The sequence below is a fragment of the Leuciscus leuciscus genome (genome assembly GCF_965113295.1).
Source record: "Leuciscus leuciscus genome assembly, chromosome: 6".
NCBI classification, from domain to species: domain Eukaryota; kingdom Metazoa; phylum Chordata; class Actinopteri; order Cypriniformes; family Leuciscidae; genus Leuciscus; species Leuciscus leuciscus.
Window position 1 is genome coordinate 15,172,350 of NC_138730.1, and position 255,042 is coordinate 15,427,391.

The window sequence follows — 255,042 nt, forward strand, 5'->3', positions numbered from 1 at the left end:
CTGAGCTCCTCCTGGAAAATGTCTCACAGGTTAGATTACTTTGGCCCAAATCTTCCTCTTCTTCTTCCTGCACAGTTACAGATGTTGGCGTGTGAGTCTGCTGAGCAGGCACTTTGAAAAATAAAGCAATCTTTTCATTAGCCTACGTACAAAAACAAGAATAAACATGCAAGACCTTCCTTATCTGTGACACATTGCACATGTTATTATAATTAATTAAAAACGCTATGCATAATCAGCAGATCCACATAATTAATATTAAATATATGCTAATTAGTATTAGCTACCCAGATCTTATGTAGCTAAATATTCAGTAGCATATGACCATATTTTATAGCCTACTGGATAGTCTTAGAATATAAATGACAATTGGAGATTAGGCTGAATTTGAAGATATAGTTAATAAAATAAAATAAAATAAAAAAAGAGGCTAAATCGTAGTCTTTTACCTACTGAATAAATAATTCCCTAATATAGGACCCGGAAGTGACACCAAAGCAAAAGCACCCCGCCTCCGCAATATGAATGTCCTGCGGGGTCTCCAACGCCAAGGTTATTAAGTGCATGTGTGTCGCTCGCTCGCGGTGGTGGTGGTCGTGGTCGTGACTTTACCTTCAGTAAGACAGGAGCTCGAGAGCATTGGTAAGACTTATGGTCTTCTAATAGAAATGCGTTGTCTGCTGAATGCTATCGGTCATTTCTACTGTAATGGTGCAGAAATAGGGGTGCATAGCTTTCTGAACCATTGAAGTTAACTGTTATTTCGCATAATATTGAATTAATAAGTTAAATGATTAGAATTATAATGCAACTAATCGCTTTTAATTCGTGTGGGGGCTACTGTAAATGCTTGTATACAGAGCAGGTGCGGACTAGACTTTTCCTACAGAGAGAGAGTTCATGCACGTGCTCTGCAAACCCTTCTGACCTTCACACAGATCGTGGCAAATCATAGGACATGGTTATTGTTTTACGTGGAAAATTAGTTTAACGACAAAACTGACTTTTTGGTGATATTTTTAAATGGCCTCATGAATATGTATTTAGTTTTAATATAAATAATTGTAATATTAAATCATTTTACTAACGGTGTAGTGCTTGCAAGTTCGATTTCCAGTTTTTTTTTTAGGAGTTTAACTAATTTGTATTTTTCCATAGTGATTTGGTGGCAGGTGGATGTGACATTTTCTTCAGGGTCAGCTCTGAGCATTTGTCCTTTGCTGGGTGTCTCTTCATGATCTCTACTTGCTTGAAAGGCACAATATTTACATTGCAGGGAGTATTACTTGCATGCAAATAGAGTTAGGTAGTAATACAATTTTATGTATTACAATTTTATAAAATGTGCAGTTGTTACCTCATTGAGCTAATCTGAACCTAAAAAATGACTGAGTTGTTGCACAAATATTAACTATTAGTTAATTTAGATATTACCACATTTTTAGGTTACCCAACAAAACATCATTAGACTGTACAGTGATTTTACACAGTGTGACCATCACATGATTTGCTACAGTTTAATCCTCTCTGCCAGTTCTGGAAAGATTAATCAACAATGTCTGCACATTCTTGGAAAACTTAGATCGTGATCCAAAATAGTTTGACGTTAATCTGTTGGGCCAGAAAAGTACAGTTATGTATTATTGACGTATGCGTCTAGAGAGGCTATTTTAAAATGTGAGTAAATGACACAAGTTTAGACTAATTCGTCCATTTATGTCTTAGAAAATATGATTCAAGTGGCGGTGGCACAGAGTCACATGAAACAGTAGCTTGGTGTATTGCATGAATGGATTGAACCAACAGCACCCTTTACAAAACCATTGAGGATTTTTGGCCAGAGAAGCCGCTCATGGAGAGTTATTATTATTATTTTTCCATAAAAGAACATTTGACTGGCTTGTCCTTGAACAGACAGTCTCTGAACTTTGGTTTAGTTTCTCTGCTAGTGTGATTGTTATTGTTCTGTTTTCAATTGTTTTAGCCTTGATTGATAAAAGTTTCCTTTATCGTTTATTGGGCTCTCGTTGTTCCCACAGTAAGTCAGTATAGTTAAGCACGAGGGCTAGCGCACCCATAGAAAAGGTATGAGGATTAGTGGGCCGTCATGAAAGAGCTCAGCAGACTTTTGTGTAGTTTCTGAGGAAAAGACAGTAAGAGGTTAAAAGTCAGGCAGGCCCCAACGGACATGAGGATTGGTTTGATCTGATTGTGTTCATGACAAGTTCTTTCCTGGTAGGGTGTAGCCAAATGCTTTTCCCTATCTCTAGCATGCATGTGTCCAAGTAAGCTCACACAGTGCATTTGGCGCAATTCTTCAGTGTGACTTTTTTCTATGTCTTTAGTTATTTCAGAACAAATTCATTGTTAGACTTTTCTTCTCTGTTTGCTGAATGAAACTGCTTGCAGTGTCTGTCTTTTGTGCTTTGGGTTATCATATTTCTTGTAACCTTCAACCACTGAAAAAACAGATCTGGTCCTTTAGATGTCTCTTATTCCATAGTCCTGCTTGAAAAATTTTATAAAGAATACATTTTATAAACATGCCATAATATTTATATATTATATAATCTTTATAAAAAGATTAGCCTTAGGGTTGATGTGAAATTTCTAGCAGTTTGACGGGCTAGATTTAATCTAAAGCTGTTTTAAACAACACTTTCCCAGTTCTTGTACTATGCACTATATGGTATATTTGTAAAAAAAAATAAAAAAAATTTGTATGTATATATATATGTATGTTTCACTCCACCAGACTATTTTAAAGGGATAGTTCAATTAAAAATAACAATTCTGTCATTAAGTTTTTTTAAAAAAATCATTAATACATATGAAAACTTTCAACTCGATGTAATATAGAGAGAAACTTTATCACAATATTAGCAATAATGACCATAAAAATATAATTATTAAATAAAATAAATAATAATAGCTATGCTTCACTACTGATGCACATATAATTGTAATTATTTTTATTTTATTGCCAAATGAAATTTATGAATCATGTACAATAAATAAAGAGAGAAAAAGCAAAGTGCGTCCGCCCCCTTTTTCAGCAAACTAACCGGTTCCGGAAGTATTTATTTTCCATTCATTTCTCTCATAGAGATTTAAATTTAAATTTAAAAGTCTTTGTTAAAGCGTTATAATCCATTAAACAAGCCAATCCGCTATGAGGTGAATCACAACATTACAAACTTTGAAATAAAGCAAAAAAGTTGATGAAAATGTAAAAAAAAATTAAAATATGCAAGACATGTTGAAGCATTGCGAACAGCATAATCAAATTATTATTGATTGGTGTTATTTTTTGTACAGCATCATGAGTAATGTAGTTTTTCACCATGAATCCTGCTGTTGAACACTATAAGTGGAAATAATGCAGGATAACGGCTTCAACAGAAGCAAATAGTATCGATTAACAACCTTGTAGCTCACAGCAGGGTCATCTTTAAAGTTTTTACTTCCAGAAACTGACTGTTGCACTATAGAAATAAAATCAACTCGTCTTTTTATGTCATTTTAGAACATTGCATGTGTGCTGTATCAGCAACTATCAAGATTTAGTTCTAAATCCATATACTGTTAATTTTTCCATTAACAAAAGACAATTTTTAAGAATCTTCATGCATTTTTTTTATTATTTAATGTCAGTTCACAGTGACCATATCTGTCAAGCCCCACAATCTGTATATTAAATCCCCTTACACTAACCCCACCTCTAAACCCATCACAGAACACATTCTGCATTTTTACATTTTCAAAAAAAACTTGTATGATTTATAAGCTTGTTTGGGAACCGCAATTTAGGTCCGTCCCCACAGTGACATGAGTCCCCATGAGTTTGTGTGCATTCAGGTTTAAGTCCCCATCGGGATAGAAAAACATGTACACACACACACAGAGGTGTCAGAGCTAAGGTCAAAGTTCATGACCACTGTCATATCAGCTAGAGAAACATAAACAAAACATTGTGTAGTAGTGCACCTTCACCAACATTACGATATAATATCTGTTATTGCAGATCATTAAACAGCACTTTTTTGTTGACATAAGGAATCTATCTCTGTTTTATGATAGGTTTATCTCCTACTCAGCGATTAGTGTGTGTTTTTTTGTTCCACTGAACATTTCTCATTCTCTTGCAGAAGTTATTTGAGGCCATGGATCAAGCCAGGACAACAATTTCAAAAATCGTAAGACAATCTTTTTATACAAATGTATTTTGCCATGGCATTATAACTGAGTTATCTGAACCAATCTTTTACCATTTGAGAGAGAGAACAAAGAAATCAGTTTCTTTATATGTTTCTCTTTAATCAAGCAGATTTTAGGAACTTCAGCTGAAACCTCCTTAATGTTCCTGATATTACTTTTACTTCTTGTGCTGAAAAATCATCTATATTGAAGAGAAACGCTCAAACTTCATGACTTTCCCTTAAAGGAATATAATTTACTTAAAAATGAAAATTCTGTCATAATTGACATAATTGTAACTTTATAATTTAAGATATTTTGAAGAATGTCAGTAAACAGACAGCTGATGGACCCCATAGACTTTCATAGTACGAAAAAAAATACTGATATTTCTTCAAAATATCTACGAGAACCCAGGACAGTGTTTCATCTTGGTGTCTTGCAACTGTATTTTCGCAGTTCAATGGGGAGCCGCGCTCCTATACTCGCTTTAACCTGACCCAGAACATGGAGGGTGACAACAGCCATGTGGAGATGAAGCTCTCATCTGACATGGATGATGAAGTGGAGGCCAACGGTGTTGGGGAAAGCATAAACCAACATAATCGTCCATATTACCCAAGCAAACTGAACCAGCGTTCTCCCAAAACCATCTGTGGATTTGTCATTGCCATTCTGTTCCTCTTCATTATTGGTAAGCCAAAGTGCCGGTGTAGTTTCAAGCTTATTTCATTGCCCTCTTGAATACTTCATTCTGATTAGTCAGTCGTAGAATTCTGCTAAAAGACTGCTAAACTATAACCATTTTCGAGCATAATAATATTACAAATAATGTTAATGTGTTTGTCTTTCAGGATACCTCATTGGTTACCTGTCTAATAAAAGCACAGTCAAAAATGAAATCAAGTCAGATTGTCCGGTTTTTAGTGAGCCTACCCCAGAGAGACCACAACCAGTTTATTCGTTGGACTGGAGTGATCTCAGGACATTGCTGAAAAAGAAACTGACAACCAACAACATCAAGAGCAACCTCAAGTAAATACACACAACTGCTTTTTTTGCTTTTTCCATACGGTAAGATGAGCAGGTGCTCAAGTTAAACATGTTTTGTTTGGTCTTTCTGTTTCTTTTTCTCCCTCTTGCAGGGAGTTCTCTAGTGTCAGTCACCAGGCGGGAAGCTCAGGCGATGAGGCGCTTGCTAATAAAGTCATGGACAAATTCCGAACATTTAAAATGACCCCCTGGACCGACGAGCACTATGTGAAAGTCCAAGATCGTGGTACCTCAAATAAAGTGCTGTTTCGTGGTAACGCTGTGGGAACAACCGAGGGGTATTTGGCATACAGTGCAGTTGCTACAGTGGAGGTTAGTTTTGAATGTTAATTTTATGTTGACAACCAACTGACAAAAGAGCACCATAAAACTATCGTAAAAGTAGTTCATACAACTTGTGCAATATTCCAAGTCTCTTGAAGCCATGCCGGATTACATCTGAGCGTATGCAAATTGTTTTTGCCAAAACAACACTAAAGCTCTGTTCGGACTGGACTAGCTTTCTAAATGACGTTTGAGTTTCAATTCCAATTACTCCATGTGGGAGTGTGTGGGTGATATGGCTGTGGTAATATATGACACATATATCCTTTAAAGCCGGGGACACACTTAACGACTGTAAGGCCATTTATGAATACAATTTTTAAAGTTTAAAAGTTTCAAGTTCATAGAAGTGTCTGTTTATACTTAAACCCACATAAGTGAGCAGCGAAATCTGCTGACACTCTTACCTTACATTAAAATGGGCAGTCTTCGCAGTTTCCGCCATTTGGCTCTATTTATTCATTAATTTAATTATTTCATAGGATACCATCCATATTGAAATAAAAATGAAAGCATGCTGAAGATAGGTGCGCAACGGTAGCTCAGGTAGGTCAAAACACACGAGGAGAAGCGCTAGTATCATACAATATCAGCAATCGCAGACATTCACATTCGGATGGGATTAGATTAGGACCGTTGAGTTTGCTGAAAAACATTAGGTAACTTGATCTTGAGGTTGTTTGAGGAAAATACAGACTTGCCAGATTCGGACAGGATTAAAATCGCAAAGTATGTCTGTGAAACACACATTTCTTTAACGTCCCCCTGGAAAACTAGTTCCGTCGAATAGGGCTTAAAAAGTTCAAAAATATAAAAAATGTAACTCTGAGAGAAGTGTTAATTTTCTTGAGTTGAGTATGTCTAGCATACACTCTTCTATAAGATTTGAAACCATTAAAACATGTTTTAAACACAAAAAATGGCAAAAGCAATAATATGACACAATATCTAGTAGGGGTGTAACAATATATCGTGTCACAATATATCGCAATACAAAAATGCAACAATATTTATCGTGGATGGTTCACCCGAAATAAAAATGACTGCGTGAGAGAAAATGTGTTGAGTTTTAGTGTCAGCAGTACTACATTAAACTACTTTATACTACAGGGCCGTTGAATGCTTGAATCTGATTGGTTGACGAACGTTCTAAGGTGTGCATTATTTTCAGGGAAACGCACGGCTAAAGTAGTTCCAGGCAGGTCTTGACCGCATTACCGTTCCATATCACTTCGCGTAGTCAACTGTAATAACGGAAAATAGGATACAATTCATAACAAGAAAAAGCATTTCGCCCCATGCGCTTGATCTGCAATTTTCAATGTCTAGCTTCACAATCAATAGAAACATGCAGTTTAATTTGAATAAATAAACTATAAAGTCCTATCTAATCAATAGAAAATTAAACTGAATATAGGCTAAATAAATGGATAGTCCTGCAGCACGGATTTTTATTGCAGATAATTTAACAAATAAATAATTATTGATAGGCCTACTTGTTAAAAGGGCTTTGGGTTTAATTTATTTGGCTAGTCTGTCATCTGTCAATAATAGAAAGAAAAAAAGAATGAACGAATTAATTAAAACGAATTGAATGAATTAATAAATAATAATATTGACGCACATGCTTTTCTGTCTCATTATTGCAACATCTCTCTCTAATAACTGCATTAATAACTGCATAAAGCCGGGAACACACTTTAAGGCCGGTTATGAATGTAATTTGATACTTATGACTGATCATGCCCAAACGCGTGTTCAGCGCGTTCAGTCTGTGTTCAAAGTCGGTGTTTAAAATCTGCTGCAGTTGATCATGTCGATGAAAACAGTCAGAGAATGTGTCAGCTAGTCGTGTGTCCCCAGCATTAGTCTGCTATCAGCGGCTCAAACCTCCGTAACTAACTCTGAAATGACGTTTTGGAATTAGCAACGAAGGCATGGGATTAGATGCGTAAGAAATTAGTCCTACATACAAGAGCGTTTTAATGACAAAAACTTTACAAACGTCTTGAAATACATAATCTGAACAATGTTTCGAGGTGTGGTAACTGTAGTATAAGCGGAATAATTGACTTCAGGCCGTTGAATTATTAGAAAAATAATGCACACCCGAGGTGTAACGGCCACTCCGCTTCGCGTCGTGACCGCATTACCACCTCGGGTGTGCATTATTTTTCTAATAATTCAACGGCCTGTCGTCAATTATTCCTTACATATATAATGTATAATAATGCAATGGGGGAATATTTGTGAAAAAAGTGGCCTACTTTATTTTAAATATATCTAGTCGTAGTCAGGGACCGAGTGCAAGCATTTTCGTCTAAAATAATTCTGTATTTTCAGCTTCAGAATCATCAATATTTTTATTCTGGTGGTGTCACTATTTTCCTGTGCATTGGGTTACCAGCACCAAGTCCAAGCCTATTCATTTACACCCACAATGTAATATCAAATGTAGCATTTTAATCGATGTCTTGGAGTATCGCAATAATATCATATCGTTCGTGAGTTCAGTATCGTGATGTGTATCGAATCGTGACATGAGGGTATGTCTTGTGATTAATCGATTTGACCACACTAGTTTCAGACGATTTCTTATTACTTATTAGGGCCCGAGCACCGATGGTGTGAGGACCCTCTTGGAATTGCTCCGTTTATTACTGATTCTGTTGTGTAGGGAACCGCTCTGTATGCCCATTATGGACGGGCAGAGGACTTCAGACGCCTGCGAGAGCTGGATGTTGATATGAATGGAAAGGTTGTCTTGATCAGAGCTGGACTATTAAGTTTTGCTGAAAAGGTTGGTTCACTCACTCACTCACTCACTCACTCACTCACTCACTCACTCACTCACTCACTCACTCACTCACTCACTCACTCACTCACTCACTGTTAAAATTTACTTATTAATCCTCTGGTTTTCATTTGCTTATTACAGGTGGCTAATGCTGCTAGCTTGAATGCTAGTGCGGTGCTTATTTACCCAGATCCTCTTAACTACGAAATTAATGACGACACTGCTCTTTTTGGCCATGTAAGTTGTGGAACCTTTCTCTTATCAGGTCATTTGTTTTATTCAAAGTTTATGTACAGTCGATTCATGATCTTTTAAAACGCTCTTTTCAAAGGTCCATCTTGGCACTGGTGATCCCTACACTCCAGGATTCCCTTCCTTCAATCATACCCAGTTTCCCCCGGCTGAGTCTTCTGGCTTGCCCCTCATTCCGGCCCAGACTATCACCATAAAGCAGGCTACTGAGATCATGAGGTGCAGTTTTGACCGCAAGTGACATTTCTCTTGCTATTTACTATCACTGTCTGTTGCGGTTACTGATATACTCATTACTATCACCAATAGTTTAGTGTTTGAAATTAAAATTGTACGGCTTGTTGAGGAAAGATGTTGTATAATTTTTTTTTATGTTGGATGACAGAATATATATATATATATATATATATATATACACACACACACATATACATACAAAAAAAACCGCCACGCTCACTTGATCACTCTAGTATCCTGGCTGCAAGAACCACTCACATTCTCATCAGTTTTCTGTCAATGTGGTTTGTTATGATTCCCTTTATTTACGTATTTGTCACATTTGTTCGCAGTAAGTTAGGCGGTCGGACTTTACCTGATGGCTGGAATGATGGGATGCTCTGGGATACCAGGCTCGGCAATGAAGACGACAATATTACCGTGGAAGTGAACAATGTCCTTGTTCAGAGAAAAATCCACAATGTGTTTGGAGTCATTAAAGGTTATATGGATGCAGGTACTGTATACTGTTACACAGAGCTTTAAACAGCACATCAAACAAATAATTTGGTCCCAGTCCCTAATCACTTGGTTTTTATCTTCATCCTTTGCTTTAGATCGTTATATGGTGATCGGAGCTCAGCGAGATGCATGGGGCCCTGGATTTGCCAGAAGCACAGTTGGCACTAGTTTACTGGTGGAGTTGGCCAGAACTATCACAGACATGATCAAGAATGGTAAATTGCAAATAAGTAGTGATTTCTTTTTAAAGACATACATTTATTTCACATCACAATAATGAAGTAAAAATGATAATTATTAATTAGCAATAATTCTTGTTGATTATAAGTGCAACTTTCTTTTCTTTCAAGATGATTTCAAGCCAAAGAGGAGCATAGTGTTTGCCAGCTGGAGTGCTGGTGAATTTGGTAGTGTCGGGGCCACTGAGTGGTTAGAGGTATGAATGCATCTTTGATTGCCTTCTGTTCAAAAATGGCCTTGTTAAATATGGGAGTGAGTTTGTGTGACCAAATAATATCAAACCAGTAAGCATACATATTTACCTTAATTTCTTCAAACTTAAATCAGACTTAAAGTTTTTAGAATTACTACAACCAATTACTAGTATAATACCCAGATAGAAGCATATAATTTTAAGCCATAAAAAAAAAAAAGTTTAAAAAAATTGGGGCTTTCGCTCCGGAGGAACCTTTTCATAGTTCCTAGAACTAATGGGGAAGTACCTGCTTTTTGGTGTGTTCGCACCACAGGAACTGGGAATGATTTGAACTTTTTAACTAAATAAGCGCGACTTATGCCACTTCAGAGTTCGTACTGGCGCACCGTATTCAACCAGAAAAATGGCCACGGGGAACATTTAGTTCTTGGGGAACCACCCTGGTGGAGAGTTCAAATAACTAAGTTCCTAGAACAACCTGGTGTGAAATCCCCTTAAATGGGGCCCATCGACTGCTTGTATAGTCTGTTATATTCCATTTTATCATTAAAATCTATTTTCACATTGATCTTGACTGAGTGGTGCTGGCCCTGCTACTCTAGTATGTTAGGATGCAACTCCAAACATAGGCTTTGAATTTACAGTGTGAATTTATATTTTGTGGCTTTTGTACCCATAGGGCTACCTGACCTCCTTGAATTTGAAAACGTTTTCTTACATCAGCCTTGATGAAGTTATTTCAGGTTTGTAAAGGGTTATTTCTTGAAGAGTTGAAGTTGAACTTTGTTCTTGAGTTGATGCTGATCATCTGATATTGTCTTTAGGTTTTGACTCTTTCAAAGCATCTGCCAGTCCACTGCTGTATGACTTACTAGAGAGCACTATGAAGCAGGTAATGTATCACATAGGGGTGTGTGCGATATTGACAAAAAATGTAATGCTGCTCAGAGGTGACATGAATGCATTTAACCTGCAGTTACAAGTGCATAAAGAATGTTTATTAGACTTTGTTTTAAACTATTTTCGTTGGAGAAATGGATAAAAAAAACTGCCAATACTGTGTCTAAAATGTAAGTCCATAATATGAATAAATTTTTGTTTATTGAAATGTTGTATAAAAGCAATATCACATTTGTAATCGTGTTGATATTTGGAGAAAAAGTGGCACTCTTCGTGTGATATTAACTATATTAAATTATATAAATATAAAATATATACAGGGGCATTTTTGCACCTTATCTTGACTTTTGGTGGGATTCTAAATGTATTTGAATAGAGTAATCACGCAGTGAAAGCGTGAGCTCTAAATGCACAAGCACACTAGTCTATCCTACTAGACTGATCACGTAGTGTATGCGTGCACTCACTGAGTGTGTTTTGAAGGACATACTCGATAATTTCAGATCACATATCATTAGAACAACAATTATCGTAGACAATATATATCGCACACCCCTTGTATCACAAATGCTGAATCTTTGCCATTAATCTTCTTATAACCTGTCCTGAGCTGTCTTGTAAAGAAAAATAACTTCTTCCCCATGCAGGTCTCCTCTACAGTTGATGCAACCAAATCCTTGCATGAACAGTTTGCTGCATCCAACTGGGAGAAATCTGTGTAAGTTGGTCCCGCCCTGCTTATTCTCTGCAATTTGACTATCATTTATATGCTATTTTATAGTATTATTAAAGGGGTGGTTGATTATGATTTTACTTTTCTAACTATAGTTAGTGTGTAATGTTGCTGTTTGAGCATAAACAACATCTGCAAAGTTACAACGCTCAAAGTTCAAAGCTTTTAAAGAAATTGCTTTTTAAGGACTACAACAAACGGCTGGTAGGGACTACACAACATTCCTCACGGGTTAGTGACATCACAAGCCCTAAAATATACATAAACCCGCCCCCGGGAACAAGCAGTCCATGTTGAGAAGAGGAAGAGTTGTAGTAGTGCACATTTGTGAGTCTGCTCAAGCTGTTGCATCTGTCACTGAGGACAACAGAGGCTTATTTTACATATTGTAAAAAGGGGTATTATACAACCCCTTTAATATTTTAAATTGGCTTTTATCTTTTTTTCAATTTATTTTGAAATTTAATTAATTTTCAATTAAACCATTTTTCTGTTTGTTGTAGTAATCTTGTAATGTGCTCTTGTCTTTTTAATTTTTTTATTAGTTTATTTTAAAGATTTTTATTTAACTTTTAATAAAAAAATAAAAAAATCAATTTTAGTACTTCACCTTAAAGCTGCAGTCCGTATCTTTTGGCGCTCTAGCGGTTAATAAACAGAACTGCGTGTGCGTCTTGCGGAAAAACATTGTAACCGGATCTACTTCTCTACGTTTATGTCTATAACGAGTCACGCAGGGACTGGGATACTCCACAGCGGTACGACCCGAACCAGTCTAAAATAGTCCCAATATAAACACTTATTATAGGTGTACTGTGGTGATTCAGGATAAAACAGAAACACGGTTTGGTTCTTTTTGGAGAAAAGACCAGTTCACTCTTTTTGGATTACAGTCACTGAGACACTGTCCACCATCCTGAGCCACAGAATCCCATCATCCCCAACACTTTGTCTCATAGGCGACTTTTCCGAAATCCATATCCCGCAAAAATACTGGAATCCGTTGCTCATCTCTCTAGCTGTCGCTAAGAAAGTAGTTCTCCAAAACTGGAAATCAAAGAAATCTTGCCACATCAATCACTGGACAAACTTAATCTCAGAACACATTTCAATGGAGAAACACAATGCACACAGAAGGAAGCAAATATCAGCCTTTGAAGACACCTGGTCCCCATTTTTGAAATTTCTTAATACCACACAAACATAACTACAAGCCGTGTACATTACCAGACACATACCTCCCCCCTTCCGTTATGTAAGTTTATAAATTTTCTCTTTCTTTTCCCTTTTGCTTTTGCCCCTGCAGCTATCACTTCATACATACACATAGGCATACACTATCCACACTCATGCATTACATGTTTCCAAACCCATTTCCCCTTAAACACCTTAACCGTGACCAGCTAATGTAAATCTCAGATCAACAAAAAGAATTTGCTCAAGATCATTCTATTCAATCAATAATAATACGTTCTTGTGTTTGTCAATTGTCTTGTCCCTCTGTTGTCTGTCTGTCACCTTGTCGTGTCTTATATGTTACGTGTTACCCTCTGTACGTGGTGCTATAATCCCCCCTCCCCTTATGTACCCAGGGTCTCACTAAACTGGGTGAATGGTTACGCACTGTATATAAATCTATTGTCTGTATTGTAACATATTGTGTTTATATTTTTTGCTTTATTAAAAAATAAAGTTGTCCTCCGAAGAGGGTAAAAAAAAAAAAAAAAAAACACGGTTTGGAAAATTGATTCATGATGTACTCGCTTATAACAACAAAACTAACTGGAATAAAATGCATGTTTTAAAGCTGCAGTTCGTAACTTTTTACTGAAATGAACATTTAATTGAATTTTATTCTGCTTTATTTCAGTGAATTACATTATTTTTAATAGTTCTAGTCCAGTACCAACTAGGGGTTGAACCGACTAGTCGATTAGTCGACTAGTCGACCTTAATGCAATCCCGTGACGCTTTAAGCTTGACGTCGACTAGTCGCGTTGATCATGTGACACTATGATTGTCACCATCAAGTGTGTGGAAATACTTCACTAAAGATGAAGCTTGTAAAAATGTCACTTGGAAAGTAAGTCTGTCCTGAAGTACAACAAAAGTACAAGTGCAATGCACACTCATCTGAAAAGGCATCCGCTAATGTTAAGTGAGGAATGCAAATCATCTCGACAGCAGTAAATTTACCCTTCGCTGGGAGTTTGATTGACAGGCGATCTGACCAATCATAATCCGCCGAATCCGCCATTTCTGTCCGACAAAGCAGTCAGGAGAGTTAGTAGATTAACGTTGGAGGATTTGAACTTGAATAACGGCGTGTACTGACGTCTTTCCGCGGTTAAAACAACATTCCTTCTTATGTATATTCATGTTTATTTGATGCTATAAATTAACTAGAAGGAAGAGATGATCGGTTCACGAGCAGCTTTAAGAGGCTCTACAGCGATCTGTCACGACACATTAAGAGCCACAAAACGGTATTTATTGTTTAAATTTCTTTATAAAACGACCAAATATGAAAGTTGAGACTTTGTTTACATATTAAAAGTAACCTGCTCTGTCCTGTCTGTCAGCACGTTGTCAGTGTCCTCTCTGCTCCGCGATGTATATTTCACTGTGTCGAACATAGCAACAGTAACTAAAGGGGAGGGTCTTTGCGAACGGTCAATTAGAAACTTCACTAAACATGCAAACCATGATCGAAAAGTAAAAACTGTGAATGAGCAGGACTGTGACAGTGAGTAGGCTTACAGCCCATCTTGCATAAATGGCATTGTTATGCCAACATAATGCATCACTAAAAAATGTTTGCACTAAAACGGGAGTTATTGTTGCATTGTTACCGTTAAGTTGCAACATATTATGAACTGTCTGTCAGCATCTGTATCATTTTCTGCTAATAAATTGCAAATTGGGGCATGTTGCAAAGCAGTCCCATCTCTTGTGTTTTTATGAATGACGTGAGTGACTAGTCAACGTCGACTCGACTTTGATGTCATAACAGTCGACTTCAAAAAATCTGAAGTCGTTCAACCCCTAGTACCAACAATGTTAACTTTCTACCTTTTTCTTTCTTCACAGAATGGAGCCTATGAGTTTGTCTCACTCTGCTTATCCATTCCAGAGCTTCTCGGGCATCCCGTCACTTTCCTTTCGATTTACTTCGGTAAATATTCAGGTTTTACTGAAGATGTCAAAATAAAGTAAGGTTCAGTTAGTTTCTTGATGGATGATAGGAAGTAAACATCTGCCTGATGTTTTTCAGAGTTCAAAGTCATACCCGTTTGGGACTTTTGAGGATACCGAACAAAGTCTGGACCGGTACACTTCCTCTTCCACTCTGAAACTGGCCAAGACAGCAGGGGAGGTGGCTGGGCTGGTTACTCTTCGGCTGGTACACGACCACCTGCTCAAACTGAACGTGGCAAAGTATACCAGCGTGATCCGCAACTATGTGTCCCAGATCAGGGCTAAAGTTGAATCACGCCAAATGGTGAGTCTACGGGGTTGCATGTGTTTACTCTACTCTAAAAGAATTTGGGCTTAGTGTCTGTTGAATATCTACAGAGCACCTAAAGGGACATGGTGATGGAAAAAATATGAGATGGGAGAAAAAATAATAATTTCAATGCTTTTGCATTTGCTCGTAAAAGTGTTGCGTTCCCCTGAGAAACTTTGCATTCACTCGCAAAAATTGTTCGTTCCCCCAAGAAACTGTTATGTTATTTGCGAGCGAACGCAAAGTTTCTCAGGGAACGCAAAACATTTGCAAGAGAACACAGAAGCATTTACTCCCATCTTATATATTTTTTTCCTTCACCTTGTCCTTTTAGGGCTCTGTAAAGTACAGAAAGCAGCTTTAATTCACTTTTTGCATTTTACTTGTCAAGGTTCGCCGCCTTCCTTCCACTTTGTCGATGCAGTGGCTTCTGTCAGCTCAGGGGTCGTACGATCGTGCCGCCAGCAACCTTGTTTCTGTCATCCGCAACAGCGATCTTGACGACATGGAGCAGTGTCGCATCATCAACGATCGCATTATGAGGGTAAATAACATGACACTCGTTCAGCCATTTCATTCTTTCCTGTGTTGACATTGGGGCTGTCAAAAAATTTATTTCTTAAATATTACCAAAATTCTAATAGGCAATACTTAATGTTAGTCTGTATTGTCTCCTATTCCCACAAGAGGGCACAAGCGAGCACAATAAGCAAATACAAACCAAATCAAGCATCCATCTTTTATTGAAATTAAATGACATTCACTTTTTAAAGTGCATTAACTTTTGAAACAATTGTTCTTAAATAAAATATAATTTCCTTAATGTCAATGCAAGGAAAATTAGGTTACAATAGTGCATAAAACTGTGTAAGTGCATCAGTAACCTGAGAAAACACGCTTCAACAGACAGCGTAATGTACTACATGAACACAAAATGGCAAACTGCCAATCAGAAACAATCCACTTCTTCACTACACATATTGTTCGTCAAAAACACCAGACGGTCAACTTGATCTGCAGCGAGTGCCAGGTGTGGTCAAGTATCTCTTTGCCAGCTGCACAAAATGTGGATACATACCACACGATTGAGAGGGTTTTCGTCAGCAAGTAGCCTTTTTCCGTAATTTTTCAAATTAACAACCCAACCTCACTGCGCTGTATACTGGATAAGCTAACAAAAACAAACCGCGTCAGTTACCCGGCCATCATCATGTCTCGCGCGCCTCTTGACACACCAAAAATTCAAATGCGTGGTTTTTACATATGAATGTTCTTTTTTTCTTTCTTTCTTTTTTTGACGAATATTCAAAATAAACATTTTTATTTGACAGCCCTAGTTGACATATTTCCTATTGTAAAAGAAAGTTTGGATGGTATATATCAAAGGGCTGCTGCTATTGATAGTGGTATTAGGAGGAGGGTCATTCTCACGATCATTGGTTGGATATGATGATAAGATAAGTCATTAATATTTCTGTTTTGCTTTCTCAGAAGATAAAATATTAATTTTAAACAAATTTTTTTCAATGCTATATTCCTGCAATACCGGAGGTTGCAGTTTCAGGACTACATTTCTAGGACCCTAGTTTTTTGTGACAACGCCACCTAGCCAATCCTACTCCAACAGAAGATACCTGAAATAAACCTAAAACAAACAGACTAGACCCACAGAATTTTATTTTTTATTTTTTTACGTATGAGCGGGAGCGGGCAGTTTAAGTTTGAATGCTTAAGGATTTCTGTGTCAGACTTCTCCAGTTATTTTAGCTGTGCAAAAACAGTTAATTATAGTTGACATTGTAAACCGGTATTTGTTTTTATATTGTTTTAATCTATTAACATACTAAATTACTCACTAGTTTCTAGGGCAAACTGTTTTACGGTTAACTGCACTAAGTCGGTCACACACCAGACGAGAAGCGCCACCCGAACTGTGACGAAAAGGAAGTCTCCTGTCTGTCTTTCCATCAAAACTTAATTTAAACCAGAATATAGGGCCTCATATATTGAAACAAATTAGGTTCAATATTTCGAGAGATTTTCCAATGGTTGTTTTTAGGGGTAGGTTAGGACAATGTATCAATTCAATTTACATAATTAAACTACTAAATCAATACAGAATTGAACAGTAAGTGCTCTGAAATAGTATAAACTACTAGTACATATGGAAAAAAAGAGGGTCATATAAATGCAGTCCTGAAACTGCAGCCTCCGGTATTGTAGGAACACCCTACTCTAATTTTGCTACATTTTTAGATCCAGTTTAAATGAATTGCTAAGCATTAATTTTGTCAACTTCTATACTAGCATATAGAGTACCTCAAATGTAATAGAAATGGGCTAAAAACAACAAAATACCAGCCTTAAAAATCTTTTAAAGATCAGTCCGCTTGCATTCTAGGGATATACAGTTTTAAAAACAGTGCAGAGCAGCAGTTGTGACATGAAAAAGACAGATTTAAAAAAAAAGTTACTATCATGTGGATGTTAACACTATGTGTCTGTGTGAAGGTGGAAGGCAGTCTCCTCTCTCCTTACGTGTCTCCACGGGAGAGTCCGTTCCGGCACATCGTGCTGGGCTCTGGCTCGCACACACTGGCAGCTCTGGTGGATCACCTCGAAGCCATTAGAGGAAATCTCAAATCTGCTGACGTCGACCAATTCAGGAATCAGTTTGCTCTCGCTACCTGGACCATCCAGGGCTGTGCCAATGCATTGGCTGGGGAAGTTTGGAATATGGATAATGAAATTTAGACAAGCAGATTCAGCTTACCTCTTTAACTATTTGATAACTTTGAACCATCACTCAAGACAAAAAAGGAGAAAACGATATTGGTGCTCTGTTAACGTGAATTTATGATTAGAGGTTTACCTCAGTATTTAAAGCAGTAAGTTGACCCAAGAATAGCAATTCTGTCATCATTTACTCACCCTCATGTCCTTCCAAACCTCTTCTGTGAAACACACATGAAGATATTTTGAAAAATGTACTGGTTGCTCTTTTACATGAAATTACTGGAGATTTCAAACTTCAATACAAGAGCACCATAAAATATCATAAAAGTGTGCTATAATTCAACTTTTTGAATCCATCCAAAATGTATGTGTAAAGAACAGAACAAAATGTATAAGAGGTTAGAATGACATCAGGGTCAATAATCCAACATTTTTATTCTTGGGTGAATTGTTTCTTTAAGATCTAGTTTAGATTACACAAATTTGGAATGTGTTATTGGTTTATATTCATAATTTTCAGACTCATTTTAGGATCAACTTGCGTAATACCTGAACAGTCTGGATTTAGAGGTTGATGTTTATTATACAGGCTACAGTTGGAACCTAACTCACCTGTGATAACACGCATCCTAAAGCACAGTATTTTTCCAGTTTTTAGGTTGGATACGCTTTTCAGGGGCATTTCAGATCAATTCTGTCAAATAGTAGAAAGAGTTTCCCTATGTGGCTCTGAAATATCTATTTATTAGTTTGTTTTTATTTATCAGTGACAGGGATCACTATAAATAGCATTTTGTAACGCCTTTTTTAACAAATGTATAATTATCGGAAGCAGTGCCTTCCATAATTATGACAGTTATACTGTCGAAATGTGAAAGCAGCATCTGCTACGGAGATAACCTTGTTTTCAAAAGCTATGACCAGAAACTACCACAGTGCATTTCTTAAGAACAAAAAACAAAACAAAAAACATACTATTTTCAGAAAATTACTGGTGTCTATTAGTTTCTGGCATCCTCCTTTTGAATCAATGTTATTACCTGATCCAGAATAATTATCGGGAGCAGTGCCTTCCATAATGCGAAGAAGATGATGGTAGATTTTGCCTACCAATGTGTTGATATCGAGGGCAGTGCCCCTCATATTTCACTGTGGTGTGGATGTAATTATCGGGAACAGTGTTTCCCATGATGATGTACAAATCGTCGATGTTCACACACTCCTACCATACTAGTTATCTGTTGTGAGTCATGTAATCTATTGAACAATCAAGTGCTGTTACCTTCTTCTGCCTTGGATGAATCAAATGTGGAGTGGGAGAGGATCACAGCAGAGATCGAAAGCTATAGAAACCTCTGTAAGATCCTGTCATAAGATTCTGTCCTGTTCTCTTATTCGGTTTTCATATTTCTTCTGTTTCTAGTGTATCAAATACTTGTTTGTGCCTTGTAGATTATGATGAAGCTTTAAAGATTGAAATACTTTTCCTTTTTTTGTTTTCTCTTTTTCTTTTTCTTTGTGTGTATTTAACTTCAATCAAATTGTATTCAACTTCTTCAAACAGATTTAATTGGCACTATTCAGCAAATTGGTTTTATTGGTTACCCTTTGATACCAGTATCATCTGTTTATCATCATATCATGGCCGTTAATATGAATCGAGTTGCAATTAGAAAATAATGTTTATGCACTGATAAAGAGACACTCATGTACAACTTTGAAATGTGTCTGAACATATAACATGGAAGAGATGAAAATGGAGATTAAAGATTATTCTAACAACTGTCTTTTAGTTATCGCTTGCAGTTTCATGATTGTCTATATATCCATATCTTTTAAAAAGTTTCTGAAGAATGCTATGTAATGGCAGTAGTAGTTTTGTTGTGGACATAATTGGTTTATAGCATTACACATGTGCTGATTCTCAGTTTTATGTTAAGTCTGCAAGTGATTAATAAAAAGTTTGAACAAACTCATTTAAACCAAAGACTCTTTTGGATCCATGGAAGCTCTTTGTGTCAAGCTAACTTTGGAGCGACTCATCTAAAATGACTACATTGAAACTAAATGTAGGTTCTTTCATCACTTTTAACCTAACATTTTTAGCTAGGACATCTATGACTCAATTAGTATTTTTTTTTTCAAAGAAATATTATTCATAATCATAGTTTGCATGTGCCATGGCACACCAAAAGATTTCAGTGTGATTTAAAAAAAATCTGATATTGCGCTTTTTCATCAGAGAAATTGGCTTCTACATTTCAGCTAAATTTACAAATAGTAGAGACCAGTAAAAGTAGTGGATTACGTCTATTACTTTAAATTTGTTAAATAAATTTCCCACACTGAACTGATGTTTCATTGTATTATACAATCACCAGTATTTGTGTGTAGGGACCTGTCTGCAATTCTTCAAATGACCAGATGGTAGAACTAGAGTACTAGAGTAGAATTATCTTTGAAGCTCTTATGACTGTGGCACAGCCATCATTTATTAAACAGAGGTTTTGTCAATTTAACTCGCCTTAACAGCCGTCAGATAGATACTATTTCTTATTAACGCAGTCTCGTGTTTTACACTGAAGCTTTATAGGTTTTATAATGAAGGTGCTTTTCAAAAAGCAATACATCTTCCCCTAACAATGTATAACTATGACATATTGAATAGACTCAGAATTTACCAGTTATTTGGTGGTAAAACGGTGGACTTGAGTTTAAAATTAAGTTTAGTGTCGTCCATTGCCATGTGGAGTGCTGTCATAATAAAAGTGCCCTGTCCCTTTAAGAGTGGGTTGTCAATAGATGCATATTGTACAGCACGAGTGAGATTGAGTAATCAAAGCGACAGAAACGCGAGGCAGAAATGAGTGAGAATGCGACAGCGGTTGTAGAGCACAATATATATTACACACTGAAATAAATTAATAAAACGCAAGAATTCCGTTGAACTTTAGGTAGCTGCTGCTATACACTCACAGGACCAACTTCGAGTGAAGTTTTGTTCAGTCACACCTGGCGTTATCGAGTGAACACCGAGTCTGACAGGTAGGACTCAAAGACAGCGCGTGTATCATTCATCACACAGATAATCGAAACATTTTACTTACCACTGTTGTAAAAACCAGTTTTAACGGATAAGACGGCGTGGAAAAAGAGAGGAAATTGTTTTAACGTTTCCTCATTTCTTAGTGCTCGCGCTGATCTCAAGGTCTCACCTGCGCGTGAGGAAAGTGAGTGGCGGGAATTTGGCTCCTAAAGGCTTAAAGATTCACCCGCAGTCTCGGAGTAAGTATTTATTTGTGTTAATATGATTGAGATTTCACAAAAACCGCGTCCAGTTGTAATCTAGTACGAGGTGTTCGGTTTACCATTATAACAGTGTAACTCATCATGCATGCAACTGTCTGAACAGTTATTGTGGAGTTCAAGAACCAATCCCATCTTTTTATCTAAAAGTGTATAATTTCTATGTGTTGAGGGCTCAAATGTCTGAAATCAAAGTTGATCTATTCTACATTAAACCGTATGGCTTTTGCTGGTGTCTCTTTCCCTGCTTCAGCAAGCAGAGCTGGATGAAACAGTCTCCTCTTCATATGTCAAGAGACCTTTAATCATTCCTCTCTTTCTCAGATAATCGTCGTTCTTGTTGCTTCTTCATTCATTTGTGACATTAGAAGCAACAGCAGCCTCATCTCTGCATTGTTATTGCATTTCTGTGAACAAAGAAAGACTCACTTGTGATCAATGCTGAATTACAGTCACACAGGACAAAAGGTTGATTCAGATGGAGAATGTATGGCAGCTCAGGGTCACAAGTATAACTGCAGCTGTTGCTCTTAACCTACATTGTAGCAGAATTTAACTTAAGTGTGAGCAAGTTGCGTAATGACTCACTGGCATAAAAAGTGTCATTATTTGTATTATGGCAGGCAGCACTGCGTGACTCATCCAGGGCCTGTAGGTTAGAGGTGTGTGTTTCTGAGAGCAGACCTTCGGTGTGTTTGCGAGGTGATGAATGGTTTGAGGGCCTCCTATTTAGTAGGTTCTCGCTCGTGTGTTTGTATTGTAGGGCCCTGCAAGGTTCTGCCTTTCCTTCTAGAGCTCAGTGTGCAGAAGATAAGCACTGTTGTTCAATAAACGCTGCCCCTAGGCCCTGTATCTCGGTCTAGGTGTGATAAGTGTCCCTGCATGTAAAGGCAAGCCAGGCCGCAAAACCCGCTGCCGCCCGGCTCTTCTTTTATGTTCGTGGAGTAAAGAGCTGACTGAAGACACGCACAGATCCTCTCGCCCCAAGGAAGATTCGTTCTATGGTACCTTGGGATCAATGGTCTGATTTAACATCTAAGGGGCTGTTTAGGCTACACAACACCATTTTTTTAACTAAAAACTTTAGCCGTTTTGGTCATTCGTTTACATTACACGTTTTAGGTGGCTGAAAATGCAAACTTTTGAAAACTGGTTTCAAAGTGCAAGTTTTTTAAAGTGGTCACCGTGTGAACGACAAAAACGAATCTCTGAATATGATGATGTTATGCACATGCGTATTACGTGTTCAGTCTATGGTGTTTCATTGCCATCTACTGGCCTGGCAGCAGAATACAGCGTTTTCAGTTGTTTTCGCGGATCCGTGTGAATTTGGATCGTTTTGACAATGTCAAAATACCGTCTGTACGCGGAAAACTCTAAGGAAAAACGTCTCAGTTTTAAGCATATCGTTGTCGTGTAAACGTACCGAAAGGCTACGTCCACATTAATCCGGATACATTTGAAAATATGTGGACAGACCACACTAGCATTTTCAAGCGTTTTCCAAAAGTTTCTCATCCACACTGAAACATTGGAAAACGCTAAATTCACCTTACTGCGCATGCATACAACCTCATAAAAGCTCACTGAGATGAGAGAAACGGAAAAATAAAGTTATCGCGCAATTCTTCTGGCAAGATAATTTTATTTAGCAAAATATCTCACTGTTGTCTGATGCGTGCAGGTCGCACTCAGTCACTATTATACGTTTGGTCTAAAAACGCAACTGCTCTCACATTTTGCCGCAAGACATTAAATGCAATTTTCTGTCGTCTTTGCAGAACTGTGACATGAAGAGTGTGCAAAGTAACATATTTTAGCAACTGTGAAAGTGAATATCAAATGACAGGCACAATACCGCTATAAACATGAATCTATTGGTACAATATGAGTCACGTGACTAAACTTGCGGCATCGTTTTTAAATACAGTTTCACAATCCACACTACAACGCGAAAAATGTGTTTTCTAATTTATCCACTTTGGAGTGCGTTTTCACAAAACCCTGAAAATATGCATTTTCAAATGGAAACATACAGTATTAGTGTAGACCAGGCCTACATTTTCTAGAACCACACCGTTCCCTCTCTGTGTCATCATTATTGTGTCTTATGCTTTTGACAAACTGTGTGTGTTATACCCTTGACCTCACTGAGTAGCACCAGATGTTAAAGATCAGTTTCAGCCTCACAGTGACGGCATCATAATTTAAAAAGAAAATCACACAGATCAGCCTTTAAAAGAGGATTGAACTTCTGAGAAATTCAGGATGCAAGCTGATAAGCAACACCATGCTTGTGTAGTCAGCAGATCGCGGACTCAGGTGACGGCTTTCATTTTGACACAGGCTCAGTGAGCCCTGGATTACCTCCACTGGCTGTGTGCCTGAAGCAAACAGCAGCACCCCTTCACCACTTATGAATGTGGCCACATGCCAGTCTTCTCTATGGCAGGCTGAGTCCAAACTGGTAACAGCTTCTGATGAGAGATCACAGAATAAACGGCTTGCGTGAGTTGTTGGCTCGCTTGAAAATCACATCGAGCCCTTCAGCCAATTTTTTTTGTATGCGGTTCGTTATTATAGTGAAGCATTTAGACCAGTCAATTTCACAGCAGTTCGAACTCTAACTGCTCATTGACTGAGTACAGATCAATGCCTTCACTGGATTTATTAGCTCGTTGTGATGTGTGCCTGTTTTCCTACCTCTATGTCTGTGTTTTATTCTGTGTTTTATTCATAACCTGTTTCATATATCATGGTTAATTTGAAGTCACTTTACGTCAGTCGTCTGCTTAAGTGTTAATAAGTGCTTTCATTAATGTTGTTCTCCAAGAACATTTCTAGTCTTGCTTTGACTTGATCTTTACTATCATAGCTCATATGAACTCAGCCGCTGGGCATGACAGATGCTGGCCGTTAATGGCAGGACACGAGAGATGATGGAGAGCGGTCCAGATTTCACATCAAGGCAATTTTCTCCCACATCCCATTTAAATTTTTTTATAAGGTTACTCTACAAAATTTTGTGTTGGCTAGTTGGGAATATTCAGTTATTATCATAGCTTGGCAGCACTGAATTGCGTTTACTTGTTTTACATAATTTAGACTAATTCACATAGATTATTATCTCATGTTGTAAATGTTTATTACAACCATAAAGCTGAAATTATGTCTTTACGGTGTAATTAGTTGGACAAAACCTGTAATTGCAATCTGTGCAGTGCAGATGTAGTAATTGTCTGGTAGGAAGAAGAACTTTTGCTGAGTGTTTACTGACCCCATTCGCATCGGGTAGTTCTAGAAACATAGTTATTTGAACTAGCCACCAGGGGCCGGTTTCACAAAGCTATTTTAGACCAGTCTATTCGGTTGTTAAGTCGTGACGTAACCACTCTCCGATAATACTCTTTCCGGGTCCCAAGTCCAGGTCCTCTCTACCGCTTTCGCTAGTGTTTTGGTTATTATTGAGTGTTTTTACAATGCCGCAGTGCTGTGTCCCGTGTCCCGAGCTAACTCACTTCAACCTCGTAAATCTTCTTTTTCATTGATGCCTGGACTCTACCCTTAATTATGCCACCTGAGTGATGAGCTTCACTAACCACTCTGTTGGTGTTAAAGGAATTTAAACCCTTTTTGACCGCCAAGGGTGCCTCACTAAGAAGGACGTGATCGTAAATAAATTTACAGGTTCCACCATTGTTATTTCTGGACGAGAGGAGCGCTTGGACCCGGAAAAGGCTAAACGTCACGCGTGACGTCAGACTTAACAATCGGATAGTGTTAGACAAGTCTAAAATTTGCTCATAGACTAGTGTAATGCAAGTTAGACTGTTTCACAAAAATAAAGACTGACTTAATTTAGACCAAAAAAATTTGACACCTTACCCCCAGGCTAACTTAGGTCTAAGACTCTGTTACCTTGGCAACCAGCAGTAACAATCAGTTACATTACAAACAGCCAAAAGAATAGGGAAAATGGCTCATAATTTAAACATTTCTTCTTGTTACTACATTCTCCGCAAAATTTCCCAAGTAAAATGTCCTTGTAACTGTTATATACTCCTCCAACAAACACATATTTTCCGCTGGGGTAAACTGCACTGAGCGGTTGAATGCGCTTACTCGATCTGCCATGTTTTTTGTTTTGAAAAGTGTCTTATTTTACCCAGAATGCATTGCAGTGTAGTCCTACTTAAGATAGTCAAACAGAGTCTTACGTACTTAAGTCTTAAGGTCTGATTTAGATGTCTATCTGAAGTCTGACTATCCACTATATCTAAGCCATAGTCAAAGTCTATCTTTGTGAAACCATTTTCCTGGTTGTATTCGCATTTCGCACTGCTAGTACAAACTCTGAAGTGACGTAAGCCGTGCTTGTTGTGACTTTATTTTTATTTTGTTGTGCGCTCCCATTCTTCTTTAGTTTACGATCTGTCTAACTGTCCTGTGTAATACGTTATTCGGTAGAACTGTTTTACAAAGAAAGTAGATAGTATATAAAAAGGTATTACCGTATGCCGTATGGTTGACGCCCAATGCCGCTAGCCGAGCAGAAATACATAATCATGTTTGACTTGGTCCACTCAAAGTAAGGATTTTCTCCTCAGCGTAAAGGTTGAGAGGCTACATCATTCACCTCTGACAATTTGTTCTTTGTAATTATCTGTCCATTAGCATAAGTTAACCTTGGAATGTATTACTAACCAAAACTATGGGGTGAGTTTAGCCTTTAGAAAATGTGTTGTGTTGTGTCACCAAATAGAGATGAATATCCAGTTGCACTATGAGGCAACGTATTGATTTCTTTCATTTTGCACTTGAATGGGTTGTCATGTCACTTTCTGACTGATTGACCATGGGACACATCTGTATTGTGGATAGAAGTTTCTGTTGAGCCCCAGTATAACGTCCCGACGCACAAACAATCACTGCAAGAATTGAAAGGATTGCCTCTTGATTAAAAACAGCGTGTCGAAGCCATTCACTATGGACTTGTGGACCTCGCTAACCACTGAATCCTATGTAACACTAACTTGCTATCACATCACTGAATGGGAAATTCACAGCACAGTATTAGAGACACTGCATATTTTTGAAGACATTTTTCTGTCAGTTGTCATATCAGACAACAAGGTGCTGCCATAACTGTCAGCTGTCATGAATGCATGATCAGAATCCAAGATGGCAGCATGTCAGTGTCAGTGTTAAGTGTTGTTTGTTTTTTACTTTAAGTTTAAAGTAAAGCATTTATATAGTGCTTTGCAAACGGCTTTTTTATGATTTGTATGTGGATTACTTCTTTCTGGATTATTTAACTGGGATACTGCTTTGATTCTCTGAATATATCCCTGCAACTGTTTGGGTTCTGGGTCTCAGAAGACCTCTTGCGTCTCTCTACCTGCCTGGCCTTTTCCTTGGACCAAACTCACTAAAGTGCCTTTTTCCATTTTGCACTCCATTGTCTGCGGCTTGCAGTGCACTCATATACACAGATGCACATTTTCTGGACTAAGTCAATGGCACTTTTCGGGACTTTACTATGCGCCTTGTCTGTGTGGGATTTACGAGTAAGCGATCGTTCCGGGGTGAGTACATCTAACAATGTGGATTGCCTGCTGAACTTTGCTTTTGGATGCACTTGCTCTGTGGATGTTGTACAACCTGTGCAAACACCTAAACGGATGGATCAGGACATAAATTTAGCATGCATGCCACCCAGAGACCTACCTCGTCTTCAAAGCCTTTTGGCTTTGAATGAATATTTTACATTCAATGAGAGATCTCGTTCGGATTTTACATATGAACTGTCTAAGGAATGGTCATGTAATGCTGCTACACGAAGATTGTTAATTGTTTTACTTTTACTTATATCTGGCAACGTGCAACCTAATCCTGGCCCTGAGTTGCAATGTATTCAGATGCCATCTGATTGTAAATCCTTGTCTGGTCTAAGTATTGTTCATCTCAATGTCCGCAGCATGATATCCAAAATGGATATGATTAGAATATGGGTTAAATCAACAGATGCGGACATTGTTGTAATATCTGAAACTTGGCTGACAAAATCAGTTAGGGATAAATATATTAACATGGATAAATACAATGTTTATCGAGCTGATAGATCAAAGAAAGGTGGCGGTGTTGCTGTTTATGTGAAATCGAAATTTCATGTCAGGGTAGTTTTGTCTGAATCAATCTGCAAACAATTGGAATTTCTGGCAGTAAATATTGACATTGTTAAGGGCCTCAGTATAACTGTTGTTGGGTGTTATAGACCTCCATCTGCCCCAAATTATGCGTTACAGTCTCTGATACAACTTTTAAGTAGATCAAATTATAGTGAAATTATTGTAGCTGGCGCGATCTAAACTGGGATTGGCTTAAGCCAGTATCTGATGATTTTAAATCTTTTTGTGATTCTGTCACTCTTACACAGTTGATCAATTCTCCCACACATCCAAATCTTAAATGCCCGGAGAAGTCTACTTTAATTGATTTGATTCTGACTAATGTTCCTCATAAATTCTCATCTGTTGGTGTTTTTTGCAATGACAGTTGTGGCTGCCATCAGGAACACTAAGATCCCTAAATCAAAATCACGTGCAATTTGTAAGAGGAATCTTAAACATTTTAATGAACAGGGGTTTTATCATGATTTGTTTCATTTCAATTGGAGTAGAATAGAGCTTATCCCTGATGTGGAGACAGCTTGGACATTTTTTAATGAGGGTTTTACAGAAATCATAAATACACATGCCCCACTTAGGAGATATAGAGTAAAGGGGCGTGATAACCCTTGGTTTTCCACAGAGTTAGCAGAAATTATTCATAAACGTAACTTGGCTTGGACAAAAGCAAGGAAAACAGGTTATACATCTGACTGACTTTTAAACCACATGTGCTATACCTGGTGAAAAAGCTGAGGCTAAAATTGGGAGTTGTGTTTTTCTTTTAATGTAAAAAAACTACTTGTGGCCACCACTTTCTTATCTGTGCTGGACTATGGTGATCTTATATGAATACTTCTGCACACAATTTTCATATGATTGATACAGCTTACCATGCTTCGTTGAGGTTCATTACAAATTGCAAAGCGCTGACTCACCACTGTGAGCTATACTCTCGGGTTGGATCTAGCCACTCGAAGGCTATGTCATTGGTACACTTTCATATGTAAGGCAATTTTTGGTCTGCTGCCAAGCTACCTATGTGTTCATGTCATACAGAAAAGCAATGGGCGACACTTTTTGCGTTCTCAGGACTTTGTAACGCTCTCTGTGCCAAAGACTCGTACGGAAATGGGAAAGAAGGCATTTCTGTATTCTGCACCTTCAGCATGGAATACGTTACAAAAGGACTTGAAACTAGGGATGAGCGAGTACAGCATTATCTGTATCTGTATCTGTATCTGTATCTGTTAACCATATGATTTATCTGTATCTGTATCTGTATCTGTACTCGGACTGGGCGGGGCCTAACCTGGAAGTGGGCGGGATTTAACCCGGAAGTGTGTCGGGTTGTCTTGAAATGGGCGGGGCTTTAACCGGTATGTTATTTTAAGCATGCAATTGATATGGGTTGATCAGAAATTGTTATATTTATTGCTGATTAGAAAACTATTTACATGACAGCATCAGCATTGAGCTTCAAATCAATGGTTTTGATCACGATAACAAACGAACTATATACAGAACAAGTTTTGCAACAATAAATACAACACATGCGGTTGCAATTATGAAGTAAAATGTAATGAACAAGAGTTTTCATCTCAACTAGGGCTGGGCGATATGGACCAAAAGTCATATCCCGATATATTTATGCTGAATATCGATATACGATATATATCCCGATATTTTTTCCGCAAAGTGAAGGGCAAATGTTCAGTCAAAGTCAAAGCCAAATATGACGTACAAGTAGTTTTATTGAAACCGGCTCGTTCAGTGAACATTTGCAAAATCAAATGAATAAATAATAAACAGGTTTCTTCACCTTAGGGCTGCACGATTATGACAAAAATCATAATTGCCGATTATTCCCTTGGAATTGGAATTGCGATTTATTAATTTTGATTATCAAATTTTACATTGAATATATATAAAAAAATTGTGTAAACGTGTTATAATTTGCCTATATATAGAGAGAGAATATTATTAGGCAAATTATAACACGTTTACACAAAATTTGTTAACACACACACAAGTACTGTCCCCCTTTACTTAACATAAATTGTAAGAATATGACTAATAGTAAAGACTAGTACTAATAAATAAACATTAGGCCTATGCTAAAGCTATTAAATAGCAGTCCCAAACTAGTTTTTGTTAATACAATGTTGGTATGAGCCACCACAGTCATTTAAAAATATAAAAAATAACACAAAGAAAAATAGTGGCATTTTGGGGTTATTAAGGAAACGACAGTTACCATGGTGAATACACAATACTAACAAGAACTGTTAATGAAACATGGAAACTGCTCCTGGTGAATAGAATGAAAATCATACCTGCATTACTTTTATTTCGTGTAATTTACAACGTAACGGCGTTGCATGCTCGTAGTTTCTTTTGCACTTTATATGAGGCGATACACAGCGCGTACATACACATTTATTTCATGTTAACATAACGTACTCGGTTACTAACGTAACCTCGGTTCTCTCTAGAAGAGGGAACGAGTACTTGCGTAAGAAAATCTTACGCTAGGGGAAAACCTCTTTTCCTCGAGATATTGAAGCCAAAAATTATCCTTAATTTTGCAATAATGTAAAACGCATTGCAGCAGCATGCAGACATGGGCGAGACAGCTCGCGCGCCCATTGGCTGCTCTGCGGCAACTGCACCAGCCTATCGATAGAGGCTCCTCATGACGTCAGAACCAATGAGGGCGCTTCGCGCCCATTACGTCATGTCCCGCCGAAATCGGGTGGGGCCAGGGCTATAAATACGGCCCAGAGAGGCTGGTTTGGTCAGTTTTTCATCGCAGAAGCGAATCAGAACATGACGCATGCACGGCAAGATACGCAAGTACTCGTTCCCTCTTCTAGAGAGAACCGAGGTTACGTTAGTAACCGAGTACGTTCTCTTACGAGAGGTCTCTCGTACTTGCGTAAGAAAATCTTACGCTAGGGGAATACAATGTAAAACGCCGTGCGTGCTTGAGACATAACACTAAAGTCCCAAGGGCAGGTGCCCGGGGCTCATATAGTGCCTAATCACAAGGGACTCACAGAGAATCCGGGAAGAGGGGCTAGAATAGCATCATTCCTGTAATATAAAGCTCTGATAAGAGCATATTATATCAAGTGTTCCACACAGCCAGGGCGAACTCGGCCTGGACTGATGAATAAGGGGGACTTACGCACTGCCCACAGAAGTATACAGGCGATCAGTGATCGACGCTCTAGCAGTTTCAGCATCCCGAGCCGATAGCATCGGGCGGGCAGTACTGAAAAATGAAACCGAGAGCAACTTAGCTTGTAAAGCGGGAACCTCGAGGTTATAAAACCTTATAAATGTAGACGGGGAGGCCCAGCCTGCCGCCATACAGATATCTTGCAAGGCAATCCCACTGGACCAAGCCCACGACGAGGCCATGCCTCTTGTGGAGTGCGCTTTGACACCTATCGGGCATTGCAGGCCCCTGGATGTGTAAGCTAGCGCAATAGCATCCACTATCCATCTGGATAGACTCTGTTTTGACGCAGCTAGTCCCTTAGAACGTCCGCTGAACAAAACAAAGAGCTGCTCCGTCTGTCTGAAAACAGATGAGCGAGACACATATGCCCTTAACGCCCTGACCGGGCAAAGGAAGCCTGCGTCCCCTTCCTCTTCAGATACCGGCAGGGCCGACAGGGAGATAACCTGTGCCCTAAACGGTGTATTGAGGGATTTAGGAACGTATCCGTGCTTTGGTTTGAGTATGACTCTCGAGTCATTAGGCCCAAACTCCATACACGTCGCGCTCACTGAGAGCGCTTGCAGATCCCCTATGCGCTTCACTGAAGCGAGAGCCAGAAGAAACACTGTTTTGAAAGACAAGAGTTTCAGGTCTATTGACTGTATTGGCTCAAATGGCTTCCAGAACCGTGGAAAGGTCCCAAACGGGAACTGAGGGAGGTCTGGGAGGGTTCAGCCTCTTAGCTCCTCTAAGGAAGCGAATGACCAGATCGTTCTTTCCTAGAGACTGACCGAGTGGTGGTTCAGCGAACGCTGCTATGGCCGCCACATAAACTTTGAGCGTGGATGGGGTTCTGCCTTTATCCAGAAGCTCTTGTAAGAAAGAAAGGATCTCCGTCACCCCACAGCGTGAGGGCGGAGTACCACTCGCTGCACACCAGCTAGTGAACACAGACCATTTTGAGGCATAGAGCCGCCTCGTAGATGGAGCTCTAGCCTGCGTGATCGTGTTTAACACTCCCGCTGGGAGGTTAACGGGTACCCGTTGATGGCCCACACGTGTAGGGACCAACGCTCCGGGTAAGGATGCAAGATTGAGCCGTTCGCCTGCGCGAGGAGATCCCTCCTCACCGGTATCGGCCACGGGGTGGTACTCGTCAGCTGCATCAGGACTGGAAACCAGGCTTGGTTTGTCCAGAATGGGGCGACGAACAGCACTGGGCATCCGCTCTCCCTGATTCGCTCTAACACCTGAGGTAGGAGCGTGACAGGGGGAAACGCATAGAGCGGGCAGCGGGGCCAGACGTGAGCCAGCGGGGCCAGACGTGAGCCAGCGCGTCCCTGCTCTTGGAGAAAAATGTTTGACAATGAGCGTTCTCCTGAGACGCAAATAGGTCTATTTTCGCTCTGCCAAACGTATTCCACAGCAGTTCGACTGTCTGTGGGTGCAAAGACCATTCTCCTGCTGGAAGATTGTTTCTGGACAGTCTGTCTGGCCCCACATTCAGAAGGCCGGGAACATGCGCTGCATGAGCGAGCGCAGATTGTGCTGAGCCCAGATCAGGAGGCGTTCCGTCAGCCTGTGAAGGATTCTGGATCTGATACCCCCTTGGTGATTTATATAAGCCACCACTGACATGTTGTCCGAACGGACCAAGACGTGGTGTCTTTTTATGTGGGGACAAAAGCGCCTCAGCGCGTTGTCGACTGCCATCATTTCCAGGCAGTTTATATGCAGAAGCTTCTCCCGTTCCGACCACTGGCCGAATAACGGTCTGCCCTCGAGCAGCGCTCCCCATCCCGAGGTTGAGGCGTCCGTAGACACCACCTTCACACTCGAGGAAGTCCCCAGGCTTACACCTAACCGGTACCAGTCGGTCACTGTCCAAGGTTTCAGAGTTGCAACGCATTTCTGATCGACCTTGAGGAGCGCGAGACCGGAGGTCCAAGCTCTGCGCGGCGCGCGCGCTTTCAACCAGTACTGCAGCGGGCGCATGCGAAGCAGACCCAGCTGAAGCACTGAGGATGCTGAAGCCATGAGACCCAGCATCCTCTGAAACTTTTTGAGCGGGACCAAAGCGTTGTGGCGAAAAATCTCTGTCATGCGCTGAATACTTAGTCTGCGCTGAATACAGCTGTGCTGTCATAGACAGCGAGTCCAAATCTGTGCCCAGAAAGGATATTTTCTGACTGGGAGACAGCGAACTCTTCGCCCAATTGACTGTGAGACCCAAATTCTCGAGGTGATCGAGTAATACGGTCCTGTGTTCTATGAGCTCCGACCGTGATCGAGCTAGAACCAGCCAATCGTCCAGATAATTCAGCACTCGTATGCCTCGCAGCCTGAGGGGTGCGAGCGCTGCATCCATGCACATCGTGAATACGCGAGGTGCCAGGGATAGGCCAAATGGCAGGACTGTGTACTGATATGCCTGACCCTCGAAGGCGAATCTCAAAAATCGCCTGTGACGTGACGCTATTTGTATTTGAAAATAGGCGTCTTTCAGATCTATCGACATGAACCAGTCCCCTTGGCAAATTTGCGAGAGGATTTTCTTGGTCGTGAGCATTCTGAACCGTCGTTTCAGAAGTGCTTTGTTTAGCCGAGATCCGTAGCGCTCCTCAAATCCGTGAGATTCACAGCTTCCGGTCCTTCCTCATCCATTTTGCGGAGAAGGTTGGCTTGGAAGATCTGGAGCACGGCCATAGAATGAAGCGCCGAGACAGCCTGCCCGGCGGCGGTGTAAGCGCGACCGTGCAGGGCTGAGGTGGTACGGCAGGCTTTAGATGGCAGCGCCGTCTTAGCACGCCGTCCAGCAGAGGGCGGGCAAAGATGGGCGGTTACCGCTTCCTCGACGGGAGGAAGAGAGTGGTACCCTTTGTCCTTAGCACCGTCGACTACGGAGAATGCTGCGGACACGGGAGCACGCACTCTGGCTGAAAAGGGGGCGCTCCAAGATTTAGCTACCTCTTCGTGAAGCTCAGGAAGGAAGGGAGCTGGTCTTGAAGGATGTGAAGCACGTTCCCTTTGTAGAAAACAGCCGTCCAGGCGGTTGAGTGCAGGCTGCTCCGCCTCGATGCTAGCTCTTTTCCCAGAGGGCCGGTGAGAAGATGGACACACACAGCAACAAAAGGATATAGTACGCCGGAAAGCGTCAGCAGAAACGGCGACTGAAGGCGGCGAGATGTCGACCAGCTGCTTCAGATGCACTAATCCCGCTGGGTGCTTGGCTCAGACGGCGTGGCTTCCTCTCGGGATCCAGCGATGCGAAGTCCGCTGAAGAGATGAAAAACTGACCAAACCAGCCTCTCTGGGCCGTATTTATAGCCCTGGCCCCACCCGATTTCGGCGGGACATGACGTAATGGGCGCGAAGCGCCCTCATTGGTTCTGACGTCATGAGGAGCCTCTATCGATAGGCTGGTGCAGTTGCCGCAGAGCAGCCAATGGGCGCGCGAGCTGTCTCGCCCATGTCTGCATGCTGCTGCAATGCATTTTACATTATTGCAAAATTAAGGATAATTTTTGGCTTCAATATCTCGAGGAAAAGAGGTTTTCCCCTAGCGTAAGATTTTCTTACGCAAGTACGAGAGACCTCTCGTAAGAGAACATGCTCTAAACACGCACGCAAAGTGGAAAAGGAGGGGCGGGGGCGCGGGGAGCAGTGCAGAGAGCTCCGGGTCAGAAGCTGCTTGGAGCAAGGATCACAGCGCAAATTTGAACTATATCGATATCGATATGGTCTAATTCCATATCGCATTTAAAAAATATATTGATATATTCTTTATATCGATATATCGCCCAGCCCTAATCTCAAGTCAACATAACTTTTTTTTTTTATAATTTTTTTTTTTATCCGAGCACAGATATTGACTCGTATTACTCGTATAATACTTGTACGCGGCAAAAGTGCTTTATCCGTACCGGATACTCGTTTCAGCCGAGTATCCGGCTCAACTCTACTTGAAACTCACTGAATTGATCTTGCTAAACGCATTTAAATCCAAAATGAAAGACGTATAGGCAGATGTCTTAATATGTAAATGTTTTTAGATTGTAAAAATTATTTAAAATTATTTTATAAAGTGTTAGTTCTAGTTTTCTGTGTTATTTGTCTGTACCTATGTGTTTGTATTATTTTTTTATATGCTGCTGCCTGTCTTGGCCAGGTCACCCTTGCAAAAGAGGTTCTTAATCTCAATGGGATTCTCCTGGTTAAATAAAGGTTTAAAAAATAACCAATCAGATTTTAAGCCCACACATTTTTATGATTAATCATCGCTGTCATGTTTGAGTACTCGGGTACTCATGCCTATCCTTAGCAATAATGTAAAGTTTCTGGTGTATATGCACCCCATGATCCGTTAAGGGTGTAATATCTCTTCACGTAGCTAGAGTTTGGTCTTTAAAAATAAAATGAAAAATAAAATAGGTGTTATTCTGCAGTAGAACATTATTAGCGTTGCCTCCTAGATTTTAAGACCATTTTTTAAATTTGAGTCACTTTATAACACCAAGTTGCGTCTTCACTTGTTAGTGGGCGGCAGACACTGGACACATTTGCATTGAAATCCCCGTGCTCTGCCTCGTCGAGCATGTTGACAAATTATACCATTTGACTCTTTTCAGGTCGTTTTTTAGCTTGCAGATGTAGCATCCGGGTTTAACCAGTAGTCTTGTGTATCATGTTGAAATATGATACTCAGAACACGTTAGGCCTAATTGTTTCTCTGTTGTGTATTAAAATTGTGATGTCAAGAGTACCAGATCTTTGGTAACAAGTCTCGCTACTGAAATTTCAAAAAATTGTGACGATGCCAGCATTTCTGCAGTTAATGGAAAATTCAGTAAATTCTGCAGTAGAACGGAGTACCGGTATATTCGATACTCCCTGATAGACGCCTGTGTAAGCGCTCAGTGAAGAGCGTCAAAGGTTTCTATTTACTACGTGTTTTTGAAGAGTTGATCATTGCAGCCAATCACAGTCATATCTGTTGAGCGCATGAACGCAGTGGCCAATCAGAGGTATTTAAGTTAGTCAGAATCTGCTGAACACTGCTCAAAAAACCAGAGCTTTCGCTCACTGCATGCTTTAGAGTTCTGCATGCTCGCAAATCCTTGGAAATGCAATGTAATTAAGAGATTCAATTGTGCAGTGTAGACAGCTTTTTTGATTATAGTTTTGCATGAGTGTAGATCCAGTGGGCCGGCGCTGAACGCAACCTAAGAGATTGACAGCTTCAGTGATTAATAAAAGGAGCTCTATTTGCTTGCTTGTATACAATTAGAATTTTTTTTTTTTTCATGCAGCTCTGGACACTGCAACATCTGTATTTAAATGCACCATTGAATTACTTCAACTGACTACTTAACTACTACTTACTGACATTAAACATTTTTGGAAAAAATTTATTTGAAGTGTAATTTGATTGTTTCCATCGCCCATTAGACTACACTTTATAACCTATACTGGGACCGATCGAGACGCTTTGGCTTCACTTTTCAGCACTTGGTTTAAACATTTGAAGTAGTGTTGCACGATATACCGTTACTAGAAAGGTATCGCAATACCCAGCTATGAAAATCGGTACGATATGAAATTTTATTTTTACTCTCTTATAGTATTTGTCATATTGTTTGTAATTTTTAATAACAAAGATAAAATTAAATTAAATGTCTATTGGAATTTAATAAATTGCATTTAATAATGTCAATGTTGCAAACATCTTTGTAAGGACGTACACACTGGTATGTAATTATTATTTTATTTAATAAAGGGGAGGGAATGGTCAAAAAGCAGGGCAGGAACAGTTTTAAGTTCTGTCATATTTTTCAATTAGGCCTACTTTTACTGTTTTAGTTTTTTTCCCATGGTATCGGAATCGAGGTATTTTAGTCTGGTATTGTAGTGAAGTCATAATTTTGCTATCGTGACAACACTAATTTGAAGGCTGCATGCTGTTTAAATGTATTATGTACAGTACTTATTATTTTTTTAATTTTTTTAATTTGTTATTAGTCTGTTACAGTAGTTTTCCATTAACTGACATAGGAGCCAAGAGTGGTCCTCCTCCCTTGGAAAGATGACGTTATGCAGCTCATCACAGATGTAATGATGAAAAGAATTACTCAACACAGCTCCCTATGATTCAGCATTGATGGCAGATGTGTAATGTTTGTATATCATCCTCTAAAAGAAGTGGATGAATTTCTTGCTGTCCCACACAGTCTGAGTAGTCAGGCTGTTGCTTTACCCTCCATTGTTCATGATACAGTTACAGACTCCTGCATTCACTCTGTGTTTATTTAAGAGCCTGAAGTTCATTTTTCAGATACATGAGCAACCTGTCAACCAACCCCCTGCCTGTGGCTCTGTTTCTTCTTATTTGCCTATCAATAGTTTTAAGCACTGTGTCTAACTTATGAGTGAAGCTGTTGTTCATGCTTGCTTATGATTCATAAGGTTCGTGCTACGGTTTATGCTTGTCAATTGTGACATCATGGACCAAATTCAAACAACAGTGACTTGCTATAATCCTTTCTGTTTAGTGTGGTTCTGATTTTTTGTTTTTTTTTGTTCAGTCGCACAATTTAGGCTAAATTCTAGGGTTTTGAAAGTGTTAATTTATAGGGCCGCATGTTATACGGCATGCTGTACCAGCACAGTACACTGGTATAATATAATTTCAGTACCTAATCTGGACGAAAATGTAGTACAGTTCAACACAGTTTGGCAATTCAGGCAGTGTGACATGAAGCATAAAAGTTAATGTGAAATTAATTAAATGGGTCAATGACATGTAAGAGTGCCACAAAGCAAAGTAAAAACCTTTTAATAATATAATTTAAAACTCCTATTTTTGTACCATTTTGATTAACATTTGTAGTATAATACATTTTATTTGTATTTTATATTTTATTTAATAAATTAAGTTCCAAACAAAAACAATGAGCGTTGTGCCATTGACAACGCACCATCTGTTTTCCCCACCATCCTTTGGTGATACACTATTTGATCACATACTTATTCATGCAAATGCTTTTAAACCATTCAAGCGCGATAAGACAAAAGAGAACGCAGTGGAGTCTGTGAATTTCTTGTCTGTGTGACACACACACACACTCGAGCGCACAGAATGACATTTCAGACAGTGCTTGAACGGACAAAAACACACAAAATTATACCAAAATGGCTGTTTTGTCGAGTATCTTTGCAAGCACAGTCTTAAATTAGTTAAATTAAGTCTTAAATGAACGTAAAGAGTTTCAGCAGGTCTTAAAGTGACAGCAGTCACTTTAGCTAATGAACCCGCTGCTGTCTGTCATTAAGAATAATCATAGAACAAAAGAAAAAGATAAAATAAATTTTAAGGATTAATTGAAAGGATTAATCTATATTTAATTTACAATTTATGCAGGGAAGACTGTGAATTAACTTTATTCAATTTCGGTATATATCCTACCTGAAAATCTTAAAGCACTGTTTAAAGTGGTTATATGGTTACAGCACAAGGTTGCATGGGTCAAAAACAATAACATTTTTTACAGGGCAAGTAAAAACTGGTCTGACTGGGCCAATAGAAAAAATTGAAGGGCACAGGCAAATGTGTCATTTATTATAACAGGTTTATATGAAGATTCTTTTAAGTTCACTTAAAAGAACTTAAAATGAGCGAGCTCTTAACACATTATAATCCTTCACGTCTATTGCGATCTCAAAATTCCGGCCGGTTGATAATACCTAGAATATCAAAATCGACTGCTGGCGGTAGATCCTTCTCCTATTTAGCACCAAAACTCTGGAACAGTCTTCCTAACATTTTCTGGGAAGCAGAAACACTCTGTCAGTTCAAATCTAGACTAAAAACACATCTCTTTGACCTAGCATACACGTAACACATTATAGACTTCTATAATTCAATGTTAGGCTGTATAGATTAGGTCAGCCGGAACTGGGAACACTTCCCATAAATCTTGATGTACTTGTTACATCATAAGAAGAATGGCGTCTACGCTAATATTAGTCTCTCTGTTTATCCCGAGGTTTACCGTAGTCCGCCGGATCAGAGCCGTATCCAGATCTGATGAAGGACCTGCGCCTGGACACGACGACAACGCATTCCTGAAGTGTAAACTAGTCTCTCCCCTGTGAATGCCTCCTTCCCTTCCATTTATCTCTGTACAGATAAAACGTTGTCAAAATATTTACAGGTCACATGGATACGCGGAAGCAACAAAAAAATCTGTATTATGAATTTTTAAGGCCAGACAAGTAATTTAAAAGCGATTTAAAAAACCCTGCCGGTGATACCGGTATTAATATACTGCTTCTGTCTTTGTTGTTTCTACATTAATTTGGCAATTAATTTGTTAAAATATTTAATTGTTTGATAGCACTAATATATATAATACATATATATTTTATTTTCTAATTCTGATAGATGAACTTGTTTTGGTGTAGAAAGCAAACAAAGTGTTTCTAGATTCAAAGGGCTTGCAGAAAAAGAAAGAAAAGAAAACTACTGTTTGCATGAATACCCTGTTTAATATGTAGTAAAGGTAAGGTGACATGGCTATTTACTGTTATGGAGAGCTTAAATCTCTTTATGGTACAGTGAATGACTGCTGTTATTGTGGCACAGTGAGCGCAGAACGCCATGGCACTGTGGTGCCATGATGTCAGTGACACTCAGTGCTTTGAAATGTGCTCAAGCACGCAATGTCTGTGTGTTGTCATTTTGTCTAAAAGTTGTGCTCTGTCATTATTTGGAACCAACAGTGTTCGCCTACAGTAATGAGATGATTAGTGATAGTTTGGTAAAGCAGTTTCCTCCCACAACGCCCCAAACACAGCCCTTTCCCTGAACTCTAATTACATAATGTTTGTCTTTCGGCTGAAAAAGTCAGTCATCTGCCGTCAGTCCCCACAACAAGTTACCCAGGACTGCAGAGGAAATAGTCCACTGTGTATGTCTGTGTGTGGACAAAAGTGTTCTTTGTGTGCAGGAGAGTAGAATGGGCTGGTGTGTCTGACGCTGAACTGCCTGTTCCTCGCTGTAGGTGGAGGTTTGGTGGCCATGTGAATCAGAATGATTCAGGTCAAGGCGCCTGGTGGCATTCCTAAGCTTCCCACTGACTGGTGACTGGGCACAGACTCCGCCCATCGACCACTATCAAGCCAAGTCACCTTCATTTATATAGCGCTTTTAATAATATAGATTGTTTCAAAGCAGCCTTATAGTGCTAATAGGAAATTCAAGTAACAGAGATTGTTTGGGCTTTTCAGCAACTCTAGAATAAAGTTATTGTCCAGCTAAAGTTAGTTTTTGTTTTTTAGGATCCATCCTAACCAGGCCACCACCCGCCTGCTGCGTCATGTCTGACATCATCGAAACACATGTGATATCTTGGAGTGCCTCCCTTTAAAGGCACACTATGTAATTTTTCACCACTAGAGGTTGTTTATTCAAAACAAAGGCGTAGCTTGACGCCTTGATCTGGTGGGATAGTGGGAGTTGGCTTCACCTCTACAGCTGGTGGAGAATACGACCGGACTCTGGCAGAAATCATATTCATGGATGACCAGTAATGCATGAAAGATTTATTAAAGTTACGAAAGTCGCTGGAGATGAACGAGGCCGCTGATAATGCAAGGACACAAATCAACAAAATATATAACATTGTTCTAGTGGTTTTTTAAATATTTTGATCCAAAAATCTTACATAGTGTGCCTTTAATAAATGCGTTTACAATACTATACTACGCTTAATACAATAGTACATTCCTCTTTCACAGGTCGTAGATGGCTATATTTGTTTCAAAGCAGCTTTACAGAAAGTCATACTGTGATGTCTATAGTGCCTTAATTCACCCAAAAATTAAAATTCTGTCATTTACTCACCTTCATGTCGTTCCAAAGCCATAATACTTTCGTTCATTTTCGGAACACAAAGGGAGATATTTTTAATGAAATCGAAGAGATTGCTGTTTCTCCATTGACAGCTGACTACCACTTTCAGTAGGGGAACAATATGCAAAGTCCATGACCAGTCCCTGTTAGTCCAGCACAGTACATGTAGCAACGTTTTTTTTTTTTTTTAAATAGGTATAGAATAGTAGGCTAAGTGTTAAACATTATAAACCCTGTGGGTCTATTTGAATCCTTCTGTTTATCATGTAGTAGTAGTATTATTTATTTAGCTGTTGTTAACAACAACTCTTTATTTATTGGCAAGCAACATAGAACAAATTCTTAGAGCTTAATAAATATAGATTTCCTGTGAAATAAATAATGAGAAAACTTGAGTTTTTATCGACAGAAAATAATCAAATGTAAAACAACATTGCATATTCTACACTGTATAAATTAAATCTTAATAATCCTACTAAATATACTAAAGAGCAGTGAGTGATTTTTCTCTTTGTCTTTTGTTGTTTGGCTAACATTAAGGACACAGACAGCAGCAGGGATATTAGGCTGGTGTCACTTTAAGACCAAATGCACGGATCCAATATACTGAAACACATGCAACTTATTTCCCAGCCGTTTATGTTCACTGAAGTCATAACCAACTGTTTAAGCGAATACTCACCAAGCTGGGCATTTGGACATTTCTGTGTTTATTTGACTGTTTAAATGCGAGCAAAGTATATTTTATTTGTCCGTGTTCCACAGAGTCTTTCGTATATTAATGCAGTATTAATAACTCTTCTTATCGAGCCAATTCTGCAGTTTAGCAACGGTAGACAGCATTTTACGACAGTCACTGATTTAGTTGATTTGGACATTAAGTTTGGGCTTTTAGGGAGGAACAAAAGGAAGGAGAGAAATGCCACAGACCTAGTTATTTACTGTCATTGCTGAAGAGTTGTTGTCGTTGCAATATCTCCACAATGATGTTGCGAATTAATTCATTTTTCAGACACCCAGTAGAACTGCCAGACCTGTGAATGTAGTGAAGTCATTTTAGTTGTGCATAGAAACATTTCTCGTCTTCAAAATGGATATTTCATCTTGCTTGTCTTAAGAGTGGATCCCGCTGCGAGTGACAGAAAACGAATGCATGCAAGGTCTGAGGTCGGTGAAATGAAATGGTTTTCTGCTCCAGATATACACTTAATAATTATTTATTTATTTTAAATCATAACATTAACAGAACAGTAATTTGAATGTAGCATTTTGTAAAAACATAAAGCAAAACATAAATGTGAAAAAAAGTAAAATACTAGTATTTCCATTGTCGACTAACAGCAGCAGTATTTAGTCAACTAGTCTCACACATCATTTTTAAAATCATATGAAGTTTTCAGCCATGTGTGTTTGGTGCATCACAAAAAGTAAAATAATGGTAGCTGATGGTGTCGGGTAATGGTGCGAATTCTTTGTTGAAAGACACTGCTTGGGGTCTTTGTGTCAGTGCTAGATAACAAGTGATATTGAGAATGGCGTACAATGCCCAAGGAGAGATCTCACTTTCAGTTTCTGCAGTTTCTGTGTAACCCAGTCTAGTTCTCACTCATACATTTTCATTGATAATAGTCTTGGCAGCAAATTCCCTCCTTACTTTTCATCCAAAGTAGTTAATTTATCTGTAAATTACCTACCTAAACCTGCATGTATGGCTTCTGTCTGGTCCTAATCAGAGACCAGATGCCTTCTGAAAACAGTCCCAAGAGTCTGTCTTTGAAAGAGTTAAAATAATATTAGCAAATGTTCCTGAATTGACTTTGCTTAAAAAACACGTGTGGATTATTTTCTCTGTTTTTGTCTCATACCCTGTTTAACCAAGCAACATGCAACAAAATTGTAAAAGTTATCAGCTCTATTCATTTATTTATTTTTAGCAAAATATGGCAAAAGTTTTGGTTTGGCAAAACTTTACATTCTGATTAGGCCTGATAGATGTGTTTTTCAAAGGTGCTTTTGCTTGTTGTCCCGAATAACATATTTCCAGGCTATGGTAAACACAGCTGTAGGGTGTCTCTGTGGGATAATTTCAGTACATTCAAATGAACTTTAAATTCTGTGAGCCATTTAATGCTGTGCTCATTCCCAGCAGGCCTGAGCTGTATGTGGGTGTGTAAGTGTATTCATACAGATTGGCGTCAGAGTACAATCAGCAGTGTGCAGGAGTGATACTATCAGCTCAGGCTTTTTCATAAGAGTTGACAGGGAGTACATTATAGATGCAGCATAAATATATATATATAAATATATGCAGCAATGAAGAAAACATGGGTGGTGACTAGGGCTTGGTTGAAAACATTGATTTCTCAATTTTACTTGATTTTCACTTCAAATCCTAAGAATTTATATTTTAGTCTCAACTAAAATTATTGACAACTGGCTATTTTGGGGAGGAGATGGGGTGGAGATGCATGTACGCAAAATCTTCCGCTTCTCTGTTTTATAAACGGAATTTTGTGCAGGTTCTGGTTTCAGGTTTCAGAATCCCGAAAATATAGGTTGCACCTTTGACGCAGTGCAAGTTCTGTCGCATACTGTGACGTCGACTGCCTAAAACTCAGTTTTTCTCAGTTTACATGCAAACGTACAAACAGAGTTTTCCAAAATCTCCACTCTGGCCGGAGTTTTTAGAACGAATCGTTTTCAGAGGCGAATTCTCCGTTTGCGTGTAAACGAGGAGCACAACCGAAGGGAAATGTCTCCGTTTTTCAAAATAACCATGTACGTGTAAACGGGCCTTCGAGAAAGAGTTGTGGAGTTGTTACAGTCCCACTGAATAAATATTGTCTGCAGTTGTACTTGAATCCAGTGTTGAAGCTTGCCTTTTCTAAGAGGAAATGGTTGCAAAATGGCATATTTGTTTTTTTGAATCTAATTTATTTAATAAATAATCCAACCAGATCTGTCAAGGTCGCACTGGTGCCACTACCAATTTGCCTAACTGATAAGCACCGTCGTTTCTGTTGCATATCAGAAACATTAAACGGCAAATGCGCCAAAAGCGGGACGAAACTGTGCTACTCGTTTGAACTGCACCACACGGACCATTTATCAGGTAGGCCCAAAAGACAGCGCAGTGCGAGATTGAGCGAATGCATTGGTTCACTTGCTGACCGGTCTCGATCATGCGACTACTAAATATCACTCTGTGATCCAGTGAGAAGCTCACTGAGTTTGAGTTCTTCACAAGCCAGAAATGTCTTGGTGATTTAAAGTTCAAAGCCTGATGAAACATTGTGCCACAACGATCCAGTTTGAAGGCTTTTCAATCCACAAATCACCAACAATTACCATGGATTTACTATAATAACACTAAGTTCACTAACTGTAACCATGGTAGCAGAAATGTGTGATATATACTATTTTATTATATTAATTATGTAGACATGAATAACTTTTTTTTATTTTTTTTATCACCAGCCACTACAGCTAGTGGTCCAAAGTTACTAGCTACTCAGCATTTTCACTGGCCAAAATTTTGACATCGAAACCATAGGGAAAAACTGCCATATAGATATTATCTCATAATTTGGCAGCTGGTATATTTGGCTGCTGTCGCTTTAAGACCTGACGCATGAACCCATTATACTGTTTTATATTGGCAATATACTTTGTGCACTCACTTTGGATGTGAGCACAAAATCTGTGGGAATGAGTAAAATTATGCTCAATACGCACAATCCCTCACCAAAATTCAAGCCCTGTAACACCAACAATCATCCAGAGCAAATAAAACAAGTGAGTAAAGGGACGCGGGTTTGTGTGTCAACTCGCTGTCGTAGAAACTAGAGAGCGAGAACACGCAGCTGGTATTGTTTATCATGCGGAAGAGTTTTAGATATTTCCGTATTGGTATCGAAAATCTATATTTTTGACAACACTATATTGCACTTAGTTTATTATTTCAGATGTCTTTTTAAAAGACTACAATTGAATTTTTTTTATATTATATAAAATTCAACCCGCCAAAGTGGCTTGTAGGAGTGACTGCTTTACATGGCACTGCTGAAATCCACCCACATGTGGCGGGTTGGCGGGTGTCAATGTAAAGCCATATAGACATGTATTAAAGGAGCAATGAAATATAATATTGGTATTTTCTGTTGTTAAGCTATAGCAGTTTTTGTGCATTACTGTTTTTTATAACCAATACCATAGAATTTACGAGGCTAGCCATGGTAATGAGGTGCCATGCGTGGTTTTACCTGTTTTTTATGATCTACAAATGTATGATACTATGAAGAACCAATGGTTAATTTTATTAAAAGGGTCCTAACTCAGTCAAGTGCTGTAGAACTTTGTGGCACTGCTCTCAAATGTTAGTCTGGAGCCCTGTAATAATCAATTTTTTTTTATTTTTTTTTATTACAGTTGCAGTGGATCCACATGGACGGAGATGTGCACGATGGTGTGATGGACTTAGCAGCCTGTGAAGTCAGCCACTGCACAGACAGCCTGCCTGCACGCTGTGTGTGAACCTATTGCTGTGCAACACACACACGCACACACACTGCCCATAAAGCTAAAGCAACCAACAGTCCTCCTACATAGCGGACAGCTGGGTAAGTGTACTATTTTGCTCATGTCATCATAAAGGTGTGTTACCTGAAAATAAGTTGAAGTGTGTGTTTTTTGTCCAGGGGGTATGTTCTGTTGTAGCAATTTCGTTTTTGAATGAAAGCTGGTGTTGACTTCAGTTATGAGAGACCTGGCATTTGGAGCAGGCACTATTGTGCGTCTATGCATGTGTGTTCTTGCATATGTATATCACTGCACTGCGCACATGCCACGCAGCTCTCTACCCATGTCCCATCCATCATTAGCTGTGCGGAGGGTCAAATGGACAACGAAGGTGAGGGCTCTGTATCTTATTACTCCGTGCACTGAAGTGCCTGGAACTCCGTCATTTGACTCTCTGCTCGCCCATGTTATCCAGAATCAAACACCCTCCGTGTGGTCCGTAGCCTTGACCTGCCTCCTCATGTAGCCCCCCTGTAGTTGCTTCGAGATCTGTCTCTTTTACCTGATTTGTATGTACTACACTCCTCCACTGTGCAAACACACCCAAGGGTGTGCTTGTCATGTTATTCCAGGGCATAATGGATGGTATTTTTTATAAAAAAATAAAAAAATAAATAAAAAACCTGTAGTCGTTTGTTTCCTTTATAAACAGAAGGCAAACATTTCTGCCCCATATATATGACTATTTAGAGATATTTTCTCTCAAATCACACCACAAAGACTGCACTGTGCTGTTTTGGGCTGAGATAAGCCCAAAGCGCATGTGTGTGTGACTGTCTGAGTGCCTGGCATAGCGTCATGGTGCAAAAGTTTTGCAGTCAGTGAAAAACATCAGTCTGTGCTCTCAGCACTGTTTGCTGAGAGGAAATGATCTCCGGCTGAGTGTAATTACTGTACGCTTATCTACTCTGCATGGCTCCCTTCTCAGTCAAACGGCACTATAATTAGAACAGGGTTTTAAAGAGTTCATTACCAACACTTTTAGATTTTTATCTGGAGGTGGAGCAGTTCTGACATACACCTGCTGAAATGCCTTTGTGCGTGGGTGAGCGTTTGTGACCATATGCATGTTGCACAGTTCATGTCTCCTGGCTTGTGAGTCGAATTCTGGATCCAGAAAATCTTTTTTGATTCTGATATACAGTGTTGGTTTTAGGGTTTCTTTTGTAGCAAGGTGGTAAACTCAATCTGTGACGTTCACATCAGCTTTGCCTCTCGATAAGAATATGTCCCTGAGCGTTTTTTTTTTTTTAGAACAGAAGGGAGGCTCGCAGAGGTTGGGGGGTTTAGCTCCCATCAGGGGAAGTGTTTATTTTTACCTCATAGGAAGTGTATGTCTGTGTGTGCCGAAATAGCCACAAGCGTGCTTCTTGTGGAGTGGTGTTGCGAATGCCTGGAGAGACTGAAGAGCCAAGACTGACAACTCTGGGGCTCAACTCTGGGGCTCTGCGTGGAGGTACGAGGAAGGAGCTCAGAGCATGATGTTATTTTAACCCTTCTATCTGTCACTTCCTGTGTGTCGCCCATGCCCACGCCCACCCCCACCCCCACCCCCACCCCCACCCCCATTCCTCTGTCCACTTATTCAAATGGACCAGCATTGCCTTACAGTGCCCCCACCTCAAGGACATATGTCAGTGGTGACAAGGCTTCCTGGAGTGCTACTAATGTGGTCCTTGGCAGTGATTTGGGATGAAGACCGATGGGATTTGGGATGAAGACCGATGACACCAGACAGAAGGAGGGAGCAGGTTACAGAATGATAAGATAATTCGCTGTGTGTCATATAACAGAGCAGGATATGATGCAATAGGCCAGGTCTCTTACAGAGAACACCTCTGTTTTCAAACTAGCACGCCCACACATGCACAGTCACTTTGTATATAGTATGGCATGCCAATGATAGCCACCCACACAGTCAAAAAATCCATTCATAAAAACGGCGCTCATGCCTGCTTATGCGCCACAGACAAAATCACTGTTAAATATGTTAAAGTACTAAAAGCAACAGTAACAGATCAAAAAAACTCCTTTCACCCTTTTCAACATAATATGCAAAGTTTATCCTTTTCATTGTGTCTCCTTTTATGTCTCTAACCCTCACTTCCTGTCAGCTGACTGTCTGCTCACCTGGCTTGGTGTGTCTCTAAGGACCTGGTTTAACTCAGTCGAGTAAACACTAAGCCCATGAGCTCATCCTTGTGTGTTTAACACTCATGCATAGTTACAGTGCTGCTTTTGCCTGTTAACTTTAACAGTCACAAATGCAAGCTTACATGCATGTCAACAACCGTATTTTGCTTGAAATTAGACTTTTGTCAACCAAACCCCTTAGATGTAAAATATTTACGTGAAGTACCCCCTGAGATTAAGTCAATATTTCAATAATAACACATTTTCTCTCTCTCTCTGATATGGGGTCAAGAAAACTTTCAAAAGCCACACTGCATGGTTAAAAACCTGCAAATAAAAATACCATAACATTAATGACAAAGTTCCCCTGCATCCCATCTGGCAAGTGACATAATTGACTTTATTATACTGTACTTAATTGACTTAATTGACTTAACTGACTTAATTATACTTTATACACTTGAACGAGTTGCTTTCAACCAAGTATCATATTTCCTGTCTCTGAACAACCAGCTGGATGTCAACCAATCTGGCTTCAAGAAAGGGCATTCAACCGAGACTGCATTACTGTCGGTCACAGAAGCCCTACGGATTGCAAAAGCTGCTTCCAAATCATCAGTTCTTATTCCCCTGGATCTGTCTGCTGCCTTCGACACTGTGAATCATCAGATCCTTCTGTCCACCCTCTCATCAATGGGCATCACAGGAAATTCCCTCCACTGGTTTGAGTCCTATCTCACAGGTAGATTTTTCAGGGTCGCAGGGAGAGGCGAGGTATCCAAAGCACATCAACTGACCGCAGGGGTTCCTCAGGGTTCAGTTCTTGGACCCCTCCTCTTCTCCATTTACACCACATCACTGGGACACATCATACAGGTACATGGTTTCTCTTACCATTGCTATGCTGATGACACACAGCTCTTCCTCTCATTACAACCAGATGATCCCACTGTAGCTGCAGTGTCTGGCGGACATCTCGACATGGATGAAGGAACATCACCTGCAGCTCAACCTGGCAAATACTGAGCTTCTCTGCCTCCCTGACAATCCGTCTCTACAGCACGACTTCACTATCCAGCTAGATTCATCATCAATCACCCCATCAAGGTCGGTCAGAAATCTTGGAGTAATATTTGATGACCAGCCGACCTTCACAGACCAAATTACAAAGACAGCTTGATCATGCAGGTTTGCACTGCACAACATCAGGAAGATCAGACCTTTCCTAACTGAGCATGCAACACAACTTCTCGTCCAGGCCCTGGTAATTTCTAGGCTTGATTACTGCAATGCTCTTCTGGTTGGACTTCCATCATGTGCAACTAAACCTCTACAAATGATTCAGAATGCTGCAGCCCGTCTTGTCTTCAACGAGCCCAAAAGGGCTCACGTCACTCCACTGTTCATCTCTCTGCACTGGCTAACACTCACTGCTGGCATCAAGTTCAAGGCATTGACGCTTTCTTACAGATCTACCACAGGCTCAGCTTCCTCCTTGTTTCAGGTGCGGCCAGGGCGGAGCAGACAGTCTATCGGGCGGCCAGGACGGAGAAGACAGTCCATCGGGCGGCCACGGCGGAGACTTCCGTTCAGGCGGCCAGGGCGGAGCAGACAGTTCATCGGGCGGCCACGGCGGAGACTTCCGTTCAGGCGGCCAGGGCGGAGCAGACAGTCCATCGGGCGGCCAAGGGCGGAACAGACGACCCCTCGGGCGGCCATGGAACAGGAACCCGCTCAGGAACAGACACAGGCACCGGCTCAGGAACAGACACAGGCACCGGCTCAGGAACAGACACAGGCACCGGCTCAGGAACAGACACAGGCACCGGCTCAGGAACAGACACAGGCTCGGCAGACGGGACCTGCACAGTCTCTGGACAGTCTCAGTCTCAAACTCCCCCTCTGCTGCCTCCTCTCCCTCTCGGCGGTTGGGGAAGATCCACGAAAGTCCATACTGCTGGATCTATTTGTTGACGGAGTCGTTCTATCACGGGAACACACGGGAAAACAGGAAGATCCATATGCAGTATTTATTAAAGGGCAATCCAATTCATAGTCATCCATGCAAGGGTCAAAATCCAAGTAATCCGAATCGTAGTCATCCATGCCAGTGTCAAAATCCATTTAAGCAGTCCAATAAACAAATAAACAAGACACAAGAAACAAAACAGGAACAGGCGAAAACAGACCTCAGAAGTGGTGTGACAATAACAACGACTCCGTGACAAACACTAAATAGGAGGCAGGGTATATATACACACAGAAACTAACAATGATAATGGGGAACAGCTAAGTGCAATGATGATGGGGAACAGCTGGGTGCAATGATAAGTGATGGGTACAGACAAGGATTGTGGGGAATGCAGTTCATAATGTGGATGACACCGTGGGGAAGAGGACCTCTAGTGGACACCCAGGGAACACAAACCAGACACTGTGACATCCCCACCCTCATCCGGAATGCAGATTCCCTGACATCATTCAAAAGAAAACTCATCTCTTCCGTGAACACGTAACCTCATTAAAAAATTAAAAAAATTTAAAAAGAATTCTTTCCTTTTCCTTGTATCATCCTGCCTTGTCTGAGCAATGCCTGAACTTTGTATTATGAGCACTTCTTGCGTTGCTTTTGCCTCTTGACGATGACTTGCTTAATTCAGTCCTCATTTGTAAGTCGCTTTGGACAAAGGCGTCTGCTAAATTACTAAATGTAAATGTATAATGAGGTAGTAGATTTGACATTAATTGTTTAGTTTGTGGTATGTAAATATATCCAGCTATCAGGACTGCTTAAAGTTACTAACACAAGTAAAAAATAAAATGAATGGATTAATAAGAAAATCACAAGCTTAACGTGTTGAAGTTGACATTGAAGACACGTTACATTAATACTACAATACATATTTTTGCATCAGGATAAATATTTGGAAGTATTTATTGAGCCAATATGTAATTCTCAATTTCAAAATTTCAGATCTCTCTTTTTTTTTGTCTTTTTTTTTTTTACCGTGCTGCTGGTGGATATAGTTATTTCTAAAGGTGTTCACTCTTTACAAGAACTTTAACACTTTTTTAGTTATAGCACAAATATTTGTGTATTAACAGGGCTAGACAGTGCAAGCATTTTACTCGAATTTGTGACAAAAAATAGATGTATGTGTGAACTAGGGATGCACAATATATCGGCCACCATATCCGTATCAGCTGATATATGTACATTTTTAATGTTATCATGATTGAAAATTTGGCATATATATATATATATATATATATATATATATAGCTGTTTCTTCAAAATGGCTAAAGGCTGGGGTTGAGTTGGGCAGGGAAGTTGTGTAACATGCTCTTATTGGAAGGGCCTGATCTTCCTAATGTTGTATAATGGCGCTTTTCCACTGCATGGTACGGCTCGGTACGGTTCGGCACGGAACGGTTCGGCTCGCTTCGCTTTTCCACTGCGTGGTACGACTCGGCTCGGTACGGCACGGTTCGGTTCGCTTTAGCTCGGTTGCTTTTCCACTGCAGTTAGTACCGCTTCAAAGTGGGTGTGACTGATCGTTGCCGTCTCTACTGCCATGACATCATATTAAATGCGAATTTTTCATTCCGGGTTTCCCCATCCGCTCCTCGGCAACCAACGAGAGGAACGTCTGCACCTCGTCCACTGACCACGATTCAGCCATTTCTTTTTTTTAAGTTTATAAATTTTTTTTGAAGCAAATACTTTTAAAACAGGCGCTACAGTGTTGGCTGTTGTCTACTGGCTATTTAAATCTAGCGGGTTTAGTGTCTCGTGTTGTAAATACAATGACGCTGGTAGTGATGATTCTGTCTGACCAATCAGTGATCTGCAGTGTTTCCACGTCACATTTTAGTATCGGTACTGTACGCTTGGAACCTCAACAGAGGTGGTACCGAACCGAGCCGTACCGTACCATGCAGTGGAAAAGCGCCAAAGCGTGCCGTACCGAACCGAGCCGTACCGTACCATGCAGTGGAAAAGCGCCATTAGGCAGATCTGCAGGACCAGGAAGTTCTAGAAATGTGGTCTGTGATCAACTGATCATTGATCATAACTCCAAGGTTTCTAGCTGTCCTGGACAAGAGTTATGGATGACAAACCAATCTGAATGGAGAAGTTGCAATGAAGTGAGACCACAAGCAATTCTGTCTTCACAAGGTTGAGCTGAAGGTGGTGGTCCTTCATCCAGCAAGAAATGTCTGTCAGACAGGCTGAGATGCAAGCAGCTACCGTCGGATCGTCTGGCTGGAATGAAAGGTAGCCATGTTTCTGAATGACAGATCCTAGTGATGGCATGTAGATGAAGAAGAGAAGTGGTCCAAGAACTGAGCCCTGAGGCACCCCAGATGCCAGATGTTGCGACTTAAGCCCCTTTCACACAGTGCGTTGATCCCGGGAAATTGCCGTAAAATTGCTAGAGTGCCTTCTGTGTGAATGCAAACACGTTCCGGGATTGATGCCGGGATCGATGACGGGATGGGGACCTAGTAACATTGCCGGGATCAGTCCCGGAATGCGCCCTGTGTGAACAAAAGCCAGGACCAATGCCATAAGGGGTGTGTCGTAGTGATGATGCACGTGCCATCGCAATGATGTAGTTATCGTGCGGCTCTGTTGCTCTTAGAAGAAAGTTTGTGTTCGTCATCAAAAAAGAAAGAACGAAATAATGTCTGCAAACGGGAATGAAGCAGAGACCAGGGAGCTCCATACTATCCGCGCTGAAGCTGAGATTGTTCGCCAGCTTTGTGGAACGGTACGCAATGCATTAGTGTACGACCGAATCCGGAAAAAAGTGTGCTCGAGTGTGGTTTCTAGAGATCGAAAGCGCAGATCATTAGTAAACTTAAGACGCTGCATAAAAAATTCCACCAAGTGCATGACTACAATGGAAAGAGCGGTAGCGGAAGATTAGACTGGCCTTTCTACAACCTACAGTATGCTACAGCTGCCATGTTGTTCAAAGCAATGCAAACACTTCCGCTGTTGTACCACAACATTTTTTCGATGTCCTGACGTCACGTGTCTTAACGGGATCTTTACAGGATGTGTGTGAACACACTCACAGATTCCGGAAAATCACTGGCAGTGTGAATGAACCAAAATCAAACGATCCCGGGACAAATCCCTGGACACGTTATCCATGTATTTTCTGGAATCTCTGTGTGAAAGGGGCTTTAGACACCTGAGGAACCTACCTGAGAGGTAAGACTTGTACTATTAGAGTGCGGTTCCTGAGATCCCCTTCGTCATTAGGGTTGACTGGAGGATCTGGTGGTTAACTGTGTCAAAAGCAGCAGAAAGAGTACTGAGGATTTGGAAGCTGCTCTTTCCAGCCTCAGAGCTTCAATAACCGAGAGTAGGGCAGTTGAGTGTCTGCTTTTGAAAAAGACTTCTTGTTGTCCAGGAGGTTGTTCTGCGCAAGAAAGGTAGAGACTTGTTTGAACATGATTCGTTTAAGTGTCTTAGCAATGAATGGAAGAAGGGACACCGGGTGTAGTTTTCTAAAAGTGTTGGATTTAGAGTAGGTTTCATAAGCATTGGGGTTATCCGAGTCTGCTTAAATGCTGTGGGAAAGGTACCAGTGTGAAGAGAGGTGTTGATGGTGTTAGTGAGTGCAGGTACAACTAAATAAGAAATGGCTTGAAGGAGATGAGTGGGGAAAGGATGAATCAAAAAGAGTTTGGAGACTTCTGCATTCGAAAGCGGACAGAAGTAGGGGAGAATGTGTGTGTTTGATGTTAAGATGTGTGTTGGTTTGTGTTGTGGAAAATTGGCCGCTGATGGTTGTTGTTTTATTTATGAAAAATGTGGCAAAGTTGTCAGCTGTTAGGGTTTACGAAGAGAGGAACTAAGAAGAGAGGAAAAGGTTTAATTGTTAGGAAAATGTAAATTTAGTTGTGGTAGTATGTACTCTTAGCAGTAGAGATATTTGCAGAGAAGAAAGGGAGGAGGGAGTGATACAAAGAAGTTAAGACCTGAATGACTAGATGTAATGAAGTCTGCTTTGTTTACAGCAGAGTAAACGAAGACAAATGGGAAAATAAAGTAATGTACTAGAGGACATGAGTGTTAGTAATAGTAGGGATTTGGAAGCACAAAAACAAACAGGCGTTTAAAATAGTTTGAATGTGTAAATTGGCAAGACATAACACATCCAAATGATGATCTTTCATTCTATGATGGTTAAACTTAGCAGTTAATTCGCAAATCACATGCATGCCGAACCGTGGAGCCTGGTCCGTACGTATCACGGATATAACCCTTATCCCCTTTATAATGAATGAATGAATGATATATATATATATATGACACCCAACTTTAGGACAGGCTTAGCTGTGATACACAATGCTTTTCACAGGTGTGAGTACTGTGTGCAAGTATACAGGTATGTGTATTTATTTCCAGTGTGAGAAACAGCACAGTTACATTTTTGTAACTTCTTATAAATCTATAACTTTTTTCATATAGTAACAAAGCACCAAATCATGTGTAAGATAGCCTATATAGATTTTGTTACAGATCTTTTACATCTTAACATTTGTTAGAAGTTTTATGAAAAACGTTTCCAATCTGCTTATATAAAACTTGACTGCTCTTTGGGGCTACCTTTTTGCTGAATCAACACCTGAATTTACTTCAGTTGAACAACAGTGGAAATGCTTCATTTTCCTGTTATCGTTGTAAAGCTGCTTTGAAACAATCTGTAGTATATAAAGGTGACTTGGCTTGTTTTAGGCTTGTTTCACTTTGCTTTGCTGCCTCCTGTGGCAATTGTCTGAAATACAGCAGTCATTATTATCCACTATTTGTAGTGCTAAAATAGGGTGACCATATTCCAGGTCATGTCCGGCCGGGATTTCGAGATCGCCCAAAATATCCGCGATTCGGCTTTTGCTTTCTCTTCGCCATTCATTTTGTTTACATGTACACCTTTTGATTCAGTAGTACTGAATTAATTCCGATTGGTTAATCTAAATGTAGTGTTTACATGAACGCTTAACAAGTGATCGGTTGATGTGCGTGTAAGCATTGCTAAGAAAATTCCTGTGTTTTCGTCTCGATCGGGATCCGTGTGAATCAGAATGCATGACCTGCAAAGCTAGCACGTATGTGTCAGTGTCAAATAACGTAATAAATGTAAACATAATGAATGGTGACTGTAGAAAGCAAAAGCCGAATCCCAGGCATTTTGGGCGATCTCGAAATCCTGGCCAGATATGTCCTGGTTAAACAGGACGTATGGTCACCCTAGCTAAAAATACTTATATTCAAACATATTTTGGTTTTTAAAGAAGTGACTCCCTTAAATTTTCAGTCTCACTACTGAATTTGAGTGAGAGTGAGTCTGCTTATGTACTGTATGCACAGAACCACAGTCAATACCTAGTTAGTGTGTAGCCCTGTTGACACATGGCATGCTTTGCAGGTTTTTCATTCCTGTCAGTCACTAATATTAGGGCTGTCAACCTTTCTCAGGTCAGAGAAAATGGGTGTTGGACTGGAGTGCAACTAAACATTTGAAATAGAATTTTTAAAGGCCCTTTTTTCCTGCTGCTGTTTAATATTATTTAAGCTCATAAATCTCATTTGCAGTAGGAACATCTATTAGTAACCCTGCACAGATCACTTGTTTGTCTGTCATTTATAGCACATTGCTTATAGTCTGTCAGTCTCTCTAACAGTCTCACTGCGCTCAAGCGTGATGCAGCTGGATGCCATCACTCCAGGCTCAGTGGATTAGTTTGATGACCCCAGGATACACCTGGGTCACCCTGTCCCCTCCACTCTTCACTAGAGATCAGTAATCCTCTCGCCTCGCATACCCTCTTAAACCACACCTGTTAAATACACACAGACACGCTGCCTTGATGCCAGCTTGGCTCACATGGCTGCACAAGGCTTTCTAGAAAGATGCCACAAAAGCAGAGATTAGTCAGCCTGCACACACACTCACAATGTGTGTGTTTATCCTGGATTCCTTTCCCATGCACCCCTGTCTGTGGATAAAGGTAACTGTAAAGCTTTCTGGGAAGTAGGGATAATGGGCCATGTTAGGGCTATGATTGGTTGAGATTTTTTATTTATTTTTTCTCCTGGGTACCCTTTTCAAAAGTCATTCTTTATTTTAAGAATTGATTTGATACCTTGGTGACCTGTTTTATGTCCTGGTTGATTATCTTTTTTGCATACTTTTATCACTTGCTGTGAGTTTATTAATATACTGTATTTATAGTATAGTGTATTTTTTTTATACATCTACTTTAGGTTCCTATTTTTTCCTGTTCCTGTTTTTTGTTTCTGAATTTCTGTTTACATTTTCCTGAAATCTGTTATTAAAATTAATAAAATTAACAATTGTGGCTAATCAAATGAATTAATTAATTGATTTTAACCATATCTTCAGTCAAATGAAATTATAACATTTAATTACAACTAGGGGTGTCGAGATAGACCAGTATTGACGATAACCGTGATATTCAAAACATGAAATATCGATAATGTGTTAGTTAAAGGGGAACTTGGCAACTCTAGCCATTTCTTCGCTGATTTTCACTTTTGTTGTCACATGTTTTCTCAACAAGCAAACGTCTGGGAAAGTTAGGGGGAGCGGGGAAAGTCACCATTTTCACCAGAACAGGTTCCCTTTCAAGGGAACTCCCGTTGCGTCGAAAACTGACGCTATGGGAACGCTTTGCGTGATGACGTCTTGAAGCACATGTAAAATCAGTCCAATGGTGTGGCGGAACGTCAGAGGCGGGTGACGTCACGTACCAGGAAGCTATAAAAGCCGGCCCGAAACAGAAAACGAAAGCTTTCTGAGTCTTCAGTGGCGCTCTGTGTTGAATCTGTCCTTGTTATTTGGTGTTGTCTGTCTATATTATATATATATATTCAGTATGGCGAGCAAGCAGCAGTTTAGAGTGTGTGTCCATCCCTGCCCGCGTTATTTAACGGGAGGTGATACTCACACTCTTTGTGTTGTTTGTTTGGGTGAGGAGCATGCCCAGTCAGCACTCGAGGGTGGTGACTGTGTGCATTGCGACGCGCTTCCATTGCGCACGCTCCGATCCCGCTTGGCTCGGTTCAATCCCGATCGCGTTCCCCAGGGCTCGGGTCCCGCCGCGGCTGAGGCTCGGCGGCGATCTCAGACCTGGGGTTCGCAAATGGATCTGTCAGTGGATGTTGAGACGGGCTCTGCCTTATCTCAGCATCAATCTGACAGATCCAGTGCCTCTCATCAGGGTGTGGAAGCACGCATTGCGGTTTCTTCCCCCCCGATAGAGGCACCAATACTGCAACTGTCCAGCTCTGAGGAGTTGGATGATGTGAGTATTGAAGCTGAGTCTGAGGATTCGCCACCTCAGTCTCATGCGTTTGAGGAACTGCTCGATGTTATTACTAGAGCAGTTGACAGACTATCTATTGAGTGGCCAGAGGATAGGCAGGACGTTCGTTCGAAAAGTAAGCTCGACGAACGCTTCCTGCCATCTCGTACACAGCCTCAGCGAAGAAGCCTTCCGTTTTTCCCCGATCTCCACACCGAGGTGTCGAAATCGTGGGGAAAACCGGTTTCATACAGAGTGTATGCACCACAAACATCCCTCTATTCTTCCATTCACAAATATAAAGAATATGGTTATGGGGAGATGCCGAAGGTGGAGGAGACGCTTGCGAGCTATCTCTCTCCAGCAATGGCATCTTCCCTGAAAGCTCCTTCACTTCCCTCTAAGCCAGTAAAATTCACATCATCTCTGGTTCATAAATCGTATGCAGCCGCTGGTCAAGCTGCAGCGTGTCTGCATACGATGTCTATTATGCAAGCCTATCAGGCAGAATTATTGGGGGATTTAGAGGAGGGCGGGGGAATTGGTCCTGACACAGTGGCTGAACTACGCAGAGCCACAGATCTGTCTCTCAGGGCCACCAAGGAGACCGCTAAATCAATCGGGCGGTCTATGGCAGCCCTGGTGGCCACTGAGAGGCATCTGTGGCTCAATTTGAGCGATATAAAAGAGAAAGAAAAGCACGTTCTCTTAGATGCTCCGGTTTCCACTGTTGGTTTATTTGGTGATGCAGTAAACAGTGCGGTAGCTAAATCTCAGGAAGCTGCTAAACAGGCAGCTGCATTACAAAAACTTCTCCCCCGCCGTTCTTTCATTGAGGCTGCTGAGCGGGAGCAGCCTCACTCCTCTAAAAAGAGCGCTGAACATCGTGCCACTCAAAAACAGAGTGTGTCCTCTCGTGCTCCCCCACAAAAATCTCGGGGACACGGAGGGCGCTCTCAAACCCAGCAGTCTTCGAGGGGTAAAACGGATCTGCGGACCGTTATTACCGCCAAGAAGGCTGCTGGGAAAAAGTCCTGATGTCTGAGGGCTCAGGACAAATGAGGGTAGTCCCCCCGAAGCAGAGCGGTTAACACCTCTTTTCACGGTGCCCGTCTCTCTTCGGTGCCCTCAGGGGACCGTTCTGCCAACCCTGCCACCTCTGGTGTTACAGGGCGCAGCGGTCTCCGGCGAGCACATATCTCAAGGTCCACCCGGAAACGTAGTGGCCTCGGGATGCCCGCCCCCTCTGAGGAGGGTGCTAGAGCAGTCTGTTTGGTCGTTCCCTGCCGGTGCGCCGTTACAGGGCGACGAACCGACTACTCAACAGCAGGAGAAAAATACGGTGCCGTCTCTCTTCGGTGCCCTCAGGGGACCGTTCTGCCAACCCTGCCGCCTCCGGTGTTACAGGGCGCAGCGGTCTCCGGCGAGCACATATCTCAAGGTCCACCCGGAAACGTAGTGGCCTCGGGATGCCCGCCCCCTCTGAGGAGGGTGCTGGAGCAGTCTGTTTGGTCGTTCCCTGCCGGTGCGCCGTTACAGGGCGACGAACCGACTACTCAACAGCAACAAAATCCAGAAACCAGTCTCGAGAGACTGGTACCTCTAGTAGAATCTTTGACAGCGTGGAAGCTACTGTCAAATGTTTCTCGTTGGGTCCTGCAGACCGTGGAAAAAGGGTATTAGATACAATTCTATTAGCGCCCACCGCGGTTTATGGGGGTCCTGCCCACAGTGGTGGGCCCCGAGCAGGTTCTGGTTATGGAACAGGAAGTAAACACTCTGTTAGAGAAAGGGGCCATAGAATATGTACCCCCCTCCAACAGGGAAACCGGGTTTTACAACCGGTACTTCATAGTTCCAAAAAAGGACGGGGGATTGCGTCCCATTTTAGATCTTCGAGTTCTGTACGAGTACATGCAGCTCAAGTTCAAAATGTTAACCTTGAGACAAATCGTGCCACAGATCAGGTCCGAGGACTGGTTTGTCACGATAGACCTCAAGGACGCATTTTTCCATCCGTCCGTGTCATTGGAAGTTCCTGAGGTTTGCTTTCGGGGGCAAAGCATACCAATATCGAGTTCTTCCATTCGGCCTGGCTTTATCACCCCGCACTTTCACCAAATGCGTGGATGCAGCTCTGGCGCCTCTGCGCCTCCGGGGTATTCGCATCACGAACTACATCGACGATTGGTTGATTTTAGTTCAGTCGCATTAGATGGCGGTTCAACATCGAGATGTTGTTCTCGCCCATATGAAAGAGTTGGGGTTACGGCTGAACGCCAAGAAGAGTGTGCTTTCTCCATTTTAGAGGACCACTTTTTTAGGCGTGGTTTGGGATTCAGTGTCGATGCAGGCGCGCCTGTCATCGCCACGCTTCGATTCCATCCTGGCAGCTGTGAGAAGTGTAAAGCTAGGCCAGCTACTCACTGTCAAACAGTTCCAGAGACTGTTGGGTCTCATGGCAGCAGCTTCCAACGGGATACCTTTTGGACTGCTGCACATGAGGCCCCTGCAGTGGTGGCTCAGGACCAGAGGGTTTTTCCCCGAGGGGCAACCCATTTCGCACAATCAAGGTCACGCGGTGATGCCTACGTGCCTTGGTTATGTGGAAGAAACCTTGGTTCCTGTCCCAGGGCCCAGTGCTGGGAGCTCCTTGTCGTCGCAAACTGCTAACGACGGATGCTTCCCTCACGGGTTGGGGAGCGATCCTGAGGGTCGCTCATCTCAAGGTCTGTGGGAAGACCATCATCGTTCCTGGCATTCTATAGCCTAGAGATGTTAGCTGTCTTCTGGGCTCTGAGGAGCTTTATCACAGGTCTCAGGGGACACCATGTGTAGTACATACGGACAACACGTCGGTAGTCGCCTACATCAAGGGGGTTTGCGCTGGCATGCCATATCCTCTTGTGGTCCCAGGGGAAGTTGCTGTCACTCAAGGCAGCCTACATCCCCGGGGTCCAGAATATAGGAGCAGACACTCTGTCGAGACAGGGGCCGAGGCCCGGGGAATGGTGGCTCCACCCCCGAGGTGGTGGAGCTGATATGGAAATTATAAGTGGATCTGTTTGCGTCTCGAGAGACGTCTCACTGTCCACTTTGGTTCTCCTTCACGCATCCAGCTCCTCTGGGACTGGATGCTATGGTACAGACGTGGCCGAGGCTACGTCTGTACGCCTTTCCCCCAGTTGCTCTGCTCCCGGGAGTTCTGGAAAGAGTTCGCAGGGACCGGGTCCATCTACTTCTTATAGCCCCGCGCTGGCCGGGCAGAGTATGGTTTCCCGATATTGTGTCCCTCCTCGACGGGCATCCTCTGGAGTTACCCGTCAGGAGGGACCTTCTGTCCCAGGCAGAGGGCTCGATATTTCACCCTCGGCCAGAACTGTGGAACCTGTGGGCTTGGCCTCTGAGGGGGCCCAGCTCATAGAGTCAGGTCTCTCAACCGAGGTTGTTGAGACCATTCTACAGTCCAGAGCTCCCTCCACGAGGAAACTTTATGCCCTGAAGTGGAGAGTATTCACTTCTTGGTGTAGTGACCGTCGGTTGGACCCAGTCCACTGCCCATTTGGTACAGTGCTGGAGTTCCTGCAGGAACGGTTCACTGCAGGTCTGACCCCGTCCACTTTAAAGGTCTATGTGGCGGCCATAGGTGCTTACCACAGTCCTTTGGGTGGAATGTCTGTGGGGAAAGACCCCTTGGTATCTCGTTTCCTTCGTGGCACTTGGAGGTCCTCCTCCCTTTCGAAATCGGACCAGGAGGCGAATAATTTGCTTTGCCCTGTTCGGGCGTTAGACGCGTATGTCCACAGAGCTGCCCTGTGGCGTAAAAGTGACTTTTGCTCCCCTAACAAGGGAGGTCCAGTGTCTAAGCAAAGGATGAGCAAGTGGGTGGTTGAGACTATCTCACTGGCTTATGAGGCGGCTGGACAGCCTTCTCCTTTGGCTGTCCGGTCGCTCTCTACTAGGAGTATGGCGGCCTCTAAGGCCCTTATATCAGGAGTATCGTTACAGGACGTCTGTGATGCGGCAGGCTGGTCCTCACCGCACACCTTCGTCAGGTTCTACTCTCTGGATTTAGACTCTACTCTAGGGTCTCATGTTTTGTCTTCTTAGTGCTGCTCACATGATTACACACAGGACAGACATTTGTAGCTATGGAGGCGTTGGTATAGACGTTCCCATAGCGTCAGTTTTCGACGCAACGGGAGTTCCCTTGAAAGGGAACGCCTCGGTTACGACTGTAACCTCGGTTCCCTGAAGAGGGAACGAGCGTTGCGTCGCCTTGCCATATCTCCTTCATGCCTGTCAGCGCGACTTCAGACTTTACGAAGCTTTCGTTTTCTGTTTCGGGCCGGCTTTTATAGCTTCCTGGTACGTGACGTCACCCGCCTCTGACGTTCCGCCACACCATTGGACTGATTTTACATGTGCTTCAAGACGTCATCACGCAAAGCGTTCCCATAGCGTCAGTTTTCGACGCAACGCTCGTTCCCTCTTCAGGGAACCGAGGTTACAGTCGTAACCGAGGCGTTATTTAACCATCCAAATGATTTCTAAACGGTTTTATTATAGGGATACTCCACCGTTTTTTCATATTAAACTGTTATTCCCTTAACTAAGACGAGTTGATACATACCTCTCTCGTCTCAGTGCGTGCACTAAATCGCTCTGTCTTGCGGCAAAACTTTGTTAGCACTTAGCTTAGCCCAGTTCATTCAATAGGGGCCAAGCAGAGAAGCTACCAAACACCTCCACGTTTTCCCTATTTAAATACAGTTACTCGAGTAGTGTAACTCGACCTAGGATGGTGACACAAAACAAAACGTTGCGCTTTTCTAAGCGTGTAAAATGGATAACTATATTGTATGGCGGAATACCATAGCAAGTGCTTGGGAGCACTTCGACTTCGCGCAGTAATATCTTCACTCGTGAAAAATCCTCTCACCGGCCCCCGCTCCCTCTCCTCCTCCCTCTCATTTCGGTCAATAGAACCAACGTGACCTGCACCAGTAACGTTAGTAGTAGTTTGAGCAGAGTTGACGAAGTATCAGGTTGTAGGAAGATAGTTTGTGGACAATCATGGTTATAACGTGCATCGTAAAGGGTTGTGATAACAAGGAGAAGGTATATAGTGCCGTCATGTTTCACAGAATTCCAACTCACCACATACAGCGGAGAGCTTGGTTAGCTGCTTTGAACAAGAATCCAAAAACACCGTTGATGACTCTGAAGAAGTGGCCCGTGTTTGCCCGTGTTCTTTCGCCGGCTCCGGTCTGTTCTGGTTCAGATCTTTCTTCTCTCTCACGGTCCATAAGAGCTAATTCCTCCTCCGTGTACTCGGGTTCAAACAGATATGGCTCTGGGTCTGCTACAAACAAGTCATAATCATCTACAAAGTCCGCCATTGCAAATGATCTCTTGCAGTTTGCTAATAGCACAGGTGGTAAAAGTCACGTTGGTTCTATTGACGGAAATGAGAGGGAGGAGGAGAGGGAGCGGGGGCCGGTGAGAGGATTTTTCACGAGTGAAGATATTACTGCGCGAAGTCGAAGTGCTCCCAAGCACTTGCTATGGTATTCCGCCATACAATATAGTTATCCATTTTACACGCTTAGAAAAGTGCAACGTTTTGTTTTGTGTCACCGTCCTAGGTCGAGTTACACTACTCGAGTAACTGTATTTAAATAGGGAAAACGTGGAGGTGTTTGGTAGCTTCTCTGCTTGGCCCCTATTGAATGAACTGGGCTAAGCTAAGTGCTAACAAAGTTTCGCCGCAAGACAGAGCGATTTAGTGCACGTACTGAGACTGACGACGGGAGGTATGTATCAACTTAGTCTTAGTTAAGGGAATAACATAGTTTAATATGAAAAAACGGTGGAGTATCCCTTAAGTTGAAATAGTTGCCAAGTTCCCCTTTAAGGGTTTGACAACAATATATACTCGTATTGGTGATAATCGTAAATTATTTTGCCCACAACTTTTGTGTGAAAAATATGATATACTGTAGTGACCGCCCTAATTACAACATTCCATGAATTATCAATACAAAGCTTCACAGTATAACCCAAAACTAAAAAGTGCAAACCCTGCACTGCAGCTGATTTAATTGGTAATTTAATTGGTCAGCAACTGAAAAAAATACTAACCACTAATCTTAACCTTAGTTTAACATTGGTTGGACATCCTTTATTCAGATCCATCCATGATTTTTCTGAAGACTTTTCTTGACTGGCCCTCAAATACTGGCGGTGCCACAGTATTTTTCCAAACAGTAGTACCATGATGCATAGATTGCAAAAATGAACATGAAGTGCCTGATGCAAGATGCTGAAAAAACACATTTAAAAACATCTGTCTGACAAATTCATACATAGACCAAATATTAAAAGACATTGTGTTTTTTTTCTTTTTTCTTTTTTTTTCTTCTTTTTTTCCCTTCTGTTTCTTATGACATTAAGTCTTAAGAATAAATGTACTGCTTGTACATTGTCATATTCTTTAACCTATTTAACACAAATATAATAATCCATCTTTCTGATTGGATTTCTGTCAGTGAATAATTTAGGTGAAAGCTTATTATTCAGTCATGTTTCTACAGTAGCCATCTTTTATTTAAAAAAAGCAGTTTTAGAAGGTCTGTATGTATGTGAATATGTATAACATATGGTTGCTTAGATGTTACTGTAGTAATTCCTGATCCTATAATTTTATTCTTAAAAAAAAAAAAAAGTATTGTTGGTTATGTTTATGAAGTATGTTTGAATCCAAAATTATTTTTGTTTTGGCCAAGAAGTTTCACTTCCATTCATCACCACTAGTGACTGTTGACTTTTACCCTAAACAACTGTTTAAGTACAGTAATTGTTGATGGCCAATTTTAGTTTTATTTGCTAGGAAAAACAATACAAGCCTCAGTTAGTTAAAGGGTTGCACCAGGGTTACATATGCATACAGTCAGTGGGAAGAATTGAGAAAAGCATGTCTGCATGAGAGATGCAAAGTGGCATTAAATAGCAGCACAATTTTAGATGTCTTTGTGTCACTCAAAATACTATACTGTACTGTAGACTTCTGAGCATCATCAGCAAATAATCTGGCCTCTGGCTTCTTCTGTGGCATTATGCAGAGGAGTGATCAATAAAATGCAATCCTCTCCAGTCTCCACTGGACAGGACTTGGCCCCGATAATACACATGCGTACATATAGAAAATTAATCTCCACTGTAACATGCAACCTCTTGAAATCAGATTTCATGTGAGTGTGGATGTATTAGTCTTCACATAGCTATAACAGTCCCTGTTTAGTATGCAGGTCAGGCTATAGGCTCTAAATCCCTTTTCCATACCTGTGTGAGTGGTCATGTGGGATATCATATAGCCCTGTTTTAAAGCTTGATCTGAGAGAATGCTTAGAAGCACCATGGTGATGGACTGTAACATACACCTACTTTCTCTCTTTCCCATCGCTCTCAACTTTCTTTCATCTTTTCCCTTTGTTTCAGCAGCTACCATCTTGGTGTTTGGTGAGGAGTTCATGTGGTGTTAAACAAAGAGCTGCGTAACTAGGCTTTTTGTTAACTAATTGTGACTTCGATCGTGTCATTGACTTGTTTCTTCTGTAAGGCCATGTCCTACTCTAAATCATTCCAGTTAAACTGCCTGTTGATTCAGAGTGAAACAATGTACTGGGCTTGTGTGGTGTTGATTTTGTATAGAATGAAGACCGTGTAGGGGTGAACGCTGGTCTGTGTGTCACGTTGAAGTGTGCGGTTATGGCCTGGCAGCAGGAGAATATCCCCTAACAGTGGGTGGGGGAGGAGGGAATGTGGGTGAAGTGGGATTTAATGACATTGCTGTTGATGCTTCAGCCATCTGCTCAGAGAAAGAGAGAGAGAGTTCTGATGCAAAAAAAAAAGCTTAAAAACATGCCGAAAGAGACAGATGAGAATAGTGACCTGGCACTAATACAGCCTTTGTTCATCCTTGTCACCATCCTCTACACTCAAATTAAATAACAGAGAAGATTTGATTTAATCTGTTAATATCTGTACTTCCTTTTCAGTCTATTTATTGTACTTGGTTGCCTTCTTTTCCCCATTTTCAGCAACTGCTCTGAAATTTGTAAACTAAATTTTATGAATTGTCATGAGGTAAAAACAACACATCTTTTTAGAGCCATATACACTGACCAAAATTATAAACGCAACACTTTTGTTTTTACCCCCATTTTTCATGAGCTGAACTCAAAGATCTAAGACTTTTTCTATGTACACAAAAGGTCTATTTCTCTCAAATATTGTTCACAAATCTGTGTTAGTGAGCACTTCTCATTTGCCGAGATAATCCATCCACCTCAGAGGTGTGGCATATCAAGATGCTGATTATTGTACAGGTGTGCCTTAGGCTGACCACAATAAAAGGCCACTCTAAAATGTGCAGTTTTATCACACAGCACAATGCCACAGATGTCGCAAGTTTTGAGGGAGCGTGCAATTGGCATGCTGACTGCAGGAATGTCCACCAGAGCTGTTGCCCGTGAATTGAATGTTCGTTTCTCTACCATAAGCCGTCTCCAAAGGCGTTTCAGAGAATTTGGCAGTACATCCAACCAGCCTCACAACCGCAGACCACGTGTAACCACACCAGCCCAGGACCTCCACATCCAGCATCTTCACCTCCCAAGATCGTCTGAGACCAGCCACCCGGACAGCTGCTGCAACAATTGGTTTGCATAAACCAACGAATTTCTGCACAAACTGTCAGAAACCGTCTCAGGGAAGCTCATCTGCATGCTCATCGTCCTCATCGGGGTCTCGACCTGACTGCAGTTCGTCGTCGTAACCGACTTAAGTGTGCAAATGCTCACATTCGATGGCGTCTGGCACTTTGGAGAGGTGTTCTCTTCATGGATGAATCCCGGTTTTCACTGTACAGGGCAGATGGCAGACAGTGTGTATGGCGTCATGTGGGTGAGCGGTTTGCTGATGTCAACGTTGTGGATGGAATGGCCCATGGTGGCGGTGGGGTTATGGTATGGGCAGGCATATGTTATGGACAACGAACACAGGTGCATTTTATTGATGGCATTTTGAATGCACAGAGATACCGTGACGAGATCCTGAGGCCCATTGTTGTGCCATTCTTTCACGACCATCACCTCATGTTGCAGCATGATAATGCATGGCCCCATGTTGCAAGGATCTGGATCACAATTCCTCGAAGCTGAAAACATCCCAGTTCTTGCATGGCCAGCATACTCACCGGACATGTCACCCATTGAGCATGTTACTTTGGGATGCTCTGGATCGGCATATACGACTGTGTTCCAGGTCCTGCCAATATCCAGCAACTTCGCACAGCCATTGAAGAGGAGTGGACCAACTTTCCACAGGCCACAATCAACAACCTGATCAACTCTATGCGAAGGAGATGTGTTGCACTGCGTGAGGCAAATGGTGGTCACACCAGATACTGACTGGTTTTCGGACCGTGTAGTGAAAAAATGTGACTGTCCTAATTCAAATATGTAAAACACTAAAGAGATGATAAAAAATAAAATAAAATCTGGCCAATACAGAGAAGACCATATTTAGTAATTAGTGGATGATAACTTGTATATTAGGGGTGTGCAATTAATCGTATAGATTTTTCGATTTTTCTATGGTCTTGGACTTGTCTTGGACTCGCTGGTATTCGGACTCGGACTTGTCTCGGTCTCGGCCACTGGTCTTGCCAAATATGGCTTTTGGTCTCGACCAAGTCCAGGTGTCTTTATTATGTTCCCAGTAAGCACACATAGCCGCTTGATGAAACTTTTTTAATTTGATTGGTTCTACCGCCACCCGCCCGAATTTAATTAAAATATAATTTTTCGTCACGTCATCCGCCCGATCCGTGGTTTATCCGCGTGTGTGTGTGTGAGTTGGCTCGGCCCTCCCTCATGCAGTTTAGTTGATTGACATTGCGTGTATGATTGACAGGAACAGAATGTGAGGCTGATCAGACAGTCGAAACGAATGTGTGTGCTCCTTTAGGCCTATATCATAATTTTTTTGTTGTTATTTGAATAAGTCAATTATTTTAAATAAAATTAAAATCAGTCATTATTTCATTATTACATAATGATTTAATTTCTATAGGCTATATTTTAAAAAATAGAGTCGGCTCTTCAGATATGCGAGCCAGCTCCCGACGTTCACCTACAAGAGCCGGCTCATTCGTGAATGACCCATCACTACTAATAACCAATGGTTCTTGTGAATTTCTTAAACAACTTCCTGATGAATTTATTTTAAAATTCTGCAGTTTGTTCTCAAATAAAAAGAACATATGTTAAATTATTTTTTTCTGAAAATACATGTCTTTCATATTAACCCATGTCCAAATAACAATATAATACAATACAATATTTTTTTCAGGGAAGGCATAAACCAACCATAGGGGTACACTCTGTAATACTGGTCACTTCTTTTCTACACTACTGTACATCTTGAGTGAAGCTATACTGTCACTTAGTTGCTCAAATGCTCAGTACCAGTACCTAGCAGTGGTAATAGTAGTGGGTTGGTGTTTGTATATCAGTTCTAACACTGCTATTATGAGGTATCACCATATGTCATCATTCTGTTTTCTTTAGATTAGAAGATTATCAAGGGGGAAGGATTATCAATGTCTACACTTAAAAATCCTGGGTGTTGTGACACTGTTTTTGCTTTTAGATCAACAAATAATAACCCATAATGATTGTCCTGATAATGTCATGCATAAGACTTTTTTTTCATGTCCTGGACTCGGTCTTGACTCGGACTCGAACCTTTTTGGACTCGACTAGTCCTGGTCTTGGACTTGTCTTGGACTCGACAAAGGTGGTCTTGACTACAGCCCTACTACTTAGTACATATTTATGAAAAACCTAAAGCACTGTTTATTTAATTTCTCAAAAGCATTTTTATTCTGTTGTATTTTTTTGTCAGTATTGTTTGTAATTAGTTTCTTTGTTCTTATTGTATTGCTGACTGTTTACTTCTGTAATGGTTTTGAGGACTTTTTACTTGCATTAATTAACCAAATATTAGTTTTTGCTGAAGTATCAATAATTGTGAAATTTAAAATTACATTTAAAATTACTGATATTATGAAATAAGACTTTGAGTATATCAACCACCAATAATCGTTTCAATAAATCATGATTTCAATAGACCAAAAATATTGTGATTATGACTCTTTCCATAATTGAGCAGCCCTACTGTATTAATACTCAATTGATTTTAGTCTTTAGACAAAATATTATCATTTTAAATGTGAAATTTGTATTGTAAAATAATAAAATCCTCAGCAGATGTTGTCAGCACACTGAATGAATGAATAAACAAACACACACCAAAAAACATGTTTTTACTGAGGTCTGGATGTTTAATATTTTTAACTAGCATAATGAAAAAGTGCAAAGTGCAGAAAGTTAAAAACAGACCAGTGAGCAGACATTTCAGCCCATTGATTTCTTCAGTGCTTATCAAACAAACAGCAATTTGTCCCTTTTGTAGACACAATTTTACAATGAGATCAGCTGAACTTGATCAAGAGAGAATTACAGAGCTCCGTTATAATAGATAACTCAAATACATAACAAACGTAGCATTTATTTTTTATTTTTGCATGCATTCCTACTAAATACTTAAACATAGTGTTGTTTTGTGTAATATGTAGTTTAGCATGTATATAGCACCAATAATGTGCAGTCGCAGGCCAGCAAACAGTCTTAACCATCCCTTAGTGAACCTTTTTTTATAAAAAAGAAAAAGAACTGCACCGAAGAATCATGAGAAGGACGAAGAGCGCTTACTGGCGCTCTTGACCAATTGTTGAACGGATAGTTGGGGTGGTTTCAAATGAGCTTTCCCGGGAAAGGATGGACCCAGATATTTACATATGAAACCTTCTGGATGGATGAGAGAGAAATAGAGAGTGGCTTGGCAGTGTGTCTGTGATGGTTGTCAGAGGAACAGAGTGTACTGTATTGTTCACACCTGGGTGGAAAATGTTTCTCTCATAGCTTACAGCACTGAGACTGCAGTGTGCATGTGGCACCGACAATTCTGTTATGAGGAAAACATCACATTAATGCCCTAGACCGAAAAACTTGACTGGACGTACATGGACTAACTCTATTCTCCAGATGTGCTGGGGAAATCTGCATTAATACTGAGTGCTGTGAGCTGACACAGCAGCTGTTTTGGTATCCTAGTTCAGTCTTTGCCTCCCAGGGTCAGATGAGCAAAGACTTCTGGTTGGGTGGGCTGAAAAACAGCAGATTGGCCACACATTAAGCCTGCTCAGAGAGAATGTGGAGAGATTAGGAGACAGGAGGAAGCAAACGGACTACCCGTCACCTCCGGATGGATTCATCCATCTAAATGCATGGACTGTGGGTTCCCAGATGGCCCTGATTTTTGTCTCTCCCTCTCCATCTATTACTCTCTCTCTAACGCACTCACTTGCCGGATTAAAGCCTCTTCATCAAGCAGCGCCTGCGTGCATTCTGATTGGCTGAGAGCCTCAAGCCCACTGCTCACTGGTGAGTGCACTTGACGAGGTAGCCACTGTTGTCGGGGGCAACCACTTACTGCAGCAGCGGAAACCGGCAGCCAGGGCTTAAAGATCGAGAGGAAAGAAAAGGAGGGAGAAATTAGAGAGGAAAACATAACAACAATAACAAGGGATTAGCCCATGGCATCAGCCCAGCCATCAGGACTCCATTAAAAAAACCTGCCACCGCACACAGCTGTTTGTGAAAGGATGAGAGGGAGGGATGGAGCGTTTCAGATGAAGGAGCCCAATTGAAAAACAGCTGAGTGAAAGGGATGTGCTCTCTGCTTTGTACACAATAGAGTTGGGAAATGCTTACGGATGTGATGGACTGACTCCTGTAACTGATAGTGTGGCATCACATACAAATACACACTGACCAGATATCAAGGAACCAGGAGCAGCAGCCTCTTATGAGGAGCAAAAATCAGTGGTGTCACCTGTGCGCAAAAGATCAGGCCACATCCATGTCGATTTGAATTGGACGAGCAACACAGCTGGACTCTTCGTTTGACCTTAACATGGGGGACGTGGCAGAATACCAGCGTCTGCCCAGCGATTGCGATGAGGACGAGGTATTACAGACTGCCTAGATAACTGATAACAGTTTTGTTGGTGTTACCTATTTTGAGTGTTTTCATTTGTTTTATTGTCCATTACACATCTCAGCTTATTGCATCTGTGTACAGTCAGAATTGCATGCTCAAAGGTGGATAAACACTGACTAACCACTAAGTAGACGCTCACACTTCTGGTAAGTGTGTCAGTGTGTCTGTAAGATGTTACAGTAACCCACATGTGGATGATTCGTCATGTGATGTGTGGTACTCTGATTAGCATGGTGGTGGATACTCAAAATTTTCCTTTTCCTCGCGCACACAGAGGTTTTTGGCCAAAGAGCGACTGAGATGAGAAAGACTGTGTTCTGCTGTTGTTGTCATTTTTTAGTCTGAACAACAGCATCTGGTGTTTACATGGCATTGTTTGCTCTGGGTGGTGCTCGGCTACGCTAGTATAGTATAGTATAGTATAGTATAGTATAGTATAGTATAGTATAGTATAGTATAGTATAGTGTGTGTGTGTGTGTATATAGTACAGAATGTGTATATGTGTGTATATATGTGTGTGTATTATATATATATATATATATATATATATATATATATGTGTATATATATATATATATATATATATATATATATATATATATATATATATATATATATATATATATATGTGTATATATATATACACACACACACACATACACATACTGTACTATATACTATAAAGGCCAGTAAGACTAAAAAATTCAATTAAAAAAAATTTCATTTAATATTTTATATTTTCTGATAATATTCCCAAATATCTTTACTGGGATTAATCCCAGCATCTATGTAAACGGTGAAACCCCTATAACTATATAATAACTACAACTGCGAATGAGACCAGGGAACTGCTCACCATCTGTGCAGATGATTCTGTGCAGCATCCAAATACATTAGTATGTAGTGCAATTGTTTATGAGAGGATAACACACACACACACACACACACACACACACACACACACACACACACACACACACACACACACACACACACACACACACACACACACACACACACACACACACACAAAGACTCTCCAGGATGTGTGAATGAAAGCACAGAACACGGGAAAGCTCTGGTAGTGTGAATAAACAAAATCATGCAATGCTTGACAAGATACCGTAACTTTTCTGGAGATTTTTCAGAAGGAAAAATATGTGAAGGATTCTGTGTGAAGGAGGCTATATAGGGATCAGTACAGGGGAATTGGTGCATGGTTTTGTCTGTAAGGACAACTCGTTAGAAAGAGTGTTAATCTTGCTATTAAACAAGTAACTACAATTCAGTACTTTAATTTTCTAGCTTGATCCGATTAAATCCCAGTGGATTAAATCAAGTCACGCTCTACATTTATTGCAGAATATTCCGAATATTGTTTCTCTCTGAAATACTGTATGGAAGTTATGAGAAAACTTATGTATCTTAAAAGCTGTGTGCTGAAGAATTGAGCTGCATATTCAGTATGTAAACAGAAGCATGTGTTGTCTCTTTAGCTGTGTTCGATTTTTTTGTTTGTTTCTGTCTTCTGCCTGCATGACATTTCCAGATGAGCTTACTGGACTTTAGAGAAGATTATGGGTTTTTCATCTGCATTCTGGGGGAGAGTAAATAATCTGGGATCCCTTCAACACTGTGTGTGCTATTGGGATGGTCGTGCTAAATGTAAAGCATTATCTGTCATATTGATTTAGCTGATTTATGAGTAAATGTAAAGTTAGCTGATTTATGAGTAAATGTAAAGTTAGCTGATTTATGAGTAAATGTAAAGTATCTTCTTGGTCTGAAGTGTTGACGTTACTGGGTGTCATTCAAATGCCACAGGTCACTAGCACTTCTGTGTATTGCTGCCTTCTGGTGGTTCATTATAGCTCTGCAGCCTGTAAACAAATGAACCATCTGACCACTAATAAATATTTCTGTAAAAAAACGTTGAGTTGGCTAGAACAAACAATTCAGTAGTCTTATGGGTTTAACAGAGTAGGGCTCTGATTACATTAATCAGGTTTGATGCTCGTTTGACATGGACCATCGTAGAATCCTGCAGGCAGATATAAGAGCGAGGGGGGATTTGTCTTCTCTGTGATGTGCTACATATAGAGGTGAAGTGTGAGCTTTGCTCACCCGGTCCAAATGTGCAAAGCAGTGGTGGTAACTACAGGTCACATACACAAATGCACATAGAAGAAAGTGTTCCTTGATGACGACACCATCACCTTGTTTCTTTGGTGTTTACATTTGTATAATGCAAAATATCAAAAAGGAAAATTCTGTCTATTATTCATAAGACTTTTGTTCATCTTCATAACACAAACGAAGATATTTTTAATACTTTTTATTTTTTATTTTTTTATCCATATGGATTTTTTGGATATAAACATTGGTCAACGCCGCACATACAGGAAGCGTTTCAAATAGGGTTTAAACAGAATCTCAAACTTGCTTGATGCATGAGACCCAGTGAGATTTGTTCTTAAACTTCTGTTTACCATAGACAACATGTTTAATTTTGGGTGAACTATCCTTTTGGGTGAACTATCCTCAGGTCAAATCAGTTTTATTTGCATGGCACTTTTCACAGTGTATGATGTTTTACATCAGCTTTACAGAAAATATTGTCTTAATACTTCGGTTGTGAATCATCAGTGGTCTCACGATTCAATTATGTCTTCGATTCAATATCACGATGTGTTGCATCCTCACTTTTTAATATTACTGCACATGCCTACATTTTCATCAATGAATACAAGCAGTCAAATATATGAACTCCCTTTTTATTTTATCTGCTCCAAGAAAGTTCACTTCCTTAATGTAGCAAACATCAAACTTAAGTCTTAAGTTTGAACTTAAGTCTGAACACAGCAGACAATTGGACCATTTAGAACAAACACTAGTAAATACTAAAAGCGCATGAAACTGTCAAGTGTACTTAAGTTACAATAACGCTCACATGCATACGCTGTAAATTTTAAAATAATGGGTGCATTTTTTATTACTCGCTTTCGTGTTTCGCCTCCCTCCGCCATTTTACGCTAGCGCGAGAAGCGCGTATGTGACGAATAACGTCAGAGAAACATCAGTAAGCTGTAATCGATTGTCTATTACTGCATTGATGCAGAATCGCCCACGTCCGCATCGCAATGCATCGATACAACGACTAATTTCAACACTCCTGCTTAATAAGCCACAGGTCACTTTTGCAAGGGAAAAAAAACCCTCTGTAAGATAAATTGACTAGACACGACGACACCTACAGTGTCTACAGTGAACAGCTGGTTTAAATTTTCAAACAAATGTCTGAGCTCAGTCACAGGGACACACACACTTTCCCCTCCTTCACAGCTGTGCTAGCACTACCAATTTTTTCCCCATTCTCTTGCTTAAATAAAGCTCGTTCTTCGATAAGTCTCCAGAAAATTCCTACTACATTAGCCGCTCGGTCTGAAGCGGCGCTGGAAAATTCTTTGTTTCAGGGCAGTAATTGGAGGCAGACTGTTTATGACACACAGGGCCCCGCTTTACTGCATCTGTCCTTGCTCACCTCATCTTCCCTTTTGCTCCTGAAAAAAAAAAAAACACCACCACAGTTCAACCGGCATTGTACAGTTTGTTTATCCCTTAAAATGTTGCACATCTGGTTTAGTCTGTGGGCTTGATGAACGAATGGGGAATGCGAGGGAGAAAGGACGTAAATAAAACATGGTTTATTCTGCTAGGGGTGATGAAGCCAAAATGTCCCCTTTACATTCGGAGGGGGAAGAGAAAGGAGATAAAATTCTGAATGTGTTTGTTTATTAGAGGTTGAGATAACGTTTTTAGAGGGATTGAGGAAGGAGAATGCCGCGAACCAAATAAAGAAGAAAAGTCAGGCCATGTGGGAGTTGAGAGCAGAGTGGGAGAGAGTGTGAATATAAAAGAAAGATGTGGTGAGAGCCAGAGATAGGAGGGGATATGGTGGTGTTCAGCAGGGGGATTTGTTAAAAGCCCAACATATGGGAGGAACACAGGAAATGAGCTCTCCGTCCTGCAGTTAAATCTGACCTTTTGGCTCACGATCAAATGCTCCTCCATCCGAATACCATAGTCTCTCTGTCCCGGGCACAGGCTGATGGAGGGAGGAGAGGGAGAGCGAGAGGGAGGGAAAGAGAAGGGGCACTTCCCCAGCGTCTGTTTGCGAGTTACAGGAATTCCACAGTCACGCACTAGGGGGAGAGAAAAAGAGAAAGTCGTAGACGCTCCTCCTGCTCCAGAACAGCACGTCCCCTCTGACACAAACATGCAAAAAGACAAAAAAAAAGTCAGTACCTCTTCCAAGCAGACCACAGAAGCACTTAGGGACGACTTTGTCTGGGCTTTGCAGCTCTTCTGATTCTCTTATCACTTTCACTGTGGCTGTCATCTGACTGAGGGATTTGGGAATAGAAGAAACCGTCCTATTAATAGCTGGTTGGTGGACTGAGCAAATGGATAGAGGAATTGGCAACTGAAGAAACTGACTCCAGTACATTCTGCAAAATATTTTTGCAATAAGGACTTCACCTTGCACTCTGACTCTGGACTTCTGACTCGCTTCACAGCCTCAGTGTAAACTTGGTTTTGAGATGTTCTAACTAGGCTGCCAAGTGAACAGTTCCCTTTGGTGAACTTCTCTCTGGTGTTTTCTTGCCTTTCCCCACACGGTCCCCCCTGCATACAAGTTCTACAGACTAGCAGTGATCTTCGGTTAAAGGAGCTTAATGTGGATTGCCCGCGATGGAATGTAGTATGTGGGCTGTTCAACTTCAGGAGACCTTCAAACTGAGGAGACCTTCACAGTTTTGGAGTGGTGTCTCTTCATCTCGGACCTTGTTCTCCAACAAAAGAGTCTCGGACGCTTAGCTTTACTTTTTTGTGGATTGTCTCATAGAACTCAAGATGCGTCGTTTTGACAAGCTCAAAAAATCATTCCCTTTTCTTGCTCATTTCCATGTGTACAGAGTAAGTCTGTTTTTTATTCTCTTGTGCGGAGCATGCTAGGTTTCAGTATGAATAATGGATCTGGGAATTTCAGGACTGACATGTTAGTTCAGCATCTGTGTTGGTGTGAAACCACACCATGCCTTTACACATGTGCCAGAGCTTAGCTGTGTGCATGGATATCATCAGATCATACCAGAGCCTTATCCCCAACAATACATCAGACCTTCACATTGCATAACTTGTCCTAACAGTCCACCCTTTATTTATGTATGCAGTCTCAGCAGTCAGGTGTCTGTGTTTTGTTTGTTTGGCATGCATATACTATTCAGTGTACATCTATTAATTCACTCTTGTAATGTTTTTTCTTAAGTTTGTGTGAAGGGTGTAACCACTCTTGGTTGTAACTCGTGGCCTTAGCCCAAGGGCCATGGATGTAGTTCCCTTGGGATTAGAGGCTACAGCTTTCTAACACTTCACACTGCACAAGCTTGACTTGTTGCCACTAGCATTGTAGTGTACCTGTGCTTGGGTAATATCCAAGCTTCTGAATCCTAGCGGCACCACTGTATTTTTAAAATGATAATACCATGATGCATATTATTATGAATATTAATTATAATTATAGGCTGAATTCAGTTTTGGATTGGCGCCTGTAGCTCAGACTAAAGAACTGGACACAAAAAGGAGCAAAACAAAGTTGAACGCAATACTGAAGTCGTAAGATATATATATCTTTTTTTTTTTAAAGAACTCTTTTTAATGTAATAGCATCTTAAAATGCAAAGCACATTGTGCAAGACTATAAAAGCTGACAATGTAATGACCGTAAATATGCATATCATGCATGTGCACATGACCAGTGATTAAAAATTTCACAGATGGAATATAAGAATGCAAACTGCCACTTGATGCACATTTTAAGCAAATAGAAAATGTAAAAAATCTACTCTAATAATCCATTCAGAATCATGAAGGACATTTACTCCAGCTTCTAACTATACTCACAGAGACTCACAACGGTCATTGTAACAAGACCAAAAACAGTTCCTATTTAGCATGTTACTTGTAAGGATGCATTGAAAAAAAGTTAAAGGTGCTCTAAGTGATGCTGGGAGTGTTGACATTTCGAATTGTTGTCAAACAAAACGGAGGCTAGCTAGACCCTCCCTCCTCCTCATCCCGTCTCCTCCCTCCTCCCCTCCCTTCCGGCATAAAGGAAAGTCAAAGTATTCACTAAAAACAAAGTTAAGTTTTACTGATACTTCATTCAATGTGTAATGTCACCAAGTTAGATAAAATCTTTTATATATTGCAGAACAGAATGCAGAAAAAGAGAAACATTGTCTTAAAATCGTTTCGCCACCTGAGGTTATAACTATTGCTCCCATACAAGGACGCAATAATAGCAAGATAACGTTAGCTTCGCGTTTCCCAGTGAGCATAAACAACGGCGGCGGCGTAAACAAATTTAGTCAAAGTTGTCAATAGCCTATAAATGAACATTCAAATCCATAACAAACAGTGGGTTTAAACAATCATTCACACAAATTGTCGCTCTACTGTGAATTTGCTTGACCATTTACAATAGAGATTGATCGCTAGCTGCTAGAAACATATAACGTTATGTTTTATTCACCAAAGCTAACGCTGACTGCATAGTTCTAGCTAATTACATCCTTGTGTTGGTTTGGCGAACATGAACGTCAATTTAGAAAGAAAAATGGATTTACCTGTTCTGCAAAAACAGAGCAACTGAATGTCGGATTGGAAGGGTTTTTCCGATGTAAATTCGGGACTTCGCGCGTTCCTTATCCTTGTCCCTTATCCTTGTCCCTCTTCTTTGCAATTTGTTCATCGGAACGTCGTCTCTTTAGTCGTGTGTCGGCCATAATTCAAACTTCCCTCTTCATGCTTCTCTCTCCTCCACACACCCCCTTCATGTGCACGCGCACTAACCCCCAAACCACACCCCTCAAATACTTCTTGTCGGTGATTGGCTGGAACACTGTTTGTTGTGTTTCGTGGTGCGGGTGAGCCCAGTTTGTTTTTGTTGCCGTTTGTGGAGCCTGTGGTGTCTACAGAGACCGCGTTTTTTTACAGTGTGTTCAGGGGACAGGCAGCTAGCGGATAGTGAGGAGATGTTTGCTGTATGTGACAAAAAAATTTTTGGCCTAAAAAACGCGTGACATCACTTAGGGCACCTTTAAGTTATGAGACGCAGCCTTCAGTCTCAAGATCAAGATCAGGTGGTTCAGACACCCAAAAAAAATTTAAATCACAATTGAGCCAGACATTTTATGGATGCGTTGCCATTGTCGGTGTGAGGACTCATTGCTTGCTTGAAATTAGCAGATGGATTTGTCAGACTACGAGCCTTCATATTAAAGACAAGGTTGTAACAGATTTCACTCTGTAGTTTTGACAGACACGTTGCTGGCAGCAACTACACATTGACCCACTTTGCCCACAGGGCAAGTGTTTTCCCTCTCCATCATCAGCTACTCATCTCAATGAACACTTTCTAGAAGTCTCTAAAGAGACCTGGTTTCCTCTTTCACACATTCCCCCTAATCTTTTTCACAGGAGAGATGTTTCCTGTATGTTCAGAGTTTTTGATATATTTTTTTGATACCATTGAAATTTCATAATTCTTGTCTTGTTCATGTCACCAATTTCAATATCAAAAAAAAAAAAAAAAAAAATACTAGTCTAACTAACACAAGTATAACAAAGTCAATGATAAAAATAAAATAAAAATAAAAATATTTACAAGAAATAGGACAAACTACAATAGAAAAACAGTGGAAAGAGTACTGAAAATACTGGAATTTCTAACTTCAATATGAGACCTTGAAAAATTTCAATATTTAGTATCATTTTCAATACCATCGGGAAAACCACCACATACTAAATATTTTTATATCAAAATTGTCCATCCATTTTGTCAAGGCAATCATTATTTTCAAGCTTCAAAAAGCACAAAACTCATTGTAACAGTAACATATTTGAATGGAAAAGTTTAATTCAAGTCTTCTGAAGAGACACGTCCACTTTATACGATGAACAGATTTTAATTTAGGCTTTTGTTTACATATTTAAACATTGATCATTAACCATTACAATAATCTAACTTAAACATTACAATAGGGTAACTCTGTTGCAATACCTCACACACAGCACAAGGAAGCCTTATTTCAAACTGAACTGAATTTGCAAAAAAGACAAGTAAACAGTCAGTAATAAAATAAGACCAAAATACGTTTTTATATAAATTTGAGGTATTCAAAATATGACAACACTGAATTTTTATATGCAGTGTGTGATTAAGGGGTAGTTCACCCCAAAATTAAAATTCTGTCATTAATTACTCACCCACAAGTCGTTCCAAACTCGTAAAACCCGTTCATCTTTGGAACACAAACAAAGATATTTTTGATGAAATCCGAGAGCTTTCTGACCCCACATAAAGCTGTTGTGTAATTAGCAGTTTCAAGGCCCAGAAAGGTAGTAAAGACATCGTTAAAATAGTCCATGTTACTACAGTGGCTCAACCTTAATGTTATGAAGCGACGAGAACATTTTTGAGTGCAAAAAAACCAAAAGAACTTTTTTTCAACAATTTCTTCTCTTCCCTTCACTTCTCCGATGCTGTACTATAAAACGCAGTGCAGCGCTTCCGGGTTCTACGTCAGAACGCCGGCTCAGAACTCATGCGTCGGGTGTGCTCACATGATGTCTTTACTATCTTTCTGGGCCTTGAAAGTGGTTATGACATTGCAGTCTATGTGGGGTCAGAACGCTCTCAGATTTCACAAAAAATATCTTTGTGTTCTAAAGATGAACAGGTTTTACGGGGTTTGGAATGACGTGAGAGTGAGTAATTGTGACTCCGCCTGTGAAACCCCGGCTAAAGTCGCAGAATATAACTATGAGTTTAAGAGCGTCAAAGTAGTCAGTCATAAAAATGACAAAAATAGGTCATGTGTGTTTATTGCTGTAAATGATCTATTATACCGAGGGTTTTGAGATGCAATACTCAAATTTTCATTTATAACATGATAAATACTGAAATTAATGATTTTATTGACACTACGTTATACTTTTGCGCAAACCCTGGAAGCTAGTTATTTTAGTCGATAAAGTTTTAAATATGGATATTTTTCTTACACAAATGCATTGCTTCACTTTAGAAGGCCTTTATTAACCCCCGGAGAGCCGTGTCGAGCACTTTAATCATGAATAGATGCGCTTTGATGGACTTCCAAAGACAGACACCCATTCACTCTCATTATCAAGCTTGGGAGAGCCAGGACTTTTTTTTTTATACAACTCCGATTGTATTCGTCTGAAAGAAGAATGTCATATACACTTAGGCCACATCCACACGAAGCCAGAGCTTTCCCTATCCGATATTTTTTTCCCCGTTCAAAAAAAAAATTCCGTAAACACGGCGTCGTCTCAAGAAATATCTGCGTACACACGAAACCACTGAAACCGACTCAAAACGATGTAGTATACATGCCAGACCAGTATGTGGCGCTGTAATTCTGCCACAGACATACACTAAAAACGGAGAAGAAGACTTAAAGCATGCGCATAAACCTTGCGCACTGTATACTATGGCTGTATACAACAATAATATTGGGCACAGTAGCTTATTTTTTTCTTTTCTTTTTTAATCAAGAACTTTGTTGAACAATATGAAAAACCATAAATGTAGTTGCTGTGACTTAACGGTGTCTGACTAGTTGACACTTGGTGTGATGACATCATCGTTTCACAAAATGTACGGATTGGCCGTACACACGAAAACTCAAGGGCGGCGTTTTCAGATTTATCCACCTTTCAAAAAATAGCGGTTTCAGTCTCCGAAAACGCCGGATCCGTGTGGACGAAACGCCAATACGATAACAAATTTATACGTATACAGCGAAACGCGTCTCCGTGTGGACGGGCCCTTAGGGTGGCTTCAGGGTGAGTAAATCATGGGCTAATTTTCATTTTTGGGTGAACTGTCCCTTTAAGAGCCATATAATATGTTGTTTATTTAGATAAATCGAACATCAGTGTGGTTTGACCTGTAATGTCATACAATGTAGTAATGTAGTTAGATAGACTAGGTTATTTATATGTGCAAATCATACAAATGCCCCATTCCGAAACATTTCTATCATACATTTACATTGTAAAAAAAATAAAGATCTTCCTGGTGCATTTCACTTACAGCCGATTTGATTTCCTGTAGCATTTTCATCGATAACTTTTGACAACGTTTAATTCAAGAGCATGGAGAGATTCGAGCTTGACGTCATTTGACTCTGCAGTGAGAACCACTTGGAGAGATTTGCGATTGCATATGACATTACACAGTCCGCGAGCGCACACTCAATATCTTGGTCCAGTTCATTCGTATATTTGAGAGCTCGCGTCCAGTTTTCTGCGAATACATGAATGTGCCCTCGCGTTACAATATTGCAATCGCGACATTTGCAATTCAAATATGCCATAGAAACCTGCGGGTATGAATAAAATTATGCACAAAACATGCTGAGAGGAGGCGGGTGTGTCAAACTCGCATGAGTAGTTGTAATTCGTTACTTCCACCCCTGCCCTCTGCTTAGGGTGGCTCACAAACTTTCTCACACAGCTCGAACGAGTTCTTTCGTTTGAATGCTTAAATTGGCAAGGCTGGAAAACACATGCAAGTGATACATTTTCGTGACCATGCAGCACTGGCCCGATCGGGACACTGACAGGTCCTTCAACTGTCTTGGACGTCTTTCATGCTGAAAGGCGAACCTGTATCCACCATGTTAGGCACAGAGTGAATGACAGGGTCCCTGCTGTAAAATCTCGCAAGGTAAATAAGAGGATGACATCTAGTGGAGAAGACTAGTAATAGGATTAACATCAATCAGATTTTGTTCAATTTTTGTGGAAATAAATATGGAAAAAATATGTATTAGGGGCTTTTGAGAATTGATATCGAATCACCCCCATTTAAAAAAAAATATTAATCGAAAAATCTATTTGTTTTGCCCAGCCCTAGCAAACAGGGGCATTTTGTCACACAAGTGTGTGCATTTGACCGTTCAAGCCCAATAAAGCACCAAAAACAATGCTTTATGAGCTGCGGCTTTGTGTGCGCGTTTCAAGGTGTGTGCGCACAGAAATCATCTCTCAGATGCACATATACTGAAATGAGTTATCTTTCAATGAAACATAACTTTTTTAAAACTTTTTTTTTAACTCTTATACCTTGTAGGCTTAAAAACGCATTCAAATGATAAGACAGGTTTATCATGTATATCACACACCCCTAGTTCAGACATTTTTACTTTTGCATCAAGACCTTTAAGTTTGCAAACAAGCAAAGTAGACAGGATATATTGCCATGTTTGGACATGACGTTGGATTTGTTCCCAGTGTGAAGTGTGAAATGTTGCTGGGAAGTTCAGTGTGTGGGGAGGGATGTGGGTGCTTGTAGATGTTTAGTAATTTGGATTTGTGACCCTCTATTTTGTCAATATTAACTCCTACTTAGCTATTTTTAGTGGCAATTGCTAAGGCAAAGCTTCACGATTATGGGGCCCTATGAAATGAGTTCCTAAATTCTGTGTTTTCAGCTTCATTTTTACTGGATTCTTAATTCAAATTCTGTGACATTCAGCAATATACAGTAAATTACATTTGTATGATTTTTTTGATCATAGAAATCATAGGGCCCTACTATTAGTAATGCTCATACTTGTAGTTAAAGAGAGAATGAAAGGGAGAGAACTTCACAAATATTTCAGTGTGTGACTACATTCTGAAAGTTATTGATGGTTAAATGAATGTCAAAAAGGCCCTGACCCCTATGACCCATGATGTTTCATGCATCAACAGAGGAAGCACTTTGGCCACAAAAGACTTCTTATGCTCTCTAACCTTCCTGACACTCATTCAAGAAACCTGTCGACTTTGTAAACCCTTGTTTTACACACACATCTTGGCAAGCTTCCGCCTCTTTCACAAATCTGCAACATCTGAAGACTTCTGTCTGCACATAGACCAACTATTTAAAAAGAGCACTGACAGAACACAATGACACATCCTGTGTGAAGTGAACAGCCTCTTAGTCTAACTTTGACAAATGACACAACTCAATTGATTGAAACCAATTGATTGGGTTGTTGTGGACTGTAAGCCAGTGACCGAATAAACAAACAATATATTGACTATTAAATTAATGTTTCCCCCTGTTAGATCAGATTTATTTCACAGTTGTGCAATGTCTTTTGAATAATTTTCATTTAGGTGTTCAGAAATTGTTTATTTTTAAATGTTTTGCAATTCATTGGCATATCATGTAAATAATTTGATTAAAAACTTTGATTTAACAGCCTCAATTTCAACACACTTTTCAATTTTACCCTACAATCCCTCACAGCTGCTTGTTCGTCACTTTGTGGCATTGCATATTGAGTGAACTGATTCTGTCTGAAGCAGTTCCCCACATGGATTTAGCATTACAATCAAAGCACAAACCCATGTTTACAAATGTTTTGCTATTGTAAGCTTTCTGTCATTTACAGTATGCAATCTTAACAGCCTGTTATAGTTAGCTGCACACACCATATGCAGTTTCATTGTATGTAAAAGTTTGAAGAACAAAAGCGTTAAAGTTCCATGATTGCCCAAGCGCACAATGTCATTCAAAAGGGCAAGGAGGAACTGCAGTCTCTCTGATCGCAAGATTGTTCTGCTTCCTCCCTATTGCTTTAATTTTGTTAAGACGTGACTGACCACAAGGCCTCCAGAGAAGGAAAGTGTGTCAGAATGAAAGAACACCAGTGTGAAGGAGTGCAGTGGGAGGGAAAGATTGGAAATTGAAAGCAGCTGATGTCCAATACGCTCCAACAGAAACATGAACAAGCACAAAAGCAGACTATGGAAAACAGTAGCACACTTTTAGCTGTCCCAGAGCTTCCAAGCACCAGTGCCAGTGTTCTTCCATCCGTTTGCTGTTCCATTCATCTGTTCCCCTTGTTACAAAACCTGAGCTTAGAGGGAGCGTGGATGTTCATTCTTTGAAAGGTGATAAGGACTTTGGGACTTGGGAATTGAGTGCTTATGATTTTTATGGAAACATTTTTAATTGGGTCAGAAGTGGAATTCGAGATGCAGCAGCTGCTGTGGAAAGGTAAGGCCTGTGTTAGCTGGTTAGTTTTGGAGGTGTGGAGATGCTCCTTTTTGGAGGAATTAAAAAGCTTAGAGAGCGACTCAGCACATGTGGCCTGGGCCAGGGCCAATGCCATCTGTCTTTTATGAACTTCAGGTGTGTGTGTGTGCGTATGCTTACCAGATGTTTGCCACGGTTGAACAGTTAAAGCCAACGTATAGTTTTTTTATGAGCTGTTGTTGCCGCATACTCTGAGCTGAATCATTAATAGCATGTTAAATGCTCAATCACACTTTTGGACTTGGTCACTTGTTGCTGTCTAGATGGACACCACTTTTTATTTTTGGCTAGCCTAGTGGTTAGGGAATTTATTTAGTTGGAGAATGGCTTGAACATGTTTGCTTCTGGTGTTTTGGGAGAGTCATGGCCTATGGGGAATCGCTCTGTGGACTTCATTGGTGTGTGTCTTTCTGTGCAGAAGCTGGGCAGCAGTATGCAGTGTGAGGAGGGCACTGAGTGGCTGCTGGAGCTGCTGATGGAAGTGCAACTGCAGCAGTACTTCCTGCGCATCCGTGATGAGCTCAACGTTACACGTCTCTCACACTTTGACTATGTGAAGAATGAGGACCTGGAGAAGATTGGTATGGGCCGGCCCGGTGAGTCCAACCAAGGTGTTTTGCTTGTAGCTTTATCACAAATAATACTTTCCACAAGCACTTCACACAGAGATCCGGCATCAACACTTATGCAGAGATGCAAACCAAATTTTTTTAGGATTTTAATTGTGATGATTGACACAGTGATAACCATAGCAATGGACACACTTTTTTTTTTATTTCCTTTTAGCATTGTACATGAGTCAAAATGCAGACTATAGATCTGCCACAACAACACTGAAAAGAGTGGAAAAAACCCCCAAAACAAATCAGTGTTGTCTATTACTTTTAATGTTTCTTTTTTTCTTAATTTTATTACTGACTTTTTCCTTGACTTATTTAGACTTAAAATTAAATTTAAAACTTGTTGACAACTACATGCTAGTATTTTATTATATTATATTATATTATAATTATTATTGGTTTTAATGATTCACTTTAATTTATTTAATTTATTGTTTTTTACAGTGGTAAACCCAGCAGCAGTTTTAAAAGTCTGTCAGATCAGTCACGCACATTAAGCCTTTGTGAAACCTGAAGTGAATTTTGAAATTTCCCTTAAGCCGGCCCGATTATTGCCCATCTCAAGCTCATTACACGCCTCTTCTACTACTTTTACCTCTTTTTGGCACATGTCCTATTTTACCCTCTCTTCATCTTTTTCTCACTCTTTTTCAGTTTCTTTCGGTTTCTCTTTCCCTGATTCAACTTAATCTAAACAGGAACTGTTTGCAGAAATAGATTTGAAATTAGAAGTCAAGTGTTTAAATTATTTTTTGGATTAAGCTGCATTGACAGGATTGATTACAGAGGGTGATTTGACTCATTCTTCAGTTTGTAAAATCAAGCAAAATCACTTATTGTAATGTTGTTCCATTGGACAAAGCACTCTGAAGGGTTTAAACTTGTACTAAAATGTTATTTGAGCTGTCATTTTTCTAAATTACCCTTGAGACTCTGTTCTATGTGGATACATTTATGTTAATTCATTACAGAAGTAATTCCTTAGGGTGGATAAACCGAAAACCCTTTCTAGTGTCCTTGCACATATCATGTGACAATTACAAGGTTTATCAGCTTCACAACTTTGCACAGGTACTGTAGTAAGCAATTACTAAACATTGTCTATTTGAATTTTTATTCAAGTTCATTGGTTTGCTTCATACACATTGTAAGTCTTTTACTGTAACCACAATGTTTGCTTGATTGAAGAATACAGTAAGTCATTCGTTTTTTCTGTGGTAATTGTCAGCATGTCACTGTTGATAAAGCTGAACTTGTTCTGAACCCGCAATATTCATAAAATAACATTCTCTCATTTGCTTTCTTTGATAGGGCAAAGACGGCTGTGGGAGGTGGTGAAGAGGAGAAAAACCATGTGCAAGCGCAAGTCTTGGATGAGCAAGGTATGTCATCAGCCTTCCTCACACGTACTGACAGATTAATGAGACTTCCAGTCCAAGGTCAGGTCCCACACACAAGCACACATCCGGACAAGAACTTCACTTCAGTCATTGGTCATTCAGCTCACATTGTCCCTCAAGCGCTTTACAGTCTCTCACTTGTCTTATTGAACCTGAAAGGAATAAACATTTAAAGCACTTGACCTAGACTATTTCAGCAGCCTTTCGTCTTTTGCACAACATAACTTATGCGATTGCTTTTGTCAAGCTGAGGTCAGTAATGATGCTTCTTAAAAGATATCTCGCTGTTCATGGAGCCGAGCAGTTCAGAAATTGAGCCCTCTCTGTCTTAACAATTTCTATGTGTTATCTGTGTGGGTTTTTTTTTTTTTTATCTTATGTAGTTGGTCACTGAAGTGCTGAAGCAGGAAATGCCCACTCAGGCCTGCCGCTCACTCACTAAAGCACTAACCAGGTTAATGGTCCATCAAATGCTGCAGGAAGAGCCTCAAATTGGCCTTAGACACAAGCAATAAATCGGCACAATGTGGGCCTTTCTCTGGGGTTTGTGTGTGCATTTTAAGCGTGTGCGCGTGTTTGACGATAGATTCAGAATTCAGAGGAAATTAAGTTAGTGCTTGATTCTGTTGGTCAGACAAAAATTTATAAAGCATAGTTTTCTGCATTCTGCCAAAATAAATTATGGATGATACATTGATAATTTAACAATATTTTAATTGTATAAAGTGAACCCTATATCATTCAAACTGAACTGATACTAACAGACCTTTTTATTTGGTCAATATGTTTGAAAAGTTTGATTCTGGGAATCACTTCTTTGTTTCATCAATTAAATGTTCATGAAAACCCCTGCATGTCCTTGTACTTACTTTAAAATATTTCTGTTATTTCACTTTTTGCTTTAACCATTTTGAATCTACTTGGCAGTAGGCTTGCTGTGGTAGTATGTGTTATTGGTGTTACACGGCACCGCCCCACTGTCGTTTTGCTTTTTTTATAGAAATTTAAAAAAAAAGTTTGGTTCAGTTGGACAACTACAATAATAAAATGAAATTGTTTGCTCTGCTCCATACAGCATGAGCTGCACAGTGCAGTAAGAGTCAGATTTCACTCATCACGTGACGAGAGTAAGGAGAGATGACTGACAGGACGGAGGAGGAGTATTTGGTGCGCCAAATTTGGTGCGTCGGTTTTTGGTCTGTTTTAGGGTTGGCAGACCCTTTAATGCTGGTTTGCTGTGAAAAAATAAGCTAGGAACTAAATCAGACTGTGTAAAAGCAGTGGCTTGTTATGCCCAAAATATTTTTATAACAAACCATAAACTGACCAGAATAAATGTATGATTTGCTCTGAGCTGTTTTCGTGTGGCCGGTTATAGCGCCACCTCTGTGTGAGTCTTGTTTTCATAGGGCTAGATGTATGGTTAGTGCTGACCGAAGACCTCACTGGAGCCAGAGTCAGTTTTAACCTGAGTAAATAGTAACAGCAGTTAATGCATTTGTAGTTATAACACACATTTATTCATTTCTGTTTATTTATGTTGGTCCGCCCTGCTCTGCTTCGTTTAATACAACTACAATGTTTCTTTTTCTGTGTTTGTATTATGTATTAAGTGTGTATTTGTGCTTCAGTGTTATCCCATTTGTAACAGTGTACAAAGAGCCAGGACTAGAATTAGAGAGACCGCAGAATGAATCTCTTTCTTCTCTGTTTGACTTGCCACATCATTAATCTCCTATTCCCAAATACATTTAAGGATGATAGACTGTGTTGCGCTCATTTACGGTCTTTTTGAAGGAAGTGTGTATGTGGGAGTGATATACATGCAGGGTCGGACGAATGGTTGCTTGTCTAAATCATTTGCTGGGCAAATTCCTCTGTCTGTGGGATGAGAGGACATCTTGACCTTTGGCACCAGAAACTGCACACTTGTGCTAACTGAAGTACACACACAGATATTTTCTAGATCTTTACTTTGTCAGAAAAAAAAAGTGAAAGTCATATACCTTTAGGGGTACAACAACATATCACTGGGGCAGTGCCCTTAAAGGGACAACTTTGTACCTTATTTGACCCTCAATAGTGCATATTACTATGAAAATTTTAAGGGTCGATAAAATACAAGAGTTGTCCCTTTGATGGGGATTTTACTGCCCCAGTGAAAAGCTGTAGTACCCCTAAAGGTAACATTTTTGCACATCTGAGTGTACTGTATATCATTACTTTTACTACCTGTATATAGTCACACAGAAAGTAGCACATGCACACAGGTTGATGTACAGTTGGTACTCAACCAGAATAATACTTTTACTGCATGTCAAGGTTATGCGTCTGATACTTCGTGTTATTTTAATTTGTTAGTAGGCCTAGATTTATGAACTGAAACAACAGTGAAATAAATTAAACTAAATTATGTCAAAAATAAAAACTTCTGAAATGTTAATTTATTGATTTGAAACACTTTTCTGAGCTTTGTTATTGATTGTCTGTAATTTGTATTAATAGGCGTTTAGATAATAACGTTGTAGCCTACATGCTGTTAACCGATGTTGGCCGACAGCATTTGTTTTTACCGTTCTTGATGCTTAAATAGGTAACAGATTATTAAAGTCAAATGTTTTGTTTAATTAATAATGGCACATTACAACATAAATTTGCTACATTCCAGTTGAGCCTCTGTTGTGCTGTACAGACGACAAAACCCGAAGGTGCTGTTGAAGGCAGATTATCAGCCGATCGCACCAGAAAATGAAGATGATGAAGCTCTTCTTTAATCTGATAAATTGTTTTGTGAATCATTCACGAAATTGAGATGACTGACAGCAGTGACGGACTGGCCATTGGGCAATGTGGGCAAATGCCACTGCGGCCGCCTGGTCTCATCACTTGTTGTGGCCGCATCACAAACAAATAAATAGGCTAAATAAAGCGAGGAAGCGGGGCGCAATGGCTGCAAGCGGCAGCACCACCAGCGGCTCGCTCGCCGCTCATCACAACTTGTGCCGCACAACCATATAAAAAGGCTAAATAAATAAATAAAGCGGAGATGCGGCCGCCTTTTGGCGGATTGGCCGCCCGCAACCGGCAGCACAGCCAGCGGCTCGCTCGGCGCTCATCACAACCATATAAAAAGGCTAAATAAATAAATAAAGCGGAGTGTCTGCAAAGTGTCTGCCAAATGCATAAATGTAAATGTAAATGTAAATATGAATAAAATAATAATAAATTAAGCGGAGCTGCAGGCGGCCACAAAAAAACAAGGAAAAAAGCAAACAAACAAACACCACGGCCTATCTCTGAAAAATAATAGCCTATGAACTAAATAATAATAATGACTTTTTATTTATATTTTTCCTGTGAAGGACAAATAGCCTAAATGTATGTAATCTCTCTATTTATAAGGTATTTTGAATGTTTTTAGTCAGTGGAATTTCTCGCGATCATTGACCTGATGAGATGATAGATAATGACAAGTGAATGATGGGTAATGAGAGCATATCAACAACACGAAGTGAAAGAAAATGGATCGAGGAATGAGAAAACGGCGAGTAGAAAAGGGTGGAGCAGAAAAAAAGAGAGAGAAGCGTAAGGCTTTATTGGCTGAAAGTGGGAAAAGCGTGGCCTCTCTGCTAAAATTGCCAGGGCCTCTTTTTGGTGCCAGTCCGCCACTGACTGACAGTGATACCCAGCCATAGAAACGAAAGAAAATTTTCAAAACAGATCCATACATTGAGCAAATCAATATAAAAACCAATGAAAATGTAAAAGAAAATGTTAATTCAGTTTAAAACCCCATCGCACATTTCAAGGTTTAAATAAATAGTCGGGACAGTTTATTTATTTTAAACAAGTCGAGTTGCGATGCAAAATGAGAAATACAGAATCTTATTCTTGTGACTTTTTCTTGCGACTTCTTGCGACAATTTTCAAAGAAATTGCAGCTTTGCTGTGTACAATTAAAACAGTACAAAATGAAAATAGTAGCCTACAAAGCAATATCAATTTAAGATCGGGCATTTTTCTTTGCCTCTCTCTCACAGATGCGCTGAATCTCATTTTAGCTAGTTTCTTTTGTCTCCCTCACTGCGCAAGCCGGGTCTCTATTACAATTAAATGTTTCAGGGTAGAAACACATCATACAGCTGATAATACTGTATATATCACTGAATGTCATCCACACCAATTACAAAAAAACAACTGTAACAAATTATTTAACCTTGTTTGCTTCAAAGAAAAAGAATGCCTTGTTGAATTCACCTTAGGCTACAATAAAACGAGATTGATCGCGAATTAAAGCGCTCTGTATCGTTGACAATCATACACACACTGCTCAAACATTCTGAAACTCTACAAAACCAGTTGAAACAACTGGATTGAACACTTCAATAGATTTTTTTTAAATGAAAAACCTTTAAATACATTAGCTACAATATTTATAATTTGATTAAGATAGGGCCTATTTGGACACATCGAGAGATTTATCCTGAAAGGAATTTTGCCTTTGCCTGTTCTGTATCATTAGGCTGTCTATCCAACACTCTCCATATGAAAGACGGGACATTAACACCTGCACCCCCACGATAAAGCCATTGAACTGCCCCTTCAAACCCCCCACAGGCTCTGAGAGGAGAGGAGCTAGACAAAGAGAAGTCGCAGACATTAGCATTATTAAAGTGTTGATAATGAAGTGTATTAACTAAATTTTTCATTAATTTTAGGCCAGCTTTTTCCAAGCAAAACGAAATACAAACTTCAAACTGTTCATTTGTTGTCATGAAAAAAAAATTCAACTCAATATTAAATTCCACAGGGATCTTTCAGTCGGGCTGGATCTTTCGATCCTTAAAACCAGGGTGCGATTTGTAAATTAAGCAGAGGGCGGTTATTTTTATTCAAATAAATCTCGAACCACAGTGGGTATTTCGTGCTGCTGTTAAACTAAATAACATTTATAGAATATTTATGAATTTAAATTACAACAATAACAATATCGCAACATTTCGACAAAAAAATATTTTATCTGTTTTTACATTTTAATTCAGGGTGATTTACATTTAATTAGAGCCAGATTTTCACTCTTGCCTTGTCGGTTGCCTCTCGGTTTCATATGGATTACATAATCAAATAACATTCTTTAAATATTTTGACATTTAAAGCTTTAAAGCTTTAGACATATTTCTTATTGTGACTGAGCTGAGGCAAGTGGCTTTCAGTTCATTTTTGTGATGCGCAGTTCCCGGAGACCGAGACCACAGAAAACGTTTTGTCGTTAGCCTATTGTGAGTGTACATGAATAAATGTTTACAGTTTTGAATTATGTACTCTTATCTGTATGACCAAAAAATGGAGGAGTATAAATAATGTTCAGCAGAAGCAGGGATTTAGGCCAGAAGGAAATCAGGAATACAGTAGTCCATGGTTGTTCTGGATTTGAACCTGTGTCATCTAAATCATTGAAACCCAAGTTCTACCACTCGACCACGAATTTGCTTTTCTTCATTTGTCTCGTTCCTTAATAGAATAGTAAAAATAATCAGCGTCATTGCACCTAATTTATTTTCACTGACTGCGAGATATGCCTATAATGGTCTTTTGGTGTAATTTTTGTTTGTTTGTTATCGTGCTGCTCTCCCGAGGAATAGGCTTCTGTTGCCCACCCACGTCTACAATATGAAATATAGGCTATATCGTTGTCGTCTGTATTTTTAACCTTTGTTTATATTTTTCTGGTCTGAAAGTTTGTTCTATTCTGTTTAAAATTTATATTACATAATTCAATTTTTGCTTTCGTTAAATTTAACCAATTCTTTTGTAGCCTAATAGGCATAGGCTATTTACTTTTTTTTAAGGTTTGTTCTATTGTTTTGTTTATTTTTATACATATTTAATCAAGTCTCATTCTTGTTGAAATAATGAAACATTTTTTTTTTTACAATACGTTGTGCTGTTTTAAAAAAATAAATAAACAGATAACCTACAAATAGAGATATATAAGTTCACTGTTCGTTCAAAAAAGAGTCTATATGTATCGTTTGTTTAAACAACATTAACCAAATTGTATTTATTTATTTAATAATAAAATTATTACTTTATAACATGCAGTTTCAACTACACCAAATATTAGGTTGTTGCGTTATTGTACAGCAAATGTCAATAGCTCTTTTTTTTTCATGTTTGTTGTAGGCTTATTTGGAAATTACCATAGTTGTAGTATTTCATCCTTGCTGTTAATTGACATTAGCCACACTTACGTTTCAAAATGCGGCAATTGCAACTGTTTTATAAAATGTCCCTTTGCGACACCTGGCGGTCATTTCGCGAATGACTTTGAAATGGGACTGGTTTATTTTTGCCGCGGTCGCTAGCACGGCGATAATAGGCATTAATATACGATACCTACTTAACCTCCACTCTGCTCTTTCATACATGTCAAATAATGAAATAAAAACACACACTGATTTCCTCCCTTGTGTGGAGGCTGTAGTTGCAGCATTGGCCTGGGTCTACAGGAAGTGGCCTGGATGAGAGCTTTCTAAAATTACACCTGTTTGTTTCCGTTCCTGGCACCAAGAGCAGACTGAGTAATCTGCCTCCTCACTCTACTGTTAGTGTGTGTGGGCATGCTTTTAGTTGACACGTATCCTCAGTAAGTGTTCTCCTGTTTCAAATGTTGCTTTCATTTAAATATGTATGTATATCTATATAGGAGGGGTCGGGAACCCTTTTCACCAAAGAGGTGATTTATTTTTATTTTTTTATTTTTTATTATGCATTTTTGAAAGAGCCAATGCAAAAACTAATATTTTACTATTATTATTAATTCACGAAAAACTCGTTTTTTTCCCCAATATATATTTCGATAACAATAGCTTAATTTAGCTTCATAAAAAAATAAAAAAATAATAATGCAACAAACAATAGATAACATGGTTTATTATGGAATTAATTGTGCAGGGCTTTTCAAGTTCCCACCTGAGAAAAATATTTTTTTTTAAAATTTTATATTTTTTTATGTAAAAATGCAGAATGTGTTCTGTGATGGGTAGATTTAGAGGTAGGGTTATTGTAAGGGGATTTAATGTACAGTTTGTACAGTATAAAAACCATTACAGCTATGGAGAGTCCCCACAAAGATAGTAAACCAGATGTGTGTGTGTCAGTCCAGTCCCTTTGAAATTTTCAATTCTCCTCTGCATTCTTTCTTTTCACTATCTCCACAAACTAGCTGGGCAGTTCCTTATATCTGAGCACCAGAGGTTGCCATGACTGTTCACACACAGCATTAGAATATGTCCTGGACTCGTTAGAATGAGTCCTGTATTTGACTGCTTAATATGGTTTCACACACAGTTTACTTATTTACTTATAACCGCATTATATCACACCTGTAACTCACCTGTAAAGTTTTGGAGGTCACAACTGTATTCTCCTCAAACCCCTGCTGTGTAAACCGGACTGGACAACTTGTTGTCTCTCTCGTCATACTGTGCAAAAGAACAACTCTGCGCTGCATATAGGCGTGTCACGTTAACTTACAGAGACGGAGATATGAGTCGTGTGTCATGTGAAGGATTCAGATTTGAGCCGCTAAGTAAGCTGCTGAACAGAAAATTGTGAGAACTAGATCTGTAAGATCTGTAAGTCAGATCGGTTTTGTCATTTCCAAACAGTATGAGCATAGCATAGAAACATGTGGTTTGCCATTGATTGGTGTTGTGCACAGCAGTGCATACGCAAATTGGTCGGGATTTGCAAACACTGAAACAATTTTTTACAAATGAGACCTTATTGTAAAGCGTTACCCAAATATTTTCTTAATCTTTAATATTTGGCCACTTCTTCACAATAGAAATGCTTCAGCCACTGTAATTTCTTAAACAAGAATATGTGGACACTGGACATCAAAATATGCAAACTCAGAGCAAGGGTTTAAACTTCTATATTGAAATCGCAGTGAACAGTGTGCAGAAACATATTGATATATTCTCCTGTGTTGGTGTAGGTTTATAAATGTTTTGCATTACAAATCTGATTTGTAAGCAACCCAAACTCTCAGCATACACAGTGTGCAGAGATGGAGTTTGAGACACGCTTCACACATGTAAATGATAACAGTTCTGTGAACGGAGCCTCTCTGAGATGATTTTTGCCGAAGAGCAACAGGTTCCCAACCACTTTGTTTTTTTATTATTTATTTATGTGTTTGTCACTGAGTTTAGGTGTTATTACTACATTGACAGTAAAACCTGAATCATCTATATTGTGTAGAGCAGCCAACAATTCCCACTTTTGGAACGGCTTAATAAACTTAGTAATATTCGCTTAATGAAAATGTAAAAATTACAGAAAGATTTTATGAGGGGTAGTTTTTGGGTTAAGGGGACTGAAGATATCATTGGTTCAGTATTAAAACAATAGAAGTCATTGGAAAATCCCAAACCATGATAGAAAGATGTGTTTGGATTTGTTACTCATTGAGGCCTTTGTCAGTGTGTAATGTATCTTTGCTATGTGTACGGTTATCACGCGGTAGTCTGGGGTTCAAGGCTCTGTCTGGATCCTCTATATTCACTCTGGTCCCAGTTCAATTTTTCTATTTTCAGCCTGTCCGTCAAATCCAGGCTCTCACTCTCAAGGCTAGAGACATTGCGTTCCATCCTTCTCTATTTCTGTTTTCTCTTTTTTTTTTTTTTTTTTTTTTTTTGCATCATCTCTGTCTGTCTGATATGTCTGTCTGTTTTTAATGGGTTAAGGCAGTGGTCTTCAAAAAAATTTTCATGAGAACCACACTGATAGGAAAGAGTCAATAGGAGAACCACTTTTACCGCAAAGTATTAAGTTACATTCAGTCATAAATACCATGTCTGCTTATCAATCTGCCATCCCCGAACTTACAATCATTCTTTATCATTTACCAGTAAAATTTGTAACTGAGACTAGATGATTTCCCTTAATGACAAAAAAGCAGGATTTCCTTAACGCTCATCCCAGAATATATTTTGAATGACCTTAATTTTTTTTTTTTTTTTTTTACATTAGCCCATCATGTATCTCACCATCCAAGAGCACATTCGGCATTAACCCTCTGAGGTCTGAGCTGTTTTCTGGGCCATGGAGGTGTTCTGACATGCTCTGACATTTGTGTTTTTTTCTGTTACTAGTGACATTTTCATGGCTAAAGTCTAATTACACTGTATTCAGCACAAACTCTGCTACAATAATATATCAGCAGCATGTATGTAAAAGTTTGTAGTTTTGAGATAATGACATTTATGCGTGGTTTGTGAAAATACAAAAAAAAATTGTCACTGAAATAAGGCCATGAAACCCATACTGATTATTTCTTCACAAGACTTTTGAAAATTGTATGACGTAGCCTAGAATATTTGCTCCAAAACTATGTGAAAATCACCCTGACTGCTCATTCAGATAAGACAATATATTGATTTAAAATTTCTAAGACGTGTTTTGTGTGACAAAGCCATATTCGAAGAGGCGTGATCATCTCATGAATATGTAAGCTTTTAACACCTGAGAAAGACAAAGACACTCCCCTAACGGCCCTATTAGGAGCGATCAGGCCCTGTCATTCAGAGCAACCTTGCACAAAGAATGAGGAGATTTTAAAAAGAATGGCTTTTAGATTGTTTGGATTTATTTACAACACAACATAACCCAAAAATACACAACAAATGACAAAAGAGCACATTGAAAACAATGATCCAAAGACAGAGACCTTTGTGCCATTCCTAAAAACATTGTACATACCATTTCCAAGGTGTTTGATTTTCACTTTACCATGTTCATGTACAGAGACTCATGTGAATGTTGAAGTCAGCAGGACTCAGTTGCATCTGGTCCCTGAAAGAAAAGAAAAAAGTGAACATACTGGTATCAAGAGAAACTAGGCCTGCACGATTTTGGGAATACATTTTAGATTTTTCTGGTTAAAATTGCTTTTTAAAATTCACAGAATACACACACACACACACACACACACACACACACACACACACACACACACACACACACACACACACACACACACACACACACACACACACACACACACACACACACACACACACACACACACACAAATGTTTCCAACAATATATAATATAAAGAACACCATATTTGTTGTGCCTTGTAGGCATAAGCTATGTGCAGTACTGCATAAAATAATTTTATTTTACAAAGCAGCCTATAAATCTTCCAAAAGATTTCAGTAACAATGCTAGAGAAAAATATATTGATTATCTTATGTTACTTCAAATGTTTCCATTCGTTATGATGATATGAAATGAGATAATAGTAAAAACATAAAGCCTAATGTTTGGTGCATTTTTCCTTTCAAACGCAATCGCGCTCCAAAATATGATACATTCAAACCCACAGCGCGCTCCAAAATATGATACATTCAAACGCCATCGCGCTCCAAAATATTAAACATTATGGTTATACATATCTATGTTTGAGCAGATATCCACAAACAGTATTTAACAGTAAACACGGGTCTAAATAGTATAATATTCACCATATATCTAGCAACAGTTCAACTGCAATGTGAAGTTTATGCAACAATACCATAAACTAATAAGTACGAATTTCTTACCTTACATCTTTCTTGTCTTCAAATCGCGTTCTTCTTCTTCTGATGTAAATCCAATGTAAGCTCACAGCGCGTCTTCCAAACTCGACGAAAAGCAGAGACTTGTGAAGTGTTTTGGTGTTTTGTGTTTGAGGTAACGAGGGCGTTCGCGTTCCATGTGGAGATTTGCATGTGAATCTCTTTTGCGCGAGTGGGCGTGTCGAATTAAAAGTAATTAGCAAGCGTTTGAGATACTGGACATCCTGTTGGTTTTATACAAATTACTTAAACAGAGAATATTTGTTTTCAGTTTGAATCCGATCATTTAAAAGTACACACTTAAATGTGTATAAAGGTATATGGCTCATAAATGTGTGAGAAGTATTCGCTGAGTTTTGTTTCAGTTTATAGACGTGCTCAAGAAAAAAAAGTTCACCGCGACGGAGAGGCAGAACGCACACCCTGTTTATTTTCTTTATTTTACAAAAGCACAATGTTTTGATTTGATTGTAAGTGGACACATACAAAAGTAGAAATATCACAGATTCTTTTTTTATATTTCTTTTTTCTGTATAACCATAAATGACGGAGTAATTTAAGTTTATTGTACTACAATGTGAAGAAAATCCAGCAAAACGCGGGGGCGCGTTTTCCGACCTCAGAGGGTTAAGAGCTGAAAAGGCCGCCAAAACTGGCAACTCCGCAGTGAGTCACGGCTATGTTTACATGCACAACATTTGTTTCAATCTGACTGAATTAATTCCGATTGATGAATCTGAATGTATTGTTTACAATGAACGCTAAACAAGTGATCGAGTTGATGTGCGTGTTTATATGTCACAAGCTTCAAATCGGACTACATTTTACATGCACACACTGCACAAATATACAAAGTTTCCCGCTGTTTGCGATTAATAACCATTCTCCTACATTGGTTCTTTATTTGTTTTAAACAGCAGACTTAATATTTATCCATTGGTCATATCCATTTATCCTGGTCATAATTTGGAGACAATGAGCAGATGAACTGTTGTGCCGTGCTGTTTATATTTATCACTCAGTAAAAATGCCCCTCCCCACGCCCAAAACCAGTCGTCTGTGGATGAGAATCTGAAACAAGGACTGGTGGGACGTTGTCCTGCTTCACTTCACAGATGCTGAGTGAAAGGAGAATTTTAGAATGACGGGACACTCATGTAATATGACACTTTATTCAACAGGAAGAACAGGTCATTCCGCGCATCACACGTCATTACGCTATTTATACGTCATTACTCTATTTATACGTCATTGCACATGCGCAGTCCTTAAAGTTTCGGATTTCAATCCGATTAAGTGTTTACATGTTCTCTCGATCGGATTAGAAAAGGAAATTCACCCCTTTCAATCCAATCGAAATTTCATTCGGATCGAGCTCAATAGGATCGATTAAGGTGTTTACATGAAGGCTTTTCAGTCCAATTGAGCCGTCAATCCAATTACTAATGGATTATCTGGTTGCATGTAAACGTAGCAAGTGTCATGGATGTAAAGGCAGAGCAAGTTTAAATATCTTTTATAGTCTATATTTCCATCTTGTAATGCCGCTGTTTTGGGTATTTTTTAAATATAAAATAATTGTAATATAGCAGAGACTTAGAGTATTTTAATGGGTTATGTTATAGCTAGGGGTGGCACGGTACATGAAAAAACATCCGAACCGTTCGGTTCGCTTGTCTCGGTTCGGTGCGTGTGTGCGTCGCGCGGTTCGCACGGTTCGACGCATGCGCAATGTAGCCTTGTGCCCGTGCTACTGCTAATACAATGCTAAATCATAAATCAGACAAATGTAGAATAACATTACAATGTCCAGCAATCGATTTAAATAGTACACTGGGTTTACTTAGACATTTAATGAGATCAACTCCACTAGGCTATATGTTGTTTTTTTCACGTGAATAAATAGGCTACATAGATCGACTGTTCCACGATCGACTGTCGACTGTATGTACTTTAATGGTCCAGTGGCAGAACTTGCCAAGCGTGTCAAAGGTTCTGAGTTCTAATCTGCACTCGTATATATTTTTCTTTTTCATCAAAACCGATTATGTTTATCAGCGGTTGTATATCAAGCAGGGACAGATTTGTATGAATTTTGTTTTGTGATTTCATCGGAACGAATAGAGTAGCCTAGAGTCTCCTCAACGGACTGAAGCGCGCGTCTGAGTGAAGAATGTGCGGCCGCTGCGGTGTGTGCGCGAGCCACGAGAACACTGTATCAGCGCCACTGATCGCAACGGCAACGAGCACTTTGATCACTTGATTAAAAAAAACACATTTCAGCGCTAGATTGCTTCTTATTTAACAAAAGAACGAAACGAATACTTTGCTAGTTAACTGGAAATGTTTTATTTATTTGTATTGGTACATCCGTGCTGGGACATAATATCAACCCTGGCAAAAAGTGGTGACAAATAACTGTCCGACACAGCCCACGGGAAATGAGAAGCTGCGTTTTGCAAACACACCCCATTTATGAAATAAATAAATAAATAATTAGATAATTCAGCTATATATCATATGCTGAAGTAAATTTTTGGAGTGTTAAAGATTAAAAGAAAAAACAACAACAAGAACCGTACAGAACCGAAAACCGTGACCCAAAAACCGTGATACGAACCGAACCGTGGGTTTTGTGAACCGTGCCACCCCTAGTTATAGCCCTACTTTTTAAAAATGTTTTCATGAAATATATGTATTGACTGCATTATCATATCACCGTATTATTTACCGCCATGCAAGCCACAAATTAAAGCTTGTCAAGCCGCAGGAGGCTCGCGAGCCGCGCAGTGAGTAACAGTGGGCTAAAGTTAGGGTTATCTCTCACTCCTTCACCTTTCGTTGCTGCCAATCCTCCTTGTCCCTTAAGTTACAGCCCCTGGCTTACCTCAGCCCACACCCTGGTTCTTGATATCTTAGCTCTCCTCGGCCGGCCCACAGGCTCCTCATACAAAGTGCCTCAAGCTGATAAGCAGTTGGAAAGAGTAGCTCTGTCTAGAATCGCTGTCTCTCTCTCTTGTTGTGATTTCTACTGCTGTCCTTCATTTTGGTTTTGGGATGTTCCATATTAGTGGTTATCATTACCGTAATGGAATAGAGACTAGCCAGGGAGTCCTCAAGTTTCTTGTACACATTCAATGCAGTTCCAGCTGTGCACAATTAAAAGATGGTTTGTTATGTGTTCAACAAAGCCCTTATCATGTGTTGATAAGGGCTTTTATTTGTCACCTCTAGATCTTGACTTTGTTTTTGTTATCCCTCAGGTTTTCAGTGGGAAGAGACCAGAAGGAGACTTTAATCCCCAGCCAGCCAGTACTTTCCGAAAACCCTCCCCCACATCTCCACCGCTGGACGGCCAGCAGCAGACCCTCACCTGTCTCATCAGCGAAAAAGACCTTGCCCTCTTTGAGAAACTGGGTGACGGCTCCTTCGGTGTGGTCAAACGTGGAGAGTGGTTCACGCCAAATGGAAAAGTGGTGAGTGGAAGAGGGGAGAAAGGATGAAAGTGTTTGAAAAAAACAGAGGGGGCTTTGTTGAAAACACCAGATGCAGAAGTCAGGCACCAGCTCAGTCATGCACTGGGGCGTACTCAAGATTAGTGTTAATTTTGTCAGCTATTTTTAAGTTTAGTCTTAGTCCTGTGTCAAATGTACTTAGTTTTTATTTTATTTAAGCAACCTTGTCCTGTTTTTATTTAGTCAACTTTTAGTTGACAAAAGCCTGGTTTCAAAGACCGGGCTTAGATTAAGCCAGGATTAGACCTTAGTTCAATTAGGACATTTAAGTAGATTCTATAAGCATGCCTTAGGGAATTTTTTTTTTTTTTTTGAGACAAAACAATGGCACTGACATATTTTAAGATATGTCTGTGCAAGTTGCTTTCAGTTAAAACAGCACAAACATGCATTTTAGTCTGGGACTAGGTTTAACCCCCTGAGGTCGGCCGTATCGCCGGCGATACCAGCTCGCTTTTTTTTTTATCAGTGTAAAAGAAACTCATAAATACTCTGTTGACTTTGATTTTCCATAGTAGTTTCATACATCAATCGATTCTGTTAAATGTGTATTATTTTTGTGTATACTCACAATAAAAACAAAGTGTTGTGCTTTTTGCCAAATAAAGAAAAATAAACACGAAGCGAGTTCTGCCTTCTCTCTGCCAGTGAAGTCTATTCTGAAACAGTGAAGTCGCGTCCGAAAATGAACAATAACTCAGCGAATACTCAGTCAAACAGGCATACAGACACACAGGCATGAAGCTTGAATTCTCTTCTTTTAAATGAAGTAATTTATATAAAAAACAAATATTCTCATCTTGTGAAATCTGTATTAAAAGAGAGCGATTCCAGTCGAGCTCATCTCAGCTCATTACGTTTTAATCGGCCCCGCCCACGGAGAGCGTGCGCTATTCAAACGCAAATGACTGAGACGATCCCATACAAACTGTGAACGCCCACATATCAGCTCGAGAAAACACATCAAGTTTATTCAGATCAGTGTAGTGGTTTACACTGTCTCGCAGCGCTGTGATTAATAATAATAATGGAAAACGTACCTTAGAAGTGCTGGTATTTCGAGCAATGGATGGAATACTGTAGTAAGTTTTTTTTTTTTTCATTCTCAAGTAAATCGCGTTTCTGTGTGAATGAATGAACGGCAGAGATGCTCGCTGTTTACCACAATACATTTGTATAAGCAACGTATTAAACTGCAAATTAACATTTATATTCCTTATAATAAAAACGAAAGACCTATGTTACAGACAAATGAAAGACAACATTACGTTGATTAGTTTTGGATAGATTACACATTTTTACTGTAAAATATCTGCCACCTCAAATAAGCTTTTGTTTGCCAATTTTTGCTAATATGTTAAATATAGTATGTTTTGTCAATGTAGGCTATATTCGAAGTAATGAATCCTTAACTTTGAAATATGTATGATAAAATGTATACTTTAGTTTTTACAAAGAAAGATTACACTTCAATTGTTGTTGTAATTGTAACCTTTTTAATAAAAAAATATATATTTACAAGGTAGATGTAAACAAATTTTAAAAGGTAAATATAAGCCTTTTCTTTAAATAATTTTTATTGTGTTTTATTATTGATAAATTTGGGGAGAGGATACATATTCCAAAACTGAAAATACAGTATGAGAATTCTTATTGTCACATATTTAGTATGTGTTTTGTGGCCTTATTTCAGAAACTTTAGTTTTTAGTTTTTTCAATAACCATGCATAAACATTATTCTCTCAAAAATACAAACATGTACATGCATGTTGCTCACATATTATGGTAGCCCTGTTTGTGCTAAATAGAGTGTAATTATACCTTTGCCATTAATATGTTTATAAGCAACTGAAAAAAGCACAAATGTCAGGGCATGTCAGAACATCTCAAGGACCCCAAAAACCCCTCAGACCCCAGAGGGTTAAGCCTTTTATGTGAAACCGGGGGTAAATGTCTGGGCATTTTAGTCTAGTTTTAGTCAATGAAAACTTTGTCATATTTTCAATAATGCTGCATAATGGTACCCTGGAAATCCAGAGTTCTCGCGAGAGCACAAGTTGAATTTGCTCAGCGAGTTTACACTGGCGTCGAGTAATGATGCTCATTAAATATGCCCTAGTATCTGAGCTGCACCAATCACATCGGGTTATCTGATATAGGCGGGCCAGAGGCGAGCTAAACAGATGACGACAGCACTGTGACGTCGAAGTCATTAGTAAACATTGCAAGATGGCTATGGATGAACACCAGTTGTTTGAAACTGCTTTGGCCGCTACAATGAACGAGTTAGACTTGGCTTTTTCTCTAAAAGAGGAACAGAAGATGGCGCTTGAATCGTTCCTTTGCAAGAAGAGAGAAACTTTATTGTCATTGTAGTTATACAACGAAATTTGTTTGGTAACTCACAGAGTTCAGCAGCCATAAAAACAAAACAAAAACAGCACATTGGAGGGGCGTTTTTGCTGTTTTGCCGACCGGATACGGCAATAGTCTAATCTACCAGTTAGCTCCGCTGGTAGCCGAGTGTATGGGGCTTATTGTTGTGATTGGTCGTAGTGTTATCCAATTGCGTGTAGTGAGATTTTCAAAAACATGCTTGGTGCCGCCCCTCGAGCTGGCCGATTTTCATTAATCGATGCCAGACCATTAATCTTTCAGATTTAGGTCTGGATTTTTAGATTAGATTAGATTAGATTCAATTTTATTGTCATTACACAAGTACAGGTACAAGGCAACGAAATGCAGTTTAGGTCTAACCAGAAGTGCAATAGCAGCAAGTGCAGGATATACAGTGGTTCCATAAGTGCAGAACATGGATATGTACTGAATAAATATAGAGTTGAATACTATTATAAACAAAAATGTACAGATACATTTGTCCTATGAATATAATATACAGATAACTATTACTGTGAACAGAATTTACAGCTAGATATGTACTGAATATAATATACAGATGGCTATTACTATAAACAGAATTTTTACAGATATGTACTGAATATAATATACAGATGGCTGTTACTATAAACAGAATTTTACAGATAGATATGTACTATGAATATATATACAGATGGCTGTTACTATAAACAGAATGTGAGCATAATATACAGATGGCTATTACTATAAACAGAATTTTACAAATAGATATATGTATAAGTTAGGCTAAAATGAGCAGTATAACAATGGATTTAAAGTAGTGTAAATAAAGTTGGACAGAAGCTATCCGAGTGAAAGTGCAGTGGAAAGTAATTGCATATTACAGTTAAAGTACGGTATTGCAAATGTATATGTAAACAGTCGATACTGTAGACAGGCTATGATAATGGTTAAACTGATAAAACTGTATCAGTATCAATAATAATAACTCAAAATTATAATCACAATGATTGTTGTCATTTGAGAAATTTATTTTTTACATTTCATCAGAATTATTGCACTTTCACCTAGAAGTACAAATCAGGAGAGTGTCAATTCATACGCATGGGTGTTTACCTCATCTACTGTACGGATTTATTATAGGCTATTTATCATATAAATTAACACTCTGTCTACATTATGAAAACTGGTAAAACAAGAAACTTCTCTCAAAAATGAAAACAGAAAAACAATAATGTAGGTTGTAATTACTATTAGGAATTTCACTATTAAAACAACAGAAAATTCAGCAACCACAATCGCAAACAATATAGTCGAGATCTATGTTTGGATTTATTACAGTGCAAATACAGACTGATTGAATGACAATTTCATTTGTTTGAAATTTCATCTGCTCTTATTCCGCAGTGCAGAGAGAGCGCATGCACATGGTTGCCAGATTGCAAAGAATAAGTAAAATGCTGGGGAGAAAATGTAACAGAAAAGCTCTGTTTGGGGGATTTAAACTCTTGACATTTGGCAACCACAAACATGAACGCTCATGTTAAGCAGCATGTAATATTTTGTCTCATCTTTTTTTCTCGACAAAAATAGAGAGATTTTTGTAACGTTTTTGTTTTTTAATTTCATTTTAGTCTCATCTTTTTTTGTAAATGATATTATATATTGATATAGTCACAGTTATCGTTTAATGGCCTTTGTGTCGTCTTGTCTTAGTCATGGGAAAAAAGCTTGTTGACAAACATTTTTCATCATAGTTTTCGTTTCAGAAGGATTCACAAGGATTCAGGTTATACTGTTGATACTTGAGTATCTATTTTTTTTTTTTTTTTTTTTTTTTTTAATCTCCATCACAAGTGACACATCACAAACTAATGATTAGTACAGTTTTTGGCAGGAACGTTGTTTGTCGCAATCAGAAACCAAGATCAACACAAGATTAGCTTTCAGACACTTGTGGTCCCACCTTTCCCTTCAAGACTCCATGTGAACATCCTGTTTCAGGGCTGATCTCTATGTGTCATTGTTGCAGCTGTGTTCTCTAGAGGAGGCTTGTGGGAGAGATGGGCCTCTAATGAGCTGATGAGGGGTCAGATGTCGTGTGAACTGAGCCGGAGGCTGTAGTGATAGTGTGTGTTGCACACCAAAGGGTTCTTTCCACATGGGACTTGAGTGGGAACATCTTTCCTGTGGCCATCTGTGCTGATCAAATACTGCTCCTTTACACTATACAGAGAAATGACAGGGCAGAGCTGAGATTTAGAGGCAGAGCTCTTTTCATACATGGAACATTGAGACACTCTCATCCAACGCCACAGGATGCCTTAAAATAATTAAATTACACCCCTACTTTAAATATTTTAATATTAACACAACGCATGTGATTAAATCCTTAACGCGTTAAAATAATTTAACACAAATAAATTACTGAAGCACGTGAAATTGCATCATTAACGTAAATTGTCACGCAGTTAGATGATCTTAGAAGTCTGGAGTTTATCACACTGAGAATCTACATGGGCACAAGCACCTGTAACCCTGGTTGGCGGAAATTTCTATTCTAACCCTTTAACCCGATTTTGCTTCTCTGTTTGCGATCAGATCATTTTAACCCTTCAAAATCCTGGAATGTTTTCAGTCTAATGATCCAGTAAGTGATAAAGCAAACCAGCATCTCGCTAGTAAACTTTTGATGGATGAGGACTGCAATCAAAGTAAAGACGATTGCGCTGACGTACAGGAGTGTGTGAGTCTATTATATTGATGTGCAAACAAACGATGTGTGTGCGCTCTCGATGCACTGATCATACATTGTATTTATGCACAGACACATTTCAGTTCATTCACATTGTTTCCACACATTCAGGATAATACAGTTCTTGAAACTTCTGGAATCACAAAATGATTCATGATTCATTTATCAATATTCCCAGTTATGTTAATAAAAAGGTTTGAAAATGAACAGCTGAACAGTCATAATTACAGAAGAAACTGTCAAAAGTATAGCAAAAATATCTTGGCTTGCTGCGATAGTCAGTGTTAGTAAGTGCCCATCTGGTTTCAAAGCGAAATGTAAAAGCCGCTTTTGGCAATATTTTGGATTTAAACCCAGTGTTAATAGGGAACCTGCAAACATTGAGGCAATCAGTAAACTTTGCCTGATGAAGGTGGCTGCATCTGGAGGTAACACACACACACACACACTCACACTCACACACTCACACTCACACACCTTCAAGCGCACCACAAGAATGAGGCTGCCATGCTTATTCGTTTTGTTTAAGCTGTCTTTATCTTTTTGATAATAAAAGTTCAATTTTTTTAGTTTGTCATTGTACTATTTTGTTATGTTTTTCATTAATAATGAACTCACCTTTCAAGCAATTGCTGTCCCCAAATTGCCACTAATAGAAAGTAAAATGTGCACAGCCGCACAGGCATTCATAAGCGATTTAAAAGCGAGGTGGAAAAGAGGAAAAAACTCCAATGTCCACCCATCCCTCCCACCCCTGGTGATACCGGTATAATCAGTGTTGTCACAAGTCAATTAACCGATGGGAAAATTTCCTCACATCCTTAATATATAATATTGCGTTGGACAAGGCCTTCTGGTCTTAAGAACCACTGGTCTATAGACAGTTTAGGTAAGTTTAGTTGTCTTTTTTTTTGTTTGACAGTTGGTTTTGGTTAAATAAAACCAGTAGCTTATAGAGAAATTGCACAAACTGAAATGAGAGAGATATAAATTTTCAGTGATTAGACACTGTTTTGGACTTCAGGTGTACAAAGAGTCAATTTATGTGCACCACCTACAATCCCTTCTAATAATGCAAAGATCTATTTATCATGAATTCATGAAGCAATGCAGATGGGCCTAGGCCATCTGAATAATGGCAGATGTTACATGATTTCTTTCCACCAGAGTTTAAGCAGGTGCACAGGGAATAATGTTGCTCTGTGATGACCAGTAACAGTGTAGACGCAGTCATTAGCATTTTTGTGGGATTATGTGTACAGGCTAGCAACAGTCCAGCTGCTTTGAGCTCTACCCAGCAAAGACAGATGTGTTGGCTCTCAAAGTTCTCTTTCAACATGTCCCCCTCAGCTCAATGTGGCAGTGAAATGTCTGAAGACAGACGTGCTCAACCAGCCAGATGCTCTGGACGACTTCATCTGTGAGGTCAATGCCATGCACTCTCTTGACCACCAGAACCTCATCCGTCTCTACGGAGTCGTCCTCACACACCCCATGAAGATGGTGAGTGAGTGTGCGTGTTCTCATCTAAAACAAATTGGTGGCAAAGACAGGGTGCTAAAGTATCAAGGCCTTGAGAAGGGAGGGGTGGGCTAAAATAAGGCCTGACATTTGCATGCTCTCTCAGACTCATTATTTGCTGACACTGACTTCTGGAGTTATTCCTGATTGGCAGTATTCATTGTCTCCGGTGGCGATATGCTTCTTGTCATATCACTTTTTCAGTCGTTATGAAATGAAACTTAATATTGTCCCCTTTTCTCCCCATGCCTCTCTTCCCTGAATGGCCCCACTTTATCACCTTTCTTTCTCTAAGGTGACTGAGCTTGCGCCTCTCGGCTCCATGCTGGATCGTTTGAGAAAGACACTGGGCCATTTCCTCATTTCCACTTTGTGTCAGTACACCATCCAGATTTCCAATGGCATGGGTTACCTAGAGTCCAAACGCTTCATCCACAGAGACCTGGCTGCCAGAAACATCCTCCTGGCTTCCAGTGAGCAGATCAAAATCGGAGACTTTGGACTGATGAGGGCACTGCCTAAGAACGATGACCATTACGTCATGCAAGAGCATCGCAAAGTCCCTTTCGCCTGGTGAGGGAGGTTTGGAGGGCTGGATATATTCACAAAGGAAGAGTTCGTGTTTGCATGTGGTTTGAATCTATAGAGAAGGGATATGGAGAGTTTAAAAGATTTGGTTGATTTTGTTTAAATGCAGTGACAGGCCAGAGCTCAGGATTCAGATTGAATTTGAATGAGGTCATTGTTTGTGGCCCTTGTTTTGATTAAATGAACTGTGCATGATCCTCATTTCATTTTTCCCCTGGTGGATTGTTCATTTACGGGCATTTTATTCTACTGACATAATGTCTATGCATGGTGTTTTTTTTTCACACAGGTGTGCCCCAGAGAGCCTGAAGACACGCACATTTTCTCATGCCACAGACACATGGATGTTTGGTGTGACACTATGGGAAATGTTTACCTACGGTCAGGAGCCCTGGCTCGGACTAAATGGAAGTCAGGTAACCCCACCACATACAATCTGTACTTTCAGTTAGTCATAAACATCTACCTAATGAATGACCAGCTTTCGTACTGATATGTTCCAATGACCCAAATAGGGCTGCTCGATTATGGCAAAAAAATCATAATCACAATTATTTTGGCCAATATTGCGATCACGATCAGTGTTTCCTCTAGGATTTTTTTCCAGCTGTGGTGGCAGGCTTATGTCCCCCTGGTGGTTAAACCTCCACACCCAAGAATCATGCGCACTCACACACAGGCCACTTTCTGAGGAATTGAAAAATGAAAACAACCATTTTGAAAACAAATTTTATATTTATTTGCAAAGATTTAAACTGCTACAGTAAGAGAAGGCTAAATTCATAATATATGGCAAAAATACTATTATAAATTAGGTTAGAGGAAAATTCAGCAGCAAAAGTTATTCTAGAAAAATCATGAGTGCACAGTCATTTCATTAAATCTGAACATTTAGTGAATTTTTTTTTTAGTGGGGAATAAAAGGTAAAATGTTCCACATTGCTCTTTGAATTGTTATAAAAGACATTGATGAAAAACAAGTAAATACATTTATACAGTATATACCATAAAATGAAAAGGCATTTATTTTAAAGTTATAGCACCACTTTTTAATGAGGCAACAACATATGCTAGATAGGACAGAATAATATTTCATTGCACAGAAGTATTATAATATGAAAGGCTCTAATACAGAGCAGCACAAAGTGCTTATGTGCATTTCATGCACAGAATGATGCGCTTGAAGCAACATGGAGTAACAGCTTGCAGCGCTTTGCATAGAAAAGTTCAAAGCACAAAGGGAAGAGATGGTGATGCTTATTGTATTATATCTTTGCAACATTTTATTGAGCCTTTTCTTTTAACAGTTTTAAATTTCAGTTACTGTGCGTGTGAAGAACAATTCATAGTGCTCACCACTCCAGTGTTGGGATCTAACAGACACGCGGGAGAAAGATGACATGGTTTAGAAACCGCAATAAACTCTAGCAAGATAGTCCTTTTATGCAAAACCAGTGAGTTTTTGCCAGTGAGTGGAACTAACCAAATTGTTTGAATGCTGAATGGAGAATGACTGAGGAGAGATGAGTTTGCATTAACTTTAACTTAACGACTTAAATATTAATTTGTACCTCACATTAAGCTATCGAATGGCTTCAGAATTCAAAATTCAAATCTGATGAAATGGTGCACATTGCGTTCCCAGATTAAAGGGTAACTCTTGCCAAAATGCAACCTAGGGTCTTTTTGTTAATCTACCCGAGGCAAACTTTCGTTTAAAAGCATAATTAGAATGGAAAAGCCACTTTTAAGTTTGACCGTATTTTCGTTTTCGGTCAAATTACCTTTTGAATGGGAGTGCTTGGGGCACTTCTATGAAAGCATCAAAAATCGCTATTTTTAAAACACTAAGAAGGCTCTACACAACATGAAACTTTGCTCAAAGTGTCACCAGGGGCTCTACACATGAACTCGAGCATTGACAACATTGTTTGTGTACATAGAGTTTACTAAAAATAAAGATTTTGAACAACTCACTGTAGCTGTGTCCGCCAGCATTTTGACAGTAAAAAATAGTCGATCTCCGAATGTGAATGTACTTACTCTGAATTTTAGTACTGCTTCTCTTATGAGCTTCCTTTTTCAAATACAAGGTCAATTTTGATTTTCACTAACGACAAAACAACAAATTATCTGTGAATTTATATGGAAATAAGCTTTAGGAGCTTGCCATCTTTACTCTCCTCCCTGTTACGTTGCATTTGGAGATCGACTATTTTTGACTGTCAAAATGCCGATTTTTGATGCTATCATAGAAGTGCCCCAAGCACTCCCATTCAAAAGGCAATTTGACAGAAAACGAAAATACGGTCAAACTTAAAAGTGGCGTTTCCATTCTAATTATGCTTTTAAACGAAAGTTTGCCTCGGGTAGATTAACAATAAGACCCTAGGTTGCATTTTGGCGAGAGTTACCCTTTAATGTTATAGGCAAACCAAACTCACAGCATATGCAGAGATGGAGTTTGAGACGCGCTTCACGCATGTAAATGATAACAGTTCGTGTGGAGAAGCATTTACTGTGAATGGAGCCGCTCTGAGACACACGCAAGTAACCTACACGCATGTAATAAAGCACATATTAAATGTGTTCACAAATAAAAGTAGAACCTTTTCAAATTAATTATTACTCTTATCTGTATGTCCAAAATGACGGTGTATTTTATGTTGAAAAAATGAAAGTGATTGCACCGGCGCTTCCCATGTCGTGCAGTAAAGCGCGCTGTACTTAAGCTGCCTTCCACACTCCACACGTACACTTGGATCGCCTAATAGTAGCGCACATTTATCTAGGTTAACGTTTGAGCGAGCGGCCATGTAAAGTTTTGGATTTCCTGCCCACAAGGACCTGCCTTTAAAGTCATCACGGACTGCGTGACTTTGCCACTTCCTGTGGAGTTTTTTTCCCCCCCTGAGACTATTTGGGGGTAGCCCTAGTTTTAATACATTGTGCAGCCTTAGAAAACTGTCTATTTATGCGGTTCATGGATTCTCGTCCGTGGAATGGCCACTTCGGTATTTTGCCAGTTACTCTACACAGGTAAATTGCGATCAAGGTTTATATATATTTTTTAATTCTATTTTAATCCTGAAATCGTTACAGCCCTAGTCACGTAACAATGTTATGTTTTATGCACAATAATTGTTTATCTCGATTATCGTATTTTCATAATAATTTCTGAATTTTCAGAAACTCTATTTTGATTAATTGCCTAGCCCTAACCCCAAAATATTTAGAGCCTAATATTGGATTTTCTGCTTAATAGTAATCCTGCCATTATTGCATTAATTTACTGGGTCAATCACAATTTTTTTTAAATGTGTGTTTTTGACAGATCCTCCACAAAATAGATAAGGAGGGTGAAAGGCTGCCTAAACCAGAGGACTGTCCTCAGGACATCTATAATGTCATGATGCAGTGTTGGGCTCAAAAACCAGTTGACAGGCCAACCTTTGTGGCTCTAAGGGAATTTCTAGTGGAAACCATGCCTACAGACATGAGGGCCCTGCAGGACTTTGATGAACCTGACAAGCTTCAAATCCAGATGAATGATGTCATTACCATCATAGAGGGCAGGTGAGCTCTTGTACCATAGAATTTATAAAAACGGTTTTGAGGTGGTGAATTAAAATAACAAATATCTAGATTTTTTGTTCAAAAGTGAACTTGCGCTGCATCCCCTAGTGGTGACTATGGGGAATTACTCCGACATGGCAGGTGTATGAAGCATGAGTCTAAACACAACAATGAACTTGACATTGGCAGGCGGCAGCCTATGACGTCACCACTGGAGCGACCGAGAGTATAAAAGGGCACCTGTGCAAAACACCATCCTCTTTCTTGTCTTCAAGGAGACAGTTAATTTGTACATGAGTGAGGAGCTTGCGTTTAGCACTTGAGGATTGAGGCACGTATTGTGTGGATTTCTCATGTTTTTGGGTGGAATGCTATCAACTATTCAAGGAAGCTGGATGTGCTTGGTATATGCTTTCACGAGACTGACTACAAGAGACAGGCTAGGAGCTTTTTTCCTTTCTGCTCTCTCCTGAGGGGGATAGTAGTTAGTGTTTGCACAAGTGCATTCAGCTCTCGAGGGATTTTAGGCACTCATTGTGATGCATCAGTGTCTGTTCTCATATGATACTTTTCAGAATGATAGAATCTGACGTTTGAATTAGTGCACTTGACTCTCGAAGGGGTTAAATGCGTGCTTTTCGCGATGTGGTCGCAGTATGGGTTCCACCTAGGCTTGACTCTCCTGAGGGATGATAGTTGAGCGCCTGCACTCCGCAGTGTGAGTTCAACGGCCGCCATTACGGTAGGCGGGTTTAAGTGCGGAGGGTTGTAGGCAGAGCAGGGATGAGTTGAACAGGAAGTTTCCTTTTTCAGCTCCTCTTGTTGGCTAAAATAATAATATTGTTGTTGTTGTTATAACATTTAGGAGCTATTGAAAGTTATGCCTGCACAAATGACAGATTAGATCTGGTTTGGCAGCATGAGACATTTTTATCTGGACATAACTGCCCCGCTCCTTCTGTAAGGGCTTTCTGTAAGCTGTCTTGAGCGTAGGACGTTGTTAGGCCGCCTCTCGCTTTAGAGAGTTGTGCTGAGTTCTCCGTCCTCAGAGCTCAGCTAGGCAGCATGCTAGGTTGCTAGGTTTTCTGTGATCCTCCTTGGCTACTGTTTTACAGTACTGGAGTGTTGTTTGGCCCCTTCTCGTTATTAAAGGAAATTCCTCTGGCGCCTCCACTCCCTAGAGCTTCTCCCAGACAGTGAGTCTGAGATGTTAGACTTTGAGAAAGCCTCCTTGGTAATCTTTTCTGAGCGTTGGACATCGCTAGGCCGCCTCTCGTTTGAGTCGTCATGCTGAGACCTCCACTCCCCAGAGCTCCGCCTGGGTGGCAGTTCTGAGTTGTTAGGCTCTAGGCGAGCATCCTTGGAAGCTGTCCTGAGTGTGGAACATAGAAGGCCTCCTCTCGATATCAGGTAGTTGGGCTTTCTGTGAGCCGCCCTGTAAGCTGTCATGGGTGCAGGATGTAGTAGGCCTCCTCTCACTTTGGAGAGTTGTTATGCTGAGGACTCCATCTTCGGGGCTCGACCAGGCAGCAGCGCTGAGTTGGTAGGCTCCCTCTGAGCCACCTTGGTTACTGCCTGTACTAAGGAGCGTTATTAGGCCCCCTCTCGCTTTAGAGAGTCACTTTGTAGAGACTTCTGCTCCTCAGAGCTCTGCCTGGATGGCAATATCAAGTAGCTAGGCTCTCTGTGAGCCTTCTTGGTAGCTGTCCGGGGTGTAGGACATAGTTAGGCCTCCTCTCACTTCGGAGAGTCATTATGCTGAGGCCTCCGTCCTCAGAGCTCGACCAGGCAGCAACACTGAGTCGTTAGGCTCCCTCTGAGTCTCCTTGGTTACTGCCTGGACTATGGAGCGTTGTTAGACTTCCTCTCGCTAGAGTTATCTTATCGAGGACTCCCCAGAGCTCTGCTAGGATAACAATTAGTGAGTTGTAGGTTCTCTGTGAGCCTCCTTACAAGACATCCTGAGCGCGGGGCGTGTTAGGTCTCCTCTCGCTTTAAAGTCATTATGCTGAGACCTCCGCTCCTAGAGCTCGGCCAGCTTGTTTGCTAAGTCATTAGGCTCTCTGTGAGTCTCCTTGGCTACTGTGAGCATTGTTAGGCCTCCTCTCCTAGAGAGTTATCTTTTTGAGGCCTCCACTCCCGAGAGCTCCGCTAGTATAGTAATTTGTGAGTTGTAGGCTCTCTGTAAACCTCCTTACAAGATATCCTGAGCGTGGGGCGTTTTTAGGCCTCCTCTTGCTTTAGAGAGTCATTATGCTGAGACCTCCGTTCCAAGAACTCGGCGAAGTATAGCTTGCAGTTTTTAAATACAACTTATATGAAAAGCATTAAGATATAGGGGTGTATAATCATTGTAAAACAAATCTTACCTTGACGTTGTCTTGCCGAGATACACCGGTCTCTCCAGGTTGGGTTGTAGACTCATGGCTTCAGAATGACGCCGGTTCAGCGAATAACGTGATTGGCCAAATCAATTCAACAAGATAACAACACAAGCTTTGATTGGATCTCACTCCGGCCAAGGTTTGTGATCAACTAGCAAATTAAATCTATTTTTATACTTTAATTTGCAACAATTGCCATTGGAAACAATCGGTAATCTTTTTGTGAATTATTCATACAGCCAAATTAAAAAAAATTGCCAGACAGCTGCTGGGTAACTATCAAATCCAAAACTAAACGAGATAGACGGACTTGGCCCACCGTCTATAGTTCCCTGAGAATATGGCACGAGATACTGCATCCCTTTGCCATGATTTCGGTATTCCTGCAGACGTCTCCTTTCAGACAAGAAGTGGATGACGTTTTGCACAGGTGCCCTTTTATACTCTCGGTCGCACCAGTGTTGACATCATAGGCTGCCGCCTGCCAATGTCAACTTCATTGTCGTGTTTAGACTCATGCTTCAGAACCCGGTCATGCCAGAGGCATTCCCCACAGCGACCCCTTGGGGATGCAGTGTCTCGTTCCCTATTCTCAGGGAACCGTGGTTAATGCGTAATCTGAGATGTTCTTTTAGCTCATTTTAATGCTTTATGTCTTATTTTAAGTAATTAAAAAAATAAGAGTCCCTATTGGAAACTTGCTGAGAACCGCTGGTCTACACCAAAGGAGGGGAATTGTAATACATTTAAAGGTTCTGGTTAAATAACTTCTCAAACTGATTCATAAGTGTTTGATTTGCTAACAAGAATCTGGTCATATGATTTACTCTTTCAGGAATCAGACTTTCTGGTTCCATCAACAGTTGGTTCTAGTATTTAAAAAAGTTCTAAGTTCTATAAATTAGAACTAGTTCTCAGTTCCCAACCCTATCGGCACCTCTTTAATGAAGCAGCCAAATATGAGAGCTGTTCCAGTTCTTGTCTTAAAAATGGTCTCTGTGTGCCCCGCAGGGCAGAGAACTACTGGTGGAGAGGTCAGAACAAGCGTACCCTGAAGGTTGGTCAATTTCCCAGGAACACGGTCACGTCAGTTGCAGGTCTCTCTGCCCATGACATAAGCCGTCCACTGAAGAACAGCTTCATTCACACAGGCCATGGAGACTCTAATCCTCACCGCTGCTGGGGCTTTCCTGACAGAATCGATGAGTGAGTCCCTCAAATGTAACCTCACACGTGTACTCTTTATTTTCACAATGTGGTGTTCTTTGAAATATGAGTTTTAATTGGTCAAGTCACCTTCATTTATATAGCGCCTTTTACAATACAGATTGTTTCAAAGCAGCTTTACAGTGATAATAGGAAATTAATGGAACAAAGATTGTTTTGGCTGTACATCAGCTCTAGAAGAAAATCATTGTCCAGTTTAAGTGATTCATTTCCGTTGTAAAGAACATTAGTTATTAACTTAAGGGACACCGTTCTGGCCATTCATTTACACGACAACGGTGTTTGGCCTGAGAACGCAAACTTTGAAATAGGATTTTTTTTAAATAACTTTGAAACAAGTTTTGAAAACGATACCGTTATCGTTTCTGTGTAAACTTCAAAGACGTGAATCTGTGAAAATGGTGACGGCATGCTCATGCGTATTACGCGTTTAGTCTATAGGTATGTGCATTTATATGCATATGTGTGCGGACACATAGTCTTTCTTTACAAAGTGACATCGCCATATTACAAGTTTCCATGGATCCAGGTTAACGGGAATCATTTTGATAACGTTTTTAAATGTACAGAGGGAAAGGGGAGGCCGAGGAGGCCTTCGAAGGGGACAGTCTAGTTGACACGGTTAAAGAGTTTTTTTATTTTTTATTCCAGTGTTTTTTTCTTCTTTTTCTAATGGCTTTAAAAAAGGCTTTTTTTCAATGTCAATATTTAAATAGTTTATAATAAGCTATTCTTATCCAAGGATGTATGTACATTTTGGAGAGCTCATGTATTAATTGGCCACATAGATATGGTTATCGGCTTAACGTCTGTTGATTAATTGTCCTGACCATTGTATTGGTCTATCTCTAGTGTAAATTAGAGGTGTGAACCTACACTGGTCTCACGGTTCGGTTCGATTACGATTATCAAGTCATCGATTCAGTTCGATTCGATTATCTCGATGCATCACGATGCATTGATGATGCACTGCATCCTTATTTTTCAATTTTGCTTCACATGTACAATTTTGTCAATAAATACAAGCAGTCAGATATATGAACTGAACCTTTAATTTTACCTGAAACACGCTTCTTGAATGTATCAAACATCAAATAAAACTCAAGTCTGGGCACAGAAGACAACAGCAGCATTAGATTAGAACACACAAATGTAAGTACTAAAAGTGCATAATGCAGGGAGTGTACTTAAATACTTATATAGTGCTATATAGTGTACTTTCTTGTAAAACATTTAAATATTGACAAATGTATACATGAAATTAAATTACAAACCAAAATAAACAAGAGGCCAAACCTACTTGAATATAATCAATATACAAAAAACTAAATCTGCACTTCAGCAGTGTTTTTTAATACACAAAATAAAAGAAAACAAAATAACAGCACTGGGCACTGGAACTTCCTGAAACATCACAAACTGCTCAGCATGTAGGAATTTGCAGCTCGGGGTGAAAACGACTGACGTGGTTTCTCATGTTGGTGGTATTACCTCCTGCATATTTTATTTTTGCGTGACATGATTTGCACACAGCGTGTGTCTTGTCAAGGTCGGGCTTACCGTGTTGTTGATAAAAGCCGAAATGTGCCCAAATGTCGGCTTTTAAAGTGGTTGGAGCATTTTTTATTGCACGCTCTGGCGTTTCGCCTCCCTCTGGCATTGTATGCCGCGACTAAGCACGGCACGCGGTGCTGAGTGCTGACGTCAGAAATGCGTCAGTACATTATAACCGGTTATGGGCTATTACTGAACCGAAACCGAATCGTCCTCGTCTGCATCGCGATGCACCGTAGAAACGATTAATTTTGACACCCCTAGTGTAAATGTTGGTTTGTATCACAGTGACAGTGTTTATTATTTGTGTAACCAGTGTTCTTGCAAAACATGTTCATGTTCTGCTAACCTCCCCTAGAATCATGCTTCTCTTTTAATTACTGTAGCTGTTCACACAACCACATCACATTTTAATGAATGCTACATTAATATAGATCAGTAGGCTTCTTAAGATGATTGAGGAAATAATACTTAGTAGTTTTTAGTGGGCGCAAGTGTAAACTCGCAAGTTGTAAAGATGAATCCTTGCTGGTCACACGCTGGATAACAAATGCTTCTGTCATGGCCAATAAGGCTACGTTCACACTGCAGGCTGAAACGACCCAATTCCGATTTTTTTGCCCCTATGCGACCTGTATCTGATCTTTTCATGACAGTCTGAACGACACAGATCCGATCTTTTCAAATGCGACCCAGGCCACTTGGGTATGTGGTCCCAAATCCGATACATATCCGATCTTTTCAAATGCGACTTCAGTCTGAACGGCCAAGTCGCATTTATCCGACCCGCACGTCATTGATACGCGAAAAACGTCATAAATTAATCCTGCGTTGAAGTAGTCGTCGGTTTGAAAACGGACTGCATATTCGTCGAGCTGAGGTAAATCTGCCGAACGGGTCGACCTCGACGAGCCCGTTAATTAAAAAATAAATAAATAAAAGCCCACGGCCATTATATATACGTTATGTTAACTTATTTGTGCTGAATCTGATATTAGATAGGTCAGCGGCTGCTGTCTGGCTCTTGTGTAACGGTCGCTGCGCGCGCTCGTGTGTGTGTGAGAGAGAGTCACAGTTAAAGTTTAGCTACTTCCGCAAACAATAAGTGACGTCGTTGACCGTTGAGTACTCTTCTGCGCATGCGGGTCACTTCTGGGTCATTTCACGTTCACACAGGAGATCACAAAAGGTCGCATTTAATTGGAAATGTGAACGGCCTTGCAAAAAAATCTGATTTTTTCAAAAAATCGGAATTGAGCATTAAGCCCTGCAGTGTGAACGTAGCCTAAGTAAAGTGCCACATTCACGGAGCCACGGCCCAAGTCTTTGCACATAATGACAGCATATAAACACTTTGCTTCATCAGCACAAGGTGGCAGTAGAACACAGTACACTGTCTCTACCAGACAGTTGGCTGTATAAACTGATATCACAGCTGTAAATACTGCCGTAAAACATCCTGTAAAATATAAGGGTGGCTGTTAAAATCTGAAATGTCTTTTTACAACATTGGTTATACAGTGTCATTAAATCATCTTTTGGCAGGGTTCTAGAGCCTGTTTTTCTGGTGAACTTAGATTTAAGAAATGGTTTTGCAAAGACACTGATGGGCTGCTAAATGCTTCTGTCATTCTGTTGCTTTTGCAGTCTTTATCTCGGGAATCCCATGGATCCTCCAGATGTGCTAGGGCTGGATTTGAACTCTGCCAGACCAACTCAACTCCCTGGACGTGCTAGGAGTAAGCAAATGATTTTCAATTAGAAAAGTTTTAATATTTATAAACAGGGTTCCCACACACCAAAACATTTCCAGGCCTATTGTACTTTCTATTCATCAGAGTCCTGTAAAAAAAGAAAAAAAAATGTTGTTTCCCACAACATTTTAAGCTATACAAATTTTCAACACTGATAATGTGACACTGAAGACTGGAATAATGGCGGCTGGAAATTAAGCTTTGCCATTAAAAGAATAAATTACATTTTAAAGTATATTGAAATGGGAAACCGTTATTTTAAATATTATTATTATATTAATTGTAATAATATTTAATAATATTACTGTTTTACTGTATTTTTTTATCAAAAAATTGCAGCTTTAGGTGAGTAAGACTTTAAGACTTAAAAAAAAAAAAAAAAAACTTTTGAATGTGTGTTTTTTTATTTATTTATTATGCTCTGCACACAAACAAATCTTAGGCTATAGTGTTCAAAGTAAAACTTTGTTAGCCACAGTAATGTTCAATTTGTGAGTGAATTATTTTAAATGTGGTCAATTCCAACGATCTGGTTCACAGATCAGTCTGAGAGCATTTTCACACTTGGTTTGTTTAGAGAATTTGACTGGTGGTGTGTGGATGTTGTCTGTGTACTTCAAGTTTGTGTATGCATATATGAACACGGCAATTGTCCTCCTATCTGCACTAAATGAGACCACCTCAATTTTGAGCAAACTCTCGAATGGTTTGCTCTTGTTGAGAAAGCAGTCCAAGCCAGAAAGAATGACCGATAGCCCTATTACCTACAAAATCTGTGGGTCAGTACATCACTCTACATCATAATTAAAATAAATGCCTTTAAATTACTCTACTGTAGAACAGGTGCAATATTGTTTTCCAGACGCAGCCCTGCTTACCGCTTAAACTGATAAATATAAATAATAGTGATAAACGGTAAGCAATCAGCCAGCTGAGCTGTTGTCCATCCATCATTAAATTTGTAAATGCTGCTGAGCTAAACTCCAGAACGTAAATAGCACATAAACAGATCTGAAAATGCTCTGAATAATTTATTGATGTATTAGTTTGACGCTAATTAAAATAATAATAATAATAATAATTCTTATCGAGTAATCATAAATGGCTAGAAAGAAATGTGTTGGTTAAAAAGTGTGGAATCCTTGTAATCCAAAACTCTACTTTAAAAATATTGACTCTAAAATTACTAAATTCCCCCTTTTTTTTCAGTTAACTGATTCTTTTAATACAGGTCATCATGCTTTGGGGCACTTTCACTTCTGTTCTGTTCTGTTCTGTTCTGTTCTGTTCTTTTTCTTTTTCCTACCTGCAAAATATCTTTGCATCTGCTTTCTATCTTTCACTTGGTTGCTTGCTTTACAGAGGAGCCTCCCCCTCGGCCCCCTCAGCCGTCTTTGCTGGTTAAGAGTAAGTGTGGACCCTCAGTTCAGTTCACTCCTAGCACCCCTCCTCAAAGTTACTGCACATCTGTATTGTACTGTATGTCTTTTTTTTTTTTTTTTTTGCTCTCTTTCTCCCTCTGCTTCTATCCCAATTGCTACAGCTTTTTAGTTCTTATTTGTTTGTTGTGTATATGCTGTGGTCTCATGTGCTGATATGACTTTTGGTAAACGTCTGATCCCATAATACCTATTTTTCACCAAAATAATGCTGGTTACGGAGCTGGTGCTCAACGAGGATCTGCAAATCTCTATCGAAATGCTGGAAATCCAAATCCAAATTAGCTCAAAGAGGAAATATGAATAATGAATGATAACTTGTTATGATTAATTATGAATATTTGGATCAGTTAATCTGATTAACTTAATGTAGCCTAATTAATAATACAATCAATTAATCAGTTCGTCCAGTGAACATTCAGTATTGATTTATTATTTCTAAGAAAAGGGTATTATTCATGGCCACAGAAAAATAATTATTTCTTGGCATGTACAGCGCTTAGAGCGTCTAACAACACCAGGCATTGACTGCAAGCAGAGAATCAGAACCAAATATGTATTATGCGCAAGTTTAATTAACTAAATCACAAACACAACTAATCTAAACAAACACATACACACAATAGCACATACATGGGTAAAATGGAAAGTGACAGAATGGAACCAAAAATGGAAACATGAAAAAGAGTCATTTAACCATGAAAAGAACCATCAGCTTATTGTTTTCAAAGCACCTTGTTAAGAGGATTTTAGTGCTTATCTTAACCCTCTGTTTAGTTAAAATATGCGATACTTGCATTGCCTTTGAACTTGAAGGAATTTGTTATTCTGAAGTGGGTCTTGATGATTCTTTGAGTTGGTTTGATGGTGTTGAAGTTGCAATCAATTTCTGCTGCGTCGAATAAAGAAATTACAAGAAACTTGCGTGGTTAGTTTGACTCTGTTATAGCTGAGGAAGCACATGGCTGGAGTGCAGATTGAGGCCTGAATAATTAGTAAACTAGTGCAGAATAATTAGTAAACAGAGGCCACGCAGGGCAACCAGGAGAAGGAAGAGAGAGAGGAACTTGTGTGGATGTTCTATAAAGCCTAGGAAAAGTCACACCTGTCAGGGTTGGCTTGACCAATGAGAAAGTTGGGAGGTTTTATGGCCATTATGGATCATGGTTAGAATGGGTCTGGCAGTTTGTGTCCATTTATACTCAGATTAATATAACAAACACACTGCATTCTGTGAGGTGGTAAGGTCCACCAAAGTGTGAGTCGTTAAATGAGCATTAATTTGATAGCAGACACAGTATGAGTGGGGTTACATTAACTGTTGGTTCTATCGTAAAACATGCTTAAAACAAGAGGCCATTCAAGAGACACTACACAAGACCGTAATAATCATACACACAATGTCCTGGGATGCATGTTCATTTATAGATTACTTAATTTCTAAATTAATGAAGGAAAGTCTGTTTTAAAGGGATACTCCACTTTTTTGGGAAATAGGCTCATTTTACAACTCCCCCAGAGTTAGACAGTTGAGTTTTACCGTTTTTGAATCCATTAAGCCGATCTCCGGTTCTGGCGGTACCACTTTTAGCATAGCTTAGCATACATCATTGAAGTGGACAAGACCATTAGCATTTCTCTCAAAAAAATGACCAAAGTGTTTTGATATTTTTCCTATTTAAAACTTGACTCTTCTGTAGTTACATCGTGCATTAAGACCAACGGAAAATGAAAAGTTGCGATTTTCTAGGCTGATATGTCTAGGAACTATACTCTCGTTCCTGCGTAATAATCAAGAAACTTTACTGCCGCACCATGAGTGCAGCAGGCGTAATGATATGACGCAGCGCCTGAAAGTAGTTCCCAGCTCGGTAACTTCCAACGTGACCGGGACTATGTTTGTGTAGTTTCAGTCGGCAAATTAGGTCAAGTTAGTGGATTTTCCTGTGCGATTAGCCATGGTTCTGTGTGTAGTAAAGGGCTGTGATAGTAAGTCTTTCCTATGGCCTGATTCAAATGACTTTGGAGCTCTGCATTCTTTTAAGTCATAAAACCATGGCTACCAGATGCCTGGTTCTATTACTTTGGGGGTTGTCACGGACACCTTGTTTTGTAGTTGGTGAGGGGTTTTAAAGATTATTTGTTAAATATAACAAATACTTGTGTCTGATTTGTCTCTGGTGTATACAATTTTGGTATCATTACCTTATTTATTATTAAAATACAAGGTTACATGGGTTAAAAGCAACAAAAATAACTATTCTATTTTATTTATTACTTTTGTGATGAAAATGTTTGACATTTTTCAGTAAATTTTTTGACAGGGCAAGTAAAAAATGTAACCACTGGCCTGACCGTGCCAGTAGAAAAAGTATTTAACGTTGAGCCCTTCCCCTGTTGAGTCCTCCTAATAAAAAAATTTATTAAAAAAGGCATAAAGATACTGTAATGCCATCATAAGCTTTGGTGTATCAGTCAGCTGTCATTAAATGTAGAATAATAAAAAAAAATCATAGCCCTTAATTCATATATAATATTAGTAAACAGAATAATTTGTCAATTGAACATGGAAAGCCAAACCTAGACCCTTTGTTGAATCGCTTAGTGATGACCTTCACCCAAATGTTGGTGAAAAAGGGGTATGAGACATGTTGGTGTTCATTAGTTTCTCTGAAGGAATTTAAGATATACTGTACCTTCATCACTTTTCATCGTACATGCTCAATATTTATCTCTCTAACAGTTCCTCTGTTATTACAGTACGTTTCATGCTCAACAGTTCATATTTGTTTGCCTGTGTTTTTGTCATGTGACCAGAACCTTGCTATGATGTTGTTGCTGAGGATGAGGACCAAACTTCTTCAGGTCTTCGGCGACTCTCTTTGAAGAAGAAGGGCCTTAAGCTCAAACCAGCCGCCTGGGTCTCTGCTACCAAATTAGGTGATCGTTCGACATACGGTGTGCGGACTCCAGGGGGCAGCACTCCCACAGAAGTCTCTCTCATAGACTTTGGAGAGGAGTTTCCATCGATCACACCTTCACCCTCTCCTGTGATGGAAATCCAGATCCCAGCCCTTGCTAAACTCGCACTTGAAGCAGAGAACATTTTGGACAGAACTCCTCCTCAGAGCCCCTCACGCTCTCTACCCCACCCCCTTCACCCTACCCCAGTGGTGGACTGGGACGCCCGGCCCCTTCCTCCACCCCCAGCCTATGACGATGTAGCACAAGATGAGGATGACTTTGAAGTGAGTTCTATCAACAGTGCGGAACGTGGAGCTGGTGAACCATGCTCTCCACGTACGCCCTGCACTCCTACCAGTGAGTGCAAACCTCATCTAGAAGACAATTTATTTTTGCCCTGCAGGCAGAGTAATGCCTGCACCTTCTCGCAGTCTGCTGAGATCTTCCAAGAGCTGCAGCAGGAGTGTATGAGGCACCTAAATGTACCTGTGAGCTCTACCAGCCCTTGTCTGGAGACACACCGCCAGATTGTCCTAACGTTTTCTGAAGACAAACCCCAGATACCGCCACGCATCCCCATACCACCCCGTCCAGTCAGACGTGCTGGTGGCGATTATGCCCGCTGGTCTGGTGAGCTTTCCCCAGTCTCAGGAATTGAGGATATGGAGCGTCCACCCCAGATTCCCCCACGAGACCCCCTCTCTCAGGCGGGCTCACGCACACCAAGTCCACATGTGGGCTCCCCTCAGACTCGCAGCAGCCTTTGCTCAGCCGCCTCCATCTGCGGCCCATCCTACCTCTCCACCTCACCTGCTAAACTCATGCCAACCACTCAGAGCTTCGCCTCTGATCCCAAATATGCTGCTCCTAAGGTCATCCAGGCACAGGGCAAAGATAAGGAGCAAGCCAAAGGGCCCTGCATTCTGCCTATTGTACGTGATGGCAAGAAGGTCAGCAACACGCATTACTACCTCCTGCCTGAGAGGCCTCCATATCTGGACCGCTACGATAAGTTCTTCAAAGAGGCAGAGAGCGGTGAGGAGAAGAAGCAGATAAACACAGCCACTGTTAAGCCCATGGTCCATCAACAAGGGGAGCTCAAGTCCAATTTCTCCTCCAATAACAACAGCAGTTTGACAGGCTCTGGATTTAGAGGTGGGCTAAAGAACTCTCACAGCCTGTGCCGAGTAAGCTCTGATGGCTCATTTAACAGGGCTGACAGCACCAGCAACCACGACAGAGTCAGACTGGTGAGGGATTTTGAGGTTTATATTAAACAGATCCTTCCTTTTTTACTGGGTCATAATTGAGGGAACTTGTTGTTGACCAGAGTAATTATCTTATAATAGTGCCACATGCAGATAGCTCATAATTCTGTTCCATAACCTAGTGAGTTTTCTACATGGATAACTGCGAAAAAAAAAAAAGAATAAAAAAAAAGAAAACTTGAGGCTTATTTAGTTGTTCAATCCCAGAATGTTTAGCAGTAAGCTCCCTGAGAAAATTTATCCAAGACAGCAGAATAAAATGGTAATTATATTTAGGAAGAGGCTGTATGCTTTCAGTGTGGATACATGTGGATTCTAAATCGAGTTAAAAGCTAAATATAGCTAAATAATTCAATTAAAATAGTTTTTGTTATGCTATGTGTTGTTTTGCAAATTACATCTGCTTTAGGTTTAGGCGAAATTCTGAGCTTGCAGCTCTCTCCTCGGACAGCACGCCAAATACGCATATTTTTTACTTTATATGATTATATGTAAATGTGAACTTGTGAAATGGCCTTAGTGACTGCCAGCGTAGGCTGTAGCACAGAAAAGCAGTTCATAGGTTTTGAAACAGAGCTGTCTGTTAAACAATTAGATTATATAATTAAGTATTATTGAATTAGGCTCACATTATTCTCTCTGATTATTCCAAAGCACTCCATCTATGGATTTAAGGTCATAAATTGGATTTGCCCTGTTTAGGTGCAGGAGGCTGTCCATGGTGTAACAATTGAAGAATGTCAGGTGGCTTTACAGAATCACAGCTGGAATGTGCAAAAGGCTGTACACTACTTGAAGGTAACAGCCATCACAGCTGTCTTGATTCACTGGCTGGTTAATTGTAATCTAATTAGGGGCCAAGCACCAAAGGTCTTCTTCTTCTTCTCTCTTGAGTCTATGGCAGCCCATATAACTGCTTTTGGGAAAGTTATGAGATTTGGCACACAGATTGAGGACAGTCTGAACAGTCACCATAGCAAATTTGGATACCACCATTTTGAATTTTCCAAACTCCTCCTTGGCCTATTTTCATGAAAATTGAATCCGATCATCTTCAGACTAGGCTGACTAAAAGTTATGGAATTCAAGTTGATTCGTCAAACCGTTCTCGAATAAGATGCAAACAAATTCAAAGAAGAGCTTGCCAAAATGAACGCAAGGCTATATTCTCTGCATATATATTCTGCCCAAACTTGGTTTGTGTTATGACAACCATGACCTGAGGGTACCTACACTGTTTCGGCACAGTGCCACCTAGTGGTCAAGAGATATATATTTTTTTACATTTTTGCTTATAACTTCAGGACGGTTTGGCTTTTGTCTCTTTAGATATGGTGCAACATGCTGAGTCGAACTATATTAAAATTTTCGCATATCGGCCCTTTAGAATTTTGTCCTAAAAAATTTTTTTTTACGAACACATAGGCGTATCATTACGAAACTCCGAATGTGTCTTTGGCACCATGCCCTGAAGGTACTCAAAACGTTTCGGGGCATCATCACCTTGTGGTCAAAAGTTATAATGACATTTCTAAAAATGACAATAACTTTTGATTAAATTAGCCTGTTGTAAGTCGTATTAGTTTCCTTGGGTCATGCTGAGAACATAAATACCGATTTTGCTATAGTCGGCCGAACTACCTTAAAAACCTACTTTTTCAAACTCTTCTTAGACCGTTGGTCCAATTTTCACCAAAATCGCATCATCTTCAGACCATGCCGGCAAAACATTATGGATTTCTCATGATGCCCAACCATGCTTGCATGACTTATTGTGCCTTCTTTGTGATTGGCCCCTTAATTTGTAATTTAATCTGTAAGTAATCAGCAAGTATATCCATGATGTTCATTTAGAACCTATTGCCTTAATTTACTCTTTTTCATTTTTCCCTTCTTTGGTTCCCAGGTGGAGCAGCTCTTCTGTCTGGGGCTGAAGACGAGGGTGGAGTGTCATAAGATTCTAGAGATGTATGACTGGAATCTGGAGTTAGCCAGTACACAACTGTTGGACTCCTATGGCTCGGTCAAGCTGAGGTAGGACAGTCTTTCTTTTTTGTTGTTCTGTGCTGCCCCCTACTGATAATTTAACCTCTCCTTATAAACTCCTCATCTGCAGCACGAGTCTGTCATTTTTCAGAAAGTTTATATTCATAGCACCCAATTCACTCTATTCTATTTCCATTGAGCATATGACCAAAATGGATTTGCCACTAATTATATTTTCCAGCTGGGCAAGGCCTATTCTATTTAATTCACCTTACAAATGCTCATTCTGTTTCATCAAAAAGTTTGTGATGCTTTCCATCATCATCTCACATGCTGCTTAAAAACTTTCATGGAATGAATGTGCCATTAGTTACAACATTTGAGTGTGTTGTACTCAGACTACGGTGAAAATAACCCCTCGAACCAGGAGAAGAGACTAATTTGTTTGCTGAGCCTTCAGGCAGTTTTCCTGATACCTGTAAAGAGATGTTGTATTAACACCTAAATGAATTTCAGTCAATAACCTTAAATGTAACAATTATGCCCCAGGGAATGTTCATACTCATTTTAATCACTTTCAGTACCCATCCTCAATTCCCATCTGTTGTAGACAATTCTGCTGTAAGAAGACATCCCGAGAGGGGGCTCAGTCTACAAAAAAATAATAGTGTTGTGTGTGTATTATTCCAAAGTCAGCACATTTTGATTTATTGCTGCCTGTAAAAAGAAAAAAGTTTTTACACCTTCACTACTTAGTTGTACAGCACTGCATTACAAGTTGCTTTCCTGGCATTTTTGTGTAGCTTTTTAATTATAATGTTTATTTTAAAATTTTCCTTTTTCCTATTTTTCATCGCTCCCATTTTTTATTATATCATATTGAAGTCCTGTATTGTTATCTTGCTTGTGCATTAGTTTAAAGTTTTTGTCAAAATTTCTGTGCATCAATTCTTTTTTTATTTCCTTTTTTGCAGACGATGATGGATTGGAAAAATCCTCATGCTCTAAAAGACTGTTGAAAGCACAGAGGGACACTAAGGGCCAACCAGGAATCTATCCAAGCACATTTTACCTCCAGATCGGGCGTGTGTGTGTGTCTGTGTTTGTTTGCGTGTGCGTGTGTGTGTGTGTGTGTGTGTGTGTGTGTGTGTGTGTGTGTGTGTGTGTGTGTGTGTGTGTGTGTGTGTTATACAAGCATAAGACAGTGACTGTTCCTCCACAAATCTCTCTCTAGGGTGCAATACAGGTTCACACAGGTCAAATTTTAAAGAACCCGCTTTTTATTTTCCAGTGGATAGCAACAGATGGAAAACAAGGTGCTGCTTGTCATTTTTCATAATTTTATACAAGAGGTGAATAGACAGACTTATGAAAGCCGTACTTATGTATATATTGTCAGATGTTTTAGTTATATATGTGCATCTGATTCGAATAGTTCCTTTTACATTTGCTTTTTTTAATTTAATTTGTTTTGTGTGGGTCACTTGTAACAGAATTAGAGTTCTGAAACCTGACCTATTTCAAATGTATGTACAGTATGTTAAATTGATGTGTTATATGTTAAAGCCCTTCATGTTGAACTATCATCCTCTGTCCCTGATGCTGACAGACTTAAGACCCTCTCTCTGCCTTTAGTATTATTATTTTTGTACTTTGCTCATGAATCAGTTTAAACCAATTGATTTTGCTGGCGTGGCAGTGAAGTCACAAAACAGTTTTATTATTTTTATTATTATTTGCACAATGCTTCCAATCTGAAAGTTAAAGACAAAACGCTTTAAAATGCATCAGGAGACCTCCAAAGCACAATTAAAGTGACTGAACCTTTTAATTTTTTACAAATCACAACTGTTAACGTGTCTGTTTCAATGTGGTTGGCACAGCACTAGACTCAATTAGTTTGTCCTATAAAGTTGCACAGTGATGTTGTGGCATTTTTGGCATCATAACGTGTTGTTGCAACAACACGTGCAAAAGATCTTAAAGATCCGTTGTAAAGTGTTTCAAACTGCTTGTCTACATGAATAGATCTGCTTGAACAGTGACCAACGAATAACAAAGAAACAGTAAAAGAGTCCACAGAAATGTTAAAAGTATAAGACAGCCTGTACAACTGAATGGCAGTCTAACTGTGTTGTGTGTTGACTGTAGCACCCTTACTTTATGAATCCTCAGTATCGAATGTGTGGGTATCACATAGATGCTGCTTCTGTGTTCATCATGGTATGCTGTCCACCGTCCTCTCCTTTGTCCTGGCATTTTGAGAACAGGACTTATTGTATTTGTTACCCTGGCAAATTCTGTGTTGTGCATGATGGAACACCATTCTTCACCCTGCTGCTGATCATCTGAAGATTCAGTCAAGAATGGAAGCTAGTCCTAGTCTTACATTTATGCTGTTGTAATTTTAGGTAGACTAAAGTGAGTTGTCCGATAACCCTCTGTTCCCATTCACATGTTCATTAGTTCCATTTTCCAAATAGCTTTAAAAATTAGAACCTTGGTATCCTAATTTTGTAAAAAGCTTAATGATGCAAAATTTATAGTATATAATATAAATACATAAATGTATTTTTTATTAAAATGATTATTTTTTATCTTTTTCTATGGAAGTGTCTTCATATTGTCTTTCTTCCTCTTGAACACATTTCAAAGATTGTGATACAAAAGAATACCAACATATTAAGGCAGCTATAAATTGTATTAATGCAGACCCATTTATACTGTGAAAGGACAACAATAATTATACCTAGACAGCCTTATTGTGTTTTTACTTGTAATTATTCTCACATTTTTCATGGACCACCCGGGGGTTTTAAATTCTATTTTGAAACACCCTGCACTAGAATGTACAGGTCCTTCTCAAAAAATTAGCATATTGTGATAAAGTTCATTATTTTCTGTAATGTACTGATAAACATTAGACTTTAATATATTTTAGATTCATTACACACAACTGAAGTAGTTCAAGCCTTTTATTGTTTTAATATTGATGATTTTGGCAAAAAAGTAAAGAAAAACCAAAAATCCAAAAAATTAGCATATTTCATCCGACCAATAAAAGAAAAGAGTTTTTAATACAAAAAAAAAGTCAACCTTCAAATAATTATGTTCAGTTATGCACTCAATACTTGGTCGGGAATCCTTTTGCAGAAATGACTGCTTCAATGCGGCATGGCATGGAGGCAATCAGCCTGTGGCACTGCTGAGGTGTTATGGAGGCCCAGGATGCTTCGATAGCGGCCTTAAGCTCATCCAGAGTGTTGGGTCATGCATCTCTCAACTTTCTCTTCACAATATCCCACAGATTCTCTATGGGGTTCAGGTCAGGAGAGTTGGCAGGCCAATTGAGCACAGTAATACCATAGTCAGTAAACTATTTACCAGTGGTTTTGGCACTGTGAGCAGGTGCCAGGTCGTGCTGAAAAATGAAATCTTCATCTCCATAAAGCTTTTCAGCAGATGGAAGCATGAAGTGCTCCAAAATCTCCTGATAGCTAGCTGCATTGACCCTGCCCTTGATAAAACACAGTGGACCAACACCAGCAGCTGACATGGCACCCCAGACCATCACTGACTGTGGGTACTTGACTTCAGGCATTTTGGCATTTCCTTCTCCCCAGTCTTCCTCCAGACTCTGGCACCTTGATTTCCGAATGACATGCAAAATTTGCTTTCATCCGAAAAAAGTACTTTGGACCACTGAGCAACAGTCCAGTGCTGCTTCTCTGTAGCCCAGGTCAGGCGCTTCTGCCGCTGTTTCTGGTTCAAAAGTGTCTTGACCTGGGGAATGCGGCACCTGTAGCCCATTTCCTGCACACGCCTGTGCACGGTGGCTCTGGATGTTTCTACTCCAGACTCAGTCCACTGCTTCCGCAGGTCCCCCAAGGTCTGGAATCGGTCCTTCTCCACAATCTTCCTCAGGGTCCGGTCACCTCTTCTGGTTGTGCAGCGTTTTTTGAAAATTCAGAAATTTCTTTCTGTGTCTTACTCTCTTGCTTGAGGGTGTCCATGATGGCCTTCTGGACAGCAGTCAGGTCAGCAGTCTTACCCATGATTGCGGTTTTGAGTAATGAACCAGGCTGGGAGTTTTTAAAGCCTCAGGAATCTTTTGCAGGTGTTTAGAGTTAATTAGTTGATTGAGATGATTAGGTTAATAGCTCAAGTTTGGATAGTATTTCTTCTAGAAAGACAAAAAGTTCAGGTGGAGAAAAAAACTTTTTCTTTACCTTGACAGGTTAATAGCTCGTTTAGAGAACCTTTTCATGATATGCACATTTTTTGAGATAGGAATTTGGGGTTTTCATGAGCTGTATGCCAAAATCATCAGTATTAAAACAATAAAAGAGCTGAAATATTTCAGTTGGTGTGCAATGAATCTAAAACATATGAAAGTTAAATTTTTATCATTACATTATGGAAAATAATGAACTTTATCACAATATGCAAATTTTTTGAGAAGGACCTGTATATCAATCTGTCCTGCACCATGTATGCATACTCAAACTTACTTTCTAATGCCTATGTAGACAGCTGTCTATATAGTCTGTCTAAAGTAAAACATATTTGTAATTAGGTCAATACTGTGCATTTGCAAAGTTATACATATCCCATATCACTTGTGTTAATTTATTATTTTGATAATTATTTTAATGCTTTCTTATCCCAGAGTTGTAGTACTCCCATCTCTATTATTTTGCCTTTAAAATCCAATCTGAAGATCCCTCCCCCCTCCCCCCCCCCCCCCCCCCCCCCCTCCAAAAAAAAAAAAAGAAAGTTGGCAGAGACCACCATAAATATGTTGTTGTTTAGTTGGAAACTTTTCTAACAGTCACTCAGGAGGCATGTGGATAGAACCTCTCAGTTAGTATACAGTAGTTATATAAAGTTAGCATATATCTAAGATAATTCAGTACTCTGTGAAACAGAGTTCACAGAGAAATATTGGATGAAATTATGCATTTTTAAATGCATCTGAATATTTAAATATTGACACTTCTCTGTACTAAATACAGCTAAATTTCCTCGCATCTGTCACCTTCACTGAGATCATCTCAGTGCATAAGGCTTTATCCTTAAAATATTAATGTAATGTTGCATCAAATTTTGACCATTAAGGTAGCACGATTTTGCCTATACTTTCTACAAAGAGGGTGTTTGGGTAACATTAATAAGGTAAAAAGAAGCATGAAGTCCGCACACTGAAAATAGCAGGTCCAGCAAATTGTATTGATTGTGCAACGTTTCGACCATCAGGTCTTCATCAGGCACAAAACCCATGTGGAATAAAATCAACTCTTTATAGAAAACAGGTGATAACCTTAATTAGACACACTCAAAAGCAGGTGACAAAAAATAAGTGTTTTTTTTTACCTTCCCTATAGCCTACCAATGTATTATAAAGCACTGACGTTATGGCCAACTTGTTTAAAATGAGACGCTATAGGACTACGCATATATCTGGTCCTAATATTGCTACGATGTTTGCTAATGCGAGTACGCAATGTTCTAGATTAGAAGTTTTAACAACATATGCAAGACCACAAGGGCACTGAATAAGAATCACATGAGTAGAGGAACAGGTAATAGTACTGCGTATCAGAATATTGCGACCAGTGTGTGGATGACTAAAATAATATATAATAGTGTGAATGATTAGCGGAACTAATGGTGCATTCAAGTCTTCCTGGGAAGTTCTTATTTACAAGTGGGGAAGCTGTAATTAAGTGGGGAAGCTGTAAAAAAGCTTCTACAAAATTATGATGAATAAAGAGTATACACAAGTTTACTTTTTTATTCAATTTATGAAGGTACTGTTAATTTAATTGTACAATGCTATTGTATTTTGTAAGAGTAATAGGCTACACTGATAATGTGTCCTGGGATTTGTCCCAGAATCATTTTATTTTGGTTAATTCACACTGGCAGTGATTTTCTGGAATCTGTGCGTGCGTTCATACATCCTGTAAAGACACGTGACATTGTGATGTGTAATGTCTCCACAGCATCTTAAGTTTGATTATGATCTGCGATTTCTCTTTCAAGAAACCATACTTGTTGCATTTTTTCTGATTCGGTAATAAACTATCGCACTGTGTACCGTTCCACTAAGCTGGCGAATGATTTCAGCTTCAGCGTCATCCCAATGACACACCCCTTATGGCACTATCCCTGCCTTTTGTTCACATAGGGATGCGTTCTGGGACTGATCCCGGCAATGTTACTAGATCCCCATTCCGTGATCAATCGTATATTCTTTGAAATGTTGCTGTGTGAAAGCCAACAGAACCAGGAAGAACGCCTCATGTTACGCATGTAACCATGGTTCCCTGAGAAGGGGAATGAGACACTGCGCCCCCTAGTGGTCACTTTGGGGAATGCCTCCGGCATGACCAGTGTCTGAAGAGCTGAGTCTAAACACAACAATGAACTTGACATTGACCGGCGACAGCCGATGACCTCACTACAGGAGCGACTGTGAGTATAAAAGGGGCACCTGTGAAATACGTCATCCTCTTTCTTGTCTTCAGGAGACCGTTTGTATGAACGTGTGTCTAAAAGAAGCAACCATGGCAAGCACTAGCTCTTTCGCAAGTGTGTTCATCCATGTCAGCGTTATCTGACACCCGATGACACTTATGATATGTGGGTTATTTGCCTGGGTCAGGAGCATGCACACTCAAGCCTTGAGGGGGCTATTTGCGTGCATTGTGAGCGCCTCTCCATGAAGGGGAACCGTGGTTGCATGCGTAACCTGAGACGTTCCCTTTTGAAAGGGAACTCGCACTGCATCCCCTAGAGGACACTTTGGGGAATGAATACCCACACCGCCATGCTGAAGGGATGAGTGCCTTATTGGCTGACATAAAGACAAGACTCAAAGGAGTCCCCGTCCCTGAGGTAAACACCAGCATCATTACTAATTCCCTACGGCCAGAGCCCAAGCTATAAAACCCTTTACAGACAGAGCTCAAGAGCTGGGTATTCCTAAGAACACCTTTAAGGGAATATAGTCATAGACCGGAACTTCTGAAGAACGGAGGCCTCAACAGGACTCTAAAAGAGAGGAGGCCAAACTATGTTCTGTATTCAGGCCAGCTTCCAAGGAGGTTTACAAAGAGCCTAACCACTTGGCACTCTCTGTTCAGACAGAGCCCTGAAGAGCGGATTCCCCAAAGAGGCTAAGCAATGCTCTAACCCAAAGGCATTCCAGCTCCAAGGACAGAGGCCATAACAAACCGATTCTCAAAGTGAGAGGAAGTCTATCTACGTCCTAATAGAGAACAGCTTTCAAGGAGGCTCCAGAGAGCCTAACGACCTGATCCAACTGGCCCGTGAAGCTCTGCAGAGCGGAGGCGTCAGTACAACAATACTAGAGGAGGCCTAGCAACATTCCACTCTAAGGTCAGTAGCCAAAGAGGCTCATAGAGAGCCTAGACCACCTGGCATACTGCCTGCTCATAATTTGGCTCAGAGAACGGAGGCCTCAGTATGATAACACTCTAAAGCAAGAGGAGGCCTAACTACGTTCAATGCTCAGGGTAGCTTCCAAGGAGGCTCATAGGGAGCCTATAGCAACTCGGGACTACTACCCTGTTAAGCTCTAAGGACGGAGGCCTCAACATGATAATTCTCCAGAATGAGAAGAGGCCTAACACGTCCTACACTAAGAATAGCAATCAAGGAGACACGCAACGTGCCTAACATCTTGATACTTTTGCCGCAGGCAGAGCTCTGAGGAGTGGAAGCTCCGGCAGAAAGACTCTATAGTGAGAGGAGCCTTGACTACATCCTATGCCCATATAGTCTATGCTTCCCAAGGAGGCTTAACAGAGCCTAATTACTCAAACCATTATTCAGGCAGAGCTCATAGGGAGTGGAGGCTTATAACAACCCTCTAGAGCGAGAGGAGGCCATACTTTCAAAATGTGCAAATGTAACTAATGAACAATAATTCCTGTGGTAAAATAATGATATAATAATAATACAAAAAGTTACAATTTATCTTTTTAAATGTTACATACACATTTTAAAGTATATTTTCTAACTGCTATAAGCAATTCCATGCATATGGCTGAGGAGATAGAGATATGAACAAATCAAAGTTACCATTCATGACTGTGGTGGCAAACAAGTTTCTAATACTGAATAAGAGACAAACATGGATCAATTGTCTTTAAAGATTATTTATTCCCTTGCCAGGAAAGGTTAGCAGTCATACAGTCATTACAAAGTGCCTGCAGAGTGTGACAAAGAGTGGGGGCACCCTTCCTTCTTTATAGTTGACTCCCTCTATGTCAGGGGTTTTCAACCGGTGGTCCGCGGCCCCCTGGTGGTCCGCGGCGGCATTGCATGTGGTCCGTGACATGCATTCCAGCCTACGTAATTTCACTATTAAAATCACTTTTTTTCCATAAAAAAAAAGTTTGTCTTAAAAAAAAGTCAAGTCAGTCAGTAATAAATACATTGGCATTCAGTAAAGTGTCGAACCCATAAAAAGTAGAACCATTGTCCGCTTTATATAAAACAAATCACAACATGACCTTGTGTGAGTGAGTGAGTGAGTGAGTGAGTGAGTGAGTAGCGTTCACACCAAACGCGAATAGAGCGTCTGGCACAAGTGATTTTCATGTCAAGTCAATGTAAAGACGCGTTTACGCGCATCTGGAGGTCCTGCAGCGCGAATGAGGCGTTTAGCGCGGCGCGGTCGCGCGAATTAGGCAAATTGAGCGTCTGGCGCGATACGCACGAGTGATTTGAGGGTGAGAGAGAGAGAGAATTCTGATTAGTCGAGAGGATGTATCGCGTTTAGGCTAAAAATAGGTTTGGCGCTTATCGCGATTGGGAAAGAAACTGCATCTTGCAGTACATTTTAAACAAGGAAATATAGCGATTTGGCATGAAATGTTGACGGAGCCGTGAATAGGTTCAGTACACAGCAAAATGACATGACAAACTCATTTTTAAAAAAAGAAAAAAAAGAAGGCATTTCCTCAATTCGACGTCTGACTGTGCTATCTGACAAAGGAATCCACACACTACACACACAGACACACACAATAGTGGGCCGCCGATTACTTGTTAGTCAGAATGGTGGTCCCTGACACAGAACCAGTTGAAAACCCCTGCTCTATGTCATCAGAGTGGCTAAATGAACAACATGTCCCATAACTCATTAACACATTGTTACATATTACATTTCTTCCACAATGACCTCTAATGCAAACATTAGCCATTAAAGACATAATTGATAACTAACTGGTACATCAAACAAGTGTCTCTGGAACTATTTTATATTTTATCATTTATAAATCAGTGTATAATGTATTATGAGCATGCACGTTGAAAAAGAAAATGCATGACTTATAAGTAATTAAAAAAAATATATAAATGTAATTATAACTTTTCTTATAATGTAGTATGGGTCTTATAGAGTCTTTACAAATATATTTATAGAATAGTAATACTTATAAATTAGTATAAATGGGGCTATAATTCATTATAAGCATGGGCTTCATAGAAAGTGTTACCCCAACCCATCCCCCCCACTCCTCGCCCCTGTGCTATGCCTTTAAAACAAATAGCCCTTGATCACTGGAGCAAAGAACATACTCTATGAAGCTTACAATTTTACTATTGTGGCATTTATCGTAAATTCCGGCTCAAATCCTCAGGGAAAAACTGGTATTTATGAAGAATAGTGTTCATTGATTTAGAAATCAATGCTTGTATGATTGACCTACTGTATATAACACAAGAACCCACATGAAGTATGAAACAGCCCTTTAAAGTGCATCTGTAGCAGACGGCCTGTTCTGCTTCCGTTCTGGCTGCTCGTTGATCAGACTCTCAGAGCCTTAGACCATTTATCTTTGTGTTCTGGGCTATTGTTCAGTGTCCCAACACCCCAGCAAATTATTAATACCTGTCAACCTGATTATTACAGCATGCACAAACCATCTTATTTGCAGAATGCCCTGCTGAAACCATGAGAAATATGTTTTTTTGCTGTGCTGCATTTTTGAGAGTGGTAACAGGCTTATGTAATCTAATTTTCCCTCTGTCGATCAATTCAAATAGCAAGCTCAGTAACTTATAAGCAAGTTTAGCTATTGAATCGTCTTTTAAAAAATCATCTTTAATTTAAAAACTTACACTAGCTTTCGAAACCTATATTAAATCTTATATACTGTATATATGGAGAGAGTGTGTCTACTGCAGCTACTCACAAATAAGGTAACCAACTGGTCCTTATTTACACATGCTACTGCTCCACTGATCATACGCTGGTTACTCGACTGCACACCTCAGATCACTTCCTCCTCACTCACATACTCCACACCACATGTCACCTTTCGGGTGTAACCTGCTCATTCTCACCCTCCGGTTTCATCCACACTTCCTCCCCCTAATCAGTTCTCATCACTAGATACTAACAGTGCTACTGATGATCTTTGCTTCAGTCTAACATCTTGATTAGACAACTTTTGCCCCCTTTCATCCAGGCCATCCCGCACAACCCTGCAGGATGGCCCTCTTGAATCTGATGTTCTCCATGAGCATCGTTCTAAACTCAGGGCGGGAGATAGGAAGTGGTGCAAATTGAAAGATCCCACTGACCTTAGTTTGTATCAATCTCTCTTCTTTTCCTTCTCTGCAAATGTCTCCACTGTTCAAATGACATATTACCATAACAAAATGAACAATTATTCTGACTCTCGCAAGCTTTTCAAAACCTTTTCCTCTATTCTTTGTCCTTCCCCTCCTTCCCCAACTCTAACAGCTGAAGATTTTACCACATTCTTCATAAATAAAACAGTAAGCTTCACACCACGAACTGACAAACACATCTTAAAAGCAAACAAACACACTCTCCCCTCATTCTCTCTGTTCTCGGAGGCAGAATTCTCCAAACTCATCCTTTCCAATCACCTGTCTGTCTGCTTCATCCTTTCCCCACTCATCTCCTTCAAGCCATTTCTTCTTCAGTTATACTTGCACTCACTCACATTGGGTTGTGCTGCTTTGCTCTGTCTGGGCAGCTCCCTCGCTCAGTGTTGTCATCTCTGCCAGTTTTGAGGCTTCCTCAATGCAGCAGTTGACCGTGGCATCAAGGTCATCAGAAAAGCTTCCCTTAAACCGGGACCAACAAAGCTAGTCAACTCCATCACCTTCTTTGCATCAGCAGTGTACCTGAACTCAAGATCTGACTTCATTACCCTCTTCAGGTCTTTGGTGAGGGCACTGTCTTCATTTTTTACCTCAAGAATGTCTGAGATGATGTGACTTAGCACCGGCTGCAGGGCTAACAGACTTATTCTGCTCTCTGAAGCCAAAGCATCAGTAAAAGCACTGAGTGGTTGAAGGATTTGCAAGACTTTCTCTATGACTGCAATATCTGCATCCTTTGGCATCAAATGCCATGCCCCTCACTCAGTTGCCAGTACAGCACAGACTGCCTGCTGTTGTTCAATAAACTTCTGCAGCATTTTCTGTGTCGATCCCCATCTAGTGACAACATCATGGATGAGCGACCTCTGAGGGATGTTTAAGGCCTCTTGTTTATTTCTGAGCTCTCTTCTTCTCTTCCAGCATCCTGAAAATCCCAGCACCAAATGTCAACAGCTTCGGACAGCTGTGTCCACCCTCTGATGTTTCAGTGCTTTAGAAATGGCCAGATTCAAGTTGTGGCTAAAACACCCAAACCACTGGCCGGGAAAGGTGGTGTCACTCTCGAATGCCTTTTTCAGCATGTAGCATTATCAGTTGTAACACTGACAAGACGCTCTTTGTTGATGCCCTACTCCTGCAACATGTTATCAAAAAATGCCCTGATATTGTCTGCAGTGTGGTCTTCTGGAAAGAACTGCATTTCCTGACAGTTTGATTGAAGTTTCCAATCTGTTAGGTAGTGGATGGTGAAGCTGATGTATGGATGACCACTTCCTCCACTGCTGGTCCATAGGTCAGTAGTTGCTGCATACCATTTTCCCTGGGCTATGCGCTTGCCAACATCCTCTTTTAGACTGTTTTTTAGACATTTTGGGTAATTCTGTCTAAGAGAAAAACTTCTGTGAGGGAACTTTGTAAAGTGGAACTGTCGTCTTCATCAGTTTCTAAAATCCTGGTTTTGCTAGTGTGTAAATTGGTGTCTAAAATTTTTCTGCTGCTTTTGACATGGTTAACCACCAGATTCTCCTGTCAAACCTCATGACTATGGGCATCTCAGGAACTGCACTCCAGTGGTTCAAGTCTTACCTCTCAGGTAGGTCCTTCAGGGTGTTGTAGAGGGGTGAGGTGTCTAAGTCGCAACATCTAATTGCTGGAAGGCCTCAGGGCTCAGTGCTTGGACCACTTCTCTTCTCCATCTACATTACATAACTAGGATCTTTCATTCAGAAACATGGCTTTTCCTATCACAACTTTACCTCTTAGCCAATTGATCCAATAATAGCTGCTTGCAGGAACCTCAGAGTTGTGATTTGATGAGCAGTTAAACTTCACCGACCACATTGCTAGAATGGCAGATTTGCCTTGCACAACATGCTACTCATCTCCTTGTCCAAGCTCTTGTTCTATCCAAACTGGACTATTGAAATGCTCTCCTGGCTGGCCTTCCAGCAAGTACTGTCAAACCACTGCAACTGATCCAGAATGCTTCAGCGAGAGTGGTGTTTAATGACCCAAAGAGAGTGCACACCTTTCTTCATCAATTTGTACTGGTTGCCAATAGCCGCTTGCATCAAATTCAAGGCACTGATGTTTGCCTACAGAATGACCACTGGCTCTGCTCCCCTATTCCTAAACTCACTACTTCAGACTTATGAAGCTTGCGTTCTGCAAGTGAACAGTGCCTTGTGGTGCCCGGGGGCGGAACTTGGGGGTGGCGGTGGCCACTATTGACCTAAGCTTGGCCACCCCTTTGGCCACTCTGCTCACAATTACGGTTTCTGTGTTGTTTTAGTTTTTTTTTTTCTTGACAAGAATTGCGTTTATTTTGTAAGCGTCAATAGCACGCCTACATACAGTATATCGCTGTTGTGCTTTGGACGACCCGAGTTCGAGTCCCGGCACGCGGACCTTTCCCGATCCCGTCCCCCTCTTTTTCTCCCACCTATTCTATCATTACAAAGGCATAAAAGCTAAATAAATCTTTAAGAATTGTGTTTATTTTGACATACAACTGTCTCTTTATGACCAAAACACAAGGGAGATGTTTCAAGTATGTACGGCAACTTCACCCTACTCAAACGGGAGCGGAAAAGATACAGGTGCTGAGGGAACTTCAGCAGTTCAACAATGAACGGTGAATAGTAGATATACAAGACAGTGGAACAGTTAATGCTACATGATTACATGTGGAAAATGAATCTCATTTAAATGTGCATAAAATAACTAATTTTACATTCTGGCATTGATTGCCTTGCTTCTGCCTAATTTATTTTAACAACTAATAGAATGTCAAACATTCAGTTGTAAGTTTTTGAAACAGATCATACAATCTAACTGAGAATTGTTGAAGAATTCATTGATTATATAAAATTCAATTAATGTTGACTAATCTTTCAACTATATAGTAATCCATCAAAAGGAATTATATGCGCTCAAATACGAAAAGCTAATCAGTTCGTAAAACAAAATAAGTTGTCAACTAAGCATATCCATCAAACCGATCATTTTACTTGTACTAATTTATTTACCGAGTATTTTTCTAATATATTGCGGTGAACACGTGGAAACTGTATCAATAACAGTGCATGTATACAATGTATACATTAGCTGAGCTCTAGAGTGAATGATCTGATGTAACATAATTGTTGGTAAAACAAATATTTCCTCAAAGTAGTGAGAACGACAGACAATCTGCATTAATAGACACAGTTATAGGTAATCGTGGCCCACAACTGATTAGCATAAGTATTTCAGTAAGGCAGTAATAACGTGAGTTAGCCAGTTAGCAGGAGACCTACACAATATAAAACTCAAAACTAAGTTTTTTGATCTTTCAAGAGCAAGTGGTTTGTGAATCCTGCATTGAACTCTGAGATTTGAGAAGCAGTCTTCAGTAAAATAAAGGGAACACAGAAAAAGTTGAGTATTATACTGCTGTGATATCGTGGTAAAGATTAACTTTAACCACTGATTCTTCACATGCTCGTCCTTGGGCAGTGAAAAAAAAAAAGCCTTTACCTTCACATTATAGAGCACAGCGCCGTCTTCTTAACATGATGCTATCCAGTATCCACAGGAATCAGCTGCTGGTTTGAGGTTCAAGTTTTCCCTGGTATCTGCGTGCGCAATAAGTGGGTGGGCAATATACTAATGTTTCGTCTTGACGTCACAACGAAACTGCTTATGACTCGTTTGAAAAACAATTCATTTCATTGACTCAGAGTTGACTCTTACATTTGAAAGACAATAACTTTATATACGGTGCACTTTCAGATTTAAAACTTTGCAGGATGTTTTCATTCACTTACAGCTATGTTTGTGTGTGTGCTTGCACAGGGTGTGTGTGATGCGTCATGTGCAGTAGTGCGTAGAAGTACTTGTAGTCAGTGCATGTTGCATGTTGCATGTTGTGTGCTGCATGTTGCTCCTGCTTGCTACTTTCTGCTTTCAGCTACTGCCACCGGCTAGCCCCCCTAGTGGAGGTGAAAAGAGGAGCCGAGTGCGTGAGCCTCCTCCTGCCGGTACACAGCCTCTCTACCACCAAGACTCCTGCAGTGCCTCCACGTGGCCACACACGGATACTGGGTTCCGCGAGGCCCCAGGCTAATCTGCAGGGGATCTCGGAACAGCAGTGGGCCCCAGAGGCACGACGTGCAGGCCCACCGGCGTGTGGACACGCCCTGGCGTCTGCCAACCACTGTCCCAGCTAGGGGTCAAATAGCATGGGTAGATGGGGCTTATAGCCTTGGATGGCAACCTGTCTAAGAGAAGGTCACTCTGAAATAAAATCGGGACTGTGAGGAGTTGCGCCCCACAGTCCGCTATTAGCATAGTTAAGCCAACCATGGAGCACAAAGACATCCCAAATCCTATACTTCCAGCGGCGGGAGTCCGTAGGAACATCGCGGCGGACGGTGGTGCTGGTCCTCCTCCTGGAGGACACCATGACAACGGGACTTTAAACCCTGGGATTGTCCCAGGGAGGGTCCTGTCCGACTACATCACCCCGTCCAATGCACTCATGCGCTGTCGGAGACCAGTTGTTATGGGAACCTTCAACGCATGCACAGCGAGAGAAGAAGCGAGGTTGATAGAACTTGCACATTGTGCTGAGGAACGGGGAGTGGAGATCCTGGGGGTCCAAGAACATAGGAGAGTGCACACTGATGACCCGATACTGTACCGCAGAGTGGAGAGATGTATTTCCGCATCAGCGTGGAGGAACGATGCCCAAGCCGCAACAGGCGGTGTAGGTTTAATGCTGGGCCCACGGGCACGTAAGGCTCTACGTCGGGTTTACCACCACACCGACAGGATTATGTGCGCAGAGTTCTCGGGTAACCCAGTAACAACAGTCATAAGCTGTGTCCCAATGTGAAGGCTGCATCCTTCGAAGGACGCAGACTTCGAAGCATGCAGCCTACGTGGCCTTCGAAGGAGGCTACGAATGTAGCCTTCATTGGATATCTAATTGAGCCACCAGGTGTCCCCAATTACTGCCTTTTAAACGGTGCGAGAGGAGAGCTGCCATCCTACATGACATTTGTGAAATTTCAAATTACAATTGAAACGAGTAAATATGGAGCCAGAATTGCTCATTTTTATTTTTATTTTTTATATGTTACTGGAGGAGATGTTGGGGATTCATCCCCGGCGCCGCCGGGTGATGTATCTCAGGCTTTGCCAAGACCATGGGCAGGTAAATTTATCTGGTTTGCTGGTCCTTAATTGCACTTTTAAATGTAGCTAATTATTGGTTCAACTTACTTGAATAATCTAATGATACATATGAAAATACAAAATACACAAAATGGTTTGAATGTTGACTTAAATCTTACCAAGATTCAATTTTATATAGTTTATTCTATACTAGTTACTCTGCAACTAGTCATTTGCAGCTGTCACAGTTGCTAGGCAACAATACCTCCATAAGTTAGTTGGCAACAATTTGTTAATAATGTGATGGTGGACTGTAAGGAATTACATTTGTTAAGCATTCACATACAAATGTAAAGTACTGAAGTACTTTTTTCCCCTCACAGGACAGCAATACTACAAAAAACATGGTCCTTTACAATATGATGTATTTTTGTAAGTTAAACTACCCAACAGTAGGCTATATAAAGTACTTTAAATGTAATATGTATATGTATATGGTTTTGCATCAGTATTTCTGCTATGTTGCATTTTACTTCTTTACTTTTACTCTTTTACTTTTACTCTTGATGCATTAGAGTATGCAAAACATTTACTTTTAAATATGACTAGAAGTTTTTCCCCAATGTGGTACACAATTAATTTCTCTTTTCCTTCTTTCCCTAATTAAGACCAGACCCCTGTACTGCAGAATAAACCTGGACGTTCCAGGGCTGGACAGGTTTTTTAATGAGATGGAAGACACTCGACCTGATTTTCGGCTGAGCAGGGAGGCCCTGAGAGTGCTGCTGGACCTGTTGAGAAATGACCGGCAACACGGATGGGGTTCCACAATAGAGACCCTGGTATTTCTTTTCTGGCTGGCGTGTGGTACATCATACAGGGTCGTCTCCAGAGCATTTGATATGCCTCGTTCCACTGTCCACCGCATTGTCCACCGGGTCGCTGAGGAGGTGGTGGCCATTCGCCACCAAGTCATTCACCTCCCAAACACCCCAGAAGACCTGGAGGCAGTTTGCCGTGGGTTTGCAGGGCTGGCAAGACAACGGGCTTTCTTGAAAGCTGCAGGAGCAATCGACGGCTGCCATGTCCGCATCAAGCCTCCAAGCGGTCCTGATGGTCAATGCTACAGGAACAGGAAACTGTTCCCGTCCATCATCCTCCAGGCTGTTTGTGACCATCAGGGCCGCTTCATTGACACCTACGTGGGCTGGCCCGGGTCAGTGCATGACGCACGAGTGCTCCGCCACAGCCCACTGTTCAGGAGGTCTGTGTACCCTCCTCCAGGGCAATTCATCCTCGCAGACGGCGGGTACCCATGTCTCCAACACCCACTTCCCCTCATCACTCCCTACAAGAGGCCAGTACGAGGTGTGGGAGCCCAGCGCTTTAATGTTCATCATTCCAGGGCACGCTCCATTATAGAGCGTGCTTTTGGGATGATGAAGACCAGGCTCAGGGCCATCTTCCTGCAAGCGCTGGAGGTGCACCACACCTTTGTACCTCACGTAAGTGAATTAAAAATACATTTTAAAAATACTGCAAAATAATAAACGCAATCTGTTAAAAAATATAAATTTATTCCTTTATTCCATTTCAGGTCATAACAGCCTGTGCCATCCTCTATAACATCTGCCTTGGGGTTGGTGACATCATGGCCCCGGAGGATGAGCATGAGGAGGATGATGCAGAGGATGAGGGGGAGCATGGTTTGGAGACGGTCAGTGGTGCTCCGTGGCGTGACCAGCTGTCGGCAGAGGTGTCTGCCCTGGAGGAGGTGCCAATTGACCACGACTATTTGTAACAGGCAAGTAAGAGAATTGTAAAGTTACAATGCATAAGGAAAAAAGTTGTGTTTATTTTTTACTTTTCCCTCTTTCTGAAAATATCTCAGTGAGATGGCAGCCGTTGATTGAGTCAGCCCTGCAAACCTGTTGATATACAATGCAGTGGACAGTGGAAATATGCACTCAAACACTCTAGATGTCCCACCAGCAGGAGGCCTTACCAGGGTCTCTATTGTGGAGCACATCCCAGTCCAGCAGCACCATCAGGGTCTCCCTGCTCAGCTGAAAGTGTACATACATTTTTTTATTTTTTTTTTATCTGATTTATGTACCATTAATTTGAATTGTTTTCCTGTTGTTGTAAATATTTGTAAAAAGTACTTGAAATCATTTTCATTTTACATGCTAAAAAAACCTTGTATACAAGTCAAGAACAATTGTTTTATTTCCAAATGTCTTTTTTTTTATTCCATATGTAAAACGTATTACAAAAATAAACAATGTACAAAAATTGCCTTGCCTCATTTACAAATAACTTAAATTCCATATAGGTTTTAACTCAACACAAACAGTGTACATAAATTACTTTGTTTCATGTAAAAATAAGTGACAAAAAACATAAATACCAAAATTGCTTAACTAATTAAATTTTTTTTTTTTTCTACCATTCTCTCAAGGAGAGAAAACAGTCTTTCCATTCTCTCCCTGCTCTCTTGTGCTCTCCTCTCCTCCGTTTCCCTCTGAAATCGCATGTCCTCCCTCATTAGCTCAATGAGCTCGTCGCTGCCTCTTTTTCTGGCTGCCGGGGCGGCTGGGGCTGCCGAGGCTGCCGGGGCTGCTGAGGCTGAACTTGGCCCTGGTTTGTCCTCAGGGAGGGAGGCAATTAGGACAGGGGGGTTGTTGGAAGGCCTCTGTCCCAAAACCTCATCCATGAGGAGAAACCATGGCCAAGTTTCCGCAGTGGATTTCCCGCTCACCCCCTCACCTGTCCCAGGACATTTGCAATCCTAAGGCAGAGCAAATACACCATACCTGTTGTTAACAACAAGAACACCACAATACATTTCAGCAAAGATGTGTCAATTAACTTGCTTACCTTGTATTTTTTTTTTTAAGTTGTCCCATTTTCTTTTGGCCTGCAAGGGAGTGACCTTCCCCAGCTAAAAATGAAGAAAAAAGGAAAGCCTTATGAAAAATATTAAGACAGGGTTGCAATCTTAACATTAGAAAAATCACACAGCAGTACATGCATACAAAATACTCCTTGATTATATTCCTGGATCCTCAAGTTTGCTTAAAACGTTTGTAGACAAAAAAAATACATAAAAAGAGAAAGACTATTGCCTTAACTAGTTGTCTCATTGCTGTGGGCTTTGTATAGGGTGAGGGTTAATTTTTGCATACAAGAGGCAGCTAGTGGAAATATTACAAATGGTTAATGACTTTAATGACTTTATGACTTTTACCTCCAAGCCACAGTGGCCGACTTTTTGGCCCCTGTAAAAAGATAATCATTTTCGGCCCTTAATTTAATGAAGTCAGCCGTCTGCTCCTTGGTCCCTGAAACAAAAAGAATTACAACAGGTTTTGCCTCAGACCACCTGATAAATGAAGCTGCAGTTTTTTAGTTTAAGTTCAGGTTTTTTAAGAAACACCCCTGGGTTTTAACACTTGTTTCGCTGGCTATTTCAGGTAAATTAAACGATGTATGGCAGACACCGCTATGTTTTTCAGGTATTTTTATCTACCACATTTCAGATGGATTTGTGCTCCTGTTTTATTTACTTGAATATACCCTCCTACTTGAAATTCACTGCAACAAATATTTTCTTACTTAATATTTTGTCTTGTTTCTAGTTCAAACATCTGAAAATTCTTAAATCAAGAAGCATTTAGCCTACAAGTAAAACATTTCCTGTTTTGGGGGAAAATTAGGTGAGTATTGCTTAAAACAATAAAATAATCTGCTAATGGGTTAAGCAAAATAATCTTAAATCAAACTGAAAACAAGATTATTTTTCTTACCCCATTTGGCAGATTATTTTGCTTATTTTAAGCATAAACTCACTTAATGGAGTTATTTTTCCCCCAAAACAATAACTTTTGCTTGTCTAATAAATGCTTCTTAATATAATATTTTTTTTGATATTTATACTAGAACAAAACCAAACAACTAAGCAAGAAAAGCATTTTTGTTGATATTAAATTTAGTATTTGCTTAATTTAACTCAGTTGATTGTTTTCACACAGGGGGTTCAGTGATTGGTCCACATTCATGCTTTTAACACTTGTTTCGCTAGTTATTTTAATAAATTAAAACACAATACTTACATTTATAAGTGAATTCCTCGGCCACCACACTACAGACACCCGACATTTTTTGGGGAATAAACTTGCGTGAAGTTGCGTCGTCACTCACCGTTTATATACTGGTCGTCACCGGCGCGCTATGAATTCTGGGGAAGGGTAGGCCATGAAGTATCCATTTTTGTATCCTTCGTTTGTCAGAGAAATGAAGTGCGCATTTGGCGGCGCATTTGAATGACATACCAAACTGGAGCAGCCTTCGTCGCGCCGCGGTGACGCAATCGGCCTTCCAAGCGTGCAGAGTTTGAATTGGGACAGCCTTCTTAGCACTGTTGTGACACAATCTGCCTTCAAACGCGGCCTTCGAAGCGTGCAGTGTTTGAATTGGGACAGTCTTCGTCGCGCCGCGGTGACGCAATCGGCCTTCAAATACGGCCATCCGGCCTTCAAATACGGCCTTCGAAGGACGCAGCCTTCACTTTGGGACACAGCTATAGTCGCGTACTCACCCACCACGTGGCGCCATCTGACGAGGTGGAGAAGTTCTTTGAGGACCTTGTAAGAGCGGTCCGCGGCGTCCCAACGCACAACTTCCTGGCAATTCTTAGGGACTTCAATGCGAGGCTTGGACCAGAGGACGTACCCTTCCCCTACCACGACTCTACCAACCGCAACGGCACCTACCTCACAGCCTTCCTCACGGAGCACGAGTTGCTGGCGGCAAATACCATCTTCCGGAAGAGAACAGGAAAGAGGTGGACCTTCCGGGACCGAGCCTCAGGAACGCTACGGCAGCTAGATTACATCCTAGTGAGGAAGAAGTGGAGGAACTCCATCATGAATGCTGAGCCATACAGCACTTTTAGTTCTGTGGGCTCAGACCACCGCGTGGTCTCAATGAGAGTACGCCTGAGCCTCAGGGTCCCCAAACCAAGTCCCAAAATCCGGTATAACTGGAAAGCTTTCTCAAGTGACCCTGGCCTTCTAGCCAGATACACAGAGGAGGTGAGGAGACGATTCCAGCAGCTGGACAGGGGAGCGGAGGCAAGCGGCGAAAACAGGAGATTAGTCACTGTGAACAAGGAGGCGACCAGACTGTGTGTTCCTAAGATGGAGAAAGTCAGAACCTCCCTGTGATCAAAACACCCAGAGGTCATAGCAGCACGTGGGATGGTGGAGGAAGCCCGCCTCAACTTTGAGCGGGAACCAAATGCGGAGAGCTGAACGAAGCCAAACAGTTTATTTTCAGAACCTATGATGCCATCAAAGAGGAGGAACTGATGGAAAGAGTGCGGAGGGTGCAGGCGGCGCAAGGGGAACAGCAGTATGGGGAGGCCTGGAGGGTCATCAATGAAATGACGGGGCGGAAGAGGACCAAGGAGGGACAGGTGAAGGGACACAGCCCGGAGGAGAGGGTGATGACCTGGTCAAGCCACTTCAAAAGGCTACTGGGAGAAACAGCAGACGCAGCTGAGGAAGAGGAAATACAATCAGACCTCCCAAACCTGAATGTCAACGATGGTCCCTTCACACTTGGTGAGCTCGTCAGGGCAAAAGCCACAGTAAGAGTGGGAAAAAGTGCTGGTCCGGATGGCATACCCCCAGAGGTGCTGAAGAACTGTGATTTTGATGACATCATTCTAGAGTTCTGCAACCTTGATCTGCTGCACAATCGGCTGCCTGATATGTGGTCTCTATCAAACATCGTGCCAGTGCCCAAATCCGGAGACCTCTTGAAGCCGGACAACTACCGAGGCATCAGCCTGACCTGTAGTACTGCGAAAATCTACAACCGCATGATTCTAAACAGGGTCCGGCAAGCAATCGACCCTCACCTGAGAGTAAATCAGAACGGCTTTCGAGAAGGGCGAACTGCCACAGCCCAGATCTTGGCACTCAGGAGATTGATAGAGGAGGTGAGGAAGGACAACCTGACTGCAGTCCTATGTTTCATAGACTTCAAAAAGGCATTTGATTCGATTCACAGAGGCACGATGGTGAAGATCCTGAAGGCATACAGAATTCCTCCGAACCTACTCCGGGCAATAGAGTCCATGTACTCAGGAACAAGGGCCAGGGTGGTGACCCCAGATGGCAACAGCGAGGAGTTTGACATCCTGGCTGGAGTTATGCAAGGGGATACACTTGCCCCCTTCCTCTTCATCATAGTCCTTGATTATGCGCTCTAGAAGGCAATCAATGGGCGAGAGCAGGAACTTGGCTTCACGCTGACACCAAGGAAGTCAAGTCGACACCCGGCAGTAGTCTTGACAGACCTTGACTATGCGGATGACATCAGTCTGCTCTCCGACAACATGGAACAAGCACAGGAACTACTACACAGGGTAGAGCTAGAGTGCACTAAGGTTGGCCTTAGGGTAAATGCAAAAGAAAACTGAGGTCATGACCTACAACGTTCCACCAGAACATCAACCTCTGATAACAGCAGGAGGCACTGTGCTGAAAGAAGTTGAGGACTTCAAATACCTGGGCGCATGGGTCAACTCAACTGAGCAAGATCTAAAAGTGAGGAAGGCACTTGCATGGAGGGCCCTGAACGGCATGAACAGTGTATGGAACTCCAACCTTTCCCGCCAAATCAAACTCAGCTTCTTCTACGCGACGGTAGAGTCTGTTCTCCTCTATGGCAGTGAATGCTGGACCCTGAATCCAACCCTAGAGAAGTCCCTGGACGGGTGCTACACCAGGATGCTGCGTGCAGTGCTTAACATCAGCAAGAGTGTGCATGTAACCAACAAAATCCTGTATGAGGGAGTACCAAGAGTGAGCAACAAGATTGCTGTGAGGAGAATGAGACTTGCAGGACATTGCCGAAGGCATCGAGAGCTGCCAGCCAGCAAGCTGGTGCTATGGGAACCAACACATGGCCATCGGTCAAGAGGACGTCCCACGCTAACATACGTGGACATACTCAAGAGGGATGCAGGAGCCCAGGGCACCAACGAACTGGCCAGATGCATGGAGAATAGGGATGACTGGAGGCAACGATGGAAGGCTCGTCTGAGGACGACCTAGAGAGACACACTACATGAAAGGTCATTTTCAAAAATCCATAATAGGGGCCCTTTAAAGACAAAATACTCAGAAGACTTATGTATTTTTACATGGTTTGTCTTAACACCACATAGTCATATAAACAACATTAAAAGCTTGATTTTCACCACAGGGGGACTTAAAATTTATTCCAATGGGGGTTAATGACTTCATCTCAAAAATCCAAAAAGCCTCTCTTTGTAATAGTTTTTTATGATGGTTAGCCTACCCCTCTCCTATGAGACAGAACCCACTCAACGCCCAGGAACTTGAAATCAGAAAGAGAATGTTTTGCAAACTTAAAAATGGCGAGAAACTGGAGAAGTGTAATATTGTCTCCTAATGGCACTCATGTGTGTTTGGATTCCTGGAGTACTAAAGTAGACACAGGGAGGTGGATCAATAACCTGACAATTCACAGTCTCTTTGTATGATATGCCAGTTGTTGTTGATCACCTTTTAAATTTCTGAATTCAAAGGACTGAATAAGGCCTCTTTAGATCTCATTCTCTTAGTTGTTCAATATACACAGAAATAATTAAAGAAGATGAAAGAAGAAATTGCTGAAACCAGAGCTTCAATGGTTTCCTCTTACAGTGAAGCTGACTTCAAACAACAATTAAAACTTCTTAATTCGTCTATGCTCTGGTAAGAGGAACATCACAAGTCACTCCGAAGAGGGGTGCTAGCCAAAGGACAAATTGATCTTTAATCTCACTGGCCAAGAACTCCAACCCCATGAAGTAAGTTTCTTGAACAAAGGGCTGAGTTTTGTTCCTACCAGAACTACAGATCCCTTTGTTACAAAAATTTTATTGTTTACATTTCTCCAAACGTTAAGATTGAAATGTTTCTATGAACATATACGAAAATAGATCCAGAAAATGTGTCTACCTGTAGTGGTCGGTTGAAATTTAAGCCTAAGACCACCTTTTACCCTCATGCCTCGAACCCTTTGATTAATACTTTCTGTAGATTAGTGGAAAGAGATGTTGACAAGTTAATTTATGATTCTCCTGAAAAAAGAAAAAGTTCAATCTGTCGACATCTGAAAAAGATCTCTATAAATTGTGTAGAGATAAGGTCATAGTGGTTAAACCTGCTGATAAAGGTGGTGGTTCAGTCATTTTGCTTAAATCTAAATTCTTTGTGCAAGGTTGCTCAGAATGACAGGGCCTGATCGCTCCTAATAGGGCCATTAGGGGAGGGTCTTTGTCTTTCTCAGGTGTGAAATATATACATATTAATGACATGATCACACCTCTTTGCATAGAGCTTTCTCACACAAAACACGACTTAGAAATTTTAAATCAATATATTGTCTTATTTGAATGAGCAGTCAGTGTGATTTTCACATAGTTTTGGAGCAAATATTCTAGGCTACGTGATACAATTTTCAAAAGTCTTGTGATGAAATAATCAGTATGGGTTTCATGGCCTTATTTCAGTGACAATTTTTTTTTTGCATTTTCACAAACCACACATAAATGTCATTATCTCAAAACTACAAACTTTTACATACATGCTGCTGATATATTATTGTAGCAGAGTTTGTGCTAAATACAGTGTAATAAGACTTTAGCCATGAAAATGTCACAAGTAACAGAAATAAGCACAGATGTCAGAGCATGTCAGAACACCTCCAGGGCCAGAAAACAGCTCAGACCCCAGAGGGTTAAAGCTGTCTATAATTCTGAAGTTCTTTGACAGCTACTGATCCCAAATAAGACAGCACACCTAGGTGGTTTGATTTCTGATAAAGAATTACAATATCTTTTCAATCGTTCTCCTACTAAGCCTGTGTTTTACATTTTGCCCAAAGTCCATAAAGATTTAACCCATCCTCCTGGATGACCTATAGTGGCAGGCATTAATAGTCTGTCCAATTTTGTGGACTTTGTTTTGAGGTCTTTAGTAACAGGATACTAGTGCAAATCTGGATAAAGACCTCATACTTTCCTCAATGAATGTTACCTCTCTATACAATAATTTCCCCCCTACTGAGGGTCTTTTGCCATGGAAATATTTGCACAGCCATGGGTGCCACTATGGCCCCTGATTATGGTAACCTTGGTTATCTTGAAGACCAATACATCTGGAATTCTAATCCTTTTATTGAAATTTTGGTTTTGTTTAAAATATAAATTAATGCTTGGTTTGTGACTTATAAAGGCTTTGTTAGTGATTTTGAACATTTTGCCTTATACTGTATATACATTTTCTTAGATCATCCATCAAGTTCACTTATCATGTGGGTACAACAAATATACATTTTTGGATACAAACATTTCTGCCATTAATAGTCAGCTTGTGTCTTCTTTGTATGGAAAAGAAACGGCTAAAAGTAGTCTTTTACATGCCAAGAGTGCTCATCCTATGTCTTTGAAACGTGGCTTACCTTACAGTCAGTTGATGAGCCTTTATCGTATCTTTTCTAATTAGGATAATTTTGAAGTTAAAGCCCAGACTTTATACAGTGACTTTAGATCACGGGGAAATTCAACCAAGTGGTTAGACACTGCACTAGATAAAGTTTGTTCTTTGTCAGGTAACACCAATTTTATCTCCAAAAATAAGAAGTTATTTTGTGTTTTTAAATCTACATTCAGTCAGAATGGCCTTTGAGTTCAGAAATTTAAAAGGTGATCAATAACCACTGGCATATCATACAAATTGACTGAATTGTCAAGTTTGTTTACTGATCCACCTCTCTGTGTCTACTTTAGTAATCCAGGATTCCAACCTTAAGGGATAAATTGGTGCATGCAGATACCTTCATCCCCACTTCCAGGACCCTCACAGATACCCATGGAAATTGTCTGTGCAAAGATTCTACTTCTTTCTGTTTTTGTTATCTAAAATGTCAATCTTTTTCACATCCGCTTTCTGGCAAAAACCTACTTAAACAATTGATTACTTGTAAAACTACACATGCTATGCATAATTATGTGTCCTTGCCCTTTACTGTATGTTGGTAAAACAAAATGTTCATCGCACACTAGAATTATAGAACATATGATTGCCATTAGGATACAATTTTACACTTCTCCAATTTCTCGCCGTTTTGAGTTTGCAAAACATTCTCTTTCTGATTTTAAGTTCCTGGGCGTTGAGTGGGTTCTATCTCAGGAGAGGGGTAACCGTGACTAAAAAAAAACTATTACAAAGAGAGGCTTTTGGGGTTTATATAAGTCATTAACCCCTATTGAAATGAATGAAGACATGGATCTTGCATGCTTTCTTTAATGTTATTTGTGTGTGTGTGTGTGTGTGTGTGTGTGTGTGTGTGTGTGTGTGTGTGTGTGTGTGTGTGTGTGTGTGTGTGTGTGTATTTTGTGCTATATGTTTGTTTTGTTTAGTAACATATTCTTTTCATTTGTATTTTTGGAATTGGTTTTGGTAATTCCCCTTTATTTATTAAACTCAGCTGGTGACAATTTGTAATTGTGCCATGAGCACTGTAGAAAACTATGGGCTGAAACGTTTGCTCTCTGGTCTACACTTTGCACTTTTTTCACTTTTCACATGCCATAAATAAAATTAAAGAAACATTTTTGATAGACCCTTGTTTGGTCTGATTGCATTTTTTCAGTGTGCAGGGCAACTTCAGCTACAACTATGTAGTTAACTGCATGCCTCAACCATGAGGATGCAATGATGGATAACAAGCTTTTGGGGGTTTTAAGAACCAGAATCAAGCTATCAAGCTGAGCAAACTGAACTTTAGCTGCAGTGTGAGCTTGTTTATTTTGTCTTATTATGCCTGGAGAACAATTTAATATTATTCAGTTGTGTTGTACTTTTTATTCAAACTAATTTTTATGTAGAACAAAATGAAATGTATCAGTGCCACCCTAGACTGGTTTCTACCCCTTGCCTGGCCACCCCTATGAAAATATCCTGCCTCCACCGCTGTGTGGTGCCATCCCAAAGAAGCACAAAATCACTTTGACTGACCTCTACTGTCATGATTCCTGTCCTGTGTTTCCCTTGTCTTGTGTGCACTTTTGTTATTTCCTGTTCTGTGCTATGTTTTGTAGTCCTTTGTAGTCTTTCTTGTTTATTAGTCTCCCCAGGTGTTTGTTATTAACCACGCCCCCTTGTTACTTAGTTAAGCTCGTTGGTCTCTGTGTATTTATAGCCCAAAATTTGTTCAATTTATCAAGATGATCGCAGCATCGAAAATTATGTGGAGGAGTTCCTTTTTTATAGTCACCTCGTTCCTGGTAATGATGCTATGCTAAAGGACTGTTTCTGGAGTGGACTAGAACAGGACATTAGCCTCAGTTTACCAGAGGAGGACCCCAGCTGGACCCTGGTACAGTACATTGACTTTGTCCTGCAGTTTTGTGGTTCCCCCTTCACTGTAGGGTAGGTGGAGACTGTTCACGTCACGTCTGCCGATCCAGAGACTGTTCACGTCACTTCTGCCGATCCAGAGACTGTTCACGTCACTTCTGCCGATCCAGAGACGGTTCACGTCACGTCTGCCGATCCAGAGACTGTTCACGTCACGTCTGCCGATCCAGAGACTGTTCACGTCACGTCTGCCGATCCAGAGACTGTTCACGCACTTCTGCCGATCCAGAGACTGTTCACGCACTTCTGCCGATCCAGAGACTGTTCACGTCACTTCTGCCGATCCAGAGACTGTTCACGTCACGTCTGCCGATTCAGAGACTGTTCACGTCACGTCTGCCGATCCAGAGACTGTTCACGTCACGTCTGCCGATCCAGAGACTGTTCAGGTCACGCACGCCAAGCCAGTATCTCCGAACAAGATGGCTGCCGCTGAGCCGGAGTCTGTTCCTGAGCCGGAGTCTGTTCCTGCCCATGATCCCATGGACGCCCCCAAGGAAATTTTTTGGGGGGGCAATAAGGCCCTGCCATGGCCGCCCGAAGGGTCGTCTCCGCCATGGCCGCCCGAAGGGTCGTCTCCGCCCTGGCCGCCCGAAGGGTCGTCTCCGCCCCCGTCGCCTGCACTGCCTGCTCCACCCTGGTCGCCTGCACTGCCTGTTCTGCCCTGGCCTCCTGTACTACTGCAGTCTCCAGGCCCTCTTCCACTCCACGGGCCTGGCCCTCCATCCCGCCCCCGGGTCCGCCTCCGCTCCACCACCCTCCTGAACTATTTCCTGAGGAGCTTCTGGAATCCGCTCCTTAAGTGGGGGGCTATGTCATGATTCCTGTCCTGTGTTTCCCTTGTCTTGTGTGCACTTTTGTTATTTCCTGTTCTGTGCTATGTTGTGTAGTCCTTTGTAGTCTTTCTTGTTTATTAGTCTCCCCAGGTGTTTCTTATTAACCACGCCCCCTTGTTACTTAGTTAAGCTTGTTGGTCTCTGTGTATTTATAGCCCTTGTGTTTCACTTGTTACCTTTTCAGTTGTTGTATGTGTAATGGTTGTCTCAGTGATTCCCCTGGTTTTGTTCCTTTGAGTTCTGTGTTCCATTGTTTCTTGTTACTTTATTAAATACCCTGCGTTTAGATCCTTGTCTTCGCCTGTCTTCCTCAGCAACGTTACATCTACCTACTGTTCCCTACTGCTTTCAAGAAACGGCTAAAGACAAAAAAAAATAAAAATTGATATATTATGTTGTCATGACTAATGTCATAATATCTTAGTAGCATCCCATCAAATGACCACATCTTATATCTTTTCTGATTCCAACAAATTCAGATAAGCTTAGCCTTCATAGTCATTCTAGCTCACTTATTTTAAGGTGTGCTTTTCTCATTCTCCTTACACACTTTCAGTTTGCTACTTTCATTTTATTTCTTAATCCTTTCTTCAAGGTATTTGGCCTATCAATAGTGAGTGATTACCGGGTAGTGGCAAGTGTGAGCGTGTGTACTTTAGAGAGGTCATTTAAAAACAACTGCTTTCTCATTGCGCCTGACAGAAAGATGGCTAGATTAATAGCTGCCACAACAATAGCAGTCAGTTCACCCCAAGGTCAACTCTGTTTATTTTTCTTTATTTCCATTTACACGTACTCTATCAATTCTCCTTAATTCAGTTATCTGTATGTATATATGGTTCTGTGTTACTTTTTCTTTTGCTCTTTATTATCTTCTCAGTATCAGTATATGTAAAGGTAACCTCAGGTTTTTAAGTTATGGTTTGATATTCAAGTGCATGGACCTTATTACCTTGAAGATGTCCTCTCAGAGTCTCGTCCATGAATAATTCTGTTGTTTTTACTGTTCCTGTTGTGCAATGCTCGAAGCTCATCAATTGTTGGTGTTGGTAATGCAGTGTTACTGAGGGCTCAGGTGCAGTGCTTGCTGTGTTCGATGTCTTATGGGGGAATGTTTCGTGCCTCATCTCCAACTGTGCATCAGCTCATCAGCTCTGTTCAGTGTGTGTGTGTGTGTGTGTGTGTGTGTGTATGTATTTGTTTGGGAACCTGCATGTGGTCTGTTTTTTATTTTTATTATTTTTTTACTTAAAGTGAACCCTTTCAGGAGCAGGCAGATGAGACACTTAAAGGGTTGCAAACCATCAAATTTGGATTTCAATTAATTAGGCTTCAAAGGTCATTTTTGAGGCCTCTATCCACATTCCGAGGATTCGGCTCAATTGTATGTTATCGGTTCATTCTTTCCATTTAAATAACTTGTTTTCATTTTGAGATTTTTGCAATGAGTGATATAAAAACATCAGTAGTACCTTTCTTGAACAGCATACAGATTATCATGAAATGCCATGTGTTATATCTTGTATAGTAAATATATCTTCATAAAATACTGTATTGTTACGAATAATTCTACGAAATGAATAATACGAAATTCTTGGACATTCAGCTGATAAAAAGGGGTCATCTTATATTCAGGGTCTAGACTTTTACATGTCAATAATACACCCGCAACAATAGGGAGTGCCAAATACGTGTAAAGCGAGTGTTTCCCCCAGGACTGAAGCCACCCAGGGTCGCTGCTGGACAAATGAAATGGATGCCCTAAGCAGAATTGTATTGTTGTGCCCTTCTCTACCTCCCTTCCTCCCTCCTCCTCCTGAAAGTAAATAAGTATATTCAACCAATAACATGAAGCTTGTACCCCACATGTGATCACTGTAAATGAGCTGCAGCATATAGTTTGTGTGCTGGAAGTGTGCTGTGCATTTTATCTCCTCAGTTCTTACTAACTGCTCAAATACTACCCCTTTGTTCAGTGCATTAATAACCTAAGCTGTTGACCTTATTTTGCAACGCAGAAGTAATCTGTTTTCTGTGAATGTGAGGGACTTCCAATTCATTAGCTGCTGTAGGTAAATAACTAGAACAATAACCAAGTGCAGTAAACCATAAAACTATTTGCGCCACAAAGCAGTGTGTTTTATAATTACGACAAAAAATTTAAATAATATGGTAAGTCTGACAAGCAGGGCGGGGCCGAGTTTTTCTCGCGATTAGCACGATTGCTGACGAGTGTCTCATGCACGCCACAATGTCCTCGTGTGCTCCGGAAGAATAAAAGGAGGAGCGACGAGAGAGGACCAGGCCTGGACTTCACGTTGTTTTTTGTTGTGCGGCAGTTGTATGTGAGGGTTTGCCGCTTTACTTTCGCTTTGTTTGTTTGTTTGTTTGTTTGTTTGTTTGTTTATTTTGATTTTAAAGTATGTTGAACATTCGCCGGTTCCCGCCTCCTTCTCACATGAACACTAACCTCCTTACGGTAAGAAATACCAGTTTGCAATACCAAGCAGAATGACAAGCTGTTTTGTACAGCTAAAAATAACTAGAAGCGGATGACACCGGAAGCCAGAAACTTTCAATTTACAAATTGCTGTGCCCGTTAAGTAAAAGTAATGTGTATCCCTAAAATCTTCATTAGGGCATGTCCACGCTTGTAATGAGGGGGTTGGAAATCATAGGGCTGACAAAAGCTTTGATTGTAGCAGTGCATTTATGTTTTGGGGATCTGTCTTTTTTGTAGTCACTCATTGTCAGAAAAAAATTAGAATTTGAATTGTGAATGTGAAGCTATCTCAAAGGGACAGCTTTGTAACGTATCTATATGTAAAATAAATGAAGATAAGGTACAAGGGTATACCTTTGAGGATACTGTTTGGTGACAACCTAAAAGTACAATAAAAAAAATAATAAAAAAAGTCAGTGTTGTATGGAAAGGTTTTGCTGGTTCTTATTTAGAGGGATTCACAGTGCTCATAAAAACAGTGGAGAAATTAAGATGCTAAGATTTATTCCACCACAAATCCACCCCTTAACAGTTGAAAAACTATAATATTTATACATTATTTTACTATAATATTTATTCATTTTTAAAAATAATAAATTATTCAATATACTGTGCCCATGCCCAACAATTTTAATAAACAAAAATTTTTTTGAGCCATATTTGCTCTTTAGACGGAGTGGATGTAGGCTACTCTAAATAAACATTTAATACTTGGCTCTACTTTAATAATAAGCTCTGGAGTGAATTGACAATATCTGTGAACCAAACTTCAGAAACTTTTGTTAATAATTTATTATCTACTTCACTCTTAAATGTCAAAAAGCAATAGAGAACTATGAGAATTATCAATGCCTCATTCCTAATATAACAAATCTTTGTATTATACATATCACTTTTATCTGCAATAAGCCTGTATAAAAATTATGTATTGATTTTTCACAAGTGCATTCCCTGAGAGAGAATGGATATCACTATAGTCTCATAAAGAATGGGCAACATTGTTTTTGCAAGACACCACAAACAAACACATCTTCTATGCTGAAAGTGCACACTGATCCTGATAGATGTGAGACCAACAGTCTGCAGAGTGTGTTTCCTTGTGCACCAGATGGTTTTTGTCACATATACAAGCTGATTGATTGCTGCTTAATCAAATCTACCGTCAGCTACCGTTTTCTGTTTTTGGTCTTTCAACCCTAAATTCAAAAGGTAAACATGTTTTACATTACACAACAGACATGGGTCACTTCGATGCAAAAATAATGTTATTCTGAATCTTATTATGAAATATTAAAGCTAAGAAGTGTTGATGTCCTCCCAAACCACCTCTCCCAACACTTCCCTTTTTTATTTATTTCTGAAGCTCCCAAGTGAACCGTGTTCAGTGTTAGCTGTCTTTTTTTTCCATTTTATTAAAAACATCAGAAGTCCAATCTGCATTACAAAACTGATCCTGTATAGCCACAGGCTCTGTCTACATGCGCACATCTATCCCCAAAGCCTCACACCGTGTCGGGTGCCAATCCCCTTAGCACAGCTTTTCTCTTGTTGTGTCGACGTATTAATATTATCTGCCAAAGAGAATGTGCTTTTTAATCAGAGTTTACTCAACAAGCCTGTTCATCTGGCTGGAGGTACAAATTGAAATGTATTGATCGCAGGATAAATCAGATTAAAAAGCATACATGTTTAAGATAATTTTATTGCTTGGCAGGATAAAAGCTGAAAGCATATAAACCATAATTCAGTTTGCCAGGTTTATCACCTGTTCACACATTCAGGATTGTAAATCTGTGTGTCAGACCCTCCCAGCACTACCAGAGTGGATCTTCTCTTAACCTAAGGGGCTATGTGTACATCAGCTTGAATCAGTCTGTTTTCTGATTCATGGCATTTGCATTTACAAAAATCTCATCATTCTGAAATGTCACACAAAGCCTCAATATGGCACATACGCATAAGTAATTCACTCGCCACACATGGGATTGTATCTTTAAGCACATTTTCTTTGCCACTGCTTCCCCTTTCCTAAGCTATGTAATTGAATCCAGGCTTGAATAATTTTCTATGCATTTGCATTTGCTGTTAAAGTGAAAACCTTTCGAAATTCTTTTTTAAGAAAAATATGCTTAGTAGTAAGTGCATTACTTTACATATGTGACCCTGGATCACAAAACCAGTCACAAGTCGCACGGGTATATTTGTGGCAATAGCCAACAATACATTGAATGGGTCAAAATAATAGATTTTTCTTTTATGCCACAAATCATTAGGATATTAAGTAAAGATCACGTTCCATGAAGATATTTTATAAATTTCCTGCCGAAAATATATAAAACATTTATTTTTGTGAGTGAATGCAGCAGAATCGCGAACATAAATGGACAATTTTGAAGGTGATTTTCTCATTGTTTAATTTTTTTGCACCTTCAGATTCCATATTTTCAAATAGTTGTGTCTCGGCCAAATATTGTCCTTTCATAACAAACTATCAATTGAAAGCTTATTCATTCAACATATGATGTATAAATCCCAATTTCAAATAATTGACCCATGTGACTGGTTTTGTGGTCTAGGGTCACATATTAGTATTTTTTTGGTCGCAATTTATTTTCCAGTCCTGTTCTGCATGTAGGCCTACATTCGCTGTACTACAATAGTAATTATGATAACTGGGTAATAACAAAGTCCTTTTAGGCAAGTCGTGCCACTCGGCCGCCATCTTGGCAACGCCTCCGGGCAGCTATTTCGGACTAACAAGACTAGGCTCCTATCTAAATTTATTTTATTTATTTTATTTTATTTTATTTTATTTTATTTTATTTTATTTTATTTTATTTTATTTTATTTTATTTTATTTATTTTATTTATTTTATTTATTTTATTTATTTTATTTATTTTATTTATTTTATTTATTCGGGACAGTGCACATTAATAAACAATCTAACATTTCTGTACAGACTGTAAATGAGCCAGGTTATAGCATAAATGCTAATTTTCACCTGTAGTCCCGAGGCAGGAAGACAAACATAAAAAAAGAATGCAACACAAAAGAATATGACAGTATACAATATCAAGCAAGAAACACATTAGCACACATTCAGGCTGATTACATTACATCAATAAGATTATTCAAAATGAGGACATAACTGGGAACTTTTAAGAAGCTGTTTAAGGTGCTTTTTAAATGTACAGTAAGTGGGACATTCTCTAATGTTTATTGGGAGGCTGTTCCAAAAATGACCTCCTCTGATAGACAGAACAGTTTGTCCAAAGGTAGTTTTTCTGTGCGGGATCTCTATATCTCCTCTAAATGAGGCTCTGGTACAAAAACCTCTGTCAGACCTTGGTTTGATGTATGTAGAAAGTGAAGGTGGGGCCAGTCCGTGAAAAACTTTATAAATTAAACAGCTATTTTTATAATGAATACAATTTTCAAAATTGAGCATATTGTATTTTCCCAAAATATTACACTGATGGAATGACATAGGCTTTTGATCAAGTATTTTTATAGATTTTTTAAATAACATTTCTATGGGTTTTAAAATTGTATTTCCAGTGAGTGACCAGGTTGTAATGCAGTAATCTATATGTGAAAATATCATTGAATGTAGGAACATTTTAGCAGAAGTAATTGTCATTGATGGTCTGATTTGTTTAAAGTTATGTAAGTTGAATTTGATTCTGTTCGCCGTAAGTTTGATGTGTTTTTTGAAAGAAAGAGTTGGGTCCAGTGTGACCCCGAGGTACTTGAACTCTTCTACAATGTCAAGTTCCATTCCCCCCAGGAACACACTGGACCGCTCCAGTTTTATGAGTTTTTTTGAGAAAATCATGGCAACAGTTTTCTTTTTGTTCAATAGTAGGCAGGATTTAAGCAGCCAATGCTGAATATTCTCCAGTGCTGATGTAAATGAATGGGCTGAATGACTGAAAATTATTAAAATCATAATTTAAATGGTAAAAGTCTGTAAAAATGCTGTGGTAAAAACCTGCTACCAACTATATACAGTAAAAAACTGTAATAGACATAATGGAAACTTTTTTACATTTTTCAGTAAAATATAGTTAAATTTACAACTTTTGGAAGTGGAAAAGAACAAGTAATATTATAAATTGCATGGAAAAACTGTAAATTGGCTCACATTTAATAGTTTTTAATTGAAATAACTGCTTTTTTTCTTTCTTTTTAAATTTTTTTTTATTATTAGTTATGTACATTAGGGTTCCCTTTCAAAGTGGAACTTCAACGCTGTATATTGGTATTGATGCTATGGGAACGCGACATCATTGTGACCGGTGTCTGAGGCGCGTGCCAATAATCATTGGTAGACGGCAGTCCATGATGTCACACACCCGTGAGTATAAAAGGACACCGGAGAGACACATCATCAGCTTTTTTTTGGTTTTCAGAAGCCGTTTGTTTGTATTCATGTGTAAGATAAGAGTCTGTTGGAGTGCATTTGACTCTCGAGGAAGCTGAATCCCTGACTTTCTCCTGAGGGATAAAAAATCTAGCGTTTGCACATAGCATGCAAACATAGCGTTTACACATTGCACATAGCTCTTGAGGGAGTTTAAGGCAATCATGTCGATGCATTCGCAGTAAAAGGTTATCTTATTGCTTGATTCTCTCTAGAGGGATAAGAATCTAGCGTTTGTTCGGAGCATGTTCGGTTCTTGAGACGGCTGAATGCATTCATTGTGATGTGTTTGCTGTGGGAAGCTCCACCCATGCTTGACCCTCTTATGAGGGATGAGAATTGAGGGAGTTTTTCCCTTTTTGGGCTCCTGTTAGCTCTGTTGCTTTCATGACAGTTCAGGAAGCCGCTCTGTGGCCGCTTCCGACTTGACATTGATGTGACGAGTCTAATTCTAAGGAATTAGGTGCAGAGAGTTGAAACAGGTGTTATGAAAAATCAACCTCCTCCCGCTGTCCCGCATATACGTTTGTAAGCCCTTTATTCCTTATATATCTCCACATAATGGAGGGATTTGTATTCGGCTCATATAGTCTATCCCATGTAGTCGAACTATTCATGTGTGAAGAGACTGTGTGAGCAGCGATATGTGACAATGGCCCAGTTTAAGAGCAACTTGCGAGCTATCTCTCCCCTGGTGCTGCATCCCTTTTGAAGTTGAAAAATCAGGTGTTTGCACCTCACGGTTTGGGCCCCATGCCTGTGGGATGATCTCACATTCTGACCTCTTCAGTCTGCCAATGAGGCAATCATGGAGAAGTTTACAGAGCTGGGGTCTCAGTCAGCAGCATTCAGAAGATATATCCCTCTCCATGAGGGCTGACTGGCCCTAAGGGTTTATGCAAGGTAAATGGAATTAGTGGGCACGAAAGCATCCCCTCTACTTTGTTTACCTCCATCCCCAACTGTTGTTGAGTCTTGAAGAAGGGATGTAAGCTCCCCTTTGGTGAGGTGCTTTATAGGTCTCCAAAGGTTGTAGTTAAAAATGCTCCCTTTGGTAGGCTGCTCCCTAAGAGCCTTGACAAAATACTGGTAAGATATACCTGAGATAGCTGAGGCTATGTTGGGTTTTTCCCCTTAGAGCCCTGCTCTTGGGGGCATATAAGGCTGAGGCTGACCCACAAGGGAGGGAGGAAGGTGTAACAGCAAGGACTTCCCTTGCTGTAGAGCATAGAAGCTTGGGGATCTTTCCTAGTATCGGGAAGTATTGGCTTAGGGAGTAGTGTCACATGGGATGCTCTCATAGTGTTGATGCGCTTCTGACTGCGGCATGCTATGCCCACTATGTTTGTGCATATAAATAACATAATGAGGCATGCATTCCCTCAGCATGGCGTAATGGGTATTGGTTCCCCGTGGTGTAACTACCAAAACGCAGCATCAAAGTTCCAAATCAAAAGGGAAGTCTTATGTTAAAAATTCCAGGATGTCTTTGTTATTATTATTTTATTATAATAATATTATTATTATTAAAATGTAGATGCAGAATATAACGCTTTAAAATATGGACACAATTTAAGTTCATTTACAGTGTTTAGAGAAAACAGACAGAAAAAAAGTTTTACAATATGGTTACCATTTAAAATGTTCCTCTTATTGAATTTTTGTTAGCCTATTTGTTGTTGCATGTGTTGTAGTTCCATTTGTAATTTGTAGTTCATTAAGATATCTGATATTCACAAATTTCATAACATTTCATGTCAACATAACATGTTCTAGTTGTTTTGAACTTTACACATGCATTGAGTGAACTGATGAGTATTACTCATCATAGCCTATCTATGTGCTTTTGGGTCTGTTAAATATGCTGTGGAATATGTTTGTGTGATGTGTTAATAAATCATGTGTTTTTAAGATCCAGGATCATTTTTGATAAATTAGGGATGGGTCACATTACCTGAAAAGAAATTTATCTGGAGTGCATGATCTCAAAATGTTTATTGGTATATACCTTGCAAATTACACATATCAACCGTATTCAAAATGAAATATTAAAGTCGGACCTTAAAGTTAACAAAAGTACTAAAAAGAAATAAACATCTAGGTACTGTATCTAAATGACACGTTTAACAAAGTGTCCCACCTTACCTGCATTCAATCTACTAAAAGAGGATTTTAACATCGATGCCATAGAAGAATCATTCCCTCAGATATTTTTTACTTCTGCCTTCAAAGACAGTTAAATAACAGTCCAATTGCATGTGTAATATAGGCTTGGTACATCAGAGTCTGTAGAAATGGTTTCTTGAAAAAGAAGAACTGTCAGCTATTCACTTATGTGAGATGAATATCTGCTATAAGAAGTGGTGTCAAGCATGAACGTCAAGTGGAATTGTACACGAAGAATTAATGAGTCACAAATGAGCCACCAAATGAAGAGAAGAGGAGTCTATAGCAGTACTTCTTTTAATAAACACAAAACAATGGAGATAATCTACACTGGAGAACACATTGTGCAATGCAAGACAAAGAACGTCTCGGTTACATATGGTAACCCTCGTTCCCTGAGGGAGGGAACGGACACGTACATCGTGGTGAACGACGAATAGGAATCTCGCTAGAGAGGCCAATCTACTTCGAGTGAACCATTGGCATGCACTCACCTTTTACACATTGGCATGCAATCATTTGCATCAGCTGCGCAGCCTCGCAGCGCGGGTATTTAACGAGCAGCTGGTGCGATTGCACTTCAGTTTTTTGCTGAGGAGCCAAGCCTGAAAAGCTGGTCGCCCCGGAGGCTAGCAGCGGATGTGGCGACGGGACGTACGTCTCCGTTCCCTCCCTCAGGGAACGAGGGTTACCATATGTAACCGAGACGTTCCCTATCGTCCGGTCACTACGACGTACGTCGTGGTGAACGACAAATAGGAATCCCTACCAAAGCGCCACAGCTGCTGCACCCCATCCAGCGCCCTGTGTAAGCCTCTACACCTTCTTGCCTGGAACGACGATAGGAGAGGGCTTACATCGAGAGTATCCGTCACTGTTGTTCCATGATAACCCATACAGTGAGATATTGGGTAACACTGGGACAGCGTGCCCGAACTGAGGGAGGGGAACGCTGCGGGAGCCACATTCTTAAGGAGATTTATGTGGGAATGGACATATGGACTAACCCGAGGGTTGTACTGCATATGAGTAATGGGTGACTTAGCCCAAGGGAAAGACACAGGCTTCCATTTAGGAGCAGCCGTGGAGAATATACACATATGGGATCCCCGTAGGGTCACCAGTGTTGGGTAAATTACTTAAAAAAAGTAATTAGTTATAGTTACTTCTCACAAAAAGTAACTGCATTAGTAACTGAATTACATAATTACAAAAGTAACTAATTACCAGGGAAAGTAACTATCGCGTTACTTAAAAAAATAAATAAATTAAATATAAGAAATTTCTTGGATACCCCCAATATGAAATGTTAAATGAATGAAATTGACACTAAATAGAACATCTTATTATTATAAAACATTGTACACTAATCTACACTATTTTAATGTTGCTGTGGGACAATGTGAGAGACACCTATTAACTTAAATATTAAAATATTATCATTACTATAGTGCAACAATAAAACAATAGATGGTTTAGAACTTTTAATATTTATTGCACAGACCACAACTGGCCAACAAATAAGTCTAAAAATAAATTATGCTTCTTAAGAAATGTACCAAAAAAATAAAAAAATAGTAGCCTAATAAAAATATACATACACATACACTAGTGCATATAATTAAAATGATAAAACTCACACACCTTTACAACTGGTAGACATTCTGTATAGCCTACTTTAAGTATTTTCTTCCTCACAATAGTAAGTTTAACAAAAAGTGCTCTCAATATAATACTGAACAATGTATCAACATAAATAATAATAATACAATATAATCTTTTGGGGGTTTATTTTTATAACCTACAGAGAACGTCATCATCAGAGGTTATTTTAGCCCAATTCTAGTCGTGTTTGCCGCACGTGCTCACAACCGTCAAACAAATATGTTTGAACGTTCCCTACAGATTATTTTGGAGTTTATGTTATATAAACTAATTAAAACATTGCATATGATACCAATATGCTACAGAGATTATTCAAATGCTGATATGTGTAATTTATTTATAAATAAAGTATTTATGCTCGGACACATTCGGTCTCTGTAGCGCACTGTCGAGTGCGTTCTCGGACACACTCGGTCTCTCTCGCGCACTGTCGAGCGCGTTCTCGGACACACTCGGTCTCTCTCGCGCACTGTCGAGCACGCTCACGGCATTCGCCTCGCTTTTGTAGAGTCCCGCGCCTCATAAACACTCACTCACCAGAGAAAAAACTTTGCAGCTCCTATGGCTGAGAGAGAGAGCCTACTCGGATGAAAACCGCTTCAGTGAGCTCAATTAAAGTAACGCCACATTTTTATTGACAGTAACGGTAACGGCGTTGTAATGGAGGAAGCAGTAATTAGTTTGATTACTCGTTACTGAAAAAAATAACTCCGTTAGTAACGCCGTTTATTTATAACGCCGTTATTCCCATCACTGAGGGTCACACATATGGGACCCAGCCTAGACCCGGTTCTCAAGGATTCAGCAGATAGAGGCCTGGCACCGGACACTTCGCCATGTCCGGGCCGAGGGTGTTTGGAGGACTCAACAGGTTTTGACTCTGGAGTAATAAGGGTGCACAGTAGGATGCAGCAAGCCGACAGAGCCGGTACTCACAGTGCTTCTACCCGTTTAGGGTGAGAACACGGGAGGACACGGGCTCTACACGTAGGCTATAGAATCTAGCGAACGTGTTAGGTGTCGCCCAGCCCGCAGCTCTACAGATATCTGTTAGCGAGGAGCCACGGGCCAGCGCCCAGGAGGATGCAACGCCTCTCGTGGAGTGTGCATGCAACCTGAGCGGGCAGGGCACGCCTTGAGCTTGGTAAGCCAAGGCGATGGCATCCACTATCCAGTGGGCCATCCTCTGCTTGGAGACAGCCTTTCCCTTCTGCTGGCCTCCAAAACAGACAAAGAGCTGGTTTGAGGTCCTGATGCTTTGAGTTCTGTCCACGTACATACGCAGAGCGCGAACGGGACAGAGCAAAGCCAGGGCTGGGTCTGCCTCCTCCAGGGGCAGCGCTTGCAGGTTCACTAGCTGATCTCTAAAGGGAGTGGTAGGAACCTTGGGCACATAGCCAGGCCACGAACTCTAGGCACGATTCGTCGACCGAAAATGCTTGCAGGTCCCCTACCCTCTTGATCGAGGCCAGTGCAATCAGCAGCAAAGTCTTCAAGGAGAGAAGCTTTAAGTCTGCTGACTGCAAAGGCTCAAAGGGAGCATCCTGAAGTGCTCGAAGCACCAGGGAAAGGTCCCAAGAGGGTATGGAGGGAGGACGAGGAGGATTTAATCGTCTCGCCCCCCTAAGGAACCTGACGACCAGGTCGTGCTTTCCTACTGTTTTGCCATCTATGTGGTCATGATATGCTGAAATAGCAGCAGCATGTACTTTAAGGGTGGAGGGAGACAGCCTTCGCTCCAGCCATTGCTGCAAGAAGGAAAGCACTGACCCTATCGAACATCTTCGGGGGTCCTCTCTACGGGAGGAACACCAATCGACGAACAGGTTCCACTAAAAGGCGTACACACGTCTCGTAGACGGCGCTCGAGCAGAAGTGATGGTGTTAAGTACCTCTGGGGGTAAGTCACCTAGAACCTCCGCGTCCCGTCCAGGGACCAGACATGGAGTTTCCAGAGGTCCGGACGCGGGTGCCATAGGGTGCCCCGTCTCTGAGTCAGAAGATCCTTCCTCAGAGGAATGGTCCAGGGAGGGACTGTCACGAGGAGCATGAGTTCTGGGAACCAAGTCCGGGTGGGCCAAAAGGGAGCCACCAGAAGGACCTGCTCCTCGTCCTCCCTGACTTTGCACAGGGTCTGTGCAAGTAGGCTCACTGGGGGAAATGCATATTTGCGGAGGCCCCGGGGGCCAGCTGTGTGCCAGTGCATCCGTGCCGAGTGTTCCCTCGGTCAGGGAGTAAAACAACTGGCAGTGGGAGGTCTCTGAGGAGGCAAACAGGTCTACCTGAGCCTCTCCAAACTCTCTCCAGATCAGCTGAACCGCCTGGGGGTGGAGTCGCCATTCTCCCGGGAGCACAGCTCGTGATAGCTCGTCGGCCACACGGTTGAGCACACCGGGGACATACATGGCTCGAAGCAACCTCAGATGCTTCTGACTGCAAAGGAGGAGATGGCGGGCGAGTTGCGACATGCGACGGGAGCGTAGACCATCTTGACGGTTGATGTACGCAACGGTCGCAGTGTTGTCCGTACGGACCAGCATGTCTCTGTTCTGAAGCGGCCTTTTTAAGCGGCTCAGAGCGAGACGTACTGCAAGCAACTCGAGGCAGTTGATGTGCCAATGCAGTTGGGGGCCCGTCCACACCCCTGATACTGCATGCCCGTTGTACGTAGCACCCCAGTTGGTGGCAGAGGCATCTGTGAACACCACAGCATGCCTGGACACCTGTTCCAAGGGGACTCCTGCCCGAAGGAACGAGGGGTCTGACCACGGACTGAAGGTCTGGCGGCACTCCGGTGTGATTGCCACCCGGTGAGTGCCGTGATGCCACGCCCATCTCGGGACTCGGCCGTGAAGCCAGTGCTGAAGCGGTCTCATATGAAGCAGCCCGAGCGGAGTTAGCGCTGCTGCCGCTGCCATATGCCCCAGGAGCCTCTGAAATCATTTCAGTGGGACCGCCGTCCTGCCTTTGAACGTGTTCAAGCAGTTCAGCCACGGACTGAGCGCGTTGCTCTGTGAGGCGCGCTGTCTGTGCGACCGAATCCAACTCCATACCGAGAAAAGAGATCCTCTGCACGGGGGCGAGTTTGCTCTTTTCCCAGTTGACCTGAAGGCCCAGCTGGCTGAGGTGCCTGAGCACGAGGTCCCTGTGTTCGCATAACTGATCTCGAGAGTGTGCTAGTATGAGCCAGTCGTCGAGATAGTTGAGAATGCGAACGCCCTGTTCTCTCATGGGAACAAGGGCCCCCTCCGTGACTTTCGTGAAGACACGGGGAGACAGGGCCAGCCCAAAGGGCAGGACCTTGTACTGATATGCTCGACCCTCGAACGCAAAGCGCAGAAACGGCCTGTGTCGAGGAAGAATCGAGACATGAAAGTACGCGTCCTTCAGGTCGATCGCTGCAAACCAATCTTGGGGACGGATGCATTGGAAAATGCGTTTCTGCGTGAGCATTTTGACTGGTAGCTTGTGAAGGCTCCGATTCAAAACTTGCAGGTCGAAGATCGGTCGTAACCCAACACCTTTCTTGGGTACAATGAAGTAGGGACTGTAGTGCCCTGACCTCATATCGGCTGGAGGGACCGGCTCTATCGCGTCCTTTGCCAGTAGGACTGCGATCTCCGCGCGCAAGACATGGGCATCGGCTGCTCTCACTGTAGTGGAGTGGATGGCCCGAAACTTGGGGGGACGCCGGGCGAACTGAATCGCATAGCCGAGCCTGATGGTCCGAATGAGCCAGCGAGACGGACTGGGGAGCGCTAGCCAGGCTCGCAGAGACCGTACAAGCGGGACCAAAGGGACCGTAGGCGTACCCGGAGTGGGGCAGCGAGGTGGAACACAGGGGCTCGGCTCGGGAGGCTCTCTCTGGGAGGCGGCCCGTAGCGGAGTCTGAGTGTGCTGTGCAACACTTACCTGGTTCCACGAGGCCGGAGGTGCAGGAGGCGGCTTGGTTGCGTTCTCGAACTGCACACTGCTGCCTGCTGGCGATAGAAGAGGCGGATGAGAGTGGTAAGGATTCTCTCCCCCCACTGCTCTCCGGGCCCTCTTTGTACCCAGAGACGGAAGAAACTGCTCTTTTATTGAAAATTTGGGTACCGCTGGTTTTGAGGCCAGCGGCGGAACAAAAACAAAAGGAAAACAAGGATTTACCACCCGGCCCTCTTCCGGGGGATGGAGCGATGCGGTCATCGTCTCCTGGAGAGCAGTCCCTGCCATCTCTGGGTCGCCCGTCCTAGGGCCGCTTGTTCCTGGCTTTGCCGCCCTTCTTAGCGGGGTCCTGGACGGGCGGGGCGGCCCGCCTGCGACTGGCTCCACGGCGCCATTTAGATGGAGGCTGCTGCGGTGGCGCGGGAGCAGGGGCAGACGCAGGAGGCGTCTGCCCCTGTTAAGGGGCTCCGGTTAAGGAACCGAAGCTTGTCGGTCTCCCTCATGTCAGCCAGACACAGCCAGAGATGGCGTTCCTGGACCACCAAGGTGGACATCGCACGACCCACCGACCGCGCGGTCACCTCACGAAGCGTGAGGTCCGTTGCGATGCGAAGTTCCTGAAGAACTTGGGGATCGTGACCACCCTCGTGCAGGTCCTTCAGTGCCTTGGCCTGATGGACCTGCAGCAATGCCATAGCATGCATGGCAGAGGTAGCTTCCCCACAGGCCTTGTAAGCCTTGCCGGTTAAATCCGACGAGTACTTACAGGCCCGGGAAGGAAGACACGGTTCTCCACGCCAAGTGGAGTTAGGGCACAGCTGCATAGCAATGGCCCGTTCCATTGGCGGGATACGCGTGTATCCCTTAGCCGCCCCGCCATCAAGGGTGGTGAGGGAGGAGGAGCCACCGGGACGGCAGTAAAAGGTGCCATCCATGTCCCCGTAAGCTCCTCATGCACTTCCGGGAAGAAAGGCACTGGGGTGGGTTGCTGAGAACCAGCACGCGCCACCCCGAGATACCAATCGTCCAACCTCGAGGGTTCGGGACACGGTGGAGGATTCCACACGAGCCCGACCCCGTTGGCGGCCCGGGAAAGCATGGCCATCATCTCCGGGTCCGTCTCAGGCACTGCTGGCACACCCGAAGGAGGCAGCGGTGCCGAGTCGTCATCCGCGGAGAAGTCTAACCCACCCTCCGATGCAGCGATCAACATCTGATCTTCACAGGGAGCCGCAAAGGAGACAACCAGTACACACCGCGAGGATGGTCCAGCTTTCTCCAATGGGGGCTCAACTGGCTGCGGAGCGTGAGAGGGGTGAGGGCTCCTAGGGGGTTTGTTCCCCGAAGGAGACGCGCTCACCGTCATCCTCAGGTCACCTATGTCACTGCCCGAAGCAACCCTCTGAGGAGGATTGGATCGAGGCAGAGGCACGGGGACTCCGCCCCTTTGCAGGAACGTGAGTCTCGACCGCAGCTCCGCTATGGTCATCTTCCCACAATGGGTACATGACTCATCCACAAACGGCGCCTCAGCGTGTTTAATGCCCAGACACACGAGGCAACGTTTGTAACCATCCCGTGAACCCAGGTAACGACTGCATCCAGAAACACACAGAGAGAAAGTCATCTTTAAAAAGACGCTCTCTATCTGTGTAAGCTCTTTTAGGGACTGCTCTCACTGGTGCTGAAACACGCAGGGGAACAGTCACTGCGAACACAGACAGGAATGTGCACCTGTCTGTGCGCTGTCTCTCTCTCTTGCTGGCTCTTACCAGCTGTAAGAACAGCTTTTGAGCGCTCTAATGGCGCACCTTACCAGTTGTTATAACAGCTTTTTTGTTTGCTCAGTATGTAAAACAAAACAAAAAAGACAGAGAAAAAGAAGAGAGAAAGAAAGAAGACTGCTCGCGCTGCCGTGCTGTAACGCCCGCACCGGGAAGGAGAGGTCCGAAAAAGGCTCGTCTTTGAAGTCACTCTGTGTAGGACGCATCGAAGTGCTTGGCTCCGTAGCAAAAAGCTGAAGTGCAATCGCACCAGCTGCTCGTTAAATACCCGCGCTGCGAGGCTGCGCAGCTGATGCAAATGATTGCACGCCAATGTGTATTGGCTTATTTTAGTTTCACTCGAAGTAGATTGGCCTCTCTAGCGAGATTCCTATTCGTCGTTCACCACGACGTACGTCGTAGTGACCGGACGATAGGGAACTGAATAAACTGAGTGCTAAATATAAACAGGCAAACAAAGGGAGCAAAATGAAACACAGGTGAACTTAATTAGTGACTAACAGACTATCATGGTTAACTTGTAGCTCAACATGAGTTCCTAAAAGAGCAGCCAAAAGTGTGATTGCAAAGGAACATTCTCTCAACCCCAGGTCAGGAATGCACACGGATTAAGCGTTGTAGTATTTTTGTGACTGCAATATTCATGCTCCACACGGATTGAGGGCAACTTTTCAGCTATACGGTAATGCACCTTTGCTGTTTTAGGCTTGTTTTTTTTCTCCATCAACTGACTTGATTTAGTATAACTAAAAAAAGTTAGTTTGGGGCAAGTAACCATATTTAGTCACTTCCGCACACATTCAAAATGCCCTCCCCCTGCCTCCATTTGGAGTTCTAGAGTCATGTGGTTTGCTCTCAGCCAATCAGGGGAGATCAAGCTATCTGACAGATATTGACATCAAGGCATCTGACCAATCAGCAGTGGCCTGGAGCACCTCAAACACAGCCATCTTGCAGAAATCAAAAATATTGCTTTTTTGAACCTGCCTTCTCCCACAGCTATAGTAATAACATCATAACTAAACATGGTAAGTTGATGTAACTCACAAATTATTTGGTTGAATAGTTGTGTTAAAGATTAAGATTGTTGTTATTTGCATAGCATTTGTAAAAATTTGCTTAATGATTGGCTGAAAACTAAATGCACCATATTTGATCATATGCCCCGTTTACTTAAGACTAGCAAGTGTCCGTTTTTAGACATATGCCTTATGAATGTATGTTTTTTTTTTTATTATAGTTAAATGGCATACACAGGTGCTTATTGTTCGTGTGAGGCCTAGTACTGTGTGAATTGATTTTAATTACTGAATATTGGTTTGTGATAAAACACAATTATGAGCAAATATAAGTTCATGACCATAGGTGAGAGTAGGAACGTAAAATCGACCGGAAAATCGAGAGCTTCGCCTGGCAGCTCCTTCTTCACCACGATAGACCGGTACATCAACTGCATTACTGCAGAAGCTGCACCAATCCGTCTTCAATCTCCCGTTCTAGCCTTCCCTCACTCGTGAACAATACCCCAAGATACTTGAACTCCTCCACTTGAGGCAGGAACTCTCCACCAACCTGAAGTGAGCAAGCCACCCTTTTCCGACTGAGAACCATGGCCTCGGATTTGGAGGTGCTGATTCCCATCCCAGCCGCTTCACACTCGGCTGCAAACCGTCCCAGTGCATGCTGAAGGTCCTGGTCTGATGGGGCCAGCACGACAACATCATCTGCAAAGAGCAGAGATGAAATCGTGTGGTCCCCAAACCTGAAACCCTCCGGCCCCTGGCTGCGCCTAGAAATTCTGACCATAAAAATTATGAACAGAACCGGCGACAAAGGGCAGCCCTGCCGGAGTCCAACATGCACCAGGAACAAGTCTGACTTACTGCCGGCAATGCGAACCAAGCTCCTGCTCCTACAGGGAGCGGAAAGGGACACTGTTTAGGAAAGGGCCCCGGACCCCCTACTCCCAGAGCACCCTTCACAAGATGCCAGTATCAGTACCTCAAGACAGAGATGTCTCTAAATAAATGTTCCTTGCAGTTTGTGCCTATAATAAATAAATGTTCCTTGCAGTTTGTGTGTGTGTTTGTGTCATATTTTTTTTTTATTCACTCTCGGTAATTTATTTTACCCTAGACAGGCAAGTGCTCATATATGGTAACTTCATTGACCTTGATATGCAATGCAAAGATGAAAAAAATTGAGATTTTTTTTTATTTTATTTTATTAGCTTTAAATTAGCTTTCTGAGGTTAAAATTGAGAATTTCCAAATATGTCAATGAGTGCCCTATAAAGGGTTAAGCAAAAGTATAGATATTGTCTTTTATTTTACCTGTCCTTGTAAAAAAGTACACTTTAGCATGCTTTAAAAAGAAGAGTACATATTATTGAAAATAAACCTATAAAAAATATACTTAAGTGCAAGAATGTAATGTTTTCAGACTTCATTTTCAAACTAATCTGGTTGTGATATTTCACCTAATGCAACTTCCATTCTCAAAGCTCCCTGCAACAAAGCTTTGACCTTTTATCAAAAATATTACATTCTTAAACCAAACGGCATGATTTCACTGAATCCACTCTTCATTGTAGGCTTTGAAGATCAACATGGAGAAAATCATCCTAATATTCCCTCTGATATTGCTGGCGCTGCATATACAAGGAGGAGAGTTCTCCAGAAATCCAGTTTGTTTGCCTGCCGAAGCTCCACAGCCGGAAGTCGTGGAGTTCGACAACACAATCTATGTCACTTGTGAAGTAACTCCCAGCCCCAATTTGCCACGTAACCAGCCAAAGATCAGGAATATGATTAATATCGCATATTACAGTTACATTAAATTATCGAAGCTGAAAATAGATCGATTGAATGATCACCACCATGAGTTATGGTTCGTCATTAATATATCAATAGTCTTATTACAGATCGATTTATATGAGATAACTTTTAATGGAATTAATTTCGTTATCGAACAATCTGTTCGTCCAGCAAACCGACCGTACGACTTCTTTATCAACTCTCAAGAAAAATTATCCTTCTTACAAACTCCAAGAAAGATTCATTTTCTGGCCGTGAACATTCATTTTCCTGTGTTCATAAAATTAAACTACTCAACGTAGTAAATAATAAAAGCTTTGTAGCTGAATCGTACTTCTCATTGACTTTGTAATATGAGCATTTAGACAGAAGCAATCAAGAATATAATGGTTTTAATAAAATGAAACTACGAATACAGAATTCTACATTTACACACGGAATACATGTATATACAGAGTTTAAGACAATACAAGACAAAACGGATAACGAAATGAGAGTGAGAGAGAGGGAGAGAGGATGAGCGAGAGAAAGTGAAATCAAAATGTCAGGATGACAATTTTCACAGTTAACTCGTGAGAAGACACCAAGAAATCAAATCCCCTTTAAGCAGGGGCAGACAACCTTAAACGCATTAAAAGCTCAATTAAGCTTATACTTGCATATAGTCTGTTGTGTTTCTGAGGCAAGAAGGAGCGTGTATGTGTACTTTTGGAGCTGGGCGTCCTTCTCGGGCTTCCGGAGTAAACGGAGTTTGCGGGAAGTTTAAGTCTACTCAAAGTTAAAGTTGCCGGCTGTTCACTTCACTGAATGTAGGAAAAGTCAGAAGACGAAAATAAAGACAATGATTAAAGAAAAGAAAAGAAAGACAGAGAAACTCCTTAAGGAGTTGTGGAATCAGGAAACCTCTCACAGACGAAGTGCTCTGGACTGGAGAAACTTTCTGTCTTCTTATGGAAAGACTGGGTTCACGCCTCTGTTCGCGCGAACAACCAATGACCGTTCATCTACATAGTTTATGACGGCGTTTAGAATTCATCATTTCTACCCAGAAAGATGGTACACACAGAATAATACATTTTACTGTAATCTCCTGTATACGGTTGGTTCAGTCAGAACGAGACGGTTAAACAGATACCAAGAATGAAATATAAAACAGTTAAGGACACAAAGTTACAATCAAATGCACGATTATAGGCATTTAAAGTTCACTCACTACAACTATAAAATCATAAACTAAGCTAGTGAACAGGGAGCATGCAAAGGACACAGGAATATGTCGTCTACAGTATTTAAACGCTTATATTCTGGTTCTTTGTGTGTTTGTTTGTGTGTGTGTGTCTGGAATGTCACGTAGAAAGTTCCGTTATCTCTCTGGCTGAGAGAGAGGGGGTTTGGAATTATTTTGAAGCTCTAAGTAAGCAGAGGAGAAGGTATAATGGCCTCTGGAGAGGCTCATAGAGTTGTAACAGTGTCAGGAAGCAATCTAAACCCAGCCATGTCAGAGCCATGACGGTAATTTAGATTGTCGAGAGTCTTGATTTACATATCTCAGTTCAGAGTGTAAAGGCAAGAAGGAATGTGCATTGTGTGCAGGGAGAGACAGAATCATGATTCTAGCCCATTCGTTACATGGCCGCTCTTCCCCAATGGAGATTTAGAAGTGAAAATCAACCTCCGTGGTTTGCCTGCCATCGATCGTCAAGAGCGTGCCATGCACATCCATCAGTATGGAGACCTCAGTCAAGGCTGCATCACTGTTGGTCCTCATTATAATCCAAACGGCGTTGACCACCCTCATCATCCTGGAGACCTGGGCAACTTTGCTTCCGAGCAAGGAGTTATAAGGCAGTTCCTGACGCTTCCAGACGCCAAGCTCTTTGGGCCTTATTCCATTCTGGAATGATGATCTGGGAATGGGTCCAGATGAGGAGAGTAAACTCAGTGGGAATGCTGGAGAGATAATTGCTCTCGGTGTGATTGGTATTACTACTCCAAGTCTGTGGCAGAAGACTGAACCGCTCCCCACGAAAAGATGTGGAGGAAGGCACTGAGAGTCAAAGATGAGGGAGTCGGATATGGTGGAAGGGCAGATTCAAATAGGATAATCATGATTTTCCTTGTGTATTCTTTTATGTGTCCTACATTAAAGTATATTTCATAACCTGAACATTCCCATGTTTTTTTTCTTGGTCTTTTCAGAGGCTTTTTGGCCATAGCTTCCAATAGTAAATGCATTCTAAAAAATAAATGTAGGGTGAATGCAGGCAAAGTGGGCCGTTTAGTTTGACTTACTGTGCTCAATGGGTTAACACTTTAAGAGCATGACAATGGCCTTTAATTAAAGATGCACTATTTCTTTAAATGATAAAATGGTTTTGGTTGATACAATATGACACTGGAGGGTGTGGCTACATCTCAAGGGAGGACACCCTTATTGTTGAAGGTAGACATAACCTCTGACATAAGATTTTATTTTCTAAATTATAAGGTTTCTCGCTAAATGTCAACAAATGGGTATATTATTCTGACAGTTTGTTACTACAGTTAACAGGGAATCAAAATGCAAAAAAAAATGTGTTGGTTTTCTTGTAAGGTGTTTAAAGCTACAATATGTAAGATTTTTGTAATGAAATGACCAAAAATCACTTGCAAAGTGTGACATATTTCCTGCAGTTGTGTACTTCCAGTCTCCCAAAAGTTCCCAAAGATGTTTAATTTCAGAGAAATTCCAATTTTAAACTAGATGTACCGCATCGCGGTACAAAATATGACCGCCGCTCAGGCCTGCACTGGCTTTCCACAAAAATAAATGACGTGGAGTAATTTGGCTGTATTGCGTGTTTATGTATATACCTAAAAAAAGTAATAGTATGTGCATGTCTGTCTGTGTGTGTGTGTGTGTGTGTGTGTGTGTGTATGTGTGTGTATTTGTGTATGTGTGTGTCTGTGTGTGTGTGTGTGTGTGTGTGTGTGTGTGTGTCTGTGCGTGTATGTATGTGTGCGTACATGTGTGCGCGTGTGTGTTTGTGTGTGTGTGGCCCCCAGGGACAATCAAGTGGCCCCCAGGGACCAAACGAAATTTTTCCGTAGAAGTCTAGTGGGGCTACATGCCCACCAAATTTCATGTTCCCCAGTGTTTCGGTGTCCCTGGTATCGTTGACGAAAAATTTACGGGGGCCCCAGCGCAGGGGGGGGAAGTGGCCCCCGGGGACCAAACGAAATTTTTCCGTAAAAGTCTAGTAGACCAACATACCATAAAAATTTCTTCATCCTCGGTGCCACGGTTCAGGTAGTTATTTAGGAAAAACTGCATTTTTTGGGGTTTGGGGGGCCCAGCGCGGGGGGGGAGTGGCCCCCGGGGACCAAACAAAATTTTTCCGTAGAAGTGTAGTGGGGCTACATGCCCACCAAATTTCATGTTCCCCGGTGCTTCGGTGTCCCTGGTATCGTTGACGAAAAATTTACGGGGGCCCCAGCGCGGGGGGGGAAGTGGCCCCGGGGACCAAACGAAATTTTTCCGTAAAAGTCTAGTAGACCAACATACCATAAAAATGTCTTCATCCTCGGTGCCACGGTTCAGGTAGTTATTTAGGAAAAACGGCATTTTTTTGGGTTTGGGGGGGCCCAGCGCGGGGGGGGAGTGGCCCCCGGGGACCAAACGAAATTTTTCCTTAGAAGTCTAGTGGGGCTACATGCCCACCAAATTTCATGTTCCCCGGTGTTTCGGTGTCCCTGGTATGGTTGACGAAAAATTTACGGGGGCCCCAGCGCGGGGGGGGGAAGTGGCCCCCGGGGACCAAATGAAATTTTTCCGTAAAAGTCTAGTAGACCAACATACCACAAAAATTTCTTCATCCTCGGTGCCACGGTTCAGGTAGTTATTTAGGAAAAACTGCATTTTTTGGGGTTTGGGGGGGCCCAGCGCGGGGGGGGAGTGGCCCCCGAGGACCAAACGAAATTTTTCCTTAGAAGTCTAGTGGGGCTACATGCCCACCAAATTTCATGTTCCCCGGTGTTTCGGTGTCCCTGGTATCGTTGACGAAAAATTTACGGGGGCCCCAGCGCGGGGGGGGAAGTGGCCCCCGCGGACCAAACGAAATTTTTCCGTAAAAGTCTAGTAGACCAACATACCATAAAAATTTCTTCATCCTCGGTGCCACGGTTCAGGTAGTTATTTAGGAAAAACTGAATTTTTTGGGGTTTGGGGGGGCCCAGCGCGGGGGGGGATTGGCCCCCGGGGACCAAACGAAATTTTTCCTTAGAAGTCTAGTGGGGCTACATGCCCACCAAATTTCATGTTCCCCGGTGTTTCGGTGTCCCTGGTATCGTTGACGAAAAATTTAAGGTGGCCCCAGCGCGGGGGGGGGAAGTGGCCCCCGGGGACCAAACGAAATTTTTCCGTAGAAGTCTAGTGGGGCTACATGCCCACCAAATTTCATGTTCCCCGGTGTTTCGGTGTCCCTGGTATGGTTGACGAAAAATTTACGGGGGCCCCAGCGCGGGGGGGGGGAAGTGGCCCCCGGGGACCAAATGAAATTTTTCCGTAAAAGTCTAGTAGACCAACATACCACAAAAATGTCTTCATCCTCGGTGCCACGGTTCAGGTAGTTATTTAGGAAAAACTGCATTTTTTTGGGTTTGGGGGGGCCCAGCGCGGGGGTGGAGTGGCCCCCGGGGACCAAACGAAATTTTTCCTTAGAAGTCTAGTGGGGCTACATGCCCACCAAATTTCATGTTCCCCGGTGTTTCGGTGTCCCTGGTATCGTTGACGAAAAATTTACGGGGGCCCCAGCGCGGGGGGGAAGTGGCCCCCGTGGACCAAACGAAATTTTTCCGTAAAAGTCTAGTAGACCAACATACCATAAAAATGTCTTCATCCTCGGTGCCACGGTTCAGGTAGTTATTTAGGAAAAACTGAATTTTTGGGGGTTTGGGGGGGCCCAGCGCGGGGGGGAGTGGCCCCCGGGGACCAAACGAAATTTTTCCTTAGAAGTCTAGTGGGGCTACATGCCCACCAAATTTCATGTTCCCCGGTGTTTCGGTGTCCCTGGTATCGTTGACGAAAAATTTAAGGGGGCCCCAGCGCGGGGGGGGAAGTGGCCCCCGGGGACCAAACGAAATTTTTCTGTAAAAGTCTAGTAGACCAACATACGATAAAAATTTCTTCATCCTCGGTGCCACGGTTCAGGTAGTTATTTAGGAAAAACTGCATTTTTTTGGGTTTGGGGGGGCCCAGCGCGGGGGGGGAGTGGCCCCCGGGGACCAAACGAAATTTTTCCTTAGAAGTCTAGTGGGGCTACATGCCCACCAAATTTCATGTTCCCCGGTGTTTCGGTGTCCCTGGTATCGTTGACGAAAAATTTAAGGGGGCCCCAGCGCGGGGGGGGGAAGTGGCCCCCAGGGACCAAACGAAATTTTTCCGTAAAAGTCTAGTAGACCAACATACCATAAAAATTTCTTCATCCTCGGTGCCACGGTTCAGGTAGTTATTTAGGAAAAACTGCATTTTTGGGGGTTTGGGGGGGCCCAGCGCGGGGGGGGAGTGGCCCCCGGGGACCAAACGAAATTTTTCCTTAGAAGTCTAGTGGGGCTACATGCCCACCAAATTTCATGTTCCCCGGTGCTTCGGTGTCCCTGGTATCGTTGACGAAAAATTCAGTAAGGTGACGAAAAAAAAAAAAAAAAAAAACTTTGACAATCCCTATATGACCGGCTAGCTACGCTAGCGGCGGTCATAATAATGGCTCGTCCATGTTCACTTGTCAATGACGTAATATCCGCGTTATCCCTGGTTTCCGCTCGTACTGCCATAGTAACCACGGCGACAACTGCGTTACGTCTAGCGGCACGCTCATGGAGTTGTTTCGTTCAAACATTATGGACCATGGCAAGCAGACTTTGGGACAAAAGGAGAACTAAAACGAGGATCAATATCGGCGTGGTGTTTTCGAGATGCCGAGAGCTCCACGTCCGTGACAAACTTTGACTTGACAGAGACGTCTTGCATGTACTTTATTAAACAGGTGAGCAAATGTACATAAAACTAATCAATGTTATATAGCTCAACATGATGAAATGTTAGAATATGATCAGTATGTTATTCTAATGTTCATCTAGCTTACTGCTAGTCTCATACAGACAACCAAACACATAGAATAACATTGTAACTTTCAACACACTATTAGACCAAGTTAAACAGCGCTGCGTTACCTCACAAGTTTAATTCGCCAAATAAACTGACTTGTTAGCCCTTTTCCACCAAGGCAGTGCTGGTGCTGGTTCGGAGCTAGAGCCTAGTTTCAAATCGGTTCTTTGTTTTTCGACACCCAAAGCACCAGCTCTGAACCAGGAAAAGTGGTTCTTAAGTAGCACCAAAACATTGCTGGTCTAGAAGTAAGAACCGCTTGCGTCAGGGGCTGGGGGCGGGGTTACCGTGACCAACAAGACGAATAGAAACTTGTGACCGCCATTTTTCAAATAGCAGCTAATCGAGCTAATAGCAGCTTGATTGTAATCTCCGTCTATGCAAGTTACGGCGAGCTGCATGAACACGTTGGATTCGCCGTGTTTGGATGCCGATGTAGGTTCGCAAAGCCATGAGCATCAATAGTAACGCAACGACTTCCATTGTTGATGGAAGGCTTGTTCGAGATGCATCGGAGCGGCACGGACCGATCAGAGCTGCGGGAGTGTTTGGAGAGCATACAACTCTTTGTTCTTTTGGATCGCTTTCGCAGTGCTTGTCATGTCATGAGCCGATCGGTCTGCGAGAAGCCGAACCATCTCGAACAAGCCTGGTGTGTTTGGCGCTGCCACGCTAGCGTTGCTGGGCAACATGAGATGTATACAGTGACTTAAGATCTGGCTCTGTGGTGGCTCTCTGGCCTTGTGGAAAGGCAAACCGGATCTTAGAGAGCTCGTCAGTCGAACCAACTCCGGACTGGCAATAGCTCTGGCTCTGAACTGGCACCCGGTTCATGCTGGTGGAAAAGGCGTTTGTGTGTGTATTAATTCAGCACTTGCGGGTAGATCGGTAGAATGAAATGTCCTTATTCCTTTATATCCGCGGGACTCGTATATCGTATATCGTATATGATATCTGTCTCTCATTAGCAATCGCAACCTGCTTCAAACCACAGTCATGTTAAAAACATCAATGTATTCACTCATCCATAAGCATTATTAGATCCTTCGGCATGACGACAAGTTCCATAATTCCGCTTATGCGTCATCAACCTACACCTTTGTTATTGTAAGAGGTTAGCAAGCCTGGTTTGTACCTGGATGGGAGACCTCCTGAGAAAACCAGTTTGCTGCTGGAAGAGGTGTTAGTGAGGCCAGCAAGGGGTGCTCACCCTTGGTCTATGTGGGACCTAACGCCCCAGTGAGGTGATCGGGACACTATACTGTCAAAGAGCACCATCCTTCCAATGAGACGTTAAACCAAGGTCCTGACTCTCTGTGGTCATTAAGACTGTAACCCTGATTCCCTGAGAAAGGGAATGAGGTGATGCGCCTCGTTGTCATACCTCGGGCTTGCCTGCGTGTCTTCTTCAGACTAAATAGTTGATGATGTGTAACTCAGGCACCCTTTTATACTCACAGGTGCTCTGTGAGTGACGTAATGGACTACTGTCTGCCAATGATTATTGGTGTTTGTTTACACATGTCTCAGACACCGGTCACACTGATGCTGTTCCCCATAGTGTCAATACTAAGACGCAGGATCTCGTTCCCCTTCTCAGGGAACCAGGGTTACAGTTGTTTCATGGTACATCTTCTGTTGTTAAATAATGTTTACTGCATTATTTTAGTGTCATGCTTGTTTTCGTGATTGGGTTTTGTGTTTCTGTGTATGACACTGTGCACCTTCTCTTTTCCACCTGTGTTTTTAAGGTGGTTGTCAGTATATTGAAGAGGTTAAAACAAGTTATTAATTTGGTATATTATTACATTAAATAATGAAATAATTTGAATTTAATGTAAATTACTTTAAAGTTAAATCTTTAAAAAATATATTTTATTTTATTTTCTAACTTAACTTTTTGTTGAAATCTGTTTTATTTAATTGTTTAATTTAATCATATAATTATGTATTCATTTTTATTATATAACTTTGTAATATGTAGTTACATATTTGTAACTATTTGTAATAAATGGTATTTGCAATCTTTTCTATTGTTTAATCTTATGATTGTGTGGTTTAAAGTGTCTTCACAAGTAAGAGATAAGATAATTTCAAAAAACATTTTTGCTTGCATTTTCTTTTTTTCACACACAAAACCACAGAACAAGTGTAGGCTAACATCACAGGACGATGTTGTGAAGCAGTAATTTTCCATTGCTTTTGCATTGTAATAACACTTGTTGGAGTACAGGATGAAGTAATAAAAACAGACAAAACACTGATTTTGGGTACCAGACTAGATTTGCTGAGACAAAATTCTGCTGACTGGTTTTGGGTACCAGACAAAACGGATGTCTTCTGACGGGATCTGGTAAAGTGACTGGATCCAACATTCCTGCGTCGAGATCCAATCAAACAAAATGCTGTTGTCAGGATTGTATGTTTAGCTCTGTTATGTCTCTCCACTCACGGCTATGAGCAGATGTGACGGATGCTCCTCAGAGGGCTGTTACAATTTCAAAAAGTTATTTTTATCCTTTGTTTCAGAGTGTTGCATGAGAATTGAAGGCTTTAATGGTGCTGTCATATCTGGAGCAGACAGTCTAAGGGCAAAAACCTTGACCGCATAATGAGTATTCTGTCTGCCAGCACAGGAAGAGGGAATTAAATCATAGGGCCTGAAGTTTTCAGTGGGATCAGGTGGTTTGTAAAAGCAGAGATGGAATCTCGAATATGCAACTTGGACTCGAGTCACACTTAAGTTGCAAAAAATGACTTTTGACTTGACTTGGTCTCGTGAACAACTGACTGGAGTCTTGACTTGGACTTGAAGACAGCTACATTTTGGTACGCATTCCCGATTACTTTCTCTCTTTACTACCCCACTTGACAGCATGAAACCACATTATACTATTCATTCTACATTCATTCTTTCCCTTTCAATATGTGCTGCAGCATAGAATATCAAATATATACACCAAGTCAGCATTATTATATACACACTTGACAAATCTGAAGGCACATGTTTTCATCACTCATTGGAAAAGTGATATTATATAAATTAACAACAAACAGTAACAATATAACCAAGTTTTACCTTGTGATAATCTTCGTGTCATTTAATTTGAAAAGAAATTATTTAATCCTAAGGGGAGCTGTGGTGTTTCACAGCTGTATAGAGGATTGCTTTCTGTCCATTTTTAAGTACATGCTTCCATGTCCTTTCCCAAAGTATTTGCTACCATATGCATTTAATATCAAAATCATATAATATTAAAATCTAGTTAACTTGCATGTGGACTGGACGGACATTTCCATACTCATTTCCACAGATTCGGCTTGTTGAGTCGGGGTAGCCAATAGAATCCAGCTGCACTGCCGCGCCAGCAGTTTCAGACCAGCAACGCCAGACCCACAGCCACAGGACAGAAGTGAGTTTCTGATTTTAAATTTAAAAGCTTAAAATTTAAAGGAATTCTGTTCTCCTTTTGTGGGTGGTGTGTCCATATTCATTCTTTATTGTCCTCGTTAGAGGAAATTTGTTTTCACAGACTGTACCAAGAGCAACATTCAACACGCATTACATGCACATACCACACAGAATTTTGTTCACATAAATAGACATATTGCACAAAAATAATAAAAATACATTAAATAAGTTAGGCATTCTTTGAATTCAACGCTCTTATAGCTGAGATGACAAAACTTTTCCCTAGCCGTGATTTTTTTATGGGGTCCCTTCAAGATATCTGATAATCATTGCTCCTCTCCCCTGAAACCAGTTGCAACCCTTTGGGGTACATAAATAGGCCCAACACAATTCCCAAAATATTTGTGTAGTAAATATTTACAGCTCTTTTCTTCTAGTCTGGGTATCTAAGGGAAATTGAAATGTTATGTTATTTATCATTTCTGGATTGGCATCTAAATGTGTAATTAGCATGATGAATTTTTTACCTGCGAATACAATGTCATATTGGATTTATTCTGTATTCTTCTGAAATCATTATGACAGTAGATTAAGTGGAGTCTGGTGTTTCCGCAAATCTGCGTCCAGGATAGGTCAAACTATAGGCTTTTTTTTCCACACAGGGCGTGTTCCGGGACTGATCCTGGCAATGTCACTAGGTCCCCATTCCAGCATCAATCCCGGGACGTGTTTGCATTCACACAGAAGGCACTCTAGCAATTTTCCGGCAATTTCCCGGGATCAACGCGCTGTGTGAAAGGGGCTTAAGAAAACTACACTTTTTTTATGAGCAAGCATGTAGCCACCAAATAAAAGGTTTTAGTTAACCCTTTACACTCTGACTAAGATCAGAGCTGAAGAGTTTGTGTCCCGGCTGACGTAAGACTCTATGTGACATTGGGTCCCTAATGAACGAATAATTGAAAGTATGGGATACCCAGAATAATCAAATATCCAAATGAATAATAATAATAATCTCAATCTAAATTTTAGAGTCATTTGAAATTGGAGTCAGATTAAACAGCCTGATCTCACGGCAATTCTACGAATTCTACGAGGTGGCTAATTCGTACGAATTCATATGACCTCACTCGTACGAATAAGTACGATTTTTGCTAAATCGTACATATTTTACCAATTGCCCAATTCATATGAATTCATACGAATGACCTACCCCTGACCCCGCCCCTAAACCTACCCATCACATGGGTTTAGACAAATCGTACAAATTCGTACGAGTGAGGTCGTATGAATTCGTACGAATTAGCCACCTTTTGAATTGGTCGCGAGATAGCGTTGGATTAAACACAGAGCTAGAATCAAATGGAAATAGATTCAAATAAATTAAGTGAACTTTACAGTAGCGCAAGAAAAAAAAACCTACACAAATTATACCTTTGCCCACACCATTGGATTCAGTCGGTGGGCCAATAGGTGGTCCTTACATGTCTAATAGCCAAGGTTCACAACAGGCTTCCCAGGCTGTTGGAAGCATATCAGCAGTTAATGTGGAAATCGAGTGTGACCAGAGCTCTGTTTTGCCCCCGCTGTGAGTTTTAAGTGGGTTAATGCCATTGACACCTCCACTGAGGTGATTTTACTGGACTGCTTTCGATCTGCCCGCTACAGTTTTGAGTTCTTTAATTCCTCAATGAGTTCATTAATGGATTCCTGTGAGTCTATGTATGTGTTTCACACAGCTGAGTAGACGAACACTGCAGGGAAAGCACACAATGACAAATCTCTACGCATTCCAGCCTGAAGTTCCTCTCTCATCTCATTGGTTGTATAAAAACGCTCAACCCACCCTAGAGAGAGTGAATTGGCTGTGTTTTTTGAGCCTCATTTTTCACGCTGGTCTGACACATCTAATCCATGGCCATGAAGTTGGGATTAGGTGTCAGCATGTCCATTGAGAGGCTGAAGTAATCATGGTGGCCTATATCAGAGAGATCATCTGGGATGCCACTTTTCTTTAAAGCTCCCTCTGAATGTGACTGAGAGTGGTTATGGCACCTTATCGACAAACCCATCTTCCTCTAGATCTTGTGAAAATTAGGTTGGAGCTCCACAGGATCTCCTGTTATGGAGACAGTGATAATAATTACTTGTAGTATTACCTTGATAGCCTATTCATCATCCTATGTCTGGAAAGGGACACTGTGGAAAGTATTTCAAGGATGTTGTAGCATCTCTTTTTAATTTCACAATTATTTTGTAAATAACTAGTCCTTATGAGTAAACTAAGAAGTGCCTCTGTCAAAGGGAAAGTCAGAAGAATGTGTATAAGCTGGAAGTATTCAAAATAATAATAATAATAATAATAAAAAACTGAGGTCACTCATCGTTGATTGTTGGTAGAATATTTACAGTACACAAAATGATTAATGTTGCATGCTGGGATGGTATTATAAGGATCCATTAACTCTTTCACATTGGAAATCGCTTCTCTAGCATGGGGACATACATTTGATTATTGGATCACACAACAATCAAGAAGAAGAGGACAAACCAATAAATCACTCTTGAATAAATCAATTCTACAAATAAAGTTCCCTGAGTCTTTCCATTGTGGAAGACATAAAAAACATGCTTTCTTCCACTCCATCAGATGTCAACGAGCTGTTAAAATCAATAGTGTTAGTTACTTCACCTAAAGCCACTTTGTTTAGCTGTCTCTCTACACACCTATATGTGAGCCTTCAGTGTATTATGCCCTTAAAATGGAGTGTGTTAAACCCTTTAAGTCTCTTTCTCTCTCACTTGCACACTTTTTTTCTTTCTCCTCTGAACTCCAGGTCTCCTCTATTCAGATAAACAGATTAATTCCCCACTTACTAATGCACTGACTGATATTGATGGTCAACAGAGGTACAGGATAAGATCAGGAGGAAAGTCCCACAGCCACAAAATCTTTCGGAATTACCACTTGAGCTTTGCCAAGACACATGAATCAAATTATTTTTTATTATTATTGGAAATAGAGTAGAACAAATCAAATAAACTATGTTAAAATTATTTATATATGTTTTAAATAAACATTTTACTATGTTACCTTCTATTTTTTAATATTAAAGTATTACATGGCAGTTAAAAAGTCATAGTGTATTCAAGATGAATCATCCTTTTTATTGTCATTTTTTTAAAATATTTTGCAATGATTTCTTATTTCACTTTCCCATGAAGAAGCATGTAGGTAATAATAAATAAAAAAAATACAATATTTTTCCTTGCTTTGACATACTAAAATGGTTTTCATTTTATTTTTATATTTTGTCAATATTTGTCAATATTTTTCCTAAATTGCTGAAATGGCGGATAAAATAATTAATATAACAACTTAGTGTTGTTTTTCATAATATTACAAATTTGAATAATTTAAATATGTCTCTGGTCAAGCCTAGTTAAAGGGTAGCTCTTGCCAAAATTTAACTTAGGCTCTTTTTGTTAATCGGCCCGAGTCAAACTTGTTTAAAAGCATTATTAGAATAGAAAGCCCACTTTCAAGACTGACCGTATTTTCGTTTTAGGTCTAAATGCCTTTTGAACTGGAGTGCATGGGGCACTTCTATGAAAGCATCAAAATCGCTATTTTTAAAACACTAAGAAGGCTCGACACAACATAAAACTGTGCTCGGAGTATCACCAGGGGCTCTACACATGAACCTATGCTTATGTTCTTCACCTATGCCTTGTTTGATTACTCATCTTCTTTTCCTGGTATATTTAGCCTTTTGTTTCTATCTTTAGTTTGCCCAGTATTGTCTTGGCATTGTGTTAAACTGTTGTGTTTATACTTACCTCTCAGATTATCTTCTTTGATAATCTTCTTTGTTTTTGTTAATAAATTGTACTGCTGCAATTAGATCCTCTGCTACTCTTCCCTTGCCTGTACCGTGAAAGAATACTGGACTATTTGATGGATCTACCAGCAGTATAAATACTTAATTTAACAGCCTTAGCTTCCTGTTTCAGTGGAAATTACGTCAAGGCATCATACAAAGCTGCGCGTTCCAAGGTACTTCAGTGGGCCTTTAAAGACCACTGAAGCGTAAGGTAGGATAATCCCTGGTATGTTGCAGGTAAGTGAGCATGTGTTCTCAGATAAGGTCAGACAACTACGGGTGGTGTGTGTGTGCTTTATAGTGCAGGTGATGAGGGCTGATGAGTATGATCAGTGACTGTGAAGGCTGAGTGAGGGAGGGAGAGCCAGGCATGATTGTGATTTTAGCAGTTAATTTGGTGTAACATAGAGCTACCATAACAAATCAATATGCTGCCAGTGTCAGCACTGCATCATGGGTGTATATAGTGATACTCATAATGATGATTATTTCTGTAAGATCAACAATATGAAGTAATGATTTTGATTGAAATCCTTGCTTATATTTCAGAAGGGGGCTTTGCTAAACACATTTGGGCAAAGCCAAGTCCTTAATCTTTTTCGTTCTAAGGGGAGATTCATGAAGTTTGGAACAAACCCCATTGTCTGTCCTCCTCCTCGTGTTCATCTCCCACAGCAGTTCAGCACAGCCTGTTTTTCTATATGTATCTGTGAGAGTGAGTGTAAGAGTATATTTTCTGTACCCTGGCAATCCAGAGTTCTCGCGAGAGCACAAGTTGAATTTGCTCACCGAGTTATTCTGGTGTCTAGTAATGATGCTCATTAAATATGCCCCTCTATCTGAGCTGCACCAATCACATCGGGTTATCTGATATAGGCGGGCCAGAGGCGAGATGACGACAGCGCTGTGACGTCGAAGTCATTAGTAAACATTGTTTGAAACGGCTTTGGCCGCTACAATGAAAGATTTAGACTTTTTCTCTAAAAGAGGAACAGAAGACGGCGCTCGAATCGTTCCTTTGCAAGAAGGGCGTTTTTGCTTTTTTGCTGACCGGATACGGTAAGAGTCTAATCTACAAGTTAGCTCCGCTGGTAGCTAAGCGATAACTTGTTGTGATTGGTCGTAGTGTTATCCAATTGCGTGCAGTGAAATTTTCAAATGCATGCTTGGTGCCGCCCTTCGAGCTTGCCGATTTTCATTAGTCGACGCCAGACCATTAATCTTTTAGATTTAGGTCTGGATTTCCAGGCTATTTTTTCTGAGAAGATTACATAAAACACATAGTTTATGTTTCAGGTTTAGCAGGTGCACAAACCCCACTGCAGATGGTGTGTGTGTAAAATATGAGGGTGCCAGGGGACAGCTCTTAAATGCTGAGCCAAGGTCTTATAAACCTGGTCAGTGTGTTTAAACTGTTTCCATAAGCATGAACGGACCTGTCACCCCTAGTGAAAAATAAATATACTAAAATACATTTGGAATACATTTATTTTATCCTAAGTACACTACAAATATATTTACATATTACATACTTAATATAAATACCCTGCAATTGTACTTTTGATATATATATATACTGTATACTACTGTTCAAAAGTTTGGGGTCAGTAAGATTTTTTTTATGTTTTTAAAAGAAGTATCTTCAGCTCACCAAGGCTGCATTTATTTGATACAAAAAACAAACAAAAAAAAAAAGAAATATTGTGAAATATTATGACAATTTAAAATGACTGTTTTCTATTTTAATATATTTTAAACTGTAATTTATTCCTGTGATCAAACTTGAATTTTCAGCATCATTACTCCAGTCTTCAGTGTCACATGATCCTTCAGAAATCATTCTAATATGATGATTTTATGCTCAAGAAACATTCATTATTATTATCAATGATGAAAACAGTTGTGTACAATTTTTTTTCAAAATTCTTTGATGAATAGAAAGTTCAAAAGAACAGCATTTATTTCAAATAGAATATTTTCTAACATTATAAATGTCTTTACTGTAACTTTTGATCAGTTTAACAGTTGATTAAAAGTATTGATTTATTTCCCCAAAAAATAAAATAAAAATTCTTACTGACCACAAACTTTTGAACGGTAGTGTTTAATGTTACAAAAGCTTTAGATTTCAGATAAATGCTGTTCTTTTTAACTTTCTATTCATCAAAGAATCCTGAAATAAAAATGTAAATAACTGTTTTCAACATAATAATCATAAATGTTTCTTCTGCATCAAATCATCATATTAGAATGATTTCTGAAGGATCATGTGACACTGAAGACTGGAGTAATGATGCTGAAAATTCAGCTTTGATCACAGGAATAAATTACACTTTACTCTATATTCACATTGAAAACAGCCTGTTTTAAATTGGAATAATATTTCACAATATTACTGTTTTTGTTTGTATTTTTAATCAAATAAATGCAGCCTTGGTGAGCAGAAGATACTTCTTTTAAAAACATAAATAATCTTACTGACCCCAAACTTTTGAACGGTAGTGTATATAGATCATTTTTATATCAGTAAGTCTCAAGCGATATGTCAGTAAATATGTAAATGGATTTGTAGGGAAATAAATGTATTTAAAATACATTTATTTATAGATTTTTTTCACTTGGGACAAATGCTAGAAAATCACATTGCTCAGGAGCTACTTACCCTCCTCCATCCCCAGCTCCTCCTCTCGTCTACAGTCAGGACTTGGCCTTCTGATATTCCTCTTCTAATCAGACTGTCATTTATGTTGTTACATTACATTATTGTCATTGAAAACATCAATTGGTGATGTTCTTAATATAAGATGTTTAAAAAAAACAACATTTAGACATTTTAACCCTTTACACCAGCTAGTTTATGTAGGCTTTATTTCTTTACTTATAAGGAAGAAATATGCTTTAAAAAATCAAATAAAGAACGGAAATGAGAAAGGTAGAAAAGTCAAAAGGAAAAATGTGGTCAAAGTAAGAACAGAAGCAGAGGAGGAAGACAGATTGTCTGGATTGGAGCTATGTTGAATGGATAGTTCCTGATAGGGAGGCAATGTGGCTGTTATTAAACTGCATCCCACCTGGATTTAAACCAGTCCCTATGTCCCTTGAGGGTTCCCATTATTGGCCAATGGGTGTGAAACTGCACAGGGGGAAAGACAGGTCACTACTAATCTACTGCTACCATGTGGAACAGAGCCTGAAAACTAATAAGCTGATTCCAGAGCATCAGACATATTAAAGAGAGTTTACTCACCTGAGGTGATGCATTTGTAATGGATTGTGTTGCTAGAATACGAAGATGAAGATGAAGGTAATAAGTGATGGCAATTTCAAAACACTTGCTTCATGAAGCTTCGAAACCTTTATGAATCTTTTGTTCCGAATCAGTGGTTCGGAGCGTGTATCAAACTGCCAGAGTCACATGATTTCAGTAAATGATGCTTCATTACGTCATAACTGTTTTGAAACACTTCGAAATTTCAATGGTTCACTGCTGGGGGCAATGATCTCCATCAACCCATGATTCATGAGGAGTCACTGAGAACCAATGAACAAGTGTCTGTGGGATTTACCTGATCTCTAATCAGTTTTATACATTTGTAGACGTTTTAATAAGACATTAGTATAAATGAATAATGGTAGTTAATTGTCTCATATTGACTTTTTATAGCCATTCATAATAAACAAAACAATCCCTGACAAATGATAAAGGAACACAAAGACACTTCTATAGACACTTCACATAGATAATCTTATTAAATGATAATTGCATTTGAAAGATTTTACTTAAAAAAAAATTGCAATAGATTTGTAAAAGGTGTTTTTATGCATGTTTGGCACGGGGTTTTGTTGCATTTACACTGTTCTGACCACTAGGGGGCACAGTGGAGACGGGTGTCGGATTGTTTCGAAGCCTCAACACAATGAGAAAAGTTTGCTGCCTTCAACTCTTTCAGTGTTTCATGAAGCCTCGATCTGCCCACCACTAGTAATAAGGCAGTCTTTATTAAATCCACATGCAACTCCACATAAAAAGAGTATAGCGTAACACACATCCAAACATAGATGAGACCCGACAACAATGAACAGAAACAAAGGATCTTAAATACAGGTGCAAATGATGTGATTAACGACACATGGCTATCAGTAATGAAGACTCAAATCAGAAACCATGACAACAAATTCAACTAAGGAAAAAGGTGCAAACTTAAAAACAATGTCCAAATGGTGAGTGACTGTGACAGTATTTCTCTTGAAACAGAATTTTCTCTACATCACAGAATTGAACTAAAGCCATAAAATGGCAATTTTGTTTTCATTGGGTCCTTTATAAGGCTAATGTTATTGTGTTATAGTTAGTGCCTATGTTACATTACTAATGTAGTTGATAGTGATAATGACCATAACGCTGGTGATGATTTCACCGTGTACAACATGTTTCTGGATCAACATCCTTGCAGGACCGTCTCGCCCCCCTATGCTTTAAATACCACCTGGCCAAAGCGACCGTTGACACTTCATGGAGGAAATGGGTTGGAGATGTGTGTTCGGTAGCTCTCAAACGCTCAAGTTTTATTCCGTTTTCCAACTGTGCGTTGATTAATTTATTCAAGGCTTTGTAGTCTGGTAAACTAAACACTATTGGCTATTTGAAAAGGGGGAGGAGGTATTCAATATGTCCCGCCTTAGCTTCCTGTTTCAGTGGAAATTATGTCAACGCATCATACAAAGCTGCACGTTCCAAGGTACTTCAGTGGGCCTTTACTGCCAAGTTTAGCCTTACAACAAGGGTTAGGGTCTTCTATACACCATTCTTATTCACCTATTATTTTTTATGAATAGGGTATTGTAAAAAACTTGATCCTTCCTCCCCCGCCCCAATTAATATAACTGAAGAACCGTGGAGATATGTCACATATACACCATATTAAGCATACTAAAACCAATACTATCCCAAATTTACAATACTATACTTCCCAAATTTACAACACTATATTTGGAGTGATGTGATTGCAAACGATTGCAAAGTGACTCTTAAATGTTGCCAAAATCTAACTGTATACCATTCAGATAAATTAAGCTGACTGTGCTCAGAGTCAGTGTCTGCCTCCGACTGATGTCTGGGACACTCTGATTGCACAGGTTCTCTTCACATGAGTGCCTGAGCACTACTGCATCCTAATCAAGCATTTGTGGGCTTGATTACTAGAAATTATGCAAAACATATGCTAAATATGTTTCATACATATAACAAAGTATATAGTAGTTCTGTTATATATAGAACATGACAACTGGTTAAGATCATGTGAAACATAATAACAGTTAAAATGTTTGACTGCGTGTGTATAAATAAAAAACGACAGTAGGCCTATATGCTAAACCAGTCAGCATAAACAAAAAGAATAAACTACATTTTAATATAAAGATAGAGAGAAAAGATGGTAAAACCTGCTGCTATATAAATAGTGTGTGGCTTGGGAAACATGTAGCTATTAATAAATGAATAAATAAATAAATAAAGAAAGAAAGAAAGAAAGAAAGAAAGAAAGAAAGAAAGAAAGAAAGAAAGAAAGAAAGAAAGAAAGAAATAATAAACCGATTAATTAGTCATTTTACTTCATTGTATGCACACCATAAAGTAAATCAGGGTTTACTCACCCTCATGCCATTCTAAACTTTTCTTTCTTTCTTCTGCTGAACACAAAATAAGATATTTGAAGAATGTCTCACCTGTTTTTGTATGCAATGAAATTCAATGGGGTGTAATACTTTTATGTTACCTTTATGCTCTTTTTGGAGCTTGAAAGATATGGACCCCATTGACTTTCACTGATATAAATATATTATTTTATGCTCTGCTGGAGAAAGAAATGATACAAGTGAAGGCGAGTAAATGATGACAGAATTTCACTATTCCTTTAATATACACCTTTGTCTCTTTAAGAGAATGTTGACATTGTGAATGAATCTATAGGACAAACTGTTCAGGGTCATTGCTGCTGGTTCTGGTTTCTGCTGTATGAGAGTTTTGTTTTGTGTAAGTTGAAAATGGTGTCCTAATTTGTTGTCTTGCACCCAAATCGTCACTGGTATCATGAGGAAAAAATACGTCTTGTGAATACTGATAGACAAATTAAGCCAAGGACAACTATAAATAAAGAACAACTCAATGCATGTGTCTTCAATTTCATTCAATTTAAATTACATTGCACTGCTGCTTGGGTAATGTGCACAGGTGTCTTTGGAGGGTTGTGGATTATTGATGCGATTGGGATTGAAATCGCAGGATTCATGCATCCATGAGCCTAAATCCCTTTTCCCCTTCACTTGAAATACAGCATCCTACCAATGCCACGGCTGGTAGAATCTATAGTTGATGGACAACACTATTCCTATGAGAATTTAATGTCAACATGATCTGTATGCCTATAATGCTCAGATTGCATGCTTCCATCATCGACAGTAACCTCAAGGTAAAGGGGAGTGAAAACAACCTAATGTATAAATAACCAAATTAACTTTTTTTTTTTTTTTTTTTTTTTTTTCAAGAGGGTTGAAAAATTGTCTCCAGGAAAAGTTCAGGGAGGCACATTGTAATTATGTGACCAGATGTTGCCGTGATGGAAGAACAAGTACCTCTCACCCATGAAATACAGGGAATTGTGAAATCACTCATTACCTCCTCAGCGATTCAGAGTGTTCTGCTTCTGCGTCGCTGAGCAGGCAAGGGCAAAATGTATTTTATCGGGACGCGGCTGTCACTTTCTCAGTGTTAGCGAGCAATGTGTCTATCTGGGCTTGTTAATTTACATGCAGTCTGTAGCACAGTGGATCACCTCACTATGAGCCCCTATCCACGAGTGACCTGACACTTGAACTAATGGATGTATAGGATTTTTTCATTGACTGCAGATTATGCCATTCATACATGATACTGTTAGTAATAGGGCCCTATCATACACCCGGTGCAAGTGTTTTTTGTGCTTGTTTCAGCCTGACGCTGTTATTTTCACGTCTTGCGCCACATTGTTTAAATAGCAAATGCATTAAATAAGACATTTCATTTCCAGTATTTATTACTTATAAACGTAGTTATATGCTCTATATATGGGTACTTCCAGAAATGGTAGATTGTCAATGTTTGAAATGCCACCTATAGAAACGTGTATTTGAACATGGATGGTTAGAACACTTGTGTGGTTATTGCTCATTATACAGTTTTATAAAATTTTGTTGCAGTATTTTCTTTTTATAAAGTTTTATAATCTGAAATCATTGTGGACACATTGTTTCACAAATCTTTTGATGGATGTTAATTGTTTTCACTGTAGCCTGCTAAACAACGATTAGAGAAATATGTCTGACAACAATTTAAATAATTTATGAAACATATGGGGAATAAATAAGCATGATTACTCAATCTACTGTAAAGTATTTATTGATGTTTTGTCACAAAACTTGAGAGCTGAAAGAAAGCAAATTCTTAAATTCTCAATTTTTACTAACCAAGTCTCAGTTTAATTATTATTATTAAATAATAATGATAAAAAAATAATAATAATGAAGAATACCCAAATGGTAAAAGGCAAAGAGAATGTCACAAACATAATGGGGTTGTTCAAGGTGATGTGTCTGGGTGATGAGGGCAGTCAGTTTGCATAGGAAGAGCTGTTCTCTAAGAAGAAGGTGAATGTCATCACCCCTCTCAGGAGTATGTCACTCTCTAACGTAGATGCCACCTTTCATTTGAGAGAGGAAGGTCATCTATAAATATTTCAGTCCCCCTTTTGTCATAATGCCCCCTCTTTTGACATCCCTGATTTTTTTTTTTTTAAACATTCTGAACCCAATTACATTTCTTGTGTATATATTTTCAAGCGGCTGTTAAAAATCTAATATCTATATCAAATTTTAAGTAAAAATGAATTACATTTTAATTGTCTTATTTTAATCCTAACAAAAAGTGTACAGGTGTCACAAACACAGGAGGAGACAGACAGGTTTAGGTGCACACAGTGTTTATTAAAAGCAGAGTTGTGGTGGAACAACGGGAACCAGGTGATGGTGAGAGGATGGTGACTTAGCTGGCGATGACTGAAGTGGATTCTCTGTGCAGGTGACGAGTGAACACGTAGACAGGCGATCTGGATCAGGAAGACAGACAGGAGACTGGATAAGACGATCTCAGGTGAGTAGATTGGTAAGGAGTCTGACATAAAGCAGTGTATATTGCAACGAGACCAGACATGGAGTGAACGGGGCATATAAAGTGGGTGTTGATGAGGGAGTGCAGGTGCAGCGGGTCAGTATTCTGGTGATTGTGAACGAGTGGGAGGGTCCTGGTGATTGAGTGATGATTGGGGCCCCATTTACACGTACATGGTTATTTTGAAAAACGGAGACATTTGCCTTCGTTTGTGCCCGCAAAACGAGAGCAAACGGAGATGGAGAATTCGCCTCTGAAAACGATTCTTTCTAAAAACTCCGGCCAGATTGGAGATTTTGGAAAACTTCGTTAGCACGTTTGCTTGTAAACTGAGAAAAACTGAGTTTTAGGCAGCCGACGTCACAGTATGACAGAACTTTCATCTGCGTCAAAAGTGCGACCCATGTTTCAAGGGGTGGTGGTTGCGCAATGGATAAGACACATGCCTTTGGTGTGAGAGACCCGGGTTCGAATCCACTGTGAGACACCAATGTGTCCCTGAGCAAAACACTTAACCCCTAGTTGCTCCAGAGGCGTGCGACCTCTGACATATATAGCAATTGTAAGTCGCTTTGGATAAAAGCGTCAGCTAAATGAATAAATGTAAATGTAAATGTTTCGGCATTCTGATTAGCTAACGTGGGCTTGAGCTTCTCGTTACACTGCCACCTACAGGTTTGGCATGCTCTTGACGCCATATATATAGCCTACACGGTTCGTGTAAACGAACACTTTTCTGAAAACTGACAGGTGTGCACAATGTTATTTTTGAAAACGGAGAGGGTGAAATGTCTGTTTATGAAAATAAATTTGTGTAAACGTAGCCTGGGGCTGTGACGTGTGGCTGACTCTGTGGCAATAAGTGGCATATTGTAAACATTTTATTTCAGTTTGTGAATGAATTGAATAACTTGATATAAAATTGAAACAATTTTGGAAAAAGCTGATAAAATGGCCATATACATATACATATGTGTAAAATAAATAAATAATATGTACCTTTAAGAACTCCCCAACCTTTGGTTTTGACTCAAGTTGATATAAGCCTGGATTAGACAAAATTCACACCCATGTGTACAATATACAATTTAATTGAGGCTCTCAACTCCAGGTAATTTGAGATAAATAACAAAACGCATTGAAAAAGAAAAGCAGCATTAAACAATTGCATGCGGCAACAAGCTGCATGCACTCAACGACACTGAATGCACTCAAAACAAAAGGCATTTGAACTCTCTGAGGTTATGTGAGGAAAGATGAAATAGAAATTTCAGGTAATTCATTGCTCTCCCTGTCCTTAGTCCTTTGTGGCAGTCAATTTGATTAAATTCTCGCTTACCACAGTGGCGGAGAGCATAAAACAATGAGGAGCCCTGTGCAGGGGAGAAAATGGCCTCTTAGGGAGATGATATGGATCTCATTTTGTATTTACAGTGTGGCTGTTTCAATGTGGAACACATCCAAATAATCATGGCAGTGCTGTCAGCACCTTTGCCCAGGTACAGCGATTCAGTAATGTCAGTCCAAATGTAGCAATTCTATAGGAACTTAACAAGTCCTTATTTTTTCAAAACTGGCATGGTAATAATATTACGTTAGTACGTGATCTTTTTAATGAAGATGGGTGTCTATATACATGGCGAATTCCTGGAAAAGTTAAATTTTCCTGTCACGCCTAGAGAATTTGCCATCGTTTTCGATGCTATCCCCACAGGTGTTATTACATTGTTTAGAAGTTTGGATAGGACTTTGTTTACCACACCACCTATTTTTGATCCCACTCAAACAATGGTGGGCAAGATTTGTCTAGTTCCATATTCTAGCAATAGGTCCATTCGTGCTCTCTTTCAGAGAGATATTGTTACCAAATCTTATGTAATGTAACGTAAACGACTCGGGGTAAATGTGAATTAGCTCAAGACTATAGGGAATATTAATATTTATAACGCATGGTCATAATTCATAAGTCGCATGTACATTTATTTTATCAATTATCGAGATTACCTTGTTCTGTACTGTCTGATCATTACAGTTAAGAAGGGGTATCCCTTTTAAACTCCACGAAAGTTTTATCTTCTGGCCGCGAATATCAAACTTTCTGAGTTTATGAATTAAAACTACTCAAGGTAGTCAATATCGAGCTTGTAGCTTAGATCTTGAAGTTTCATTGACTTTTATAAGGTGGGTTTTCAAACACAGAGACAATTAAAAGTATAGATGGGTTTATTAATAAAATGGCACACACTAGAGATTATATAAACTACAAACATAAACGTACGTAAAAATGCAAACACCAATAAACATTTAACCGAACAAAAACATGAAATGAAAGAAAGAAAGAAAGATATAGAGGGAAGATAGAGGGTAACTTAAATCACAGACCTAAGACCTAGACACCTGGAACAGCTTTTATAGGAATCAATATACTTGCGAGTTGTGGTACTCTTTCAGTGTGATGCTGAAAAGGGGACGCGCGCGTGCGCGTGTCCGGCTGGTTTGCGTCTAGCTTTGTCTTCTGGGTCGTTTCGCAAAACGATGTAAAGGCTCACTTGAATTTAACGTTACCGAGAAAGTTCAGATTCGTCTCCCGGGATGGGAGAGGCTGGAAATCTTAGTTGCAGAGACCGGCAGCTACGACTCGAACATGGGTTCGTTCGATGGAGAAGGCCAGGGCCTCCTTCAGATGTTCCTTGGAGAAACGCCGCGCCGAGGCAGAGGGTCCAGAGAAGTTGGATGAGTTGGAAGCGGAAGGATGAGAGAGGGAAGAGAAGAGAGAATCTTCCTTTTAACAGACATCTGTTTACGCCCTGTTTTGGGGACAGAGCGAATCAAAACTTCTGATTTGTAGCGGGAAGAAGTCTTCTTTGTGTGAAGAAAAACACGCCCCCTTTTATCATATGTCTTATGAGGGAAAGGATTCATACTTAGAAATATGATATTTCCTGGAATCAAATGCATATTATTGTACCTTGCAGTCAAGATTCGTCTCCGTGAGAGGGAGAGGATTACAGAGATATTAATTATGACAGGTAAAGATTGGGGACACATAACGTTACACTTATATGCATAATTACACACAAATAAAGTTTGATTAAACACACAATAAAGTTGTCAGTGTTTCCGTTATGGCAAGTGACGACACTTTGAGAAACATAGGAATACATATCAACATTCAGTGGCTTGTTATGTGGAAGAATATCTGTTTCCAAAGTTCCAGAGTGTGTGTGTGTGTGTGTGTGTGTGTGTGTGTTCTGGAATGCCTTTGAGGCTTGGGTCGTAAAGTTTTATGGTCTGAGTTAGGGTTACAACACTATGGAGTGAATATTCTTTCAATGAATCTTCAGAATTAAAGATTTTACTCTAGCAAAACACACCTCTATTATAAGGCAAAGCTAATCACACACATACATATCGGAAGGTATACATTCAAGAGCCATATTTCTGCATGACGTTGCACTTTAGTGGCTTTCGTGTGTGTGTGTGTGTGTGTGTACGTGTGTGTGTGTTCAGAGCGGGTTTTCTGTTGAGATCGGAATGTCAGTAATGTCTTTGAAGCTCACACCATCGAGCCATAGTCGTTACATATCCCCCTTTTTGTTAGATAAAGACCTCGGAAGGACTTTATCGAACAACAAATTAGCGCAATGGTCGATGGCAAGCGGCTGATGACTGAGGACTCAGGTCAAATGAGGTTTAGGCGAGCCCCGGATCGGGACCCCCTTTTTGCGGTTCCATAGGAAACCACCAGACACGGCTTTGTGAGCTTTGCTGTGGCTGCTCACATTTGGTAGGGTCTGGTACAGGGTGAAAGCCAAGACGGGAGTCAGGGCGTGGTCGGTTGCTGTGGAGGTACACAGCGCAGCGTCAGCTGCGGTCCAGGTATGGACACAGGTGAGGTGTTCAGGCTGGGCGGTTGCCCATGCTTGGAGGGACTGTGTTGAGTGCGAGTCCTGCCTTGGTGTTCAGGACTCAGGGTTGCTCTCTCCGTGCGATGCCGGATGCCAGACCTGGTGAGTGTGGCTGCTTTCTCGCGAACCACTGCGGCCTGCATCCTGTTAGAGGCGATAGGGAGAGAGAGAGAGAGAAGGAGAGAAAAAAAAAAAATTCCAGCGATGGAGGTCCTTAGTTGGTTTAGGACAGTCTTTTTGGTTCGCTGAGGTTGGTATGCCACATGCTTTGATGTCCCATGCATGGCTTTTTGGCACATGTGGCGTCATTGTTACGCCTGCCCCCCCCCCCCTTGTGCTTTGTGGCTTTACGAGCTGTGGCGCTGTGATGGTAACAGGTGCACAATGCGTATTGAAGTCTTGTGAACGCAACATGTGCGTGGTGGCAGACAGCTGTCTGAGGCACTGGTTGTCAGTGAGCTCGGATGGCCTGCGAGGGTGGTGGAGGGGTAAGTGGTGGCATAGGAAAAGTCTGTTCATCAGAGGCCCGCATGACTTTCTTTGTACACAGCGGAGGTAGCGTTTTAGCGGCTCTGAGGCGTGCAATGTAGTTGGTAAAGTTCGTTTGTGCTGTGTAATCACTGCAATGGTTAGGGTGGGTGGGTGGGTTGTCTGTATGTGGCGCAGACATTGGTTTGGTTACTCAACTGCAGGTCAGTCAGGACCTTGAAGCAGTAGGTGTCAGTGTTCGTTTTCTGTGTCTGTGTCAGACGTGGCTGCACTGTCTTCATCTGTGATGTAAGAAGACTCTGCCTCACCAGTGTTCTGGAGAGAGTGGTTACAGGTTCGACGGTCTGGGCTTGGAGTTCTGGACGGCGGGTGATGCTGGTTCCAGAATCTTTCTGAGCGGTCGGTCCGACGCTTTGGACGGGCACCGTCACAGTCGTGCCGCCACCTGCTGTCTGGTTCTGAGCGGTGCTCAGAGACGGAGTGAATTGTGTGTGTCTTTACCGTCTTTTCATCCATGGCCCTTTGCTTGGTGTAAGCCTTGTGGGCTAAGTCTCTGAGTTTTCGAATAGACATGGTTCGTGGGCAGACGAGCACACCGAGATGTTTACTCACGGTGCTATGCAGGTTCCGCAGAAACAAAGTTCTAAAGGTTATATCTTCTTCCATATCTGGTGTGTTGGTTGCTCCGAAGAACGTTTGTCGGAGTCGGTCATAATAGGAGTGTGGGTGTTCAAGTCGGGCCTGTTTCACGTCGAGGGCCGTGATAAACCCTTGGTCTGATTCTGGGTCAGAGAATTCGCGGATCAACGCTTGTCGCAGTTGCTTGTAATCTGCTTTGACAGGCTGTGGTTGGCGATCCAGAAAACTACGCACCTCTCTGCTTGAGGTGATTCTTACCAGGTACAATTTGTCCCAAGCTGTCGCGTTGGCGACAGTTTGCAGGTGAAAGTCAATGTCTTGAAGGTACGCATGAACACTGCAGTCTCCGGCAAACGTAGGAATGTTTCTGGCCATCTTGTTGAGGTTTGTTGGACGAGAGCTGTTGCTGGGGGCCCAATCCGTCTGGAGAGGATTCTGACCCTTTACAGCTCTTGGTGTTTGGCTGACAGGCGTGGTGTTGTGCAGTGGGCTTTCGCCCCCCTTTTCAGCTCTGGGTGTGTGGCTGAAAGGCGCAGACTCGCTGGAAGGGGGAAATGGTGTGAGATGTTCTTCCCCTTCCCGGTCGCGGTTGAAACTGTAGGCATGTCTCAGTTCTCTGCGAACCATGTCTAGTTCGTCTTCGAGATCGTGTCTCTGCTGAATGAGCTGATGGATTTTAGTCTCTGCTCTCTCAAGGAGAGCTTCAGCCCGTTGGAGCCTTTCGTTGAGTTCCTTCCGGGTGTTTTCCTCCGACTGCTGTCTTTGATCTGTGTGCAGACGAAGATCGTCCAGGGCTCTTTGAAGTCTTTCAACTTCCTGTTGTAGCGTTGTGTCCGTCTCGTCCTCTTCCTCGGTCAGGAAGATTAGCTGGTCTAGCCGACTCTGTGTGTGGGCTCGGTCCTTCCGGGCTTCTGTGGCCTGGAGCTGTAGTGCGGCTGCCTTCTGTTCCATATCGAGGCTGAGCCTTTCGCTGGCCCAGGCCTTGGTGACGAGGTTGAGTGCGATTTTCCGAAGATTTTGGCCAGCTGCTCGTGGTCGTACTTCTGGGTTAGCTCGACATCTCTGCTTACTGTGGTGAGAGAAGCACAGCACACACAAAAAGAGACACAATGCAAGTTTGTTTTAGGGTTAATGAGCTATACTCATACGGGCTATGCCGTTTATGAGAATTTCGGGGCTAACTGATGCCGACAGTTAGCTGAGCCAATTTCGTGGGTATGGATGAAACCCACAATAGAAATTTGGACAGGCGGTAGCCTGGGGGGGTCGTCTAGCGACGCCCGCTTTGATCGTCACTCTATTATTCAGCTTTTCCTGGGGTCTCTCTTAGGTTCTGTGTCTAAGTGAAATGAAAGAAACAAATCACAACAGAGTGGAGAAAGAGACAAGGTTGAAGGTAGGGAAGATCAGAGGGAAACACAACACAAGGAAGTGAATTGGTCTGCAATGAAATGTCACAAACAATAACACGGGGAGCGTTATTTAAGGAAAATAAATCAAATAAGATAAAATAAAATAAAATAAAGAGGCCTACGCCTTATTAACACTGCGAGAGTTCCTGATCGGGCCAGGAGATGCGTGGGTTATCGGGACAGGACCTCGAAAGAAAGTGTGTCTTAGAGAGAGAAAGGTGAGTCCAAGCACTTAAAATACACCCGAAGGAATAGCTAGTATTCTGTGGTTCCTAATAAGTGGATGGGTTCTATCAAATTTTAGTTCACCGGGGGTGAATAGAGGTCATCCAGGTGGAAACCAGCGGGCGCGGTCAGACCCTCCGACGGTCCCAACACCAGAAGGAGTGCAGTGTCAGTAACGTCGGACAGATGATCCCCGCCCACCGGAAACCAACCAGTGATGACGTCTCATTCACCACAGTACACTGACTGAGTCCTGCCAATAGATACACAATGAGGGATTACAATGTTAGACTTAAAGTAAATTAAGGCTTTCTGGTTTCATCAAATTGAGTAAATAGGTATGCAGGAGTCAGAGGCAAAGGCTTTACTAAAATAATGATACAACAAAGGAAATTACGATAATTGGTTGTAATTATCAGAATAACCTACCCCCCCCCCCCCCTTGGAGAGACTGGAGAAAGAGGGAAGAGAAAAATAATTATCAATGAAATAAAATTTGAATAAACAACACAGGTTTGAGACGCAGGCAGAGGAAAAGGCCCCGGCAGTGGGTTTGTGCCACAAGGGTGAGGGCCGTGTTTCCTCTCAGTGGTCCACCTGGTTGAATAGACACAATTTGAAAAATGCAAACTTGTTTAAATTAAAATTCAAATAAGCATGCAATGAGAGGTCCAAAATAATAATAATAAGGAAGGAAAGAAAATTAGAATGATAACAGTGATGTATCAATACTAAAAATAATCAAAACTGAAATTCAGAATGACTTCCTATAATCCTTACAATAACACTGAGGTTATTAGTATGGATCATAAAAATAATCAAACGAAAAGGGGAGCAAGGAGACACTTCAATTGCAGACTGGGGGTTAAACAGATATTGATAAGTCGACCCAAGATCGCCACACGGTGGTGTGCTTCTTCCTAGGCGGACCTATCAATGAACTGAGTGAATCGAATCTAAGTTTTTAATTCGAAAAGTTTTCCTTTTTTTTTTCGAACTTAACTTAAAGTGTGACCGTCGAAAACAGAAAAAGGAATTGTCTAACTCCAAATAATATCAGCATAAGCTAAGCTTGAATGCAGTTAAGTATTTGAGAGAGAAAAATGAATGCAGAGAGAAAAAGAAATTGAAAGCAAGTATTATCTTAGAACGCCACGAGATGGCGTAGTTGCGCTCGCGCAGGCTGACGTCAGTGGGAGGCGACGCTCACGCAGGATGACGTCGGTTGGGGGCGCGTAATTTGAGAACTGCCCCAGACTTAGAGGCTGCCCTCTAGTGTCGGTCAGTGGCGTAATTCAGCAGATTTTTTTTTTTGGAATCACGTGGTGTTTTGCGCTTCTGTTGCATGCGGAAGACTGACGCGAGTTTCACAACATGTGACTAACAGGAATTACACATTATGCATTACACATTGAGACGGTTTTAGAATAAGAACAGGGATTATCGTCTTTTCTTAATTCATAAAACTGGTCTCCAATTTACACATTATATATTATACACATGAGACGGTTTAAAGAAGGAGAACAGGGATTATCATCCGTTTTCTTAATTCATAAAACTGGCCTCCAATTACATATTATACATATAAAACGGTTAACATAACAACAGGCATTAAAACTTCGTGTTTTAATCACTAGAAACTGTGAGCAAACAGGCGTTGAACATCTATTTACTTAAGCTGTGAGCACACCAGGCATCAGAACAGCTGTGAGCAGGACTTATCATCTGCTCATCTCCCATAAGCATTAATCAAAATAGCACTTTTATGATTTTTGCGTAGGTTTACGAAATTGGATCGCGAGGCCAATTTCTGACCAGGAGTTATCGTTAACGTATTGTATATCATAAGGCCTATTACGACTGAAAACTATCAGATTTACGTCTTCGTCCTAAAAGAGATCCTTCGTCTTCATTTAGTCGGTTTAAATCATGTTACATGTATCAACTGCAAAGAGTTTTGCTTCGTCTTTACAGAGACAGATGTAATGTCATGGACTGCAGTTTTAGCAGAGCTGGGCTGGCTTTGTGCCCGCGATCAGCTGGGTGAGTTCGCCTTGGCGACTTATCTCACACTTCAAAACGCGCGTATAGCCTACAATTATTAATACCAATAATACACATTCAACTGAAACTGAATTTGCCCACAAAAATGAAGTTTGAAACTGCTTTTGGATTCTCCACCATAATAATGTAACGTAAACGACTCGGGGTAAATGTGAATTAGCTCAAGACTATAGGGAATATTAATATTTATAACGCATGGTCATAATTCATAAGTCGCATGTACATTTATTTTATCAATTATCGAGATTACCTTGTTCTGTACTGTCTGATCATTACAGTTAAGAAGGGGTATCCCTTTTAAACTCCACGAAAGTTTTATCTTCTGGCCGCGAATATCAAACTTTCTGAGTTTATGAATTAAAACTACTCAAGGTAGTCAATATCGAGCTTGTAGCTTAGATCTTGAAGTTTCATTGACTTTTATAAGGTGGGTTTTCAAACACAGAGACAATTAAAAGTATAGATGGGTTTATTAATAAAATGGCACACACTAGAGATTATATAAACTACAAACATAAACGTACGTAAAAATGCAAACACCAATAAACATTTAACCGAACAAAAACATGAAATGAAAGAAAGAAAGAAAGATATAGAGGGAAGATAGAGGGTAACTTAAATCACAGACCTAAGACCTAGACACCTGGAACAGCTTTTATAGGAATCAATATACTTGCGAGTTGTGGTACTCTTTCAGTGTGATGCTGAAAAGGGGACGCGCGCGTGCGCGTGTCCGGCTGGTTTGCGTCTAGCTTTGTCTTCTGGGTCGTTTCGCAAAACGATGTAAAGGCTCACTTGAATTTAACGTTACCGAGAAAGTTCAGATTCGTCTCCCGGGATGGGAGAGGCTGGAAATCTTAGTTGCAGAGACCGGCAGCTACGACTCGAACATGGGTTCGTTCGATGGAGAAGGCCAGGGCCTCCTTCAGATGTTCCTTGGAGAAACGCCGCGCCGAGGCAGAGGGTCCAGAGAAGTTGGATGAGTTGGAAGCGGAAGGATGAGAGAGGGAAGAGAAGAGAGAATCTTCCTTTTAACAGACATCTGTTTACGCCCTGTTTTGGGGACAGAGCGAATCAAAACTTCTGATTTGTAGCGGGAAGAAGTCTTCTTTGTGTGAAGAAAAACACGCCCCCTTTTACCATATGTCTTATGAGGGAAAGGATTCATACTTAGAAATATGATATTTCCTGGAATCAAATGCATATTATTGTACCTTGCAGTCAAGATTCGTCTCCGTGAGAGGGAGAGGATTACAGAGATATTAATTATGACAGGTAAAGATTGGGGACACATAACGTTACACTTATATGCATAATTACACACAAATAAAGTTTGATTAAACACACAATAAAGTTGTCAGTGTTTCCGTTATGGCAAGTGACGACACTTTGAGAAACATAGGAATACATATCAACATTCAGTGGCTTGTTATGTGGAAGAATATCTGTTTCCAAAGTTCCAGAGTGTGTGTGTGTGTGTGTGTGTGTGTGTGTGTGTGTGTGTGTGTGTGTGTGTGTGTGTGTGTGTTCTGGAATGCCTTTGAGGCTTGGGTCGTAAAGTTTTATGGTCTGAGTTAGGGTTACAACACTATGGAGTGAATATTCTTTCAATGAATCTTCAGAATTAAAGATTTTACTCTAGCAAAACACACCTCTATTATAAGGCAAAGCTAATCACACACATACATATCGGAAGGTATACATTCAAGAGCCATATTTCTGCATGACGTTGCACTTTAGTGGCTTTCGTGTGTGTGTGTGTGTGTGTGTACGTGTGTGTGTGTTCAGAGCGGGTTTTCTGTTGAGATCGGAATGTCAGTAATGTCTTTGAAGCTCACACCATCGAGCCATAGTCGTTACAGTAATTACCTATTGGAACAATTTTGTGGATATTGTGGACTGGAGAAAAGTTTGGTTATTGCCACATAAATACCTTCTGGTAAATAAAGTCAGAGAAGTCTCATTTAAATTAATTCATAGATTCTATCCAGTGAAAAGTTACCTAAAAAAGTTTAAACCTGACATTGACATAAAATGTGATTTCTGTAATGCACAAGATGAAACTACTGTACACTTGTTTTGGGACTGTAACTACACCAAAATATTTTGGAAGTGCTTTTGCAGGTATATTATTGATTTTGTGTACCCCTCATTTTTCTTTATAATGGAAATATGTTATATTTGGTTTTATTAATACAGCAAGGAAAACATTGTCTTGTTGTGCTCTTTTCAAAATCCCCCTTAAAATGTTTGGTGCATTTTCTTATTATAACATGCTCTAATTGATTGTATCTCCTTTATTTATTTGCTTATTCTTTCTTGTACTATTATTATTATTGTACATTTTGTCTGTGTTTTTTTTTCTTTCTTTTTTTTCTCTCTTCTCTCCTCTGGTGTATGGAACATTCACTGTTTTACATGCTGATAATATTTGTTGGCTATTATATGTTTATATCTAATAAAAAATTTTTTTATACAAATAATAATAAATAAAAAAATTCTATAGGAACTTCATAAATACAGCATATATGTATGAGGCTTGAAGATAAAAAAGCATATAACAACGCGGAACTTTCTGTGTGTGGCCATGATGCTGTAACAGCTAGCCTAATCTGTTTCTATTTCCTTTGCAAAGGACTTTCATTTTGTTAGTTCCATTTCCCTGGATCTCAATTCCAGTTTTATTTGTTGTTAATAAAGTGTAAAGGTCTGCATTTAGATCCCCCTCTCGTCCTTTGCATCGCTATGCCTGACCAGCCCGTTCTCATCCCAAGGCGTCATATACTGACGCTTTTGACATTTCGTCTACATCGAATGCACATGGCACCCTTTAGCGTCAATATGAGACGCAGATAGATATGGGCCTGAAGGCGCCTCCTAGCGGTCTAACCCTAACCCTACCCCAGACCTAAACCTACCCATAACCGAACAAAGCTAAAGGGTGCCATGTGCGTTCGATGTAGACGAAATGTCAAAAGCGTCCGTATATGACGCCCTAGGATGAGAATGCGTTGGCCTGACCAGCCATGACAGAACACAGGACCAAGACGGGACTTAGGTCATTGGTTGCCCTGGAAAGAGGACACTCTGACGGAATGTTCTTTAGTTGATGCCAATGGGGAACTCCAACTGGTGGCGTTGTGGCTAGTGGGTTCCCCTTGACAGTGGGGGTGGTCCGGGAGCACATTGACTTCACAATCTTCCACTCTCCGTGTTCCAGGGCCAGAGGATGTCCCAAACCAAGCCCCCACGCTTGCCACGGACCCAGAGCCTGAGCCAAAGCCCACCACAGACCCAGTGCCAGAGCCCACGCCCACCTCGCTCGTCGACCCATCAGCTCCACCATGGCCCATTGCTCCCTTGACTCCTCCATGGTCTTTCGGCCTTTAGGCTCTGCCAGGGTACTTTATCCCTCCGGCTCCATTTTGGTCAGACATCACTCTGGTTTTGTCTCAGCCCTTCACTCATTCAATGAGCTATCTCTCCATCTTCACCCTAGTCTTTGATCCACCTGACTATTACTCGGTCTGCAGTTCCCCTGGTTCAGCCCTGATCAACACCATGGAGGGCTCCGCTATGGACCTTCAGCCCTCAAGTGTTGTCAGGACAGGGTGAATTTTCTGATTCTCTGTGGCCTCCTCTACCATCCCCTCAGTGGTTCCTTCCTCCGTTGACTCCTCTTTGGTGTTTCTCTCTACCGGTCCCTTCCTGGATTCTTTCTCCCAGTATTTTGTTTACAAGAGGTAAAGTTTAATCTCAATATTGCCTAAATTTCTTTATAATTGCATTAAAAGGGTGCATGTCACACCTTCTGTGTGAACGCAAACACGTCCTGGGATTGATGCAGGGATAGTAGTATATATGCTACACCATGTGTCAAAATGATTGATGGCTTCCGGTTGTCATTGACCTTCCGGTTGACCTTTCCGGTTGCCCTTCCGGTCCCTATTGTTATGGATTGACCTATGACCCTTCCTATCCGTCGATCATGTAGTTTTGACAGTTAGTTTTGACCTATGACCCTTCCTATCCCTTCGATCATGTGTTTTGACAGGTTGACCTTCCGGTGTCTATCCGGCATATGTTGTTATGGTTTGCCCTATTGACCTTGCTTTGATCATGTGGGTTTGACAGGAGCTTTTGCCCTATTTTAACCTTTTTAGCCCTAGATCATGTGATTTTGACAGAAGCTTATGCCATTTAACCTTTTTAGCCCTAGATCATGTGTATGACAGAAAGTTTGAAGGCGCTGTTAGGATATGTGTCAGCATCTCCTCCGCATTCCAGAGCACATTGTGAGCCCCTTTGGAATGAGAGAAGAAAAAGACTGAAAAAGACTCACCAGCCAGAGTAGTGTGCCTGTGTGTGTGTGTGTGTGTGTGTGTGTGTGTGTGTTTGCGCGTCCTCTGACATGATCCCCTCCACATTCCTGAGGTAACAGTGAAAGTGAGAAAAAGAGAGTTGCCCTAATCATGTTTTATATTTCACACAAATAATATACAATAATATCTTACTAAAAATCTACTGAAACCATTTAATTCAGTTTTAGATAAACAAAAGAATAAAAATCATATTACATAAAACATCCCGTTCTTTATAGTGTATAAAATAAAATGGTTATCTTGGTAATTTAACTAAAGTTGAAAACCATTCAGTTCTTTATAAAAGTATATAATAAAATGGTTATCTTGGTTATCATATATTTTATAAATGCTTATAAAATAAATATCTTATTGATCCAATTGTTTTAGATAAACAAAAGAATAAAAATCATATTACATAAAACATTCCATTCTTTATAAATTTAAATAATTATATTGCTAATTTAACTAAAGTTGAAAAACATTCTGTTCTTTAAAAGTATATAAATAAATTGCTTATAATATAAAATCACAGAGTGGTTCTCTCTCTCTCTCTCTCTCTCTCTCTCTCTCTCTCTCTCTCTCTCTCTCTCTCTCTCTCTCTCAGCTCCGTCTGTCGTTCTCTGACTCCTAGGGTTTATTCAGCGATCAGAATGAGACATTGTGTTAGGGCTAAAATTATTTCAAAGTTTAAATGATATCTTTATAATTTATTTTATTTTATTAAATTTAATACATTATTAAAAGTCGTAATAATGTTTTAATAAACAATTTTATTAAAGTCTTAATAAAAAAGTCTCTCAAACAGGGGCCTCTGCTCGTGTCTGTCAGCAGGCGCGCGTCTATCTATCTCACCAGTAAAGGAGCCACGCGCGTGTCTGCGTGTCTATGCGCGCGTCCTCTACATCCTGACACCCCCCCTCCTGCTCCTCCGCATTCCATAGGTAACAGTGAATTTATAAAAGTATATAAATTAAATGGTTATAAAAATTTCTACTGAAACCAATTGTTTTAGATAAACAAAAACAATAAAATCCATCTTACATGTTTAGAGAGTTACAACGAAAATGACTACATAGGACTATCTTCAGAGAGAGCAACCATGAAAACATTTAGAGACTGTCCCGCTGATAGGATACTTATAAGGTCCTTCCGATCAGCGCTGCGTCTTCTGAGAAAGAAGTTACTTGACAATAATGATAGCTTCAGGATATCGGGTGACAGGTCAGAGGAGCCTCATGTCACAGTAAATCTAGTCTGCGTTCCAGAGTACATATATTATACAGAGTTTTATACTAAATTCATTTCAAAATATAATCGTAAAAGTTTAAATATGATCTTTTAAAATGAAAGACTGTTTAAATGAAATCTTTAAAGTTTGAATACATACGCATCTTCTATTTATCTTTTAGAAGATTACTGTAATGATTTTGTTTAACGGTGACCTAAAGTATAATTGTTATTAAACAATGTCTGTTCAAAAACTTTAGATTGGTGAAAAACTGTACTTAGTCAATCATAATTTTTCAATCATAATTTTTTGTCCATGCGGGGTTTCAATTTTTATGTTGGGGGCTTTCCGTAGAATCCATAGAATATTGCATATTCAATCATGTACACCTAAACACGACCATCACAGAAAACTATAAAATAAATAAATAATTTAATACAATTTTGCGCACACACACGGTTCTAAAAAATGAACTAATCTCTATTTTAAATTAAATTATTATTAATAAAATATATAACCAATGAATAATAACATATGTTACTAAAATGTATTTAAAAAATGTAAACAAAGTTTTAGATAAATAAATATATAAATAAAAACACCTTACATTTCCAGAGAGGTGAAGTAGTTCTTTATGCAACGATAAAAAACAATCCAAAAAGCAAATAGTTGACCAGATGAGCCTCGGGGGGACAATGTCACAGTAAATCTAGTCTGCGTTCCAGAGTACATCCAGAGTTTTATACTAAATCCATTTAAAAGCATAACCTTATAAATTAGATATTTTAAAATTAAAGACTGTTTAAATCAAATCTTTAAAGTTTTATTAAAATCATATCTTCTATTTATCTTCTTAGAAGACTTATGTATTATTTTTACTAAACAGCGTCTGTTCAAAAACTTTAGATTTAAATAAAAGCAAAAAGTATGCTTAGGCATCTTAGATCTTAATACAAAAATATTTCAAACAGTAGTTTTGTCCATACAACATGAAACATGTTGTCAAAGTTTGTCACAATGTTTTTGTTGCTGTTATGTTGTTTTAAGAAATCCGAGGACTCCACGTTGCTCTTATTTAGACTAAGTTTGTATCATTTGGAAAATCACCACACAATTTCAGAGACGCGATGTGTGATAAGTAAAGTTGGTCTTGAGCGAATATTTAATTTTACTCGTCTTAATTCAAAGCATGATCTTACTGGTAGCTATGATCTATTACACGTATAAGATCATTTTTACTTATATCTCCCGAACTATCCTTAATCAGTGTGGAAACACACAAGGTGAAACCCTTTACTGAGAATATACTATCGGTTATCTACTCAAAATATATGTAGAAGTTTAAATCCGGTGTTTAAAATCTGTCTGGTGGTCGCATGGACAGACTTTGGGTAGAGCTGATGATACTATAGCAGGAAGCATGCCCTTTGACCTCCTCAATTGTGGAGTTTTTTTTTTTTTTTTGACTCTACTACAAGTTAGTTCTCCCAAAAGAATTTCTCCCATCTAGCGGTGAAATTGTATTCTGCATTTAAACGAATAGTGCTCTCTAGCGCCTCGCTTTTTGCAACTGCGTGTTGCAACTGCGGTAGCCGTGTGTCAAGAAGCAATGACAACATGTCTTCCAATAGCACTTCATCGAGTTTAATTGTACATGTTCTACTGTTATGCTTCCTATATAATGATTTACACAAGCAAGCAATGAAAAAAAGCTTGTAATTTAGACCGTAACTTTGACTCACCCGTCGAGAAGAAAGCAGACAACTTCCCTTTCAAAGTCTTTCTCCTTCATTAGCTCTTTCCACCTGGGAGAAGCTATCCCGATATTTATTTACATCCCGATAAATTAAATTTTTGCATTTAGGCCACAAGGATTCCTTCTCCTGTGGCTCGGCATAAGTATGATCCAGCATTATATTGTACCGTGCAGTGCAGCCTTTTCAAATTTGCCGGGGGCAGTATCAACGCCTCTCATATGGTCTAGCGGTTAGGATTCCTGGTTTTCACCCAGGTGGCCCGGGTTCGACTCCCGGTATGGGAAGACAATTTTTTTTATATTGCCAACAAATTCAAGTTATTCAAGTTCATCAATAATCATTTTTAGTTATTCATAGTCTTAGAGTCCTACACGAACTGCAGAAACAAGAAGAAGATATGTAAAAACTCATAAATGCTGTTTCAGTACTGAATCATTTTCACAAATACAATTATATTGAATTCAGAAAATTTCACTATGGAATATTTACTTTATCTATCATAATTTCAATTTAGTATGTCATCATTTAAATTTTTCATCTCATAATTATGGCGCATAGTCATCATTTTAATTTCAACTTTTTAAGTCATAATTTCGACTTTTTGTCATAATTATTACTTAATTCAGAATTACAATTTTTGTCAGTTACGCCTTTTTAATGTAACACTTAAAACGTTTTTAAGTCATAATTTGGTAGCACTATTTTGATGATCCTTTTGAACGTGCTGTTGACTGTAGTAGTGTTGCACCTGCATGTCCACTAACTCGCTTGTGAGAGTCAGAGTGTGTAAAGTAAACTCTCATTAGTGTTAGTAGAGTATTAGTGGACTGGTAGGGTTAGAATAAGTTGAGATATAGTTGAGTTACTTATAGTCAGTACTAGAATATCTGTTGGGGAGCATCACAATAAAGAGTTAGCAGATATTGAGCACAGTCTAGTTTTTCAGATATTTAAATGACAAAATACAATTTTTCAACCGATTGAATCTACACATGTGAGGCCTTCAGAAGTCATAACTTCAGGGGTCAACGGTTTAGGCCAGTTGGCGAAAACACTGCATGCGTAAAAATCAAATACTGTATTACACTTTTCAAAGGATAATCTAGCTTTAAAGTTAGAATAAAAAGTTAAGTGTCACAAAGTCTGACACAAGGCCATTAACTGGTTCTTTTTGTTTTATAAATGTATTTTGCTTATTTCTACAAACATCAACCTGATAAATATGGACTTACATGATTAAACAAGATAATCATGCTACCCAATACGTCTGACACAACATTTTTAAGATTTTTTTTTTTTTTTAAATACAATCAAAAATACAAAATTAAAATATTTTGACAATTTTGACAGTCCTACATAAATGCATGTTGATTACTAAGCTTCAGACGTAGCGCAACCACGCAATGTTAGATTTATCTAACACTGCAATGTCTCACTCACAACGCACAACTTTGTGTTGGGTGATCCAGGCATACCTTTACTAAAACAAAATATTATGGAAGTCATTGTACTGTAATTGTAAAATGTAATTCTACCATATTTTATTTATCAATATTATGGCTTCATGTTGATTTAAAGTTTTTGTTTGTTTGTTATTAACTAATACCTTCATCTTTTAACTAACATCCAGCACAAAATTAAAGAGATGTATGAGCTGAGGATGTTCTCTGACCCCAAATAAACAGATAATGGAATGTTCACAATATACAGTTAGATATTCTCCTACTAAGTATGTGTGTAAATAGTTGTGCTTAAATCTTGGGGTGTATTTTTAGACACCATAGTGATGCAAAGTTCCACACCCTATGGACTAACTTTAAAACATAATCTTTATACAGGAATGTCCTTACAATCCATGTAGGATTCAAAAAATCACTGAGAAAAGTTTCCAAATGATGGTTTTATTACTCCGCTAGATTTAGTCATCTTGTTGGACTGTATGTGTTTTAGGTGCAGACGTTTCATTGAGAGCCGTCAACATTCAGTGTTTATAGAAATAAATGACAATTAATAATTTAAGTGATAGTCTTTCTGGTTGCCTAAATTGATACTTCATTTAGTGCAACTTTTCCTCTACCTACGAATCACACAAAGTGCATGCTGTTTTACACTCGTCTAACTATTACACTTAAAGAGGTGCATTTCGCAGCACAGTCATAGATACACAGTTATTTGTGTGTGTGTGTGTGTGTGTGTGTGTGTGTGTGTGTGTGTGTGTGTGTGTGTGTGTGTGTGTGTGTGTCGCTAAACAACAGTTAAGCTAATGAATTACAGTTGATACGTGTTATTTTTACGTGAAAGGAGGGTTGATTCATTTTTTTATTCTGTTCACACCAATACTTTGACACCCGAGTTTTAGGCATCGTCTTTTAGGCCCGATCCAGAAAACAGGCGTTGTGTTTTATGTCTTAATAATTGTTCTTCTTTTTATGATCTTCTTTTTATTCTGCATAATGCCGAAATGTTTTAACATATCGTAAATTTCAATGGTTAGATAAATCATCTAACTATTATATCTAACAATCAACAGTTATATGTGGAACAAGCTCAGTCGCATTAGAGTTGGATTCTTGTTTATATTGAACAGCATGTTTAACAGCGCTATTGTTCTCGGCCTCATCAAAGTTCACATAGTTTTCACCGGAGCATACCGACTCTGAAACAAGACCAAATATTAGCGCGTAACATTTTGGACACCTTTGTTTTTATGCATCTTTGATTTTGTCTGCATTTCTTCTGAAACACCCTGTTTTGAAATTGTTTGACAATTTTTAACATCACTAGCGTAACACTTATCGTATTGCCGGGTGTGATTGTAATGTTTTCTTTACACTTTCCCCCGGATATCTGTTGCCTACAGTTAGCTGCAATGTTAGTGAACTCTAGGTCTTCTCTTTGTTCATATACGACAGTATTCACATGAATTGGCTTGATTTGATAAAATTATGGTTTAAACCATCATCTTCACGTGAGACATTTACATTATATTATTATACTGTCCCAGTTATTAAATAGCGCTAAAATGTATATTTTATATTTTAACCCTTTATGCGGATATAGAATGCCGCACAAGGTTCTCTGTTCTCTGGTTCTATGTTTTTAAAAATAAAGACAAGGATGCCTCTTTCTATAAGCGACCCTCAAAATCTGTGCATACAACAAAACACGTGTAGGTGTACGATGATTTATCAGAAAATAACTTTTGTTTGAAGAAAAACTTAAATAAGCTGGTGCTTGATAACTATTGAAGTTATTAAACACCCCTGAATTCGGTAATGATGCGTTTAATGCGATATTGATTTTAATTTTAACTCAATGCGCTTAAGGTCTATGAACTTTAACATCTTAATAGTTGGTAAAATGAACTTAAAGTCTACGCAAAATGATTCTTAAAGCACATTAACTTAAAGCATGCGCATCCTAGCTACTTTCTAAATATTTGTTACAGAACTTATGGTTCACCCATGTTTAATCAGATTTTGTCACTGGATTGAGTGAAAATAATAAACTTCTCTCTGGCGACATGTAGGACTTGTTGGATATGCAGGAACTAGTTATTTATGGCTTTCCTGTACCCCCCGTACAATCTACACAACAGTGGGGCGGGCTGAGCTGTTGTCCTGATAAATATTTCAGGACATCGCACGCTCTAGCTCTACTCTAGCTCTACTAGCCGAGGACTGCTGTGCTACTGCAACAAAAGTTGAAAGTCCTGTTTGCCTGAACCTGACGCAAACTACGCTTCTACAAGTCACGCTTCTGACCCAAAAACTTCCGAGCATTAACGCACAAACCCTGGACGACTGTGCCGCAAGGACTCACTCAGGAGATTCCAGGAACATTCCAGGAACATTCCAGGAACGAAAAGCTGAAAACTTCTAAAATGGCGACGCAAAACCTGATGGAGAGCGGTGCCCCGTTGAGTTCTGACGATGCTGGGCACAGGTATCATCCGGATTGTGAGTGCGCCACGGGCAAAGAGTGTCCTTTAAGAGCTACGCTAGACTCTATGTTTAAAGATCATTTTAGAGGCCAGATGGTTGGCTTGATGCACAGGATCATCGATGCTGCGTGTGATATGAAAAACGATTGTGCACAGGATACCAAACGTGTGACAAATCTCAAAAATGAAATGGATGTCGTAAGAGGCCTGACAAAGTCATGGCCTGATGTAACGCCCATGTTTTTTAACGGCAAAGAGCCGAACGGCGTAATCCTCAGAAAAGTTCTGGACGTGTTGCGCTCATGTTGCGACGAATTCGAAATTGACGAAATTCTCTGTATATGTACTTTTGTAACAGATCTCTGTGTGTCACTGGTGTCAAAAAATGCAAAAACTGACGTTGGTGAAATAGTTGAAAGTCTGGTCAACTACATCCTAGAGCAAGACATGATAGCCTGCAGAGATTTTCTATTCTGGTTAGATCATCTGTAAATGTTGTTTTACTTTATGTACGTAATGCCGGTCTATCATGTCTAAAGTATAATGTTGAAATAAAAATAAAAAATACAAAAATGACTATTGTGGTATTGTCTGAGTTTATACAAATAGTATTATAATATTTAGAATAATTAAAAATACTACATGATTTAAAAGATTAAATATTCCAATATTTGTTTTCTGCATTTTAATTACTGTATTCCCGAAGTGGCAACCATTTCCAAGATGTGAATACCTGAAATTGTGTGGTGATTTTTCAAATGATACAACTAATTTGCCCGCTGTGTACAGAACAGAAGAAAGGACATTTTGTGGTGTTGAACAAAATTCGATTTTGTTCTTAGCATCGGTTCCTGCTTCATGGAAGCTCATACCCCCTACGTCGACCTTCTATCTGTTCAGGAGGTTCATTTAATTTTTTTAATAAGATTATGTGAGAGGACGACTAGACACTAGTCATGGGATGTCCGACAGAGAGAAGGGCTTGAGTGGTCACATTTTTATGTCTTCATCCAGAGTTTACCCGGCACCGCAAACCTCCTGTCGTCCTCTCACTCTGCCTTTTCCCCTGCTTCGCAACGTAGCCATCCTCTTTCCGCCCCTGTGACAGCCGTAACATCGACCACCACGGCATTCGTTTCAGGCCAAACGGAGGAGTTTACTTAAACATGGCATTCAGCAACCTGACCCTCTCCAGCTCTATTTCCTCCCGTGGAGTTGAGGATATGTCTCACCAGCGCTCTCCGGCTTGTCACAATCTTGGCATGCGCCGGGAACAGGAACGCCTTGACACCTTTCAGAATTGGACTCTTGCACCAGTAGCTCCGGCCGAGCTTGCCAAAGCTGGTTTCTACTACCTTGGCCAGGGCGACAGAGTGGCTTGCTTCAGTTGTGGAGGCCAGCTTAGCAACTGGGAACCGGGAGATCGTGCAGTATCAGAACACCAGAGGCATTACCCCAACTGCCGCTTCGTTCGAGGTGACCGTGCAGATAATGTACCTTTATCTAGCCTTTTCAATGTATCGGCAATGCAACAGTGTGAAGAAAGGTTGCTCACATTTGTCTACTGGCCCTCAAGAATAACTGTTCGACCAGACCAATTGGCTATGGCTGGTTTTTACTATGTTGGTCGTAATGATGACGTGAAGTGCTTTTGTTGCGATGGTGGACTCGGATGTTGGGAGTCTGGTGATGATCCATGGGTAGAACATGCCAAGTGGTTTCCAAGATGTGAATACCTCTTGCAAGAAAAGGGGCAAGAGTTTGTTCATCAGATTCAAGCAAGATTTCCAAGACTATTTGAACAGCTATTGACTAATGGAGACAGCGACTCAAGGGAATTTGTTGATCCACCTGTTGTACACCTGGGTCCTGGAGAAGACCGTTCAGAAGATGCAGTGATGATGAACAACCCTGTGGTGAAGTCTGCTTTAGAGATGGAATTTGAGTGTGGCCTGACGGCCCAGACAAATGAAGCAGCATCCCCGAGTCAAGATCTTTCAGACTTGTCTATGGAGGAACAGTTAAGAAGACTTCAAGAGGAGCGCACATGCAAAGTTTGCATGGATAAGGAAGTGAACATTGTCTTCATCCCCTGTGGTCACCTAGTTGTGTGCAAAGAATGTGCGCCTTCTCTGAGCAAGTGCCCCATATGTAGAGGCTTGGTCAAAGGCGCTGTCCGTACTTTCCTATCATAAAACGAAGATATTTATCATCCAAGTAACAACAGTTTTTAGATTTAACTTGATGAATAAAAACAAAGGAGAAGTTTATTATTTTCACTCAATCCAGTGACAAAATCTGATTAAACATTACACGTTTAAAACATATGGGTGAATTGTTCACCATAAGTTCTGTAACAAACTTTTAGAAAGTAGCTAGGATGCGCATGCTTTAAGTTAATGTGCTTTAAGAATAATTTTGCGCAGGCTTTAAGTTAATTTGACCAACAAGATGTTTTGAGTATTGAGTTAAAATTAAAACGTGATAAATATCGCATCATTACCGAATTCATAACTTCAATATAACTTCAATAGTTATCAAGCACCAGCTTATTTAAGTTTTTCTTCAAACAAAAGTAATTTTCTGATAAATCATCGTACACCTACACGTGTTTTGTTGTATGCACAGATTTTGAGGGTCGCTTATAGAAAGAGGCATCCTTGTCTTTATTTTTAAAAACATAGAACCAGAGAACAGAGAACCTTGTGCGGCATTCTATATCCGCATAAAGGGTTAAAATATAAAATATACATTTTAGCGCTATTTAATAACTGGGACAGTATAATAATATAATGTAAATGTCTCACGTGAAGATGATGGTTTAAACCATAATTTTATCAAATCAAGCCAATTCATGTGAATACTGTCGTATATGAACAAAGAGAAGACCTAGAGTTCACTAACATTGCAGCTAACTGTAGGCAACAGATATCCGGGGGAAAGTGTAAAGAAAACATTACAATCACACCCGGCAATACGATAAGTGTTACGCTAGTGATGTTAAAAATTGTCAAACAATTTCAAAACAGGGTGTTTCAGAAGAAATGCAGACAAAATCAAAGATGCATAAAAACAAAGGTGTCCAAAATGTTACGCGCTAATATTTGGTCTTGTTTCAGAGTCGGTATGCTCCGGTGAAAACTATGTGAACTTTGATGAGGCCGAGAACAATAGCGCTGTTAAACATGCTGTTCAATATAAACAAGAATCCAACTCTAATGCGACTGAGCTTGTTCCACATATAACTGTTGATTGTTAGATATAATAGTTAGATGATTTATCTAACCATTGAAATTTACGATATGTTAAAACATTTCGGCATTATGCAGAATAAAAAGAAGATCATAAAAAGAAGAACAATTATTAAGACATAAAACACAACGCCTGTTTTCTGGATCGGGCCTAAAAGACGATGCCTAAAACTCGGGTGTCAAAGTATTGGTGTGAACAGAATAAAAAAATGAATCAACCCTCCTTTCACGTAAAAATAACACGTATCAACTGTAATTCATTAGCTTAACTGTTGTTTAGCGACACACACACACACACACACACACACACACACACACACACACACACACACACACACACACACACACACAAAATAACTGTGTATCTATGACTGTGCTGCGAAATGCACCTCTTTAAGTGTAATAGTTAGACGAGTGTAAAACAGCATGCACTTTGTGTGATTCGTAGGTAGAGGAAAAGTTGCACTAAATGAAGTATCAATTTAGGCAACCAGAAAGACTATCACTTAAATTATTAATTGTCATTTATTTCTATAAACACTGAATGTTGACGGCTCTCAATGAAACGTCTGCACCTAAAACACATACAGTCCAACAAGATGACTAAATCTAGCGGAGTAATAAAACCATCATTTGGAAACTTTTCTCAGTGATTTTTTGAATCCTACATGGATTGTAAGGACATTCCTGTATAAAGATTATGTTTTAAAGTTAGTCCATAGGGTGTGGAACTTTGCATCACTATGGTGTCTAAAAATACACCCCAAGATTTAAGCACAACTATTTACACACATACTTAGTAGGAGAATATCTAACTGTATATTGTGAACATTCCATTATCTGTTTATTTGGGGTCAGAGAACATCCTCAGCTCATACATCTCTTTAATTTTGTGCTGGATGTTAGTTAAAAGATGAAGGTATTAGTTAATAACAAACAAACAAAAACTTTAAATCAACATGAAGCCATAATATTGATAAATAAAATATGGTAGAATTACATTTTACAATTACAGTACAATGACTTCCATAATATTTTGTTTTAGTAAAGGTATGCCTGGATCACCCAACACAAAGTTGTGCGTTGTGAGTGAGACATTGCAGTGTTAGATAAATCTAACATTGCGTGGTTGCGCTACGTCTGAAGCTTAGTAATCAACATGCATTTATGTAGGACTGTCAAAATTGTCAAAATATTTTAATTTTGTATTTTTGATTGTATTTAAAAAAAAAAAAAAAATCTTAAAAATGTTGTGTCAGACGTATTGGGTAGCATGATTATCTTGTTTAATCATGTAAGTCCATATTTATCAGGTTGATGTTTGTAGAAATAAGCAAAATACATTTATAAAACAAAAAGAACCAGTTAATGGCCTTGTGTCAGACTTTGTGACACTTAACTTTTTATTCTAACTTTAAAGCTAGATTATCCTTTGAAAAGTGTAATACAGTATTTGATTTTTACGCATGCAGTGTTTTCGCCAACTGGCCTAAACCGTTGACCCCTGAAGTTATGACTTCTGAAGGCCTCACATGTGTAGATTCAATCGGTTGAAAAATTGTATTTTGTCATTTAAATATCTGAAAAACTAGACTGTGCTCAATATCTGCTAACTCTTTATTGTGATGCTCCCCAACAGATATTCTAGTACTGACTATAAGTAACTCAACTATATCTCAACTTATTCTAACCCTACCAGTCCACTAATACTCTACTAACACTAATGAGAGTTTACTTTACACACTCTGACTCTCACAAGCGAGTTAGTGGACATGCAGGTGCAACACTACTACAGTCAACAGCACGTTCAAAAGGATCATCAAAATAGTGCTACCAAATTATGACTTAAAAACGTTTTAAGTGTTACATTAAAAAGGCGTAACTGACAAAAATTGTAATTCTGAATTAAGTAATAATTATGACAAAAAGTCGAAATTATGACTTAAAAAGTTGAAATTAAAATGATGACTATGCGCCATAATTATGAGATGAAAAATTTAAATGATGACATACTAAATTGAAATTATGATAGATAAAGTAAATATTCCATAGTGAAATTTTCTGAATTCAATATAATTGTATTTGTGAAAATGATTCAGTACTGAAACAGCATTTATGAGTTTTTACATATCTTCTTCTTGTTTCTGCAGTTCGTGTAGGACTCTAAGACTATGAATAACTAAAAATGATTATTGATGAACTTGAATAACTTGAATTTGTTGGCAATATAAAAAAAATTGTCTTCCCATACCGGGAGTCGAACCCGGGCCACCTGGGTGAAAACCAGGAATCCTAACCGCTAGACCATATGAGAGGCGTTGATACTGCCCCCGGCAAATTTGAAAAGGCTGCACTGCACGGTACAATATAATGCTGGATCATACTTATGCCGAGCCACAGGAGAAGGAATCCTTGTGGCCTAAATGCAAAAATTTAATTTATCGGGATGTAAATAAATATCGGGATAGCTTCTCCCAGGTGGAAAGAGCTAATGAAGGAGAAAGACTTTGAAAGGGAAGTTGTCTGCTTTCTTCTCGACGGGTGAGTCAAAGTTACGGTCTAAATTACAAGCTTTTTTTCATTGCTTGCTTGTGTAAATCATTATATAGGAAGCATAACAGTAGAACATGTACAATTAAACTCGATGAAGTGCTATTGGAAGACATGTTGTCATTGCTTCTTGACACACGGCTACCGCAGTTGCAACACGCAGTTGCAAAAAGCGAGGCGCTAGAGAGCACTATTCGTTTAAATGCAGAATACAATTTCACCGCTAGATGGGAGAAATTCTTTTGGGAGAACTAACTTGTAGTAGAGTAAAAAAAAAAAAAAAAAACTCCACAATTGAGGAGGTCAAAGGGCATGCTTCCTGCTATAGTATCATCAGCTCTACCCAAAGTCTGTCCATGCGACCACCAGACAGATTTTAAACACCGGATTTAAACTTCTACATATATTTTGAGTAGATAACCGATAGTATATTCTCAGTAAAGGGTTTCACCTTGTGTGTTTCCACACTGATTAAGGATAGTTCGGGAGATATAAGTAAAAATGATCTTATACGTGTAATAGATCATAGCTACCAGTAAGATCATGCTTTGAATTAAGACGAGTAAAATTAAATATTCGCTCAAGACCAACTTTACTTATCACACATCGCGTCTCTGAAATTGTGTGGTGATTTTCCAAATGATACAAACTTAGTCTAAATAAGAGCAACGTGGAGTCCTCGGATTTCTTAAAACAACATAACAGCAACAAAAACATTGTGACAAACTTTGACAACATGTTTCATGTTGTATGGACAAAACTACTGTTTGAAATATTTTTGTATTAAGATCTAAGATGCCTAAGCATACTTTTTGCTTTTATTTAAATCTAAAGTTTTTGAACAGACGCTGTTTAGTAAAAATAATACATAAGTCTTCTAAGAAGATAAATAGAAGATATGATTTTAATAAAACTTTAAAGATTTGATTTAAACAGTCTTTAATTTTAAAATATCTAATTTATAAGGTTATGCTTTTAAATGGATTTAGTATAAAACTCTGGATGTACTCTGGAACGCAGACTAGATTTACTGTGACATTGTCCCCCCGAGGCTCATCTGGTCAACTATTTGCTTTTTGGATTGTTTTTTATCGTTGCATAAAGAACTACTTCACCTCTCTGGAAATGTAAGGTGTTTTTATTTATATATTTATTTATCTAAAACTTTGTTTACATTTTTTAAATACATTTTAGTAACATATGTTATTATTCATTGGTTATATGTGCGGAGCAGCTCGCTGGGGTTTTTACAGACATTTTCAACCTGTCTCTTGCCCAAGCAGCTGTACCAACATGCTTTAAATGCACTTCCATTGTGCCAGTGCCAAAACACTCCAGCCCGAAGTGCCTTAACGACTACCGCCCTGTAGCACTCACACCCATCGTAATGAAGTGCTTTGAGCGGCTGGTCCTGGCACACCTAAAAGACTCTCTTCCATCCACATTGGACTCACACCAGTTTGCCTACCGTAGCAATAGGAGCACAGAGGATGCAGTTTCCATGGCACTGCACTCTGTGCTCACACATCTGGACAATAAGAACACTTATGCACGCATGCTGTTTGTTGACTTCAGCTCAGCATTCAACACTGTCATCCCAACTAAGTTAATAGCCAAACTTGGAGACCTGGGCATCAACACCTCCATGTGCAACTGGATTTTGGACTTTTTGACCAACAGACCCCAGAATATTCGATCAGGCTCCAACTGCTCCACGTCCATCACACTCAACACTGGTGTACCACAGGGCTGTGTGCTAAGCCCGTTTCTCTACTCCCTCTTCACCTCCGACTGCAAGCCTGTGTACGGATCTAATTCCATCGTCAAGTTTGCGGACGACACAACGGTGATTGGTCTCATCAGCAACAACGATGAGACTGCCTATAGGGAGGAGACAAGCACCTGGCCACATGGTGCACTGAAAATAACCAGCTCCTCAACACCACCAAAACGAAGGAGCTCATCGTGGACTTCAGGAAAGTGTCAAGAGGCACACACGACACCATCCACATCAATGGAATGGCTGTTGAGCGTGTCTCCAGTTTCAAGTTCCTGGGGACCCACATCTCGGCGGACATGACCTGGACAACCAACACCTCCAGCCTGGTCAAGAAGGCTCACCAGCGCCTTTTCTTCCTGAGGACACTGAGGAAGAATCAGCTTTCCTCCACTATCCTGGTGAACTTCTATCGCTGTGCAATAGAAAGCATCCTGACCAACTGTGCTACAGTGTGGTATGGGAGCTGTTCTGTTGCAGAGCGCAAGGCACTGCAGCGGGTGGTGAAAACCGCCCAGCGCATCACTGGGACTCCACTACCTGCCATCGAGCACATCCAGAGGAAACGCTGTCTGCATCGAGCTCGCAGCATCCTTAAGGACTCCTCTCACCCAGCCCACAGACTGTTTTCTCTCCTGCCCTCCGGCAGGCGTTTCAGGTGCCTCCGGACCAGGACCAGCAGACTAAAGAACAGTTTTTTCCCCAGAGCTGTCTCTTTATTAAACTCTAACCCTCATTGATCCCACTCCCCTCATATACTGATTGACTCTCCTCTCCCTCCTCACACCTGCCTCCATTTTGTTATTTGCAATACTATAATGTTCATTTGCACTGCTGACTGTTATTACAGAAACAACTGTTTACATATGCATCTTGCACTACTACCTTGACTGGAATATGCTCAATTTGCACTGCCGACTGTTTATTTACAGTACCGACTGTTTACATATACATTTGCAATACCGTACTTTAACTGTAATATGCAATTACTTCCACTGCACTTTCACTCGGATAGCTTCTGTCCAAACTTTATTTGCACTACTTTAAATCCATTGTTATACTGCTCATTTTAGCCTAACTTATACATATATCTATTTGTAAAATTCTGTTTATAGTAATAGCCATCTGTATATTATGCTCACATTCTGTTTATAGTAACACCCATCTGTATATATATTCATAGTACATATCTATCTGTAAAATTCTGTTATAGTAACAGTCATCTGTATATTATATTCAGTACATATCTATCTGTAAAAATTCTGTTTATAGTAATAGCCATCTGTATATTATATTCAGTACATATCTAGCTGTAAATTCTGTTCACAGTAATAGTTATCTGTATATTATATTCATAGGACAAATCTATCTGTAATTTTTTGTTTATAATAGTATTCAACTCTATATTTATTCAGTACATATCCATGTTCTGCACTTATGGAACCACTGTATATCCTGCACTTGCTGCTATTGCACTTCTGGTTAGACCTAAACTGCATTTCGTTGCCTTGTACCTGTACTTGTGTAATGACAATAAAGTTGAATCTAATCTAATCTAATCTTATATATTTTATTAATAATAATTTAATTTAAAATAGAGATTAGTTCATTTTTTAGAACCGTGTGTGTGCGCAAAATTGTATTAAATTATTTATTTATTTTATAGTTTTCTGTGATGGTCGTGTTTAGGTGTACATGATTGAATATGCAATATTCTATGGATTCTACGGAAAGCCCCCAACATAAAAATTGAAACCCCGCATGGACAAAAAATTATGATTGAAAAATTATGATTGACTAAGTACAGTTTTTCACCAATCTAAAGTTTTTGAACAGACATTGTTTAATAACAATTATACTTTAGGTCACCGTTAAACAAAATCATTACAGTAATCTTCTAAAAGATAAATAGAAGATGCGTATGTATTCAAACTTTAAAGATTTCATTTAAACAGTCTTTCATTTTAAAAGATCATATTTAAACTTTAGATAGACGCGCGCCTGCTGACAGACACGAGCAGAGGCCCCTGTTTGAGAGACTTTTTTATTAAGACTTTAATAAAATTGTTTATTAAAACATTATTACGACTTTTAATAATGTATTAAATTTAATAAAATAAAATAAATTATAAAGATATCATTTAAACTTTGAAATAATTTTAGCCCTAACACAATGTCTCATTCTGATCGCTGAATAAACCCTAGGAGTCAGAGAACGACAGACGGAGCTGAGAGAGAGAGAGAGAGAGAGAGAGAGAGAGAACCACTCTGTGATTTTATATTATAAGCAATTTATTTATATACTTTTAAAGAACAGAATGTTTTTCAACTTTAGTTAAATTAGCAATATAATTATTTAAATTTATAAAGAATGGAATGTTTTATGTAATATGATTTTTATTCTTTTGTTTATCTAAAACAATTGGATCAATAAGATATTTATTTTATAAGCATTTATAAAATATATGATAACCAAGATAACCATTTTATTATATACTTTTATAAAGAACTGAATGGTTTTCAACTTTAGTTAAATTACCAAGATAACCATTTTATTTTATACACTATAAAGAACGGGATGTTTTATGTAATATGATTTTTATTCTTTTGTTTATCTAAAACTGAATTAAATGGTTTCAGTAGATTTTTAGTAAGATATTATTGTATATTATTTGTGTGAAATATAAAACATGATTAGGGCAACTCTCTTTTTCTCACTTTCACTGTTACCTCAGGAATGTGGAGGGGATCATGTCAGAGGACGCGCAACACACACACACACACACACACACACACACACACACACACACACACACACACACACACACACACACACACACACACACACACACACACACACACACACACACACACACACACACACACACACACACACACACACACACACACACACACACACACACAGGCACACTACTCTGGCTGGTGAGTCTTTTTCAGTCTTTTTCTTCTCTCATTCCAAAGGGGCTCACAATGTGCTCTGGAATGCGGAAGAGATGCTGACACATATCCTAACAGCGCCTTCAAACTTTCTGTCATACACATGATCTAGGGTTAAAAAGGTTAAATGGCAAAAGCTTCTGTCAAAATCACATGATCTAGGGCTAAAAAGGTTCAAATAGGGCAAAACTTTCTGTCAAAACACATGATTAAAGCAAGGTCAATAGGGCAAACCATAACAACATATGCCGGATAGACATCGGAAGGTCAACCTGTCAAAACACATGATCGAAGGGATAGGAAGGGTCAATAGGTCAAAACTAACTGTCAAAACCACATGATCGACGGATAGGAAGGGGCAATAGGTCAAAACTAACTGTCAAAACCACATGATCGACGGATAGGAAGGGTCATAGGTCAATCCATAACAATAGGGACCGGAAGGGCAACCGGAAAGGTCAACCGGAAGGTCAATGACAACCGGAAGCCATCAATCATTTTGACACATGGTGTAGCATATATACTACTAGGGATCGATGCCGGGATGGGGACCTAGTAACATTGCCGGGATCAGACCCGGAACGCACCCTGTGTGAACAAAAGCCAGGACCAATGCCGTAAGGGGTGTGTCGTAGTGATGGCGCACGTGCCGTCACGCGACTCTGTTGCTCTTAGAAGAAATTTTGTGTTTGTCATCAACAAAGAAGGAACGCAAAAATGTCTGCAAACTGGAATGAAGCAGAGACCAGGGAGATCCTTACTATCCGCGCTGAAGCTGAGATCGTTCACCAGCTTTGTGGAATGGTACGCGATGCGTTAGTGTACATGTTTTCGATGCGTACGTTACACGTCACATCCTGACGTAACATGTCTTTACGGGATGTGTGTGAATGCACTCACAGATTCCGGGAAAACCACTGGTAGTGTGAATGAACCAAAATCAAACGATCCCGGGACAAATCCCAGGACACATTATCCGTGTATTTTCCGGAATCTCTTTGTGAAAGGGGCTTAAGTAACTTTGCAACTACATGTCAACTAACTCTCATTATAGTATTAGTAGACTGTCTGCTTAATATCTCCTAACTCTTTATTTTGATGGTCCTCCTACAGGCATTCTACTGACCGTAAGTAACTTTACTAGTACATGTCAACTTATTCTAACCCACCAGTCTACTCTAACACTCTAATGAGAGTTAGTATAGACATGTAGGTGCAACGTTACTTATAGTCAACAGAATGCATTAAAGGGGTGGTATAATGCCCTTTTCACAAGATGTAAAATAAGTCTTTGATGTCCCCAGAGTGTGTATGTGAAGTTTTAGCTCAAAATACCCCATAGATATGTTTATATAGCATGTTAAAGTTGTCACTTTTTGAGAGTGAGCAAAAACACACCGTTTTTGTGTCTGTAGTATTAAATGCAAATGAGTTTCTGCTCCCAGCACAGAGGGCGGAGCTTCAACAACTTGTGTCCTTTTATCTCACACAGACATGCACTGAAAATGTGAAAAACTTTTAGCCTTTTATGTTCAAACCGGAGTCAGAAACATGGCGAGACTCAAGAAGAAGTGACAACATGTAACAACCTTTCTGAATGGTTAGTTGACTAATTTATGTAGCTTATGTGTGGTTATCTTCTAGTCATTGATTAGCATATTCTGTCTTGATAATCTATAAATAACGTTCCCGGGGGCGGGTTTATGTAAATTTTCAGGTTAGTGATGTCACTAACCCGGGAGGGTTAGTGTTGTGTAGTGTCAACACACACTGTTGTGTATATACCAGCCGTTTGTTGTAGTCCTTAAAAAGCAATTTCTTTAAAAGCAAATATCTCCCTTTGCTTTGAACTTTGAGCGTTGTAGCTTTGCAGATGTTGTTTATGCTCAAACAGCAACATTACACACTAACTATAGTTAGTAAAGTTAAATCATATTCAACCACCCCTTTAAAGGGACCATCAAAATAAAGTGAAACCATGTATTCTTTTGTGAATTAAGTAGACAGGACTATGGAAACTGTAGGAGACCACAATGAATGAGGTTTTTTGACAGCATAATGTGAACATGATTGTTGTCTCTATATTCAGGGCAATTTAACATTTAAATCAAATCCACAGTACTTAAACCTGACATTCTGGCACACTGACAGTTTGACAATCTGGATTTCTCAGTTTAACCATCAGCTGCTTTGTCTTTGACTGACTGAACTCAGGGAGGAGGTCTTTAATGTCTGCCGTTCCCTAGGGACCTCTTGTCTTGTGATTAACAGCCTTGGTTGTGTCTGCAAAAAAGCCATCCATCTGTCCTCATACACTCCATCTCGCTTTGCAAGCCCAGCCCAGTGCCAGTCTGAATTATTATCACACAGTGGCTTTGATAAGTTGCTGTCTCTTGCACTGAGGGCAGAGGCCCATGTGATGTTTAGCTGATCGATATATTTCCACCCAGTCATCAGTGAAGTGCATTTGAAAATGTTTGGAGTGTTTGCAGCTAACCTGCCGGCAGTGGTTGCTCTTGGAAGCATTTTAGAAAATAACAAATTACATCGCGGAGTCTTGATTTTTTTTTTTTTTTTATGTTTTTGAGGCTGCAATAGGCGATTTCTGAGAAAAACTGTTGATATTTGAAATCAACCCCAAACAAACTCTCCCCTCCCTTCATTGCTCCGCCCCCAAAATGCACAAACACGCAGTGCAAGAGTGGATGTCTCTTTATTATAGCAAAATAATGCTTCACGTAAAATAAAGCGAAGATGACGAGCAAGGAAGAACAAAAAATGAACATGTACACGAGTATATTCAAGCAAGAGTTGGTTGTTACTATTACTATAGCTAACATTTCAACAATAGCATATCTTGGTTCTGTGAAACAGTAAACTTAATGTTACACACATCCTCTGTGTCCATTTTCAGGCCTTCTGGCTTAAGTCTCCCCTGCTCTGGAAAGCTTTTCTAATATCAACACAGGTCCTAAAGCACTTGCCTGAACTCTTCTTTTTCCAGTGATATTCCTCTGACCTTTTCTTTTTTGTATTGTCTCTCAACCATCACTCTTTCTGCAGTCTTTGTTCAAATCTCCCTGTTGTTCTTATTCCTAACCCAGCTGATTCATAGGTAATGCAATTTAAATTTAATTGTACACTATTGAAAAGTGGTGATTCAAGATTCTTCTTTTTTAGATTTTCTGGAGTGACTAAAAATGGCATATATAGTATAATAGTAATGCAACTTCTGTATAAACACATTTTGTTTCAATGTCGACAACACTTTTTGGATTATATATCTGTAAACCATAAGTAAAGCTTCTTCAAATTACTATAATTTTTTCACCCCATAGCTCATTTTAACCCAACTAAACTTGATATCCCCTATTCTGTATTACTAATTCACCTTTCCAAGTACATTTAACAAAAAGTTAAAAAGGGAAAGTTGTAACCAGATTTGTAGGCTTATTATCATCCATCTGTGTAATTTGAATAAAAACAATTGTTTTAGTGAAACACAAACACATTTCATTTGATATCATAATGCAGAACATTTGACATATTTCATTTCTGAAAAAAATTTATTTCTGAATTGCAATAATCAGTACTGCATTTTGGTGTCTTTGCCTTGTGATTTAGGTTATTGTAGATGGTACTGATGTGGGAATCCAATTTACCTGTCCATGAAATAGAAAACTATAGTTTATGGTTCTAGATTCATGGAATGATTTTATGGCTCTGCAGTGACTTGATTTAAGAGAATTCTTTTAAATCCCCTCGAGACAAAAACAACCAGGTCCAGGTGAACAAGATATATAAGAACCAGAGGGGTAATCATGCTACACTCCCTGGATGATTGCTTTTGCACGCAGCATAACAACTTCCATCAATGTCCAATGGCAATTGATTGCGGAATTGCATTATGAAAACATAACTTTGCGAATTGATTCGCTAAAAAGTGTCAGACACAACGATTAGCTCTGTGTGCCTAGAGGCTTATGGATTATGATGTATACTTTGCTTGCCCCCGAAACACTATCAGAGTTTACCTTCAATTTGTCATGAGGATGTGTTCAGGGATGACAATAGGTAGATCATTTCTTCTCAATGATTTTGTAAAGCATCAGACTTTTTCAGCATGAACAATTGGTACTCAGAATACAGATACCATGCTGTTCCTTGCTGCGCTGTTGCATTTACATAAGCAGCGGTTTGATAAATGACTGTGCGTTGGCCTGATGACCCAGTCGAATACGCAGCCCTATTATATTTAAAGGAGAGTGCTACATGTCTAGCTTTACATTCCCGGGAGATGAGGCACCCACAGTGCTGGGAAATGACTGAAAGTCAGAACTTAACCAATGAGATCATTTAGAAAGTGCCCTATTTTCTTTTGTGAAAAGTTGCTCCTTTTTTAAATTTCTTTTCTAAGTTCCCCCTCTTCATTATGTTGTCCTATTCAGGTTATCTGGATAAGTGGCTGCATTCTTGTTCCATTTCTAAGAATCATCTTTCTCGTTTTTAGTTAAGCTGTATGCATTTGCATATGGTGGCACATGGTGTGTGTGTGTATCTCTGGCACTCAGCTTGTGTTCGACTTGTGGCATTACCTCCAGATCATGAAGGTTATAGTGAAGAAGAAAAAAGGTTAGCTGACAGAAACTGTACTTAACATGCTGGAGCCATACAGTAAAAGCACCCTAAGCCTGCCTGACAAGCAAAAGACAAGCTAACCATATCCTTCCTATCTCCTCCACACCTGCCCACAACCCTGAGCTTCAACACATTCTTATTCATATTCCACACACTTGTGGGCACACACTCACAATACTTGTCTAGGGCTGCATATCCCCATGAAAATTCATGCAGTGGCTCTAGTAGGCCTGTGATCATTCCAGTCAGTCTGGGAGATTTCATCCGACAGATTCCTTTTTTTTATCATATGAGAGGAACCACCTGTTAAACATTTATAGCTTGAGCTCCGTGCCTGGAATTCTGGCCCATTAGAAGGAAAAAACAATGCATGGCTGCATCTCCATTCAGTGAAAATAAGAAAAGAAAATTGACACACCTGCTACCCATGAGTGAAACAATGTACAATTTGACATTAAATTCAGTTATGTGGAGCATGTTAGACTGGTTATGCTTAAAGATGAAGTCATTAATCATTTAGGTGGACCAATCAGTTTACTGGTTGATGCCAATTAGCTTGTCTTTTTAATCTGTCCTTTGCAAAAGATGGGTTCTTTTGTAGGGATAATTGTGTGAGAAAGACCACTGTCTGCTTTGTTTTGTATCTGTCATAAGCATGTGAAGTTTAACAATGAGTAATGGATTGGATGGAGGAGCATTGGGAGCACTTGCTAGTCAAGTCAATTCATCTTTATTTATATAGCGCTTTTTACAATACAGATTGTTTCAAAGCAGCTTTACAGTGATATTAGGAAAATAATGCAACAAAGTTTTTTGCTGTAAAGCAGCACTAGAAGAAAATAGCGTCATAGTCCAGCTTAAGTTCAGTGATGGTTCATTTTTGCTGTAAAAAAGTTAATATATAGCCGCTCTGGAGAAAACAGTGATGTCATCGTCCAGCTCAGTTCAGTTCTCATATAATGGTGTCAAGGCAGGCAGATCATTAATATTGTTGAATATTAAGTGCCCCCAACTAAGCAACCAAAAGCCAAAGACGACAAAGGCGACAGTGGCAAGGAATCAAAAGTTCTCCTCTGGCCAACAAATGAACAGTGTATGATTATGATTCAGGCAACATTACAGGTCAGAAGTCAGATTGGATCGGAACATTCAGAATAGTTGTCCAGCTCCATCAGGTTGAAGGTCGGAGTCACGCCGGTATGGAGACGGGTTTGTTGAGGATCAGTGCCGATGGCTGTCCTGTCGATGAGGCCTTAACAGGGGAGAGTCTAGTTGACACAATCTCTGCTGACACTTCAGGGCAGCGTTGTGGTCGTGTCTAGGCGCAGGTCCACCATCTGATCTAGATACGGCCCGGATCCGGCTGACTACATCATGCGTTGTGGTCATGACTAGGCGCAGGTCCACCAGGTCCTCCAGTTTACTAGTTGATGCCAATTAGCTTGTCTTTTTAATCTGTCCTTTGCAAAAGATGTGTTCTTTTGTAGGGATAATTGTGTGAGAAAGACCACTGTCTGCTTTGTTTTGTATCTGTCATAAGCATGTGAAGTTTAACAATGAGTAATGGATTGGATGGAGGAGCATTGGGAGCACTTGCTAGTCAAGTCAATTCATCTTTATTTATATAGCGCTTTTTACAATACAGATTGTTTCAAAGCAGCTTTACAGTGATATTAGGAAAATAATGCAACAAAGTTGTTTGGATACAAGTGGTGTGGTCTGGATACAAGTGGTGTGGTAATGGCACTCAGGAAAGAATTCAAGCGGCAGCCAGGCTGAGGAAAGAGAGGCATGACCAGTAGGCCACAGGAACAAAATACAAGATGTGTGGAGTTCGATACTAAAGTGGTTCGAGTGCCTACTAAGGGGGAGATGTCTATTCTATCACCCCTTTAGATAAGCTTACATAGGTAAAACGGGTGCATCGTACTATTTTGAAGCCTGTCCCTGATGTTTCACCTTTAATCCATCTTCCATGTACTGGCCTTGAGTCTATGCGATTTGATAACACTAGAATTGAAAAATAAACAGTGGATGGACAGTGTTGGATTTGTGTCCCACTGTCAGAGGAGAATCCATCCACTATTGTGCCAGTCCCAGCTGTCCCCCCTCCTGGCTACACGGAGTAAGTTTTTGGTCCTTTGTGCCCTGATGGCTTGCAAGAGGTCTTAGGTCAGATGGCCGATTGGTTACCTTCTGTTGGCATGGGGTCACCGGGCACTGGAGCGATTTCTCTTTGGAGATTGGCATGAAAAACAGCAGGGAGACATTTCAATCCTCATCACGTGCCTAGGGCTGTGGGGATTCGTGCGAGGGGGGCTGTGACTTCTTTCCCTTGTCATAGCGAGGGGGTGACTGTTATTTTATGCCCTGGATTTAGCTCGTTTGTCAAGATGTTCAAACCTAGAAGAGAAGGGGGGTCTGTGTGGATTGTGAAGATGGGAATAAATAAGAATTGCAGGGCGTACCTATTTGTTTTGACCTATAAATAGCCTGAGGTTGGGTAGGATTTATAATTTTCTGACCTTTTTCCATTGACTTCCGGTGTTATGACCTGAAGCATCATATAGGTATTATGAGTGCGGCATTTGAGTTGAAGCTTTTTGTTGAGTTTTTGGAGAGTAAGAGAACGTCTCAAGTTATGCATATAACCATGGTTCCCTGAGAGGGGAATGAGACGCCGCATCAGCTGATGCAATGGGGATATGTCCCACAGGACCCAGTGTCTGAGGCACGTGTACCAACTAGCCAATCATGGCCAGTGCAGTGATGATGTCGAAAGGTGCTCCCCAGCGTATAAAAAGGGCACCTGGAAACACGAAATCAGCAACTGAACAGTTTCAGTCAGCCAACGAGTGGAAACGGACTGCACAACGTTGGGGAAAGAGCATAACCTCACTTAATTCCCAGATATCTGGGGAAGGGGAAAGAGAATATCATTATCATTGACAATCATTTCAAACATCTGTCAGCTCTACTTCTGAATATATTACCAGGGAGCCAAATACCCAGTGCCAGCTCGACCTGACGCCAGCCACCCTCCCAGCCCCTTTTTTTTATTATCCTATATTCTCAAGCCACACTCGCCTTCTGCTCTTCTCTCCACGAACTTGTCCCTGGCGAGTGCTCAGACAGCCTAGGAGAAGCTAGCACCCGGCGAGGAATGAATTTCCCAACTGCGCCCGCACCTCTCTGTTCATTATCGTCTCAATGGCAACAGCGAACAGTCAACTGACTTCCGGAAAAGGGGAAGTAACCAATGACATTTGAGGTTATTAAAACAGTAAGTCCCGCCCCTCGACTGCCAAAAATAAAAGTGTTCGAGCGAGCAAAAGCAGCAAGCGAGTGGAGATCAAGCGCGAGAGCATGGGGAATGATCATGCGTGTGCGCGCGGGGGCTTGTATTACGTGCAGAGGAGATGTCATGTGCGTGCGCAGGGTTTGAATGAGCTTGTGAGTTCCCACGTGTAGATCTGTTATCCTCTCGCGAATGTCATTTACTGCGTGCGCCAGCATCAGTTGTGCGCTCCGTTAATTTTGGTTATGATCAATTATGATCAATATGATCAATTATTACCTACACATTTTAAATCGCCCAAAAAGGGTATACATAGCCCGTATATTTGTATCTCTATATATTAGTGATGGGGACGAGACCGCCTATGCCGAGTCCGAGTCAAGACCGAGTCTTTGAAGGGTCGAGTCCGAGTCGAGACCGAGTCCGTTGGTTTTCAAATTCAGTCGAGTCCGAGTCAAGACCGAGTCTTTGAGGAAGCAAGTCCGAGTCGAGACCGAGTCTTTAGGAGTCGAGACCAAGACCATAAAAACATGTCAGTTTTCATATTCATGATTTAATATCACCCCAGTTAATAATCAACAGTTAGGCCTACAGACTAAGCTAGATTGGGAATTGTTTAGAGGAGCAGTCTTAACGTCTTAATATGGACTATGCTTTTACTATCATTAAAAAAATCCCTACCACATGCATCATCTTCTGCCTATTTTTCTAAACTGCTTCAACAGTGCTGCTCTGTCATCAACATGTTAAGCCCACCCTGACTTTTTTAATCATAGTTAGGACATGCAGAGCAAATTCAATTTTCTAGTGGTATGTATTCTAGTGGACTAGTGATGGGGACGAGACCGCCTATGCCGAGACCGAGTCAAGACCGAGTCTTTGAAGGGTCGAGTCCGAGTCAAGACCGAGTCTTTGAAGGAACAAGTCCGAGTCGAGTCCGAGAAAGCAGAAATCGGTCTCGAGACCGGACTCGAGTACTACATCACTACTATATATAGATAATTAACCACAACGAATTATAATAAATGTTGTATATACAGATAGGCTATAGATCATTTTTAAGAATAACCTACAGAATTCATTTCACATCGAATAATCCGTTCGTCCACCGAACCGACCATACAATCTTCTTATAAACTCCTGTTCCATAAGATTATTAACCTGTAGGCTACTCAACAATATAAAGCTTGTAGCTTAAGATCACACATTTAAGAGACTTTTGTTCGGTGAGCAGCAGACAGAGACAATCAAGCGTATAATGGGTTTTAATAAATGAAACTATAAAAACTTACAACTGCATTTAAACAAAGACTTATAATAACAGAATAACGAAAGTAAAGAAAGAAAGAACAGATCACAGAATGGCAAAATATCACAAACAGTTAACCTTTGAGAGCCAGCAAAGAATCAAATCACCTTAAAGCAGGGGCAGACAACCTTAAACGTATTTAAATCTCGATAGAAATAATACTTGCATGGATCTTTGGTGCTGAGCAAGAATGCATGTGTGTGAGTGTCCGTTCTCGGTGTGTCCAACGCTATCTCACGACCAATTCGTACGAATTCGTACGAATGATAAAAAGTTGGCTAATTCGTACTAATTCGTACGACCTCACTCGTACGAATTTGTACGATTTGTCTAATCCCACGTGATGGGTAGGTTTAGGGGCGGGGTCAGGGGTAGGTCATTCGTATGAATTCATACGAATTGGCCAATTCGTAAAATATGTAAGATTTTGCAAAAATCGTACTAATTCGTACGAGTCAGGTCGTATGAATTCGTACGAATAAGCCACCTCGTAGAATTTTTACGTTTTCCCGTGAGATCGGGCTGGTGTGTCCGTTAGTTTGAAGCGTTCTTTCGGTTCTTCCAGAGCGCGTGTTGTTCGTGGGAAGTTCAAACGGTTTACTAGAAATGGCAATATATGATCGACTACGCCACCCCGGAAAACCAGGGAAATAGCCCTAAGGGCACACAGATTCGTTTGGATTGAGTGGGTGGAAAGACATGAGCCATTTAAATAGAAAAGTTTTATTTTCTCATCAAGGTTGAATAAATAGTTGGAAATTCAACGTTAAAAACTCTTACACTGGCATTATAATATGATGAACACCATCAATCAGAATCTACTCAAATACACACACACACAACAAATAACACTAAATTTAAAGACACTCATCACTCAAGAGCAGAGGTATCTGGAGGTAAGGGCCAGCTGCCAAATTGGAAAATAATTCCAATTATTTTATAATTGTTATATGGGGATAATATGGGGGTAAATAATAATTATTAAATAATCACGACGTACGTGCAACAGAAACACTGCAGCTAAAAGCTACTATCCTGATGGATGTCGAGGCAAAACAGCGACGCAGTCGCAATTATACGCGATCACAGTTCAGCATTGATACTCGATTCTCACGAATAGCCCAAGAGACCCTTACGCAGGGGGACCTGCCGAGCATAAAGATTAATATAAAAGAGAAGATGAATTACCAATACACAAAACTATAATCCTACCGTGGGATGATCCCGGCACACAAACCGCTTCGCGCACCATATTGCAGTACAGCGGCTCAGTCAGGAACACATGCTATCAATGCCACCGAAAACAAAAAGTCAATCGTAAGTAACCAGCCGCGGTCAATTTCTTTTTGTTATATACAAAAACGGCTACTCATACCTGTGAGGTGTGGGCAGCCAGCACACAGCAGACGAGGAAGCCAGCTTACAGTCTAAGCCTGCGGCAACCACGGATGACGTCACAAGGGCGATACCAAGACGCATACCATGTAGAAACCACACGTCCCTTATATCAAACAAGAAAGGGTCGGGGGCTTAAACTAAGCACAGGTGAATGAGATCCTCATAAGTGGATTCAGTCACCCTGCTACACAAAGTTGGCGAAAAATGTAGGCCAAGTCCATTTCACTCGTAGATAGAAATGAACGAGCCCGAGACTAAGACAAGGCAAGAAGCCGGAGATAAGACTAAGACAAAAAGCTAAGAAAACAAAAGTAAAACACAAAACAAACTTAGAGAGGACAAACTTGGAGAGAGAGAGAGAGAACTGATGATGAGCACCGTCATCGTCCTTTAAGGGAATCGTAGTCCACACCTGTTTTTGGTGGACGGACCAATAAAAACCAGAAAACTTTGAGCGGGAGAGAGTCTCTTTGTTTCCTCTTGACAGCCTAATTTGCATGGTTTATGATGGTGTTAGAATTCGTCATTTCTACTCCAAAGAATGGTAAACATAGTACAATACATTTTATGGTAACCTACAATACATATTTAGCTTGGGCAAACCGAGAGGTTTAATTCGGTACCAAGATAGATATGTCTGGAAGATACAAAGATAGAGATACATTCTTATTCTTGGAAATAAGCACTTAGAGTTCAACTAACACAACTAGAAAGTCATAGGCTAATATGAGGTGGAAGATGCATACAGGAATATATCATACATTTTGGAATGACTTATATTCTGAGTTAAATGCAAAGAATGTTTGTGTATGTATATTGTAGCGTCTCGGAGAGGACTCTCCTGCCACCTGGACTGCTTGCTTGTCGTGAGAGTGGAGTTGGGGGGATTACGATCTGTTTGAAGCTCACGAAGGGGTTCGGAGGTGTTTCTGTTTAATCTCTATCATGCCACAAACGTGTCAAAGGGAGCAATTCAATCCAGACTCATTGGCACTAAGCTGTGATTTACATGAAATTAGTCAATAGGTTAAAAGCTTTCTGAATCTGAGAATGAGTCAGTCATTATGATTTCATCCATACGGTACACTGTGTTTATCCAAATAGCAGTGAGGATCATTTATCAGGCTGAATTTATTTTTGTTCCACTTTTGGAGTATGACACAGGTATGTGTGTGTTGGATTGTTATGTTTTAAAGGTGATTAAAGTAATGCGGTCAACCGCTGATTAATGTTCGGGGCTCAGACTCATTCTCCCAATTTAAATCTATCGCATTTCTTTAGCCAAGCATTCACATAATGCATCTCAAAACCATGTACTCCAATTATATCAGATCAAATGCACATGATTATCTTTGTTTAATGTTTTGAACAGAAGCTACGCTAATTATTTTCCATTTGCTTTTCTGTTTTATCTTGGGATGCCCATCCCAAGGAAACTAGAAAGTATGTCATCTCCAGTTTGGATCCAGCCTATTATGAAGACTTCAGATGCCCAAACATGTGAAGAGATGGCGTCAACTCCTGCGAAGACTTCAGATGACGTAAACTCTGAATCTACATGCACCAGTGCAAAATTTTCTATTATATCCTAATCATAGTTAACTACATGTATTCATAACTTAAGATGTCACTGTTTCTGCCTTACATGAATACATTGTTTAAATTAATACATTATTAGCTAAATGCGTGATTTGAATATGTATATTTCTGAAATACATAACTTGACACAGACACCTCTGATGACAGATCACTCTAAATTGTAATGTAGCCATGCATTTTTTTTAAACGATATGTATTGTGAAAATCGCTATACAAATAAATGTGAATTGAATTTATTTAAAGGATTGTGTATTTTAAATGCTTATGCGTTGAATTCGTGTAAACATGCATAGCGATGCAATCCTGTTTTATTTTGTTTGTTGACGTTTTGTATTTTATACACATAATTCAATCACATTGTCAAAGATTGCAAGTTATACTCTTGTATTTGGTTTAAGTGTGTGATTTTAAAACCTGAGATAAGGTTGAGCCAACTGCTGAGGTTTACTTTGTGTTTTTGTTTAAAGGGGATTTTTTAAATCTGGGTCTTCCCCTTTCTTCAGTGCATGGTGGCTTGAGTTTTTCTTTCACAGAATGTACATCGAAATGAGAGTGTATAGAGTGATCTGTATTGTTCACTGCAATTATTTCAAGTTAATTTTTAGTGATTTAAATATCAGTGCATGTGTGGTGTGTGTGTGCCCTTAAGACTGTGGGTTGTGGTCCAGTGCTTCTTTCTCTTCCCACAGGCCTGGTATAACCTGTACTATTTTAAGTGGTGGGTTGTGATTTTAATATTTTGATATAAGGTCCAGATCTCCAAAATGTGATTTTAAGTTAAATTGGCTATTTATCCCAATCTATTATTGATGGTTGTTTTGTTAATAATAGTACTTGAAGGTGACCTATCTGTTCACTTTTGCTACTGGCTGTTGCAACCTGTGTTGCTGACAACATTATTTCCTTGGGCATTGGTCTCCGGTGGCTTGGTCGGGAGTTAAGTGTGACCTTTTGATACAGCTCAGTCACATCTGCTTATGTTCTTCTGCTGAAACAGTTGAGTTCCTTCACATATGTGCTGTGTCAACACTAGTCTTAGCAACCAAAGTAACGTCTGAGCACTGCCATGTACACGTGTGTCATTTCCATGACCATTCTTAGATGAACATGACATGGGAAAAGAGTGAGGATGTAGTTCTGTGCTAAACTGAAATGACAGGGGAGATGGCAAGATGCCATGGCACATTAATAAGCAAAGAAGCAGATTTTTTCCCCCCTACTTTGTACTTTGAAACACCCAGACCTTCCATAATGTTTCAATGATGTTAGATCTGCTGGCTGGGTAAACCTCAGAAACTGTTTTTACCTCTTGAGAGCTAGGTTAAGATTTTAACTACAAAGAAATAATCAGGTCTAGTAACTCCCACTAGATTCTCGCATCATTAGGAGTCCCCTAAAATGTTATAGTCAGCAGCAGTTATTTTTGTTTTGCTGGCATTTTTTGCTCATTCTTTATCAGTAACAGCATTCTTATATGGCAAACAGGGTTCAACGTACAGTATGGGATTTTTTCTCCACTAGGGGTCGCTAACCTATTTACAATAACAAAGGCGTAGATTGATGACGCAACATTTGCTATGAATTATGGATTTTGTCGTCAACGTCAAGCCGACCGATCTAATAATGTATATGGATTACTGAATACATCGATGCTTTTATCATGACTGTGATATGAAGCAGTTCGGGATTGCTAAGAGACAGCTATCAGCTCCAAACGCGATGCGAGTCCCGCGGATATAAAAGGAATATGGACATTTCATTCTACCGAACTACACGCAGAATTACTACTCACAGGTCAGTTTATTAGACAAATTAAACTTGAGAGGTAACGCAGCGCTGTTTCACTTGGTCTAACATTACACTATCACTCTAAACTGCATTTGAAAGTGTTGAAATGTATGTGTTAACGTTAGTTTGTCTGTATGAGACTAGCAGTAAGCTAGCTAGATCAACATTAGAATAACATACAGATCATATTCTAACATTGTATCATTGTTGAACTATATAACCTTGATTAGTTTTATGTAAATGTGCTCACCTGTTTAATAAAGTACATGTAGGAGTTGTCGAAGTCTCGGACGTGGAGCTCTCATTTATATAGTGTCCATGGGAGCTCTCGACATCTCGAACACACCGCACTGATATTGATTCTCGGTTTAGTTCTCCTTTTTTATCCAAAGTCTGCTTGCCATGGTCCATAATGTTTGAACGAAACAACAACAGCGTGCAAATAGACATTGCGAACTACACAGTTGTCCGCGTCAGTTTGGTTACAATCAGAGGGCTCTGGTTCATAGCTCTGGTTGCCATGGCAGCACGAGCGGAAACCAGAGACAACACGGATATGACGGCATTGACGGCGACAAAACGGAAATAAAGACACGGTCCAACTTTAAAAAATATATAACATAGATATGGTGATTTTTTATATTTAAAAAAAATAATAATAATACATATTGTGCCTTTCAGTATGACTCAACAGAACATTTGTAAAAAAAATTAAAAAATACCTCTGGGCACAGGTTTTGTGCTCCTTACACAAAATATGGTCATGTGTTTTTGTGTGATGGCCTTGGATACGAGCAGTTTCCGAATGGCATCCCTGCTGTAAATTCCAGGATTATGACTCTCATAATGCACAGTTTTTTGTTGAGTTGAAAACACAGAGGTGCTGATTCAGTTCCATGTTAAAACTCTTTTTTGGCATTTTGCAATTATACATAACATGGAGATGATAAAAGTATTGTTTTCAAAGACTTGCACTATGACACCCACTATCAAACGTTTGCGTTATCAAGCCGCTAAAATGAACGGCAAAACACATAAACATTTTTCTGTTTTTAGGTGAAAACGGATTGTGTAAACGGCCCCTTTGTCAGTGCATTTTGTTAATGGCCGAATTTCTGAAGATGATGACATCATGCATGTGCGTATTACGTATTCAGTCTATAGTGTTTCATCGCCATCTAATGGCCAGGCAGCAGAATACAGCGTTTTTAGTCATTTTCGCAGATCCGTGTGAATGGAGACCGTTTTGACAATGGTGTCGTCTGTATGCGGAAAATTTCTCAGTTTTAACCATATCTTTGTCATGTAAACGTACCCTTAGTAGTAGTTGTAGTAGTAGTACTTGTTACTGATGGATCTACCATTCTGGTGCCAAAACCCCATAGAGGAAGTGCTGATTGTCTGTTCTTTTCTCTAGGTTGATCATTATTGATGTTACCATTGATGGGCCCTATTTTAACAATCTAAACGTATTTTATGCTTGAGGCATAGGTCACATCTGCACGGTCTAAAGCGCATGGTGCAAGTGCACATAGGGTGTAGCACCATTAATGGGACAAAGTGTACGCGCGTTGTGAACTCGCCTATTCACCTTTTTCACAGGATGCTCAAAACTTCCGGTTCGTCGCTTGACGTGTTAGGTAGGCGTTATTGGACAGCGCTGAAACGAAGGTTGTAATCTGTTTTACTTCATTTTAATGTCCATAATGGCAACAAGCAATGACAACATTAGTTTGCGGTGGCAGCACGGGCAAGACTATTTAACGAAGACCATAAACAACGTGAATTTGTCTGTCCGTCATCCTACGAAGTTGACAAGCGCCACCTCCTGGATTGATGATATGAGGACCAGCGGGCAGCATACTAGAGGCACGCAGCTCGCAAGTGGTTTTCTCTAGAATACCTTGTTCTCCTGATTTTTCAGTGCTGTATTTTAGTCAAGGTAAGGCCATCTTCGATTTTCTTGTTCTTTTGTAATTTTAATTTGACATAATCCTGTATTTCAGTTAGACGCATTGGCACTTTAGAGAAATAGCCGCGAACGAAACACATGTAACTGTTTATAGCAACCTAATTTGCACGTAACTTAAGCCGTTGCTCCTAGCACTTTAGATTTGACACATTTTGCCGTTATTGACTTAATTGCCCGAACGAAACAGCATCTGTGAGAATTGATAGATATAAATAGAAGGGCTTTCAGATCACTTCAATAGGACCAGCGGGCAGCATACTAGAGGCACGCAGCTCGCAAGTGGTTTTCTCTAGAATACCTTGTTCTCCTGATTTTTCAGTGCTGTATTTTAGTCAAGGTAAGGCCATCTTCGATTTTCTTGTTCTTTTGTAATTTTAATTTGACATAATCCTGTATTTCAGTTAGACGCATTGGCACTTTAGAGAAATAGCCGCGAACGAAACACATGTAACTGTTTATAGCAACCTAATTTGCACGTAACTTAAGCCGTTGCTCCTAGCACTTTAGATTTGACACATTTTGCCGTTATTGACTTAATTGCCCGAACGAAACAGCATCTGTGAGAATTGATAGATATAAATAGAAGGGCTTTCAGATCACTTCAATAGGACCAGCGGGCAGCATACTAGAGGCACGCAGCTCGCAAGTGGTTTTCTCTAGAATACCTTGTTCTCCTGATTTTTCAGTGCTGTATTTTAGTCAAGGTAAGGCCATCTTCGATTTTCTTGTTCTTTTGTAATTTTAATTTGACATAATCCTGTATTTCAGTTAGACGCATTGGCACTTTAGAGAAATAGCCGCGAACGAAACACATGTAACTGTTTATAGCAACCTAATTTGCACGTAACTTAAGCCGTTGCTCCTAGCACTTTAGATTTGACACATTTTGCCGTTATTGACTTAATTGCCCGAACGAAACAGCATCTGTGAGAATTGATAGATATAAATAGAAGGGCTTTCAGATCACTTCAATAGGACCAGCGGGCAGCATACTAGAGGCACGCAGCTCGCAAGTGGTTTTCTCTAGAATACCTTGTTCTCCTGATTTTTCAGTGCTGTATTTTAGTCAAGGTAAGGCCATCTTCGATTTTCTTGTTCTTTTGTAATTTTAATTTGACATAATCCTGTATTTCAGTTAGACGCATTGGCACTTTAGAGAAATAGCCGCGAACGAAACACATGTAACTGTTTATAGCAACCTAATTTGCACGTAACTTAAGCCGTTGCTCCTAGCACTTTAGATTTGACACATTTTGCCGTTATTGACTTAATTGCCCGAACGAAACAGCTGTACTCAGTCAAGCGGTGAGAGCATTATCTGTATATCTGTGTAATTTGCACGCTGCCGCGGAAGCGTCAGCGGAAGCATTCAGCTCTCGTGTTCAGCCTCCTCGTGTGAAGACCGACTCGGGTAAAGACCAGCGACTCTACCTGCGCGACTCCACCGAGCAAGGACACCAGAAAGGCACTTAAGTATCTCCTCTTCCCTTCTTTTTCCCTCTACTTATCTTATTGTTCACCTTCATCAACATGTGCTTTCAATACATTCCTGTTATCTCTCGGCAACGTCCTTTCATCACGCGCAATAGACAGCGCAATACTGCCAATCTGCGTCCCATCCTCACATCCTCACACACTCCTCTCTCTCTTTCCGTGGGTCTATGGAATTGTCAGTCAGCAGTCAATAAAGCTGACTTCATTCCAGCCTTTGCATCTCATTCTACTCTTAGTATCTTGGGGCTGACTGAGACCTGGATCCGTCCAGAAGACTCAGCAACCCCTGCTGCTCTCTCTAGCAATTTCTCCTTCTCCCACTCCCCGCGCCAGTCTGGGAGAGGTGGGGGTACAGGGCTTCTCGTTTCTAACAATTACAAATACTCCACGCTCTCTTCTCTATGCAACAACAACTCATTTGAATATCATGCTATTACACTTACAACTCCCATTAAAATCCATATTGTAGTCATTTATCGCCCCCCAGGTCAGCTGGGTAACTTTGTAGATGAGCTGGATGTGCTGCTGTCCACTTTCCCTGAGGACGGCACCCCACTTCTAGTCTTCGGTGACTTCAACATTCATCTCGAAAAGCCACATGCAACAGACTTCACCTCACTCCTAGCCTCTTTCGATCTCAAACGACTCATCACCACAGGTACTCACAAATCAGGCAACCAACTGGACCTGGTTTACACACGCAACTGCACCACAGAAAACATCCTGGTGACACCTCTCCACGTTTCAGATCATTTCCTCATTACTTTCAGTCTACAACTCTCTACCCCTGCACCACCACCCCCACCACCAGTCACTTTCAGACGAAACCTGCGCTCACTTTCCCCCTCCCATCTTTCCTCTGCCGTGTCATCCTCTCTTCCCCCACCCTCACAATTCTCATCTCTGGATGTGAATACCGCAACGGACACCTTATGCTCCACTCTAATCTCTTCTCTAGACATTATCTGCCCCCTCTCCTCCAGGCCAGCACGCGCTACTCCCTCTAACCCCTGGTTATCTGAGGTTCTTCGTGAACACCGGACCGAACTCAGGGCAGCGGAGAGGAAATGGCACAAATCAAAAGACGCATCTGACCTGAGTATGTATCAATCTCTCCTCTCCTCCTTTTCTGTCGATGTTCATGCTGCAAAATCTTCATACTTCCACAACAAGATCAACAGCTCCTCCAACACACGACTACTCTTCAAGACATTCAACTCTCTCCTCTGTCCACCTACACCACCACCCGCCTCCTCCTTAACTGCTGACGATTTTGCGCACTTCTTCACCAAGAAAACAACAGCTATCAGCAGTCAATTCTCAGCTCCACACACACAGGAACCCAGACCGACCCCTTCCACAGCCAATATCCCTCTGTCCTCCTTTTCTTCGCTAACCGAGGAAGAAGTATCTACACTTCTCCTCTCCAGTCACCCTACCACCTGCCCGCTTGACCCCATCCCCTCACACCTTCTACAAGCCATCTCTCCCACACTTCTACCATCACTCACACACATCATCAACTCATCCCTCCATACTGGCACCTTCCCTACAGCATTCAAGCAGGCTCGGGTTACTCCACTGCTCAAAAAACCAACGCTAAACACATCATTTGTAGACAATTACAGACCTATCTCTCTCCTACCATTCATTGCGAAGACACTTGAAAGAGCTGTCTTCAACCAACTAACATCCTTCTTGTCTCTAAACAACCAGCTGGATGTCAACCAATCTGGCTTCAAGAAAGGACATTCAACTGAGACTGCATTACTGTCAGTCACAGAAGCCCTACGGATCGCAAAAGCTGCTTCCAAATCTTCAGTCCTCATTCTCCTGGATCTGTCTGCTGCCTTCGACACGGTGAATCATCAGATCCTTATGTCCACCCTCTCATCACTGGGCATCACAGGAACTTCACTCCACTGGTTTGAGTCCTATCTCACAGGTAGGTCCTTCAAGGTCGCATGGAGAGGTGAGGTATCCAGAGCACATCAGCTGACCACAGGGGTTCCCCAGGGTTCAGTTCTTGGTCCCCTCCTCTTCTCCATCTACACCACATCACTGGGACACATCATACAGGCACACGGTTTTTCCTACCACTGCTATGCTGATGACACGCAGCTCTTCCTCTCCTTTCAACCAGATGATCCCACAGTAGCTGCACGGGTCTCAAGCTGTCTGGCGGACATCTCCACATGGATGAAGGAACATCACCTGCAGCTCAACCTGGCAAAGACTGAGCTTCTCGTCCTCCCTGCCAATCCGTCTCTACAGCACGACTTCACCATCCAGCTAGAGTCATCATTAATCACCCCATCAAGATCGGTCAGAAATCTTGGAGTAACGTTTGATGACCAGCTGACCTTCACAGATCACATTTCAAAGACAGCTCGATCATGCAGGTTTGCACTGCACAACATCAGGAAAATCAGGCCTTTCCTAACTGAGCATGCAACACAACTCATCGTCCAGGCCCTGGTCATCTCTAGGCTTGACTACTGCAATGCTCTTCTGGCTGGACTTCCAGCATGTGCAACCAAAACCCTACAGATGATCCAGAATGCTGCAGCTCGTCTTATCTTCAACGAGCCCAAGAGGGCCCACGTCACTCCTCTGTTCATCTCTCTGCACTGGCTACCTCTCGCTGCTCGCATCAAGTTCAAGGCACTGACGCTTGCTTACAGAACTATCACAGGCTCAGCTCCCTCCTACTTTCACTCACTCCTACGAGTCTACATCCCTACCAGACACCTACGATCGGTCAACGAGCGACGTCTCGTGGTTCCATCACAGAAAGCCACAAAATCACTTTCCAGAACATTCTCATTCACAGTTCCATGCTGGTGGAACGCTCTCCCCACCCTCATCCGGAATGCAGAATCCCTGACAACATTCAAAAGACAGCTGAAAACAAATCTCTTCCGTGAGCACTTAACCTTATAAAAAAAAAATAAAAAAAAAAATAAAAAAAAATTTCCTTTCCCTTTGTAACATCACTTATCAGGCTTATGCTACTCTGAATAATACCTGAACTTCGTACTTTGAGCACTTCTTGCGTTGTTGTTGCTTTTGCCTCTTTATGATGACTCGCTGAATTTTGTCCTAATTTGTAAGTCGCTTTGGAGAAAGGCGTCTGCTAAATGACTAAATGTAAATGTAAATGTAAACAATGGTCAGCAGTCACATATGTTGACATTCAATTATCTTGTTTTGTCTGAGGGTGTCAATGGCGAGGAGCTTAGAAATTATAAAAGCACGGAAGCATACACTTACTTGCACAGTTGTAAAATTGGACAAATTCTTTGCCATAATCATCAGCAATTCACATTTTCAAAAGTGGACATAGAGCCGAGTCAGACTATAAATAAACCCAATCACATTGTGTGGGTTATGTTACAAAATAACGGAGTAGTGGAAACAGCTGGATGCTCCTGCATAAAAATATAATAAATATGTAATACAGTACACATATTTAGCAAAAAACTCTATAGCAAATTTTTCTAGCCTACTAACTTGCTATATATGGTCATTAAATGGCTTTCCTGAGGTAAATGTAACATTCCATTTGAGACACAAGCCTCACCACAGAATCATCCTAATTTACATCTCTTTCTTTCTTCCCCCATTCCTTCTCTCTCTCATGCTGAGATCACCAAAATTCACCCAGAAATCTATATGGTTTAATGTGAATAATTATCATACAGTTTTATACATGTTTGGTATCATTTGAAATGTTGAAGTGCGACTGGTACAAATGTCTCATTCCCAAAGAAGTAAACCAAAAGGTAATAAAGTTCAAGTTTAGAGATAACTTGCACATAGAGGAGGGGTGGGTCTTCCATGCAAATGGCATCCTGCCCAAAAGGTGTAAACTCTGAATGCAAATTCCCATTGTTAGCAAATGTTTCCATGTGACAGAAGTTTCTGTCTATATAAAGAAATGGAACGAGAGGCTCAGCGCGATTTGTAACTCAAATTAGCCCGTGATGCATAGTGTGCACTCAGCATTTTCTAATGTCAGGTTTGCATCTTTTCTCTTTATTCCAGAGCATTTGATGTTTTGTATTTATTATCTTTGTGTACGTGGAAAACCACGGCATGGCCGATCCAAAGCTATTATAAGAGTAAGTAATGTTGATCTGCTTATATCTGTAGTAGTAGCCATACCTCTGCCTGGTGAGTATACTGTCATGTTTACTGTATGCAGTATACTGTTTGTTGCATGTACTGTCAAACAGACACACACAGGCAGACATGGAATGATGATATTGATGATTGATGATAAGCTTGATAGTGTAAACTTGGATCTGTTACCACAATATTTTAACAATCATACCCATAAACACACCGGTTTGCAGCTCAAATAGTTTTAATGCTAATGAATCAGACGTATCCCACATTCACTGGAAGCTTACTAAAGCTGGATCTTACTAAAGGTGGATAGATCAATGATTCTCACCAGGTGTCCTGGAGCCTCCACAAAGCTGCATGTTTTGGATGTTGCCCTTGTCTGTGTCACAGGTGCAGCAGAACTCAAATGTAGGTACAAAAAGGCTGAGTAGAAGAGCATACAGGTGAGTGAATACACAGTAAAACAGACAGGAACTGTACTTTATCATTTTGTGCTTTGTTTTTGTTTTACTTTGTAAAATACTTTTTGTAAAGCCATTAAATAACCTCTAATAGGCTGTTTAATAGCAGGTTCCCTTGCGACAACTTACCTCATATTGTGTTGCTACATTGTTCTCACTTGATGGTGTGTTTAATGAGCTGTATCTTTTTTTCCTGGGCAATGACATTGGAAAGCCAAGACTTTAAGGTATGTTCTTTTTGTAGAATCTTTTAATAATAAACACATGGTGGGAAATATTCACTGAAGCAATCAGTGTGCCAACTACTGTAGTACATCCCCTACCGCACACTTATCTGGCATTATTTATATGAGGCACTGACTGTCACTGATTTGTTTGCCAACCGATACAATCTGTCATCTATATCTGTGAGGTGATTATATACAAATTATAGTGAACTCACTAAGTACAGCAGACCACTTCAATACACCAGCCATGATCAATTTCCCTCTTCCTAGAGTGTCCATAAACATGCAACACACAGCTACTCAACAATAGAAACATCTGCATGATAGTTGCCTGTCCGTCATGTTTGTGAAATGAGACCTTGGCTTCAAAATAAGAGGTTAGCTCAACACCACTGTGTATTGACTTCTCATACACTCTTCTTGATCTGCTTTGAAAAGCAATAACTTTGATTATCAAGGCCTTAATGATATGTTACCTTGACACTAATTCCCTTGATGACAATCTTGCGCAACGTTGCATATTTCTCCAGATCAGGTAATCAGGTGTTTTTGTGTAGTTTTTTTTTTTTTTTTTTTGTGCCAAAGATGGACTCAAATTCTGCCATAAAAAACAAACAAAAAACAAACAAACAAAAAAAGCTATGATTCTTATCTATCAACAATGTGCCTCACCTAGGATTTTATTATCGCTGAATTTCTGATGTGGCTTACTAATTTGCATCAAAAAAGTTCTGGCCATCTGTTTAGTAGACAAACATAAACTATAAACAAAAAACGGACACATCTGAGTTAAATTTAATGTACAGATGGGTTGTCCATTGGTAGAGAAACTCAAAATATAAGCAGCAGGAGGCAGTTGGTTTGTGTACTCTACTAGTGCCATATTAAATTCAGTCAGCAGGGTGAACAACTCAAGGTCGTTGTCTGAAGTAAGGCAAATGCTGGTTCCCTGTGGGGAGAGAGGTTAGTGAGACACAGCATGAGAGTGTTAATGTTGTGTGCTCCATGTCCATTTATGAAGTATATACTGCCAGTTTTGTCTTGACAAGGTTCCAAGGTTCCGTCCTGTGACAGCAGGTCCAGGATCAGATCTTATAGGCTACCTGGAGCCATTTATAAAACTGAACAATTTGTCTCAAATTAGTAGTAGTAATTTTAGTAATAATACAAAATTGTATTTTGGTTTTGACTACACTGTGAAGAGTGACCAGTTGACTTAACTTAAAGGAGACATATCATGCTTTTAAATCGTTCCTTTTTACATATAAATCATACATTTGTAGTCTATATAAAACGGAACTGCTGACACTCGGTTCAACTCCACCCCGTTCGGCCATTTTTGTAGTTTGATAGCAGAGATACGATTATCTAGCGGCACAGAAACTTTTTATTCACATGTTATTAACAAAATGTCAACAACGGAAGACTTGTCCATCCAGCCTTTCATGTTCGAGCCAGAGTCGGAGCCGGAGCGAGATGAAAATGAAGACGACGAACCTGCAGAACAACGTCTTCATATGGATGTATGTATCGCAATGGTGTGTTACTGCATTTACACATGAAACTTTGGTCTTCCGACCTTTTACCACCGTGTCGATTTATTTTGATTAATATGTGCGAGGGAGAGAGAGCAAGACAGCGCCTAGTATGGAGACGGTGAAGTCTTGTTTACACTTTCGCCTGGCTCCGAAGAGAGAGAGAGTGCGCGTGCGCGCGACCGACCGTGTCTCTCTGCTCGTTCTTTCAGTTAAACATGCGCCCTGTCACAAGCGCGCTGTTACAAGCGCGCTGTTCATCTACATTAGACGGTGTAATGAAGCGTGTGGGTTACTACATCCAACAACCGAACATTTTAACTTACCCTCTCGTAACTTCTGCATCCTTTAGCTTGGACTACAAAATTGCAGCGAGAAATAAAAATGGCGGATTGCTGGAAGTGTTGGGCCGGAAGTCGATGTCCTTATTTGGCAGTTCCGCTGCAAATACTGTGACGTAATAGTTCAAAAAACGTCATAGAGAACAGAAAAATCTGAACCGGTTGAAAAATATGACCAAAACAGAATATAAAGATATCAACGAAGCACCTGAAGAGAATAATTTCAACTTTTCTTTACTTCTAAACACTCCAAATATACAACAAAATGCATTTAAGGGCTAAAAAAGTGGATTTAGCATGATATGTCCCCTTTAAAAAAGTGAGGAAACACGTTGCCTTAAAAGTGTAGTTCACTTCAGAATAAAAAAAAATCCTGATAATTTACTCACCCCCATGCCATCCAATTCATGTCTTTGGAACTAAAGGGTTGAAGGTCAAAATTGCAGTTTCAGTGGAGCTTCAAAGGGCTCCACACGATCTCAGCCGAGGAATAAGGGTCTTATCTAGCGAAACAATTGGTCATTTTCCCCAAAATTTTTTTTTACTTTTTGACCACAAATGGTCGTCTTGCACTAGCTCTGCCACACAACTGACGTAAGCGGAAAATGTAGGGCAGGGTGAAAAAAATTTTTTCGCCTCCAACTTGAAAATCGTCCGACATCGTTATTATAATTTTTTTTTAAGGGCATTTGACTTTGCACGTTCACTTTATATACAGCTATAGTGCAAGACGAGGATTTGTGGTTAAAAAAAGTATATAAATGTTTATTTATTTTAGAAAATGACCGATCGTTTCGCTAGATAAGACCCTTATTCCTCGCCTGGGATCGTGTAGAGCCCTTTGAAGCTGCACTGAAACTGCAATTTTGACCTTCAACCCGTTGGTTCCTGTTGAAGTCCACTATATAGAGATAAATCCTAGAATGTTTTCCTCAAAAACCTTAATTTCTTTTCGACTGAAGAAAGAAATACATGAATATCTTGGATCATGTGGGGGTGAGTAAATTATAAATGAATAACATTTTTGAAGTGAACTAATCCTTTAAGATTAAGTATAAATAAACGTCATGCGTAATTGAAAAAATTAAGTTATGTGGAATTGGCAAGTTCACGAAACTTCATTAGGTTTATAACTTTATAATTTTAGGGCAATGAGTTTCCTCACTTTTTTTAAGTTAAGTCAACTGATCATATTTTACAGTGTGTAAAATGGGTCTTATGGAAGCAAAGGCCCTATCCCAAACGGCACCCTAAACACTTGTGGTATTCCTACAAGTCTGCACTTTCATGACGTAACACCATTAAGACTGTCGGGAAGAAGTCTGCTGCAAAGATAGCCATTCACCACTCGCGAGCACCCTTCTGACACCTAAAATGACAAATGGGAAACCTTACGTTCTCAAGGACTTAACGGACACGCGTACGTGGCATCCATTGTAAGTCCAGAAGACCGTAAGTGCATATGAAGTGTGCCATTTGTAACAGGGCCATAGTATACAAATAGAGTATACAAATTGAATACAAAAACCAGAATGTAGTACAAGAGGTATACTAATGGACACACCTATCACACACATTTTGATGGAAATTGACTAACATAAATCATGAAAAAAAACACACAATTGAACCGTAGACTGTAAAGAAAGATGTACGACGTGTCTCCACTTCCATCCACCGTAGAAAAATGAAGCCAGAATATTCCTTGCCTGGTTAATTAGAAGCTATTTATCCACATTGTAGGACTCTTATTGCAGACACATCATAAGACTGCAAGACCGTCTTTTTTGTAGACCCTGGAGGATACAGTATGTGAAAGGGCCCACCAGAGCCTGGTGAGAATTCAGCCGTTTCGTGCTCCAAAGCTATTTCAAGTGGCCATGGGCGGTTATTACTTGAAAGGAGAAATGAGAAACCTCAAACCAATGGCACCAATTCCACAGCGCTAGCTTGATGAATAACATCTCCTGGTTACCAATATCATAGTTGACCTCCGCGGGCGAGATCTTACAGGAGAAGAGTTTAAGAGGAGTGCCATAGCGCTGCAGAGTACTGCTCCCACAACGAAATGCCATTCAGGTCTGTATGTTGCAGGACAGGCATGGATGTGAAGGCTGTTTTGAGTGTGTTGTAGCCAGGAACCAAGGTCACTTTGTGAGTTGTTTGATCACGAAGCACTGGATGTAGTCGTGGAAGGCTTTTAACTAATGGTGAGTTGGCAGCCCATATGGCATAACCCAGTATTCATAGTGGCCGGTGGGAGTGATGAACATGGTTATCCACTCATTGCCCTTTCTAATGCAGTTCAAATTGTAGGCATTTCACAAACCTAACTTGGAGAATACATTGCATTTAAGTTGCACAGGTTCTTCCAAACCTTACAAAGAGTGAGAGATAGCAAGAGGGGTAGAATGTTATTAATGTACTATTTATTAAAACAAAGTATAACCAAGTATTAATCGGCTGTAGTAGACTGTTAGGCTAGAGTTAGGTGTTGGGGTTCGGGTAGGTAAAATAAGTTGACATGTACTTGAAAATTTACTTATAGTCTGTAGAATGTCTTTTGGGAGCATCAAAATAAAGTCTTAGCAGATATTAAGCACACAGAGAGTTAGTTGACAAGTAGTTGCAAAATAGCTTATAGTTAAAAAAAAGTCTTTAGATGCATTTCAGTTTCCAACACTTGGCAATATAGCAAAGAAATTGTTTGATGCAATATGATTTTTCAGACTGCCTTACTGCCTATACCAGAAATCCTAAATGTTCTCAGAATTGCATTATTAAGCAGTTTAAGGTCTCAAGTTGATGAATGAACTTCATGCTAGTCTTCTTGCAACAGGGTGCTTCAACTGTTAGGCCCTTTGCTTATACTGTATGTGTAACTCTTGTATTGTTCATTTGCTAACATCAAGTAAAATATCTTTTAAGTTTATTGCTTGTGTCACGCTTTGGCTACGTGAGGCACGTCGAAGCAGACTCAGACGACAGGATGAAGTGACAACAGGAATTTAATATAAACAGAAACGTACCAAAACTACAACACAGTGTTGATGAGAACCGACCGTGAACAGAGAACAATGAGGAACTTAAATACACAGATGAAAATGGGAAGACAAGTAAGGATGGCTGAAGCGAAACAGTCGTTCCGAAGCTTTGCGAGATCCCGAAGCGCAGATGTGTCGAAACACTGATCCGAAGCGTGATTCGAAACACCCATGTCACGTGACTATGACCAAACGAAGCCTCGAAGTGTTTCACTAGTGTTTCATCAGGTGTGGTCCGCCGAATCAGCGTTTGATTGACACGGTCGGGAACAGACCACACAATCGCACATCTGTATAAAAGTGAAATAAACGCATTTTGACCTCGTGGGTTTTTGTGAGAGGAGTTTGATTTTGAGATAGCGGATTTTTGGTGATATAGTGACATAGTGCGATTTGATTAGTTATAGGCAATTTAGATTTACATTTAAATTTACACAACACATTGACTGATAGGCTAGAGACAGACAGAGTATACATATAGTGACACATTAATAGATACATAGATATAAATATATATAGACAGCTAGATTAATAGATAGATACATATATAGATAGATTACAGATACATATATAAATACATATATTATAGATCGATACATATATAGATACATAGATTATAGATACATATCTAGATACATAGATCGATTCATATATAGATAGATTTGGATAGATAGATAAAATGGAGGCTCCCCAGAAGAGATGCCGTACATCAGTGGTGTGGGAGCATTTCCATTTAGAAACCCCAAATAAAGTGAGATGTGTGTATTGTGATCGGCAGCTAGCCTACTGCAACAATACATCATCCATGATGCGCCATTTGACAAGCAACAAGTGTCCCTTGTGAGAGGATTTTTTCAAAGGCTGGAGAAATTATCTGTAAAAAAAGAAGTAGGCTAAGTCCTTCCACAGCAGATAAATTAATATTTTTGAATAAAAATCTCTAAAAAAGTGAGACATTGTGGCTTGATTTCTTTTATTAATATTCATTTTTCATGACCAAAATAACATTATGCACAGTGAGGAGCCTATAGGTTACAAGCTTCACATATTAGAACATTATAATAATAAAAAAACAACACATTTTTTTAATGGCTCGTCAAGGTTGTTTCAGATCAACACCTGCAAGTGACCACTAGGTGTCACCGTTGAGACGGGTGTCGGATTGATTCGAAGCCTCGAAACAATATGGCACATTTGGTTCAACTGTTTCATTGGTTCACGAGGCCTCGATTTTGCCATCACTAAAGACAAGGTGACAACAGCTGATCATGGTGAGTAATGATGATTGCTGACAGGTGCGGGTAATGGTGAAGTGAGTGCAGGTGTGAGCCGGAGAGGATGATGGGACATGTAGTGAAGACGGTGACTAACAGGTGACCGAGACAGCTTGACACATTGCTCCCCAGCAAGCTCTTTGTATGACTGTCCACTTTCCATGCAGCCCACTCAATGTGATTCACTCTATATCCGTCTCATTCTCCAGACATCATGATTCTTGTAAGTGGAGAGATATATTGCTTACTTCAAGGTAAACAAATTGCCTTAAGTAGAGACTAGAAAGCAATTTTCCCTCTAAGGATGATCAGTGAGGACCCTCATGCTGCTTCTGATGAGCGAAAAAGCACACGGATTTGATCTCAGATCCACTCAAAATGTTGAGCAGCGCTGTATGCAAAAGCCTTTGAAATTCTAGATATATTTAAGATCAGTGCATTTATTCTGTGTGTTCAATAGATGGATTAATTCATTGACTCATGCAGGGTGTCAGCCTTATAATAACAAACACATTTTATTTATAATATTAATTACAATATTGTTATTTCAAAGTTGGTGGCGTCACTCCAATGGGTCCCCCCTTCGGGGACTTTAATTCCTCCACTATCACACTATCCGGCTTTGATTTATCACTTTGTACAAATTTGATCATTTATTTTTTTTCTGGTCTGAAAAAGTATATATTTGCCACACTTTACTTGTATGTAATGATACTTAGCAATTTGCATTTTGCATGCTCTGCAAGTTATACACTAGATTAATGCTCTCAGATGCAGCTCCTGCAATTGCCTGAGACATAATCCGTAAAAACTTCCTCGTTCATTTTTGGCCACGGCATTATTCATTCAGTGACCACATCCACACTTTTAGAGTAGAAACTGAACTTCACCCTGAGTAAAACAGAACATTGGTCCAATTAAGCTATAGTATAGAACATTGTGCTGTTGTTTTCTGTCATGTGCTTCTCTTATCCAATTGAACCAGAAGAAAATTACAGTATGAAAATGTTTTAACAAGCTGTGCAATAAACCACTTTACCTCATGATGTGCAAGGCTGCAAAAAATCTTTAATAGTACTACAACATTTTCAATTGCCCTGCGTATTGACTGGAAATCTCTTTATAGCACTAACTTATTTTATGTGGTGAGACATGATTATTCTCTAAGGGACTATAACAGAAGGTGTTGGTGTTTTGCTCTTAGCCTTGGGTAGCAGACAGTGCAGAAGAACTAATTGGATCTCACAAAAAAAGACAAACCATATTCACTGCCAAAGAAGAACGAGGCACTTCTAGACCTTACTGAAAGGTTTATGCAGTGATCAGTGTGATTTACATTCAGAATCCCATTCTTTGAAAAACTTTAACTAGCCCAGTAAGTGTTGTCCTAAGTATCTAAAGTATCTATATATATCTATATATCTATCTATATATCTATATCTATATCTATATATATCTATATATATATATATCTATATATATATATATATATATATATATATAAACATATTATGTTTCACTCAATAAATACCTCATTCTCCCTGTTCCTCTATGATACTTTCACCACCACAAATAACAAATCACATTTACAGCCCACATTTACTTACGAATGTTAATGTAATGTTAATACGAATGTTCCTTTGTAAAACACTCAACATTTAAAATCAGAAATGACAGTGTCCTCAAGCTTTTTTATAAGCTTTCTTTGCTTTCTCCTGCATCCGTCTGAAAACAAACAAAGCCCTCAGCAGTCTACTAGGATGTATTTAAACTGTCTCTTCTCCCAAGATCAATACAGAGGGTTGGTTGTTTTTTCCCCCTTATGAGTCTGTGTTGCGGACATGCATCTGTTTTAGTCAGGGTGGATTTACAGCCATTTATACATTTCTCTGAGATCCAAATTGAGGAACAAACAGAATCACAAGCAAAACATAAATAATAATAATAATAATAATAATAATAATAATTCACGTATAATGAATATTCAACACCAACAAGCTATTTTCATGAGCTATTCAAGTAGACCAGCTCAATTGAATTGTTTTGGCTGATAGCTTCTTTATTATTTCATACATTTACATAATTATTTAATATTGTCCTGGACAATAAGGGACTGGAAAAGATCCAATGTTTCTACGCACGGATTCAGTGGTTTTAAGGCCCAAACCCTCTGAATCAGGGCATCATATTAGGAATTATGTGTGGTTTAAGGTCTGATCGACCAAAATAAGTCAAAATGAATTATTTTGGAGTAATATATGTTTCAACAGGGCTTTCACCAACATTTCAGTAACTGCAAAATGTGGTTTTCCTCTAAAAATACGCTGGCGAACAACAATTTGCGTTTGACTGACTATGGCAACAGTTCAATGTCCGTTATACGATCGATTATCATGATCATTATCAGTTTATTAAATTTACACACTACAAATAGCCTACATCACTTTCGTTTTCTTCTTCAATACAAATCTACACTATGATCGCGGCGCCAATAATTCTCACATTGCATAGAATAAACATTTAGCACCACGGACAGCGCTCAAACGTGTGAACAATGGGTTTGGTAACTCAAATAAAGAAAGAGGGATTTCAAACTC

General features: G+C 40.4%; 3 protein-coding genes and 3 long non-coding RNA genes across 16 annotated transcripts; 4 read left to right on the forward strand and 2 right to left on the reverse strand.

Annotated features, from left to right (window-relative positions):
• The first annotated feature begins 481 nt into the window (after positions 1-481).
• tfr1a (transferrin receptor 1a) lies at positions 482-19,650 on the forward strand. Its single transcript, XM_082173984.1, has 18 exons — positions 482-642; positions 4,149-4,196; positions 4,657-4,891; positions 5,052-5,232; positions 5,343-5,562; positions 8,252-8,374; positions 8,513-8,608; positions 8,703-8,842; positions 9,193-9,356; positions 9,457-9,576; positions 9,712-9,797; positions 10,477-10,540; positions 10,622-10,689; positions 11,345-11,415; positions 14,521-14,605; positions 14,705-14,932; positions 15,330-15,482; positions 17,450-19,650. The coding sequence occupies exons 2-18, from the start codon at positions 4,164-4,166 to the stop codon at positions 17,690-17,692; spliced, it is 2,310 nt and encodes a 769-aa protein (XP_082030110.1). The 5' UTR covers positions 482-642; positions 4,149-4,163; the 3' UTR covers positions 17,693-19,650.
• A 250-nt stretch (positions 19,651-19,900) lies between these two features.
• Positions 19,901-126,884, forward strand: tnk2b (tyrosine kinase, non-receptor, 2b; the record flags this gene model as incomplete). 11 transcript variants are annotated; one of them, XM_082173942.1, is made up of 16 exons in its annotated part: positions 19,901-20,719; positions 20,864-20,959; positions 44,715-44,905; positions 83,139-83,331; positions 84,652-84,722; positions 98,634-98,846; positions 105,367-105,519; positions 105,833-106,110; positions 106,415-106,541; positions 109,460-109,701; positions 113,097-113,291; positions 116,514-116,605; positions 120,877-122,273; positions 122,994-123,089; positions 124,198-124,325; positions 125,252-126,884. In XM_082173942.1, the coding sequence occupies exons 4-16, from the start codon at positions 83,154-83,156 to the stop codon at positions 125,256-125,258; spliced, it is 3,177 nt and encodes a 1,058-aa protein (XP_082030068.1). In that variant the 5' UTR covers positions 19,901-20,719; positions 20,864-20,959; positions 44,715-44,905; positions 83,139-83,153. The 11 variants fall into 11 exon arrangements, with proteins under 11 accessions (XP_082030068.1, XP_082030069.1, XP_082030063.1 ...); XM_082173943.1 differs by lacking the exon at positions 20,864-20,959; XM_082173937.1 differs by lacking the exon at positions 83,139-83,331 and having other exon boundaries at positions 19,902-20,719.
• On the forward strand, positions 87,133-91,483 carry LOC309501879. The gene is made up of 2 exons (XR_014207027.1): positions 87,133-87,453; positions 90,759-91,483. It is a non-coding gene; the product is annotated as an uncharacterized lncRNA (long non-coding RNA).
• On the reverse strand, positions 90,352-91,094 carry LOC309501874. Its single transcript, XR_014207022.1, has 2 exons — positions 90,977-91,094; positions 90,352-90,634 (listed from the first exon to the last, which is right to left on the reverse strand). It is a non-coding gene; the product is annotated as an uncharacterized lncRNA (long non-coding RNA).
• Positions 126,885-140,824: 13,940 nt separating the features above from the next.
• On the forward strand, positions 140,825-142,352 carry LOC309500240 (uncharacterized protein). The gene is made up of 3 exons (XM_082171804.1): positions 140,825-141,613; positions 141,706-141,916; positions 142,004-142,352. The coding sequence occupies exons 1-2, from the start codon at positions 140,840-140,842 to the stop codon at positions 141,907-141,909; spliced, it is 978 nt and encodes a 325-aa protein (XP_082027930.1). The 5' UTR covers positions 140,825-140,839; the 3' UTR covers positions 141,910-141,916; positions 142,004-142,352.
• A 70,755-nt stretch (positions 142,353-213,107) lies between these two features.
• LOC309500197 lies at positions 213,108-216,971 on the reverse strand. The gene is made up of 3 exons (XR_014206500.1): positions 216,853-216,971; positions 213,233-214,240; positions 213,108-213,196 (listed from the first exon to the last, which is right to left on the reverse strand). It is a non-coding gene; the product is annotated as an uncharacterized lncRNA (long non-coding RNA).
• Between the last annotated feature and the right edge of the window lie 38,071 nt (positions 216,972-255,042).

Excerpts from the sequence above, each read along its gene's own strand:
- LOC309500240 (XM_082171804.1), top strand. The coding sequence starts at position 140,840 with ATGGAAGACACTCGACCTGATTTTCGGCTGAGCAGGGAGGCCCTGAGA. Across the intron at positions 141,614-141,705 it reads ACCACACCTTTGTACCTCAC|GTCATAACAGCCTGTGCCAT; the intron begins GTAAGTGAATTA and ends ATTCCATTTCAG.
- tfr1a (XM_082173984.1), top strand. The coding sequence starts at position 4,164 with ATGGATCAAGCCAGGACAACAATTTCAAAAATC. Across the intron at positions 5,563-8,251 it reads GTGCAGTTGCTACAGTGGAG|GGAACCGCTCTGTATGCCCA; the intron begins GTTAGTTTTGAA and ends TCTGTTGTGTAG. Across the intron at positions 15,483-17,449 it reads TCAACGATCGCATTATGAGG|GTGGAAGGCAGTCTCCTCTC; the intron begins GTAAATAACATG and ends GTCTGTGTGAAG.